Raw genomic sequence first — 270,371 nt, 5'->3', positions numbered from 1 at the left:
CGTCGGGGCTCCCCCGGAGGCGGCTGCGCAGCTCCGACGGCAGCAGCATCCAAGACGCGTCCCCGCCGCCAGGCCGCCCGGGGCCCCAGGTGGCAAGGCGGCAGCAGCGGGGAGCAGCAGGGTGCCGCGCCTCTCCTCTTCTGGGCTGTTTCTTCACTTGCTGAGGCGCAGAGCCCTTTCCCGGCCTCCCGGGTTTTCGGGTAGCCTCAGGTCTTTGCATTGCACGGGGGCTGCAGAAGAGGGGCAGGTTTAGGTGCTTTGAGATCGGGGCCGCGCGCCGTGACCCAGTGCCCGGGAAGATCCGTTGCCTCCAGGGGGCAACATCCCTCGTAGGAGAGAGGGGCCCGGCCACAACCCGACCTGCAGGAACATGAGCAAGGCTGGTGGCTTGCCAGGAACTCCAAAACTCCGCTACTGCAAAAATAAGACGTGACGGATTTCAGCCACCATCTCGCCTTCCCGCTGGGGCGACCCTGGGGCAGATTCCGGCGTGGTCATGCTCCGGCCTCGTCCCGGCAGCCTGCGCCCCGGCAGCATCCCCGGGCAGGCGGCCTCGGGCCCCGGGCTGGGGGGAGGCCCCGGGGCTGCGCCTCGCCCCGCCGGGAGCCGGGTCCCGGCCAGCGCCGGCTGCGGAGCGCCGGTGGCGGAGGGGGGAACCAGCAGGCAGCGAGGGCCGGGTCAGGCGGGGAACCAACAGTGGGACCTGATGGGGAGGCCAGGAGGGGAGCGGGGAAGAAACAAACTACCAGGAGGGCAGGGAGAAGTGTTTGGATGAGAAGGACAGACAACTGAACGGTTAAAACAAGCTGTTTCCATCTTGAAACTGTTCTCTGGAGAAAAAGTGGTTCGGGCAGCAGAGCTGTGTTTAAAAAATATCCTTTTGAAGAACGCTACTTCTAAAAGGGGGTGAAAGGAATAAGTGGGAAAAGTGGCGATAGGAGGAGGTTGAGCGGGACAGGGTAAGAGCAGCTCAGCCCTTGCTGGAGACAGACAGCAGTATGGGAAGCAGCAGGTTTGATCTGCAGTGTCAGTCAGACTGGCCGAGGGATGGGAACAGACCTTCCTGCTAGTTACTGCCAAAACACGGCGCTGACCTGTGGAGGAGTCATGCCTGCAGCTCCTGTCGGATGCACTAAACTCCATTCCAGCATGAAATCCAGCAAACAAGTGTGAAGAAGGAATCTGCCGCACGGAAAGCCTGGCTAACAGGCAAGAGAGGGCACGGGCTGCGTCCAGCCAAGTACCACCAGTTGAGCCTGGTAATGGTTTTGACTGGAGCATGAACCAAGCAGATGCAAACAGGACTGCTGGAGATGTTGCGTGCTGTAGTGCTGGTAATACCATGTTGGTGCTGTACTTTGCTTGTGCAACTTGAAGTGTAGATGTAGATGCTGGTTCACTCGCCAGACAAACGCCAGGCAGAGCGTGCTCGGGCTCCGGCTGCAGAGGGGGTAGGGATTTACGCTTGAAATCCAGGAACGTGTTGCAGCCCTGTGGCAGGGGGCATAGGATAGGGACAAACTGCATGTCAGGAAGCTGTGCAGGTCCCCGCCATGGGACCCTGCATGAGCGACCTCAGGCTCTTTTTTATCCGACATCCAAAATACATCAGGAAGTGGGGCACGCTGCTGTCAGTCCCAGTTTGTGAATGGTTGTGAATGGGGAGCGTTGTGCGGCCAGCCAAAGATCACATACGGCGCTTACACAGCGCAGCCTCTGTCCCTGGGACTTCTGGTTGTCGCAGAAATACAAACATACAAGAAGTTTGTAGGCAAAGGTTTGAGGGTGGGGGTTAGGAGCAAGGAGGAAGATGAAGAATGGATTCCTCTGGGAGTCTGTCAGTGCTCCCGTGCACACCCTGCGTCCGCGGGGTACTGGCTGCTCGGTTCGCACGGCAGGGAGAAAGCGGTAGGTATTGGCGTGTGTCTTCTAGCAGCGTTTTGGGCGGAAATCCTCTCTTTCTGGCGCGTGCGGGGGAGAATTTGGAGTAGTCATGCCCGGCTGTTTGAACTAAAGCGGAGAGCACAAGCGCAGCAGTATGGTGGTTAAAAAAAAAAAATCCAGAGTGATTTTGGGTCATACGCACAGATGGTTCCTGTTGCAGCGCTGATACGTCCTGTCTCTATGGCAGCAGGGCAGCCACAGCTGGAGTATTGGTTACACTATGGGTAATGCCCTACAGATGTGGGCAGAATGAAGGGGGCCGGGAGGAGAAAAATAGAAATGACGGAGCAGAGCAGATAGACAATCAAAACCATTAAACAATTACATAACTTGGACTTATTTTAATTTAACGTCCTTATTTAAAGCAAACATTTTGCCTCGGTTTAGAATTGAAGGGGAATTATTATAATCTGTGCTGAGCCTCAGAGTTGCACTTCTATACTAAAATAATTTAGAAAAATTAAAACCATTAAAATTTTCAGTAAATTTTTGAGTTAGAAAGTCTTCTAATTGCAGGAAGGATGGAGGGAACACATGCTTTATCTTTGGGCGATAGCCTTATCGGTTTGTCCCAAAGTCCTGTACCTCAGGCAGGATCTATTACTTCCAGCTGTTACCGAAGGAGCAAGCACTTGCATTTACACTTTCTCAGCTGTGATACTGTGCAGAAGAGCTTTGCCTGAGTTACACTGAGCCTAGCATAAGCAACAGATGCAGCGAGAATATTTTCTATTTCTTCAGTCTATTTGACTGGAAGTTGAAAAGGCAGAATACTTTCTTTCCAGACTGTGAGTTAAGTCTCATGAGAGAAGATACCTGCTCATTCGGAGGCTTTTTGATGATGTTTGGGAAGGCAGCTGGGCTTCGAAGCAGCAGGCAGGTGTTCAGCAGGGCTTTTAGAAGCGCTTTTGCAGCTTGGATGCATCACACTCTGGCCTGGGCAGAAATGTGGCAGGTCCAAGTGCTGACCCACACCAGTGGCTCTTCAAATTTGGGTAACTGAATTGCTTGGAAAAGCTTGTGTCCCTTGTGGAGACGAGGGACAGCTCATCACATTGCTTAATGCTCTGTTTATTTATGAAGTCAGGGGGTTTAAATGCAAAATATGTTTTGATAAACTCACTGGATTTCAAAATATTGGCTTTGAGCATTGTTAATAGATGTTTGGATTCTTTCCGGCTAATACCAATCGGTTCCAGTGGTCTTCTAGTAAACAGAAAATAGCTAACATTCTAACACGCTACAAATGTAAACGTTGGAAGTAATTAGATCTGTGTGAACCAACACAACTGCTTCAATTACTGTGCATAGTAATAATAGTACCAGCGGTAACAGTGATGGGGGCATTGGTAGTGAGCGTCCCGGCGGGGATGGGGTGCGGCAGAGCAAGCCAGCAGTGTTTTATGGAGAGTCCAAGCTGCCCAGCCCAGCTTCGGTGGGCTTGGTGGGTGCTTCTACACAGGAGGGAACTGCTCTGAGAGAGGGGGCCAAGAGCAACGGCAGCGAGCTCCCCAAGGCTCCCAGGGGTGTTGCTGCGGGGCTGGGACAGGGGCAGGGTGGGAATCCAGGCTGGAGCTTGCTGTTGGAGTTTCCTTGGTCTGAGGCTGTGAGCAAAGCAAATCTGGCATCTGCGATAAGAGATAACGGAGGGCAACAAAAGAAATACCAAGCGTAGCGTAAGGGCCATAGTTGGCTGCAAATCAGTGGGTTTGTACCGCAACTGGTATGACTGGTCCTGGCCCCTGAGACATAAGGAAACGAATAACAACACTACGTATTATTTACTGGTTACATCAGTCAGCGAGAGTAGCCACGGGAAACTACGTTTAAAACTGAAGGTCTACACCAAGATGTTTTGCTTGCTCATTAGAAATCATTGGTAGCGGTCTTGATTTAAATCAACCTGCCCCGTGCGTAGGGAGTCTGAGAGCAGAGGAGTGCTTAAGAATTAAATGTGTAGCAGTGAGGTGATGCCTGGCCAGAGGTATCAGCAAGCGGAGAGTAAAGGGCCTCGAAGGTGATGTGGCGTGGCTGTACTAGATAAAAAGCGTTAAAGGGAAATATCAGCTGGGCTTGAGTAGAGTTTGTCAGGAGACTGTAAGTTGGGGTAGCCCTGTCATTTGAGAGCCCTAACGTAGCCTAGACACACTGCTTGGGGAGACCACTGAGGTGACGGGCTGGCAGGACCCCCGGGGTGGCTCCTGCCTGCGCAGGCAGGGAGGTCTGCGGGAGCCTCCCATGTGCCTCCCCCAGCTCTTACTCCCCCTTGACTCCCCCAGGGCTGTCTGGCCGAGAAGAGGATCTCACTTTCCCCCGAGCCATCTCACCCTGCTGCAGCTCTCCAACTTGTGTTGTCACCCATGTCCGCCCTGCGTGGGGGCACCTTGCCGCGCTGCCGCCCTGTTGGAAGGGCTCAGCCAGGGTGCGAGTGGGCGGCCGGGTCGGTGCTGGCTGCCTGCACAGCCAGCTCCCCACGGCCGCTGCGGGCTGTGTCAGTAGCAGAGTCATTTTGCCTGCGGATGTGCTTTTTACCTTTTCATTTCTTCAGCAATTAAGCGTTCTTGTCCCTGGCTTTGTCCTTGGCGGAGGTCGGATTTGTGGGTACAAAACGTGCACTGAAGCATCCTTCCGCTCTGAAAGGGGCTCTTTGTGCGCAGGGAGGTACTTCTCCCTTTGTGGCAAATTTCCTTTTGAGAAGTGCCAAATTATCTTAGTCAACACAGTTGAAAACCCTCCCGCCCTGGGGCTGAGGCAGGAGCAGAAACAAAGGGGAGCCCGGGGTAGGGAAGCTGCCCTACAAGGGGGCTTCTTCCCTTTTCACCGCACAAACAGGTCTGCTGCCTTCCCATTGTCACAATCAAAGGGGTTCCTGTAAAAGGCACATGTAAGGGGAAGAGATTAGGCATTAATCGCTCCACAGGGCATTGCCCGGCCCTCTCTCTGGGTTCCCAAAAGTGTCTGGTTCTTGCAGACCTTCTCCTTAGAGACAGGTGGGCTGGGGGACTCATCCTGCCACCAGCCATGGTCCCTCTAAGCCCAGCAAGGTGATGGAGGGAGTGTGCTGGGGATTAATTCCTGCTTTTCTCTTGTCAGTGTCTTAGGGGTAGGGAGTGCAAACCAGCGATCTTCTGTTTTTCATAGTATCAATAAATATTCTTCCACTCAAAATAATCCCCAAAACAAGATGCCCGGACAGTTCCCATAGGGAACCCTGAGGACAGCCTGAGCTATGGTCATGACAGCAAGGTGGCCCATGCCGTCCAGCTTCTCCAAGCAAACGTTGTCCACCAGAGGCTCGGGTTTTGTATAAAATACTGGAGCTTGTAGCCAAGAAGCAGGGAAGAGATTGCAGCCATGTTTCGGTGTGAAAATGTTTCTGTTTCAGACAGAAGCTTGCAAAAGTGCAAGAACTTTTTTTGGGTTGGTTTTTTTTTTTTTTTGTAGACCATTTTTGCAGGGAACATTCATTGGGCTGTCGGATGCTTTTACGTGGCCAGCTGTAAAACTCAGCCTGTGTGGTATTGCTTCCAAGCAGTTCAGTTTCTGCACGTTCCCTCTGTGCAGGGACTCCTGGGGCTTGTCAGAGGAGCGGTTATGAGATATACTTCATCTCAGTACTTACAAGATGAAGACACCAAAATGATGGTGACCCACCTGTCCCAGGTGGCTCTTGGCGTGAAGGTCACCGACTCCTCCTGGGCTGCAGGTTGGTTTATTCTCCAGGGGAAGGATACAGCTTCAAAGGGGACAAAATGCAATAAATTGCTGCCTTCTGCTGGTCCCCGGCGCCGCTGGATGGGTGTGAGGTGGGGACCCGGCTGCAGACGGCCAGGAAGTGCGCATGCATGCAGGGAAAAGGTGGTGAGGCGTGGGCTTATCTTGGATTAGGAGCTGTTGGTTGGTTCTGTCTGCCGGGGCCTTATCTAGCACGCAGGACTTGGGGTGTGAGGCAGGGCTGGGAATGTGTCCCCAGCCAAGGCAGCCTTCATCACGTAGCCGGAGGCTGGCGCATGGCATGGGTACAGTGGCCTTCAGGTGAGCCGTCCTCCATCCCAGCCCCGGCAGCCTGAGGCTGGAGGAGAGCAAGCCAGCCCTGGCTCTTTCCTGGCAGCTGAGCTCCGAGGCACTCACCAGGTGAGGGGATAGTATTTGCAGGACGGCTGGGGGTCCTGCAGGAGGTGCCCCACCAGCAAAGGGTTGGCACCTCTTCACCTCCCTGGGATGTCCTCTCTTCCCCACCACTTCGATGCTCCCTCCTGCTGCCTCCCTGCCCTCCCCTTCACCTGCAGCCGCTCCCGCAGCAGCCAGAATCCCAGGGGAGGCCAGCTGTGCCATGCCATGCAGCACCTCCCATGAGACAGGGTGTTGTACAGATGTCTTCATGTCCGCTCTTCCCCCCCCCGACCCCTTTCCCTCCAGGGACACTGCGGTTGTATTACATGGTTAAGCTGGCTGCTCCTTAAAAATCGAAGATCCCCCTTAGGAGAGCATTTAGTTCTTCTCTCCTGCAGAGAGCATCTGTAGGGTGCCCCCCCTCGTGCCTCCAGTGGAGGAGATGCGGGGCTGTGCAGAGGTGCTGTGGGCATCTCAGGGTCAGCTTCGCTCCCCCCCCGCACCTGGGTTACAGCTTGGCTATTGTGCGTCTGTGCCCACCCTGGGGACTGGTCCTAGGGTTACAGCTGAGGTCCCACTGGGAAGTGACAGGCCAAAGGGAAGAGGAGGGGTCAACTGGGGGCTAAGATGCTGGGGAGGTGGGGCTCCCCGTTTGGATGTGCCCTAGCTTTCCTCTGACTTTGGGCTTGCCTCTGCAGACCTGCAAGCCTCAGGCTCCCATCTGATGGGGAAAAAAAAAAGTAATTATTTTTTGATGAGGCACTTAGAAGTAGCAGGGACTGTCCTGGGAAAGCTTATGAACAAGTGAGTTATGAACGACACAGACTGGGGCTGGAGAGGAAGGTTTCCCTACCCGGAGACCCTTTCTCCACCCCATGCTGACTTGCGAGAGTCATTAAATCCTGCCACTGAGCTGGGGAGGGGCGCCGAGCTCACCCTCGGGCTGGGGAGCTGCGGCCAAGCACCTGGGGCAGGGGCTGCTGGCTGGGAGTCACCTCAGCTTTGCCCCTTTGGGAAGCTGAGATGCAGCATCCCTGCCTGGATCCCTTCCCGTACAGGGCATGGAGATGCTCCGAGTCCAGCTCAGGTGCTCATTTTGTCTGTTGTTGAAGGGATCCCCAATGGATTTGCATCTGTTTGGTCGGCTGCCTTCCCTGCCCTGCTGCCTGCATGGCGGGGGCAGCCTGTGCACCCTGCGTGGGGCAAGGGGAGCGGGTGCCCCCTGCGCTCCTGCCTGCCCTGTGTCCCCCCACACTGCAACCTCTTCTAGCAGGCTGCGGGGGGCAGGGGGAGGCTGGCATTGGTCTGGTCCCCCCAGTTTCTGCACTTGCTTTGCTATATTCGGGGTGTTTTTCCTTTTGCAGTTTTGCCTGGGCTGCGGCAGGGAAGGAAGCAGCAGCTGGAGCAGTCGGAGGGTTACGGTGTGCAGGCTAACAAATGTGGATCATTAGCTGGAACAAGTTAATGGTTACTGAAGCACATGGGGTTTAGAGCTGGAACAAGTTAACAGCAACTCAGTCTGATGCATTAAGAGCTTATATGTATTACAGCTCAACTATGTTAACAGAAAACATGTGCCCTAGCAGGAGCATTTGCCAGAGAGCACCAGAGGGTATGGATGTGTGTCTGTTCACCTCCCTGGGGGACTGCTCCGTGCAGTCCCTGCAGGGGCTCTGCTCCTGTACCCACTGCTGTGCTCTATCTGAGCAGCTCCCAGCCGGCCTGCCTGCAGCGGAGGTCTCAGGGGTACCTTCCTCCTCAGGTCGGGGTGCCTTGCCACCGGCTGGGCTCTTCGCAGCCGGCACCACCTGTCGAGGGTCGGCCCTTGGACCTGTGCACTTGGGCAGAGTCTCCAGTGCGAGGACAGCCCCAGCCGCTGTGCTGGGACATGTCAGTGGTGCTAACCAGATGCCCCGGCTTCTCCACTGCAAGGCCTGTGTGGTTCATCTGTGTGGGAGGCAGGGCAGTCCCTCCTGGAGGGCAGGTGGGGAGGAAAAAACAGCTCTGGTGGATCTTCCTGAGAGCCTTCTCCAAGTACAATGTGGGAGACCTGCATCTATTCCTGGCCTTGCCTCAGGCTACCTGAGTGACCTGGGGCAGGTCATTTTCTTTGTCTGCAAAATGGGGATTTTACAGCATTTGTCTTAGTGTTAAAGAGGGAGAAAATATTTACAGTAGAGAAGCACCTGCATGTGACACTGAGGAGGGCAACAGCCAAGCCTGGCGAGAGGTGAAAAGCCACCAGGCTCCTACTTGTCCTCCTTGTGTCACAAGTGACCTGGGGAGTTGGCTGAGGATGCCATGGGCAAGTTACTCACCGGTGCGCCTGGAGGAGAGCCGGCTGCGGTGAGAGGGGCCAAGCTGTGCCGATGGGGATGCGCGGTGAGGAGCGCTGACAGCGGCCTGGCCAACGGCCCCATTTTCGGTCTTGCACAAAGTCAACTATGCTGTGTCCTTGCTCCTCGCAGTGCTGCATGCTGCGGCTTCTCTGTGCTGTGGTGTCTTCTGCTCCAGGGCTGGCTCTGCCTCAGGGGCAACCGAGTCACATTGACCTTGGAAAGAGTTTTGAGATTACAGTTGTCGCAATTGAGACATGAAAATAAATGTGAGACATGAAAATAAATGAGACATGAGGAAGCCTTTGATGCTTCCTCCTGCAGCTCCTTACTCAAGACAGTTGAGATGAAGCTAGTTAGAAAAGAGAGTCATTCCATATGATCTAAAGTATTTTGATAACTGCATGAAAATTATAATCATGAGGGCGTAATAATTATCTGCAGAGCCCACGGTTTGCTGCCGGCTCCTGCTGGTCTGTCATAAACAGGATCTGCCCACGCAAGCGTGATAACCAAGTGCCTTGTCTGTTCCACGAGCACTTGCAGAGCTCTCCCAAAACCTAAAGGGAGATGCTTGTGTCTTTATTTAAAAACAAAAACAAAATCAGCACTCAAGTGCGAGTTGATCCTGAGGTGGACCAGTGAGTAGAGCAGTTGGGTGATCATGGTCCTGCTCTCGCAGATCTTCCAGAGCTCACCTGTCAAAACCCTAAGTGATGGCTCCTGCTAAACCACCTGCCTATAAGTCTAAAGGTGGTGTGTCTGATTGTTGGGATTGTGGCTCGGAAGGTATTACAGACAGTAACAGGGACTGGGTGGCATCTTCACCTTCCCCATTTTCTCCTAGGTACCCACCCAGCTCTTGACACCCCTCGAAGCACACTGTGCTTTGGCACAGTTCTGGGAAATCCGTGAAGTGGGTGATGAGCTGATGGGTAGCAGAGGTCACTTGCCTGATTGTGCGTCCAGTGGATCTTCCATCTGGCTGAAAGACTGTGCCAGTGGATGGGTTATGAGCCAGAAGGATGAAACTACAGCCCTCAGGAGGCGGAGGCGGTCCCAGCCTGCTGGGCTAAAAAAGCCCTTTCTTTGAGCAGTGTCTGTGGTGGGGTCATCAAGGAGAGAGCATGCCCAGCACTATGGGAGGGAGGCAGCGTGGCATGCTGCATTTGTTCCTGTTGATTACCCTGCTGTTCAACCTTCCTTTATTTTAAAGAAACTTAACAGTATTACTTGTTAGCACTGGGAAAACCTCCCCTTTTTCCCACTTCCACCAGTGAAAACTGTTCTGAGCCTTTCTGCGAACTGCAGCCCCAGAGCTGCCCCCAGACAGGCTGGGCTTCCTTCTGAAGCAACCAGCCAGCGTCCCTCTGCTTCCATAGCTTTATAATAAAACCCTGCTCTGGAGTTGTTCCTGCCCTGTTTCAGTCCAAAGATAAGTTTTTTTGGAAAGCTTTCTCCAGATCTTTGTAGCTCATTTAGGTGAATATGAAAGGAAGAGCTTTATGGTAAAAAAATTTTTAAAATGTTCTGATTTCTGTTTTGTACTTGGCTAATTCATAAGTGGGCAAGTTTGTAACAAACTGCAGGATAGATTTTAAAATACTGTTGGAGAGAGCTTGGGAGAAAGAGTAGGAAGATGCTTGTGTAGACTCAGCTCTATTCAGGTAAAGATCAATAGTTCTTCTGATGGGTTCTTGTTTCGGTACAGCGTGGTAAAACTGTTCAAAGGAAACCTAACACAAGCAGTAATGATTAAGCAACAAAAACCCCCATTCCTTGTAATTATAGCCCAGTGCGATACCGGCCTTTAGCAAATACGTCATTTTCTTCACTGCAGTGTTAACAAGCCCAAAGCACAGCCTGAACGTTGCCTCTGATCTGACTCCCATGTGCACAGGTTTCTTTGGTTCAAGCTGAATGAGTTTATGCGCTCGCTAATTGGCTCGGGATAGGCGTGGGTGGAAGCTGCATCCTCTGAGCTGCTCCTATGCCGGGGACTCGATTGCTCCAGGAGTGCCACTGAACTTCGCTCCCTGGGGAGCTATCTCAAGTGTACTTAGCTTGGGTTTAACCCCATGATGAACAGCAGCTCTGCTCAGCAAGGTATGTAGTTACAAAGAGCACTGCCGGTGGGTTCACTGGCAGCTTGCAGTGCCTACAGAGATGCTGAGGAATGCGCTGAAGGGACAAGTACCTGTGGTTGTGGTGGCAGCATAGTGGTGTCCCTGGTTGCCAAAGGGCAGTACAGCACAGGGACTAGTCTGTTGATGTTTTCAGGTTTTAAACTGCTGTAGGATCTGAGATGTCACATCTCTAATCATTTTTATGTAAAAGCTGCAGCACGTGAACATTGGTCATTTGCTTTCTTAACCCAAGTTTAGTTCAGAGTCTTAGAGAAGTTTATAGCAAAATCGCAGATTTTAAGACCAGAAGAAATCATTAGATTTTTGACTTTCTTCCCTCACACAGATGTGGTACATATGTGTTAAGCCCATGACATGGGCTTGACGGTCTCCACAAGAGATATTGCCACTTTCCTTGTCAGCTTGTTCCTGTGGTTAATCACCTCCAGCGTTAAAAGCACGATCCATTTGTCTGGCTTTGACTCGGACATGTTCGTTCCTATTATGTGTTTCTGTTCTGGATTAGAGAGTCTCTGGTGCCCGATGGATTATTGCCTTAAAGAACTGGAAATCAAGTAATTGCTTTCTCTTTTTAACGTCAGACAAATGGAATTGTACAAGTCTTTCACTGGAAAAGTCTTTGCATCCCTTGACATGGTTTTGTGGCTGCTCTCTTTGCCATCTTCAGATTTCCAAGCAATTTTAATAGAGGTATATGGACTAGAAATGGGAAAATATCAGCCTTTAGTCTCTAGAGAAATGATGTGTGGCCTTACTCCACACCTTTTCCATACAGCCTGTCGCCTGTGTTATGTACAAAGTAGGCATGACACTGGGGTGAATTGCTGACAAGTTCCTTCCCCTCCCTAATATCTTTGCTGAGCTTGTGCCCCAAGGTGTTTAGGTAGACAGTCCTACACGTGGGAGAGCTTGGACTATGTGGGAAGGGCTCCTGGGCTGGTAGGGAGGTGCGTGTGATCCTGCTTACAGCCTTCAGTCTAAACATGGTCTTCACAAACAGAAAGTGCATGCTCTTTCCCGAGTGCTGCCCCAGAGTTTCTGTTGGGTTCCTGCCCTGGAAACCCTTATTCCCAGCCAGGCAAAATATCCCAAGTGTACGCAGGAGGAGCTGCAGCAATTCCCCCGTTGGCTTTTTCCTTTGCTTGGTACTGGCTGGTTGCAGGAGAAGGCTGGAGCTCGGTTGCAAGATATTGATGGCTTCTCAGCATTGAGCTCTCTGCTTCTGCGGCATGGTGGCAAATGTCCTTCCCTGGCGGCAGAAGGAGAAGGGAGCTGCTGGTGACCGGCTCTGCGACGGTTTTCAGCCTTTCTCCTGCGCTCCATGGAGAGCAGGGGAGTAGAGTTTTCACTCTGGACAGGCCAGCTCTTCTCTTCCCTTAGCTGATGCACTGCAGTGGCTTAGCTCCAGGCTTGATGGCTTTATCCAGCTGTTCCCTAGCCAGGGCAGAGGAGAGGGTGGGTGTCATGCGGCAGGAGTGTGACCCTCAAGGGCAGCTGCCTGCATGGCTGGCAGGAGCCCCTTGGCAACACGGAGAAGACACATCTGCCCATCAGGATCATGGTGCCATGGATGTTCTGACCTGGAGGATCACTGGGCCTTGTAGGACCTCGCTAAAATCCATGTCTTGATGGGCTGGGGCAGGGCACTGAGCAGGACCTTGCTCAAGAGGGACTTCTTCTGATGCAGGTACAAATTTTAACCCAGTGAAGCCTTGGAGCAATGCAAATGGTAGCAGGAGGGAAGGGTTGGGTGTTACCGTGCAGTGACCGTCGCTGAAGGACTGTGGGCCATCCAGGGCAGACACCCCCAAGGTCTTTGTGCCTCTGGAGGATTTGGGAGCCGAGGGAGCTTTCTTTGCCCTGCGACACTCTTACAGCCAGTTCCCCTGGAGCAGTTTTACATTTTCCCTGTGGGAACAGTACTCTGAATTTCTTGAGCTTGTTTGGGCGTAAAATCTGAATTAGGCACTGAGTGTAAGTTTGGAGATGTGGAGTTTGTTCCTGGCTCGCTTGCTCTGATATCCTTGGGTGAGCTCTGATCTTGTTGCTAGAGGAGACCTTGCTTTCCATGTGTATTAAATTTGAGTTGTCTGTGAAATGAGCTTACCCAGCCCCGATAAGCTCATTGCAAAATTAGGCAGGGGCACCAGTCTTGCAGGGCTGTTGGCAGCCCCTTGTGCAGGGGTTGCACTGGGCACACGCAGCTGGCAGCAAACCCAGCACCGGTGGGTAGTGTCATGCGGCCAGCACTGGGACACGGCCAGGTTTGCCTGCTCGGCACCCCTTGCTGTTTCTGCTCCACCTGGGCTCCTCCTTGCTCCCTGCCAGGGAGTCCCTGGGCACAAGAGGAGACCCAGTGAGGGGCTGAGGCGCTGGGACACAGGCTGGGGCAGAGCCGGGCATCCTTCCCATGGGTCCTTCCCAAAACCCTTGTGGTTTTGGACATGGGCAGAGGGAGCTGGGAGGGGAAGGTGCAGGCAGAGGGGTCTGTCTGTGCCCACGTTTGCTGCCAGCAGTGCCACAGGAGCCCTCCGGGCAGCACAGGCTCCCTCCTCCCCACAGCCCTCCCTCCTCCGGGCCCATCTGGTGAAGTCTGTCACTGGCCCTTCCCTGCGTCCAGCCCGCTCTGGGCAGCAGCCAAGGGACCAGCAGCGTCCCTGCTGCTCTTTTCCCTCCCCCGGGGACAGGGGGGTCGCGGGCTTTGATGTGTGGGCACAGGGCTGGGGACAGGCTGTGAGTGCTCATGAGAGCCTGGCCAGGCTCCAGCTGCCTTTGAAGTGCTCCACTGATCAGGATGAAAGGGAGGGGAGTCCTTCCCCAAGCCATCTGGCTCTAATTGCAGGTAGAAATGCCTCTCTGCATCCCCCCCATGGGGAGGGGGCACGCCGTTCTCTTCGTTAATCCCACAGCTCTCGGCTGGGCTGGCGCGAAGGGCGAGAGCTTGGGAACAAAAGGGGGTTTCAGCTGGGCAGCCAGAAATAGGCAGCCGCTGGCGGAGATGCTGGGGGTTCGGGCACCTCCGCTCCCAGCCTCGAGCTGCGGGGCCCCGCAGACTTTCCCGGGGATGGCCCGTGCTGCGGGGGGGCTTTGCCAGTTGTTCCCATCTCCGGTTTCTCGGGCGCACTGGAGCCTGCTGGCCCTTTGACTCGTGCTCTTTCAAGCCGGCGTGCGCCGAGCGCGGGGACAAGGAACGTGGGAACTCGGCGCAAGCCGGGCCGTTTGGCAGGGTTCGCTGGCCGCCTCCCCGCGCCCCCGGCCAGCCGGCGCTGCCGCCCCAGCAAGGCTCCCTGCCCGCTCCCCCTGCGCCTCCTGGGCAGGGCTGGCCGCGAAGGGCCACGTGCCACTGCAGCGGCAGCAGCGGTTAGAGCCATTGGTGGCACTGGCAGGTAAGTTTTGTTGTCCTGTTTGGCTGGGCATCTTCCCTTTCCCAAGGAGATAAAGGTAGCTGGGTTATATCTGCCAGCAGTTTCTTTCCCTCTTTGTGGTAGCCTTTGGGCAGCATCCAAAATGTCAATTAAACCTGTGTTGCTTGAAGTCATCTGCCCTAATACCGACACCACAGAACAATTTATTTATGTGAGGTTTTCCCCCTTGTCATAAAGCCATCGTTATAAACTTTTTATATAAATATATAAAATTATTAAACGTGAGCTCTGGTAATGCTGTGACCAGAAGCAGCCCTTGCCGTTACCCATCTCCAGGGACCAAGTGATAGCCAAAAAAGGAGAGCGAGAAGCAGAAAACCAGGCAAGATGGGCAATGGGACAGCAGAGGGGTGCAGAGAGGGTGGTTGCAGGGACGGGAAGCACCAGCCTGAGTAGACATGTAGGTTGTTCAGGTGCAGTGGGGCTGAGCCTTGGCACAGCACAGGCCACTGGGTATTAACTTGATTAATCAACATGTTAATTGATGACGTGATGTGCAATAAGATGGGGTGGAGGAACTGTTTGTTGCAGGAGACCAGATCCCTCTTTGCTGGGTAGCGGTTTGCTCTCTGCACAGCCACCCTCAGGAGATGTCCTCACCACCTCCTCCCTCTCCAGGTCTCTGCCTCATCCGACCCCCGTTCGGCAGGGGACGAGGAGCTGCCACCATCAAGCAAGGCACGGGGGCTGAGGCGGAGCGGGCAGGCTGGCCCGCGGCGGCACAGGCGCCGTGGGGTGGCTCAGCAAGCTGCCAGGAGCCCGGGAGTGCCCCAGCCCAGCAGTGCTGGCCGGGAGGAAAGCCTGCCCTTCGTGCTGGACCTGCAGAGCTTGCCGGGGCTGGCCAACGTGGACCTGAGCGCCCAGAACCCCAACATCCAGGTGGGGAGCAGATCTGGGTGGGCCACAGGGGGATGCAGGCGAGTGCCATATGTGCTCCTCCACCTCAATTTGTTCCCTAAGAGGAAAGATCTCATGAGCAGGGTCCATGTGGCCACTGCCATCTGTCTTCTTGGTAACTACCAGCTACAAGTAGCTGGCACAGACAAGCTCCTTGGCAGAGGAATTTGTTCATGGCCTTTTCCCTGCCCTCCCCCCCCAGCCCCTCCCCATAGAGCAGGAGCAAATGCTCCTACAGGGGTGACCTCAGTTTCTGAGTGTGGTGTTGGACCCTGTGGGTGACCACCAGCCCCCCTGTGCCTCCCACTCTGCCCCTGCTCAGTCCCTCCAGTTGAGGCAAGACCTCTTGCGCTTATCGCATGGTCCCGTAGCCCAAAGCACCTCTGGCCTCTCGGGCTGGGAACCAGTGCATGGGCTGGTAGGTCTGTCCCAGGGCTGTGCCCTGGCTCACTGCCCTGCCTCATATCTGGCCTCCAGGTGACCATCGAAGTTGTGGATGATCCTCAGGCCGAGATGGAGATGGACTTGTTGAAGGAGACAAGCAATGACTGGTCCCTGACGTCCTCTGAGTGGTTGTCCCACAAGGACCTCTTCTGGCCCCTCTTTTGGGAATACACTGACCCTGCTGAGGAGGAGGAGGAAGAGGAGGAGGAGGAGGAGGAAGAGGAGGAGGAGGAGGAGGATGACAACCTGGATGTAGGGGACAGGGAGGAGGAAGAGGAAGAGGAGGAGGAAGATTACACAGCAGAGTATGAGGAGGAGGAGTCCATGCTCAGTGGAGTGGGAGGTGACTGGGACCAGCGGTGGTCCGGGCAGAAGAACTGGATCTTTAAGGAAAAATATAATTACGGTGAGTCCTCTTGGATGTGCGCAGCTGCCCTGCAGACTGGCACTGCCCTCCCCTGCCCTGCCTGACCCGCAGCCCTGTCTCGCTGCAGGGGGAGCAGCCCTGCACCGAGGATCACAGTATGCTGGTGCTCAGCTCCTACTTAAAAAATAAACAAGCACGCCGAGGAGTAAGGCCAGCACCCAGCTGGGACTGCCAGCAGTCAGACATGCCGGCATCCCAGCAGGAATTGCCCTTGCATGTAATCAGACTGGAGCATGGACTCTCGTGAAGGCATGCTCAGATGAGAACGCTAGCATGTGATGCTTCAGCATCATGGCCAGTGCGTTGGGCAGGTTCAGTGAGGATGGGGATGGGCAGTGATGCCTGTCTGGGTCAGTACGACCATGAGCAAAGCTGTGAGAACAAGAGCCTTTGCTCGGGGGCTGCTTCCCTGGGGTTGCCAGTGAGGACAGGATGGGCCTTTGGCATCATGTGGCTGGGCACCTCCGTGTGCCCCAGGCAGTGCTGGCCCTGCGTCCCTGTAAAGGACATCCCAGGGACAGGGCAGAGCTGAGGGAGGTCCCTGGTGGCTGCTGGCTCCCCTCCTGCTGAGCCTTCACCGAGGTCCACTGCTCTTTGCCTCTCCCCTGCCATGCACAGACTATGAAGATGAGGAGGAGTGGAGCCCGTGGTCCCCTTGCAGCATCACCTGTGGCAGTGGCAACCAGAAGAGGACCCGGTCCTGTGGCTACGCCTGCACAGCAACAGAGTCGAGGACCTGTGACCTGCCACGCTGCCCTGGTGAGCCCTCGGCCATACCAGTGCTTGGGCACTGTCCAACCCCAATGTGGGCTGGTCCCCTGCCGCTGTGGGCTGCGCATTGCTCATGCTTCAAGAACTAGTTATGTTTAATGTGAGCGGGGGGGTTTGTTTCCACGAAGAAGCTCTGATGAGGCTTCATGGCTCCCCAGGCAGTTACATGGTGCCCAAGGGTGGTGGAGCTGGTGTCCAGCTCTGTGTGTGACTCCTTGCACCTCTCACACTGGGAGCTTGAAATCCTCTCCTGCGGCATACTGAGAGGTGGCTCCATCCACTGGGATTTGCATAACTCACAACCTTGGGTGGGTCTGTCCTGCGTGTCTTGCTCCTGGCCCTTCCTTCCAGGCGCAGGGCCGTGTCACCAAAGCAGTGGCAGGAGAGGGGGTGGAAGATGGATGGTGTCTGGTGCCCTTACAGAGGAAAAAAACCCACCGCTCCTCCTGGTGTTCAACTTGGTTCTTTGTTTGGTTTTTTTTTTCCCTCTCAAGGAGCAGAGGGGGAAATGGTCTTCCCCACAGAGGAGACGCCTTTCAAAAGCGACAACACCACAGAGCTGTTCAACTCAGGTCAGCCTCTGCTTCTGCCTTGCTCTGGAGGGCTTCAGTGCCAGACCCCACAGGGGGTGTAGCTGGCTGGTGGGGAGGGCTCTGCCAAGGACTCCCGCATCTGGTGTCCAGACCTAAGTCACCCAAACCACTGCCACGTGCAGGCTTCAGCAGTCATGCTGGGAAACCCAGTTCCTCCCTCAGCCCTGGTACAACACGGTCCTGCTTTATGGTGCAGTGGCTGAGGTCAGCCTGCCATGTGTCTTCTCCCATGGGGGGATGCTGCCAGCCTGGCCCGTGTAGCGATGGGTGCTCCAGGCAGAGCCCCTGCAAGGGACAGCTCTGCCCCAGCACGAAACCCCTCCCCTCTGTCACTGCCTCGGGGATGGAGCTTGGCTCCAGCTCGTCCCAGGAGCCTGGCTGCTCCTGCCTGGCAGTTGCAGGCTCTGCTGGTGGTGCTGGCGAGGCCACGGGCAAATGGCAGCTGGGTAAAGTGGGGTGTGGGCTGCGCGTGTCCTCACCCTTTCGGTGCCCTCCCCGCAGAGGTGGACAGCTGTGAGAAGTGGCTGAACTGCAAAAGCGACTTCCTCACCAAGTACCTGAGCAAGGTGCTGACGGATCTGCCCAGCTGCCCCTGCTCCTACCCGCTGGAGGCCGTCTACAGTGCCGTCAACCTGCAGGATGAGCGGCAGGGCAAGAGCTTCCGATGGCGGGACGCCAGTGGCCCCAAGGAGCGCCTGGACATCTACAAGCCGACGGCGCGCTTCTGCCTGCGTTCCATGCTCTCCCTCGACAGCACCACCCTGGCTGCCCAGCACTGCTGCTACGATGAGCACACCCGCCTCATCACCCGCGGCAAGGGGGCTGGTGTCCCCAACCTCATCAGCACTGAGTTCTCCCCAGAGCTGCACTACAAGGTGGACATGCTGCCCTGGATCCTCTGCAAGGGAGACTGGAGCCGCTACCACGCCGTCCGGCCCCCCAACAACGGGCGACGGTGTGCTGACAACCCCGCCGAGGAGGAGTACCTCTCCCAGCTGCAGGAGGCCAAGGAGTACTAGCCACAGCCACGCTCAGAGGAGCCACGGCCACCGCCGGCTCCCACCCCGGCCCAGCCTGGCGAAGCCCCGGCTCTGCTCACGGGCTCCTTGCTGGCGTCGGGCAGAGTGGAGAGGATGCGCCGTCCGTCTTGTCCCATCAGAGGGGCACCTCGGCACCCTCGGATTTCCGAGGGCGCTGGAGGTTATCGCAGTGCAATCCCTGCCATGCCACCCAGGGCGGTCCCGCACCCCGGGATGCCTGGGCTGGCACACGGGGAGCTGCAGGGGATGGGAGGCGTAAAGGGAATGGGAGGCTGCTCCCGTCTGCTTTTATTCTCTACAATCTTTCAATGCAACCTGAAAGCTGAGCGTCTGGAGGGTGAAGTGGCCTCGGCTCCTGCTGGCTTCACACTGGATCTGAGGAGCTGGCCTGCTGCAGGCAGAGCTGCCTGCTCTTGCCTGTACACCTGTCCTGGCATATGCTCGTCTACTTCTGAAACTGGGGGTGAGTCCTTCTAGGGAGGGGCAGGGCTGTCCCCGCCATGCATACAGAGCAGGGCCTCCCCTCTCCTCAGGTTTTTGCGTGCGTGGTTGGGAAGGAGCAGGGAGAGGCTTAGCAGGGCTTTGCGAGTCCAGGGAGTGTGTGGGGCAGGAGGAGACTGGCTGCCTGGGCTCCCTTGGCAGGACTGCCTTGCCACTGCAGTTTTGGCTGCGAAAGGGACCACTGGGTGCCAAAGCCAGACGTGGGTGGACCTCAGAGGAGGTAAGCATGGGGGGGACACCATCAGTGTGCGTTTCAGCCCCTCTGCCTCAGTGCTTGGGGGAGCGGGGTGGCAGCACCTGCGCAGGTCCCACCACCAGCCTGCCTCCACGCCTCAGCTCCCCGGCAGCCCCCCGGCAGCCCCCCAGCAGGTTTCAGTGCTCAGGAGCGCCCGTGACATGGCCCAGCAGAAAGTCCTGTGTTTCCCACCCACAGCCCTGCGGGGGGCAGGAGGCAGCTCGGCCACTGCTGGCCGCTGGCCACCGTGCCATTGCTGGAAAGGAGCAAAAAGCACCGAGCCGTTCTCCAAGGGGTTGGGAACAAGTCAGGCGCCGCTGGGAGCACCCAGCATTGCCCCTCTCTGGTCTGCTGCTGGCCTCGGGCCCTGCTCCATGCTGTGTCTGCCCTGGTCCCCAGCGAGAGGCAGCCCAGAGAAAGCACGTCGTGGGCGCACCCCGCTCTCCTCGGGCTTGCTGCCTGGCCGGGCGAGCAAGTGTGGCTCCAAAGGAGGAAGACACGTGCTAATAATGTGAATACCTGGTGTCCACAGATCATGGTGCTCTCCATTGGCGCTTTGGTCTTGCCTGGGTTTTATTCGGCTTTTCACAGGTCCGTGGCAGTTTCTCCCAGCGTATTTTGGGAGCTCCCAAGCTTCCTGCAGAGAAACTAGGCTGAGCACCTCTATCCCTGGACATTCAGTCGCTGAACCTGGCAGAAACTGTTCGTAGCTTTTATTTAGCAAATTTTATGCATCAGATGAAATAAAAGAGCAAATCAAGCACACTTAAAGAAGAATGGAGTAATTTCTAGTCTAGAGGTTTCACCCAAGGATGTTGGCTACTCTGTGTTTTTCTGCAGGACACTGTTGGACAAAAAAATATCTGTCCAGGTGCAGAGGTCCTTGGTTGACTGTCCTGTGCTAGGTCTGTCCTTCTTGCAGGAGCTTTCTGCAGGGCCAGTGAATATCCGTAGTCCGATAGCTCTTTGGGGAGTCTTTCTGGGAGTGTCTTATATATGTTGAGTGTATGTTGATCCTTTTGCCTTGGTTACTGATAGAATCCTTGATCATCACTACGTAAGACTTCATTGCTGGTAAAACAAAACTATTAATGAAGTTATCACTGAAATATTCTTATTTAACTATTATTCCACAGTCGTATCCCCAGACCCTGGTTATGGGTGCTGTCAAAACATAGGCAGACACCATCCATTTCCCAACAGGCATGCAATCTGAGATGACCAGTGTTATGGAAAGGGTGAGAAGGAAGACATGACCAAATAAACATGGATGGAGACCCAGATTCTGGTAAATTTTCATGACCATTACATGTTCCCTAGCCCAAATGGTCACTTGCTCACTAGTTTCTGGTAAAGAGGTAGGTGATAAAGAGGTGGTCAAGAGAGGGTGGCAGTGATCTGTTGGCTTGGTTTTGGGGAGCCTGGGACATGTGCAGGGAGGCTCAGCAACAGACATAGAGGCATTTGTACGGGAAGCAGACAAATTGAGTGGCTGAGGCCATGGAAGGATGAGCTTGTTATCTTCTGTCATTCGGCAGAGCATCTTCGTATTTCCTCTCCCATATCGTACATCATCATTAACATCAGCAGACTCTCAGAGGAGCATCAGTACAGAGACTTCTTTAAAACAACTTCCTGTTAAATGTGCCTAGTGTCCAGTATTGGACCCACGCATGGAAGCAGGACCTCTGCAAACAGCCTTTCTTGAAGGAGACTTTCAATATCTCAGCCAATTTGTTTGTTAGACTGTCTGCTCTCTGAGGAACTGCTCTTATAATGCGGGCTGTTACCAAGGATTTGCACCCTCCTCCTCTTTATACTGGGTATGTCAACCAGTCTAACCCCAAAAAAAGAAACTATAATTTCTGTAATAAATGGAGTTCACATCCAAGGGCAAGTAGAAAAATTTCTTGCATTGAGCCACCCAAAAAAAAGCTGGTTGAAAGCCGAGTGGCTGTTCTGCCTTGCTGGTTCTATGGTTTGGACGATACAGGCATGAACTGGAACATGAGAAACAAGAAGCAGCGTTGTTCCTCACACAAGCACCTTACACACCAAGAGGCTTTGCAGAGCACCATGAGAAAAGTAGACATTAAGCAAGTGTTTATTTTTATATCCCATCAAAGATTCTGTCCAGCCCACTGCTATTTAAGTGATGAATTTCTAAGCTCCCACTCCTTAAGGTTATTGTGGGGTTTATATATAATATATATATAAAATGTCTTTTATTCTTACAAAATTTCATAGAGAATTCTTTATTCTGATGCTGCAATAAAGCACTTTATATTGTGTTGCTGATGTCATTCAGCTGAGACTGAAGCATATGTTGCTGTTTGTTGTAGTTGAGAGGGATGACGCTACACTGAATGCCATGTGTGTTGGGTGCCCAGCCCCAGCTGTACTGCAAAGACCCTGGTGGCTTTGCTGCCTTCCCTGAGCATTTGCATTTGATGGTGTTTGGCTGCAAGAATCGCAGCTAACAGAGACTACCTGGAGTCCACCACCACAACCATGAGATATGTGAAGGTCTGCTCACAGGGAAGGAAGCCGCCTACAAGAAGACCATCAGGGTCAGTGCTGAGAAGCAAATGCATTGCCTGTGCCTCAGCCCTGACTCCAGGTTTTATTCCATGCTCAGCCTGGCCAGGGCTGGGTGCCGGCCGACCTTACACCAGCACGCTGCTTTAAGCAGGTGTTGAGCATGGGAGCGGGTGAAAGAAAAACCCAGCATCATCTCAGCTGGAAAACTGGTTTGGCAAACCACCTCCAGAGCCAACAGCTAGTGATAGCAGGGGGATTTGCAAAGCTTTCCAGGGATCACAACTTTTTGTTGCCATTAATTTGCTGCATAAATCGCGACCACTTCCAAGCTCTTGCTGTTTCCAGCTGTTTTCCCTCCTTTTCTCTTGCTCCTTTTGCTTTGTGCTGGCTGCACATCTGTCAAGGGTTATCTGCTGCTCCAGCACGGGGCTCTGCTCCGCAGCTGCCTGGCGCCATTGCTGGCCCCTGCCTGGGGGAGCAGACGGCTCCTCTCTGTGAAGGATGCTCTGAACTTCCCGCTGGTCTTCTGCAACATCAAAAACATTGTTGCACAGAGCCCAAGCCAGGGGGAGCAGGCTGAGCTCCTCTCTGCAGGGAAAGCAGCACAGAGAAAATCACTCTTTCCCTGGAAGGGCAGTCAGCAGTTACTACTGCATATATAACATGCCTAACATGCCTTTATCCTCTGCAATAAGGTCCTTGCTGTGCCGGATGCTGAGCCCTGCTCCGAAACTCCTGGGCTAGAGAAATCCCACAGTCAGAGGATGGAAGCAGGAAGAATTGCTGCCCTGATTCTGCAGGTGCTCAAGACCTGGAGATGTCACCTGAAATCACAGAGTGAGTCTGCGGCAGAGTCTCAAGCTGCACTTTTGCCCGCTGCTTTGAACACAAGACTCCTTGACCAGTCAAGTTTTTTTAGTTTGCCAGCCTGGACTGGAGCTTCGTGTGGCTCAGTGGTACCAGTTCCCTGGCATCTGACTTGCAGCTGAGTTGTTAGTGTGTACGCAGAAGGAGCCGTGCCCAGAGTTTGCTAGGCACAATGGTCAGCATGTGCTTGTCCCTGCTGACCTCCCCTCTTGGCTCCAGGCAAGTCAGGAGGAAGCTGAGCAAAAACCTTTTGACTCTGAATGGCACCTTGAAGGCAAGGGTGCATGGTCAGCTGGCTGGGGGACAGGAGGCATGAGGGCAGCCCATCTCTCAGGGATGAATGCAAGATTTCATAGAAACATGTTTACAGCAACAGCAATCCCATTAGCTGTCTGCTTTTTTTTTCAGGGCTCCTGCTCCAAGAATCTGCTTCTTGGAAAGCACACAAAAAGCCCAGCTGGGCCCAGAAGGAGCCACTTTGGAAGGAGAAGACAGAGGATGCTAATCCCAGGAGAGTTTGGCCAAAGCCTGCATAGCAGACCTGAACTGCAAGGCCTGGCTGTAGCCTAGGAAAGAGCAAAGTGTGGTTGTGATGGTCTGTGGACCTTGAATTAAAAACTGAAGCTCTAGAGAGGGAAAATAAAACCTTTCAGGCACCCCTGTTCCTGGTCTGTAAAGGGACCCACCCACTGTGTGGCCGCATCAGCCTCCGGGCTGGCTGTGCTGATGGCACAGCATGGCACGCAGCCGCCAACCTTTCTGTAGAAGACTAAAAAGTTTTAAAAAAAAAAAAATCACACTAGCTGCAGTTTTTTGGCAGTAGCCTTGCTGACTGCAGCGTGAACACTGGGCGAACAGGAGCTTGTGGCAAGACCTGGTCTCCTGGGCTTTGCCTTCGCCCTGACTGTGGACAATCAATCACCCCCGGCGGGTCCCCAGCACCCGGCAGAGCCCGTCCTCTGCTCTGCTTTCACGGATGCCATGCGGAGGGATGCCAAAATCACACTGGGGTAGCCCTGCCCGACGTATCCGCGGGACAGGATTTACTCCCTCCGTCTCCACAGAGGATGGACCCACACGTTTGCAGTCAGGAAAGGAATGTCTCACCCTCCTTCCCTGCCACGCAGCGGCCAGCTGATCCTTGGAAATGCCTGAGAGGAGCCCAGCTGGCGGGGCCCAGGCCCTGCTTTGTTCCAGGTCCTTGCAAGCATGTCAGCTATTCTTCTCTCACTGCATGGGAGCCTGGCAGTAGGGATCACAGCCCCACACAGCTTGACCGTCACGCACGGGCCAGGGGCTGCAGCAGAGCCCATCGGCCAGCCAGCATCCCCCGCCATGCCAGCCCCTGCCAGCCCCGACCCTGGCCGGGCTTGTCTGTGCTGTGGGAGCTGAGCAGCAGCCCACAGGGCAGCCGTGAGGTTCCTGAAGAGGCAGGAGAAAGTCCCCCACCAGGCATCACAGCCTTCACACACGGGTATGTACCACAGAAAATGGATTTAGATGGGGTCTCGAGAAACGACATAGCCCCACCATGGGGATGTGGGCAAATCATTCCTCACCGACAGGTCCCGCTTTGTCCTGGGTTTCAAGCTCTCATGATGGAGATGCCACAGTAACCCTCAGCTTTACTGTTCTTGGCAGGAGAAATATTTTCCTAGCAGCCAATCTAAATCCTTCCTGCTTTAGCTTAAGCAGACTGCATCTTATCTGCAGTGGTCACAGAGAGCATATTATTGCCTTATTTGCTCCTACCTCCCATATATTTCAGAATTTTATCATTGCGCTTCTTATTTCCCTCCTCCTCCACCATCTTCTCTTCTCTAGACTAAACAAATGCAATTCTTTCAGGCTTTCCTTAGAAGCTGTATTCGTAGACCTCCAGTCAGTCTTGTTGCCCACCACTGGGCTCGCTCCAAGTTATTCACATCTTTCTTGAAGCGTGGAGCCCAAAACTGAAGCCACAGGGTCTTATCTGGGGCTTTCTTAATGCTATACAGAAAGATTTCTTCACAAGACCTACAAACCCCAGCCTGCCCAGGCAGCTTTTGTTCTCTTCTGTGATGTTTTAAATTTATGTTCATTTGAAAATTCACCATAACCTGGCCAGCTTAATGTCTTTTACAGATGTGTTGCCAAGACTGTTGCTTCCCCTCTTGTACACATGTGTGTATGCATGTGGTTTCTGCCTCAGTGTAAAATTTGGCAATTCAGCGAGGTCAAATATATTTTTTTTTTCCTCCTGGATCACTTTTCCACTTGGCCAAGATCGTTTTCAATCTTAACCTTGTCTTCTAAGGGTTTTACAGCACCGGTGGTGATGTAAATTATTTTGGGCTTTTAAGTTACATTATCAATTATATTATCATCTTCTATGCTGAAACATGTTGGATTCATTACAGCTCTATTAGGCCTACCCTTATTTACTAATAAAAATATCATATAAAACATTGCCTAAAGTTTTTCTTAATAAAGCCCAGATATTCTGCCAAAGGCAGGCATTAGGTTAACTCAATATAAGTTGTGCTTGACGTAGCCATTATATAGGTGTGCTGGTCATTACTTTTTACCTGATTAGCTGGGTATTTACAGGTTACTGACTGCATTTTTCAGTATTTTTTCATGAATTGATGTTACAGACTGATCTAATTCCCTTGGCCCTCACCCCTCTCTCTTCCTCTCTCCCTCTCCCCAGCCCCATTCTTCTTTGAATTCTGAAAGATTGCTCCACTTTCCCAAGTAAGCAAGCCTTCTAGGGTAAACTGTGTCAGGCCCTGTCATGCTGGAAACATCCAACTACTTTCACTTTGGCTTTTTAAAAAAATATTTTATTTAAAAGTTCTTCCTGCTTTGCCATTGAAGTAGGGTTGGGATGATGCTTCAAAGCAGTTTTAATAGTTACTTAGGCTAGGGGCTTTCAGGCTCTTTGATTTGTGGCCTGATTTCCCCATAGAAGTTTCACATACATAAATAATCAGAAGACAAGAGAAAGGGCCACGTGAGTCATAACATAGGTCCACCTAAACCAGCATCCAGTCTCTGACAGCAGTTGACAGCAGGTGGCTAGGAAGAGTAAAGAGAAGGACAAGCATGTGTTGCTATTTCCCTGAAGTACTTTCCTTGTTGCCAGCAGCTGGTGGCCAAGAGGCTTCTTGAGCCAGATGTGATGGTTGTTCTGGTTAATAGCCCTTGGTTGGTTTATTCTTCCATGAATTTTTACGCTCCATGTAAACTTTTAGAGGTACCATATCACCAGCTGCAAGAAATTCCAGAATTCTCTAAATGTGTTCAGAGACCCCTTTGGTTGGGGCCCCATATTCTGTTGTTTGATGGTTGCTCCTTACTCATCTTCTCCACATGCCTCATAAGTGCCTAGCCAGTTAACGTCCACCTCTGAGCTTTCATCACTGTGAAAACTTCACTGTTCACTTCTGTCTCTGTTTTCTGGTTTTTTAACCTTTGTTTTCTTTAATTCTCAAAACTTTCCCTCTTATCCTGTGTCAGTTCCGATTCTTGAAGAGCCTTTGGGCAGGAGTATACCGGACCGTGCTTTTCTTCTGCATCTTATACAGCCCTCCCTCCCCCAAGTAGCTGAAGGACCGCAAACTGTGTCCAGCTCTCCTGACACTTCCAAGTAAAGCAAAGGTCTGGGGTTTCTCATTAGCATCTGTGTAGCTGCACCAGATGTCAGCTGTAGCTGATGGAGCGGGTCTCTTTGCTGAGAGCAGGCGGATGTAGCGCAGGGACCTTCACAAGCATGCAGCGACTTAAGGCTCAGATCGCCTTCGTCAAGCAAACGGCTGAAGTGGTGTAAGGCATTGCCCCCGCTGTGCCCAGTTAGAGTCAGCATATCCTGACACGCTCTGTGCCTCAGGCTAAGCTAGCTCACAGCCTGGCTGTTCAGCACAAGCTTTCCTTCACCAGTGGGTTAGTGCAATAGATTCTGTTGCGAACAGCAGCCAAGGCATGGCTACATGGCTGCAAAGCCTTTTCTGCCGCTGTGGGAATGGCGATTTCCAGCCCGAGGGGCAGGGAGCCAGCTGTGGCAGCACCAGCATAACTCAGGGCAGTCAGTTTTTCTGGAAGAAGAGCCCTCAAACGGCCTCTGAGCAAAGCCCCGAGTCCATGAGCCCCATGAATGTGGGCTGCTGGCTGAGGCCAAAGCGTGTCCTATTAGAGTAGCAGCAGGATGCCCGAAGTAAACCCTGTTTGTGATGAAAGGAAGGCAATTAAAATTCCACTTCAGCTGCCTTCCTGTCCCACTTCCTAACCTTCCAGCGGCAGGTGATTAGCGGGGCCTGCCTTCTGCTGCCCTGGCTCAGCTATGCCAGCAGAGCCCTGCTGCGGGCGAGCGCGGCTGCCGCGGCGCGGCCAGCTGCCGGCATGGCTGCCGAAGCACAGCCAGGACACCGTGATTCAGCTGTTCAGTTTGTCTTCAGTTAACTTAGAATGAGCTGCTCATTTTTTTCAGTTTTCAAATCGTTTTGCTCTTCTCTTACCAAAGCTCTTGTCTTGGCTGTGAACACTTGCTAGCCCTGCTGTTGAAGGTTTCCCATGTTTCTGTCCAGGATTTCCCAAACAGAAAACCAAACACGCATGCTGCACAGTGACATCGGTGTGCTTACATCATGTTACGCTCCTGCAGCCTACCATATGCATACAGTAGTCCACCTGTGCATAAGAATCCTGGCAAAATACCTGCAGTCCCTTTCCCAGCCAGTTGGTGCCTTAGGGAAGACAACCCCGCAGGACATCGGGAAGCCCAACCATTTCTACAGGTGCCCGGGCTTCATACAACATCCTTTGTGGTCACAGGTCAGCAGAGGGGTAAGTACACAATACAGAACTTAGCTTCATACCACACTGTTATGTCCATACACACTTTACCATGAATAATCACTTTGGAATGGTGAGCAGAAAAGGCTAGAAATGCTCTCCGTAGTTTAAAAGGCAACTCAAACAATTACATTTGGGTTTTTTTCCCCAAACAGGCACTAAAGTTTTTTTTTTCTGGTCTCCTCCACTGAAGGGGATGGCTATGACATGCCACGCAGATTTAAAAATAAAAAAATCAGAAAATCCCCCAAACAGTAATTCTCACCCAGTAACATTACTTACTTCTAGCTTACTAGAGGTGCTCTGTGGAAAACACTAGCAGAAAACAAAGTATGCAAAAGAAGCTCATGCCTCAAAGGGAAAACCGAGCACTTCAGTCACCCTCGAGGTTAAGCAGATTGACACTTCTGACCAGAACAAGATTTCCCCCCTATCCTGTAAACAAAGTTATTGCTTTAGAAGACATCTCTGTATTAGAAGACTAACTGTATTAGCAGGAGAGAACAAGCAAGTGGTTTTCCCTTCCTCACTAGTCGAAGCAACAGCTGAGTGGGGTCAGCCAGAAGTACTGCACCTTATTTATTCTGCAGGAATAAATCCCACCCCCATTAAGAGTCTACACTTTGCTTTGGCCTGAAGCTCTTGGAAGCAGCTGACCCTAGGCCCCACAACCTGCTAGAACCGTTTTGTAGGTGGGAGTTTCCCTAGCAGCAGTTCACTGATTGCCTTGGGTGACTAAACCATCAGCATTCTTGTAGAGCAGGCTAGCGTAAGTGTAAGAAAGGACTGTTGAAGAAGGGGATGTACAAGGGAGGAAAGGAATAGCTTGAACAGGAGCTTAGATGCCCTCAGAAATGGGAAGGATTTGAAACATTTACTAGCGGCAGATCAAAAACAGAGAGAAAATGAGCAGCTGCTCAAACTAAAAACTGCATCAAGCTCATGCTCTCTACTCCCCCAGAAGTGAGGAGTAAATCACATTGGGATCGGCACTCCTCATTGATCGGTGTTTTTCCAGACAGATCCCTCCCTCAGCCTATCGACCAACCCTTTGAACTCAAGCCGATCTGAGGACAAAGTTCCACGGTGTTTTTTTTAAGTTAGGTTTATTTAGCAATAGAAGTATGTACATGTAAGAGAATCCCCTGCAGCACGAGACATGCACAAAGCAGTGAGGGACTGAAAGTGGTGCTGCTCAATGGCCTTCCTCATCACCTGTCATCCCACTTTACTCGGCAGCAGGGCCAAGATTAGAAAGGGATAGGTGAGAAATTTATCAGTCCACGTGGCAGAGTCTTCAGGCAGAGCCTTCCCAGCAACCAGTATTAAAACAAGCGGGCACCATAGCCAAATGTCTGTTTAATGCCCTCGAAGTAGTAGCGCTGCCAGCCTTGCTTCGTTCTTTCCTCCTCGCTGGCAGGAATGCCCTTGCCTTCCAAGTACACCTCTGTCTCGCCACCTTTGTCAGTGAAGTTCAAGGTAATTGTTGCAAAGTGCCCTAGAAGAACCAAAGCAAATCTGTCAGCAGTGTGTAGTATCATATATGCTACCCCAAGGAGCTGCTCTGCTCCTCCTCTCACACAGCACCGCTTAAAAGACTCCCCAGGATCCTTCCCAGAGGATCAATTTATGACAGCTGCAGGCCTTGCTCAGAAACGGAGGGAGGAGAGGGCTCCCTCTTCATGGGGTTCGAAGCAGTTGCAGCCACAGCTGAGCAAGCTGCTACTTCATCCTTCCTAATCCCCGGCCGCTGCTCTAAGCAGTGGCTGATGATTCTGACCCGATTGTGTGGGATATGAAGCTGGGATAAGGCTGGTGCAGCTCCCAGAACACTGTGTGCTCTCCGATCACGAGCCGGAGTGCAGTGTGGCTAATGGGGCTGGAATTCTTCAAACACAGGCAAGGGCTGTAATACCACAGTCCATTTTTGGACTACTTACCAGCTGGCCAGGATTTAAATCTCCATTTCATAACAAGTTGCTTCTCAGGGACCTTGGAAAGAGAGAGAAAGGCTGAGTAGTAATTTTTTTGCAAATCCTGCAGTCTAGTGGAAAACAACTAGAACTGTGTTGATCTGAAGCCTTAGAGACCCCTTGAGAAACAGAGGGAAAGAGATTTTAAGTGTCCTTTTCTTTCCACTCGTCTTCCAGGAAGGTAGGCCATAGTACAGCCCCAAACACTGAGACAGTGTCTCTGTCCAGAAGACTTTAGGGCAGGAGGGCTAAAGAGGAAAAGGGTCAGTTACTATCTTTAACACCCCTCCAGCCCCTAAGTAAAATCACACAAAGACAGGGCAGATGCATGACTGGAAGCCAGATTTTTCTCCCCAGACTGAAGTCCCATACATTAATCCATACTAAAGGAACGCTTCAATAGCCACAGCAATTATAGATAACTACTGGGCACCAGGTAGAACTCCACAATTAGCTAACTGAAGCATTGTTACAGAACTGATACCTCAAAAATAAAAAGGCTGCCCCTGAGCAAGATACACCTGCACTAGTTAGTACTTACTAGGTCAACAAACTCTCCTGTGACACTGCCATCCAGCAACTGAAACTTGCCTCCTTTATCAGCCTCCAAGGTGGCTTGTGCGTGGGTGAAAGCTTGGACCATCTGAAAAGAATTCAGGAGGAGGCCTGTATTACTTGACATTATCTGCTTGCAAATGTGTTGCCTAATGCCTCCCACCCAGCTACAAAAGTTCTGGAAGAGGAGGTACGTCAATAGTGTAAGGTCTTCACCAAGAAAAGACAGAAACCCTGCCCTGGCCAGAAAAGCAAGGTTATAGCCACTACAGCAGCATGGGGTTGGTCTCTTCGCCCTAGTAACAAGTGATAGGACGAGAGGAAATGGCCTCAAGCTGCGCCAGGGGAGGTTTAGGTTGGATATCAGGAAAAACTTCTTCACCGAAAGGGTAGTCAGGCACTGGAACAGGCTGCCCAGGGAAGTGGTTGAGTCTCCATCCCTGGAGGTATTTAAAAGGGCAGATGCAGTGCTCGAGGACATGGTTTAGTGGTGGACCTGGCAGTGCTAGGTTAACGGTTGGACTCGATGATCTTAAGGGTCTTTTCCAACCTTAATGATTCTATGATTCTGCCTGCCAAGGGAAAAGAACCCCTAGCTTTCATATTCTATGCAGCGTTCTGTAAGCCACACTTTGATTTACTCTGTTGGTTCCTTAATGAACCCTAGTTCTAAGAAAAGGTTATTTTTTCCTCTTTTTTAAAGGAGGAACAAAAGACCATGTTTAAATAATGATACAATGCTGCTCTCTCTTCTTAAACTATGTAATAGGGTGAAGAAGAGGGGAAGCTATTCCCAAAGTACACTTTGATACCACCTAACCTTAAAAGGAAAAAACAAAACCAAACCAAAAAGCACACAACTGTACATCCCAAGAGATCTGACCACATGCAGTAAGGGATACACCTACAGATAGGTGCTGACAGCAGTCTGGAACTGGCTTCTGGCTGGCATTAATCCTCTCTTGTCAACTGTGTGAAAAGATGCACACGCGAGCTTTAAGCAAGTATTCTGCAGACCAGCTTTCTTAATCCATTCTCATGGATTGTGAGTGTCCTACAGAATGCCTTAAAAAGCTTCTCAGGAACAACCTCCTATGTGCAAAGAACAATTCTCAGAACAAGCCTGGCATTACCTCCTGAGTAACGAATACCCGGTAGAGCTCCTCGGGAGATGTTAAGAAGGTGTCCTTCAAGCTGATCTTACACGTAGGGATCTTGACTCCTATGGATTTGGACTGCGATGTGGCAGTACTGCTGCTAGCGGCCGCCTAACAAAACAACAAGCAACACACACACATACTATTTTCACAAAAAACTCAACAAGTGGTTCACATATCCAAGAGAAAAAACAAAAGCCTTTGGTAAAGATGTAATTAGGTACAACCATATTTGAGTGTAAAAAGCAGATTTATCACTCTGCTTGAATTAAGAAATACCACGTGCTGCAAATCGAAACAGTCAGGCCTACACCACAGATTGCCAGTTCCTGAATACATATATATCCTATGAACAGCATAGGTTGCTCCTGTAAGCCCCGGAAACTGATAGTGTGTAACTTTCTTCACAAATCAAAAAGCATGTTTGCAGTTTTATTTACCTTGCGGTCTTCTGCTTTAGGAGCCACCTGAGGTGTTGTTTCCATATGTTCACCATTCACTGTGGGCAAAATCATGCCCTGGGTGAATTCTGGAAAGACAGGAATGCGCCCATGAAACTGATAAGAGATCAAGTAAACCTTTCAACTGTTCTTTGAAATACACAATCAAAAAGGGCTTCCTGGTTTCTCCCTTGCTCTTGCTAGCACCCATGACTTCAAACAGTTTAAAAAAAAAAAAGTAAAACAGACCTCTTTTTACAAGCAATTAATTTTTCTTGCCCTCACTGCCCTCCACTGAAGGCCATATCAGAACCTGCCTACACTAACAGTTAGGAACTTACCTCCTTTTCCTAGCCTAGACATACCGATGACTATCTTCCACATGTTGCTCTCATATTAATGTTAGCCTTACACTTACGTAGCTTTTTTTTCTCTCTCACTCTCTACTATAAATAGCAATCACATCTCAGATACTTTTATCTTGCTGGTCTAGACAAACCAAACCAAGCTTTTCCATTTCTTTTCAGACTGGCTCTCCATTTCTTGTGTCACTGTAGTACAGAATAAAGTGACTTCTAACTCCATCTTCGATTTATCTTCTTTGACACCAGATGCCAGGACTACACGCAGAAACCCAGGGGAGGTCTCACCAGTGCCCTGTCCAGCAGCACTAGCACTTTTATAACTCCAGCAGAAGCTTCAGCCTCTTCCAGCATCATGTTTGCTTTTTCTCCAGCTCTATCACTTCTGCCTTTACCAATTACAAACCGGTTTGCTCTTTCTCCTTCCTCTTCATTTGTTCAAACTGGCAAAATTCCATTATATAGCAGAATTTTATTATATGTATATAATCTTGTATCCCACAATACTTAGTTCCCACTTATTCTTATTTACTCCATCCCACAAGATCATACAGTTCTTCCCGAATAACATTCTCATCTTCCACCAGGTGACTGCATCTCCCACCCTGAACGCTAAAACACCTGAAAAAACCTCAAGGGTACAGAAATTTGATCCTGGAAAAACAGCAACCAGTGGTGGCTTGTACTCAGCAAAACTTGAATATCTAGCACGTGTAGTGTAACGTACGTAAATGGATATAAAAAGCAACTGTAGCATTCCCAACCTGTACTAGAGAGCAAAGCCAAACTCAACCAAGGCACGCTGATTTAACTCCAACTGCTGGAATCAGATTTATCTTCTTAAAAAAAAAAGTGACCCAGATGCTAAGACAACTCATTCAATGACATCAACAAGACCTGCAGAACAATTTCCAGTTGTCAGTTATTCTCAAATCCAAATAACACTAGATGCCTTTACTAGTGTGGCAAAAGAGAAAAAACAACAAACTAAAGAGATGATATCACCTTCCAAGGGAGTAAGCAAACTAAAGGCCAGATTGTGCCACACGCAGTGCCTGATACTCCGTGTCACTGGAGTACTCAACACTTTATTTTCTCTATAGCTGAGCTTCGGCATGTGAAGGATATTCTCAGTTTTAAAACACAAATCCAAAACCGCTGTTTATTATTAGCTTATCACTTTCTGGGCTGTGCTACAGTGTCTAGAGACAGAAGTGCTTCTTGCCAAATGCTAACTATTTTCAAAAGAGACAGAAAGTCACTGTTGTTGCTCTGACACCTTCCTGTTGAGATGGGGTGAGGAACTAATATCCACTCCTCTCGTTAACCCTATCCCTTCTTAAGTATCAGCTGAGATGGGTTCCCATAACACTTCTCCCTCTCAGTTACATACCTGTTTTGAGAGTGCTGATGTAAGTTTTCATTGCATCTCTAATTTTTTTTGCACCCTCTTGCTTCATCAGGGTCTTCAAGTTAGTGTCAGGCTCATCTTTAGCAAGGCTGACATGGATCTAAACAAGAAGGATAAGTACTGATTAATAGTCCTTTTATTACTCAATTCAACATCACAGTTAGACTTCGGCTAAACTTTCACAACCAGCAGTGCTATTTTATTAATCTTTTATTTTATCTCTCCCAGCCTACAGCAATGTATGCATGTAGCTAAATACCTTCATGTGCTATAGAGCCCTTATATCTAGAAGACAGGAATTAATTTGATAAATATACAACATGATGGGGAGGGACTCTATCAGGGAGTGCAGTGACAGGATGAGGGTTTTAAATTGAAAGAGGGTGGATTTAGATTAGCTATAAGGAAGAAATTCTTTACCGTGAGGGTGGTGAGGGAAGAAATTCTTTACCGTGAGGGTGGTGAGGGAAGAAATTCTTTACCGTGAGGGTGGTGAGGGAAGAAATTCTTTACCGTGAGGGTGGTGAGGGAAGAAATTCTTTACCGTGAGGGTGGTGAGGGAAGAAATTCTTTACCGTGAGGGTGGTGAGGGAAGAAATTCTTTACCGTGAGGGTGGTGAGGGAAGAAATTCTTTACCGTGAGGGTGGTGAGGGAAGAAATTCTTTACCGTGAGGGTGGTGAGACACTAGAACAGGTTGCCCAGAGAAGCTGTGGATGCCCCATCCCTGGCAGTGTTCAAGGCCAGACTGGATGGGGCTTTGAGCCATCCAGCCTTTGAGTGGAAGGTGTCCCTGCCCATGGCAAGGGGGTTTGGGACCAGATGATCTTTAAGGTCCCTTCCAACCCAAACCAGTCCACATTTCTATGATTCTATTAACTTAAGCAGCCTCTAACACTAAAAACGTCCTACACAAATGTTCTAAAAAGGTAACATGGAAGGAAATATTAATGCTCTAAGGATTCCTGTTAGAACAGCCATACAGCCAGCAGCATTAGCCTTTAGCTGTGCTTACCTCGACTTCATCGATGTCATTTTCATCCGAGAGATTAGGAATCTCCACATAACCTTTGTATTTCACTCCTGTCTTTGAAGTGCCTGCAATTACAATTATGTTGTTCAGATCAACATTTCTTACTCTGGTTGTTGTAAAAGCAAACTTGTATTGCATCACAATACAATGCTTCCCTTTATTATTATTTCCCAAATGAGGTAAGTTACCTTATCCTTAATCTTATACTTTAATCTGGCCTTGAAACAGGAAGGGAGAGCATCACTCACCAGTCCACGCCAGCTTGATAGCCCACTCATAGAAGAAGATAAGTTTCCCTTTGCGGTTGTTAATGGAGGCCTCTCCATCCAGTTTGCTCACTTCTGTCACCTCACAAGCCCCCTCCTCACCCTCCACCCTGACAGGCAGGAGGAGAGTTTTCAGCCGCTCTGTGGACCAGTTGGAGGCATCCCGCTCCGTCCTGCGAGAAAACCGGGTGGTGTGAGAATCTGGGACAGGCCACGCCGCCAGCACACGCTGGGACTCCCTCGCCTTCCCTCGGTCCTTCCCTCCCTGCCTCGCTCCGACACATAGACACAGACAGACACACAGAGCCCTTCCCCCAGGCACCCACCCAGGCGCTCCCCGGGCACCCCCAACACACACAGGGAGGCGGCGGCCTTCCCGGGGCATCAGCCCGCACACCCTCGCCTCAGCACCAGCACGCAGGTAGGGGAGGGAAGGAAAGGCCCCTCCCCGGACACCGGCCGGGCAGCCTCCCTCCGCCCAGGGGCACGGGGCCCTCCCGGGCGGGTCTCGGCGCCGGCCGCCCCGCTCACCAGTGCCAGTTGTTGACGTTGGTGGCGTCCGCCCGCTGCTCGACGATCCAGCGCGGGTCTCCCTCCCCCCACTTGGCCATCGCGACCGCCGCCGCCTCCTCCGCACCGACCGCCCGTGGAAACTGCTAGAACCGCCGGCCGCCGCGCCACCTCCCGGCTTCCGGCACCGGCACGGTCCCTTCCGGCGCCCTTCCCCCGCCTCGCGCGCGGCCTGGCTTCTTGGTTCCGCCGCGCCGCCCCCAGCTGGCGCTCCCGCCCCGCTCCGTCCCCGCCGGTCGGCGGCTCCCGGAGCGGCCGCACCGCGCCTCGCAGCCGCCCCGAGTCCGGCAGCCCAGCCCTCGGCCACCAGCCCGGACACCGCACCGCCGCGCGCGGCCCACCGGGACTTGTAGTGCGGCCCCTGGGGCAGCGCGGCGCGCGGGGCACGCCGGTACTCGTAGTGCGCGGGCGGGGAAGCTCCGGGCCGGGCCGCGGCGGGGAGACTACCTGTCCCGGCGTGCCCTGCGCCGCAGCCGCCCTGCCTGCCCTCCCCCGCCCCGCCCCGCCCCGCCCCGCCCCGCCCTGCCGGTGGCGCTGCCCGCCGCGGGAGAGGAGGCGCGGGGAGGTGAGCGGGACCGGGGGGCGGCGGGGCCGGGGCCCGGACCAGGGGGCGGGGGCGGTGGTTCCCCTCGGGCAGCCGCTCCCCTGAGGCAGCCGCGCGGTGCCGTTGCAGATGAGCAGGGCGAGGGCGGACGAGGAGGAGTACTGGCACAGCTCCAAGTTCCGGGCCTTCACCTTCGACGACGAGGATGACGAGCTCTCGCAGGTAGGGTCCCACCCCGCGTCGGGGGCAGGCCCCCCCCGTGGCCGTCTCAGCCCAGGCCTCGGCCCCGCGCTTCGCTGAGGGTCTGTGCTTCGTGGGTGGGGTGGATGCTCGCCTCCTGCCCCGTGTGGAGGCCAGCAGGGGCTTCCGTCTCGCCCCCCAGGGTAGCCAGTCAGAAATCTCATTAGGACTGTGGTTCCTCGCCCGTGCACCAAACTGCATCTCCTGGTGGTCGAGCTGTCAGTGTCTGTGTAGGTGTCGGTGGCCTTTGGATTCCCAGTGGCAGAGAAGGGCTGCTGCGTCTGTTGAACGCCTACAGGCACAAAATACCTCCTCCAGAAAGGGCAGTGTAGAAGAAGCTGTACTCAGAGCTCTGAGGGAGATTGTTCGAAGGTAATAGGAAACAAAGCACACTCTGCAACACTGGTGGTCTTTATACAAGCTCTTTCTTTTGTCCATAGCTAAAGGAATCCAAACGGGCTGTGAATAGCCTTCGGGATATCGTCGATGATGATGATGATGATGACCTTGAGAGGGTCAGCTGGAGCGGAGAGCCCGTGGGAAGTAAGTGCAGAAGTACTGCAAGTTATCCTTGAGACAGAGGGAGTTCAAAATTACTGCTTAAGTCATGTCGTTTAGTCGAGGTCAGGAGTACTACTTGCTATCTAATCCTGCATATCTAATCTGAGTCTAGTCTCCTCAGTCACATTGTGAGCCACTTGATTTACCTGTGTGGAACCACTGAAAAGACAGTGAGCAGAAGCCCAGATTACACAAAGGAGTGCAGACAAGTGGAGGGAAGCCACTCTGTCTTTCCCAATACATAGCCCAGCTTAGAGCAGATATTTTGTAGGCTCGATACTCATCATGCTTAGCTGGCCTGCAGGATTCTAGGTGATCATTTTCTTCACACTGCTGCCTGAAACGGCACCATTTAAAGTTCTCTGTGCTTTGTCCCCGTAGCACTTTAAGGAGATATTCCAAGGTTTAGTGTGTGTTTATAGGCTGACTCTTATGCTTGAAGTTTGAAAGGGAATTGTAAGCATTAAGCAAATGCGTTTCTAGTGATGATGGGAGCGAGCTCATGACCCACACACGATGCTGTCTGCTGCGCTTTGGAGTTCATGACCCACAGAATATGTGGCACTTGCTAGCCAGTGCCAAACAGTGAAAATTTACATTTGGATCACCCAGAGGACCTTCAAATAGTCTGTTCTTCTTGTCCTATGCTGTAGCTCCTCCCTCTAGTTCAGGCCATTTCTTTTCCCACCCAAGGTCTCTACCTATGGGCTTTTTTGCTCTGTCACCCTGTCCTGAAATGTGTGGGTTGTGCAGCTGCATGAAAAGAAGGGAAAACTGTGTCTTGAATAAGCAGGAGGAAGACATATGCATTGTTGCCTGCAGCATGTGCACATTGATAGCTGTTTTGTCTGTGTGGGGAGGAAAACTCTCTTAGTTTTCCAGTGTTCAGGAAGGTATGCTCTTATGCTTCTGTAATTTGAGGTAAGCCAGGGGTTCTCTGTCTTGCTGTGTACCTTTAGGGCAAGGATTATGCTTTACCCCATGTAACAACATATAAAGGTTGGGTGGACTATGCGTTTTTTTTATATAAGCCATAACCAGCTGTACAACATGGCTGAAATCAACCATTTCTGGAGGACAATGTGCAACTGTTTAACAAGCAGTATTACATGAGTTTGGGATTCTGTGCACTGCATCTACTTAGTGCTGAGGGTCAAAGTTATCAGGATGTGCTAGTGCAGAACTGACCAGGGCACACTTGGTAACATTCCTGCCATGCCATAAGATCATTCTTTACAGACTGGTTTTCTCTTTCTCTCTTATAAATCACCTCTGTCTGCACATAGGTATCTCCTGGTCAATCAAAGAGACAGCCTCCAGCAGCCCTAGCTCACTGGAGGGCCGAGACTCCAGCCTACAGAAGGGCTCCTCCTCCTATGCTGCTTTTCCCAAACAAGTTTCCTCCTACTCCCTAAGCAGCCTATTCAAAGGTGAGGTTCCTCATATACAATATGGACAAATGGGTTTTCCCTCAAGAGTGTCAAGGGGCAATTGTGTTATCTTATGTAAATAATTTTTTCTTAAGTATATTGCAAAACAGGGAAGCTCTGATCTCAGTGTGGGAGTGTATCTCACTGGTCAGAAATTGGAGACTGTCTTGTGCATGCTCTTGCGGTATGAGAGGGGGCTTTGGAGATTATGGCTTCTTAAAAGCCAGGTTCCACAGAACAGCAAGGTAGAGCACAGCACTGTACAGCAATCTGTTTGTATGGTGGAAAAGAGCAGGCTACAAAGGGACTGGCTTGACCCATGTGGCCCTAATTTGATCTTCAGTACTGTAGAGAAGACAGGTTGATTATCCTTTATTTGGAGCTCAGCTGGCTGCTGTTGATGTTATAGTTGATTCAGCAAACACAAGGTAGCAGCAGTGGTAGCATAGCTGGTTATGTGGGGAACTGTGCAGCAGGCCATGGGGAGACTTACACAGCTTGCAAGAGTTTAGCTCTGTTGTCTCACCATCCGACAACAAAACAGCTTGTACTTTGTCTCTCTTTCTCTGGGGTGGTTTTTTACTCTCAACTTTGATCACACAGTGATAATGAAAGGCGTCCAAATCGCAGCCCTGGTGAACGAAGCTGTCCATGTTGCCATGGCCTAAGCACTGCTGTGTGCTTGAGCCTCTCCTCTGCAGGTAGATGAGTGAATTCAGGCTCTCTAACCTCACCTGGCCTCAGCTACAAGGGGGCAGATAGGGTCAGGGTGTGGTATGGTTTGTGATGCCGCAGACAACTTCAAAGCCTTAGGCTCCAAGCAGGTGAGCCCCAGCTGTGCTGGTGTGGTGTGAATCACTAAACAGAGTGGCTTGTTCTACAGTGGCATAGCTGCAAGCGCACTGGCTTGCAGTCTAGGCTTGTGTTCCCTCTGCAAGTGATGTTGCTGGTGAAGGGACGATCTCTCATAAGTGTTTGTTCTGATTTCAGGACGAAACAAACTTCCAAGTTTCCAGTCCCTTTCAGATGGTAAGTTTTGAATCCCTGCCTCAGTTTTGGGAGGGTTGCAAATTTATGTAACCCAAAGCATTTCCAAAAAAAGGGAAGTGTCATCTTACGTTGCAGAAAGGGAAACTGAATTATGGGTTGTCTGAAAGTCATTCAGCAAAGAAGCAAAAGCGTTGGCATGATGGTTTGGGGTAATCTGCTTATGTACAACTGATGACTGTTGGGTTTAGAGCAACTTTGTATTGCCATTTGGTGCTTGAGTTTGGGTCTTCTACCACGAAAACCAAGAAAAGGGCGGTTTTGGAAGTGGGTGTGAATCAGGATTTTGATGTGCTACTCAGCTTTGCCTTTCCCTCTTAGCCCTCTCTGACACGGGAGTTAAAAACTACGCCCCAGAGCTGCGCAGACCGAAAGCTGAGTACAAGGTGAGCAGCCTGTGTTTGTAGTGTGCTGAGATCAGAGTACTGCCAGGAGAACTTCCTACTCTATTGGTTTCATGGGAAGTGATTAATCGCTATTTCAGACAACAGAGGGCGATGCAGGGAATAGGACAGGGAGCTGCAAAATGCAGCCTCACAGTAATTTAGGTGTTCTCTGCTTTTGCTCAGAAGTAGGGAGCTTTGCTGGGGGTCTTAGTTACTCCTTCTCCTAATGAATGGCCCAGCAGTCTTTGTGAAAAGGATTTCTAAATAGTGCTTTGCCTGTAAGCTGCTTTCATGCTGGGTCAGATGAATTGGCATCGTGTGCTTTTTAAATTTTTTTAAACCTAAAGGCATCTAAATTTCTTATTCGTGAATCACCGGGACAGCACAGAGGGAGCTGCACAAAGGTGGAGTTCCAGTTGGCACGAATGTTCTTCTCCCAGACAGGCAGTGTTAGGTGTTGCAGAATCTAGTGGATTTTGGGACTGGTTGGATTCCTCCTACTAGGTGTGAGGTTGTGGTTCCATGTCCCCAGGTCCAGCCAGTAACAGGCCTGAGCACATACTCCCAACAGATACAGACATGCACAATACTAACACAGCTGCCCACATGGATTAACACAGACAGAAATCAATGCCTTTGCCAACAGACACATAAACACACAATACTCAAGCCTGATCCTGAACCTCCTTTTTGTCTGACCAGGACTGAATTCCACCAGTGGAACATACACACACTCTATGGGTCTCTCCAGTAGCTGATCTTAGACATCCAGTTTGTTTTGTAGCTGAATCCCAGACCCCAGTCTCCTCCAGTTGCTGGCACCTGGACCCTTGAGCCCCTAGGGTTCATGGTTCTATTTTGGTTCCTGGTACTCAGGCTGCTGATTCTACTCACTGGCTGGTTGAGCTTGAAGTTCACTAGCGTTCATACGAACACATACACTGGGAATAGAGAGCCCACCCGCACAGAAGGTAGTTAAATATAGAATTTAATGAGAATATCAGACAGACTGCAGTGATCCATTGCAGGGCTCAGTCAGGCAGGCACACTAACTAGCCACTTGTTTAAACTTGGCTGGCACCCTATGGCCCCTTTTCCCTCTATTTTCCCATGCTTGTTCCTGCCCAGTTCATTTTGATCCCTCCCTTCCCCTGCTTTTTGTCTTTCCCGTAAACTTCCGTAACAAGCCTCACACATTTACACAACCCTCATAAAACATCCCAGGATTCTCTTTCCCCTGCGTCTCATACTAAGTCCTGTGCCTCTTTAGGGTTGCATGGTGTTTGGGGAAAGTTTCTTTGGTTTACTCATCTCGGAGGGTTTTACACAACGGCTAATGATCTAATCTGTCTCATTTGATGGTGGCAAGGAGTGGCCAAGTCAGTGTGCTCAGATTGCACTGCTTAGGTTACTGGGTTTTCTCTACCTGTTCTTGGCCATATGATCTTCACCGAGTTGGTGTGTTTATGTTGATTAGCCATTAATCACATAACCTAACAGGCAGCAGTTCCTGAAAGCACAGCAGGAGAACTAAGTGTGTCCTGTTGCGTTCTGTTCTGTGCCTGCAGAGGCAGTGAAGCAGGAAGGAGAAGGGTTGTACAGCTCCTTAGATGGGAAAGTTACTGGCAGCTTTGAACGAGTGTCCTGACAGTGACAGGCTGAGAAGCTGCCTCTGGCCAGAGGTGCTGGAGGGAACCCAGGTGCTCAGGACATTTGACACTCAGCCATACATTGACTCAAGAAACTTGTGTGCAGTGGTCCCCTAATAGGACTGGGTCAGCCCTTTTTTTCTTTAGATTTGGGCTTTCAGTAAATTGCCAATTAATTTAAAATTCAATGTCCTCAGAGCTCGTTCTGGTTAGTCCCTTTCTCTGGCTCTTTTGAGGCAGAAGGCTGAATTACAACCGCTGGCTCGAGTGCCTCACAAAGACTTAGATTCCTTCTTGGAGTCTGAGTTCAGGAGTGGCTCAGGCCACTGCCACTTTTTATCCAGTGCTTCCGGATCGTAGTGTCTGCAGGTTGCAGGGGAAGAACTTCAGTCATTGCAGTAGCATATTATCTTAAGATGGTCTCACTACAGGCTTCAGTGCTCTTGTCACATTGCGCTAGTCCTGTGCGACTCTCCAGGCACTTGCCTGAGGCTGTTGCCCCTGCGTTCTCCACACTGCTGTGGAAGGCTCACCAGCAGAAGTCTGTCTGAATCGTGACAAGAAACTGACTCCTTCCCCCTCAGTTTTGGATTTGTCAGTTTTGCATGTATTTTGTTTGTCCTTCTGAAAGCAACATTGGAGCTTTAATTTGCAAGGAGGACAACCTGTTGAAATACACTTCTTATAAAGGATATAATGATGGACCTTACTGAGGCAATAGAAAGACTCTGTGTTTACATCTGAGCCTCTAGCTTCCCTCCTCACCAGCATGCAGAGTCTGAGAGCCCAGCATCTGCACCTGAACACTGTAGGGACACATCCTACTAACAACCCCGCTGGAGCAGCTGAATGATAAGTCTGAGAAGCTACACATGGGCCAGGCTTTCCACTCTGATCCAGCACAAGTGGAAAGCAGCTTGGGGACTGCTGGCGTTATGTGGCCTCTTGAAGCTCAAGAGCTCTTTGTTTTTCTTGTGGCAGGATTACAGCAGTGATTGGAGCCCCAAAGATACAGTCAGGCGAATGCAGAGGGGCAAGGTAAGGACTTTCCACTCCCACCTGCTTGCAAGAGATGGAGGGTGGGTGGTCCTAAACTGCTTTACACTTCCCTATGCTCCTGGCTGTTCCGGGAGCAGGGAGGGGATCCATGTTGCTTGCAGCATCTAGCAGGGATGGTGCTCTGCCTGTCTGCTGCTTTGCCAGATGGCAGCCCTGGGATCACACTAGCTCAGGAGCAGCAGGAGACCTTCAGGGTTTTGTTGCGTTGTTTACTTGAGTCATCGCCTCAGCTAGGCTCTGACAGGAGGTATCTGTACTGCTGTGTCACTCTCTGCCCTTTCTGCTCCCTGCGGCTGGGTTTATGGAAAATATCCGAGGGTGTGGGGCTTTACTTCCCTTCTTAGTTGGTGGCAAATGGAGGGAGGAAGACAGGAGCAATCTTGGTTACACTGGAGCTGGAATCTTAGTCTCAGCTGTCTCAGTTTGCAGTGAGCACCCAGGGAGCTTGTGGTTTTACTCTGCATGTGTCTCCTCAAAGGCTGAGGTGAACTAAAGGCTGAGAGAGGCCACAATTGTGGGGTAAGAAGAAGCGAGGAAGAGTCTTACAACTCTACTTTTCTAGTCTTCTCTGTGGAAAGGGCCCTGCAGAGTTCCCTCCTCCTGTCAGGGCTGGTGGTTTGTGGTGTGCAGGGAAGTTTTGCCTTCTTACAAGGATGTTTGTGCTGAATGTACGATGTCTGCTGTCCTAAACTGGGCAGTAATGAGGGCTAACTCTGCAACCCCTGTGGACAGATTCCCAGGGATCATGCAGCATGTGGTTTCAGCTAAATTCAACCAGTTCTCCACTGGTTGGGAGGGCAGTTATTCATGTTGCTGAAGGGCTCATGGGGGAAGAATAGGTAGTACCTTGGGGACTGGTTCGGCCTGGGGATTGTCTGATGTCCCATATGCCTACTTACACCTCTTTTATCTCCAGGTCTGCTCTCTAGAGCGATTTCGCTCCCTGCAGGACAAGCTGGTGCTCTTGGATGAAGCTGTGGCAGGGCATGATGGGAATGTCATTACAGCTGTGAGTCCTGCTGGGGCCATGTAGGGCTGGGACTTCCTGGGTAACCCCACAGAGGGTGCTTGTGTGAATGCAGTCAGTTGGCCACCTAATCTTGCAAGATGAGGGGTTGTTCTTTACTTAAAACAAAGAAGTTACTGAAAAGTGTCAAAACTTAAGACTGGGAAGCTCCATATTCATCCTGGCTTTCCTACCACTCTGCAGAATTCATGTCAGGTTAATAACAAGGAACCTGATCCTTCAGCCTTACAGATCTTTGCAGCAACTTCTTGAAGGCCAAGATTTAATCTGCTCATTGCAGCACGGAAGACTTGAGAGGCCTCTCCAGTTTATCTGGCTTCCAAAGCATCAGGCAGCAAATGGGACTGTGTCAGAATTTTGCTCATCCAGGTCTTTTAAGCCCTTGGATCTCTCATGGAAAGGTTTTTCTTTGTAAATCTTGATCTCACTTATCTAAGCTCCAGAGTAGGAGCTTAGGCAGGCATCCAGGCAGCTGTGGCCCTGGCTCACTGCTTGTCCTGTGTCTAGTGGGTAGCAGAATTCAGTTCAGTACTGTAAGAGCTGTGTCTTCAAAGGCCCTTTGCAAAAGCTTCCCCAGGCCGTGACCAGTTTGCTGTCTGTCTGTCTTAATTCTGGTGAAGACTGATCTGGTCAGCTGAGAGCTGCCTCTCTGTGCTCACAGGTCCTGATATTCCTGAAACGGACGCTCAGGAGAGGTAAGTGTGACTGGAGCCAGGGTTTCTGTAGCGTGTTTCAGTTAAGGGCCGAGGGGCTAGTTCTTTCACTGGGTGCAAGTCACAAAGACACCATCTGGGGTATTGCTGCTTTACTGAGCATGAGATATTTTTGCAGTGAGTGTAACATGGGAGGGGGGATGGTGATGCCCACAAAGGCTCCAGAGAGGAGCTTTAAGATTGGTAGGTGGTAGTGGTGATGGGCCGAATGAAAATGAATCTGTAGGGGTAGAACACTGCTGTGAATTCAGCTGGCAGCCTAGTGAACAGGCCCTTCTCTCATGCTCCAGCCTCCAAGACTGTGCTTTGAGATGGGATAAGGTTGTTGAATCCTGCCAATGACTTGCACTCCATGCACTGTGCTTAGCCCTCTCTGGCTTGGTAGTGCTAACTTACTTTACCCACCTGTACACATCTCTCTCTCCTGTAGAGATCTTGTTTCGGGAGCTGGAGGTGCGGCAGGTGGCCTTGTGTCATCTGATCCATTTCCTCAAAGAGACGGGTGAGCAGAAGTTGCTTCTGGATTTGCTCAGGTGAGGCTCTTGCCCAGCCTTGTGGCGGGGCTGAGCACGCTGCTAGGAAACTGCCTCTGAGTTAATGCTTGCTCATTCCCTTTTGCAGGTTCCTAGACAGGACTGAGGAAGTTGCTGTGAGTATTCCTAGGAGCAGAAGCTCCCTTTCCTCAGTGAAGAGGGAGTGTAGTGGGCAGGGGGAGGCTGGCTGCAGGGTGTCTGGTAGTAAGGCAAGAGCTTTGCATCCCTGTTTTTCCCTCTGGGGTCCTGTGTCTCCCAAATCCATGAGAACAGACTGTGCTTCTTTTCCCTCTCCCTCCAGCTGTCCCAGTACCGGGAGCATTTGAACATCCAGGATGTAGAAAAAAGGAGGGAATTTCTGAAAGGCTGCATTGGGTAAGAAAAAATGCAAGAGGGTGGGAGGGATGTGAGTGCTTCACAAAAGGTGGTAGTAAAGCAAATTAGACCTCTGTCCCAGTGCCACAGCTTATGTAGTTTGAGAGCCGATGTTGGTTTTGCCTCAGTGGGAGTGGGGTGTTGTGGACACAAAGGATACCAGAGAGGAAGAATTTGTGGTGATCACTAGTCCAGCAGCTTTTGCTGCTTACTTGGGGGCAAAGATGCTTCAGGGACCATTGACCCTTCAGGTTGTGAAGGATGAAAGCTTGGGTGCCTGAGCACTTGAAGAAATTGATAGCATCAGCTTTAGGTTGTTTTTTGAGAGATGCCACATAATTCTTCCTTCTCAGGAGCCTGTCTAGGAGAGAGCCAGTTGGAGAAGGCAGCAGGGCAGGAGCTTGAGTACCTACTAGCGACACAAGCTGGGGAGAATGGGAGGTGTTCCCCACATCTCTGTCTGTGGGGAGCATGTTTGGTAGAGAAGAGCATCCTTCTAAGTGTACTGTGTTAAGAGCTGCTGCTGACAGTGTCTCCTTCCTCCATGTCTGGCCAGGCTGCCATTTTCAGCTGAGGATACCTCCCACATCCAAGACCATTATACCCTGTTGGAGCGACAGATCATCATTGAGGTATGAAATCTTCCCTGCTGGTCAGGAGATGACTGGCACTAGCTGTGAGATCACTATCTGTCCCTAACTTATACCACTTTGGATCTAACCAGCCTGCCCTGGCTAGTGTAGTTTAACTGCTGTCCAAGCTGCTGTGCCAGGCACATGTGTGAAATACCAGGCCTGAGATTTCACAGCATGTTGAGGCTGTGCTTGTGCATTGCTATCACAACACTCTCCCCAGGTCTCTGCTCTGCAGCTGGGTCAGGCAGTTGCCCTGGCTCATGTTCGCCCTCTCTGTCTTCCTGTTTCCGCAGGCCAATGATCGGCACTTGGAGACGGCTGGGCAGTCAGAGATATTTCGGAAATATCCTCGCAAGGCTTCAATTCTCAACATGCCACTAGTGACCACCCTCTTCTATTCCTGTTTCTACCACTACACAGAGGCTGAGGTGAGGGTGATTTGGGAGAAGGGTTACATCTCATCCCTGTAGCCCTCAATATGTGGGGTGGTTAAGCTGAGACACGTTAAGGAAAGAATGGGAGGGAGGTCATATTTCATCCTCAGAGAGACCTAGAGGAACCCAGCTCCCCTTGTCCATCTGGGACCAGTTTGGAGTTTTCTTTTGTGCTCTAAGATGGGATATTCAACCTGGGACAGCCTGTCAGGGAGTTGCCTCCTAGAAACCACTGTCTTTTACTTCTGGCTCCAAGGAGCCAGAATTTGTCCCTTAATCCCATGAGGCTGAGGTGTGTGATACTGGTCTTGGAAGTGCTGGAGGTGCACCAGTTGAGGATGTAGGGGAAACCAAACCAGAACGCTAATGGGGTGGGATAGTTGCTCTCTTCTGCCAGCTGTTTTCTCCTGTGGTGCTGACATGAGCAAAAAGCAGTAAAAACTTGGGGAGATTCACCCTGTGCGAGGCAGATGCCTTACAACAGATGTCTGAACCTCTCCCATGGCCTGCCCTGCTGAGTTTGCACTGATTTGTTTGCTCTCTTTAGGGAACGTTCAGCAGCCCAACCAACCTGAAGAAAACATTTAAGGTACGTGATCTCCTGCTGTTGTGGCAGCACTAGCTGAAAATGTGGGCAGCCAAATTGTACTTAGCAAGGGGGCTGGGTAGGAGGAGTTTGAGGGGTTCAGCACTGTGATAGGAAGGGGGGCATGGCATCCGCCTTGAGCAGAGCCATTCTGGAGGCTCAGAAAGGCAAGTGGGAGCCATGTAGAGGCTTTCACTGAGTGCAGCCTGGCTGCAGCAGCACTTGCAAATCCCCACCTCCTGCTCTCCGCAGTGCTGGCTCTGGTGTCAGACAGCATCTCACCTCCTTGCCTGGCTGTTGGTGTGGGTCCTGACAGGGCTGGGAGCAGATGTCCAACCCACGCAGGCCTTCGGAGCTGTGCTAGTGGTCTGACTGCAGCTTTCTGCCTTGCAGATTCCTGATAAGCAGTATGTGCTGACTGCCCTGGCTGCCCGTGCCAAGCTGCGAGCCTGGGATGATGTTGATGCCCTCTTCACCACCAAGGTGAGCTTTGGAAAGCCTTGCTGGGGACTCAGTTCCAAGTACTGATATCTACTACTGATAGCTGGCTTGTTCTGGAGTTACTGGACAGACTGGTTTTATTTCAGCAGGGCCCAGCACCTCTGCTGCAGGGTGTTGCGATACGTTCCTCCTCTCCCTGCCTAAGACTGCTGCTGGGCCTGGCTTGGCTGCAGCAACAAGGTCAGAGAAGGGGGCTGCCCTTGTACTCTGTTACCAAAGGGTTCGCAGCCAACCTGTGCCCAGTCGCTGCATGAAGGGCTCTGCCAGTGGTGCATGTGGTGGCTGGTGATGTATGTTGCTGGCACTGGGGAAAAACATTTTCTTGTGGCTGGAGGAATTGCCCTTTAGGATGAACACAAGGTGTGGCTCTCATTTCAGAACTGGCTGGGCTACACCAAGAAGAAGGCACCTATTGGCTTCCACCGGGTGGTGGAGATCTTGCAGAGGAACAATGCTCCTGTACAGGTGAGCAAGGAACTGCTGCTTATGTCCTCCTGTACTTTGTTGGGATTTGGACATGTGAATGATTCCCCAGGTGAGCTGCTTCCTAGCTGGGAGTGGGAGAACAGCTTGCCAAGCTGCTGGCTCTGCCAGGTGGGCGCAGCGCTCAGCTGAGTGACCCATGCATCAACGGGAAGTGTGGGTGGTAGTGAGGGCTGGGTCCTAGGTCTGACTGCAAGAGGGACAGCGGGCCTAGAGTTGTCTGGGAGCTCTCTCCCCGCAGTGCATTGCCACCTTTGCTACATTAACTTTTGTTATCCTTAATCTGGCTGGCAATGGTTAACCCGATCCATAGGAATGAGGTAGCCTAGGACTCTAAGCTTTGTGAGCAAAGCTTTGCTGCCTCTGGGGTCCTGAGCAGTCTTGTCCTGGTCACTTGTTGCCTTAGGAAGGAAGGGGTCAAGTCTGTGTGACCAGCGACCTTGAAAGGTTTTGTGACTGGGGTGAGAGAATGAGGCAGGAGGTACCTGCAGAAGGGAGCTGAGACACTCTTCCTTCCCTCGCAGGTGCTGCAGGAGTATGTGCGCCTGGTGGAGGACGTGGAGACGCGGTTGAACCTCGCCACCAAATACAAGTGCCATGATGTTGTCATTGAGGTAGGTCCCTGCTGTGTGTGTGAAGAGATGGGACAAGAGTCTGCTTTTTCTCCCTGGCTTTCCTGTGCTTTGCCATGTGCCACTGCTGTCATGTGCCTGGTGGGATTTGTTTATCCCTGTGGCCTGGGAGCAGTGATATGGTTCCCAGTGGAAGCCAAGTGAGCCAGGAGAGTGGCTCCTAGCATTTGTGCTGTGGAATTGTGCTGTGGTGGGAACTTGAGGGGTGATTGAAGAATTGCCCTGCTCATCTGCACTGCACCACCTAACTGTGGAAGTGACCTCTTTACTCTTCACTGCTGCTTTTGCTGTTTATCTAGACATACAGGGATCTAAAGGATCGCATCCAGCTGACAGCGTATAAATGCAAGGTGGAGCGAGGCTCTGCAGAAGAAGAGAAGATAAACAGCATTCTCAACAACATGGTAAGAAACACCTACTTTTTCTTCCAGAGACTCTCACCAGAAATGGCCGTAGATTAGGTGTAAGGGCATGGCTGTCCTACATACTTTTTATCCCTGCTGGGAAGCTCATCTTATGTTTGGGGTTGCATTCAGTGTAGGAATGAAGGGTGAAACTGATAGAAATAGCACCCTCTGGCCGTAGTTGTCCTTGTCAGGGATTGGGACTCGCTAATTTGGCCCCTGAGGGATGTGTGTTCAGCACTGATGTTAGTCATGTCTCATTCTTTCTTTTAGCAAATCCGATGGAAGAACTGAGCACCCGTGAAGAAGCCTGCTTGGCCGTTGCCTTGCCAGTGAAAGAGGAAACTGCAAAACCCAGTCCAGTGCCAACAGAGCAACTCTGTTACTACTCATTGCATGATCAACGTTCGTCAGTGACAGTGGGTGCCTGTGGCTTGTGGGACAGTGGCATTCAGACTGGTTGAAGGTAGCTGCTCCAATGTAGCCAGCAAAACCACAGTACTGATCCACCAGGGTTGATTCTTTTTGGAATCTGATTCTCTTTGACTTGGCTGTAAGCCAGGCATCGCTTTTGTTTACGAAGGGAAGTTGCTGGGCACAGCAAGGTTACGTTTGCTCTGGATGGTGCCTGGGCTCATTCTCGCAAGAGGAACAGGTCAGTCACACTCATGGGTCTCTCCACCAGACAGTGCTGACCCGTCCCTGTAACACTCAAGCTGGCTTGGGCGTCACCAGTCATGGCTGTGGCTGGAGTAAAGCCTAGTGGACTGTGTTCTCCCTGCGTCAAAGAGTGTGTTGGGGGAAAGGACCAGCTGCACCTTAAAGCTCTTTTTTTTTTTTTTTTTTTTGTTGGTTTGTTCTGGCTCACCCTAGGAAAAGAGGTGTTGTATGAACTCCTGCAGAGAGCCAGGCCAGCAGCCTCTGCCAGTATCCTTGTGCTGGCACTCTGCAGCTCTTGGAAGATCCCTTTATCAGGAAAGAACAGGCACCTAGTATGGAGCTGGTCAGAGCCCTGCTGGGTTGGACGGAGAGCGAGGAGGGACCCCTCTCAGTTGGCAACAAACCTGCTGGCCCCAGCATCTCTTTTCTCTGAGAGTGTTATGCCAGGAAAGATTGAACTGCACTTTCTCAGAAACACAACTCCTCAGGCAACTGCTGGCTTCATCCTTCCAGACCTCACTTCAATTCCTTAAATAAAGCTGTCTCTTTCTCCTTGGGCTGTTTATTTCCTTCCCACACTGAGCACTTTGTCACTCTGTGTGCTAATTCTGAGCAATTTGTCACACCTCCCACAAAGTGAGTATGCAGGGTGTGTTCTCATGTCCTGAAAAGCACAGTGTGTGTCACCGTGGAGTGGTTTTGCTTGCAGCAATACCTTATTTCACACCTTCGATGCCATCGCACAGATGAATTAATTTTAATGTTGTAGGAGAGTTTGCTGCCGCAGGGGTGGTCACACAAAGGTGAAGGTTATATGTAACGATGTACCAGTCTGAGGGCAGGTTTGGGTTCCAGCCTCCCTGCTGCACTCTGCACTCTCAATCTTCTTCTGTTGGTGGGTTTTTTTCTCACAGAATCGTTTAGGTTGGAAGGGACCTCTTGATCACCTAGTCCAGTCCTGCTCAAGCAGGGTCACCTGGAACAGGCAGACCAGCACTGTGTCTATTTGGGTTTTCAGTATCTCCACATTCTGAAGATTACTCAGCTGCTCTGGGCAACCTGTTCGTGAATTTGACCACCCTTACAGTAAAAAGGTGTTTTCTTGTCTTCAGGTGGACTCTCACGTTTCAGTTGGTGCCCACTGCCTCTTGTCCTCACTGGGCATCGCTGAAAAGAGTCTGGGTCCCCTTTTTTTGTTACCTCTCATCAGATACTTACACACATTGGTAAGATCCCCCCTGAGCCTTCTCCAGGTTGAACAGTCTAGCTCTCGGCCCCTCCTCATACGAGAGATGCTCCAGTCCCTTAGTCGTCTTAGTGGCCCTTTGCTGGACTCTCCAGTGTGTCCATGTCTCTTTTGCACTGAGGAGCCCAGAACTGGACATGGCACTTCAGAGAGGAAGGATCACCTTCCTTAACCTGCTGGCAACATTCATCCCAAGGCAACCCAGGATGCTGTTGGCTAGGGTAAGGTTTGCTGCCAGGCTCTCCCACCTGCCCCAGGCCAGGACGTTTCTTGGTTGTAGGAGTTGGAATGGTGTCACTGGCTGGGATTTATGTCAGGAAGCAACGGGAGAAGCTGAACATACCCTTGGAGGACTCTGATGAAGCCATAAAATAAATCTTCACGCCTGTATTCTCCAAGCACGGGTCCTGGATGCCCCCCTTGTGGTATGAGCAATGATACAGCTGTGTAAGGAGATGTGTAAGTCCAGCAGCAGGGGAGCCGTGATCTGGCTGTGCCTACTGATCCGCTGACCTCAGTATGCAGTTTGCAGGATGCAGTGCTTCTGACCTGTACGTATGTCCCAAGCAAAGCAGGACCACTTGTAACAGAAAATGCTGATGTGCCACATGGGATGGGGTTAGCGATTTCGTTGTTCCCCACGCCCCAATGCTAGAAGCTGGATACCAGCTTTGTGAACACCTTCCAGAGCACCAGGATAGCGCGGCTGCTGTAAGTGTCTGACTGACATGCATGGTCCTTCAGGGAACGTTTGTCTATAAGGCAGCATTTGGGAGCCCCAACAGTTATTCCAGGGTTTGTCTGAGGCCACATCTCCCAGGCTACCCATGACTGCTCCATGTGGGCAGGAAGAGGAGGATTTCCAGGGGAATGTGTCCTATGGCTGGGGAGGGTGGGTTTTACCTAAGTAGGAAACCTAAAATTACTGTAGAGCTGGTGGTTTTGGTTGGGTTTTTTTTTCAGCGATGTGGCAGGCACTGCCCAGCTGATGCGCATGATTTTGGGACAGCCTCAGTGGGATACAGATTTCCTCTTTAATACCTGTCCTAGGCCCTGGGTGCTTTTGGCATATATGTGCTTTTAGGCAGCACTGTCCAGCTGATGAAGTAGATCGTGGGTAGAATGAAGGTAGCAAAATGCTACTTTTTTTTTTTTTTGCTTCCTTTGGAAATTCAACCCATCTGCCCCCACTGGAGAGGCCAACCTTCTTATGCTTGAGAGCACCTTTTCCCCATGGACACGTGGGCAGCAGCTGACATAGAGACATGTTCAACCCCTGCCCTCTTAGTTTTTTCATGCTAACCTAGCTGCTGGCTCTCGGGGTGGCACAGCTGTACCCAGCAGAAAAAAACAGACTGCTGCAGTGAAGGTGGTCCTCCCCTCACGACTGATTTCTGCTTTCTTCTGTGCTCCAGGGAATGCTGCATGGCTCTGGAAAAGCCCACACTCCCAGCTTTCCTGGGTGAAAATGTGGAATTCTCCAGTAATCGGGCACTTGCCGTGGCAGCAGCCATGCCCAGGCTGGGCTGGCTGAGCGCCTGCAGGGGTCTGGGCTGGCTGCCCATGCAGGTAGGGCTGGTGCCTGCCACACCATCGAGGGACAGGAACCAGGACAGAACCTGAGCAGGTGGAAACCTGGGGGCCTCATTCAGGCCACCCTTGCTCCTCTTACTGACTATGGTGCCACGGGCACCAGGGTGAACAGTGCAAGACAGGACTCCAACTGCTTGCAATGGGGCATGGGGTCATTTTTGTCCCTGATGAGCTTGGCTGAGGGTGTTTCAGCCCAGTTGGTGCCTCTCACCCTGTGGGAGCTGTGCCTGAGTTTGGTGAGCTGCAGAGAGCCTGAGGGAATGGGCCGGTTTTCACCTCTCTCCATCTCCAGTGCAGGTTTGTGATACACTGAAGCGTGCTCTGGGTTCCATCAGGGGACGCAAGTAACTCAGCTCAGCAGTGGCCTGCTCTGGCCAAGAGCACTGTACATTTGCCTCGCATCAGGCTAAATGGTGCACCAAGCTGTCCTATACTGAAGCAGGCAGGGCTGGGAGGTGCTGCTCTGGTCACCTCTAAACCCCCAGCACCTTTGCTGGCTGAAACACCATCTCCTTAGCAAAGGAGGGAATCAGCTGCTCTGGTTTTCAGAGCTTTCTGGGCTAGCCGTAGTCACTCTGTTGTTGTGATGATTGCCTCATACCCCTGAAAGCATCCCTGCAGCTCTCTTCAAACAATAACGCAGGTCCTGGGCAAAGCTTCCCACACCTGGATGCTGCTGAGTTGGCCATGCCACAACACAGGGACCTCATAGCAAATATGTGGCTGGGAGAAGGAGCTGAGAGGCTGCTCAGCTGGGGAGGGCAGGAGGCACAGCACTGGCCTCGGAAAGCTGAGGGTGAATGAAAAAATAGCTTTGAACTGGAAAACTGAACCACTTGCTCCGAAGGGTTTGATTTTCTCATTAATTCCAGCCCAGGAGCAGCTCCAATGAAGTCTGCCCCAAGCGCTGTGCCAGCAGCTTGCGGGTGGCTGGGCTTTAAAGTCCAGCTGGGACTTGTGTAATAGAGAAAGGTAACGTTAGAGAAAGCACGGATTCACACATCCACTGATGCATCTTGTTCTCAGTGGCTGCGTTGCATGTGGGGACCAGCCACTTTTCTAGGTCCTGTGTCGGCAAGGAGAAACCCTGAGAAGGGCTGGGGTCTCACGCTGCAGGTACAACCCTGGCAGGAGCTGGGATGGACTGTGATGCTGCATGGGTAGAGGCCATGTCCCTCTTCTAAATCCTCACTGCTGATGCTTGTCCTTCTGGGCCAAGATGTGGGACATTACAGAGCCTTTCAAGTCCTCTCAGACTGATGAAGCAGTAGAAGGTGAGGATGCCTTGATGTATCTGACAAGGCGTCGCAAGGGGCTGGCAGTGAATGCGTGTGCCCATGCCGTCTTCTTCTGCAAACTTCTCCATGGCCTCAGGTAAGGTGGACGTGAGCTCCTCACTGTCGGTAAAACGTGCTGGCTGGGTGACATAGTCATGTCAGGGAGAAACCTTGACATGCCAAGCTCTTCCCAAATGACTGCATCTTTACTGAGCTAAAATGTGACACAGGCACATCACTGGCCATTCTGGTGTTGGTCTAAATAGCATGAACATGTCACTGGGAGGACTGGGGAAGGTGGCTGGTCTCTGCAGGGAGTTTCTTGCATGGTTCACACCAGCTTTGTATGAAGTTAAGCATTATATAGGTATTCCAACTCAATGCTACAGTTTGTTAGCTTTTTATCTGGTTCTGCATAGTTAAAATCTCTTGGTTACTGAACATCCACATTTGTATAAACTCTCTGGCAGTCAGTCTTAAATCACTTGGACTAGAGCAGCCAGTCACGAGTGGTGTTCCCCAGGGCTCAGCGTTGGGGCCCGTCCTGTTCAATATCTTCTTCATTGATGATCTGGATGAGGGGATCGAGTGCACCCTCAGTAAGTTTGCAGATGACACCAAGTTGGGTGGAAGTGTCGATCTGCTGGAGGGCAGGAAGACCCTACAGAGGGACCTGGACAGGCTGGATCGTTGGGCCGGGGCCAACTGCATGAGATTCAACAAGGCTAAGTGCCAGGTCCTGCACTTGGGTCACAACAACCCCATGCAACACTACAGGCTTGGGGAGGAAGTGGCTGGAGAGCTGCCTGGTGGAAAAGAACCTGGGGATGTTGGTTGACAGCCGCCTGAACATGAGCCAGCAGTGTGCCCAGGTGGCCAAGAAGGCCAATGGCATCCTGGCTTGTATCAGGAATAGTGTGGCCAGCAGGACCAGGGAGGTGATAGTGCCCCTGTACTCGGCACTGGTGAGGCCACATCTCAAATACTGTGTTCAGTTTTGGGCCCCTCACTACAAGAAGGACATCAAGGTGCTGGAGCATGTCCAAAGAAGGGCAACGAAGTTGGTGAAGGGTCTAGAGCACAAGTCTGATGAGGAGCGGCTGAGGGAACTGGGGTTGTTTAGCCTGGAGAAGAGGAGGCTGAGGGGAGACGTTATTGCTCTCTACAACTACCTGAAAGGAGGCTGGAGCCAGGTGGGGGTCGGTCTTTTCTCCCAAGTAACAAGTGATAGGACGAGAGGAAATGGCCTCAAGCTGCGCCAGGGGAAGTTTAGGTTGGATATTAGGAAAAACTTCTTCACCGAAAGGGTAGTCAGGCATTGGATCAGGCTGCCCAGGGAAGTGGTTGAGTCTCCATCCCTGGAGGTATTTAAAAGGGCAGATGCAGTGCTCGAGGACATGGTTTAGTGGTGGACCTGGCAGTGCTAGGTTAACGGTTGGACTCGATGATCTTAAGGGTCTTTTCCAACCTTAACGATTCTATGATTCTATGATTCTATGACTAGTTTTCCCCTGAGAAAACCAGGGAATGGAGATTGTCTTTAGCATCAAATCAGGGTTTCATCCCAGAAACCTTGTAGTGCCCAATGCTTGTGACTTGTTCCTGGCACTAGTCTATATGATTTATAATGAGCCAATCGTCCTCCACTAGCATGTGCTGCCTTCTCAGCAGCAGCCTCTGCTATCACTAGACTACCCTCCTCATGCTGACTTGCTCCTGAGCTTGGCCATCGTGTGGGTTGATGTGTCTGCCAGGTATCAGCTCTTAATTGCTGAGCTGCTTTACAGTTAGCAACCAGTTAGCCTCAGCATGGGTGGTATGTTTTGGGATGGGGACACCATGCTCCCTGGGGTCTAGTCCCATGGACGCTGTGCATGCCAGGCTGCAGCCATCAGCCTCTGCCTCTCTGGCAATCCCATTGGAGAGCAGGGGCGTGAGTTGGACTGGATGCAAGGAGTGGGGTTGGGATGGGCTATCTGGATACGTGGCATGGGACTCTTCCTGGAAGGGCAGGACCACACGTGGTCTGGGGAAACTGTGGCTCATGCTGGGCTGATGCCAGTTTCTCTGCTTCCCCAGGCAGAGTGGGACTGAGACGGGTTTGCCGACTTCCTCTGGGGGACAGCCACGGCCTGAAGGTTGGGATTATCGGCAGGGGCCACCTTGGGAAGCAGCTGGCCCGAGCACTCCTGACGCTGAGCTGGGCTCCGTGCCCCAGTATCCCTGTTTCCACCAGATGCCCTGAGAGCCTGGGTAAGTGCTCCCCAGCCTGCACCTGGAATTGGGACTGCACTTATGTGGACTTTTAGCTGCACTTTTTTCATAGCACTTCAGGCAGAACTCACTAGATAATGTTTTTCTGCCAAAAATATTGAAGGTATGGAAACTCCATTTTTTTTTATTGGGAAGCAGAAGGTGCTGTTGTAGAAAAGATTTTTATTTGTTTGGAAACCCACTGTCCACCAAACATTAATTTAGTTGTTTGTTTTTTTTTTACCAGTCCCATCTGAGTGCAGTGGAGACATTAACCCTGTTCTTTGAACGCTGGCTAATTTAAGGCCCATTTTATTTTAGTCCCCTGCATTTTTGTGGCTCTTCAAAATTCTCCTTGTCATTTGCCAACAGCCTGGTCGGTGACTGAGACTCCAGGTTGTTAAATGTTCACCCAACAGAGCAAACATCTCCCCAGATGAGCAGCAGTGCTGAAACGGAGATGTCCCTCTCCTTGTTCCATGGCTGCAGAGTCAGTTGTAGCAGAGAAGCTTCTCACTGGGCTCTGAATGCCCAGCAAGCCAGGAGAGGAGATCAGCCTGCAGCATTACAGCAACTGTTTGCAGACAAACTGTCAACTGCCCTGTAAACTCTTACATAAAACAAGATAAATGGGGAGAACGGTCCTCCGGGGAGATGCTTGGAACAATAAAATCTTCTTTCTAATCATCTCAGGGCAGAGAGGAAGCAGGGATTATTAAATGGCTTTTTATAGATCTTGAAAACTAGCCAGATCCTAAGGCTTGGCTGTTTCAGCTAAAGGCTTTAAATCAGCCTGCATGAACTGGGGCCAGGCAGCTGAGGCAGCTGAGCTCTCTGCATGTTTATTCCTGGCAGAGAGCCTGCCTGCTCTGTGTTGCTCTGCTGCTGCCCTTTGCCATGTAGGAATGGTGATGGGCAGCAGCCAAAGTCTCTCCATGCCACTTTGGGCAGGTAGCCAGCGGTCCCAGCCTGGGAGTGGTGGTTTGTGTTTCACCTGCATGTGGCAGAGCACAGGTAACCGCGCTGCCAGTGCCTGGAGCTGCTGGTCGGTCACCTGTGCTGGTTCTGTGGGCTCTTGAGTCCCTTTCTCCTTGCTTACTGCAGCAGACCTGCAGAAGCAGTGGCTTGCATGATTGTACAACGTTCAGCTGGTGGCCTGGGCAGACGTTGCATTCCTCTGCTGCCTCCCATCACATGTGCTGTCCGCCTGCTCCATCGTTCAGCCTGCCATCCAGAAACCCTGCATTGTGTACAGCCTCGTCACCACCGTCCCTCTCCTCAGGTAAAACGGACCATGTCATTTCAGAGCTGGACGTGCTGCCGTTTGGGACCTCACGGGACAAGCACAGCGCCCATGCTCTGGCTGAGCCGCAGCTGTGCAGGAGCACAGCTCTTATTGCCTCTCACAGTTTTATTGTGAAACGTCATTGCAAACCTTGTCACAGCTGGTCACTTCCCCAAGTCCCCAACTGCTGGAGTCACAGGAACACTTTAGAGTTTCAGCTTTTTGTTGGTGTAGAGGAAGTTGTAGACTTCGTGGCTATAAACCTGAAAACATGATCAAAAGGAGTCAAGGGAGCTCCAGATCAAACACAATGCTGGCATCGGAACCCTGCTCCTGCCAGGGCCTCGGATTATCACTGCAAGATAACCTGTTGTGACACAGCACAGGAAACAAGGTGCAAAGAAGCAGCCTGCAGTCTCCACGGTTGAAAAAGCAAACCCAGTGCATCGTGTTTCACTTTAAGCTGCTGCCGTAGCTCTCCTGAGGGCTCTGAGAGCAGGGGTATGACCTATACCCCCTGCTCCTGACCCCCGGGGGTGCCCAGCCCCTGTGGTCAGGCCAGTCCTGGCTTTCTGCTGAGGTGACCAGTGAGGGGCCAAACATGATGCTGCTCTTCATACTACGGGCGAGGCTGTTTACTAATGAAAGTTTTGCAGGTCCTGCAAAGGATAACTGCTTCCTCCTCCTTACCAGCTAAACTTAGTTTCTCCCCCATCAGCTAAACCTGGGTGATGCTGGCTGTTGATTGCAGGGCTGAGGGAGGGCAGACAAGCAGTGGGGATCCAGCTGGAGAGGGGAGAGGAGAGGAAAAGATGGGAGAGGCCTTGCTTGAGGGAATCTGCCTGCAGTGGGAAGGGACCTGGACCTCGACACATTCCTGTACCACTGCAGTTGTGGTATGACCTATGTGCACTGGGGGAGAAAGTGCAAGGGATGATTTTAACACACACCCTCCCCCCTTTTTTTTTTTAAACAGACCACTACATGGCAAAATTAACAATCCTACTGTGGTCATCTCCCCATTGGCACTGTTAAGGCCCATAGATTAACTTTAACACAAGGCAATGATGGTCCATCAAATAGGAAGAACCTTTCTAGCTGGTTAAGATGGCTATTGGAAAGGAGTCGTTATAAGAAACGTTAATGGGATGAATCCCAGCAACTGTTCACTCAGCCACGGATGGCACAGTGGGATATTCCCTGTGACTTCCTCTGAGTTTCCCTAATGCAGGACCTTAAAACCCCACGATCGCACCCAAGCTGTGCAGCCACCGCTGGCTCCAGGCACCTGCTCCACCGCAGCGCAGCCCAGGCTCTCCAGGAGCACCCTCTCCCTCTCCTGGTACCCTCATTTCGGCTGCCTCTGCCTTCAGGTTGAAGCAACTCCTTTGCTGCAGTGCCATGGTGAGGCCATGGTACCAGTGCTCTTCCTGGAGCCTATCGATGAGTGGGGGGCGAAGGGGACGGTCCCAGGGGTGCGGCGAGAGCCTGCTGCTGTGCAGGCATCGTGCCCCTGCCGTTCCCGGGGTAAAAGCTCTCTTTTTACTTAAACTTGGTAGCAGTTCTTCTGAGGAGTTGTGCTCGGTGCTTCCCCTGCCTGTATGATTCAAGGCTGGGTCTGGGCTGGCAAAAATTTTGTTAGTTAGGAGTGCAGCATGGGGAAGAAAACCCTCCTAGAGAAATCCTGCCACTGTACAGCTAAAGCTGGGGTGGAAATAGCGTGCATGGAAGGGGGTAGTCATGCAGGAGAAGTGGATGGGCAGAATGAGGCAGTATGTGTCTCCTTCACCAGTTTCTCTGATTAGCGCCCCGGGGGTCACCCCTTCTTTCAGGAGCACAGCTTTCCATGTACCTGCCACCAGTTTCTAAAGAGCTACCATTTCCCTTCATGAAACAGTAGTAGCTCTGAGGCTAAATCAGTGAGCAGGAGCTGAGATACACTTTCTGAGCAAGAACATGGTCCAAAATCTTTTTCTCTTCCCTCAAGCAGAACTTCTGTTTCCATGGATGTGCTGTTCCTATTGCCAGCTGCTACCTCTGTCCATCGCAATTTCATTATACACTTCTGCATGCACTTCTAATTCTTGTGTTGCTGAATGCTCTTAAAGCAGCTGCAGTGCTCATCATGCCATGAGGGCTGAATGGTTATATGACTTTATATGCAGCCTGTAAAGGACTCCTGTTTACTTGATGAGAATGAGCGACAGAAAAGACAAGCTGTACTAGACTTGTTACTACTAATTTCAGCATCCCTCACCTAAAATGATCCTAGATCAGAGGTTTCAAATAAACCAGCTCTGATTGATTGCCAGTGCAATTCGTCACAGGAGTGGGAGATGTGAATATCTCTTCACACCTGTGTGCAGACTGGTAATTGACGTTTGATTTTGTTTGTCCTGCAGGGAAAACAAGAGTCAATGCTGTATGGCTGGTGGCCATTTTCTACACAGCCCTGAACAGCAGCACGTGGCAGAGCCTGCCTCACCAGAAGGTGCTGGAATTACTCGATGACCTCTGTTTTCCTCCACGTTGCCCCATCTGTGCAGAGCAGAAAACTTCCTGCCCACGGTTTGTGTGCAAGAGGTTTTGCCTCTTCAGTGACTCAAGAGTAGTAAGTAGAGGGTTGAATGCTGAGGTACTGCTTGTCCAAGCTTCCTCTTTGCTCTGAAACTTGCCTCATCCCATAGCTGAAGCATGGGCTGTCTTGTTGGGTCAGATGGTGCTGAACTGTGTGTTGCCCTTAGGACCACATTCCTGCCAGGGAAGATTGCCTTAGATGATGTATTAGCAATAAAAGACCTGGGCTATTATCCCTGAGTTATTTTGTCCCTGGTTCCTGTTTGGCTACTTATTAGGTTGTCTGAAGCCACTGACCAGGACTGGGGCATTGGATGCAGGAAAAGAAAATCCTATGGGAATATCTAGAGAGGACATTTCTAATGGGTAATGAACTTATGGTAGTTCATGGACTAGACTACTGAGGATGTTAAGTCAGGGGAACACTGCTTGAGGGAAAGGACTCCTGCTTGTGCAGGATTGTTCTAGAGCCATTAGGCTCAGTTTTTCTCTGCATGGCAGAGTAATGCCTGGAACACTTTAGATTCAAGTCTCTGAGCCTGATTGTTTCTCAAAGACCCAAGAAAGAGACTCGTAGTCAGACACTGAAGAAAACCATTATTTGTTAAATTATTAGCAAGCTGCTTCAGACTGTTATTGTCCATAAATGTTTCCACTTGTTTTCTCTTCCCAGAACCATCCCCTGGTTTGACCTGACAGCTGCACAACTGAGAGAGTCTCCCTTCAGCCAGCTGCTAGAAAAGAGTGAGCTTGCTTGTCCAGTGCCACCTTGCTCTGCTATACCAGCCATCCTTGGGAGACTGGCCTACAAAGCAATGTGGGCTGATCAGCACCAAGACATCTCTTACTTCAGCTGTAGTGGAGCCTGGAGTGACGTTGGATGACGAGTCTCCATTCTCCGCAGCTGCTTCCAACATTTTCTCAGAAACTCCAGGGGAAACTCCTGACTATGATACTAAATCCTCGTAAACTATAACAAAGCCCAGGGCAGAATGCTTTGCTGAGATCTCATCCCAGCCCCATCATGGTGTGTGAGGGCTGTGAGAACCAGCACTGTTCGCTCTTGGACTCTTTAAAATATTCCAGCCAGTAACCTACACACACATTTGCTTCTACAAGTTTCGCTCTCTAGGCTTCTCAGCAAACTTTCTCCTCCCTGACTGCCTGAGTCTTGCTTTACTTTGGTCTGAATTTGCTTATTACATAGTCATCTTGGCCTACGAACTGCTTCAGCTACACTGGGTTTCTGTTGCAGTTTCAATAGAAAACTGAATTACAAAACCAAATTACAGTTATTTTGTAGTGGCTACAGCTTTGGCGTAAACAACTAAACAGGATTGGGCCCAGTCATGTTTTTTTTTTAAATTTATTTTTCCATGGGGGATCTCAAGGAAGCCATTGATGCCAGACAAAATAGTAATGATTTAGTCAGGAGCACTCTTTCTGTTGAGCCAGGCTTTAATCAGCACTTATTCATACTTCCTTGCTGGTGATAATGCACCCCACCACCACAGACTATGTGATACTTCTTTCAAGGAAAAACAAGGTAACGGGATATTCTGTCCAAATCTACCCAGGACAAAGCATTTTTTATTCCCTAAATTCTCTAGTTCAGCTTACAGTATTCTCTTTTACTTCCTGCTGTCATCTGTCATGTGTTTCAGTACTGTTTGCTATGATAAACCACTGCCTGGTTTTGCAGGAAACAAAAATCATCACAGGAAATCATTTCTGTGGTGAGGCCAAGGATTAGTTGTGCACATTGTAACTAGGCCCCTCACTTAATTACGATCGCTGACAGCAGCTGGCACCACACCTGTATACCAGTTATTGTATATGCCATTTATCTTGCACCTGGGCTTTACAGTGAGCCCAGTCTGCAGACGCTAAAGCCCAAGAGAAAACCATTCATTTGAGCTGCAGGGAAGTTGTTACCAATCACTGGTAATTAAAATACGTCTATGAATTTTTTTGGTCTTTTTAATCAACTGTGAAGCAGAAGTGAAAGACAGGCGTGGTACAGTCCAATTTATAGCTTCTGCTTCACTAAGTTCCTGGAAGCAAATGAAGGATTGCAGAAAAGACCCAATGTGGGGATATGTTTGCTGTCATCAAATGCCTAAGAGCTGCAATGGCCTTTTCTATAATCAGGAGAAAGTGGAACTGTACCTCCTTGGACAAACTGCAAGGTACTAAAGGTATATCCTGCTGTCCCTGCTGGGCCCCTTACAAAGGTGGAAGTGCAGTGTGAGTCTCTAATCCTGCCTCTGGGTGCCCTGCGATACAGGGAGAGCATCTGCTTCTACCCCAGTCTGGGCTCGTTGCAAAGGAGGAACTGTAGTATAGGGCTCCAGTCCTGCTTCTTGGATAAACTGTGAGAAAGTGAGGGCATCTGCTTTCTTTCCTGATCGGGACTTTCGCTCCAAGAAGAGACCCATGTTGTCTCTGTATGGGAGGGCAATGGATCTGTTGAAGAGAGGCTCCTCAATCCCCAGCAACTCTCGCACGTGGCGTGAAATCTCCTGAAATACAAGACAAAATACCAGAAATTCTCGTTTCACAGGGTAACAGCTAATACCATTCATTCTGTGTCAAAGCAGCAGGAAAAAGAACTGAATTTCTGAATTTTGGAACAGTTTCACACTTGAAGTGGCAACTCGAGAGGGATCTGAACCCATGAGCCCCATGTGACATTGTAAAAGCGGAGCAGACCAATCATTCTCCAGATTTACTGGGGGGGGTGGCATCGCATCTGGTCTCTCAGTGGCACAAATAGCTCTGCTTTCCTCTTTCCACTTGCAGAACAAGCAAGTTATGGGTGAATGAGCTGGAGTCTATTCTGCCTAATGCAAAAACATTGCTGTTTGCTAAGTTATATTGTCAACAACAGAGTCTATACACAGAAGAGGTATAAAACCTAATTAAACCAATAAGCCATATTGCTCATTAAGCAAATGATGGGTGACTGGCTGTCTGAGCCAGCTGCACCTGGAACTGTCAGCGAACAGAGCCTTGCCATTATTTTTGAAGTCACTTCTGAGAATGTAACCTTCTGATTTGACTGAAGCTTCGAAATACAATTCACAAGCTTTTACTGATCTTTCACAGCATTTGCTCAAAACCTTCCCCCAACTTTGGCTTGACTCTGAAGAGCAATACCCTACTTTGCGTGATACCAAAAGAACACTGGACTAGTATCTTCAATGGGTTTGATATTTAAAATATCAGTACAGTGGAATTAAAACCAGCAGTAACTTCACTTGTCCATGCTGCGTAGCTTCCACATGATTCACTGTGTAGTTCTCTACCAAACTGCCGTTTCCCCTAAATTGCAAAAAGTTTCTCTCTCACTGAGCTGATGCTATCACATTTATTTCTATAGTAACTATCTCGGTTTGGCCTGCGCACAGCCTTTCGTTGATATTTCTTGTTGGGAAGCTGATGTGCCCAGGATTATGGCCTTAACTTTGCACCTCCTCTGGTGCACAGTTCCGGAAAGACTCAAAGGGCCACGTCCTGCTCAGAGCTCTGTACGCTTGGATTCTATCAGAGGAAAGTTCTCTCAAACACAAATAACTGTCAGGACAGGGCATGATCTTCAAGAACATCTAGGTTCCACTGAAGTCTGTGAGATGTTCCCAATTCAGTTGCAAGCTTTGGAAAACATTACAGAGGCAGTCTCATTTCCCAGCTTGCTGCAGTACGCTGGCTATCGCTTATCCTAGCCCTGAGGAATTTCAGTTTCTACAGGAGGAAGAATGGGTTACAGTTGATATCTCTAGCCCCTGGTTTAGTGTTCCTCAGCAGTTAAACTACCACCACACATAATCCCCATATCCCAATGTGAGGGTGAGGGTTACAAAGCCTATAAAATTCTTGCCATCTTTGGTAAGTGCAAATGACTATAAAGGCTGTATCTGCTTGTACTAGAAATGTTCTTGAAGGGCTACTGTCTGAAAAACTAAGCGTTGTAATTTGATGCCCTCTCCTCCAACCAGCAGGCAAAGTCGTGGCAGTAGTCAGTGTTTTTGGTGGCATATTTTGTTTCAAACAAACAGTTAAGATTGTGCAGCCAGACAGAACTGTTGTGAAATTGCTTTTTGGTGCTCTAGAATAAAACAAACAGTGTTCATACTCCAGTCGTTGGAGCATAAAGATTTTTCTTTCTTCCTGGTTACTTGAACTTCTACCTTGGGTCCTCTGAGGAAAGCAACTTTAAATCATGATGCGAAACAAACGATTTGGCTCTGCAAATGCAGCCCCAAGTCCCTCTGTGGTTTCCATTAGGGAGGGGAAGGAGGGTAATGAAATTTAAGTCAACTTTCTTATTTTCTGAACCTTCAGGAAGCTTTGGAAGGCCAGACTGTAGCCCCAAACTTCAGTCCAGTTAGCTTAACTATCAGTGTTTGTTAAAGGAAAGATGCAGGTTTGAAAGGAAAATGACCAATGACATGTTTATAAAATGAGGAAAAGACAGAGATGCTGTTCATGTTCAGCAAAGCATAAAACAAGGAAGTAATACTGAGCTGCCCTTCTGCTGCGTGAGATCGGTGGCTCAATTGCTGCAGGTTAAATCTGACTGGATTTTTAGAAGTTCTACAAATCAGTAAGTGGAAAATTACTGAAAAGACATTCTGAGGTATACCTAAGAAAGGCGCATGCATCCTGCCAAGCAATTTCATGGGCCAAAAGGAGCAACATAGGCTTAGCAGAAAGGCTAAGCACTTCTGATGCACTTATGGTGTCCCAGAGGGGAAGCCTGCCACCTCCAGCCGGCTAAGGGTTTATACCTGAAAAGACTTGAGAAATATAACTGCTTGGCTGAACAAATTTCGTTGCTCGGTTTCAGGCTGACTCTTTGAATAAGCAATCTGCCTGGGCAGACAGGCTGTAGCCTAGCTTGCTCGCAAGCAGAAAGGGTCAGAGCTGGGCTCCGAGGGCTGAGGAGGGAGCTGCGGGCCCCGCAGCCGGCCGCACCTGCATGTGGCCGAAGTCCGTGACGCCCATGGCGGGCAGGCTGGAGCAGGTCGCCAGGATGAGGCGGCGGCCGGTGATGCCGTTGGCCCTGAAGCACCCCTGGCGGGGAAGCGGAGGGAGAGGCGGGTGGGCCGCGGGTCGCCCTCGGCCACCACCGCCGCCCCCGCCGCTCACACATACAGAGTTCAGGGGCACCGGTTGAGGCGGCGGCGATGGCGGGAGCTTCCCGCCCGGGCCGGCAGCCCCGCACCTCGTACTGGGGGAAGCCGAGCTGCACCACCCACTCAGCCACCTCCGCGGCGCTCCAGGCCAGGAAGGGGCAGGCGGACCGCGGCCCCCCCGCGCCCTCGGGCTCGGGCTCCGGCCCCTCGGCCGCCCCCGGCCCGGCGGGCCCCGGGCTCGGCTCCATCGGCGCCGTCCCCAGGCCGCCACGGTAACGCGTCCTTCCGGGCCCCCGTTCCCATGGCAACAGCCACTTCCTGGAGGTGCGCCCCGTTTTCCCTTCCGCCACCCCCGCCGTGCCGTCGGCCCACAAAGGCGCCTGCGTCCCGCGCCTGGTGGCTCTGCGGAACTCGTTGTTGATTGGCTGCGTTGTTGCGGGGGGAGGCTGAGGGACGAGCACCGAGGCACCACCCTCTCCCCGCTGCCCGGCTCGCACGCACCCGCTCGGCGCTTGCCGCCCCCCGCTCGGCTCTTTCCGCCGCCGTCGGCGGCCGCAGCGCTTCGGCCCCGCTCGGCTCTTTCCGCCGCGGCGGGCTCCCGCCTCCGGCCCCGGGCGCGCCGGCCGCCCGCTCGGCCCTGCCCATGTCGGACCTGCTGGCCGCCGCCGCCGGCTCCCGCTTCGAGCCCCCGGCCGCCGGGGCGGCGGGCGGCCGCGGCGGACCCGCGCCCCAGGTCCCCTCAGGTACGGGCTCGGCGGGGGAGGGGGCAGCCGGGCCGGCGGCGGCGGGTAGCGGGAGGCGGCTCCTCGCCTGCGCGCTTCCCTCCTGGCGGCGGCGGCGGGCGCTTGCGGCCCGGCCGGGCTCCCTGAGGAGGAGCCCCCCCGGCGGCGGGGCGGGCTGCCGGGCAGCGCCCGAGGGGCCGCCCGCGGTGAGGCGGCAGGCCGGCGGGGCGTGTTTCAGCGCTGGCCTCACGGGCAGGGAGAATGCCGTGGGTTCCCTTCCCGTGGTGGGTTTCCTCCTGTCTGCCGGGGAAGGCTGGCTTCCACGGCGGCAGCTTGCTTCGGTGAAAATGCGGTGCCCCTTGCGAGGAGCAGCATCGGGAACTCGCCCTGGGCTAGCCCTTGCTGCAGCGGGTGGGCCAGCGGCAGCGCCCGGCGCCTCGTCCCCGCGGCGGGACGGGCCAGGGCTGAGGGAGGTTTGTCAGAGACAGGGCGCTTTCCCCGGGGAAGGAGGCCCCCTCCAGCCGGGAGCTGGGCCGCCCCTGCCGTGGGGTCTCCGTCCCGGGCTGGGGGCCGGTGCTGCGTGCCCCTGGGCTGCAGGTGCCCCCCGGCTCCCAGCCGACTCCGCGAAACGGCCGGCGGCTGATGGCACCCCTCACGGAGGGCTGCAGAAGCTGGGACTGCGTGCCCGGCTCGTCGCCTTAATGCGACCGGACAGCGGAGCTGTCGGTGGAGCTCATACCGCAGTTGTGTGGGGACAGAGCTTTCCCACAGTTCAGGAGACTCGGGGGAGACCAGGAGCCATCTTTACAGAGAGTCCTTTTAGCATGACCTAGGAATTTCCATCTCGTCAGTGCCCTGTGGGAACTGCTGCATGACTGCTTCTTCCAGGGATTCGTCAGCCCAGTTTTACGTGATGAAATTTGGCCTTGTTCTGTCCTAAAGCTAGGATTGGTGGTTCCTGAACGAGCCCTGCTTCTGAGAGTGGTTCTGCCCCAAAAACATGCATGGGTTTTTGTTCTCCCTTTGCTGGGGTTGAGACAATTAAAAATCTTTGTTCTGCAAGGTGCTAGATAGAGCTCGTAACATGAAAAACTGGTTGGCACAGCTCTTCGTTCCACAGCCATGTGACCTTGTCAACGTTTGAGTGCTGGCTATAGTTTTTCCACCTGTCTGTGTATTCTGAAGATTGAAATTTATTTCATCTTCTTTCCGTGTATTCTGTTTGTTGTTAGAAAATGAAGACTCAGCCCCGAAGACAGAGCCTGCAGATCAGCTGGTTGATTCTTTGGAGTCCAGTTCTTCGCAGAGTGGGTAGGAAAATCTTTTTCTGTATTGTGGCTCATGTGCATGACGGTCTGTTTCACCCCTGTGACCTCCTCGGTACGGCAGTTGATTCTGTGCAGATGAAGGGAGGGCACTGGAGACTGAATTGTCGACTTTGGGACAGTATATACTGGATTCAGTACAGGAGGTGCTGTTGTTACAGGCTTAAGATTGTTTTAAAGGTTATGAAATGATGAAGTGTAGTGCATGGCTCAGCTATTCAAATCACAGAATCATTCAGCTTGGAAGGAACCCTGCAAGGTTTTGTAGTCCACTGTAAGAGTTAATAAACTTTCAGCAGGAAATTCTCTCTATCCTGTCTGAAGGATAACTTAATAATCAAGCATTCCCACTGTCTATAATTCTGGTGGAAGCTGAGCAAGAAAACACCTTTTACTGTTTTCCTGACAATGTTTTGGTTTTTTTCTTCTCCCCTTGTTTTCTGTGTCACTCCTTCATTAATGCTGCTGATCGACCCTGTTATCAGATGTTTGGCTTGTTATTATCTGTTGGGCATGTGGTGCTTGTGGCCAAGTCATTGCATTGGTTACAAGCACTAATACCATATGCAGTGGAGTTTCATTTGCCATCGTACATTTGTTGCACAGGATACAGTTTCAGAAATGTGTGAGTTAACTACATCAGACAGTAGATAAACCACAACTTCATTGAAAAAGAGGGGAAAAAAAATTCCAGCAAAAAAAACCACCAAACCACCCTACTCACTAAAACAGCAGTTCGATGCCATCTTGGCTTGATGCTAATGACATCTGTATCAGCCTTCCTGGCTCCAAACCTGTGTTCTTCCATCTCTTTATTATGTCCTCTAATTTTCTTCAAAGAGATTAATATAGACGGTGAGCAAAACGGCCAAAGTAGATGCTGGATACTTGTGGATGTTACCTGATAAATTTGTCTTAAGTTAGATCTCCTTTGAAAAGGACAGGGGTGGTCCAAAAGGGTTGTGTGAGGAGGAATCAGCTGAACTCTGGCTTTGTAAATCTGCTTATAAAGCTTGTGTAGCTCTTCCTAACCTTTCAGTGAGACTCTTGGGTTTCGGTGGTGTCTGGAGGAAAAAATTCCCAAGCTGTTAGCTCCTATGTTGATGGAGAGCCTTCTGAGCAGATGTGTGCACCTATGGTAGCAAGTGACCAAATAGCCCTTCTGGTGTGATCATGCAACTGATAAGCTAAAAAGCAAACAGGCTGGAAAACGATGGCATAGAAGTCCAAATTTGTCCTGGGCTGCCAGAGAAATTGTTATGGATTGCTGTGAGAGTTCTTCCTTTAAAAAACTGTCCCTTCCAAGTGTCCCTTCTTTTCTTATATTGTCCATCTGCTGCCATTTTGTGTATCCTGGTATTCAGTTCATTTGAGCTGTTCTTATAGACCTTCTGGTCTATCATGCCATTTCTAGGAAAGGAAATCACACTGTTGAGAGAATTTAAGTAAGAAATAGCTTTATTTCTGGATAAAATCTGTACCCCCATAGGAGTAAAGATTTGGAAACAAAAGCCACATTTGTTCTAGTCTTCTCTATGGATGCAGCAAGGAATGTGTCTGAGTGGACCTGTGTATGGGGTTTTTTAAATTATTTTTTTTAAACTATTCCACACTATACTGATAGTTTGCTCCCTTGCTAATGAGAATATTTCTCATTTCTGAAAGGAGACATTTGAGGAAATGCACATATTTTCCATTACTGCTGTGTTCTCATGTTTCTGATCCTTTAGACCAAGGCAGCTGACATTGGTCTTAGTGCTGTGAGAAGGCTTTGCTTTTCAAAAGGGCAACTGTTTCTATTCTTACTAAAGACTAGGTTGCTTCTCATGGAAGTTTCACATAGTGTCTGAGAGTATGACAGAGGACATTCTTCTGGCATCCATCTGAGTTCATTTGGGATGATAATTCTTCCGCGCTATAGACAATATGCAGCATTTTTAAAATATAGTTTAGAAGAAAACCCTCAATAGAGAAAGAATGCCAGCGATGTTTCCTTTCTTGCCCACTGTTTTCCTGCTATGTACCTTTCTTTTTGTTCTAACATGTCCATGTCCTCTTGTCACAGTGCAGTATTTGGACCTCTTTGCTATTGTTGTGCTGCCGTTGTATGTCTGAACAGCTTGCTTGTCTGTGCAGCATGTTTGGATATGTCAGGGAGATGCCTGGGTGCTCCCTGTATCTCTTGGGATTGCTAGTAGGAAAGGCATAATGGGCCACTTAAATAGAGGGCATTTTCAGGATGGCTGTCAAAACTGTTTTGAATCCTTTCGCTGATCCAGTTGACCTCTGATGGAATATGCAGACGTCATGTAGCAGCTGGCATAAAAGAAGTTGTCCTTTCTTGAGCAGAAAAGTTGCTGCTGATTTCTGCACTTAGGACAATGTTGGTGAGCTAGCATGCTGTGGTGTGAGTGCAGGGAATTACCGCCGTCTAAAGGACGGTAAATACAGAGTATCTAACTGAAGTTGCTCCCTCTGGCTCACATGGAAGATGGTCACATGGAGATGTGGGCAGGACTGGGGTGCAAAGGGCTCTTTGTGCAGTTGGCAGGTGCTGACCACAGAAGCTTGTTCCCTTCAGTCCATTTGAATTCGAGTTCCAGAGCTGAGTGACTCCTCTGCTGGCTGTGCCCTGGGTGCAAGTGCTGAATTGTAGTGCTCTCTTCCTTCGAAAGGTCGCAGATTGGGTCACTCGTGAGTGCAGGCACGACAGAGGATTCGAAAGAAGCTGGCGCTTTGGAGGACCGCGAGGTGGCTGAACAAGAGGAGAAGCTGCCTGACCAAATCCAGTCCCTCAAAGAGGTAGGTAGATGTTTCTTATGTCTGAAAGCAAGGACAGAGGTGCAGCAATAGTTCTTCCACCCTACTGCTGTGCTTATGGCTATGGGACTGAGGCTTTAAGGGTTGTGTTAAGACAAAAGTAGTATTAACATAGATTCAGTTATATTTTTTTCTATACGTTAGCGGGAGGTAAACGTTATTGGTCTGACTTGCAAAATCCCTCTTGTGTCTTCGGCTAGTCCTCACTTCCTTGCAGTTTTTGGCTTGCTAAGGCTTCAAGGTTATTCTCACCTTCTGCCTCTTGTCTGGGGCTTCTGGGAATTCCCTTCTTGCAGACTTGTGGAAGAGGGAAGTGAAAGCGACTCTGCTGTCTTTTGTTTCTTTTGGTGAGCAGCCAATTTGTTTGCATTACAGGTACAGTCAGGAAAACCTGTGCAAGTGGCACCCAGCTCAGGAGCTGTGAGTTTGCATACATGAGGGGAGAGGGCTGGCCCTAGTGAACCAGATGGACTTTTAACTAGGACACAGCAAATGACAGTTTGATTGTGGCTGTAGTCTAGATGCACACAGAGCTGAAAGCCTCTCCCTAGCGAGATTGTGTCTTGGGAATTCTTTCCAAGAGTAATCAGCTAATCAGAGAGGTGACAATTAACTCTGAGGCAGATGCAAAGATGTGCCTGCCCAGAGCCTCCTGGGGAGGCCAAGGGGTGTGTAAGCTGTGAGACTAACGCAGCATTTGGCTTCAAGGTTCATGACTTCAGTGCTGTGGGGGAAATAATGCAGAGAGGTGTCTTGGAGCCAGCCAGTTCTTTTTAACTAATAGAAGCTTTTGCAGGGTCCAACTTGGCTTCAGAAAGGTGCCTAAATTACTAATGAGTTGTTTTAAATCCGGCTGGGGACTTTCTTACCACGATCGTCTTTGTGACAATGTTTCTTATGTGCTTTGTGCAGGAATCTGTTGTTCGGATAACCAACTATCATGTACCTCAAGGAGCGGGGGATATAGTCATGATTCAGTCAGATCACACTGGTGCTGTGGATATCCTTTCAGCTGAGCTGGAGACTGCAGACCTCCTTGGGGAGCAGAGGAAAGGTGAGCCCTGAAAGGAACATACTTGCTGGGGCCGCTTTTTAAGTGCCTGCCCTGGCTAGGGAAGAGCAGAGGCTGTCCTGGAGGTGCTGCTAATTCCTGCTGGAAGTTTGGGCTCCTGGCTAGCGAGTGGGAAAATTTCACATCCAAGGCTTCTGGGAGCAGGCTTCAGAATGCAAAAGCCTTATCAGAAATAGCTTCACTGTTTTCAGATAATGATTTGTCAGTACTGACAAGTCAGGTGAGCCCACGATCTTTTCCTTTGTCTCAGCTCAGCCTCCCCCTCTGGCTCCACCCACCATGTGGACCACTGAGAAGACGAAGGAATTCAAAGCCAAGATGGGAAAGGAGAAGAATGGCCGGATGGTGGTGAAGCGAGGCGAGGTGGTGACAGTCCGCGTGCCAACCCATCCTGATGGGAAATGCATTTGCTGGGAGTTTGCTACAGATGACTACGACATTGGGTTTGGAGTCTATTTTGACTGGACCACGGTTACTAGCACTGCCATTACTGTTCAGGTCAGCGAATCCAGTGATGAGGAGGATGAAGAGGAGGAGGAGGAAATTGAAGGTTAGTGCAGAGCTTAAAGGGTTAATTTGTGGTGCTTGTTGCCATGCTGCCGAGAGCGATGCTGTAATTTCCATCTACTTTGTTTACTCAGCCTACTTATTATCTCTCCAGCCTTTTGGGTTCTTGGTTAGGCTGTGATGAGAAAGCATTTAGCCCTTCCTGCTGCAGCATATGTCAATGGCTGTCCTTCTCCGAGAACATTCTTAAAATTGAACACATTGAAAAATAAAATCAGAATTCACTTGTTCAACTTCTGGCTGATAAAAAGATTAGGGTCTGAAATTTTAACTTGACTGTTTTTCTTAGCCTCTCAGACTAAGAAATTTCTGGTGGTGAGTAGGAGCAAAAAGGTTTTGTTTTGAGCTTTTTTTGTTGGTTGTTTTTTTTCTGCCAGTACATCAGTAGCTCCTGCTGAGGATTGCTACCTGTGTCTTTGTACTTGTGAAACACACAGCGATATTGCCTGTTCTGTGGCTTCAGTGTATGTGTGACCAGTGTAGCTGGAGGGTTGGTGTCTGAAATTAATTTTGCAGGTTCTCCAAAGAGGGGTAGGTTCCTGTACGAGGAATCCTCTTGGAGAAGTGAATTGAGGACATAAACACAGTGAGATTATAGCTAAGAGCTTGCCCGCCTTTCTTTTGCTTCAAGTCCATATCACTGGACCACTGTTGTGTGTATAAAAGCAGTGAGGTGTCTAAAAGGTAAGTCCAGGGAGAGGAGACCAGGCTGTCAGGCAAGTGGATACTGTTCCATCAGTATTCCCAAGAGAACTGGTTCTTGGCATGTCCTTTGTCATGAGAAGAAAAGCTGGACTTTGTGGGTATTATTTGCAGAAAGGTCAGAGCAGACACTGTGGGTAATGCTAGCATAGTAAGCCTTCCATAAATCTGTGTGCCTCTGCTGCATTCTGGTCTTGTGGATCTTTTTCTGGACTACCTAGTGACTTAACTGGCTCTGGCCTACTTGCTTGTCTCCTCTCTCCCATTCAGGACTCGCCCCTGTTGGTGATGTGGAAAGGGGCTCCAAAAGCTATCTGCGGAACCGCTACGGAGAGATTATGCCCGTATATCGGAGGAACAGCCATCGGGAGGTGCAGGCAGGCAGCCACGAGTACCCAGGCGAGGGCATCTACCTGCTGAAATTTGATAACTCGTACTCTCTTCTCCGCAATAAGACTCTGTTCTTTCATGTCTATTACACTAGCTGAAGAAATGGGAAGGGGCAGGGACAGCAGGCGGGTAATGGTGAGTGTAGCAGGCTGCCACCCAGCCCTGGTACCGCCTGATGGGCACTGCTGTGTGACAGAACCAAGGCACAATTCTGCCGGCTCCTCTTCAGACACTAACTGGTTTCTCCCCACACCCTCCTTCCCCGCTGTCCAAGTGGAGAAAGGTAGTTGTGACTGCCTGGTTGTCCACAGGCAGCTGCTTTTTCTGTAAAACTTCGGGACGTCTGCTCTGTGCAGGCATCGGGCTCGGCCTTCGTCTCACAGCCGGTGAATGCCCAGAGGCCAGGTTCGGGTGGTCGTGGTTTCGATCTGTTGCGCTGGTACGAAGTGAAATGAAAATATTCTTGACCTGTTACTATTTTGTGAATAACTTTTCCAACTCTCCTGCTGCATCTGCATCACTAGAGGGCAGCTGTCAGCTGCAATGAGCCAAAAGCACAGCTGGCTTGTCACCTAGCCACTGATAATCTCGTCGCCTGCCACCACAACATGTCACCAGCAGCCAGTGCTTCCTTCACTCATGCGGGTGGGGGTGCGTGGCCGGCGGCAGCCCTGCCGCAGTGGCTGGGCCCTGCCGCAACAGGCGGGCCCCAAAGGGCAGTCACGGCCTGTGTTTGAACAGGGGGTGGGGGGAGGGTGCACACCTAGAAGTCCATAAGAAGGTTTCCCTACAGGTTAAGAACTGGACGTTATACCTGTTGATTGCAGGGATAGGTAGATGATTAAAACTTCACTGACCACCAAAAGTTTTCTTTTTTTTTTCTGTAATCCAGATGTGAAGCAGAAGAAATTACTTACTGCTGTGCTGAATAAATACAGAAAGGTTGGAGTACAACCAATAAATGTACAGGAAATGTTTCTTAGTAGCAGCATGTTGGTTCACTGGTATTGCTGCCAGCTGGATAATACAATATGTAGGAAGGAAAAGGCTCCCTGGGGAAGTGCAGCTTCTCAGCTGTTACTGCTGTTGCAAAGGTATTGTTAGAAAAGAACACCTCTGCTCAGAAACTCAAAAGGTGTGGGATTTAACCAATCCTTTCCGTGAACCAGAATCAGCAAGGCCGTTGCTAACCCTGACCACATGGTAAAGGATGAAGGTCCTTGGCGTGTTTTGGTGGCTAGCGATGGCATTAGTGATCACCTTCTGCTCAAGTACTGGCAGAGTTGAACAAGGATTAAGTTAATCTTTTGGAGATTAATTTTAAATCATGTTTATCTGTAACTGTTGTTTGTTTTAATACTTTGAACTTCAAATCATTCTCTTTTCTAAGAATACTGCTGTATTTACATTTTGATACCTCTTTGCAGAGACACAAAATGGCTGTTTGCATGGTGATTCTAGTAGAGTTCTGAGATTTATTTTTAAATCCTCCAGTTAAAGCACCTCTCCTTGGTCCATTCCTTCTGTTGAGAAGCAATGATGAACAAAATGATTTTTGGGGTAGTTAAAGCCAAAGATTTCACTCTCGTAGGAGGGCCGTGTATTTCCTATTAAGGCTATATTGTAATGCTGTGCAATTAGTTTCATATTCAAGCTCTTCTTTTAACTATCTCTGCTTACTTATTCACTGCCCCAGAGCACTTAGTAGGTCAAAACTGTAAGAGAGAGAGCAGTCAGTCTACAGCAGAGCAGCCCAAGCTGGGAGCAGGAGTTGAAATGCAAAGAACACTGGTTGCAGCACAGTGGCTTTCTGGGTGAGCAGGCAGGGAGCAGAATTGGTCAGGGTAAGGAGCAGGGTTCTTGCTGCTTTGGGCCCTGAGATGGGGAGAGAGCAGCCACCTTTCTCAAAAGAGAGAGAGCGAGCGCGTGTGCACCTGGGCAGGGAGGGAACTGCAAAGCTGCCTTATTCAAGCAGGGGCAACCACAGGACAACTTTGCAGGGAGACAGAACAGTAGGGCTTGGTATTTGTCAGCTTAAGATGCTCTTTTCATTGAGCAGCTTGGGGAGGACTATTCCTTCCTTTAGCCTCTCTTGGGGGAGATGAAGGACCACCATGTGGCCTTTGTACAGCACTTGAATCAGGCCTGAGCAACTTGGGCAAGGCGCTCTCCTTTTTTTGTTTTCATCCTTTCTGTATCAAATTCCTAGACACTAAACAGAAGAAGATAGAAAAGACCCTTCAGTCTGACCACAATGTCAGCACTGCCCCACTCAATGACTGCCTTTGGTCCTTTGCTGTGAGAGTTGCAGAACCCTGTGTTCACTTGCTGGTTAATGTATGATGCACTGCCTGGCATCCACTCCAATTTCTAATTAGGATTTATTTATGATGAAGGGAACTCTAACCTGTATATACATTAGATATTCCAGAATTATTGATCCTCAGTTGCACAGCTTATTGCAGGCTACTGGGTTATCTCCACTAAAAAACTGTTTCCCTTAGCTGCGAGTTAGCCACACTACTTCCTCCTCCTCTCTGTCTGTTGCCTATATTAAGGTTCGAAATGTATTTGTCGTGTTGTAAGAAGTTAATAAGGCCTGCCTCACAACCAATTTTGATCACTCACTGACACATAAATAGTATGTGCCAGTTCTCAAGCCATTAGTTAGTGGTTTTAGTTAAGATAAGTTGCACTGTAGACGGTAATCCTGTTGCTCAGTTCTAGCTTTCTGAAGTGTGGACCAACCTTTAATAAGGCTCAGGTCACTTGTTTGGAACTGAGCCCATCTCCTAGACTCATTGACTTAAGCCCAACAGCAGCATTGAATACAGTATGTCATCCCAATCAGCATGTGCCCGGTCTGCAAATGCAGTGTGCCCATAGATAGGCCTGCTGCAGTGGAACCAAGAGCGTTCGGCCTGTGTTATTTTACTGCGTAGGTTTCCCAGAAGTATCTGGTATCTCTTAGGAACACAAGATAGTTTTAGGCACAGAATATTTCATCTGCAGGAAACAGAAGCTTCACAGTTACACAGGATAGTTCTTCTTTTTGTTTATTTTTTTTAATTTCCACATGACATGAGTATGTTTTTTCTCAGGTATTCAGATAGCATTCATTATCCAAGTGACAACTTCTCTTTGGAAGGATATATAGCCTCCATTCATTTTCTGATAAATCCAATAGCTTGTCTGTGTGGCTAGTGATTAACAGCAGCCATTCCCATTCAAAATTGAACCTATAGTTAGTTCAAAGAAGTAATCTTATTTCTCACACATCCTTTTTTTCAGTTTGGTGTATCTCCTGGATTTGTTTCCAGTCCTGCTACCTGGCTGAGGCAGTGATGGAAACCCTTATTCTAATTGGAGACCTTTGGAACTAGACCTTGGGTCTAGAAAGAAAAATGAATTAAAAAGGCAGTTGCACTTCAGAGAGGGAAATTAATCCTCGAGAAAGGAAAATTCCTTCTTTGTTCCTATGGAAGGAAGACTTCAGATAGGTTTTTAAAATGTTTCTTCTCCCTGTAAATTGTGTCTAGAAATTCAAAAAGCTAAATCAAGGAAGAAGCTTCTCTTGCATTTTGGGCTTGCTTTTGTGAAAGCACAAAACTCTTTTCCATTTTGTTTTTAATATAATTTAGATCTAGAAATAAGATTTACATGTTCAGCCAGAGATATAAGACAGTCCTGTAGTGCAGGACTTGTATAAAAATTAGCTTGTATAATTGTTTGTTTATAATAATGGTAACAATCTGTCGGGCATTTTTTTTTATGTCAAAGAAGGTCATAAGCTCTCCATTGTTTTGTCTTTTTTTTTCCCTTTAGGTGTCACGTAGCAGCAGGAGTTTAAAATGTATGTGTTTTACTGAGGACAGAGAGTTAAAATCGCTTCAATTGGGGACCACTTGTACTGCTCTAATTTACTTATAAACTCTTTGGAGGCCTGTAATATGGATTCTTGTGAAAGGTTATTGGTGTCAGACATAGGCTAGTTGCAAATTAGTGCTGTGTAGATTATTATTGGTAGTGAGCCATTTACATGAATAGGTGAGATGAAAATGCATAAGAGAAAGAGTTCAGTTGTCTGACTTCACGTGCTAAGAAAGTCGAGTTACTATGCAACTGAGTCTAAAAGACAGCCACACGCCTTTCTTTTTGGCTCTACCCTGTGCGCTTGCCTCCTGGTAACTGTGTGTGCACATGTAACCTTCCTCTGTGGCCTGCAGCGGGTCAGTTATCGTGGTGCTGGACCTGGTGAGGTGGGTTAGAGGTGAACCTTGTCACATGTCTAGTTGCTAAAAGACTTACTCATTCTTGTGGGGAATTAGGGTAGAGAATGAATCCCTAAATGAGTTCACTTTTATCCCCACTGCTCATACCCTTCCTTCTTGTCTCGCTACCCCTACTAAAGCCACTCTACAGAAGATTTATCACAAGGTGCCTTAGGAACAAGGAGCATGTCTGAAATACGAGCCATAGATGCCATTAATCCAAGGGATTTCTTCTCCTTGTTCCTTTGCCTATTTGGTAGAGGGGAGGCACTTCCTAAGGTCAGGAAGGAGAGCCCCTGTAGGCTGTTCCTGGAGACTTAAGCTGTTCATTAGACTGTCTTGTTGCTATAAGGTGAGTAGTAGAATGGCGTTGGAGTTTCCTAGCGCCATAAGATCTTTGCCTTTTAAAATCATATGCTGCTCTCGGATATCAAGGAACACCAGAGGACCACTCCATTTGATATGCTCATGCTAAACCTGAGGACCAGAGAAACACTAGATAGACATGGAAGAGCATTCCTGGTGGCCATTCATCATTTTCTCTCAAAAGTGTCTGAATCCAGTGTTGTGAGTGGTGTGTGCTTATGTGTATTGAGGCTGGATAAGAGACCAAAGCAACAAAGTTTTTTTTTTTTTGATCTACAAGTGTGAAAGAAAGGACTGTTTCTCCTTTTCTTATATCTCGGAAAATATTGGATGTGATAATGTCATGTAGACGTAGCAGAACATCTCAATTGGTAGAATGAAAAACTGGGAACTGATCGTGTTAAATACATTGGCTAATTAACTGTGAAAGAAGCCAGGAGTCACAGTGCTAAGTCATTTATCTAAATAAGTTGATTTGCAGTAAATACCAACTAAAAGTTTTAGAAGGTACATAAAACTGCGGAGTTCAAATACATCTTGCTAGGAGGAGAATTTTCTGTGGGGTTATTCCGTGATTGGCTCCAAGGAGTCTCTGGCAACTTATTGTGAAACACTGGTGCTGTTGCAGCTGAAGACACAACATCAGGCCGGGTGGATGGTGGGTCTGACTCCCCTTGGCTTTTCTGCATTCTGTTCTGGATTTTGTGTGTTGCTTTCTCAGAAGCTTCATCACAAGAAATGTACCCTTTATCAGGCAGGGAGAGAGAAAGAACTTTGTGATCCATCAGTGAGGGTTATCTGGTTTAAGCCCATCTGGAAAGGTGAGTCAAGTCCCTTGGACAAGAAGTTGGATGCCAGCCATTAAGCTCAGAGCTAAGAAGGCTTTGCCAAGTAACGACCTCAATGTTTAGGAGCTGTGTTTGGAAATTATAAATAGCTGGAGGTGGTCTCCCTGCAACCTCCAAGATGCTCTGGTGACTATCTGCTCTCCTCAGAGGGAAGCAGTCTGCTCTCAACTCGCTGCTCCAAGCTGCTAGTGTAGTCTTTCAATGGGGAGCATCTTGTAGCTGGTCATACCTTTTCCAGACCTATATTCTTGTGAACTGTGATGGTTGTCTGTCAGTTCTTATCTATGTCATGTGAATATTTTTGATGTCCTGTGGTTTCAAAATTGAGTTCTCAGTGCCAACTCTTTGCTTTTCATGTCCTCCCAAAATATGAGTTTTAAATGGAGGAGAGGATATTTTAACAAAATGTGGCACTGAACCTCTTGCTGAAGGGCACGTATGAGGACTGTATTTATAGTGTGCTTGCATTCCTTCTATGCTTGGTTTGTATTGTTTATATTTGATGTGTTGTGGCTGATTTGTAATAGTACATTGGAACTTATTCCCTTTAAATAAACTTTTCACTATGCAACCAAAAACTTTGTCTTCTGTTTAAAGCAACTGAGTGTCTTGATATGGAAAACTGAACTACAGACTTTCCCACAAGACAAGAATACAATTAAACTTAGTTTTATGAGCAAAGAAGAGGCAAATACTAGAAATGAACTTTGCAGTGTACTGGATGTTCTGGTTGCAAATGGATAGGAAAATGCTCTGTTGGCAGCTGGTGGTGATGGTTCCAGCTAGGAAATTTTCTGTCTGTTAAAATGACTTGCTGGGGCTTTTTTTTTTTTTTTTTTAATTCTTCAAATTCTCTGCAATGCTTGAGATTATACTGAATGCCTGAAGAATTGGAGAGGAACAAGCAAGTAACCAAGCTCATATCATGGACACGGGCAGAGTTTGAATGCTTTACCCTCCAGTGCTTCATAGTGGTAGTTTTCACCTCCATTTGCAGAGATCCCCTACAGCTAGCTATTCCATTACTTCAGCTTTCAATCTGAAGGATTAAAAACATCTCTTCAGTTACCAGGGACTGATTAAATTATTTAGAGAAAAGTGTTTGCCCCTTATAGCTGCTTGCCCATCAACTTTCTCTCCCTGTGAAGACTATATTTACATGGCCTGAAGGAAGCACCTGCTGGTCAAAATGAGGAATGATACCCACAGCCCAAGCCATCCTTCCTCACTTGTCTCGTTATGCAGCTCAGCAGGACAAGTGCTGAGAAGTTCAGCTCTCTCTGTTCTAGTCCTGTGTTTCCTTGGAGCGCTTTTATAAAATAATTGATGGGCAGGAGCAATCATAAAGCAAGCTGATCAAAGGAATAGATGAGTCTGCCACCTGAAAGACGTTTCATCTTGTTTTAAGATGACTGAAGAGAAGCAGTGCTACAGCTATTTGATTACCATGCACTCACTATGAATCCCTGTCCTTGCGCTTGGCTCAGGCGTACGGCCAAGAGGAGAACTAAGCACCTTGGTGTGGATGCAGACAAGTGACATGAAACTTCGCAATGTCAGTTTTTTCCCACCCTTTCTATCATTTTTGTGGTTGGGCTGCAGCAGAAGCGCCCTGATGACGAGCTGCTCGGCGACCGTCTCGCAGCAGGCTTTGTTGGCCCTGCCCGGCAAGTGACTCTCTCCCGTTTTTGGCCGCACAGGCAGAATATTGTTCTTGGGCTGCTGAAGCCCTGTCGTTGCTTTTAGTGGTGTTTGATTATCAACAGCTGTTTTGAGCTTAGCAGAGCTTTTCATTGTTACACAGGTGGTATCCAATCTCTGTAGTAACACATACACAGATTTAATTATTGTTTAAGGAGGCTCTGCCACCATCCCGCCTTCTCTTGGTGGTAGCCCCGACTGCGGAATAAGAGAAGCAAGTTTCCCACCTGCTCCTTTTATGAGAGCTACAAGAAACGTGTGAGGATGCCACCATTCAGGAATCAGCAAGCAAACCATCCCTCTGCGGAAAGGGATGTGCGGCTTGGGCTCTATCAACGAGCGCGATTTGCTGCGGAGGAGAGGGGAGGGCGGGCCGGGTTTAGGGCGGCCGGAGCGGCTGCCCCTGCTCTCCCGACCCCTCCCCGCTGCCGGGGCTGCCGCAGGCGCTGCCGTGGGCGGGGGCGCTGCGGCCTCGCACCGACCGAGGCGGTGCGGGCAAGGCGGGCCCCGCCGGGTCTCTCCGCAGGGGGGCCGGGGCCCGGGGGCGGCCGGAGGCCGCTAAATGGCGGCCGCCCGCAGCCCAGGCGGCCGCCCGCCGCCATGCTGCCCGCCTGCCGCCGGGCTCGGCCCCGGCCGGGGGGCAAGGCCCAGGAGAGCGGCCTCGCCTTCTACGTGCTGTGGGGGCTGCGGGAGCCGCCGCGGCGGCTCGGCAGGTGCGGACCGGCCCTGCCGGGGGCTGCGAGGGAGCGGTGGGGCCGGCCCCGTCCCGTCCCTGTCCCCGGGCGGGCTCCCCCGCGGGCCGGGGCCCCCTGCGCGCCTCGCCTCGGCTCCGCGCTCTGGAGCTGCCCCTGCCCCCGTGGCGGCGCTCCCTGCCCAGGCTGCCCCTTGCTTTTTTTCATCGCAGCTCTGCGCGGTCTGCTCTTGAAATGACACAAACCCTCTCCTTTCGCCCTCCCCTGGCCTAAGCGTGTTTTCAAGCCTTTTCGTATATTTTTCGGACCTTCCATTTTACTCCCTGATGATTATCTCTGTTTTCTGTTGTTTTTCTTCCCTTCCCTCGCAGCCTGCCCAGCAAGACGGGTTTCCAGGCTTGGCTGCCCCTGCCGTTGCCAAAGCAGCTGGTGGTGTTCGGGCTGGGAGACTGGAGCTGTTGCTCTCCGGACGCAAGCGTGGCGGTGGACGTGCTGGTGTCCCCGGGCATCGCGCCGCAGCGGGTCGGCACGCTGGAGCCCGCCTGCAGGTCACGGCGGGAGCTGGCGCTGCCGCGTGTCAGGAGGGGCGTCCTGGAAGAGCTTTCTGCTCTGTGCTGCTCCCCGGTTCTGCTGGTGTCATCCCAAAGCTGCTCAGGCCTGCCGGGCCTCCACCATGGTGTTTCTCTTTAGTGATGCTTTCAGCTTCCTTTTGGCTGCTTTCAGGGCTGGATCATTTTCGGCTTTGGGGTGTTACCAGCTAGTGTGGGAGCAGGAATTTTTCCCTGGTCAGTGTCACTTGTGGGCTGAAAACTCATGGTCCCCTGTGCAGGTCTCTGGTGTGGGAAGGTGACTGGAGGACAGATATTTTCATGGCCTCGTTGAAAAAGATGGACAGAGGCAACCCTGTGAAGCTTGTCCTGACTGTCCATGGAGAGGTAAAAGAACTGACATCCTTCTCTCTTCCTGCCTTGGGTCCCAAATGTTGTCACTCCTGAGCTACAGAACTTCCATCCTCTCCTTTTCCTTCTTTTTGCTTCTCCAAGGCAGAGCCGCCTCACGCGAATCTGTTAATGCGCGTCTGTGCTGAGCCAAAACCCTCTGTGATGCTCCAGGCCCGTTCCCTAAACACAGCTTTGCCAAAACACATCGTGTGTTGCAGGAGATGGGCAGCAGAGAGCGGTTCACTTCCAGCTCTGCTCTCTTCTGTGTTTGTGGCACTTACACAGTTGTTTTACCTTGTGATGAAGCCCTTGGATTTAGCATCTCCCAGTGCCTGGCTTTGCTTTTCTTTGTTTATTCTGTTGGTGCTGGAGATGAAAGCTGGGCTATTCCCTTGCAGGGAACCTGTCCCTTGCAAGACATCTTTTTGCTCACCCTTTGTGGATGGAGGCCAGCACACTTGGTGTGTCTTTTTATTCTGACCGTGACTGTTTCTGCCGCAGCTGCTCGGAGGGGTCTCCAGCAGTACGCCTGCCCGCCCCTTCCTCGTCCCGGAGACCACCCCGTCACCAGTGCTGCCAGCAGATGATATGCTCCTTGGCCAGGACCTGGAGGATCCTACTGCAGTATGTGTATCCTGGAGCCTTCCTCTCGTTATTTCACCCTCTCCTTAGTATCTTCTCCCTCACTTGTAGCTGCTCAGTTGATGTCTCTCTTAGTGGAGATGATGCTCTCTTAGTGGAAAACTGGCTAAGCAAGTTTTGGAGCCGAAGATACACTTGTGCTAAAGAGAGAAGTACTCTTCATTGAAATGCCTTTGGAAGGGCTGAATTTAACAACCCTCGGTGGGACGATCAATCAGCCCGGTTACTCCTTGCACAGACGGCCCTTCCAGGTGCCTTGTGCTAGCTGTGCCTGTCGCAGCCAGCGGTCTGACAGCAGACCACTGGGCATACAGCAGCAGGTAGCTGCATCGCTCAGCATACATTTGGCAGCTGATACTGTTGGCATGCTGGCCCTTAAGACTCCACAGGAAGATGAGCCTGAAAACAGTCACTGCATGAAACTAATCTCTGCCCCAGTAACAGACAACTCACAGCAGCCTCAGGTCTTTTTCTTCAGGGCTGATTTGACTGGGACTCTTGTCACAGGTTAAGAATCAGAGCTCAGAAGTGACTGCTAGAGCATCCAGGCCTGGAAGGAAGGACGTCCGCCCACCACTGAGGACCCTGGCGGTACCCTGTGCCCTGAAGCCACCATCTGGCAAGGTGGAAGCCAGTGAGGCCTGGAGGAAGAGTCCAGTCCACCCCAAGAAACCCAGGAAAGTTTTATTTGAACCCACAGCATCTGAGAGAGATCTCGAGGAAGAAGGTAACTCTGGCAGCTTCCAGGTTTATTTTACAGGTCTTGTCTGAATGATCTGTCAATGCTGCTGGGCAACAACTTCCCAGTCCATTTCTCTGTGTACCTCCAAGGCAAGATGTGCTTGTCTGTCTTGGCTTGCAAAATACCAAGAATGCTCCTTAGTCCTGGACAAACTGCTTGATGAATTTTTGCCTATTGGGAAAAGGCCAGAAATAGAACATGGGATACTCTTAGTGCCAACACTCTGTACCGTAACATAATACGCCTATTTCTTCATACGAGTAAAAGTGCTTTATAAATTAAGGCAAGTATCTTTAGCCTTGTTTTACAAAAGAGTAAATTGAAGCACAAAAAAGTTACCTACTGTGATGTTCTGTAACCTCTCCATTAGTCTGTTTGTTCCCCTACTAACAGCATACCACTTGGTCCGTAGAAGACATTGGTTATTATTAAAGTATAGAGAATATGAAAAGGAATATATGTATAATTACTGACTTTTCAGTGATGAGAAGGTAGCTGCCAAAGAGTTTGGAAACAACCTGTAGCTTCTGGAGTGTGAATTCCAAGTCGGCTCCAGGATGTGACCAAGTCTGTGTGTAAATGTTTGACAGTAACTCAGTGGTCCCCCTGTGAAGTGACTTCTTGGGACTTAGCTTGCTTCTCACAAAGGCAAATATAGCTCCATCATGAAGTCACTTCCTCCATAGACAGTGTGAGAAGGGGGGAAATAAGCTTCCATCAGAGGGGTAAAATGCAATGGTAACAGCATGAGGCAGTCAAAGGAAGTTTGCCCTGCTCTTAACCTGTCTTCTGCATTTCTTCTGATGAGACTTTCTTCAGGATTCTTGGTCTTGCACCTTGTTTGTTGCAGTGAGGTAGCTTTGTGCTGGGGGTTGGAGGAAGGAAGGCAAAGGGCTCTTAAACCGTAGAGCTGAGCATTTTTCACGGTATGTCTGCTGGCTGCTTTATTTATGGGGCCATCTCTTGTGTTTCCTCTGCAGATCTGGCAGTGGAGGAGTTGCAAGGTGAGGATCTGGTTCCTAGACCCTGGTTTGTCTTTTCAGCCGCTCGGTGATGCCATTCCCTTTAACGTCACAGACCTCTCATGCTTCATCTTTTATCTCCCCAGTGATAAAGAATAACAAGTAGGTTGTATGTATATACTGTTCCTCTCTGTGCAATTGCTCTCAGTATAGGTGCTTCCACTACTGTCAGGCTCTCCAATACCTTTCTGTAGGCCCTCTGAATCTCAGGCACACCTCTGGGTCCATAGCCCTTTGAGGCAAAGGGCAAGATGTGGAATAGACTTTGATTAAAAAGTATTTTTCAGCTTGCTCAGCCAACCTTAGGGGCCTGGGAGAGGAAAGGAGGAAGAACAGAGCAGTGTGAGGAATATCTCTGGAAGCAGCTCCAGGCTTCTGGTTGCTGTATCTTAGGCACTCACAAGCTGTCCCTGGGTAGCCCTCCCTCACAAGGAGTAACACAGGGGGACAGCCCAACTGGGATATCCCTTCTGGGGATGGGTAATCAATGGGGGGCATCCAAGCCTGTCTGAAGTGGCAGCCTGTATGTGTCCTACAGCCAGCCAGACTCTGCTGGCTCCCTCTGCTAGCGATGCCTCTCCTAGTACAGCAATTATTCCTCAAAGCCAACAGAAAATCTTCCTCAGGGAACTATGTCTCTTGCCACCCCAGAGGGTAGGCACCTGGGGCCCTTGCCTTCCCATTTCTCCCCTCTGAGCCTTCAGCTGCCTTGTTCTCCCCAGCAGGGAAGGGAGCTGGGGGCGTCTTGTCTGAGACTGCTCACAGCCTTGTGCTCTCCCCTCCCCAGGCAGTCCCAGCCCACGGTGGTGCCACGCCATGTGCCTCAGTGACCCAGGGACAGCTGTTCTGATCGGTGGAGAAGGTGTCGATCAGCAGTCCTGCAAGGATGCACTCTGGAAGCTGGAAACTGGTGGGAACTTTAGGGCTATCAAAGGCAATGGGGGCAGTGGGACTTGAGGACAACTCATGCAGATGGAAGGGGGTACTCGGGGGTCTGTGCATGGGGAGGGGACAGCAAAGGTGTCACGTCTCCTAGCATGGTCACCAGGCTGAGCTGACAGCGGAGGGTGTCCTGAGAGGCTGTGGGGTTTTATGTGAGAGCCCTCCAGGAGCTAAGGTATAAGTTCTGGAAAGAGTTGGGTGAATTTTAAGGGGTAAAAGCAACAGCGTGATTTGCAGTCTGTGTGTGATGACTGGTGGAGAAGTGTGAGATACAATTCCAGTGCCTTGCAGCTTTCTGCACCTCACTGATCCCCTCTTCCACCTTACTATTCCCCACCTAGTTAGTGTTCCCCTTCATTCCTTACACAGAAACATTTCTGTATGAGTCCCCTCTAGTCCTGAATCAAAGGAGAGGAGCAGATGAAGGGAGCAAGGTCTTGAGTAAAATTTTATGACATATCTTTAAACCTGGAGAAATTGAAAACATCGTGGAACTCCCACACCATGTGTCTGGTGTTGCTCCCACAGACAGTGATTTCTGGCTTCCAGTGGGTTTCCAGCTACAAAACGCCATGCCGTCGTCCTTGCATGGTCACACAGCTACCTACGACCCAGACACCAAGCGTATCTACATCTTTGGGGGCATAAGGGAGGACAAAGACTACAGCGGCATCTACATTCTGGACACAGTCACCTGGAAATGGCTCCTCGTGGCTGTAAGTACTGCAGCTCTTCCAAGACAAAAGCACCGGAGGGGTGGCAGGTCCTGCCTGAATGTGGCGATCGACGTGCCCGTATCCTTATTCTAGTAGTCTTGGTCCACTGTTGCTGCAGGTTGTCTGAGCTGCTTAGGTGGGATTGGCAGATACAAGAAGGCTATGTTGAAAGGCCACAAGCTCGGCAGAAACCAGGGGCTGTGCCTACAATGAGTGAAACAAGGTGAAAAAATGGTTGCTGCAGAGTGCTGTGTCTGACCAAGGTTATTGGGTGGGAGGTACCCTACAAGCAGCAGAGGGAAATGGCCTCTCATTTTATACAGTGCTGTTGGGAGCTGCACTGGATGCTGAGGTGAAGAGCTGGTCTTCTCAAATCAGGGACTGCTCTGAGCACAGCAGATGTCTGAGCTCTTTAGTTGCTTGTCATGTCCTTGCAGAGGGCCCTGTCAGTGAGGGACTATCTGTCTCCTTCCTGGCTAAGGCACAAGATGGCTTTTACAGAATAAGCCTGAATGAGGTCCTTCTGTTCTCTATCATCTTCTGAGGAAGCTGGGGTAGGAGGTTCACTTCCTTCTCTCATCAGAGCATTCTGGTGGTGCAGAGTATGCAAAGGATGTGCTGTCTGCCTGCGTGGCAAAGATCTGGCTGGGGAGCCAATAAAGTGAAAATTGAGACTTGTCGAACTCACTGCATGATGTGGGCCCTTTTCCTACAGGTCATGCAGCAAATAATGCACTTCTCGTAAAAAATGTATGTTGAACTTTTTCCAGGCTAAAGGGAGGATCCCAGTGCTCACCTACCACAGTGCAACTATCTACCGCAAGGAGCTCTTTGTTTTCGGAGGGACTTTCCCCAAAAAGGCATCACTGGCAGTTAGACCCTGCAGCAATGTGCTCTATGTCTTCAATCCAGAGCATGAAATTTGGTATCAGCCCATCTCAGAAGGGGAGAAGCCTCTGCCTAGGCTTGGGTGAGAGTGCTCTTCTTCCAGCCCTCCAAAATAGAGCAGGAAACCTCTGCTCACCTTCCCTCCCACCCCAGTGTAATTTCCTAAACATTAGGTGATGGTTCTCCACCGTTTGCTCCTTAAGATAGGGCTATATTTTGAGCAATGTGACTCCCAGTACCTCGTGTCATGAATCCTGATGGGATTCTGTCCTTGGGCTGCAGTGGCTGGGGGTAGGGGCGAGTGTAGACTGACGCTATGGCAGCCCAGTAGCAGAAGCAAAGGCTGAAACGTCAGTTTTGGGAGCTTGCTGAAGATGCTTTGTTCACTTGTTTCTTCTCTGCCCAGGCATTCAGCTACTCTACTGAAGAACAAGCTGCTGATTTTTGGGGGTCGGAGGACTTCTCTCTACCTCAGTGACATGCACATCCTGGATCTGGGTAAGAAATTCTGTGCCAGATGGCTACCTTGGGAAGGTCTGTTCTGAGACAGGGACTGGGAATGAGGCATGCTCAATGGGAAGGTAGCATTGACGTTATAAAAACTCCTGACTAGGCAATGGAGATGGAAAACTATGGGGGGGGGAAAAAAAAACCTTTCTGGGGTAAGAAGGGAGGGAATGGGGAAAACCAAGAGATGCTTTTTTGGAAGACGCTGGGTAATAGAGAAGGCAGGTTGCTGATGTGGCAGAGTATGGAAGTTTTGTCTAGTTATGAGGCTGAGCTTTTTGGACATTTCACCTGCCTTTCCCCTGGTTGTCAGGTTTCATGGAGTACACACCAGTTCCCTTCCTCACAGGACAGCCTTCTGCACGTTGGTAAGATCCTGTTGCAGACCCAGTAGCTATCTTCTTCCTCTCTCCTTTCTCTTTGAAGCCAGGTTTAAATGGTGTTTGTGATCAGACCCAGTTGCATCTCTCTGTCCCACAAGTCAAAATACAGTGGATAGCCCCTCTGCTGTGGGACCAGAAATTCCTGTGCTGTCCTAGTTGGTGCCTGCAGGGTGTGGGAGGTACAGACCCCTTAGTCTCCCTGGAAATCTGCCTTTCATGCTAGGGGAAGTTTTCTGCCGTGGGCTAGTGAACTGTATTGCCTGCTGTTTGGTCTCCACAGTACCTGGAGTACAACAGACAGAGGGGAAGAAACTCTTGTACCAGGACTATGCTGTTCCTAAAGGGACACTTGCTCACTAGAACAACGACCTAAATCAGACCAAAGCCCCGCTAGCCTGCTATCTCACTCCATAGAGCAAAACATAGGAGTTTGGATAGCTGAGATAGAGGTACTTTTCAGGCCTGATTATGGCCTGACCTGCAGAAGCAAACAAGCAGCTCTTTCAGGGTTATTCAGCAAGTCAGGGCAGAAGAGAAGCAGAAGTTAACTGCCATTCTGCAGCTGAAGCCCCCAGCCTCCTGCTGAAGTCTGCCCACCCCTGCCCATTGCTGACTGAGGCAACCCCAGCAGATTTTGCTGTAGTCAGCTTTCGGCTTTGCTTTGGTCACAGTTTTCATGCAGCTCTGGCTGTGTCGGACCAGAAGGTTCTGATCAGTGGGGGCTGCAATGCCAAAGGAGCCCTGCAGGATGCCTTTGTCTTCCACCTAGGTGAGTGACTCTCCTTCCCTGTTTCCATAGCTGAAGGTGACTATTGGGCTGCAGTGGTGTTTCTGAACACCTAGTCTGGTCCATTTGTTTCATCCCTTGCACTAGGAATGTGCTCGTCAGTATTGATAGCTCCTTTCTACTTCAGATACTCTTTCATGGAGCACGGTGGTCCACCATGACCTCTGCTCTGTGCCCCGAGCTGGCCACACGTTGCTTGACCTGACTCCTGCCCGCCTGATAGATGTGGACAAGGAGAACAAAGAGGAGCATAACCTGCATACGGTGTTGGTCTTTGGGGGCTCCAACTGTGCCGGGACCTTTTACAACAGCACAGTCAAGATCCAGCTGGACCTAGGATAATGCACAATGCTCCGAATGAGCCTGGAACAGCAAGGGCTCTTCAGCAGCCTGAATACAGACACGGATGGCAATAAATGAGTCCAAGCAATGTGGTGGTCCAAGTATCTATGTGTAGGTGAATGCTACCTTGGCATAAGAGATCATGGGTTTGTAAAGCCTTTCTGAAGGCCATTGGTATTGCCCTCTTAGGGTAGCTGATACACAGCATCAGACTGGCAGAAGTTCCCTCCCATATCCCTGGCTTGGTACCTGGGCTTGGGTGCCAAAACATTCAGTAGGATCTGAGCTGAGCCTGCATGGGAACACAGTCGCAGGCTTCTGGGTTTCCCTTCTTGCCCTACAGGTTTCTGGGCTGGAATTCCCAGGGTGCTTTCAGCGCTGAAGGTGACTGAGGTGTTGGGTTTCATTTGGGATGAGTGGAATGGGATTTACTCCTGCTGTTTGGAAGGTCCTCACAGTGAAAGTACAGGCATGATTCTGGTTTGGAGGGAATCTGGGGTGGGATTCTCCGGGGCAATAGTCTGCAGCTGAAGACTAGGAAAACACCTAGAGCAGTGTCTGAGGATGGGAAAGGGAAGAGAATGCCATCATTTTCAGCATATGGGAGTGAGCTGGTTGTGTCTTGCTGACTATGGCACAACCACCTAGCTTTGCTCTAGACAGACCTTTATTACAAATTCTGCAAGACTGCTGCTAGACATAAGGAAGACGTAAACATCAGCTGTCATTGCAAGGGGTGGTAGAGTTGCTGACTCTTGGCTCTTGCAAGACCTGTGGGACCCAATAAGGCTTGGGATTAGCTGTCTTCTGCCAGAGACTGGCTCTTACTGTTTATGGCACTGATGATTACGCCATAACTCTGAGGCAACTGCAAGGACAAAGAGGCCTGCTAGGTTAGTAGCACGCTGTGTACACTGGTTCCCTGATGTTCTTTCTGTAGCTGTCAGAAAGAAGAAGCCCCTGTGTGGGGGTCCAGAATTGTGTCAATGCCTCACAGTTGTTTGTGGCCACATTCCCCAACCCAAAGCCATACAAAGGGGACTTCTGATAATTATGGATGCTTCTGCTTTAATCTGCTTCATGGAGATACATCAGATAGATAGAAAAAACATAGTCAGAAGTAGGTGCAAGCTTCCCAGCACAGGCGTAGCTCCTGTAAGTCATCCAGGCTACTTCCAGGTCCTCTGTCCTGCTGGCACTGAAGTCCTACTCAAGCTGTAGCTGTTGTCCTCTTTGACACTCCAGCTTACTCGATTTAATGAGTAGAAGGGATTCAAGCTCGCAGCTCTGCAGGAGTATCTGGCTGCCGGGATGGGTGGCTTACTTTGAATGCCTCTAACTCCAGGAGATCTTTGCTTATTCTGGTTATTGTGGGATATGGAGCCATGTCCACTTTGAATCTGCAAAAGGAAAAGAATTTGTGAGGTACTAGAGTTGGACAGGCAGTGCAGCAGTGAGCAGAAGGGCAGAGCAGTGTGCTGTGCCTGCCCAGTATATCACAGGCTGGGGTGCATTTGCATTAAGAGAAAAGGTTCATCCGTGTAGGTTTAAAAATAAATGCTAGAGGAAAGGTTAGTTAGTTCTTCCATCTTCAGTAGGCTTTTACACAGTGTGCAGCACAGGGTAAGAAGGCACTATGCTTTTCCTGGGAATCATGCAGCCACTACTTGCATAGGTTTAAGGCTTTCAACAAATATAGTCAGATTAATCTTTCCTCCCTGTGTGCAGTGTAAATATAGGGCAAACAGGGAGAGAAGACATGGAGTGTGGGCAACCTTAGCTTTTCTAAGGGCATAGATCAAGTTTTCTCCAGGGGCCTCTGAGAAGAGAGCACAGCTCCTTATTTCAAAGAGCTTCCAAAAGAGACAGTATTTATGACATAGGAAAACTCATGCAGAGAAAGAATCCATAACTGGATAGGGCAGGAAGGAGGGATGCTTTCCTAACAGGCACAAGGAGCAGCAGAAGGTAAGCTCTGACAGCCCAGCACAAGGAGTAGGTGTCCTTGAAGAGCGCCTCAAACTTAGCCTTTATTACCTTTCCGCATTGGCAACTTGAGGCACCAAGCACAGATCAGCCATGGAAACCTGCAAATGTAGCAGAGAAAAGGGGTCAGAGTAACTCAGAGCCTGTCCCATCACGCTTCACCGTGGTGGCAGGCTTTGACAGCAGGACAGAAATTATTTTATCAGTCAGTACAGAGGAGTTGTCACGACAATCTCATTCTTTAATCCAGCATTAATAATACAACAATGGTACAAGGAAAGGAACTTCATAGCAGTCACTAGTAGAAGAAGCCATTGGCCTTTAGGGAGCTTCATATTTACCAGCTGATCATGATGACCTCAAGGACACAGTGCGTCTGTGCAAACTGTTTGCTCTGAGCAAACAAGTCTGCTGGCAAGCTGCAGAGGGAGGCGATGGAGGGAGGGGGGAGTTTGCATGGCTGGGAAAAGATGAGTAAATTTTGCTTGTTTGCATTGCAGGAGTACTAAGCAGCTCCTGCCAATGTCAAGACCTGATATGTGATAGGGCGTTTGCACACAGGCTCAGGGACTCGCAATCTGAAAAGGCAGCTCAAGGACAATACAGCTAACTGCCTGTTCGCACAGAGGCAACTGCCCCCACCCCACTCCCCAGGCCACAAACACCTGGGTGCCTTTCAGAGCATGCATTATTCTCCAGCCTAAGATCTCATAACTAGCCTTTGCCCACCAAGGGCTCCAGTTCCATAAGGCTCCTACTAGACAATCCTCTGCATCACAGGATATTGCCGGAGCTTTCCTTTTTTTCTCAGGCTTTAATAGGAAAAATACAATTGCCTCCCAAACAGGACTACTAAATGGAAGAGGCCTGAGTGGCCTCCAGCTTGGTAAGGGTCAGAACAGCCTGTATGTGAGCTCTCTGAAATCTGTCCATGTTAAAACTGGACAAACAGAGCAGAAAAATACAATGCAACTTGGTTAAAGGTTCCACAGAGCAGAGCTAAGAACTGAACCTGTGTTTCTTCAGCCAAGCTTTGCCCCTATGACAGGATACTTTGAACTCCAAATCTCTTAAAGATGAAATATATATAACCTGTTTCCACATCCTCTAGTAGCAGCCAGATCCTAGATACAGTGCAGAATCTGGCCATCAGTGGGTTATAAGCAGGGACAAGTAAACATCTCTGTAACCATCTGCAACTCAGTAATGGCCTAAGTAGGATCCATGCAGCTGTTCTTATAGTGAAGGTACTGCATGTAACTCCAGGCATGGCATGGGGTTGTGCTGTATCTCCACAACTGGTTTCATTTCCTATTTTATGGAATATAACTGGGGTTTTCAGTTCTCCAATGGTACACAACGCTCTCTCAGATACTTACTTCATCCCCCACACAGTAGCGCCCAGCAGTGTGCTGCAGAATCTGCTCCAGCGCTGTCAAGAGAGGTGGTACACTGGAGTGAGGCATTGGAAACTCATTTGAAAGGAACACCAAAGACATTTTAGACTGGGAATTATGAACAAGGGCATTTTGACCCTGAGCTGAGTATGAAAAAGGAGCAATTTGGGACAGAACCTAGAAGGAATAGAAATCTTACAATAACATAGTTATGGGAGTCTTTAGGGTCCTTCAGCTTTTTGAGACCCAGGGTGATTTCAGCTGCCTCAGGCAATGCACCTGAAATACTAAGAGGACAATGTACAGATATGTGAGCGGGGAGGAGGAAAATGCAAAGGTTCAGTCAGTTTGCATCTGTCCAGAAGTAAAGATGGGCCTGCCATTCCAGCACATGGGGGAAAGGGTTTTGAGGAAACAAAAAGCACCCTATTTCTCCCAGGGAGGTAAAGAAATACTCTGCTACTTGCTAGATCCTGTGGGAGTTTGCCATCAGGTATCTTTTGTCTGATTACAAAAGCATATAACTGTAGATTGATAGAACTTTAAAGCAAAAGGCACTAGTTTGGGAGCAGCTGGGTGGAAAGGAGAAGTGCTGTCAGCTCTCATGCTTCAGGGTGAATCAACTGCTGTGGTGTACAGGATGGGCCCAGGCTTCCCCTCTTCCATGAGCAGTGGTGGAAGCGCCCTGCGGACAGCATCTTTCCTCCAAGACCCTGGAGAGCTACCAGCTCTAGACAAGGGACTCTGGGCAGGAAGAGCACCTTCTCTGCCACCAGGGCAGGACCCTAGCACACCAGCCTAGCCAGATCTGTTGTTCTGCTTGAAGAGGGAAATAGGACCCCAGTGGTGCAGCGTTTTGAAAGATCAGTCGAAGTGCTGATCGTTTTGGATGTGGGACACACCTTGAAAGCCAAATGCGATGCAGTTCTGAGCCCATTCCATTTTTTTCTCCCCCATTTGTTTCAGGACGTTCACATTCTGCGAAGGCAAGTGATCTCCAGGTTAGATTGACTGCTGCTGGCTGGATCTTGCCCCCTGCCTCATCCAGTGGAGGAGAGGGGAGATGAGGAGTTGCCAAGCCTGAACCCCCAGCCTGAGTTCAGCCTGCTGGGTCAGCCCTGACCTCGCTCTCACCAAATCATACACCCTGCTGTATTTCTTAGGACTGTCCTTCTGTAAGAGCTGCCAGGGTATCCCTGTGCCTCTGCCCTTTGGGTTGCTCAATTGTCTTCTTCCTAAAACATCCTAGACCCAGCAGTGAAACCATATGGGTTCAGCTGTTTGTGGAAAGAACCCTGGGGTGCTATAGGATTTTCTTTGTAGGAAATACTGTATTGTCTCCATTGGCAGGTCAGGCAGAGGCTAAGCAGAGATTTCATGTGCTAACACAGAGTCTTAAGGTCTGCCACTCTATTGGCTGGCAACAATTTAAAGAGACTGAGCTTTTCAGAGAGAACAGACTCCTGGAAACCCACCCTGGTTTTCTCATTTGCATGGATATAACAAGGCAATACCTGGAGTGGCTGAATGCCGGAGACAATGTGATCGGCAATCATTCTGACTTGGGCTCTCTTCTTTGGATCTTGGGGCAGGAGCCTGGGGTTAGGACGGGTGTCTTCTAGGTAATTAATTATAGCTAGCTGTAATGAACAAAGAGATAAGGGGAGGTTATTGGAGAGCCATGGAAAAGTTCACATCCTGAACACCTAGGAAAGGGCAGCTGATCCAAGAGAATACAACAGCTTTTATATGAAGTTTGTGACCAATCCAAGCAACAGAATATCCTCTTTGATGTCTGCTTGGGACCTTGTTGTCATTTAGCCCAGCTGTAATTACAGGCAAACCCTGGCACAGCCATCTAAGTCAGACTGCAGACTGCTCAGTGAAAGGTGGAGTTACGAACCAAAGCTGAATTGAGCTTAAATCCTTGACAGCAGTTTCCCAGCAGAGGCTATGTGCTGTTTTTGTCCCCAAGTGGGATTGTTTATCACAAATGCCATCTCTTTTCCAATGCACAGATGAGAGCTCTGGAGGAAAAGATGGGGCAAAGCCATCCCCTCCAGACTGGGCAGCAGGCTGGAGTTAATGGTTAACAGGGATGTGGCTGGTAACTCACCGACTGAGAAAGGGTGATGCCATCAATTTTCAAGGCTGGGACTTGCTGCATTGGATTCACTGCCTTGAATTCAGCAGAAAACTGTGGAAACAAACCTGAGATTACTGCAACAAGAGATTCTTCTTCTTTGTTTTCTTCCCCTAGGACCCAGTTACCAATTTATTTTATTTTTTTTACCTGGCTTTTCCCTCTACCGCAGTACTAATATTTGCAGTAAGTTATGATGTGCTAGTAGCCTACAGCAAGCTCTCTCTGGGGCTCAGGGATCACTGCATCCAGGGCCAGACTGCCTTACCTTGTCAATACAAAGCCCAGGATGGGTGGTACTGCAGCAGTGTCACTATTGCTGTTCTAGTTCTCCAGCTCTGTCTTAGCCCATACTGGCACATCGAGCCAGTTGTACTACTAGGTGCACAACTCCCTGCTATGGCCACCCGAATAAATTCTCAGTGAAGATCTCTTCTGGCAACCCACCCCTTCCTTTGGCAGGCCCTTTGCAGCGCCTTGCTATATCATTTAGCATCTTTTGGACACACGCCCCCTCCACACCCACACTTTCTGATGCTAATTGAATGAAGTCCAGTCTGTGTTTAAATTGCAGTGCAGCTTCTCTGAAGTCTGTGCACCAGATATGTTCAATTATATCATGCTAAGCAGGAACAAAAGATCTTCAGCCTTATGAAATTCAGCCACAGATGTTTAAGAGAGGGAAAAAACCCCTTTAGTCTCCTGCAGTCATCTTCTCCCTCTGTCTTGCATGCCAGGGAATACTGGCTGAAAGCAACTATTAATTACAGAGAAGCAGTGAGGAATTCAGTGACTTTGCCTATGAACTTTCTAGTGCTAATCGCAATTCTCCTAATGACCCCCAAGTTCAGTCCCCCTGGAGAGAGCAATGGTAGCTGTATCCTTACCTGCTGCCCCCCATCCTTCAGGAGGTTCACAGGCACCAGGTCATAGGAAATCCCTTTCAGAGCCAGTGCTAGGGAGAGCAAAGCGTACAGCTTCAGACAGGCACACTGAGACCAGTTTCATTGGTAATGGGCTCAGGGAAATGTTGCCATCTCCATTCGAAAAAAGAATGGCTTTAAAACCAAAAAAGACCCTATCCCTCAAGAAAGATGGCCTGAGTCCACTGAGAAGATAGTGCTCTGGCAAATGAAGGACAAAAGCACTAAAGATCAGTCCTGGCAAAACCACTGCATTTTTCAAAGTAAGCTTTGCCACTCTTTGCAGCTCAGCCCCTCTGATTTGGCTTATTGAGGGCAGTGGGCCCCGTCCTCAGCTGCAAAACCTTGCTTAAGACTGTCTCAGTACAAGTAGGGACCATTCCCAGCCCTGCTTAGCTCTCAAGACCTGGGCAGACCAGAGGCTGAGGCAGTATCCGTGTAAAAAGAGAGTGTAGGGTCCCTCTAGATAAGGTGGAAGAAACAGCCATCTGCATCATGTTAGCTTTACAAAAGGAGTAATTCCCTCTAACTAGCTGTGGGCTGAGTGAAGCCCTCCTGTCTGTTCCTCTCCCTTCCCACTGCTCCAGGTAAGCTGTGGTATTCCCTTCCTTCTCACTGTTCCGGGTTCATGTTTGCTGATGTCTCTCTTAATAAGTGACTGATTAATTGAGTTACTGAAGGGAAGGATACTGCAGTAACACCAAGAGAATAAAAGAGAGATCAACACTGGATCTTACCGATTCTCACTCTCCAAGAGCAGGAACTTCGGAAATAGCCATAAAGTATTGGCTGAGAAGAGAGAGAAAGTGGTTATATGGTGGAAACACCAGAGTATTGTAAGGAGAACAATGCACGAACAGAAGGCATTTCAGGAATTGAAAGACAGGGAAGAGCAGCGTTTCGGGGAGAGAGGGCTCCTTTCTGAAAGTGACTGTTCCTGTTTTGGGCGTACAGGTAGTATCACCGTCTTTCATACTGGCCCTCTGAATGTTTAGTTGCACCTGATGTTTCCAGCAATGCACAAGTGACCTTAAAAGTATCCCCTACAAAGCTTCCCTCTTTGTACTTATCAGATGTTGCTATCTTCTATCGCATCTTAGATTTCTGAAACTAATTCCCCACTGATTGTGCCAAGCACCTGCCCTGAGTATTTGCATGGCATGAAATAGCTTTTCCAGCCACGCAGGGCAGGGCCAGGCCTCTTTCCAAACAAGAAGAGCTTCTGCTGTTTGAGATGAAGGCCAAGAGGGCAGACAATTCATCTCTACCTGAACTCTAGCACCGAGACAGCTTTCCTGGACGCTTCCACCCTGTCCAAGCTCTCACCTTTTCAGATGCCATGGTCAGTGTCTGCAATCTACTCCAGGAAATAGAAACAACCTCTTCGCTTTCCCTTTTAACTCAGCTGGGATGGGGGAAGGCTTCTCTCCTAAAGCCAATGAAAAAAGGACTATGCCCCCAAATCTGTGCCCAGGACGCAAAAACCAGCCAGTCAGGTTCAATGCTGAGCGACTGCAGTCAGCTGCTTCCGCATCCCCATGTGTTGTGCTGCAGCCCCAGCCCTGGTATCAGAACCATTAACCAGCTTTGAGGTTGGAAGCACATTTAGGAACCATCCTTATTTCCCTAGCTTTTTGACCAGAAATAAATAAGATATCTAGAAAGCCTGTCAGGCTCTCAGCAGTTTCCAATGCAGAAACATAGCCCTCCGGAACAAAACAAGGAAGCTGAAGCCCCATGCAGAATTTCTGTTTCACTAGGGAATGGCTGCCAGCTCCCTGAACAGGGGCTGCCTTTGCAGGGAGGTCCCTTAGGGTCCTCCTGTAACCCTCCTCCCATCAGTACCAGCCAGTGCAGAGGGTTTTCTATGTTGCAGGCCTGGGAGAGGCTGCTACTCTGCTCCCAGGCCAACTTTGTGCAAAATATGAAGCTCGCTTTTTTGTGTTACGGTCTTTTCTTTTCACACGGGAAATTGGTTCTCATGCACATCTCTAAATAAACCTGTAATCATGTCTCTCCTTCCTTCCACAGATCCCATGGCATGCCAGGGATCTCTCTGTGTCTCCACCCTCCCAAAATGCATAGAAATGATACCAGAGACTGACAGCAAGGCAGGAAAAGGCAAGGATTTGCTCACTGACACACAATCTGTCAACAGGGAACCAGAGACCCCCAGGATCTCTGTGCTCCAGTCCTCTTTCTAAACTTGATGCTTCTCTTACAGTTTAGATTGGTTCAAATAACTTTAGATGAGATATGCATTTGATTACATTACTCTAGTCAAAGTTTACTCGAGAAGTGGTTTGTTTATAAGTGAGGAGGGAAGTGATGGCAGTACTGGCAACAGTTTTGTGGGCAAAGTATTTACTGATTTTCTTAAATTCTCTGCTTCTGGAATCAGGGTACTAGAAATCTCAGCTACACTTTTTTTCAAATGTCCAGCCTGCTGGGTTACAGGGAAAGAAACAAACTATGACTTCAAAAAGGGAAACATAGAGCATTCATAACATACTATTTTAACTTGTTTTTCCTGGGAACCTTGCTGCTGACTTTTTGGCTCAGAAATTCATGTCCTTCATCACATCTGTTTTGGACTCTGGCCTCTTAGCTGACAGAGACATTTTTCCTGATCCTCTCTACAGTTCTTTGTTGTTTTTGCAGCCTGCTCTATCATTTGTAACAAATTGTGCTAAGCTAATTGCTCCGCTCTATACTTTCAAGGCCCCGGGGGATTTCACCAAAAAGAACATGGAAAACAAGCCATCCCTCAGCTGGGAACTGTGCCTCCAGAGGCTGGGGCCTGGAGTGATCTCTTAAGTTCATGCCGTTTTGCTCCCAGCGGCAGGGCAGATCACAGGCAAAACAATCAGCTAAGGCTAGAGAGAACAGGAGTGTTTTGTCCTCAGTGGACAGGTCCTAGAGTGTCATTATATCTAGTCTTCCTCTGAGGAAGAGCTGAGCACGGGCCAGGGAAGTAGCGGGGAAGAACCGCCTCCGTTTACAACCCCGTGGGATACAATCCCCATAAGTTGCAGGTTAGACCAACTGGGAGGATAGCAGGAGGACAACGCTTGCTGTCTACTGATATTTCTAGTTTGGTTCTATTTTAATTTCCAGCATCAGTAGTGCAGTGAGGAAAGTTTGGGCTTAAATCCCAATCCAGAGTAAAAATCTGCGAAACGCATTTCACTGTTTAGGAAGATGGAAGAGACACCTTATACATAGTGTATGGAGCTCTCAGGTTCCCAAGCCTGTCCGCTTCAGTATAGTCTCCTCTGGATACCACCTCTTTCCACGCTATATTTGGGATGCACTTGGAAAGGCAACGTCTTTCACCTGTTTCTAGAGACCCATCGCTCCAAGCAGCCTGCACACACGGACTGACACAGAGCAGCCGCCCACGCGGTACAGGAGAGAGAAAACTGCTCCTTGGAGGCTTCTGCGGGGGAAACCCCGGTGCCTGAAAGGCACCGCTTGCATTCTGCCGGGTTAAAATGGAAAGGTATGAGCAGAAGGAACAGGTTTGCTCCTAAACTCTCAGTGTGTCTGCAGCAGGCGTTGGCGTTAACAGCTCACATGGACAAACGCCACCACAGCTTTGAAAGGCGTTAGTTTTATTTACCATGGGGGCAAATTCCTTGCTCTCCACCGAGACAGCGACGCGGGTGCAGGCCGGGGCAGCAGGGATCTGCTTCAGGGCGGCTGCGCACGGGTGCAGTCCCCTCGGCGACCGCCGTCCGGGCAGTCCGGGGCACCAGCACCCGACTTAGGCCGCGATCCCCGTCAGCTGCCGCGGCCGGCGGCAAGGCCAAGCCGAGCGAGGCGGCGAGCCGCCGCCCCGAGCCCCGCTCCCTCCAGCTCCGGCGCCGCCACCGCCCCCCGCTGCCCTCCCGCCCGGCGGGGACGCTCCGCAGGGAGAGCGCGGAGCCGGCACCGCGTACCTTGGCCGCGGCAGAGCTCATCCCGCGCCGCGACCCTCCGCGGGGGCTGCCGCCTCAGCTCCCTCCCGGCCTCGGGCCGCCGCCGGCCGCCCCCTCACGCCGGGGCTCGGCCGCGGCAGGACTACATCTCCCGGCGTGCCCCGCGCCCCCCCCCCCCCCGCCCCGGACTCCGTCTCCCAGGATGCGCCGCGCCCGGCCCGGTGCTGCGCGCGGCGGAGCCCCGCGGATGCCGGCGGCGGCGGGCGGCCGGGCCGAGCCGGGCCAGCGCGGCGGCCCGCTGCGGCAGCGGGGCTCCCGCCGGCTGCCGGGGGGCACGGCGCGCCCCGCCGCCCCTCCCGCTGCCGCTCGCCCGGCGGCGCTGGCCCTCGTCACCCTCCTCAGCTTCGCCTCCCGCTTCCACCGCCTGCCGGAGCCGCCGCACGTCTGGTACGGGGCGGGGCGGGGCCTGTGCCCCTCCGGCGGGCCAGTGCCCCGGGGGCGGGGGGCCTGGCCCGGGCCCAGGGTCGTGGGTGGGTGTCCGCCTCCTCCCGGGAGGCGCCCCGGCATCGGCCCTGCGGGCGGGAGCCCGCCCGGACTCCCGGCCTTCGCCCCGTCCTCAAGCACCCGCCCGCCCCTGCCTTGCCCGGCTGGGAAGCGGATCCCTGTTTATTCCAGGCAGGTGGCGGGACGGGATCCTGGCAGCGAGGGCCACAGGGCAGCGCGGTGCCTCTGGCCAGCCCGCTGCCGGCCCCCGCCCCACCGCCGCGCTCGGGACATGCGGCAGGGAGGGGACGGGGTCTCGGGGAGGCGGTTTTGGGGATCTGTGGGTTGCAGGCTGGTCTTTTAGCATCTCTAAGCTCAACCTGGAAACAGACGGGCAGACTAGAGGTTTTGGAGTGCTAATATCAAACTCTGAAAAGGACCCTGCCTAGAATGGCTGAAGGACTCCCCGTGATTTCCCAGTGAATTTAATGCATTATCTCATATAGACTGTGTGGCACTAACCCTCTACATGATGAAAAGCATGAGTAAAAAGACCTTCCTGGCTCTTTTTACTGTCTTCAGCATTACAGCAGGTTGTTTGGTGGTTTGGTTTTTTTTTTTCCAGTTGGGATGAAACTCATTTTGGGAAGATGGGAAGTTACTACATTAATCGGACCTTCTTCTTTGATGTCCACCCCCCTTTGGGGAAGGTAAACTGCTCTTCTGTTACATGTTTTAGAAGCCACAGGAGTGGGCCAACAAAAGTCTTCCCCATCCTTCTGGCTGAAGGAAGTGATGAAAACCAGTGCCTCTCCTAAATGTTGTTGGCGTCGTGGTAGTTTGCTTTCTCTATCCAGAGCCTCAACTTGCATCTTTTCTTCTTTATGAAAATGCTTTGAATGTGGGAAAACAAAGCGGTATTGCATGTTGGGTATTTGAAAGGCTTGACATTAAAAAACGAACGTGGCACTTACGTGGTTTGGAGGGCATATTTAATAGAGGCCTGCAGTTCAAAGGAACCAAACAGTTCCTGATGGCTTGTGTGTAAATGAGACTCCTACCACAAAGGACCCTGAAAGCCTTGACTTGCTATTCTGTAATCGAAGAACTTGTTCTAGCAGCAATGTGCAGTGTTGATGAAGGTGCATTCCTCCTCCCTCAAAAAGATTGTCTTCCTTTCAGGCTGAGCCTCCTTAAACTATAAGAATAGGCAGCTATGGGAGAATCTACAGAGACAGAATTCTCTCTGCTAAGTCCCACACCTGATATTTCTCTTGAACTTGCAGTTGTCCTTATAGTCAGCAGCCAAAGTCTTTTTGATCCCTTCTGATTTTGCCTTTAGACAAAGGGCAATATGTATGCATATGAATTCTGTACATAAACTCTTATTTGGATGATGTGTCTGAATTAAGTAGTTAACCCGTGGATCAGACTTGGCTTCTGTAAAAATCTTACCTGCTGCTGGCTTGGATACTCCTTCCTCCAGTGCGATTTCCCTGACCAGTTTTTTCACCTTTCCTCTTCAGATGCTGATTGGACTTGCTGGCTACCTTAGTGGATATGATGGTACATTTCCTTTCCAAAAGCCAGGGGACAGATATGAGCAGCACAACTACGTGGGGATGAGAGGGGTAAGGCTCTACAGGCTAGTATCCAGCTGGTTAGCTCTCCTGTGGTTTTCAGTACAGAGTGTTATGTTGTAAGAACATCTCTCCTGGATCAGATCAGAGGTCTGTTTAGCTTTGTGCCTTGTCTTTAAGCTCCTCGGAAAGGTGTTAGTGATTGTACTGTAAGTCTTAATGTCTGATTGTGAGAGGCCAGGTAAGAAAGTAAGGTGATTATTGATGCCAACTCTTGCTGCTAATTATTGGGACTACACTCCTGAGTGGGACAGGTATCTTGCCTGTTCTGCAAAAGGAACGTTGCTGAGCTTGGGCTTCCACTCACTCCATTGTGCCTGGCTGCTCTGCTGGAGAGCCAAGGATGTCAAAAGGCAGGATCATCCACTGCCACCTGCAGTTTGCCACCACCAGTAACACTGAGCTGAGTAAGCTGATGGGGTGGGGTGAGAGGGGAGATTACTATTCAGAGTAATATTCTATCTGAAACCCTGGCTGTACTGTTATCTAGAAAGACCAAGAGCCATAAAATGACAGCAGATAACACAAGCCAAAAAAAACAAACGGTGGCCAGTTGCTAGTGCCCAGAAAGAAGGATAAAAACTGGGAAGGCATATTTTCTTGGTTTACTTTCCGGGTCTCCAGCAATTTGTGGTTCTAGATTTCCCTGAGCCAAAGGTGGGAGAAGTGCTAGAACCAGATGTTGAAGAGAACAGATTTTACTGTGATGCTGCTTTCTTTTGTTTTGATTTCTGTTCCTCCTCCAACTATCCTCAGTCTCATTTGTGTAGGGTAGCTGATACTGGTCTGCTAAAGATGTAAGGTACAGGTGTATTTTGTTCTTAGATTTCCTATTCTAATATCGTGTTAAAATAAGTTGAGTATGGTGTATGTGTAGTGCACCTACTTGACATATCTTTTTTATCTGATGTAGTCTAGCAAGAGAATGACTGACTGTTGTTACTGACACCTCTAGAGACAGAACAGAGTAAGCAGCTGTCCTCCTCTGAACAGTATCTTTGTTCATTTGGCTTTTGTCTGATGTTCTTAGTGAGTCAGTTCAGCTACTGCAACACCCCCTGTTGTTGATAGGTGTGGAAGATGAAGGAAGGAAAAGGGTGTGGGTGCGTCTTCACTTTGGGGAGGGTTATAACTTCTCCCGTGATCTTCTTTTCCTGCAGTTCTGTGCATTCCTTGGCTCCTGCCTGGTTCCCTTCGCCTACCTCACAGTGTTGGAACTGTCAAAGTCACTGCCAGCAGCCTTACTCACAGCTTTCATCCTTATTTTTGGTAGGTGTTCCTGCTACAGCAAAACTGAGCAGGTTAATTGTTCAGAGAATTTAATTTCTGGATTATCGTATGTTACCTAGCCAGGGGATATTGGGGTTAATGAGAGAGGTTCCCAAAAGCAAAGTAATTCTGCTTTATATATATGAGGCTTTTTAATTGGTGATCCCCTTGAGAATTTTACAGTCGTCTTTAGTTCATAGGTACTTCTGTTATGTGTATAACCGCAGCGTTGGACTACATTTCACCTCAATTTTAAGAATTTTTATAAGATGGATGGTCAGGAATGATTTTTCCCAGTAGTGAAATATTGATGTCTCCCATATGAATTATAGAGGTATTTAACAGCCTACTGCATTACTGTGGAAGAGTTCACAGTAAGAAGTTAATAAAGTTCCTTGTTGAATTGAGCCAAGCAGAGAAATTAACATTGCAAATGGAGTTACCCAAATTGGGGTTTTGTGAGGACATATGATATTGAGGCATGGAGACCTAAAATATCCAAGTGATATTCATTTTTTCATAGGCAACATCTGAAAAATGACTTCTCCTGTAGCGTCCTCTGGCACCATGCTGGTACCTTAGTGGGTAGATCATTGCTGTCTGTAACACTCTCCATCTGAATATGTTAGCAGCACCTCCCAAATGGCGTTTCACAGATACTGTTGTACTGCCTGGTTTTTGTGAGTTTTTTTTTTTTTTCATTTGTTACCCAAGTAGAAGTTGAAATGTTCTGATCTGCTTCTGTTTCTAAAATTTCCCTTGTTCCCCTTGTCTTGACTGCAGTGAGGAAACTGGCTTCCTGCAATCTTGAATTCACATTGGAACCGCAAGCCTTTTTGACATTGTTGTGCATCTGTTTGTAGATACGGGCTGTATTACTTTGTCCCAATATATTCTGCTGGACCCCATTCTGATGTTCTTCCTCATGGGAGCTGTTCTGAGTATGGTGAAATGTAACAGCTGTGCGGATAGGTAAGATAAAGATGGTAATTTTGCTAAACTATAGGAACTCAACTTTCACACAGATAAAGTACTAGAACATGTCTGCCACTTGGTAATCTGCGTGAGTGGCTGAGATGAGATTGTTTCAGGAAATTTGGAGGTGAAAATGGCTCATGGTAGGGGAGAGAAATTTTTAGTATGACAGCTTGTGAAACTAGGGAGAAAGTATCATGGCTAGGGTAAACCAGGAGAGAGACTTAAACAGATTATTTTAGCATGAAAGGAAATTTCAGCAGAAATAGTGTTTATGGAACTGCAAATCCTGAAAATGAAGGTTAAAGCTTCTTAAAACTTGACAGAAAAAAAAGCTAGCATAGGGTGTTGTAGGTCAGAGAAGGAGGAATGAAGGATGGTTGGAGCCTGTTCAAGGCTTTGCTCCTTAATGGCAAAAATATTAATTGGTTATCTTGAACCAGTCATTTTGTCTCCAGGCTAGAGAAACACAGCTTATCTGTGACTGTAATCCTATAAGCACTTATAAAATCCTGATAGCTAAGGTAAATAGTGTAATTTGTTGGGTTTAGAGAAATTGGTACCAAAAATTTGAGAGAAATATAGCCAGGGTGTTTCTGAATAAAGCAGTTAAGTTGCTCAGGATATTTGCCGTAGACCCATCCAGAGGGGGATGGTGATTTATAGGTATTTGGATGTGTCAAAAGGCTTCTTTGTGGCTGGGCTGTACAGAGTAGTTTCCTCACAATGCACTCAGAATTCAAAGACATAAAAGCTTAGACTACTGGGTTATATATGAGCAATTTTTGGTTCATGAAATGTTCAAGAACTCAACTTATCAATCTTAGGGTGACTGCAGCACACGCGGCTAAAATGCAGCCTGCAGCGTCATGTGGGGCCATCCAAGGCCATCCTCATCTACAACACGCGCCCCAGGGAGTGCAAGCACTAAGTTACAGGGCAGTGTTTGATCAGCTCTGTGTGCCTTGACCTGAACGTATTTCTCATGTCTTAGAGCTAATCCTGTTTTCAAACTAGTTGATTTTATGCAAATTAAAAGCCAGCTCTAGAGATTGTGTTGCTTAGCAGGGATTTTGTCTAGACAAAATACAAGCATCAAGGCATCAGGAGTCAGTAGGAAAAGAGTTTTAAATTCTGCTGTCGTCGTTTCTCATCTAATGCTTCTCTGTGGTTCAATTTTAGTTTAGTTTGTAATTTGTTTGCTTTTTGCTGCAGCTTTTGTTTGTGCTTTGGGTAGATGTTTTCCACTATGGCCTTTCTGCTTTAGGAAAAGTAGCTGTTCTTTTTCTCCTGTTCTCCCCCACGTCCTTAGCTTTCTGAGAGATGTAAGTTTGTGTTTTATGGAGCAAAAGACCTGTTTCTATTTTCAGACCTTCCATGTGTCAGTCTTTCTTCACACTAGTATTTTAGCTTATACCCAGTGTCTATGTTCCCTTCCTTAAAGGGGAGATCTAGGGCTGCCCAGGCTTAAGTGTTCGGCCCTTCTGAAGCCTGTATCAGGGGTATCCTTGCATCATTCTAAAATTAATGAAAAAATTATCTTTCTATTCCTCGTGGGCTCCTGAGAAGAAGACGGAATGTAATTTTGCAGGGTTGCCAACTTGCTGTTTGTTTTCCTGATTGCAGATGCCCATTCAAGTAGCCATTGTTTATTTACTGACCTGCTCTATCTGTCCTGCAGGCCATTTTCTGCCTCCTGGTGGTTCTGGCTGAGTCTGACTGGTGTGAACCTTGCTGGAGCAATGGGGGTAAAGTTTGTTGGCCTTTTTGTAGTCATCTTGGTTGGCCTGAACACAATCTATGACCTATGGGACTTGCTGGGGAACCTCAGCCTGTCACTGGTGAGTGTCAAAAACTTTTCTTTACATTAAGGGTTTCTTTGTTTTGTTTTGCTTTCTTTTGCCTTTGTAATTCTCCTAGTTATTGACAACCATGGAACTAGCGAAACAGTGATACTCTGTCTGCAGCAAACAGGGGCATCTGAGGTAGATGGTGATGATTAAAGATGAAGGTTATAATGGAAAAACTATTGTCGTATGTTTTTAAAAAAAACCACATATGTCAGTGGGATACAATGTCATAAGAGCACAGCAAAAAGGTTGTTGCTTTTTCTCAAGAGAAACTATTACCTTTCCAGTTGGATGAATTTTATTTCAGTCTAGGTTAAAAATGCTCATTGGGAATGGCTGTAGAATGGCCCAAAGCAAGATGTTGTCCAACGCTGTTACATGACCTTCTGAGGAGTACGTGCTACCTGGCAGACAGGCATGTCTTGCAGCACCTAGTTTGCATAAGCAGCGCAAGCTCAGGCTCTGCTTCATGAGAGTATGGGGGCACAGGCCGTATAGCAGTAGCATGCTGTAGTCCCTCATGAGTCATAGGCATGCTCTGCAACTTGCAGTCTCCATAGTCAGTCCTGAGGATGAAGGCAGCCATAGCCTGCTCAATTTCACACACATTTAGTTCTTATAAGCTCTAAAAATTTGCTAGTGTGTTTGAGTTCCCTGTTGTAATATATTGCATTTTATATTTGGGGACTGTACAATGTAATATTTGGAGAAATACCTTGATGTACCATTTGCCTGTCTTGCAACCAGCGGGAAAACAAATTCTTCAAGCACATCTTCTAAAAGGTGTTCATTTCTCCTCTTGTCTCAGCCTCTTCTGAAGCTTGAAAATTCTGTATTTTTCACTTACTGTTTTTGTCCTCTTTGTCTCATAAACAGTGAGGGTTTGGGGGGACTTTTTCTATTCCAGCTATGTGATTTGTTTTCTCTGATTAATGTGAATCAATATGGGCTGCGAAGATGCAATGTTCCAGCTCCAGAGAAGCACTTCTTGAGCAAAGTCAGTTAATTGCATTTGAAATGGAACAAATCCATCATGTCTAAGCTTTCTGCCAGCAGACGGCTGCACAGTGACTTCATTTGTGCTGCTGGCAGCAAAGGCAGCAAGCCCCTGAGTGTTAGAATATGTAAAGAAATTCACTCCAGAAGGTAGATGCTTTCTGAATAACTAACTATTTGGCAGCCTTGGTGCTTGAGGAGGAAAAAAAAAATGAGGATTAAACCCTGAAAGCCTGAGTAACTTATCTCTGCATTTGTTAGGAAACTACTCATGACTATTTACGTGCAAGGTTTTGGGGACTGATTTGATTTATAGAATTCTCAGCTTATCTTGGTCCACTGTTCTGGTTTGCTCGATGCTGTCCTTCATGTGCGTTTTCTTTTTTGATTTTGCATTGAGGTCTGTGGTTAAAGAAAACCTTTTCACAAAGATTGAAGCATGTTGTGGTCATTTTGAGCAGGGAACTGGAGATTAGTGCATATGCCTCTCTGCTGCATAAATTTGGTTATGTACCATCAATCAGCATTTTTTCAAGTGCCCAGTGGTTATTAAGTGTTCTGCTCAAGTACTTGAGCTGAGCAACTGTTTCCTTTGTTGACTTCAGTAAGTTCTTAGTTTTGTAATGTGTTCAGCTCTTTTTCTGTTATTTCTGAAATCTTTGGATCTGTTATTAAGGGAAGGAGGATGATTAGCTTAATGATTGTATGATAGGTACCATGAAAAAAAAAATACGGAAGATAGCAAGTACATCTCCTTCGTCTGCTTTGAAGTTAAATGTGGACATTTAGCAAACAATTTCCGCTATTTAAGGTGTTTTCTTCTCCCTCAGCTTTTTATTACCCACCCTGTATTTTAGATTACTTACTCTACTACCAGCAGTGTCGGTAGGATGTGAATATGTAATTGCATCTTGGGCATCTGTGTATAAACCACCTTTCCAAGGGATTTAAATGAAATGCTCTACTTTCGTGATGAGGCAGCTAGAAACACTCACAGGTTTTGCTGCTGACTCTTCTGTGACTTCTGGCTGAGGACCAGCAACAGAAGTTGCAGTGTGAGGGCATCCTTGCTAAGTTAGCTGGTTTCTGTGAATGCAGCATATCTAGGTCCCCAAGAAGTCCTTGTTGCAGTCATATTTGCATAGGGAAACTGGTTGGAAGAATTGTATCGAGTAACTTGTGCCCTCATGTTTTCATTTTCCCTTTTGTTTAGCTTTGACAGTCACTACTCTGTAAGCCATCTCCTTGCTGCGATTTTGTGTCAAGATCTGTACTGCTCTGATAAACAAGTTAAGGTCCTTGTTTTCAAAGTGTTGTCGATGGGAGCTGCCCAACCTCCTTTGACAAAGTTAGGCATGCCCAACATTTTTGAAAATTAAACCCTCCTATTGCCTGTTTTTGTCCTTCTCCCAAGACCCTGAAATTTCAAGGTACCCCAGCTCCAGCTTTTGGAGATGCACAACAAGGTCTGCCTAAGCTTTTACCACGCACTAGGCCTTTTTGAAGTAATTTTGCACCCTGCTGGGGCTGCTTACATAGTAGGCTTCTGCTATAGGACCACTGCTCAGAGTCCTGTGAGATAAAGAGTGGAGTTGTTCCTCCAGCTGCACTGCTTGATCCGGATTGTGTTTGTTACAGGTCGTGTTTGGGAAGCATTTACTGGCTCGTGTACTCTGCCTCATCCTGCTCCCGCTTGCCCTCTACATGGCTATGTTTGCTGTTCATTTTGCAGTATTAAATAAAAGGTATTTCACAATGTTTTCTCCAGAAGAAGAATCACTTGTCTTTGCTTTGAATTAAAGGCTATTGATTATGTATTTCAGCATTTTCAGTGCCAGAAGCACAGCCACAAGCTGTGTCTTTGTTTAATTCCTTTTCCAGATTCCTGCATTGTTTTTAGAGAAAGACTCTGGCCAAGCTGGCAATGAAACAGAGCTTGAGCTTAAGAGTTTCTGAAATGCCAAGCAAGTATTCTACCCAAACTCTCTGTCTCCTTTTTTTCCCCTCCTCTCTTTCCTGGACCTGAAAATGTCTCGGCTCCATTCCTTTTATTTTTGTTTTTGTAATTAAAAAAAAAAACAACGAAAGCATTGCATTCCTGAAAAATGCTTTGGATGCGATTAAAAAAAAAAACAACAACAAAAAAAAACCAAACCAAAACTCTGAGTGTGCCCAGAGGGAGGACTCTTCTGTGAATGCCTGCAACCAAGGGATGCTTTTTATGGGGAAAGAGCACAACAGCTAGTAAAATGGCCAAGTAATGTTTTTCCATATGCTGGCATTAAGAGATGAGATGAATAAGCATTTCACCATAAAAAAAGAATATGAATAGGTGTGTGCATCTAAGGGAGCTGCAGTCATTCTTCTCCTGATGCCATGTCTGGTTTTATCTTTCTCCTTCTATAAAAACAATTTGGTAACACATGATAGAGCTTTGTATGCCTGTTTTGCCAGACTTCGAATTGTCACATTCTTTGCTGTCTTTTGTAGTGGTCCTGGGGATGGTTTCTTCAGTTCAGCATTTCAGTCCCAGCTGATCGGGAACAATCTTCATAATGTCTCCGTTCCAGAGCGTGAGTGTCCAAAGGAATAAACCGCTTTGAGTGTTGTCAGCATACGTGGAGGTTTAAATAAAAACAGCGTTTCCTGTGAGACAGTGCAGATATGCCTTCATGATCATGGTCAGATCCACGCTGTTCTTCTGTGCAGTTTTATACATTGACAGAAAATGGCTGAAAATAACACCATGTTTAGTGCAAGGTCACTAGCTGTTTCATCATATTCCTTCTAGAGGGAAAGATGCCATTTTGAGGGATTTGACAGTCTTGTGTGCGTGCATCTTTGTATTTTTTGCCCTTCATGTTGCTTGAGGCAACAAAGAGATTTGTCCTGTTCACCTTAGGTTTGTAGATGTTCAGATGTGGGATTTGTTTCCAAAATGTTTATAAATGAAAATTATGAACTCCTTTGTCACACAGCGTGCCCCTGGTTCAGCTGTGTTGTATTCAAGCATGCATATGAATTCAGGCGAAAGATGGCTCTGTGGTTGTTCCCTAATCCTCAGGTTGGCTAGGAACTACTGAGCCTTTAATATCGTTTAGCCACCTGATTACTTCAGCTTTTCTCTGGCTGTTCCCTGCTCCAGAGCTACTACTGGGAGAGCATCAGGTCCATTCTCTAAGACTGTCTTCTCCCACTTGTGTTGGAAGGCTATGAAGGAAGGTATCTGAAGCCAGGGTATCAGCTCCACTATCTGATAGCTGAGCTTGGTTCCCTTTCCTCTTGTATTGCTGTAGGGGTTGGGCGATGGAGTGCTTCAAAGTAGTCACATGCTTTTCAAACTTGGTCATGTTTTAATTTGACCAAATACTCTTATGGAAAGCTGCCTCAAACCTCTCATTATTGAAATGACACACAAAAGAACTAGCACTTCTGTTTATGTGAAACTAGGTGGGAGAATTCCAAGTGTCTCAGCCAAATGTTATGTAACAGTTTTACTGAATCGTGGTTGGGGATGGGAGATCAGCTTGTGATGAGCTGTGTGGGGTAACGTGTCAAACAGGAAATGAGTTTTCATCAAAACAAAGTGGGAGAATGCATGCCTGATCAGTCCACTGCAGACTAGCTGGGGGAGATATTTATAGGAGAGCTGCCTTATGCATTTTTTCCTCCTTCCTTCCCACATAGACTTGGCATACGGGTCTGTGGTCACAATAAAGAACCTTCGGATGGCAGGGGGATACCTTCACTCCCACTGGCACCTCTACCCGGAGGGCGTTGGGGCTCGCCAGCAGCAGGTTAGTGAACTGTGTTAGTACTGCCTCCAATTACAACCATCGACTCATTCCCATTGCACTTAGCATTAGGTGCTGTTGTGACAGGAGCTATGTATTTACTCAGCATCTGTTACCCTCTCAGTGCCACAGCTGTGCACTTGGCTTGGAAGTCTAAGTAAAAAAGGATGCTTGAAGAGAGCCTGCCACACTGCACCAGAGAGGTGACTTACAGTAACAAGGCTTCATTGTAGTAGCAAGACCAGCCTCCATAGATGGAGGCCAAGAGGACTTAAAAATAATCTTCCTTAATGAAAGTACTGTTACCTCAAGGAAGGCTGTAAAACTTACGTTTAAAACAAATACAGTACTTTATCTTATAGGTTGCATTGCTGTGTTTTAAAAGCAACAGAATAGGGCTGCTGTGTGTTGTTTTCACTCCTGCCACTGGCCTCTGTGACCTTACATGAATTACTACTTTTGTGCCTTGCTTTCCTCATCTGTCGCCAATGAACTTTGCCAAGGCTTTGCTCATTAAATTAGATACCTGTATGTTCGTAAGCTAGCCATAATGAAACTATCTGAACTCTCTAAGGGCTTCTGATTAAATAATTAAGCAATAAATCAAAGTTAAAATCAGAAATCATGTAACTATTGCTAATTAGGTAGTACAAGAATTAAGTGAATTTCTTATTTTTGTCCATCATCATCAAGCTTCACAAATCTTTGCAGCTTCTGCAGCTTTCCCAAGATGTATTTTGCAGTTTGCATGTTAGTGTCTAAAAATTGTTCTGAGCTCCTTGAAAGAAAGTTGCCAGAGAAAAACAAGTGTTTGGTTTTTAACTCCCTTCAGTCTCTGTGGTGAGGAGGAAGTTTTCAGAAATGAAAACTTTGTCTCAATCTTCTTTTCCTGCCGTTCTTCCCAACCAAAAATTCTAATACTCTCATGTGACATTGGTGTTTATTACCGTAGATGGAGATGGCATACCAAAACTGGCTCAAGGATAGGCAAAATTCAAGTGCAGAGCATGCTTTATGACATTAAAAGCAGGGAAGGGGGATTTGGAGAGGATGCTGATGGGAGTTTCCTTGAGGGTAGGTGGGAAGGTGTGGAGATTCCCCCGCTGTGCTCCCTGCCCTGGAGGTAGGACAAGGGTAGGGAGCTGGGGCAGTTTGGGGGCTGTGGAGAGGGGAAGGGAATTTAGAACTTGGAGGAGGTTTAGGGAGGAAAAGATGGAGGCAGTGATCTCTCTGCCTCCTCCTTTCCTGCCTTTCCTCATGATATAACCTCAAGGTATGAGGTTCCACCTCCAGCTCTCCCTTTTTCTCCACCCTCAGACATGCCTCTATGTTCTGCCTCTCACCCACCCACTGGGCCATCTGCTCCCACCTGAGTGGGACGCACAGGTCTGGGACTGGTCTAGGGTCCCACAGAGCAGGGCTTGCTGCTGCTGGAAGAGGAGAGTGAGCAAAGTTGGCACAGTTCCTCATGCTGCTTGGGAAGGTTGCCCTTGGGAGCAGCACCCGGGGGCCAGATGGTCTCCCCTGCCCATGGTAACAGTAGGAGCAGTTACTTTGTGTGAGTCTGAGCAGGCCGGTAAGGATTAGCTGGGTAGCATGTGCGGCTTTAACAGTTGATCCATGAATCATTCTTACCTTGCCTGGATCTTTTGGCAGAAGTATTATGGTTGTCACAGGCAGCCTGTTGTCGTAAATCTCTACCAATGATGCCTGTCTGTAAAGCCAATGCTGTTTCCATCTCCTGGTTCTGGTACTGGTCAATGATTATTCAAAAAGTTCAGGGTTTTGGATATCCTGTTGTTGTAGAAGGAGCCTCTGAGTAGGGTGAGAGGAGGTCAAGCTGTATGATTGACGGCTGTTACTCATGATGCATATGAACTGCCATTAAGTGTAGTGCTCCTGAGTGCACAGGCTATGCACTGAATAAAAGCTGTGATCTGGGTTAAGCAGTGGCCAGTAACTGACTTTCTAGGGGGCACTGTCATAAAAGTCATCCCAGGGTTTCTGTGTTACTGGTGCATTCATTTGGGACTTTGATTTGCTGGCGAATGTGTGTCTGCTATCACCAGCTTTTTTGTTGTTTGGTAAAATAATTTATCCTGTGTTTTCAGGTCACTGCCTACTTACATAAAGATTTGAATAACCTGTGGATTATAAAGAAACATGATTCGGATACAGGTAACAGATACCAGTAAAGTGCCTTTTATAACTGCTGCTTCAGTTTTTCACTTAAATATTCTGAGTTCCCTCCAGGGCAAGGTATCCTTCATGGATATGAGGGGGAGTGGAGGAAGAACAAGGGAAATCTGGCTCCATCTTGATTAATGCTGTTTGTGTCTACTCTGTTTTTGGGTTTTCTCCAGATTGTACAGCTGAAGTAAATAAGTTTTTCTCAGCTGAAGGTTGCATTGACAACTTTTCAGCTAGGTAGGGCTACAGATAACAGAGGGGAAATTAATCTGAACTCAGTAGTGGTGGAATCTGTTATTGTGGCTATGGGTCCTGGAGAAGTTGGGTCCTGGTATGTTCTGATGCACTGTGTTCGACTGATTTGCATGGATGTTTGCTTGGGACAAGATAGGGTACCGAACGTGAAGATCTATGGTTTGTACATGCATCTGTTGTTTTAGAACATCATATAGTGTAGCTGAGGCATGTTTGGTCTGGCAGAGTTTCCTTTCTTCACCTGCAGCATGTATATATAAAAATTAACAAGAACTGTCTAAACAACAAAAAATGCAAATAACCTAGATACAACAAAATTATAATCAGTGTTGCGAGAGTCATTTTATAGTTCATGAAATAAATATATAGTTTTGGTGTTCAGTTAGCCTGACCAGGCATCCTCTTTATTTAAGGGCAGTATGTGCTGCTTAGGGCCATGTTCTTTGGAGTAGCACTTGGGGCTGATCTTTAAACTAGAGCAGTGCTTTACACCAGGCTTAGAGTCAACACAAATTAGTTTGCCTTGTATTGTCTGCTTGAGGGATGAGCATTTACAAGAAACTTTCTAAGACCCTGATATGTTTGTCAGTGCATTGATATGATTAGTTTGTCTTCCTTCAGCAGATCTGTCAGACCCCTCGAGCCCTGTGGAGTTTGTGAGGCACGGAGATATTATTCGTCTGGAACATAAAGAGTAAGGATGATTTCTGGGATTCAAAGAGGCTGCGTGATTGAATAGAATTGGTGGGAGATTTGTCCTGCTGGAGGCTACGTGGTTAGGCCAGCACAAGTGGGCTGTGTGACAGAGGTGTTTGTATATCTGCATTTCCAGTGTGAAGTTTGTGGAGTTTTTCTTCTATGGTTTATGTTTTGAAGGGTGTCTCTTAAATGGGAAACTTCTAACAGAACCACACAACTTCATTAGAAATACCTACCTAAGCAGCAGAGGGATTTGTTCAGCTGTGTGAAGTGCAATATTAAGGGTAACTGCTGTAAAGAAGCAATTTCAAAACCCTCCTTCTGTTGCTTGTCCCCACTCTCTGAGTTTTCTAGGCAAATAGTGTGGGTTTTTTGTCAGTCTACTGCAGGTGTCCTGTTCCTATGTGCATAGGCAGTATCTACCTGCTGAAGTTCTCAACAGCACTGAGATCACAGCACTGAAACACTTTTAATGAAAATGCCAGCTGGTGCCTTCCCTTTCTGTAGGGAACACCCAAGAGGAAGCAGGGGAACCCTAGTGACTTGATATTTAATCTTCATCTAGTCTAATGTCACTGTGCCACAATGCTCTGTGCTGTCGCAGCTTTGATTTCTTAACAGAAGCTCTAAACTTGTGAACCTGGAAATCATGTCATATTGCATTCAGTATTGTGTGTTCACAAATCATTACTTAGGTTTCCAAAATGATTTTAAGATTTAAAAAAAAAAATGCCTTGGATTTTGGGTTTTACTACCAAATATATGATAAGGAAGGTTATAAAATCTTGATTAGGCAGTACTGGTTAGGTCCTGATTAGGTCTCTGAAATGGGCGGTGAAACTGTGGTGCTGCGGCAAAGATCCGGCAGATGGCTCTCATCTCCTTGCTACGAACCTCATGTGGCACCGGCAGAGGGTTTCTGTGCAGATAAGGCCAGGCTGGATGCAGCTGCATTGTTGTCAGGGTGGTTCTTTGTCTGAGTGGTTTTATTAAGGACTGACCAGGATATGGCCAGATTTTTCTGGTTGCCCCAGTTAGCAGTCCCTGCTAGGGTGGGAGGCTGTTTTGCACCCTGTACAGCTGGGGCTACTGATCCCCCCCCCCCCCCAGTAAATCTGTGTCTGACTATGTGGTACAATCTTTCCCCTCAAAAGCAAAACTGATAATCAAGGGAGGTCAGGGTCTTGCTTTGCTTCTTGCAAGAGCAGGACTGTTAGTCCCAGCTTTACTCTTCATTTAAAACCAACAATGTCTTTTCCACTTGGAGGTGGTGGATTGTAGCTTAAAGGTTGGATTTATTCATGCTGTCCTCCTTTTCCAGCATTGCCCAGTGTGGCATAAGCTCAGAATCGCATGGTGGGAAGTGGCAGTTTCACTCTGTGGCCCCCATCACTGTTAAGGCTGCATCCTGCCCTGCCTTTGGCTGGAATTCAGTGGTCAAAGGTCTGGCAGCTCTCTGAATGGCTCAAACCAAAGTTCTTATCACAAATTAACCGAGACATAAAACCAAACAAGGTTTGACTTTTAATTTCATTTCAGAACTTCTAGAAATCTTCACAGTCACCAGCATGAGGCTCCCCTGACAAGGAAGCATTTCCAGGTCACTGGCTATGGAATAGTAAGTCAATGGCAAGATGAAACAAAAGCTCCTTCTTTTGGGGAGAGTTCATACCATGCCAAGGGGATTTATTCTTGCTTTTTTAGTTTATTTGCCAAGGTGATAGATGTGCATCTACCATATTGGAGGAAAAACTGATTTAGTATGAAATAGCTTATCTCATATTTAAGGTCTGTTTAGCGTGAACACAGACAAGAAAATAACTTAAGCTTTTACTGCCAGACTAGCTTTGGCAGTGTTCAACTCCAGAAATGCCAAACTGAGCAACCTTGAAGTTGCTCTGACAAGTACTATTTTATGTATTTGGCCTTGTCACGTAGACAAGTGCCTTTTTTTGACAGAATGATGACAGAATTTTGAATCACAAAAATGAAATCTGCTTTGAGGGCTGAATTTCCAAACGCAAGGGGCTGTTGCCTAAACCCTTTTTGTGAAGCAACCAAGTTACCCCTGTTTAAAATGCAACTCTGAGCCACAGTCAAGTATGAATTGGAAGCAAAAAAATTTAAGGTTGGCAAGATAAAAACATATTTGTGAGTAGCTGCTCATGTCTAGAATCATCTCTTCCTGATGGGAAATCTCTTCTGTGAAGTCTGAGCGAGGGTAGCCTAGGCTCCTTTGTTTTAGCTTTGCCACCATTAGAGTTTCAGAAGTTCCTGTTTGCAGTGCTTCAATCCTGTATGTCTTCTAGTTGGTTTTGGGATTTTTTGCTTTTTTTGTGTTTGCGTTGTTTGGTTTTTTTTCTCCTATGGCATGTTTGCATGATAGAATGGAACAGGAGACTCCAATGATTTCTGGCGGATTGAAGTGGTGGGCAGAAAGGCTGGGAAGCTCATCAAAGTCCTACGGAGTCAGGTCCGGCTAACCCATGTGTCCACAGGGTGTATATTGGGCTCTTCTGGAAAGACTCTGCCAAAATGGTAAATAGCTTCTAATCCCCCTCCACCCGTGGAAGGCCTTGAGCTGATATGTTCCTTTGCTCGATGGTACTTTTAAACTAAGCAATAGCTACATTTCCTCCATTTCTTCATCATTAAAAGAATAAAACAGTAACTAGCAGGTACTAAAAATATAACCAGAGGGGAAGATCTGGGTTAGGGTTATGCAGTCTGTTACAGTGAAGGTATACAGCTCTGAAAAATAATATCCCTTGCTAAGAGATCCAAGAGTGGCATGGGCATAGGTCTTGTCATCTGGTAAGTCCAGGAGGGGATGACAGATGTGTTCTTCAAGGCCCATTTTATCCTTGTGATTCACAAAAATTGCTAGAAACTGGGGCAGTTCATGCTGTTCCATACCATAATCCTCCAAATTTCTTTTTTTTTCTTTGGTATTAATTTATTTTGTGGTTGGAAGACCACCTGCCATTTTTGCATGCAGCATCTGAAGCAAGGGCAATGGTAAACAAGCTGCTATTAGCAGGGGTCGTGATTTAATACATCCTTAGATGATATGCCTTCGTCATTAAAATGAGGTATATGCAGAAACATCCAGACTAATGCCAAGCAAGCTGCTGTATCTGCAAAGCTGTACTGTGTGGGGATGCTAACATGGATCCTGAAGCAGCAGGCTGTGGGGTCCTGTTGCTTCTGTTTCCAGAGAAGCCTCTGTGACTGCTAGCTTAGGTTTCCCTTCACTGTGTTATAGTAAAAAGGGCTTCTAAGGAATCCTGTTGATGCTGAATCATAGTGAGTGCAGGCAGATACCTCTGGTGACTGCCTGGTCAGGAATGTAAGTGCCATTTAGACTTTACTGGTAAAACTGGGCTCATGGGTAAATAATGTGATTGGTTTAAAAAAAAAGTCAACAGGATTCAAGAAAGGGTGTATATTTTTTCTTCCCTCTGACACAAACTTACCCTGTGAATGGAAGTTATTGCCACAAAATATTGATGACATTAAGAGCTGAGGAGAAAAAAATACTTGTTAACTGCAAATAAGCATGGTTAGAGTATATTGGATTTTTATATGTTTTTTTAGGAATTTAAAGGGGAGTAATCACTGTCCTTCAGAGAATTAAGTGGTGATTAATAAATGGAATTAATTAATTAGTGGAGTTAAGTCTGCTAAGTGGTAATTGATAGAAAATTCCTTATTAATCTGTCACATTACTGCAGGGTTTGATGCACTTTCTCCCAAAGTGTTTGATGTGACCTGCTAGAAATAGGGTGACAGCCTAAATGAACAGGTGGTGGGATCCTCTAAAGTCATTCTTTTGTTTCTGTAATACAGTTGCTGTAGGCATGGATTGACTTAAATTAACGATGGTGGTTTTCTTCTGGAGAGACTGTAAGGGCTGACTTGAAGTAGTTTCTAGTTGTTAGTGTGCATCATCTTCAAAAATCCCGCTGCTTATGTATGGATCTAGGTTTTTTTAGTTTAGATGCCCAAAGTTAGAAATGTGCTTCAAATATTCAGTAGAATTTTGATGTTGGCTGCCTTGCAAATCTGTTTTGGTTTATGCATGTTGCTTAGGGCATGTAAGAGTGTGTAAGAACGCAGCTGCTGGGGTTGAGTGGTATGGTAGGTGTTATGGGGAAGTATAAAGCTAAATGGGGAAAAAATCAGACATGAACTGGAAATATTGAGTGATCTTTTGTGGGGTGGTGGCTAACTGTTCTGTGGTTCCTCAGGGGCTGGGAACAAGTGGAAGTCACCTGCACACCATACCTGAAGGAGACTCCCAATTCCCTCTGGAACTTTGAAGATCATATTAACCCTAAGTGTAAGTCACTTATTTTCCTTTGAGAGTGCATCTTGGCTAGCTGTTAAAGGAAGGGATGAGCTATCAGATGGCAAGAACTGGCATTCGATGTTTGGAATTTGTGTGTTCTTTCGCAACTGAAGCGCGAACTTGCTGAACTTTGGCCAGTTGTTCAGAGATGCGTAGCCTTTTTCTACTACACTGTTTGTACTGTAAGCTGGTGATAATGCTTCAAGTGTAGTGGAAGTACAAAGACTTTTTTTAAGGATTTTGAGATCTTCATGGGTAACAAAAGTGTGAAGTTTTACAGGCACTGCAGTACCGGCTGTTATTTTTAACATCATTGGTTTAATTGGGACTTATTGTCGTCGATATGAGTATGTCATATATACTTTAATGTTTTTTTTAAAAAGCTAGGATCCACCCTATTCTGGTGTATTTTTTTCCTTCTCTTACTGGGGGCATACTAAATAATGATTTTGCAGTATCATCAAGAAATGAATAGAAGTGTGACAGAGAACTAAGTTTGCCAGTAGTGACAGATGGGCCTTGCAGCCTCATCCAGGGTTAGATATGTGTCACAGCCTCAGTTGGCCTGAATTATTCGATACAATTTTCATCGCATGAATTGCAGATGACTTGGGCTGAGTTCTGAGTTATTAAGAAACCTAGCGTTCTCCATCCTTTCAGAGCAACTTTATGCAAACCGAAGGAGAGGAATCCTGGGCTGTTGGCTTAGTAGAATTTCCTCTTCTGTTGTAATGCATTTTACATTCCCACTCTCATGGCTCATTTACAGATAAACAGCAGCCTATGAACAATATGTCTCTAATTTCAGCTAGAAATACATATTTGTTTATTTCATGGACTTTTGTCTATTTCTCTTGCCCCTGGAAGCAAAGGAGGAAATCTAGGAGTACATCAGTTGTGAAATTCACTGGGGGATAGTTTTGACTGCAAGCCTCTGTGTTTAGAATATGAATTAATTGCGCAGGGAATTAAAAGAGGTGCTAGAAGCAGATTTGTGACAGGAGGAGAGAGTTTTGTTTATTATGAAAGAGGCAAATAAAAGTAAACCGTACAGACTTCTAATCTATTTTTCTCTCTTTTTCTAAAGTGCCCAATATCAGCCTGGATGTTTTGAAGCCCTCTTTTGCAGAAATTCTTCTAGAATCCCACATGGTTATGATCCGGGTAGGATATCATTAATTCTAGACTGTAGTTTTCTTCCTCCTTTCTCTTGCATTAAAAAGAAATAGCATTTTCTGAGATATCTGGGTGATGTCTGCAAGCTAGGGCAGAATTTACATGCCCCAGCAACCTACTTGAATTTATACTTAGAAAAAGGGGTGGTCCTGCAGCTAAATCTTCCAAAAGTTTGGAAGCCTTGGGCTTGATGCCTGGCTCTGCTGTTGGCGTGATCTAGCTACAGCCTAGTTACGTAATCTCTCCACTGCTGAAATTCGGCTCTATAAAGGAGAGTTGGAAATTTTCCCTACCCTACTGGAAGGTTTTAAAGTTAAATTAGTATTTGTGAGGCAGGAGGATATTACTGTGGTCTGAGCCAGGAAAATTAGCTAAACAGACACTTAGGAGAACAATAATGTTTGGACTGAAAATGGAAAACTTCTAGTTTTTTTTTGAAAGTTCATCGAGGTGCTGTGTTTTCTGCTCTCATCTTCCCTATTTATCCCTGAATATAAAACAAAGAGCTGGATTTAATATTTTCAAGGTGGACTACTCTTGCAGTCTTTCCCCGTGATTGTTCTTCGTGCTCTTGGCCACAGCCCTTCTGCTTCCAGCTCCTCAATCCTTCATCTGAAGAATGAGAAGTTACTATTTTGAGAAAGGAGTCTAAGGTTTTATTTGCTACTGTTTGTACAGCTCTTCTCAGATTATTAAAAGAAAGATGGTAGTCAAGCAAATTGTTATTAATGGTAAGCATTTCCATGGCAACTAGTGATATTGCTGTCTCAGGTAAGGAAGCACCTGCATGAGTTTCCATGGAAATAGTCTTTCTGAGGCTTTTATTTCAGAGTGGAGGGAAACCTGTCGAAGTAGTCTCTTAATGAACAAAGGTCTTGCTTATGCAACATGTATCCTCAGTGACAGAAAAGCTGGAGAAGAGAAATGAGGGAATACTGTCTCTAATGGTACACAAAGAACTTTTTCACTTGCACAGTAATATTAAAACATTCATTGTCCTTATTGTGGCCGTCTCCGAAAGATGGTGTGTTTATGTAGTCAGAAAACAGCCTTTACTCAGGAAGAGTAGTCATTTATGTTTGTGTACCCAGACGTTTCTGGGCAGGCTTTGCAGCATAACTGCCTGCTCATTTAAATTTTATCTTGACTTACCTGTAGGGAAACAGTGGCCTCAAACCAAAGGACAATGAAGTTACTTCCAAACCTTGGCACTGGCCCATCAACTACCAGGTATATTGATCAATACTCCTTCCTTTCTGTTTTCAAGTGCTCTTGCTGTGCTTCTTGAAGCATAGCACCTCTTAATTACATTGAAGATGTTGTCAGCTTTATTTTATAGCACCTGAGCTGCATGGATGGGAATTAGTCTCACCTTCGACACTGCAAAATACAAACTGGATTGATGCAAACCCTTTTTACTCCCTTCTGGTCTCTTTCCTCAGGGCCTGCGTTTTTCTGGTGTCAATGAGACTGATTACCGGGTTTATTTGCTGGGAAACCCGGTAAGTTGGGGTGGGAGGCTCCAAGCCCATGTCTTTAGCAAATTTTAGCTTACTCTTGCTTCTGCCAGTGACAATGATTCTCTTCCTCCTCCTCCTCCTTTTGGACTGCCTCTCTCGTTCTCTTATGCTTGCAGGTGGCTTTTCATTTTCTCTCACATGCACATACCTATGTCCAGCCTAAAGCCCCGAATCTTTCTTTTTTTCCGATGTAGGTGATTTGGTGGCTAAATCTGGTCACTATTGGGTTATATCTTCTGATGGCAGTTTCCACTGCAGTGACCCTGAAGAGAGGTGTCCAGCTGACATCTGAACTCAAAGGTGAGGTTAGTCTTCCTATCCCTCCTGCACTATAGAATCCCTATTATAACATCCTGGTCTCCTGATACAGGAAAGTTCATCTTGGGACTCCTGTATTAAAAAAATCCTTTTTTTATATTGTATTAAAACCCTGGGGGTTGAACAAAATACACTTGAGGCAGCTGTATGTACAAACAATAAGCTATATAGTGCTTTCAAAGTGTAGCACTGAAGGATGTGACTGTTAACAAAGGGTTCCATACTAGAAGTAATTACCCTGAATAAATCTCAGTTTTTGCATGGCAGACCATTCCTGGTGAGTTGCCAGATTTCCTAAGCCTGTAAGACTTGATCAGAAATCCTCAAGTCAGCAAGGGCCCTGAGACACCGACTTAGCCGAAGACAAGAGTTCTGGAAGTGGCTCACAGGCAGGAGATGTGATCAGTGGCTCCTCAAAAGTCTTACCACTCCTTTGCTGGAGAGTACGGAGCTGGACAGGGTATAAGCTGGCATCTTAAGGTGATACAAAGATATGAGTCTCGGTAGGCTTTTGCTGCCTTGTTTTCTTGCAGGAGACAAGGGCTTGGATGAGTCAGTAGCTCACCTGCCAGCTCTGCTCTGCAGGTGATCACCCAGCCTAACATGGGAGTTGCTTATGAACTGCTCAAGAGGCAAGGTGTTGGCCACAATTGCAGTCAGTTACACTGGTTACTGCGGCTCAGAAATGACCAGATGTGTATCTGTTGGAAAGACTATTTGATCTGGACATGTCAGTAGGAGAAGGTGATAAAACGTATGTCAGGGAAACCTTCCTGATGCAGAGATCTACTGGTCCCATAGTTTTTAGCTTGTTCTTTATTGCAGGCTTCCAATATGTTTTTTTCTAGTAGAGATACTTACCCACATAAGTTACTGATAATAGGCTTCCTTTTCACAAATGCCTTTTGCAGGCACCTTAAAAGTGTGTGAATGGCAGGACTTTGTGTGTCAGGGGTGGGAAACCACTGAGCTTAGGTTATTGAGCAATGTCCACAAGGAAAAGAGCGGGAGCTTCATATCTCAGATAGTTTAATAGTGAACAGGAGAGATCTTCAACAAAAATACTGCAAGGAGCTACCAGTATTGGCTGTAAGGGAGACACATCAGTTGGATCAATGCCCTGCTCTCAAGCTCTGCATGTGCTCTGTACTACTGTAGTATGCACGGTATTTTGAAATGAGAAATGTTTCCTGATATTTATGAAAAGCAAATGACAAATGCAAGAGATACAATGATCCTTTATTATGTCCAATGCCAAGGTTGTAGAGCTTTTCACAAACCCTAATAAGTCATACTTTGACCATTCCAGTTTACATCAATGGTTGCTTCATTTTGTAGATCTCTTTGTGGGAAGTGAATTTTAAAATGCATTGTGAAACTATTCAGTTACACAATAAGTTATTGGCTAAGCTGCATGCAGACACCAGAGCTCTTAGTCCCTTCCCCAGGCTCTGAAAGCTGGCAACATTTCTTCCCAGGTAGGGCTGGCAAAGTGATCATCTCAATGGCTTGTAGTCTCATTGCAGAGAGAATAAAAAACATCAGAAACTGGAATGACGTAATTGGTCTGATGTACGTCCTGAGAAACTGCAAGTTCAGTCTTAACATAGAGCATGGTCAACCTCCTGCCAGTCCCTTAAGACTTACGCCTTTGTATATCTTTTCTGATAACTGTTCTCCTGAAAAGTGTTTGTATGTTTATAAAGAATACAGCTAGGATGTTGCAGAGCCTTGGAGCAATTTCAGACCAGTACATGACTTCCTGCAAAGATCATTCCTGTTTACTTACTATGATAAGGCTCGCAGATAGGCACTGTAGTTGAGTTTTTCTCTGCTGAAGTCTGTTTATTTGTGTTCCAGAACTGTCCAGAGTCGTGCTACGTGGTGGAGGGCAGATCATGCTGGGCTGGCTCCTTCATTACCTCCCTTTTTTTATGATGGGCCGAGTTCTCTACTTTCACCACTACTTTCCTGCCATGCTTTTTTCCAGCATGTTGACAGGTAAATACTAGAGTCTGGGAGAAGACAATTCTGTTAAATGGAATGTTTTCAGACTAAACGATATATTTTTTCTTTATAGTTTTTCTGCTTGCTTGTGCAAAGTGCTTGAAAACATTCACTAGTTCAAAATGTTTTTCACAAAGCAGCTTGCAGTGCCAAATTGTCTTTTGTTACCACCCTGAAGAGGTAGTCATATCTAGTGCTTAGGGCATTTAAATTTCGAGACGTGATTCCTATTCTCTGCTATATCACTGTTCTTACATATGCTTTTATACAAGTTACTTCCCTTTGTTTGCTGCCCCCACTTTTCTGCATGTCTGTTTGTAATTCAGTCTTGGTAGTTTTTCCTGTGATTTTGTACCTACTTAGCATGCTGTAGCCCAGATCTCTTTTGCATTTACTGAAATGGAGAGGTAGGAAAAAAAAAAACCTTCTGCTGACACAAAACAATCCGTATAGTTCTGAAGGCCCTCGTGGGACCCCACCTAGAGTACCGCATCCAGCTCTGGAGCCCTCAGCAGAAGAAAGATGTGGACCTTGTAGAACAGATCCAGCGAGGGCCACTAAGATGATCAGAGGGCTGCAGCACCTCTGCTATGAAGACAGGCTGAAGGAGCTGGGGTTGTTCAGCCTGGAGAAGAGAAAGCTCCGGGGAGACCTTATAGTGGCCTTCCAATACTTAAAGGGGGCCTGTATAAAAGAGGGGGAGAGACTCTTTATAAGGGCAGATGGCGATAGGACAAGGGGGAATGGTTTCAAACTGAAAGAGGGGAGATTTAGATTAGATGTTAGGAAAAAATTCTTTACTCAGGTTGCCCAGAGAGGTTGTGGATGCCCCATCCCTGGCAGTGTTCGAGGCCAGGTTGGACGGGGCCCTGAGCAACCTGGTCTAGTGGGTGGCATCCCTGACTATGGCAGGGGGGCTGGAGTTAGATGATCTTTAAGGTCCCTTCCAGCCCAAGCCATTCTATGATTCTATGATAAATGAATTTAAAAATTGACAAGGTTTTCTGGTGTTAACAGAGCTTTGTGAGACCAGTCTGTGGCTGAATGTAGCAGCTCTGTTCTTTGGCCTCTGCATTGCTCCTGACTTCTACCTCTTCCTTCTCGTAGGAATCACCTGGGACACATTGCTGTGGTTCTGTGCCGGGTTCTTGTCACCCAGCACTACAGCTAGAAAAGTATATGGAGGGGGGTTCCTGGCACTGGTTTTGCTCACCATGTACAGGTGAGTGCTGAAAGCTGAACTTTTCCTGAATGTGTGACAGTCACTGTCTCAATGGAAACCTTAGTGCCTGTTAATTATCCTTCACCTTTGTCTCTGCCTCTCTTCTCTGCTAAACTTGTTGACATCATCAAGCCCAATCCTAAACCCTCAAATTTTATTAGATTCAGCATCTGTGTCCCAGTATACATTATAAAACATCTTTCCATTGCAGGGAATCTTTCTTTTATCCCAGCACTCACTGTGAACACTCTATTCTCCTCCAAACCCACAGCTCAGTGGTTTCTGATTCTAGTCCTCATGTCAGATGGTGCCACATCCCTCAAATACAGGCAAATTCTTCCTTGCTGTAGGTTTTATCAGCTGGCTTTTCTCCAAAGCTATTGCTTTCGAAGAAAAAATACCATCTGTGATAAAACTGTGTACTATGTATATATTGTGTTCAGCAGAGATTAGAAGGTCCCCAGTGGAGCTTAGAGCAGCCCAAAAACAAAGGTCCTGTAGGACATCTGTATGCACTACTCTGCTGCAATGTTCTTGAGACAGAAAACTCTGCAGTCCCTGATGAGCATTTGGTTTCTTTCCACAGCTTCTACCTCTTCCATCCTCTGTCTTACGGGATGATAGGACCCATGGCTTCTGACCCCAGCAGCCCCATGGCAGGGCTCCGGTGGATGGACTCCTGGGAGTTCTAGAGCCAGCAAAGGGAGCCTGGGAACAGCGGATGAGAAGCATGAGATCTGCCGCATGTCAGGCTGATTCTGGTGCTTTGGAAACATGTGACTGTAAAATGTCCTCTCTGGAGAACTCTGGGTATAGTAGCCCTGTTGCTTTGGCATTTGTTTGCACTGCCTGCATTGGAAGATGCAGAGGATGACCATGAGAAGGTCCTCTTAAAAAGGCTCCTGTCCTGAACCCTTAGGTTATATTCCTGGACAGCAAATCTCAATTTTTTTGAGCAATATATATCAGTCAAACAGCAGTGGCATTCCAGCTGTCAGACCAGTACAAGTTGGAGGCTGTGTGTAGTTGCGTGTTCACATGTGTGTGTGTGTCTTCCTTCTGGTAATCTAAGCATCATTGCAGTTTGAGAGCCAGACAGTGTCTGAGACATTAGGACTTTTATCATGATTAACAACCTTTCTTATAGCGAGGTTTTTGAAAGCTTCATGTAAGTATCTCGGGACCTTCATTCTACCCTGCCCCGGCTGTCTGCATTTTTTTGTTCTGACCCTGAATTTTTAGAATTGGACTGAAAGGGGTCTGCTTGAAATCTCCTGAGCCACCGTGCCTTGCCTGTCTCCCAGGCCCTCTGCAGACACAGGAGATGGAGATTGTTTATCCCTGTATACTGCCTTGCTTTCTGGTCACCTTTAATCATTTATAACAATCACCTAGCGGGCCTGCGCTCAGAGCCAGACTGTTCCAGGTCAGCACTTTGTAGCTTCTTTGCAGTTCTGTCTGAAACCGCGAAGGAAATTACAGTGGAAATAGCAGACAATTTATTTTCTGCCCCAGTATGCTGTGAAGACCGGCTTCTTGGGGGTGTACTAGAGACTGAAATGATAGCTTGGGAATTTTACAGACAGCTGTCATTCATGTTTTCATCCCAGCTATTCCAGTGCTAGTACCTGTGCTTTTAGGGGGAAGACTTCATCTTAATGAATGTGGCATCTGCAAAACTGGCTGTCAGTGCCATGGTATCTGCGCACTGTATTCCAGCAAGTTCCCTCTCATAGATGGCTGACCATCAAATTACTGTATTGAAGAAAATGTGAGGCCAGGCAAAAATTCTTTGTCTGCTAAGTGTCAAGAGCCATGGGATGCTGAAGCCACCCCTTCCAAGAAAGCGGAATACTATTTATCAGGTGCCTTTCTCCTGTGTTAGGTCTATTTTTGTAAGTGTTCCTTTTATTCCATCTCCTACTCTTTACCCAATTTCAACTTCTTGTCACAGTTCAAGCTTGCTACCTTGTAGCATCCAACATGAATGAGACTTAGACCTCAGCTGTGTTCCTGACCCCAGCTCTGTTCCTGTCTCAAGAACTAATATTTGCAAAACTCTTGTGTATGTTTCAAGGAACTCAAGCCTTTCATTTCAGAGTTCTTGCTCTACTTCTCAGGCTTGCATCAAAATTACAGGTACAGGGAGAGCAGCAGGTGAGTGTGTCTGTCTTTAAACATGAATTGTGCGTTCATTTCTCTTCCCAAACCTTGAATTCTAATGTATTTCCTACAACACAGAAGGGCTGTGTTAGCATAGTTGTTCTGCGTGGGGGCCTGAGACTCCAGTCAGACTTGTTTTCGTTCCTCTCTAATAGAGATCCATAGCATTGTTCAGTAAAGCAGCTGCTAGCTATTGTAAGGCTCTGGCTTGGGGTGTCGCATCTCTCTCCTGTAGACACTAACTCAGATGGTATGGACCTATGCTTTGATTCAAAAAGTTTTGAGTTAATCACCTGCTGGTAATACATGGTGGGAAGTCATTGCACTAATTAGCTGCTGGGTTTGATGATGCTTTTCCACTTGCTATCGCAGGAAGTGCTCCCACCTGCATGAGCCAGGGGTTCACAGCGGTGATATATAGGCAAGAAGGATGAGGGAGAAGGCTGCAAACTTCTTCAGATCCTGTTTGATTTGACAGTAGCTGCAAATTATTAACTGTTGGCAACATGGCAGGCAGACAGTGCAGTGCTGCCTTTGTAGCAATGTGATTCAGCATCTTCTACTCCTGGTGAGATTATCGGCCTAATACCTTGCTATCCTGAATATGAGCTTTCCCTAAGGTAGTCCCATTGCCATGGGGAGGATTTGCCAGAATAGCTGATAAAAGCTGTGATTTAAAGTGTAGGGTTTTTCCCAGCACGTACAATCACACACATGCCCTTAACACTGACAGCAAAGAAAACTAAGAAACGCGTGAATGTTTTGAAATTACAGTTTCTAACACTCTTTATTCATCAAATTAAATCTGTGTGAAAGCAAAGATCGACTCAGTAACCTTGGTTGCTTCAGTTATTATGAAAGGGTCAGCTTTGTAGGAGCTGCCTGAGGAAGATAAGCCAGTGCGTTCCTTGGCCAGGGTCCCTCTATACTTTATTGCTAATAATCTTTTGGGTGGGAATTGGTGGCTGAGTTTGGGGATTGGCCAGCTGAAGGTAGCAAATGTCATGCTCCCATCCCACCTTCCTGTGCACGTGCCCAGCTGCTGTTTCAACGCAGACGAATGTTTATTTTTCTTTATGACTGACATTTCAGAAATCCTCTTGAGTGTATTTGATTGGCGCTGAGACTAATCTGTTTGTTAGGCCTCGTGTGCTGGTAAGGGGATAGAGGCATACAGGGAAAAAAATCTAGCTATTCCACAAGAGGGAGCTACCTCCAGCAGATATTTTTTTTTTTTTTTTTTTTTAAGTCTGGAGTTAAAAATATTAAAAGGTCTACATTTGAAGACTAGAGGGCAGACATTTCCTCTGCACCCTCTGGACACCAAGGGCTGGGTTTTCAAGTAAGTGTGAATTGATGCTGCTCTGTTTTCTTTCAGGAGAAAAATACTGAAAAATTATTTTAGTTAGAATTTGACCTTCAATATTTGCTTCTCAAAACAGAACCTCTCAGGCCATAGCTGGAACATAACAGTAACCAGTATTTTGTGAGGTCAATAAGATACAATAATTGGGATTCCTTTACTGACTCTGACTTAAAATGTCTGAGTGGCGCAGACGTGAGGCAATGGGTGCAGGGCACTCTTTGCTTTCTGAATGGAATTTGGGCTGCTTCGGTTCAGTTTTTCCATTTGTGCTTGTGGAATGACTTTGGGTTCATTTTGAGGACTGTGTATTAGTCTTCTTCCCCAGTCATGTGGAAAATAGCTAACGGTGCTTTCTGAGGTCAGAAGATGCTGTTCTCTGGAGCAGCTGCTCTCTTTCAACTTTGCTTGACAGGGCTCCTTTTATCACTGGCAAAGTATTTCATCAAACTGTATCCATGGATTCAAATCACAAAAAGCTGCAGGCTGCCACGTTCCCTGGTTCAAATTCCTTTTTATGTGTAAACTCTATTTTCACCTCTTCAGTCTTTGGAGGATTGATAGAAGGCCTCTAGGCTCATCTAGCTTCATCCTAGACAATCCATCCATCTTAAAAGGTTTCTGTTAACAGTCGCTTCGGGACACCGATGCACCCACCCGTATTCCAGCAGCAGGGACTGGCCTGTTTCCAGGAACTGGACTACTCATGCTATGAGACACAGATGTGATTGTGAGGAGGATGTGAATTCCTCTGCCAAGGTTGCCCTTGGTCCAGGTGGAGGACTTTTGTATGCACTGCTTACCAGCATTGTTCACAGCCCTGTGGGTGGGAAAGCCACCACCACTCTCTCATCTGCAGAGAGTTTTCTTTTTGCATCTGGATTGGAAGGGCTTGTTGATGCACAAAGGGCATTGACAGGATCTACCTTTTTGTATCTCCCTCCTTCCTTCTGCTTCTTCAAGTATGCCCAAAGTACAGGACATGTCTTTGCTTCTCCTCCGATTTTTAGGCTGTGCATCCATTTCTTACGGGTGCCTTAACAAGGGGTAGGACAGGACACCTCATAGTATCCTGAGTGGATGAATACCTGTCACATGCATTGAGAGCAAAACCAGAACCTTGTTATGGAAAGGTAAACAAATGTGTTATTTGACAGCTCCCTCCTGTCCCTTCTGAATCCCTCTGAGAATAGTTTTCAACGGACTTGAGAGTGAACCAGCTGTCAAGATGGGAACACAAGCATTTGCCTGAAATTCTCCATTGCCACGCTTAGCAGCTTCCCTTCGGCGGCCTGCGTGACTTACCCTCTGGGTTGGCACTCTGCACACAAGTACCATTATAACACTGTTTCCTCCTCTCAGGATCCTGCTGCCAATGTGAAAATCTCCTTAGCGGTGCTCTGTGCCCCCGCCAGCTGGGGAATATAGGTAAGATTTTTTTTTTATTTTTTTTTTCTCCCCCCTTTACGGCAAGTGACCCCACACATTGGCAAGTGTGTGTCATGAAAGCAAAAATGTGTGGACTGTTAGAACATCATAAGGCTCTTTCCTGCTGGGAAAGGAACGCTGAGGATAAGAACACCACCTCCATGGCACACTTGCTCTCTTCGGGGGGCTGTGGGCTGCAAGCAGTCAGGACTGAAAATTGTCTCTGTCTTCTTTAAAGTACTAAGGCCTTGGTTGCATGGTTCGTTGTGAGTTACTTTACTTTTTAAGCTCCCTTATGCTCCTTACTTGAATGTCAAGGGCTATGGTTGTCACAAATAATATCTGAGGTAAGGGACATAGTAGCATAGAAACCACTCCTGCTGAATCTGTAACTGGTCCTAAAACTTGGCCAAGTGAGTTTATTGTGTTTTACAAGAGGCGCTGTTTAGAGCCATCCTTGAAGAACATGCCCCTGACTGAGCAAGAGTTTGGAGCAGCAGTGAGAAGGGTTCTTTTGTAATTCTGTCCTATATCCTGAACCTTTCTTACTAACACTGCGTGTGCGCGCACATGCACCTGTCCATGAACTGAATGTCTTCTAACTAAGGTGTAATTACTGCACCATACAGTGTGAATGGGAGAATGTTCCCATGAGCTATAAATGTATTTTGTACAGGAGATCATGGAAAATGAGGTAGAATTTGGAATTTAATTTTGTAATAAATACCTTTTCTTTCAAGCATTGTCTTTGCGTCTAGATCTTGGTGGGGTTTTTCCGCTTTCCTCTCTCCCTCACATGCACACTTGAAGTAGAAACACAAACTTTAAACAGACCCTTTGGAGTCTGATCTAGGACAACTGTGATCTACATCAGCTTTTAGCACACAAATGTTGCTGGACTGCAATTCTAGGAGGTCAGGTTTTACTGCAGTCCAAGCGATGCGCTGATAAGCACAGTGGGAAGGGAAACTGGTAGATGTCGATGAGAATAAAGCACTGGCTGTTGAAGTGGGTTTATTTCTCCATGTTAAAGACATGTTAAATTGTAAATATAATATGTCAGGTTTAATGGGTATATTCAACAAGCTTCTGGTAGGTTGCCTATGAACACTTCATTTGACAGATCGAGCACTTTATTCAGGAACCCAACATTTTTCTGTAAGTCATTCTTATATTGAGTGTGTAGTGTCTGTAACATCAGACTGACGCACAATTTTGTACAAATGAGGCCCTTACTGTGAAGTAAATCCAAGAGTCTGTAATAAAACTGGACCACCGTAAATCAGAATCTGGCTCTACGCCAGGCTGTAGTGACAGAGCAGCCTCTACAGAGCACAGTGTAACAAAGGGCTGCAATCCTTGGGGTGGAACTAGATGGGGAAAACCAAAATATAGCTGCCTTGTTTGAGGCTACACGCTGATGCCCGGATCAGAGCATGTCTGTTTAGACATGTTCCAAGGGCTGCTAAAGTAAAGCCAGGATGGCTAGAAATGGGACTGGGTGATATAATAGGCTAATAGATCGCTATTGAAAAGGCTATTGACATCTCGTATTGCTCCAGAAAGTGCAAGCTGGTCTTTGGATATTGTCTGATCAGGGCTATCGTTCTGGAAGGAAGGACAGCTGATACAGAAGCTGTGCTAAGAGTGTAGGGAGACAACCGTAAGGAAAAGACACAAAGTATTGTTCAGAAAATGCTGACAATATCTGAAGTAAACTTTACTTCTCGCTGCCCTCTAAAGGAAGAATGGCTTCTTTCTGCAGGTAGGTGATCTCACATGGGTGGACACTGGTGACTGATTCCATTTTGCATTTGTTTTGAACCTGCCAGGTTCCTAGGCTTCTAAATTCCAGCCATTGTCCCATTACGTGTTCCTCAACAAGAATGAGGCTTTTTTATAACCTAGTGTTTTAATATAGAGTTTGTGCTCCGTCTTCAAGCTGCTGCTTGATATTCTTTTTGCTAACTAAATAGAAACTTTCAATGCAAGTTGCTTTCTCTAGCCCTCAAATCTCCTGTGCCTGTCTTCTCATTTTCTGCGGTTTACCCATATGGCTTCCCATACTTTGCACTGTCTTTCAGCATCAGTCTCCTCAATTCCATATCATAGAATCCCAGAATGGTTTGGGTTGGAAGGGACCTTAAAGATCATCTGGTTCCAACCCCCCTGCCATGGGCAGGGACGCCTTCTGCTAGACCAGGTTGCTCAAAGCCCCATCCAACCTGGCCTTGAACACTTCCAGGGATGGGGCATCCACAACTTTGCTGGGCAACCTGTTCCACTGCCTCACTACCCTCATAATGAAGAATTTCTTCCTTATATCTAATCTAAATCTACCCTCTCTCAGTTTAAAGCCATTACCCCTTGTCCTATCACTATGCTCCCTTGTAAAAAGTCCCTCTCTAGCTTTCTTGTAGGCCCCCTTCAGGTACTGGAAGGCTGCTATAAGGTCTCCCTGGAGCCTTCTCTTCTCCAGGCTGAAATAAACCTTCATTGCTCCTACCACTGCTTCCTGCTTTACATCCAAGGATTGTAGTTGTCGTACACTTTGGAGTTGTTTTCTAATACACCATCTCTAACTCTCTAGCTCTGGCCCACACTCTGGAAATAGAAAGGTTGTGCTTTATCTGAATGGGCATAGTCTACCAAGTGTTATGTTTGCTGTAAATTACGTTTTCCATATTCACCATTCTTGCAGTCATTGTTTTATCTCCAGATTTCATCCGAAGCTAGTCATCCTGCTGTCTTGCAGCTGACATCCTTGCAGCTGACAAAAGGTAGTTTTCAGGCTTCGTTCATCTGATTTTTTTTTTTTCTCCATGTATTTTAGGATGAGGTAGTTCTGAAGTACCTGATTTTCTCCATTGACCAGAAAGGGAGTTTATGTTACTTGCCCATATGAAGGCATCTGCGTTGGATCAGCTGAGTCCCACCCTGGCAGTGTGCTGATCGCTTGGAATGCTTTAGGGACCAGAACTATTTGGTTACAAAGTGGAGAAGGAAACTAGCTGAGAAGCGGGGAGGAGTTGGTTGAGATGAGAAAGTGAACATGCGTAAGATGGTTCATCTTTATTTAAGATTTCTGAACTGTGTAAGAACAGCCAAATAAAGCCAGTGCAGTTGAAGAAAGTGAATTTAAACAATTTGCTAACTTCCAGGCAAAGTCCTATTGGAAGCAAGTCCGAGGGGAGAGATTTAAATAAAGGACACCAGGAGCACAAGCACCAACTATCTCACTGCAAAGCAAGGCCAGGAAGACCCAAAGAAGCCAAAGATGAGAAGCTGAGTAACAAGTTCTTAACTGACTTCAAATACAAGAGAGAAGCATCCAGAAAGTGAGAACTCAAATTACTAAGGGCTGCTGTGAAAGAGTCGTGCAGGGAGGGAAAGCAAAAAGGCTGCTTCGCAAAATGAAGACATAATGAGGAATATCAAAGTTAATGAAAAACTGTCAGGACGTAGGTAGTAAGAGACAGATCAAGAATTAGACCACTAGTTGGCAGAGATGGAAAGGCATGAACTGATGGATCACCCTGAGAAGTTGTACACCCATCTTCAAGCGCTTTTATAATAAACTCCCTACTGGGTTTTTCATTATTTTCTCTATGATAGTTTTTATCAGGCTAGTTAGTTTCTTCTTTACTTAATCATCCTGTTTGGCCTTTGTGAGTCTTGCCACATTTTATACTCCACATGTCTGCTGAAATTTCTTTGTTTCAAGCATTATTAAAAAAAAAAATTAACAATAAGTGGGTTGGAGATACCCTCAGGCAGCTCTTGTAGGACTCATGGGTGCAAGCTATCTGTGCCTGCTGATTTTAAGTCTTTATTGCTAACAGTTGCTGTTTAACATCCTATTTAGTTACTAATGGATTGGAAAGTGCTTTATGATGTGGCATAAGTATATCATTCTCCTCAAGACAGAGCCACAAGATTTATTCAGCGCATTTATTAGGCATTTTGGACTCTGGAGTTTGCAAGTGCAAAATTTCTCACTGAACTAAAGCATATTCTTGACAGAGCCCCAAAACTGGAATGACTTAGGTGAGGAGGAGAAGATGACCTCAAGCAGAAAAGGAATCCCACTCACAGAAGCAATAACACATGGGGTTTGCTTTGAGAGCAGATGGCTGAGTGCAAAGCTGAAAAGTTGTGATGCTAGCACAGCCTTGCCATCAAGGAATGGGTGCAATTAAAAAAAAAAAAGATTTTGCACTTAATAAATCAAAGCAAAGACGCTGTTCTCAGAGACAACTGCTGTAGGTCAAATGACTGTAGAAGATGCCCTGGTCAATAATACCAATTCAAATTGCAAGAAGGAGGGAAAGAACAGACGGAGCTGAGATCAGAGAGAAGACAATCAATGAGTACTTCAGAGGTCAGCACCAGCAGCGCTTCTGCAGCAAGACAAATCCAGTGGGGAAACTACAGGGCAGGCTCCACAGGGAATAAAGCATCCTTTCACCAAGGTTTTGCCATGATGTTTCAGCAGCTGAAGGATGATCCAGTCCAGAAGTACAAGGACAGCTGGAAGAAGATCCAAGCCTGTGTGCACTGTCCCTAGGTAGGACAGAAGCCAGGTAACTGTGCTGACATAGTGCTTGCCAAGTTGCTAGGCATATTAGCTAGAGCACCACGTTGAACTAATGAGGCTGGAGAGCTTTGGGGCCATGGCTGCTTGCATCCCACCAGCTTGGAGCACACACACCTCTGTAGTTGCGTCTTATGATCAAATTCAGCTTTCGGTCAAGACTGACATGGTAGATATAGACTTTTTGAACTCACTTTGGTAGAGTGACTTACAAAAGGCAGAAGTTGCTTCTTAGAAGATCACAGCCTGGTGGGGGGCATAGCAACTGGTGGATTATCACTGTGCTAGAGAGCACAAGGTGAATAACCACCAAGATAAGGTCTGAGCATCTGTAAGTGCCAGACCTGGTCCAACAGCCTTATAAGTCAGAAGTACTCAGGCCAGCAGCTCTCTGTGTGGTCCCCTTTGGCTTCTCTCCCCGCTTCATGCCCTGTCAGCCTTGGATTGTTTTCACAAGAGGAACATGGGGATGTCTAGTAGCAAATCGAAGTCAAAAGATGTGTTTTCATTTTATTCTGCTGTTGAATCCTCTCCCACACATTGTTCCTCCTCCCTCTGTCTATCCCTCTCCCCTTAGCCCAAATCTTCAAGGTCGGTAGCGCTGCCCTGCTCTCCCTGCAGGCGCAGCGGCAGCTAGCAAGCTCTGCAGCTGTTGCCTTCATTGTTTTATGGGCAAGATTATTCCCTCCTGCATCTCTTTTACTTCATGTTACGCAACTGCATTTCGTGATTTGCTTTGCTGCTGAGCTGTGCCGCGCCATGGCCTGAGGGGGTAGCTCGAGAAGACTGCTGGGAACTTGCATGACTTCTGCTCCCACCTGAGGATGGGGATGGAAGTCTGGGGAACAGAGGAGCTGTCATGGTCTGTGGTTTTGAGATTGGAGGCAAGGGGGAAGAAAGGGGATTAGCCAAGCTCAGGAGTCTGTCTCCGAGGTGAGCAGGGAGCCTGAAGCAGCTAGATTGGAATGGCATTATTCATGAGGACTCGCAGATGTAGAATTCAAAATGAGCAGGAGTCCAAAGGGGATCTGGGTTTGTTGGTACAGCAGCTGGGATGAAAACTGACAGTGCCGCAGCAGCACACGCAAAACAGCCATCCCTGGGCAAGGCTGCTGTGGTTTTTCTTTGGGAGGGAGGTCTGTTTTCCAAGCGCCCTGAACCCTGAGTGCAGGGTTGGGGACAGGTGTTTGCGAGCTTATTCCCAGTTCTGTCACACCGTTTTATGAGATTGGGCAAATTTCTTTCCCTGTGGGAAAACTGAGGCACTGAACAAGTAAAGCCAACATTTGGCAAGGGGCATTATGAGTGTTGGTACTGTAATTTGAAGGGGCTGTAGATTACAATAATGAGACCCACTGGAAATTCAAAACTTTATATAAATTTGTCTTCTTCCAAAGCACAAAAAAGCTTTACCGTTTCCTTTGCGGGTCAGTGAGTTTCTCCAGAAATCTGCCTTCTCTTTCTCCAAGTGGCTTAAAGATGATTTTGGAGAAGTCTGTGCTGCTGACCTGGTGGTTCTTCACTTGTGACAGCTCCAGGAACAGTCTTGTAGAAATCCAAGAACATCTCAGAAAAGAGCTGAGCTGCCAGGCTAGGTACAGGGAGCCAAGGGAGCTGGGGACCACCGCAGGAAACCCTCAGACCGTGGAAATGTTTGCAGTGTTCAGCCTCTTGGTGTGTCCTGGGGCTTTCTCATGCTTGAAGGCTCACAAAACACTTGAACGAGAAGGGAGGTTTGCTTGCTTGTTTTTCCTTCTACTTTAAATCCTCTTTGGACTCCACTTGTGCTGTCAGCACCTCAGTGCCGTGGCAGTAGGAGGAACTTCTCTGACAGCCACAAAGCTGCGAGGGACAAGCTGCTTTGCATGCAGGGAAGAGCACCGTGTCTCCTGAGCCCTCGCTCTTTTAAGTCACGTGAATGGTGCATCAGATGTTTCTTACCCCTGAGCTCTCCCTGTCTCACATCTCAAGCCCCTTCTTACAGCTCCCTCCGCCTGTGCTGGAAGATCTATGCTGTCACAGGGGAAAAAACCTGCTTGTTTTATTAAAGGAGAGAGCATGTACCAGTGCCAGAAGGCAGCAAAGGGATGGACTGACTGTTCAGAGGGGCAGGAAAGGTGGGGAAACTGCTCCTGAATGTGCCCGTACCCTGCCCAGAAGGAGCTGGTGCTGAGGGGCGGGGAAGGAATTAACTCCCTTTGGTTCTTAGACTCTGCTGAGTGCCATACCAGCGTAGGCTTTGAGTGCAACAGGTGGGCAGTGGTATGGCCAGCCCATTGCCCCTTTCAGCAGCTAGGGCACCCGTATGTTCCACGGAAGGAGAAGATACGCCATGCTCAGCACTCTCGTTGCTGCCGTTAGGGCTGGTCTGTTCTGACATTTGTGCCTTGTCTGCGAGCGCTCAGCATGCAGCCACCATCTGCAGCACGGAGGGAAGGTGCGGGGGGGAAGACTTTGGACAAGAGCCACCATTTTCCCTTGCCGTCATGGCTTCACTGCTATTGTCTGAGATACCCTTGCCATCGGGAACAACGGCTGAACCTGCATTTCACTGTCGCTCTGGGATGCGATAGCTGGTATGGTGCCTGCAGAGACCTAAGGAAAGGTGTCCCATATCCCAAGTACGCTTTAGGAGCTGATCAGTCTTAACTACAATAACTTGCTTTTGTGTTACTTCTCTTCCTCCTCTATCAGCCAGCTCTGAATATATTCAAAATGTTGCTAAGCAAATATTCAGCCTCAGTTGCTGCTCTGACTGCATATATGTGCTTCAGCTCTGCTCCTTGGTATCCTGTGGTCTAGGGAGGACTCTCTGCTCTCCTCTCCAGCGCCCTGGCAGCACAGCGCTGCCCGCCTGTTCTGCTCCCCCTTCTTGTTAGCAGGGTCAGGCTGCACCGTCCAGCCAGGCTCTGGTGAAGCTCCGCGTCTGTGTGGTGGTGACAACAGGCTGAAATGTCAGAGTGGCTTGTGCAGATGCATATAAGATGACACTTCATGCTCTTTACTGGTGAGCTTGATCAGCTGCAAGATAGCTAAAGGTTAATGTTTGCGTTGGCACTGCCGGGCTTGTGTTCGCTGCCTTGCTCAGATTAACGCGGTATTTCCCGCTGCTCTTTCAGACTCCTTGCAGCTTCAGCAGTTATCATCACACTGATTTATCATCAGTCCCCAATGTGAATGTTTCCTTTGCAACCCTACAGCCAAGACGCTGGTTTTAGCGGGAGCTTGTTGTGGACCAGAAGATGGTCACCAACAGCAGGCTGGCAGGTTGCATGTTCCGACCCCCAGCCATGAGATGGCCCTGCAGCTTGTGACTTGTCTTTATCCCCTGTTTTCTAAGAATGTAGATGCATAGAGATCATATGCTTTTCAGGCTTTTCTTAGTTATCATGAAAGCTAAAATGCTGCATTTTTAACAGAAGCCATGATTTAACAGAAACCATTTGCATCTTTCCAGGACCTGAGACTTCTGACATTAGTAAAGTCTTTTCTAGCAACGGCATTCAAAACAGCAAATCTGGAACATCACTTATTTTCTGGCTCAGTAGCCAGAGATCTGAAGCATTTGTGAGGCTCCCTAGTCCCATCTGACAGTTCAATTTCTTTGTGAGTTTGTCGGACTCAAGAGGACAGGGCTCTCTCCAGCTTCCTCTAATGCATATGGAGCTTTTCCTACACAGCGTCTTGTCTGGTCTGCGCTGAGAATGCGGGGTCTCAAAAGCCGGAGAAAACAGGTAATTTATTCTGGCACTTGCAGAGACGTCCCGGGTGGCTTCCTACTGTCACTGCAGTCAGTGCTGTCACTCCGGCTCTTTAGGAGAAAGGGAGACAGGCTGGGGCTGGGGCTGAGGATGTAGCATTGTGCCTTTGAACTTGTCTCCTTCCAGGGATTATTTTCAGTACTCCAACAAGAAGAGCCTCCTTTCTGCCTGCACTGAGTCAATGTGCTCCTGGGTTGGGTCAGAGGTCTTCTCTCCTGATTACAAGAAGTCTGATGTACAGAACCAGAACTTGCAATAAGATCAGCACAATTGTTATTTCAGAACAGACTGTCATGGTTTCAGTCATATTTGTGCTTTTGTGTTGCTTGCATCCTTCCGAAAACCTTGACTTGCATGACTGCCTTGGCTTTCCTGGCTTCTGTTGTGCTGCTTGAGACCCCGCTTGTCCCTTCTCACTTTGTTTCCTCCATGCTGCCTAAAGCCCAGGGCCAAATTAAAAGCAGCGTTTCCCTTTGTCTGAACAGTAAACAGAAGCTGGGTGTCCTGAACATGTTTGACAAAGACGACATGTCTTCCGCTCTGTTATTAACAACTTCACCTGGTTCAGCTGGCGTAATTAGCCTTAAATTAAACATGTATCTTGCAGTGTCTAGACTGCATCTGCCCAATGGAGATACCAGGTGGCTGCAGGGCATCCTGAGTCTCAGTGGAAGTGGCCAAGAGCAAGAGGATGCTGTAGTGCTGGAGCACGGCTGAGGACCTCCTCAGCAAAGTTACGCTCGGCCGGAGCTGCGCTGTGCGGCGAGCCAACGCGGCTGGGTCCCGGTGGCCCCCTCGCTAGCACTGCTCTGCCCTGCTGCTTCACTTGTAAAATGGGGCTGATCGGAAAATGTCAACCATGAACGAGTTGAACTTTCTGCGCTGCCCTGCGGCTGCGAGCCCTGCGGGGGTGGTTGGGGATTTTAATTTTCATTTTTAAATTCGTTTTTCTTCCTTCCTGCCTTTCCCTGAGTGGGAAATACAAAGCGAGCTCTCCCTCAGCAGCGAGGCGGTCGGGGAAGCCCTGGGCGGAGGAGAGGGGCAGCGGGCGGAGCGCGGATGCCCGCGGGGGCGGGAGCCCCAGGTGAGCGCGGCCCCCCCGGCCCCGCCGGCGGAGCGAGGGGCGGGCGGCTGCCGCCGGGGCCCCCCCGCCGCCGAGCGAGCGGTGCCAGCGCCTCGCCTCGGGCGGCGAGGGGCAGGTCCCCCGCCCCGCCATGGAGAGCGGGATGCCGCTGTCTGGCAGGCAGCGGGCGCTGATCCGGGAGAGCTGGCAGCGGGTGAGCGGCAGCCCCCTGCAGCACGGCCTCGTCCTCTTCACCAGGTGAGCGGGGCGGCGGGGTGCGGCCACCGGCACCCCAGCCCCGGCCGCCCGCCCGGACCCACCCGGGGGTGGGGGGGGTGGACGGGCTCCGCTGCTTGCAGAGGAAGGCTTCCCTTGGCCCGGCGCTGGCCCCCGGCCCCCTCCGCCCGCCCTCTCTCCCCTCCCGGGGGCTGGCGGCCCGGAGGGAGCGGCGCGGGGTGCAGCCCCTCCGCCGTGGGGCAGCGGGGGGAGGCCGGCCGCTCCGCGCTGCTCCCCGGCCTTTCCCACCCTCCGCGGGTGAGAACTTTGTTACGGGGAGATGGGGGGAGAGAGGCGGCGGGCGGGTTGTGTGCCTTTCTGCCCGCTGCTCCCCCGCCTTGCCACCGCTACTTCTGCTGTTGGAAGCGCTGCGCGCCCGCCCAGCTCCGGGCAGTGCAGCGAAGGGGCCTCCCGGTGGCCCCCGACACGGCGCCCTGCAGCCCCGGGCAAAGACCCGGCCGCTGGGGAGGGATTCAGTCTCGGGAGAGAGAAAGTGGTGTGCCGGGGGGAACGGGTGAAACCCAACTCTTTGCCTCTGCTAAGCGGATTAATGTCCCGATTATGGGGAAAAAAAAAAGGAAAAATCTATGAAAAGTCGTTTAAAAAGGATGGTCGGAGAGTTGGTGACCAGCTTCCAGAGTGGGGAGTAGCAGGCTGGAGCCAAACCTTGCAGAGCAGGACTGCAAGCAGCGACAGCAATGTTTGGGAGTTTTAGTGGAGGGGAGAGGGATGCAGTAGTTTAATGTGCAGGATGGGGAGAAGAGAAGCTGTCTTGCCCGAATTCCCTGTGATCTCCATGCACAGCATTGGCCTGTTAGATCCGCCTGGGCGGCTGCTACTGAGACCCATGCGTGCCTGGCATATGCTGGCAGGGAGGATGAGGGGGGAAAAAATGGGAGCTGGTGATGGAGTGGGAGAGTGGGGCATTAGCTGAGTTTGTACATGCCCCCCTCTCTCAAGTCGGAAAGCTGGCTGCTGGAGCTTGCAGGCCTTCCCCAGATTTGGGAGCTTCGGGGCTCAAGGGGATCATGAAGTGGGAATGGGAAGAGCTGAGACAGCAACTAAGACTTTGGGGAGAAGGGCCAGGCCGGGAGGAACTCCAGCGAGCTGGGACTGGGCCTCAGGTGCCTTAAACATGTATCCGAGAGCTGGGGCTGTGGGCTAGGGAAATAGAGACCTTTTTGGCTATAACCTGGATTGCCCCAAACTAAGACTTTTCAGAACTTCTGGGTCCTTTACAGGTGGGGAGGGATCAGTAGGTGGGAAGGGAGGCAGAGGGGGGGCTGCGGGTGTGCTGCTGATGGGGCTGGTCCTGGGGTGAGCAGGACTGGCAATAAAACTGAGGAAGTGAGAAGATGGGGGTTTCTCTCTTGCTGTTGCAGGTTGTTTGATTTGGACCCTGACCTGTTGCCCCTTTTCCAGTACAACTGCAAGCAGTTTGCCAGCCCTCAGGAGTGCCTCTCCGCCCCCGAGTTCCTGGATCACATCAGGAAGGTGAGAGAGGGGCTGTGGCATGGCTGGAGCCCAGCCACGGTGGAGGAGGAAGCCCTTAGGCAATGGCTTGGGACTGTGGGGTGTCTGACTGGGGAATGCATGGGAAGTCTCCTCCTGAGATGGTAACTGCAGCGGGCTACTCATGCTAGCAGAAGGTGCTATTGCCAGGACAAAGTGCCCTACAACAGTGGGGAGGGATGAGGATGCGGGTTGTGGTGGGTAAGAAGCACCATCCTGATTTCCATGCCCTCATCTGAGAGTGGATTGCTTCTTGTGAAAGTTGGAAGCCCCCTTCTCCTGCCATGGAAGTGCCTCAGTGAGCTCGCTTCTGCCCAGACGAGCACCGAAGCCCTCTGCTTGGCCACATGCTGACCAGGAGGTGGCACAGAGCTGGGCAGCAGGCCAGGCTCCCGCGGGCCCACTACTGTGGAGAGGCTGTTGGTGCATCTGCAGAGCCAGAAGGCCCACAGCATCTCTTGGGTAGCCTCTGGGGGAGTGCTGCGATACGCATTCGCCTCCCCCTGACAGGGAGAGGAGCAATGCTGATGTCATCTGGAGGAGGTCATGCATGGACAGAATTACACCTGCTTCAGCAGAGACCCTTTGCTGGGCCCTGAAGAGCGGCCATGCCAGGGCAGAGCACAGCCTTGGCTTGCAGATACCTTCGTAAACTGTCTGGCTCCATCTTTAAACCAGTTTGGTGCCTTGCTTGCCTGTCTTTATTCCTCATAAGAGGCCGTTTCAGGACTGCGCTCCTCTGATAGCTGCAAGCTTTTTGTTATTTTCCAGCCTCTGTTTATTGGCAAAGTTAAGTCCATTTTTACTTCTGCTATTACTGCCTTGAGCTGAAATAGCTCTTTGCTCTTGTTGGAGATAATTTCCCTGTTGAAATTATAGAGCACAATTCTACCACCTCTTGGCTTTGCTAAGCTAACCATGCCCTGGATTTAATCTCTTCTTCTAATTTGATGTGTCTGTTCCCTTCATCCCTCATTAACCCTTCTGTGTCCTGTTTCCATTTGACTCTTCACGCTTCTGGGAGACCACAGTCGTACGTGCTTTACCGGACCAGGTCTTTTGGCTGTACTATCCATCCCATCTCCTCAAAATACCTTGGCTGATCTTAGAATTGGAGTTGCCTTATTCACACTTGCACCATCTTGGCAACTTCCAGTTGGAAATGGCAACTTCCAGGGCTCCTCTGCAGTTGTCCTGGCGTCCTAAGAGCTGTAATGACTGCACCAGTGTTGGATGTTAGCCTGCAGCTGCTCCGCTGTAGGGCTGTTCACCTGCTCTGGGACAGGGAGGTCAGCAGTGCTGCTTGCTGTGGCACCTCTGGCAGCGTCCCATGGAAGGGTGTGGTGCCTGCTGCTGCCAGCAGGCCTCACTTGTGTGACACACGGATCATAGTAGAGCAAAGGAAAGCTCGGAGGGCATCTGCTGGGCTGGGAGGTGGTCAGGGTGAGACGGGTGAAGTAGAGGGGTCAGACTCTTTGTTCCTCTGGGAGGGCAGCAGAGCCTTGCTGTTAATGCCATCCTGCCTCTGTGCTCCTGCAGGTGATGCTGGTGATAGATGCTGCTGTCAACCACCTGGAGAACTTGTCCTGCCTGGAAGAGTATCTCTGCAACCTCGGCAAGAAGCACCAGGCAGTCGGTGTGAAGGTCGAGTCTTTTTCGGTGAGGCGTCCTCTCTTGTCCCGCTGCGGCTGTGTTTGTGCAGCCCTGCCTGCAGCTCTTGGCTGTCCCCATCCCTTTGCGCCCACCTGCTGGGTACAGCTGGCTGGAGAGAAAGCTGGTGGTTCAGGGCAGCCCCTGAGCTGCTGACACCCACATAGTGACGTTGGCTCAATCAGGGAAACCCTTGAACTCCCCTCATTTTCTGCCCTCCCCCAGTAAGCCCAGGGAGAAAGGACAAAGGGGAGCAAGGCATTTCCCCTGTTTGAAGAGGACCATGGTTTGGGGCACTGCAGTCCCTCCTGCAACACAGGGCTGCAGGGTCAGCCTTAGGGCCCTGCGTCGAATGCTTTGGGCAAACCTCACCGCACCTAGGAAAGGGAGCATCCACCTCTCCCTGTGTCTGCACTGGGATGGGGTTGCTGCACCTCACCCCCTGCTTCCTCCATGGCAGTAAGAGAGGAGTGTCCTCCATATTAAATCCTTGCTTCCTCCTCTCTTGCCATCAAGCACGGACAGAAATGCTGGATTACGCAGCAGGGAAGGGCAGGTTGAAAGAAAGGTTTCTAACCAACACGTCTCCCTCCTGATACCGCTAGCTTTGGTCCTCTTCAGAGGGAGCAAGGTCCCCTTTGCTTGGGGTAGCGATCCCCACCAGCCTTGTGCTCAGTGTGTGGGTGCTCCTGGATGGGGTTGCTCGCGGCTCCGTGAGAAGCAGTGCCCTGTGGAGAGGCCTGAGAGGTGGCGAGGCAGGCCCTGAGCATCCAGCCTGGGGTCTGACCTACTCTCCTGGCATCAGGGCATTGCTCAGCTCTGCTGATCCGCTAATATGCCAGGGGATGGGGCTGGCTACCTGCATCTGGGAGCCATGGAGGATGGATGTGTACCTCTCCCCTGGTATTCCATGCATGATGTGAGCCCTTGCTCCCTGCTTGCACTCCCTGCTCACCCAGGGTGTGGGGTGAGGGCCAGCATAGGGCAGGGGAAGGGGATGGCGTGGGCTGGCTCTGGGCCCCCTCTGAGCAGCCAGGGATGGGGTGGCCTGGCCCCACTGGTGGAGGAGGAGCAGCTGCCGTGCAATGGGAGAAGTCCAAAAAGGTGGTGAAGCGAGAGAAGGAGCTGCATGTCGTCCCCCAGTGCTGAACTTGACACCTCCCTGTTTGGTTTGCAGACTGTTGGTGAGTCCTTGCTGTACATGCTGGAGAAATGCCTTGGCACTGCCTTCAGCCCAGATGTGCGGGAGGCTTGGAGCAAACTCTACGGTGCTGTGGTGAACGCCATGCAACGTGGCTGGGAGACCCTCCCAGAAGGGGACTAGATCCTGCCAGCCATCCCCATCCCTGACCACGCAGCAGTCCTGGGCAGGGGGAGCGCTCACGCCACGCTCTCTGCCTCCCTCCACCTCTGTCTTTGTGCACCAGCCCATCGCTGTCTCCTCCAGTCACATGTACTTCGGGGCTCTCCCAGTGATTCTACCTTGTTTCGACATGACCACATCTCTGCCTGTGCTAAGGGTTGGCAGGGTACATCTCTGCAGCGAAGCCGAGGAGGGCCACAGAGCAGGTATTCCACCCTGCCCCACATTCCTTTGGGCTAGCTGGAGCACCAACCCCTGTGTACCTACTCTAGTTTTTAGCTGGCTCGTCTTCCCTCCTCTTGCTACCCACCCTAGTTAGATGACGGCTAGCATAGGCCTCTTGGGCTTATTTGCCTGAGATCCTATTTGCCGTGCCTAAGACCTGCCAGGTCTGCCACTGTTCGCTCCTCCTGCGCTGCTGTGCCCGGTTCAGCTGTGGCAATGGCAGATTTGGCTCCCTCAAGGGGCAGGGGCAGCGGCAGCAGAGTTGGGAGCTGGCCATGCCATGCAGCCATCCTCCCCAAACCTTGTGAGGAGCTTTTCTCCCTCTCCCTTCACCAACACATCACTACTGGATGGTAATCCTGGTGCTCTCTTCTGCCTTGCCTGTCCCCTGGATGGGATCCATGGCTTTTCCTTGTGTCAGGCTGGCCACAACTCCATGTGTTTCCTAGGGATGTTGCAAGCAGTGGGATCACGTTAATCCCAAAGTGAGGCTGCTTTTAGCGGGTCTGGGCTGCCAGTGGAAAGGCTTTGTGTTGGTTTGGCTGGTTGATTTATCCTCAGAGCCAGCTGAAATGCAGCAGCAGCAGTGGCTCTTTACTGCTTTGTGTTAAGTAGAATAAAGTAAATACAAGGAAAAGATGTCTTAAAATAAAAATGAAGGTTGCAATCATGTCATGGCAACAGCTTCCAGAAATCATTCTGGCTCTTGGCCAGAGGAAGCATAGCTGGAATTGCTCTGCTGATGCTGTCAGGACCTGGAGTGCTTCCCAGCTGCACACAGTGCCCATCTGCAGAGCTCCTCACCCTTTAGTAATCCCTCCCAGCCATACTTGAGACACAGCCGCTTCAGAGCAGAGCGAGGCACCCAGTTAGGTGTGTGCAGCAGTGCTGTGTTAGGACAGGAGTGAGAAGACAGCATCTGCCAGAAGAAATCCCAGGAAGTGGCTGAGGCAGCACCTGGGGGCTCTGGAAGGAGCTGAACTTGAGCACTCTGAAGAAGAGTTCATCTTTATGGGGAAGTCGCTGTGGGACAGGCAGAACGATGTTTCCAGCCATCGCTAGCCCCAGGGCAAGGACATGGAGCAAGTATTCAGTTACAGGCAGTGCCCTTTTTTGTTGCTCCATCAGGGCAGGGGGAGCAGGGTGTTGAGGGCTGAGATGGTCCTGTTCTAGAGACGCGTTCCTTCTATAATCAGACATCCTCCACTCTGGGGCAGGAGAGGGCTGCCCGTTCCTTGCAGCCGCGTGCCATGGAAAGGATGATGGAGTGCCCTGTGAGATGGGGCTCTGCTTCTCTGCCAGCAGGATTGGTGGTGGCCGTGGGCTTCCAGCAAGGAGCCCTCCAGCTGTGTTTGGGAGGGGAACTGAGATGATGTGGAACAGGCAGTGAACATCCCCATGTAGGATGCTCGCTGTCCTCCCTGCGGTACCGGGCTCTGTTCCTGCAGTCCTACAGCACGGTGTTGTGCATCCTGGCCCATGGCTGTCTCCATCAGCTGGATCAGGTGAGGTCCTTCCCATTCTTGTGCCAGGCAGCGAGGGGTGGAGGAGCCGGGGCTGGGGGGAGGCGCTAGCTGTGATGGCATGGTATGGGGCAGGAGGGCTTGGGAATGGGGACATCCTCTTTGCAACCCTGTTCTGGGGCATCAGCCTTCAGCATCATAGGGGGGACCTTCTGGCTCTGAGTGACAAGCAGGCAGCTGTGTGATGGGTGGGGTGTGGGTGTAACTGCCCCAAACCATCCCTGCTCCCTCTAGCTTTCCCAGCTCCTTGACTTCTCCTCTTCTGTACCATGTTTTGTGTAACTCCCAAAAGAACTGTGTGCCTCTTATACCCAGCTGTACTGTTTAATAAAGAACAACGGTGAGTCTCGGCCCTTTTTGCTGCTTTTTGTTTATTTTAATATAAAAGGCCCAAGCAAGCCAAAAAAAAAAAGGATGACAAAGCGGGGTTTACTGGTTTCTTGTTGGGTCTAGCTTTGGAGATATTGGTCACTAGGAGCACTTGTGTACTCCAGCTTGACTGATGTGAGAAGGCATCCAGCACCAAATGTCTGTTGGGAGTTACTGTGCACTGTAATTGAATGGGTGAGCAGCAGAGGGGCTAGCAAAGGCGCCCTGCTGCTGATTGCTCATTACCTTTCAAATTTAACTGTCTCTAATGGAATTAGAGTTTTAAGCAATCAGCCTAAAAATCCCTTTTCTGTTGTTCAGCTGCTGATTTTGTTCTTTGAGATAGCATCGGTTCACCCACTGCTGGTCACCCACTGCTGGTTGCCCAGAGTGGCAGGGCACAGCCTCGCAGCGAAGTCCTGCCAGGCACCGTGCAGCATCCACCCTGCCAGCTGGACTGCAGAGCCGCCCCAGCAGCCCTGCCCCAGGGGCTGGTGGGGATGTAAGAGGTCCTGTCTCCCCCTTCCCAGGGCATGTTCTAGCTTTGACATGGTGGGTTTCCAGCCCTGGGAGAGGATGGTCCCTAGAGCAGGGAAGCCAGCTCAGGGTCTGTAATAGCATCTCCTGGGGGGCTGGAAATCCCAGCCCTGTCACAGGAGAGCACGGTGAGCATCCTGGGAAAGCTGTGCTGCTCTGCCTTGGGCAATGTTTAGGATGGGGCTCAGTCTGCAGGGCAACATGCGATGGGCTGCGAAGGGTGAGTAGCAGAGACCTGAACGCAAAGAAATCTTCCCTGTGGTTCATTGCTGAAATAAACTTTCCAGCTCTTCCCAGCCTGGAGCACAGCTGCCAGCCTCAGGGCTGGCAGCGGGAGCCCAACCCCAGCGCTGCGGGGAACGGCCAGCGTGGCACCCCCCAGCAGCACCCCCATCTTGGACTCCCTGCGCCAGTGTGGAGGTTTGCCGTGGCTCCCACAAACTGCCTCTTTGCTTTGGCTGCTGCCCAGCAGGGATGCTCCCGGCACTGCCTGCCACTGGCCGGTGCAGTGGGAGATGCTGTGTAATTGCTCCACCCTGGCTGTGAGGGACTTTTTTATGCACAGGCTGTAATCAGGAGAGCGGGTTTCTGAGGGCCAGAATGGTGGAGGCACAGCGTGATGGGGCTTACACAACCTTGTTAGGCTGTGACGAGCTTCCCCGGTGTGAGGGCCGGGAGAGCCGCGAGCCAGGCGGGCAATTACAGCCCTCACTCACAGCCAGGGCTCCTGCCTCAGCTCCCTGGCGCCAGCAAGGCCCTGCATTTAGCCCCATTAACCACTAATTACGAAGTGTGGGGGGCCTCTGTGGGAGTGTGTGATGAGGGGAGTGGGTTTTTAAAATTTTCCATTTTTTCACCCAAGGGAAGCCCTCCCCATGCCCCCTGCCCCATGCTGTAAGCCAGGCTGGCTGGGCAGGGCTCACCCCAGCGGAGCCGTGGAGGGGCCGGCAGGAGGCACCTGCTGAAACCAGAGGTAAATCATTGAAGTAGGAATTTGGGTATGAAGAGTGTGTTTTGAGAGGGAGGAGGGGAGCAGAAGAGCACTATCTGCTCAAAGCCTAAAGAAATGGTCCCAAAATGGTGTTCACCCCCTTCTCCAGGACTTGGTGGTGGGCAGTTCAGCTTTGGGAACATCTGCTTCAATCCCCAGATGGGATGGGTCCCCCCGCTCCTTGCTGTGGTCCCAGAGGAGCTCCAGGCCACCCTCCTGCTCCCTCCAGGCAGTGTGTGTCCCTTTGGTGGTGTCCTGATCCAGCCCTGCCTGTGGGGCGAGCACTGGCAGAGGACAGGCAGGCGAGGCACGTGCCTGTCCCAGGGCTGCACCCCATCCCCAATGTTGGGAATGGTGTCAAGGGCTGTGCCAGCCTTTCCAAGGGGACACAGTGGCGTGCTCCCCTGCTCCTGTGTCTTTGCTGCTTCTGCCCACTTGCTGGGGTTTGCTTTTGTGGGGACTGTGGTAGGCAAGGTGCCTGGAAGTGCGGCATGTCTGAGTGATCTCCTCGCCACTGAAGCCTCTGCAGGACATCCCCAGGAAGGGTCAAAAGCAGCCCGCAGGTGGGGTAAGGGGCTGGGGTACTTTTGCAGGCTCCAGCCATGATGGTCCCCCCTCTCCTGGCACCAGGCAGAACGCACCGCGGTGATGATGCCAGGCAGCGGCTGGGTGAAGTCATTTTATTCAAGGCACGGTCATAGCAATAAATCACGAGAAGGTACAGACCTCTGGCACATTCCTACAGCAGGGCAGCCAAGGGCAATCGGACCAGCAGCCCGAGCTCCCGAGGACGCGGTGCCGCTCACAGGCACTTGCTTCCACCCGGAGAGAGGCCACCAGCATTCTCCCCCTGTTCTGGCCAGAGCTGCCCCCAGAGCAGGCAGCGAGGGCAGTGGCTGAGCTCAAGGCTCCCCTGAGGCAACTGCTCAGTGGCTAGCGTGCTGCAGCCATCACCCCAGCATGCAGAAACATGGGTGGGACAGGGGCCACGGGGCTGCCACCTGGCTGAGCTGAGACCCACCAGCCCAACAGGGATGTCCCAGGGCCCACTTCAGTCCAACAGAGACCCACAGCTCATTGCTCGGCTGCCTTTTAAACACCCCCCGGCCTAGGACTGGCACACCATGCCCCTGCCTCCCAGCGGCACCAGTAATGCTGAGCGGTGCCATGGCTGAGTGTCTGCCTTCGCACAGCAGCAATCCCCATGCTGGCAGCCCAGTGCTAGCAAAGCTGTGTCATTGTGCCTTCCCTCCCTGCACGGCCCTGGAATGGTGGCTAGAATTGCTCTGAAGCCAGCAGAAAAATCAGGAACAGGAAAATCAGCCCCGAGGCTAAAGCGGGGCTGAGCGAGGAGCCAGCATACCCAGACGGGCCAGCCTGGTGGGAAAGGGGCCCGAGCAGGGCGAGGATCTGCCCTCATCCCCAGGACCCTCCACAGCTGCTGTGGATGAGCTGGAAAACCCCAGGGATGCTGCTCGGGCAGGAGCCAATGCATGTACACCGACCACAGCAGGACTCATACTCAAGAGGCGGTGCAGCTGCTGGGGGAGCATCCCACGGCTGTGGCTTGTGGGTGGGGGCAGGACGCGGTGGACCAGGACCCGGAGGCTGGATCCTGCCAACCCCCCCGCCCCCCCCCCCCCCCCCCTTTCTGTTGCAACAGGATGGAGTCATGCAGGGTGCCATGGCCAGCCCCAGGGAGAGCACGAGCACGAGGAGGATGCTGCCGGTGGAGCGGGATGACGAGGAGCTGCCCTCACAGCCATTAAACACACTCGTCCCTTGACCTTCTGCTTATCCCAGAGGACTCAAGGGCACAGGCATGGTGCAGCTGCGGTGGAGGGGTGGGGTGGGAGGGTGGGGAAGAGCTGGGCTTGCATTTTAATGCCTGCCTTGGGGCAGGGCCGCTGGTGCTCAGGCAGACATGGGAGCAGCCCCAGGCACTCACCTCCTCCACCAAAGCACACACATCTCAGCAGTCCCTGCTTTAATGGGCAAAGCCTTGGGGGCAGCAGCGGGGGCGGGCAGGAGCCTGCACGGCTGGCACCAGGGGAGGCAGCGGGATGGCTGCCACCAGCGGTGAGTGGGCAGGATGGGAAGCAAGGGTTAGGGGTGGCTGTCCCCTGCCACTGAGGACCCACGGGACAGCAGGGTGGCGGACACATTCATCTGAGCTGTCTGGGCTGCTTCCCCCTCACGGAGGGGCCAGGGCCTCCCTCCTTCCCCCAAAAGCATGGCCTCTCAGAGGGACTCTTCCCCACACCGCTGCACCCCCTCTTCCTCACGATGGGCTGGAAGAGGCAGGTGGGGATGAGGGGGCATGGAGAGGGCTGAGTCGGTCCAGGTAGCGGGAGGGACCGGCAGAGCCTCCTGCCACCTCCCATGCAATGGGGTCTCCCCCTCACATTAGTCCTGTTGTCCCCTCGCCCCGTTAGTGAGGTGGCCCCCACCAATGCTGGGAAGGGTCCTTCCTGCCCCCCGGCATGTCCTCCGCTCTCGGCATGGCTGGTCCTCGCCTCGGTGGCAGGGGTGCTCACTGGTAGCGGGCCTGGCTCTCCATCACGGGGCCGCTCCTGTACTCGCCCTCCACTGTCTCCAGCTCTGTCTCGAAGCTCTGCAGCCCCCCATCCTCCCCGTCCTCTGCTGGGTCCAGGTGGTTGCCCATGGTGCCATAGGACTGGTGTGCCGGGGAGGCCGCTGGCGTCAGGCTTAGCTCAGGCTCCTGCAGGACAGTGGCCACAAAGAGCTGCCCCGGGGGGCAGTGGGTAGTCAGGGCCCAAGGGAGCGAGTAGGGGTGGCTGCAGCGGGGCTGGGGAGGGGTACTCACATTGGAGTTGGGGGTGGAGGAAACGCTGCTCCGCTCCACATCATTGAAGGCGCTCTCAGACTGGTCAGACATCTGGGGAGAGAGGCCGGAAGGGAACGATGGTTTGGGGGTCCCCAGCCGAAGCTGGGGGGCAGCAGGCACCACCTCAGACTCCCCACAGCAAACGCACCCCAGAGAGGAAAGGACGCAGTGGGGCGATGGAACAGGATGGGCAGCTGCCTGTGCTCACCTGGTAGCTGGAGGGTTTCCGCGGCTGCAGTTTCTTCAGGCAGAGGCCAAAGAAGGAGAAGACAATGCAGGAGAGCAGGACCACAAAGGTGAAGAGGGTGACAGGGCGGGTGGGACCTAGAGCACAGAGACACTGGGGCAGTACATGAGCCTCCAAGGACCTGCTGCATGTCCAGCTGAGCCTCAGGCTGGCACCTGCTTTGGGTCTTACAAGCTCTCATCCCCCTTCCCAAAACACTAGCTGACACCCCCTCATCTGCCAGGTCTTCATCACACTTTCTCCCTTCCCATCCCCCTTCCCACCCTCCATGCCATGCCTAATTCAGGGGTGACACTGGTGGCTCATTCCCCCAAGCATCAGATGTGACCCTCAGCAGTGGCAGGGCGCATTCCCAAGCTCTCCCTACCGAGGCGCAAGACGGAGAAGAATAGCAGCCAGAACATGCAGAGGATGGGGGCCACCACGACCTGGCTGATGGCGGTGACGTGGAGGCGCTGGTTCAGCTTGGTGGGGATGTAGACGTAGTAAATGTTGTACCGGTCAACCATGTGCTTGAGCAGCATGTAGAGCAACCCTGGTGGGAGGAGAGGGACCATTTGCGGGGAGGACAAAGGGGAGAGCCAGGTTGGAGGGACAAAAGGGCAGGCCCAGGGGACAATGCCCAAGGGTGCCCTCCTGCACCATGCAGGAAGCTTGTGCTCCCACGGCGCTGCGGGTGGCTGGGACAGGCTGTTCTTGGCATGGCTGGGGGCAGTGGGACCGTGTGCATGGGATCGTACTCACCAAAAGGGACAATGATGGGGCAAGTGATGCTGTAGGTCATGACGACGGAGAAGATGCAGCAGGTCCAGGCGTACTCCAGTCCAAACTGGAACTGGTAGGCTTGGCTCTATGACACAACCAACAGCGTCATTACTGCCTCTGCTGCTGCAAAGGCTACACTTGCCTTTGCACCCTGGCCCACACAATTGCCTCCCCCCGTCACCCCCCCATGAGGCCTGAAGAAGCCCCCACAAGCCTCCCCATAGGACTGGGACAGCCTGAGTTTCCAGCAAGCGTGTCCCTGCCATGCTGGGGGTTGCATAGGCTCAGAGATGACCACAGCCACGTACCCGCTTGACATGGAGCCGCTCAGGCTCAGACTTGGCAAAGCAGAGGCGGGCAGTGTAGACGAGGAGGCCCGGGATGCGCAGCAGCTCCATGGCTGTCCCAATCAGGCTGGAGGTGACCACGTAGTTGACGAAGAAAGCACCGTTGTCTGGGAGGAAAACGCACCTGCCCCAGGGATGCAGAGGGTGAGAGGATGCTCGGGCAGGTGGCTGGGAGAGCTGCCAGGGGCTGGCGTTGGGTGCTCCCACTCGCCTTGGAGGTTCGGGAGCTCCCTGCTACTCACTGGAACTTTATATCGGCCTCGTCCAGAAAGTGGGTGTCGAAGAGCCAGCGGAAAAAAAGGTCCAGGCTGGAGAGGGGAGAAGAGGAGCAGCTCAGAAAGAGGGAGAACTGCAGAGCAACGTGGGGGGCACCCAGCGAGCGTGTGCTTTCCCTGCCCTGGGTGGGTGAGACCCTCTGGACCCTCCATGGCCAGAGCAGCCCCTTCTGCCACATGGGACCACCACAGTGTGGCTTCTCACCTCCCAGACAGTCAGGATTGCCGTATCTGGGGCTACACAGACACCTGACCTAGTCCTTTCAGGGTCTGCTGAAGGGCTGACCCCAAGCAGGGAACCACCAGCACCCTTGGGTCAGCCGTGGCAGCCTGGCAAGCTGCTCCACTCCCCTCCTCTTCTACAGGGAAGCTTTCTGTCTGTGACCACCTGGGAGCAGCTCGGCGCGGCTAAAGAGCGAGTGTTTTCCTCCCCAGAGACAGCTGTGTTTCAGTGGCGGTGGGCCCTTAGCCCTTTGGGGCTGGCGTGCGGGAGGTGAGGGGCCTGGGTGTGATCCTGACTGCTGGAGAGCAGGGAGAGCAGCGCGGTAGGGTGGTCTGTACCTGCTCAGCCCCAGCGAGGGCAGGATGATGACCATGAACACCAGGAAGAAGAAGCACTTGTGCATGGTGAGCTGATTTTCACTCGACCTGCAGAGAGGAGAGAGAAGAGAATGTTGCCCTTTTCTGAGGTGGTGGGGGAGAGGTTGGGCTGGGTCTTGCTCTTCACCAAGGAGCGACTCCCAGCCTGAGGACGCCATGTGCGTTTGATCTGTGCATCTACTGGGGCCTTGCAAAGCCTCTCCTAGGACAGGGGGAGTCACCATGAGGAATCTGCTGTAGTGAAAGCTCTTGTCCTCCCAGCCTCTCACCTCCTTCATCCCTGCCCTCTCCTACCATCCCTGCTGGTGTAGACACCCAACGAGAGGTAGCTGGGTGTCTACAACAGGTTCAGAAGCCCCCGTTTCCCCCGGGAGAAGGAAGGGAGGTGGTGACAAAGCTCCTGCAAGGACTCTGTTGGGGCTGGTGGAGGGTCAAGACAGAGAGAGCACATTGTAGGAGCTGGGCAGAGCGTCCTCTGCTAGGAGACTTTGAGCATCCTGAACCCGTACCTCCACCTTGTAGGGCTGGGAGTACAGCTGGGATGTGCTGCCCGAGTCAGGGCCATGGCCCTGCTGCTGCCAGTCTACCATCACACCATCCCTTTCACAAACTTCTTCAGACCCATCTTAAAAAGAGCTCCACCTGCCTTTGTCAGCAGCCTGGAAGCGTTCAGGGCTATGGCAAGGAAATGGCTTCTTCAGGCATGGACCTGGGGCTCTTTCCATGGAGGGCAACACCCATGGGGCTCTGTGGGGGTCTGCCGCTCCACTCTGCTTCCCGTGGGACAGGTCGAGTCCCACGAGTCCTACTGAGGTTCCTCCCATCTACTGCAACCCTGGGGAGCGTGGCGGCCAGCCCTGTTACCTTGTCCAGTGCGACTCGAAGAACGCCGAGTAGTAGACGAGGAAGGGCAGGAAGACAGAGAAGGCCCAGAGCAGCAGCGTGGGGAAGAACTGGGTGATGATGGGGTTCTGCAGGAGGAGAGATACCAGACACTCCCTTAGGAGTCTGCTGGAGCTCAGCCATGCTGGATGCAGCTCCCTGGGCCTCGTGGCACAGGGTGGCGTGTGTAATGGGTGGGCTGGGGCATCCCCTCTCTGAGCAGGGGCGTTTGTTTCAGGAGGTAAGAGCCTGAGGCCAGCCAAAGACACCACGGGCATGCTCTGAGCCCCAGCGCTCGCCCAACAGCTCACAGGTCAATGAGCAGGAAGCAGATGTGCTGCTGGCAGCTCCTGGAGCTCTTCCCACCCCTCTCCTCTTGCATGGACCCAAACCTGCCCTCCCCCATGGACACCAGCACCTAAGCTCAGGTTTGCACAGGTGCCCGAGGGCTCTGCCCCTGGAAACACATCAAGAAGGGGATGGATGGCAAGCATGGGCATGACAACTCCTTGCCTCTCATCAACGCTCATCCCAGTGATGGCTCGTCTTCTTGGGCCAGTGTGGAGCCAGTGCCCTCCCCCTGTCACAGACAAGCCTGGAAATGGAAACCCTTTGGGAAAGCTGGCACAGGGCCCCAGGGACTACCTTGAGGCTCTCCACAGGCTGTGTGACGTTGAACATGTCCATGGTGTTGACGATGATGGCTGGCGTGGTGAGGAAGAAGAGGAGGACGAAGAGGCAGATATTAAGGAGGATGAATCTCACCCACCAAGATGTGCCACGGACTGATAAATTCTCCCTGTGAGAGGAAAGCATGACTCGGACATGGTGTGGAGGAAAAGCCCCATGTCCTGGGTCTCCTAGCCTAGCTCCCTGAAGCTCTGCCTCCCACTGACCACCCTGGCAGCCCCTGCTCCAAGTTCATCCTCTCCCCCGCTCCCCGTGCTGCTGCACTGACACCTGCAGAGCCCCCAGGACCAGAGTACGACTGCAGTGGGGGGTCCGTGCCACCAGGAGGCTTTGGAGTCAGGCTGCAGAAATCAGAGCCTGGCAATCACCCCAAACCTTGCCTGGCCAAGCCCTGCCACCCACGAGGTGATCACCCCAGTCAGCCCTGGTGACTCCTGCTATGGCCACAGGAGGGACCACCAGCCCCTGCCATCCTGAGAAGTCGCCCTACAGGTATAGGTGCAGGTTCCCTACAGCTATATGGGTTCCCTATAAACATGGGTATGGGCACCCTGTAACTATGGCTATGGGCTCCCTATAGCTACAGGGACGGGTTCCCCCAGCTGCTCGCCCTCCCTCCCTCTCCCGTCTTGGAAGTTCACCAGATGATATCGCTGGGTGCAGGGGCATAGCGAACGCCCCAGTGGTGTGACTTGACCACGGTGGTGACAGAGGACTGCTGGGGGTGCTTGCGGCAGCGGATGTGGCTGTAGTCCTTCAAAATCCTGCAGGAGGAAGGAACCAGGCGTTAGGTCTGGACCGAGGGCTCAGGACCCCCCCCACTTCTCATGAGACCCTTCCTGCAGTCCCAACAGAGCGGCCATCTCCACAGGTGGCAGAGGCACAGCAGAGACAGACCCATCGCCTGGCTTTGGCTGGAGGAGCCAGCAAGGTGCCCCAGTGGTGGTGGCCATCAGGCTGGGGAACATGCTTGTGCTGGCACATCCAAGGGGCACTCACACAGCTGTCATCCGCTCGTCCTGGAAGGTGACAAAGGCCATGTCGAGCCGCTTGAGCGTGATGCGGTTGCGCTCGGCATTGAACTCATCCGTGAGCTTCTCCTCCAGCTCCCCATAGTACTGCTCGGCGTCCACCTGCGGGAGCAGCCAGGGCTCTGCCATGCTTGCCGGGCTGTGGCACGGGCAAGCTGCCATGCTCTGCCCTGCCCACAGTGGGGATGTGCTGCCTGCAGCCCTGCCTGCACCCACCTACCTGCTCAAAGCCACAGAAGTGGCAGCAGAAGATGCGGGCACAGGGGTGGGTTTTGATCATGATCTTCCCCTCTTTCTGTGCCTTGGTGGTGAAGTAAAGCCGCCCCTTCATTGCCTTGCGCCTGCCGGGAAGCCGATGGGCATGAGGGTCATTCAGGGAGCAGCAGACAGACATGCAGACTGGGACCCTCAACATGCTGGGCAGGAGTGGTACATCCACCCAGAGAGGCAACAGGGACCTGCACACACTCACCTCTCCGCATCCAGCTTCATCAGCTTGCGCACATCAAAGCAGAACTGGACGTTGGTGACAGTGCAGCTGGGATAAGCCTCGCTGCGGGCACAGGGATACAGTGGCACCAGGAGCTGGGGGATGGGGACAGCCCCTGCCACCTGCCTGCCAGCTGCCCTGGCAAGGCTGCAGCACACCACTACTCACTGGAAATGCTTGATGATAAGGGAAGGGTCTGTGATCTCCTTTGGGATGTGGGTAACCATCAGTGTCCGGGCGACCTGGGGGGGGAAGAAGGGGCAGAGGGGTGGGTGGGTGGGGGTCCACAGGCTGTTTCACTGCCACCCTGCTCACCCAGCTGCCAGGATGGCAGAGGCAAGCCAGGGCAACGACTGCTGCCCTGGAGGCTGGTCAGCACAGACCTCCTCAATGCCCACCCCCAGACCCCAGGGCACAGCCAGAAGCTGTCACCTCCCAGACAGACAGACAGCAGAGCTTCAGTCTCAAGAGACAAGGCAGCGGGAGAGAGAGATTTGCCTCCAGGCTGCTAGGCTTTCTCCAGAAGCTGGGGAAAACCAGCCTTAGCTTTCTCTGCCTGCCCAGTCCCAGGCTGTTCTAAAGCTCTCTCTGCCTACTAAGACCATCCTTTCTGCAAAGCACAAAGTTGTCCCTTAGTGCTGAACAAGGCAGGGCTGGAGGAAGGGATGGTTGCTCACCTTCTCATTCTCTCTGTATTCAAGGTGGATGGAGTGGTGAGCCATGCAGAGGATGGTGAGGATGAAATAGATGAGGGCAAAGATGCTGTGCAGCCACAGGAGACGGTCCCTGGAAGAGGGGAAGAGGGGATCAGCAAGTGCTGCAGCGGGCGCATGGCACGCAGACCAGCCTAGCGCTCAGCACCTCACCCACAGCCACCCCCACCACCCAGCAGGACCTCCCCAAGCCGGCTGCCAGACCCCCACCCCAGGGCCGAGAGGGGCAGCGCCCAGGGTGTTGGCCAAGACACTGCAGAAATGAGGCCACCCAGAACCCCCAAGAGCACCTCTACCAGCAGCGGGGTGCAGCGAGCAGTGCCAGCAGGCTGCCCACTGCAATGGTGTTTGTGCACAGTGCAGACAGACACAGGGGCTACCGCAAGCAGCATGCTGCTCACGTGGACCTGTCCCCATTCTGCAACTGTGGCAAGCACCGTGCCTGGGCACTCCCAGCAGTGCCCACCGCAGCAGCAGTGCCCGCAGCCGCCCCGGACACGGGAGCCACGTACTGTGTTGGGATGTTGGCGATGGTTGTCCGGCCAAAGTGGGTAGGACTGTGTCCTGCAGGGGAAGAGAAGCAGGAGGTTACGGGAACCCAGTGCAGTGTGTGTGTCCATGCTTGCAGGGTTAGTAGCTCTGGTCTTAGCTCCCTCCTTTTCCATCTCCCAGGTCCCCGCCAAGCCCCCGCCACCCTGAAGCTCCCTGCCTCTTGCGTTCCTCTGTTCCACAGCTGACGGTGGGCTCCTCCTCACAGAGGGGTCCTTCTGCCCTCTGTCCCCAGGGCACAGTGCTTGGCCCAAGGATGGGGAAGCTTGTGCCATGCTCCTGCTCAGGAGCATGGCATCCGCAACCAGGGAAGCACCTACCCAGGAGGTCCCCCGAGAAGTTGACAGGCAGGATGACAGCCACAGAGAGCACACAGACCAGCATCAGCAGGACCAGGAGGTGCCGCTGGAAGGAGAGGTAGGTGGTGGCGTCGATCCCACACTTGCTCTGAATCTCCTCGTCCCTGGGGGAGAGGCGGGTGGGGGTGAGCGCTGGTGGTGCCTCCCCACCACCTCCCACCCCAGGGGACACTGGCTGCTCCGGCCTCACACAACGCATGCCAACTCATGGCATCCTGCCTGTGGCATGTGGGATTTGGGCACAGAGGGAATGGAGGATGCAAGCAGCCCTCAGGCTGCCATCCCACTACAGGACCAGCTCCTACCAGAAGAGGTTGCAGCCCATTCCTTTGGGACAGGAACCAGGGGCCAGGAGAAAACACAGAGGTGACCCCTCTGCTCTCTCTCCCAGGGGGATGTTTTAGGAGGGCTCTCCTCAGCCACAGGTCCCAGCAGCTCTGGGTGATGTGTGACCACCTATGGGCACCGGCTCCCCAGGGGAGGGCACGGCTGCGATGCCAAGGACACATACTTACTTCATCTGGTAGATAGAAATGAGCCAGGAGCAGAATCCCTGGAAGGGAAGAAGAGTCGGGATGAGCCAGGGGCGACCACCCCCACCTCCTTGGTGAGGAGCTGGGACACGGGACGCACTGGGGATGTGTGTGGAGATGGTGCGGTGCCTGGGGCCAGGGGGCTGAGCAAATGCAGGTAGCACCCAGGGAAGCTCGGTGATGCTCAGCCCAGTGGCTTGTCTGCAGCGGTGGCCAAAGGCAGCTGCCTCGGGAGGAGTGGGAAACACAGGGCATCTCTGTAACACAGGCTCCTGGCTCCCAGCATCTCCCTCCTCTGTGCCTTCCCTGACAGCCCCTAACATGCAATGCACTTTTTTGACCACTACCGAGCACTGAGCCAGCACTGCCACAGAGCGATACATGACAATGCCAAGATCTTGTGTAATAGCTCATCCCATGTCACTGCATATGCAATGTTAGAGTTTTTCTCCCCTATGCATTATGTTACATTTTACCAACGCTGGAGTTCACGCAAGGGCAATGAGGCCGGTGAAGGGTCTAGAGAACAAGTCTTACAAGGAGCGGCTGAGGGAACTGGGGTTGTTCAGTCTGGAGAAGAGGAGGCTCAGGGGAGACCTTATCGCTCTCTACAACTATCTGAAAGGAGGTCATAGTGAGGTGGAGGTCAGTCTCTTCTCCCAAGTAACAAGCAATAGGATGAGAGGAAATGGCCTCAAGTTGCGCCAGGGGACGTTTAGGTTGGATATTAGGAAAAATTAGGGAAGTGGTTGAGTCCCCATCCCTGGACATATTTAAAAGACGTGTAGATGTGGTGCTTAGGGACATGGCGGACTTGGCAGTGCTAGGTTAATGGTTGGACTTGATGATCTTAAAGGTCTTTTCCGACCTAAATGATTCTATGATTCTAAGTTCAAGGTCCCTCTGCAGTCTTCCCTGTCATGGCTGTACCGAATAACACGGCCATTGGGCCCCTCCTCTTCGACTCCTTTCCAGAGATTTTATGCTGACCTTGGATGGAAGGGACCCCAGGCAGTCCCCTGTGGGATTGCCTTACCCTGCACCACGAGAGCTAGCAGCTTCTTCCTCCTCTCCATTCCCCAGCTTCACCCAAGCCAGGACCTTCCCCCCTACCCCACAGCTTAGCTTCGTCTGATCAAACGCAGTGGGAGGCTTTGGAGGTGCAGGCCTCCCTGCGTGCCCGACAGCTCCTTAGTACAGTTGGGCTGACTCCCCTCCTACACCCTGCTCTGGGTTCTGGAGAACCATGTCTGGGAGGTTGTCTCTGCAGACCCCAAGCTCCCTGGGCTGTAATTTCTTGGGTTTTCCAGAAACCCTCCTGAAAAACCAGCATTTATCAGCCAATTCGCAGCTCTCCAGGATGCCCACGTGCAGGAGAGAGGTCGCACGCTGCAGTCAATAGCTTGGCTATTCATCTCGGGGTGCATGAGAAGTCCCACACCTGCTCCTGGGAATTTGTGATAGTAATGGGTATTTGTCAGGCTGCTTTTATTGCAACCTCATCCTCCAAGCCTGCTGTTGGAGGTGCTTCCCTGCAGAGAAGGGGTCCTGGGCAGGAATTTGGTCGAGCTTCTCCTCACTGGACACTGGCAACAAAACTATTTAGCAATCCTGCCACAGTCTCGCCTTCTCCAGCAAGCATTTTCTATCTTCATCACCTATCAGCCCTACAAACCCTCTGGCAGGTTTCCTGTTCCTGATATGTGAAGAAAAATCCAGTACTTGCTTTTATGCCCTCTACAAATTTCTCCTCAAACTCCTCTTTCTCCCCGCCCTTAGTGTATTTTACATCTAACTTGGCAGAGTTTAGATTTTCCCCATTTGGGAACAGCTTGACTTTTAAAAGGATGTCTTCTTACATCTAATAATCTCCCTTAATCTGCTCTTTAGCCGTGTCGGCATTCCCTGTGGTCTTTCTCACTTATTTTTTGATGAGCAATATATATTTGCCCAGAGCATCCAGGACTGAGCCTTTAAACCGGCCTCCTGCCACCTGCAAGGATTTTGCTTCTTTACCTTTCCTGCCTAGGTTTTTTTTAAGAAGTTCTCTCATCTTTTCATAGTCACACTAGTGACTGATTTTTGAGCTTTTGTTGCCAAAAAAGAGAAAGAAACAGACAGAAAAACATATCGGTCCATGCTCGTTTCCAGCAAAACCTGGTTTGTGCCTGGTGTGGTAAAGAGAAACAAAAGATGGGTTTAAAGCCCCACAGCCCACCATGCCGGCAGAGCTGGAGGTATGATCCAGGGGACTCTGTCCTGCCAGGGCCAGAAAGGTCCCTGCGGGCACACAGAGCAAGGCGCTGGGCATGCATCCGACTAGGTCCCCACAGCCGGCAGGGATGGCCACGCAGCTGGGGGATGCTTGCCCTGGCGGGAGCATCCCATCCAAGCTGCCATTCAAGGTAGATGCCTCAAACCAAGCCAGGACAAAGAAGCCCCCCCACTTTCCCAGGAATACCCTGCTGCTAAAGGGTATTAAGCAGGAAACCCCACACTGGAGGATTTAATTTCTCCCATTTAACTTCTGACCTGGCTTTCCCATGAGAAGCCTGGGCTCCCACTGCCACAGCCGCCAGCACTCACCACGTCCTTGTTGTCAACGTCCAGGGGGCTGCTCTCCGATGGGGACTTCTCCTTCTCGCTCTGCTCTCCGTAGAAAAGTGACGTCAAACTTTGCAGTGAGGGGAGGAGCGGAGGGGTGAGGCAGGAGAGAAGCAGCAGACGGGAGAGGATGAGCATCCTCGGAGAAGCTTTCCCTAGGATGGCAGCCCAGGAAATGCCTCCCCACTCCCTGCATTCTGCACTGGGGCTGGACCAGTGACTACCGCTGGGCTCGGAGCAGGGGCTGCACTCGCTGCCTCTGCACCGCTGAGTCCCTGTGGCTTCTCTGTGGCCCTGGCCCATGGCAGGGTGGCTGGTGAATTGGCCTTAGCTCCAGGATGAGAGCCTGCTGAACTGGATTTTTATATTCCACTGGTTTAAGCCTTCAAATGGCTTTACAGTAAAAGGAATGTAATCAGTGCTTGAATTTTAAGTCTTGACTGCCCTTTTGATCTCCCTGGTGAAGGGAAACATTGCCTCTCCATTGCCAGACTCAGCTCCAGAGCCCGAGCCCAAGAGGAGCTGGAGAGGGGAGAAGGCAGGAGAGGGGCTTTTACAACATTTCCTCCCGGGAGCTGCCCAGCCTTGCAGAGACCCTTCCTGTGTGCACTGCCTGCGCAAAGAAAGATGCTCTGCTGCCTGGGGTGAACCATGCTCTGGCAGCCAGACAGCTGTGGGCAGCACAGCCCACCTGGAAATCTGGCCCGGGCTCTGCTTTTACCAGGACGCTGGTATTTTGGGGGCGATTCTGCACCTAGCCTAAAGGATGGGCCAGGCAAGCTGCCCTGCTGACATGAGGAACAGTGTTATTGCTACGTCTCCCTCTGCTTTCAGAGGCAGGGGGAGTGGCAGGGGGAGAGGAAGCATCTCAGTCCCCACCCAAAAGCAGCTCTTGGGCCTCTGTCCTTCCCAGGATGGTCCCCTCCCTGGCACCAAGAGCACCATCACCAGATGGTGACTGCAAGAAGGAATCAAAGCTGACTCGGGCTTTCCCTCTCCCTGCAGCAGCCAGTGCCTGTGCCTCCATGGGCAAGGGCAGCCAGGCCATTCCTAGTGGAAAGGAGGGACAGGAACACCTGCTGAGCTTCTCCATGGGCCACCCTGCAGTGCTGGCCCTCCTGCCAGCCCTTTTGGAGAGGCTGGAGCCATCACCCACGGTGGCCTTGCGTCCTGCTCACCTATCATTGTCCATCAGCAGCGCCAGGCGCCCGTAGTCCCAAGCTGCTTTCCGAAGGCAGGAGAAGATCAGGAGCAGAAGCTGGAAGAAGTGGGAAGAGGAGAGGTGAAGGATTTTGCTTCAGGGTCAAACCCCATGGGGTCTCCCCACATCCCTCCTTTCTGTTTTCCCACTCATGAGCCCAAACTCATGCAAAACTGGCGTCAAGCCAAACTGCTCCTGCTCCATGATCTCACCACTGCGGCCCACCATGATGTGGTTCCCTGCACTCACACCCATTCCCCCAAACAGCCAGGCACACCGGCACGCACACTGCACACACATGTGGCTATCAGCACACCCGTTACACACACACTCGTGCTCACAGCCCGTCTCTGACACCCCAGCCAGGAGCTGCGGTGTCCGTGGACATGGCATCCTCCTGGCCTGCTCACCAGCCAGAGGATGAAGTTGATGGCGAGCACGGTGGGCACACCACCGAACGGCAGCCCTTCCAGGACGGTGCTGCGTGAGCGGGCACTGAAGCATTGCTCCTCCGTGCTGTTCACCAGGGCGTCCAGGAAGCCGAGCACATCCAGCGAGGTGGGGCCGGCACCACCAGGCGCTGGCTCCACCGAGTACACGCTCTCCATTGGTGCCGTCGTGGGGCCTCACCCTGCAACACAGGGGCAGGAGTGCGGATGGAGAAATCTTTGCTTGAAAAGGGGCCGTGGCTCTTCCAGGTCCTACAGCGAGGTCTGAGGAGCTCACTAAGGGCAGGGAGGGGAGAGGACTGGCTGGTGACCTTGGAGCTTCCCCAGTCCCAGTCTCTCCCAGAGAGGGGCTGTGGGATGCAGGGAAGGGGGTGTTGCTGAAGAAATCTCACAGCTACCTCATACCCTTTCCCCACCCCATTAAACCCCGTGGTATTTGGTTGTCTTTGTCATACCCGAGACAGGTCTCTCACCACTTCTGCCCCTCAGTCCTGGAAGCTGGGTTTAGTCATGGCCACCTGGTGCAGTCAACAGGCAGGAACAAGGAGCCGAAGCATTTGCTTGAGTTTCTGAGAATAAGAGCAATTATGATGTTAACAACTGGGCTGCTGGGGCTGTGCTTGCTTCGCTCTCCGCAGCCAGATATCTACTGAGGGTGAAACATCTCCCAGCCGTCCCTTCTCCTCTAGCCTCACGGTCTGTGTGACTCAGGAGTCATGAGACCTCCCTTCCATCTTTCCATCACAGCAGGATTGCTCCTTCCAAGATATCTTGAAGTCTTCAGAAGAATCAGCTTCTCAAAACCCTAAATGCCAAGGTTCCCCCATTTCCCCAGCAGCTGATACCACAGGTTACAGCCCTCATTGGGCCATTAATGACCAAGACTGTGGCATGTTTCCAAAATCTTTCTTATCACCATGCTTTAAGTAGGAGAGGATCCTCTCCAAACCTGCAGTGCCTGGGATCCCTGTGAACAAGCACCCTACAGCAGCCAGCATGAACCAGCATGGCCGTCACTCACGAGGATGCCACAGACCTGCATGCCAGGACAGTGCTGCATGGCCATTGCACTCATTAGAACTACAGGAGGAGAAGGAACCAGCAGAGCAAATGCTAACAAGCACGGGGTGGAGACAACAGGGCCAGAGTCTCTCCTCCTTGCACGCCTGCCATGTCTCTGTGCCTTGGAGCCCCTGCCAGCACCTTCAGCCAGCCTGTAGAGGGCCTGGAGAGCTGCATGGCCTTCAGAGGAGGACAGCTCTGCCTGTGGTGAGACCAACCATGTCACGGGGTGAGAGGCACCCTGGGACAGCAGGGGGGTCTTCAGCATGTTCTCAGGACAGTCCCTTAACAGGTCATTGAGGAGTTTTCAAAATGGCAACCAGGTTGGGTCCCTAATGTCTCTTCCGAAAAGGCCCCAAGGTAGGATATCTAGTACTTTTTAGGTAGATAAATCCTGAGGGCTGAAGACCCTGCTTAGGGGAAGACTGAGGTTACTGGGGTGGAGGGGAACAGATGGAGAAGGAAACTTTGTCTTTGGAGGCCTTGAGCAACCAAACATAACTTTGAAGTTGGCCCGGTCTTGGGCAGGTGCTTTTATCAGCTGACCTCCAAGGGGTCCCTTCCAACCTCAGTTACTCTACATCCCTATTCTCAAGGACTTGTGCTCCTGACAAGAACATTTTCTGGCCCGCCTGAAGTTTGTAAGGAGTTACATTAGCGCCTTGCCCCACAGACATGTTGAGCATAGTGTATTGTGACCTGTGCAAAGGCCATGTGAAACCTCATCATGCCCGTTAACATGTACTCCTGTGAGATTTGTATTCAAGCCGTTGGGCATTCATTCATCTCCTTCCTTTTAACCTATATTCCAGCAACAACTGGGACCCTGCTGCAGCCCCTGCAGTCACCCAGCCACAGCTGATCCCTGCTGCAGGATGCTCACAGCCCACATGGACAGGACGGAGGAAAAGGAGCAGGAGCCACGGTCTGATTAAGCAATGGAGGAGGATGCAAACAAAGACAGCCAGCACCTCCACGGACCTGGAGATGCAAAGTGTTTATGGTGGGTTTTTTTCCCATCAAGACCAAACAGAACCAATTCTGCTTCAGCACCAAAGGAAACCTGATTCAGAGGTCCTTGGGGAACACAGAGAGAGCACGCACAAAATGCCTTGGCTTAGAAAGGGGATCTTCCTGAGCTCTACATGGATTTGCTTTTGTTGGGAAACATTTACTTCTGCTGTGTCAGTGTGACAGATGGGAGACTACAGCAGCACGTGCTTTTATGTGCACTGCTGTAGCCTCAGCCTCTCTCTTTTAGACTGTGCAGCTTCCTGCTTGAGAAGATTAGTCCTGTCCTAAAGCTCCTGAGGAGTCCAGACACCCCCATTCCATGGCTGAGCAGAGCGGGTAGGATGGGGGTGCTGGGGCAGGAGCTGACACAGATTACACGCCTGAGACACTGACTCCCTTTTACCTCCTCATCTGGGGAAAGGAAAGACTGAGGAAGAGGGAAGCTTTCAAACACAGAGTTGACAAAAAAAAAAAAGAAAAGGCTCCAACAGCCTCACAAATGCAGTCAGGTGGACACCAGGGATTCCCAAGAGATTCTCAACACAAGCTCTCGAGAGGGCTGAAGAGCTTAAGAACCAGTCTTGGTGCCTGCAGTTTCCAAATTAAACACAGAGAGATGGTGACTTGCTATTTTCTTCACTTCTGAAGCCTAAATTCCAGCCCAAAGAAAAATCTCCACTGGAAGCCAAAGAGTGGCTGGGATGCTTGGACCAAGGCTATGAGCCCAGCAGAGCCTGAGGCTCACCCCACTCCAGGGTTAGGCTGGCATCTGGCTACCAGCATAGATGCCTTGAAGGGATGTCAGAAGCCAGTGAACTATAGGCCTCAAGATCCTCAGAACATGCATGCCCATGGCAGTCCCTCTTACTGTGCATATGGTGCAGTGTCATCTGGGGCATTGGCTTCAGTGTCTGCTACAGATCTGCCCATGCTGCCTACAGCATCTTCAGTTCTCCTCAGAGGTCCCTAGCCATATACATATTGATCTGTCCAGTCCATGGTGTCTGGAGACATCATAGCCCAAGCTGGGAGAGCTGACCATTAGTGTGACTCCCAAAAGAACTGCCGGGTCACCTGAGATATACTGATAGTGCTTCAAAGGGCATCCCAGTAGACTTGGGGCTGAAGTACCATCCTTGCAGCCAGGTGTGAAGTGAGGGATGGGCTGGCAAAGCCTCCCTGTAGTGCCCTCAATCATGGCCTGCCTCCCAGCCAGGGTTGGAAGTCCCTTACTTCGAGGCCCAGCATGGCCCCATTGGGATAACAACCCCTAGAGAGGGAACTCCAACAAGGGGAGACCTGTGGGAAACAAGTGGGCCACGGCGACAACTGGCAGCCATTTGCCCCAGCCCGCCTGCCTCCCGCTCGCTGTCAGGCGGCTGTGAAACCACCGGGGCCACTGGGGCCTCTGGCCGGGGTCAGCCCCTTCCTATGGAGATGCTCTCAATCTGTTCTCCCCATGTGCACACCTCCCTCCCTCCCCTCCTCCTGTAAGCAGCAGAGCCATCGCCATCTGGCATTTTCAGCTGCTAAATAATTCACTGTCTTTTTGTTAACAAGGAGAGTGTGTCTCTGACTGAGGGAGCTGTTGGACCTTCAGCAAATAAACAAGGAGACCCTCAGCAACCTCCAAGTCCCTTCTCTGCCACCACCACTCCACTACCCAGCCATAAGATCCTGCAGCTTGTTTCTAGGCACCGTGTTCACACTCATAGGAGGAACACCCTGCCGCAGGATGGCGGGGTGAGGGGGATTGTCACAGGGATCAGTACGGGTTGTCTTTCCTGTCCTTGTTGTTGCCTCCTTTCCCCAGTAGCAGATATTTTGCTTCTGGTGGCCAAAAGCAATGGGTTCCTCCTGGAGATGGTGCTAGCATCGCATGCTCCAAGCTCTCCTGTCCGCAAACCTCCCAAATGCAAGCCTTCACCCATCCAGCCAAACTGGTTCCTGTCTCTCCACCCACCACTGCATAGAGAAATTTCAGGAGCAAAAAAGTCCTGAAGCCACCAGTCCAGCTCTGTCCCCTCTCTCTTAGGCATCTCCAACTCCACTGCCCGAAAGAGCCATCACGTGGTGCTCAGTCCTGTAACACAGCCCTTGTGGCATGTCACAGCTCCTATGAAGCTGATCTCAAGCTCATTCTTCTGCCTTTTCCCTGGTCCCTTCACCCCCAGATACTCATGGAAACCCACCTCCAAATACCCAAACCGGTACTCTTCTAGACCATTTGTTCCAACTAATCTCACCTTTTATGGTGCTGCTCTTAGAAAAGATTATGCAAATTATATAGCTGCAGCGTTACCATTAAAATAACCATTGGGAACAAACAGCTAAAAGTAAATCATGTAAATGTTCTAGGAACAGCACAGGCAGCAGAAACAGGGAGAGGAGATTTCTGCTCACATGCTCCACGAACAGCTTGAACTCATACCTGTAGGACATGTTCAACCTCCCTCCAACTGGAGGAGATACCTTACTTGGTATACAGAGTGAGAGATCACATGGATACTGTAGGTCAGTCTTAAAGTCACTGTTAAAACACCTAAGCTAAATTTTCACACCAAACGTATAAGATAATTCAGTGTTTTGCAATACTCTGGTGACAGCACTCTCTGATCAGATCTTAAAAGTCCAAATGAACCCCATAGCATCGCCAGACCAGATCCTATTCCCAGCTATACCACTGTCATAGTGCTTTTCCCAATCTTTAATGGCCAGAAGAGGACACATTGTTGTGAATAACAGAGCTGGGTAGGTGCCTTTGCCTCCAGAAGGTGTTGGGAGAGCTTCCCATTAGCTCTGTATGAGGCAGTGCCTCCAGATGCCACCCACAGACAGGCATCCCTCAGAGCAGCCGCTGGCCTGAAGGAGCGACAGTGATGGGCAAGTCAAGAAAAACAGGAGTGGGCAGGGCTGCAGCTGGGAAAACGAAGCAATAACATAGAGGCAGAAATCAATACATGGTCTACCCAATCTAGGTCTTACTTAGAGGAGAGACGGTAAAATAGGATCAGAAACTGTGCAGAGTACTAGAGAAAGGCAATCCTTCTTTCTCCTCTTTGCAGTGGCTGTGAATGGACAGTGAATGTATGAGATCTGCCATTGAAAGTGATTTGCTCGGTAATTTCTATGAAGCATTTCCAGTGTGTAAGGTTTGCCTTGAATATTCAGTGCCCTGTTTGTTTTGTTGATACACCAGCATATGCTTCTCTCCGGTTGGGTGGGCACTAATCCAGAGAATCAGATTTCCAATTGAAAATAAGGCATTTCTTTTATGTGAATGCAATTTTTCAAAATTTGTCTTTCTCTTGAAGCACCCTGCCAGCAAACTCATTTGCTAGGGGATTCACGGACAGCTGGAGTAGCAAAACACCAAAACAAAGTCTTGGGAGCGCTCAGATGACTAAGCCGGGCTTCTCGGCATGCCTGCGCTCACTCAGCTTCCGAGTCCTGCTCCAGCAGGGAGGGCATTACTCATTTCGGCTGGTGGATGGGCAGCCGGGGTGCAGGGCTGCTGATGGAGCTGGCCCTGGCCACACAAAGCCAGCAGAAAAGCCAGGCTGAGGAGCCAGGCCATATCTCCTAGAAAGCAAGCATCCCCGCTACCTGACTGCCTCTGTGTCCTTCTTCCTTCGCAAGGAGAAGGCTGTGGGAGGGGAAAATGAGGACCGTCGTCATGGGAAGATCAGGTTCGTGCCCTGGTGTGCCCAGGGCCAGGCAGGGAGGTGAACCTCTGGTGTCCCACCTTGTGGGACTGCAGTGACCGACCTTGCAGGACTGCAGTGACCGGGGCGGCCAGGAAACCAGAGCCACTGCCACTGACTCAGCACAACTAACGACCTCAGGCTGGGAAAAGGCTTATCAAACACCCTGTGCTGAGCTCAGCACGCACCCTGGCAGAGGCAGTTTTGGCACCAAAGGGCATGGTGACCTCTCCATCCCTGCAGCTTGGTGCACAGGAGAACAGGCACACCATCAACCACATCCATCCCCAAGGGGGACAAGCACAAAGGGGATGGGACCACAGACACGGCCCTCCAAAACCCCGTGGGGGTCTAAGGCATTCCTCCCTGGCTCTCCCTTTGCCCTTCTCTCTTAGAGTCACAGCCTCCAGGTCCAAAAAGCAAAGAGGGGGTGGGCTTCCAGCAACCTGTGGGGGTGAGCGGGCACAGGGAAGCAGCATCCCTGGGCAGGGCTCTTCAAACTGCCTTCAGCATCTTCAGGGCAGATGCCTGCATAGGAGACCGGCCCCGCTGTGACAACACCCGCCTCCCTGGGGCTGTGTCCCACAGACCCATGGAGAGTGGAGCCAGACCCCACTGGGGAGCCAAGGCACTGGATGCAGAGAGACTGGGAGCACCAACACTGACACTGGTGTGAACGCTGTGCCCATACCCTGCTAAGGCTACGGCACAGACAATCCACCAGCAGAAGACCCCTACCCCATCACCAGCAGGACAGCAGCAGCCTCACACAGGACATACACCAGCCCGTCCCGTTAGCCTGCTGTAAACAAGATGCATCTTCCAAACAAGGAGGACCACCATGAGCAGCAACCTGGCCAGTGGGCTACACAGGCTGGTGTCAGTAAGGTTTGGAGGCAAAAGACCACCCTGCAGCAACTGATGACTCCTAACGGGTATAAAACACCATCTCAAAGACTAGCTTTGTCATTGCCAATCAAGACATGGTTGCTCAGAGGGGTCAGAAGGACTCGACAGCCGGTGTCCCGTGTCCCCATATCACCCACAAGTGACCCTGGGCACATGTGTCCGGGTGCTCGTGAGGATGGGGGGTATGAGTGTGGGAGCAAGTAGGATCAATGAGAAAATGAGCGTAAGAACATGGCTGAGTAAAATAAACCTGCTTAAAGATGGTGTAAATAAACATCACCTTCCTGCCCATAAGCTCTGGCCCTGCATTCCCCTCAAGGGGCACAAAGGCCCACCAGGCTCACTGCCAGCCAGGGCAGGATGGCGGGGGGAGCAGCTGGCCCACGAGCCCGTCCAGGCCCTGGGGATGCAAACTCCGCAGTGAGCCCCCTCTGGCACCCCCACTCCCATCTCTGAACACTTCGCATCTGTCCCCTGGCCCCCTGGGAGCTCCCTGCAGAAAGGGATGGTGCAGCGGCGCAGGGACCCACAGCCAGGGGCCACATGGGTGGATGGGAATGAGAGATGAAGGAAGAGGGGACAGAAAATGCACGTCCTCCCCGCTCCCCTCTTCTCACCCATTGCTCCCAAACTGCCCCGCCAGCACTGACCATCTAAACTACGTGACCCACCAGGAGGGAGAGACCGCAACGCTGTTTTGGGGAGCCAAGCAAGTTTTTTCCGCCCTCAGGAGTGGCGGGTTGCCACCACCTTCAGGAAACCCTGTGCAGGGTCACGCTGCCCCAAGGGAAAAAAACTGAGACTCACCTTAAAACAACACAGCATTTGAGAGCAAAACCCTCCCCTGCCATGTCCCCCTGCGGTGACTGTCCTGTCGCCCCCAGCTCCCTGCTCTCCCCTTCTTCCCCAGCACTGCCCTGCAGTTTTGGTGCTGGGACAGACTAAGCTTCATGAATGAGGTTTTTGGATGAGAAGGTGTCCCAGCCCCTGGCCTCCAGTGGGGCTCTCCGCAGGACAACGTTTGTGGCCTTCCTCTGCGGTAAGGCAGCCACCTGCACAGGCCACTTCTCCCGGAGAGATGCTGCAGACAGGGCAGGGCAGCACTGACCTGCTGCAGCCCTCCTTGGCGTGAGAATAAAGAGAAACTTCAGGCAACCGAGAGCAAACGATGCTTACGGTGAGATCTACAGCCGGGCAGGTTTGTTTGGGCCGGTGCGTGGGAGATGCCGCGCACAGAGCAGCTCTTCTCCAGTGCCTCTTCCACGCATGTGCAAGCCAGTGGCTGCTGGAGCCAGCGCAGGGCGATTGGGAAGGAAGAACCGGAGCAGAGTTTATTTGTTCCACCTCCAGCCCTTTTCAACACATTTGACTAAGCTGCTACTGCAGGCTGGCTCTAACCCATGTTTGTTTTATATCTCAATATCCTGCTGTGCACACAGTGTGCTTAGCCCCTCACACCGCACTTTGTGTGCGCAAAGCACTGAGCAAACATGAGCTAATTGGGCTGCAAGCTCCCCAGGGCAGGGGCCCGTCGCTCATTCTGCGTCCTGCACCCTTGTCCTCTGATAACGCTTAAATCAATGCTCTTCAGCACAAAGGATTACTGAGGCCAGGCCCAGCCCAAGCATGGGGCAGGGAACCACCAGGCTGCTGGTGGGTAATGGCTGGGAGCAGAGAGCCAGGAAAGGGGGCTTATAAGAAAGATGGGGACAGACTTTCTAATAGGGCCCATAGCAATAAGACAAGGGATAACAGTTTTAAACTAAAAGAGGGTAGATTCAGACTAGATGTAAGGAAGAAATTTTTTGCGACGAGGGTGGTGAAACACTGGAACAGGTTGCCCAGAGAGGTGGTAGATGCCCCATCCCTGGAAACATTCGAGGACAGGCTGGATGGGGCTCTGAGCAACCTGATCTAGTTGAAGATGTCCCTGGTCATTGCAGGGGGTTGGACTAGATGACCTTTAAAGGTCCCTTCCAATCCAAACCTTTCTATGACTCTATGAAAAAGACAGGGCTGTCTACAGGGGACAGAGGTTGCTTGCAAGTGGAAAAGGGGCAGGGAGTCATCCCGGGGCTCTCAATTAACATACACAGACATACACACGCACGTGCACTCAGGAAAACAGTATTTCAGGAAAACAGTAAAGAGAGCTTCTGGCACCACCAGGTCCCCACTCCAAGCTGGGATGCTGAAGGCCTCTTGCAGTCCCCAGAGCAACCCCCGCACTTGCAATTAATTACCGATGATACACGCAGATGAGGACAACTCCCAGCCTCTGCTGCGTGCATGACTGAGGGCCGTGGCAGCAGCCAGCCTTAGGGAATGGCTTGGGCAAAGGGTGCCCCCGGGCTGTTTATTGCCTGCCAGCTCCAGGACCACAGCACGCTGCGCCCATGCACAGCCAGCCCGGCAGGAGCAGCTCCCATCTGGCATCAAAGGCTGAGGAAGGCACCTCTCAGCCAGGCTGTGACGGTGGTGGGATGCTGGACATGTAGAGGCAGATTGCTTCTTCCTCCACCCAGGTAACCATGCTCAAAGAGAGGAGGATTTTAAGGAGAAGGAAAGCGCCACCTCTGCTGGGAAAAAACAGTCCCTCATAGAAAACTATATGGAAACGAGGAGCAGCCGTGGCACGGTCAGGGGCCAGACTGAGGCTGACACTGATGGTCACAGGCATCTTTCACAGTGCCACAACATGCCAGGAGCACTGTGGTCCCTGGTGATGGGGGAAAAGGCAGGAGAGCAGCTCCCTTCTCCCCGAACCCTCTCTGCTGTTCCGGGAGCAGGAGCTGTGGGAGGTGGAGAGGAAAGTGGGAGGCTTATCTGCTGCCATTTATAAAGCCACCTGCTGCAGAGAGACTGCCAGCCACAGGAGCGGCCAGCACAGCCCTTTCCAGCACTGCTACAGCCATCCCCGGCGAGCGGAAGGAACCTCACTGCAGGGCAGAGGCAAGGAGAGGACTGTGCTTCGCACACACATGCACGCAAGTGTGCTTGGGCTGTGCAATGAGGGTGATGCAGACTGGGGAGCAGCTCAATACCACACTGCTTGGACCAGGCAACTTTGGTGGCTTTGCACCCGGTGTCCTGCCCGGCCAGGATGGCACGGTGTGCTTGGGGATGGCGGGGACCTCGCCACCAAGCTAGTGGAGAAAGTGGGTGCATTTCAAGTTCCCTGCATGGTTGCTCTCAGCTGCCAAGCTCCAGCCAGCCCCCCTCACAGCTGATGCCCACAAGCCTACTGTGCGATGGGGAGCGAGTGTGGGTGCATGGCAGGCTAGTAGGCGTCCGGCTCTGCTCCATTCCAGCCTGCTGCTGCCTTACAGGGACCTGGGGGCACCCTGCCACCGAGCACCCTCATCCCACAGCCTCCCAGAGGCCAGTACAAGGTCGGCAGAGTCATGCTTGTCCCACTGATCCCCTTCTCCTCGGGCCACCCATGCACCTCTCTCCCCACTGCTCTGGGGGAGACCTTGGCAGCCGGCTGCTGCCAGCCTCCCCCTTTCAGTCCTCCCCAGATTCGAGCAACCACAATGTCTCCTGCAGCTGATTCTGCTGCAGGAGCAAAGAAACACTCCTGTCCTGCCCAGCTCCCCTCTCTGCAAGCACAAAAGCTTCTTCCTGAGAGCAGTGGGTTACAACACTATATATATACACACACATAAAATATGATTTTAGAGCATCTGCAGAGCTAGAACATTTCTATCGCCTGTGCACGGTGCCAGGAGCAGAGCGAGGTTTGGGCTGCAGCAGGAGCCCACGAGCACACCGCTTGCCAATCCTGGCCCCAACGAGGCTTTCCTCCCACCTCTGCCCAGCTTCCGAGCAGATTTGGGTAACACCAGATGACCGGGATGAATCACGCCACCCTGGGAGTGTGGGAGCTGGCAGCTCAGCAAAGGCTCTGGCATCGGCAGGTTGCACAAGCGGGGATGGCCCCGGCAGCAGCTCTGCTAGCTGCATCCAGCCGTGCCAGAGGGATTAGCTCTCAGCATACCAGTTCGAGTCACTAGCGCATCAAAGGGAAGGGGAAGCCTTTGATGGTGAACACAAGGGCCTGCAATGGGAGGACAAGGAGAGAAGGTGCTCCCCAAGGCCTGGCTCAGCCACCTCTGTCCCCTGGGGATGTATCCATAGGCGACACACCAAATCACCACCTATCCCCTGGCGTGCAAGCAAATTTGGTCCTTGAAAAGGAGGAGGGAAGAGACTGAACCCATCTCATAGTCTCAACACCAGATTGTGCTGCCTTTGCCTGGGCTGCAGGGCAGCCGCCTGCCCTCCTACCAAATCCTGCCCCCATGCAGGGCCAGCCTGGCGCTGCTTTTCACTGGGGCAGTGGAGGGAGCATGCAGTCGGTCTCCCCCGGTCGCTGGGGTGCACATCCAGCCGCCTCTGCAGCCCACGCAGCCTTTGGGAGAGATCAGAGGAAAGCTGCTGCTGCTGCTGTGGCTGGGAGGGGAGGCTGCTCTCCCAGGCACACGTGGAGCTGCAGACATGCAGCTCTGCAAAGCACTGACTGTTCCAGCCTCCTCCTAGTGCAACGGGTACTCACGTGTGCCGCCAAGACAGCTCGTCCCCATCACTCCCATTGCCCTCAGGGAATTCCCTTTGCCCAGGGCACCTGAGCACAGCCCCAGCCACGTACCTGCCACAGGACAGAGCAGAGCCAAGCAGAGCAGAGCAGACAGCCCATCACACCCACCAGCCTGCTCTTGTCTCCTCCATGGAGAGGACCTGGAGAGTCAAATGGCTCTGGAGCATCAGAGATAAGAGGGAAACCACAGGGCTGTTGGGATGGGCATGTCAGTGCATCCCAAGCCAGCGGCAGTGGGGACAAAATGCATGGCAAGGATTGGGGTTCAGAATCCCCCTGACACACACCTACCGCAGGCAGGTGGCCCAACACACAGGGGTGAGTGGGGCACAAACAGTCAGCACACAGCCTCTGCTGTGCCAGCGCCGTGGGCTAGCACTGCCCACACCCACCGCACTGCCTTCCTGCCCTGCTCCGGCCGTGCCCACCGGCCAACAGCTGCCCACGGCCAGCACAAGGGATGTCGGGAGTGATGGATGTGATGGAGGAAGACACAAGAAATGGTTTCTTTCCCTTCAGCAAGAAAGTGTCACATCTGGACATGTACAGCAGCCAGGCTGGGAAAGGGACAAGGCATCAGGAGGAGAGAAGCCATGGGCCAAGAGGTGCAGCATTGCCCAGAGGACATGATGAGACAGATGGGAGATTTGGCAGCAGGGTGATCAAAGAGTGACCTGCAAGCTCTTCCCGCTACAAGAGCAGTAGCCACAACACTGTGTAGTTGTGGCCAGCAGTGTGAGGTCCCCGGGCAGCCACCCCCTGCCCTCCACAGCATCACTGCTCACACGGAAGAGAAAAGGAAAGGAAATTAAACATGAGGCACTGCAGCAGATGGCTGCAAAAGGAGCCTTCCCAAGCCCATGCCTCCCTGTCCTTCCAGGGCGCTTTGGGCACAGCAGTGCCAGCATCAGGAATACAGCCAGTCAAAGAGATCTGGGGGCCCAGGCAGGGAGCAGCATCCCAGCAACAGCCACTGCAAGCTTCTCCACAACCCAGCAGCTGTTGAGGCCCTGCCACAATTAGCGGGAATCAGACAGGCTCTGTGCCCATTTTGGGAGAGATGCTCGGGGACGCAGCATTGATACGGATGGGTTTTCACAGTGGCTGGGTGTCCTGGCCCAGCCCCAGCCCAGGCTCCTGCTTTCTGCCTCGTTTCGGATATGCTGTTCTCCCTGCCTGCATCCCCACCCAGCACATCCCAAACCTGCCACCGCGAACGCTGCTCTTGCCTAGCTGGGCTGGCCTGCAGTGGGCACCTCGAGATCCCATACTCGGCCTCTGCAGTACCAGCAAGGCATTTACTAAATGAGTGAGGGTCTCCACCTCCTCATCCACTACGTGGTTGATGTCAGGGGCAGTTTGGCGCACAGTGTGCTGTGTAGCTGCCATCCCTGCTCTGGGAAGCATCTTCCCACCTGGAAACACAAAGAGCCTCCAGCCAGTTTGAGAAAACCCAAGGTGAGAGTGCACGAGATCTCAGCACAGCTGCCTCCTAGCCTGGCTCCCCAGGGCAACCAGCGCTTCCAGTAAAGCATGGCACATCCCGCCCTGAAACACCCCTCTGCTTCACCAGTGCCAGCGCCACACCTGCACTTACTAGAGACAAAAAGCTGTGCAACCGCAGATGCTGCGGAGGCTCTGGCTCATCCCGACATCCCTGTGCCAACCACAGCCCCAAGAGGGCAAGCAGAGCTCTGCACAGGCAGCCAAACCCTCCTCCAGAGTGGTGGGGATCCATATTTAAGCAATGCTGAATCCTACACTGGTCCTTCTCTGGGGATAGGACCACCTGCAGGACACACTGGTCTCCAAATCCTGCCTGGCTGCTTTCCACGCTTCTCCTGGCAGCACAGCTCCATTGTGGGGCATGTGGATGTCATGCTGGAGGGAGGGGACCAAAAAAGGACCAGAAGCCAAGTGTGAGGGCCAGAAATTCACCTCCTTGTTATGGAGAGAAAGAAACCCCTGAAGTTTGATTCTGTGCAGGGCCGGTCCAAATAAACAGCCGGCCCCTCAGACATAGCTGCCAGGATGAAGGAATCCTGAAACCTAATGGTTACCCCAGAACACACATAAAGCTGTAGTCGTGATAACATATGCACATACCCAAGATAAGGCTTAGGGCATGGTCATAGTTTCTCTAAGTCCAATTACTAAAGTTTTGCATAGCTAGGTTTATCCAGCCCAGTGTGTAGGATACCAGAGGACTGTATTTGCAGAAACATCCATCCCCTGACTTCCCTGCAATGGCTGAACTAACCTGAAAGTCTTTAAAACGCACCGTTCTCAGGAGGTGGCCCAGCCACTGAAACTATTATTAGCAGTATTCGCTTTGTTGGGGTCTTTTTGTTTCTGAACAAGGAAGAATTTGATGAAATTTCATGGAAGAAAACACAAGAAATTAAAAACTCAGGTGAATGAAAATTAAATTTGATGAAAACCTCCCAACAGAAAAGTCCAATGAAACTGCCTGATGAGAAGATTAGCAGCAGCATAATATGAAAGGAAAAAGCAATAAAGAGGACTTGGAATTAGAACAAATAAAGAATTATGACTTTTGGAAACATATACCTGACTTAAAAGTAATCAGATTTTGTCTGAACTAAAAACTTTTTAAATTAAAAGACAGCCAATTTAAAACTGGAAGTTATAACAGCCTACATGCTAAGACCTCAGATCTCTCATCAGTGAAAAATAAGTCAGTAGAAATTCATGCAGCATGTCCTTGCTGCCAGATCCGCTCACTGGTTGAGCACCTGGAGCTAAAGCCTGATGAACCACAAAAGCGGCTCTGACAGCAGCAACCTTTTTGAAAGCACAGGAAAAAAATGTTTCAATTAATTTAGTACACTGATTAGTTTAGTCAAAGTTCAGAAAATTACTGCAGGTTAACACAGGAGAGCCTGGTTCCCTTTCCAAGCCCAATGAAGATGAAGTGTGAGAGGATAATCTCTACTCTTCTGAATTCTTATAAGCCAGAAATAATCAGGTTATATCACTGGTTATATTTTACATCTCCAATAATAAAATTCTTTTCCTATAATATAGTATTCTAGTAATACAATATAATATAGTAATATAGCATTGTTAAATTCATTACATATACAAATAATGCTTTCATAAATGTCTTCTTTTTCTTTTGTGGACCCATACATTTCAAGCAGTTTTATTTGGTGAGGACAAGGGGTAACGGGTACAAGTTACTCCCAGGGAGATTCCAATTGGACACGAGAGGTAAATTTTTCACAATGAGAACAGTCAACCATTGGAATAATCTCCCCAGGGAAATGGTTGACTCCGCTACGCTGAACACGTTTAAGACTCAGCTGGACGGGGTGCTGGGCCATCTCATCTAGATTGTGCTAGAAAGGTTGGACCAGGTGATCCTTGAGGTCCCTTCCAACGTGGTATTCTATGATTCTATGATTTAGCCAGCTAGAAACCATTTTTTAAATGCTCGCTTTCTGCATTTTGATTTGGATTTCATTTTCCACTGAAATACAGCTGAACCAAATTTATAATAAATAATGAAGTGATATCTAATAGAGAAATGTGTCACTCACCATTTTCAAATGCAAGAAATATAGACATTAAGAATCTAAATAACCGTATGTTACACTGTAAACCCACTCACTTTAGCATGGTGCAGCCTCCTGCTCAGCCCTAACTACCACAACATACTCATCACTGAGACTCAACTTGTCCTTAGGAAAAGAGCAGAAGTGTACAAACACAGCAAGATTAAAACTAGGCACTTAGGTCGTGGCTTTCTGATCATTAATTTAAATTGCGACTTTAATCCGTCCATCCTACTCAGCAGCAGGTCAAGAGCCAAACAAGGCACAGATCAAACTTATTCTGAAGTCCACGAAGTTTGGTTTGGTTTTCTGCCATTTTTGTCATTTTACTTTCCTTCCATGAAGTTCTGCCATCTGTGACCTCTCCTGAGAAAAGCATCTGTGACCTCTCCTGAGAAAAGCATCTGTGACCTCCCTGAGAAAAGCAGCCCAGAAACACAACGAACGGTGCATGTCCCCAGCCTGGAGCCTGCAAGCCCTGGGAGTCTCTTACTGGTGTAGAGACCTCCAGATGGCTGCTTGCAGGCTCAGGGGAGCTAGGCAAACCTCCAAACTTCTCGTCATTTCTCTAATGCTGCCTTGGGGATTATCCCATGGTGACCGAATTTGTCAGAAGATAGGACAAATAATCACAAAAGTGTTGAGGCTGAAGGGAGATCATCTAGTCCAGCCTCCCTTCTCAAAGCAGGGTCAGCTAGAAGAGGGTGCTCAGGGCCATGTCCAGGCAGGTTCTGAGTACCTCCAAGGATGGAGACTCTGCTCCAAGCCAGAACGACACTGAGAAGACCATCCCAACCTGCTGTTGGAACCAGCTCTTCCAGCCAGGTGGGTCCCAAGCCCCAGGCTACTGGGGGCTGTCCCAGCGCCAGCTGGGATCCTAGCTGCGCTGGTGCCCTGTGGCCCACGGTCGGCCACTTCCAAGCCTCACGAGTCACCCCTCAGCTTGCCAGCCCTCACGCGATGTCTCAGCACCTCAGCCTGTGCCCCTTCCCTAGCATGGGTCACCTTGCTGCATGAGTAGCGCAGCAAGGGGACTCCTCCGGCAGGGTCACCTTGGCTTGGCCAACACAGGGTCCGCAGGCCTTGTCTCAGGGTACCACAGGCTCACTCTGGGCCACAGCTGGGAGCTGCTCCCCAGCTATCCTTCCAAACGTGAGGTTGCCCTAACTCCCCCACCTCTACCTTCTCTGAATTTCAGTCTCGCCTATGCCATGCAACACAGCACATCAAGGGGCTTGTTGTCTCAATCTCCATTCACCTCCTGCCCCAGCTGCCTCCTACCACCAACTTCCAGCTAACAATAAAAGGCTCCCCGGCAGAGCAGGGCCACAGCCCTTTCCTCTCTCTGTTAGGAGGAACTCAAAATTACACAACAACATATTTTTCCACCTCTCACAACCTACCTTTTAGTGCTTGGCGGTGCAGTGGAGCTTGGCTCGTTCAGATCCTGCCTTCCTCTCAGCTCACCCACAATCTGCAGATGACAAGACACAAGATGTTGGTGCTGGGGGTAGGGGAATCGGGTCACCCAAAGCTTTCACATGCTCCCACTGAACAGGAGCACTGAGCCTCTCTGCTCTGGTACTCCATTTTAAACACATCTTTATTTGAGATCAAACTACGACAGCATAGAAGCCCCTCCTTGGTCAAAATGGTACCCACAGCTTCTCACAGGGACTCTGCTAGGAACTGCACAACTGATCCTGGTGTTGAAATGCTTCCGTACCGTGGCATTCATGCTCCCCAGAGGCTGGGCAACATTACGGTAATTTCAACTAGGAAGGCGATTTCTCAGCCAAAGAGGTTTTCTCTGCAGCCCTTAGCACGGCTGCAGCTCTTACACCAACAGAGCCATGCACTAAGAGAGGGCTGTACCAGGACAGGCAAGGCAGGACAGCGCAGGGCTTAGGTAACCACCACGAAGAGTCATAAAAAGCAAACCCGGTGAGGAGGTGTGAGATCGAGTGACGGCTGAACTGCCAGAGAAGTGAGGGTGACACAGGGACCAGGGCAGCAGGCTGGGAGAGGGAAGCCCATGCCCCCCGCCAGGCTTCTCCACCCTACCTCCCCCTGCCCCTGCCGAGAGGCCCTGCGGGACCTGCCGTGCCCAGTCTCACCCATTAACCAGCAACAATAGCAGCCTGGGCGATGGGAAGGGCCCCTGCACAGCTGTTGTTGTAATGGCATGAGCAAACTGCTGCCATTGTCCCCACCTAATAACAAGGTGTGATCACAGCCTAATTACCAATCCCAGCTACATCTGAAGCAATAACTTCAAGCCAGCTTTTAAAAGATGTTTAGGGATCTTAAAGCATGGGTAGATACCAAGTGGGATCCTCAAAAGCTCTAAGACCTCTCGTCGTTGAGGGATCTGATAGCTGGTTAGGGACTGAATGTAATCAAGCCACAGCTGAAGGAAATTAGGACTGGAGCTGCTTCTCCTGAAATAATATCAAAGCGAACCCACTTTTGCTCTGAGCGCAGTGCATCAGCAATGCAATGTTTTCTTCAAACTTAGGGCTAAATACACGAAATATATTTACAGCAATTAAAGTAGGTAAGAAGAGCTGTCTCACCAAACGCAGAAGTGACAACGGTAGAAGGCTTCAGTGTTTACAGGACTCACGGAGGAGTCAGCATTTGCACAGCACACTGATGTTTGCCTAAGAGTTTAGGTGACTGATTAGTTTAATATCAATTGAATTCACTTGTGGGTGTTAGAAACATTTCCCCCTCTCCTTGCTGCTTTGGGAAAGCTCTCGCAGTCTGTTAAGACGAGAGTATTTCCTGCGAGGAATATTTTAAAGCAGTGACACTCCTCCTTTTACAACTCTGCAGATGGAGGCTTTGAAGCTGTGATGAAATCTGCCTTACTTTCCCTTGGGCCAGAAGTCTCTGCGTGGAAGGAGGACAGTATTTACCTGCGAGGGCCTGTGCACACCCCTGACCAGCACCACTATTTCTGTCCCCGTTTGCAGGACCACAATACGCTTACCATTGCCAGCAGCCACCAAACCAGGGATGAACTAGTTAACCTCAGGGAAAGCTTTGAAGAGGAGAGAAGCTACAGAGCAATTCAAGTGTTATCATGAAAAAAAATAAAAGGGCTGAAAGGCATTCAGACGGAGTTGCAGGAAGACAGGAGCCAGGATGCTGCCATGTGAGACAGGCAGAGGTTTAAGCTTACAGGGAAGCTGGAAAAGCCCATATGTGCTATGGAGTCAGAGGCTGCAGGGGTGCCAGTGGCCTCCCTGCTTTTATTTATTACTTATTTGTTTGCCAATGGCTGTTTGCCATGCTACTTAAGACAAATCCTTCCTGAAAGAGATGCTTCTGCCTTCCTCTCCATCTGCTGCCCAGACCTGACACCACTTTGCAGGGCAGCAGGGAAGGCAGCAAGGCCAGGGCTCAGGTCCGGTCTCAGGGCTAGTCTTTCTGCCTTCTGCTTTTTCCACGCTTTCCCCCCTCTCTCCTCTGAACAAATACCGCAAACCACTTCAGCAGCACCTTTTACTCCAAAATGGCACATTTTGCTTTCTCTCCACTGCTCAGACAGGCAGCCTGACCTGTCACACTGCATTGTAAAACCCCAACACGGGGCAGGGTGCTTTCTCGTACCTCTTTTGCCCACCCAGCTTTCCCCTCACCTCCTCGCTCTCTGTTCACTCCCCCCTGAACTCTCTGAAAGGGGAGAAGGCCGGAGTGCAGATCAGTGCTGGAGACGGTGGCTAAACAGTTAAAAGGAAAAAGACGTTCATGCAGAAAGAACATCTGCCAGGCAGACAAAGGTCTCTCTCTCTCTTTCTCCTGGATAACACCCATTCTGTTCAGGAGATTTCTGAATTCCAAACCCACTGTGCAGCACCCCTGCCGCCAGAGAGGATGGGGAAGCAAGTGAGGGAGAAGGCAGGGCCTTGATCTGTGGACAAATCTGGATGAAGTCATAAGCTGGGGGGAGAGCAGCTTGGCCAGAGCATTAGATCATCCTGACCCAACAGCTCCTTCAGAGTCATCATCTCTCAAAAGCTGCAGGGAGAAACTGGGAGAGATTCCCCCTCTTCTACCCTGCCAGCATGAAGCGTTTCTAACACCGTCAGGTGTGGCTCCCGGAAGGAGGGTTCTGTGGCCGGGATGACGTGGGGACCGAGCACAAGCCATGGCATGACACAGCGGTGGGATGACATTTTATCTTGCATCAGAGGACAGCAGCGCAGGCCAGCACACGGGCACTGGGGAAGGACACCGAGGGGCTGGGGCTCGCTCTCTGCCTCTGCCGCTGACTTACTCCAGCAGCCCAGGGAAGCCCCCGCACCTCGCTGGGCCTCAGCCGCCCATCAGGCGGGTGGAGACAAGCGTTACTTAAAGCCACTTCGGTACATGGTCCAGAATGAGGGCAGGAAAACAGCGTCTAAACAGAGCCAAGTACCCCAAAATCTCCTACAAGAGCAAACCAAACCCATCCCTGCATCCTGGACCCGCGGAGTCGCCCTCTGGAGCTCCACGCGGCTGCTGCCCAAGGCGGTGCCGGCACACCCGCCCCGGGGGCCGCCCAACTTGCCCTGAGCATCCCCCAGCGCAGTCCCAAAGCCAGGCCCACCGGGGGACGCCGCTAAGCACGGGGGGGCCAGGACCAGCCCCAGGCACGGCGCGGCTTCCCCCCCGCCCCAACCGCCCCCCGGCAGGACGCCCCCCCAGCCCGTCCTGCGCCCCAGGAGACCCCCAGCCACCCGCCCCCGGCTGAGCCCCGCAGCCCGGACCGCGGCTCCCGCCCCGGACTGACCTGATGGGGGGTCCCGGTCCCGGTCCCGGTCCCGGTCCCGGTCCCGGCCCCGCTCCGCTCCGGGCCCCGCGCCCGCCGCCGCGCCGCGCCCGCCGCTGCCGCCCTCCTCCCCTCCCCGCGGCCCCCCCGCGCCGCCCGGCCGCGGGCTGCCCGGCCCCGGCACCGGCAGGGGAAGGGGCCGGGGCCGCCGCCGCTCCGCCCCCCGCCCGCCCCGCTGCGGCGGAGAGGCCGCGGTCCGCGGGCGGCTCCCCCCGCCTCGCCGATGCTCGGGCGCCGGGGCCTGCGCTGCCGGCCGCCGGGCCGAAAAGCGGCCGGAGCTCCGGGCCCCGCGGCGGGGAGCGGCCTCCCGGCCCGGAGCGGGGGCGGGCAGCCCCCCGCCGCGCTGCCTACCGTGCTGCTCCGGCCGCCGGTGCGGGGCGCGGGCGGGAGCTGCCGGCAGAGCGCCTGGGTGCGGGGTCTGCGCGTCTCAGGCTATTTCTGGGGCTGAGGCTGTGCCCGCCGCATCAGCCTCTCCGAGCAGCTTCTGCGGCGCTCGGGCTCCCCGGGAGGGCTGCCCGGGCGTGTGCCGGAGGGGGAGAGGGGCACGGGCCTGCCGGGCAGTCAGCCGGCGCGGCGGGGGCGCACGGGGGGTCAGCCCGCCGACACAGCGGCAGGGGCAGGTGGATGGGAGCATTTTAGACCTCAACCGCATTTGCAAAACCTCTCCCGTTGATGCAGCGTCGCACAGTTGCTTGGCAGGGGTGGTAGCTGAGAAACTTCCTAGGGGTCTTACTTCTGCAGAGCAGCCGTGCCTTCCTGCCATCGGGAATGACCAGCAGGTGGGACAGGGGCCTGAGCCACCAAGGCGCAAAGCAGCTTTGAGAGCCTGGTTTTCCTTAAGCACCCCACCCTGCGCCCCATCTCTCCAACCCATGAGGATGCAGGCAGCACACCCCGTGCTGGAGAAATGGCCAGCAGCACGCCCAGGGGTGCGGTACTGGGCGTCTCACCTGGCCACCGGTGTTCCCAACCGATGATCAGGGACACGCCTGCAACTGGGCTAGCAGGGAACGGCCACCAGAATGTGACCGCAGGGAAGTCCCACTGACATCCCAAGGCTTCATGGCTACCGCCTCGTATGGGGGGCCTGGGGTCCCACACAGGTGGCTTCTCCAGATGCTGAGTAAACAGTGTTGCTCTGCAGCCTCCTCTGAAGGCTCATTTGGGCTCATTTCATCTCTTTCGGGCTGAAGAAGCACAATCCAGGGACTAAGCCCCTGCCGTTTAAAGGACCTTTCAGTCTGACAGGCACAGCTCTGAAAGTCACCAGGAGAAGCACCAGGGAAACAAAACATGTAATGCGCTGCCAGCCAAGAGCCTCCCTTCATACTGCAAGTGGAAATAGGCTGGCACAGCTCACAGACCATCAGGAGCCAAGGGGTGAAAACCAGGTGTCTCCCATAGTGACTTTCCTTTTTTTTCTGGCTCCCCAAGGCTGAGGTAGCACTCAGCTGATTTCTGCTCTGCTGGAGCATGGTGCAGAGCACAGGTGGGCTACAGCATGATGCCTTTTGGTAAAACTTTACTATAAATGAGACCTTTATCCCTGACTGGTGACTTCTAGGAGCTACCATAGCCCCAACAACACATGCCTAAAACTTTAGAGAACAGCTGAACAAAAAAAGATTTCCAAATCTCTTTCATTGCCATCTCCTTCAGCCCAGCAATATGTATGATGTGAAGTCACACAGCTTGCCCCCTCACTCCAGACAAGCCAGCGCCAGTCCTACAGCATCGCCGAGGCTTGGAGACCTTGACTGCTGCCTTGCAGCAGGTGACACTGTCTGCCTCAGGAGAGAGCAGGGGACTGTGCCGGCTTAGTACAACATGTGCTCTGCAAACGCTGAGCGACAGGGGCTTGTGGGAGAAACAAATCCATGCGGATTTTCTAAAATGCCTTGTGATTGTGATCTGCTGCTGGGTCCCCAATATTTGATACCCTACTTCTCAGCAAGTGCAGAATGTGTTTTTCATAAGCCATGGCTTCTCTGACCTACTGAACTGGAAACCAATATGCTCCATCACTTAAGGCAAATGCTGCTGGGAAATCTTGACTTCTGAGCAGAGCTGGCAACCTTGCTGCTGGTGAGCTGCCCCAGGCCCAAAGGAGTGAACACCCACTCCCCCTCCCTTGGCCCGCCAAGATGTCAGGGATCACACAAAGCTGGGCAAACCTACCCTGTGCGCAAGCCATTCCCTGGAGATACTTGTTTCTTCTTGACTCTGGCCCAGATTGTGCCTAGCTGGAATAGAATAGAATAGAATAGAATAGAATAGAATAGAATAGAATAGAATAGAATAGAATAGAATAGAATAGAATAGAATAGAATAGAATAATAAACCAAGCAGGAAACACAGAGCAGTACAAACAAGGAGAAAAACTCCTTCATTTTCTGTTATGTATTGGGGCTCAGGGGCCATGTCTTTGGCCCAAGAAGAGCCTTATCGGTACGGTCTCAAAAGGGCTCGGGCATCGCATGGGTTTTAAGTCCCTCCACACGCCTGGAAAGCACAAGTAGCATGTGGCTCAGCCTCCAGCACTGTGTGCGGAGGAGCCCGTCACCTCCTTCCCGCGCTGCTTATAACCCTGCAGCAGTGCGAGAGAAACGCAGAGCCGCAGCCGGAGGCAGCGGGAGGATGAGGCACAGGGAGCTGCTTCGCAATATCGGAGCTGTAGCACTGCATCCTGCTGTGTGTGATGCTCCCAATTGTAATTCCTCTTTTCCGTTGCTTACGACTTCAATAGTTAAGCTGAATTTCTCTAGGCAGGCTCAGGGACTCGGGCTGAGTTTGTCTAGACACATTTCAGGCAAGATGGTGCCACTATTCCTGAAAAGGACGTCTGGAGAAAAAGACTATTTTGCCCATGTTTCAAAAAAAAGGCTGGTGGTTTCTCCTTGGGCATCTCCAGCGTCTACGAGCTTTGGAGCCAAACGTTGGCAAAGGTGTGGCCTTTAGCCAGGGATGCACCTTTGAATACCTCCATGGGGATGGTGTATGTCCCTGGAAAACTGCAGTTTGCCCAGACCAGGGGCAAACTTGAAGGGGGCGGGAATGAAAATACCCTTTAGTCCCTACTCCCTGCTCCTGGAGCCAACCAGACTGTGTCTGTGCCCCTGGCTGGCAGCCCAGCCTGGCGCAGCATGATGCTGCCGGGATGACCCCACGCCAGCTGCTCCCCACCAGGATGGGCCAGCTGGGGTGTGGCGAGCATGGCCCGCGAGCCCCCAGCCAGGGCTTGCCTGTAAGCAACCATTGCAGAGAGCCCTCGCCTCCCTAGCGCAGGGGTAGGAGCCAGCGTGGGGCTTCACAGGGCCATGCGGTGCGGGCAGGCCTGGACACGGCACCTGAGAAGCGGGGCTGGGAATGGGCAAAGGCACAAAATGGCAGGTGATGGCGTAGTGCAGCCCTGGATGCGGCCCCAGACTTTCTTACCTGCAAATTGCTTCCAGGACAGAATTACTTGTTTCCTTGGAGAATTTTTTCCTCATCATTACGTTATGTTCATGCTTCAAAAGCAGCTTCATGCTTCTCATCCCTGGGACAAGTGGGGGATTATGCCCCAGGTAGAGATAGAAACTCACACCTGAGGAGGTGAAAGTTGCGCCTTCCCAGCAATGCTGGGCGGTTTCTCCTGCGGTTGGCACCACACAGCACTGCAGCACTTCTGTGCTAACTTCAGCCTCAGCCATGGGCGCTCGGCATTTCTTCCAGCTGGACTCCAGGGCACCGAGCGGACACCCGGAAAATGAAATCCAGGCAGTTTAGTGACTGCATAAGGGAAGTGTTGGTGAACCACCCTGCCTCGCGCAGCCCTGGGGACGACGGCAGGAGAGCAGCTGCTCCCCAGGGCAGCCTTAGCCGCCCTCTCCAGAGACCTGCCTGCCTTTCCCAGCGCTGCCTGCCTCCTTCCCGAAATACCTCCTGCCTGCCGTAACTAAGGAAACAGGGCTCCTGTAGGCAGCAGCTTCTTGCAGTGTGCACCACTGCTGGGTCCCCAGAGCACAGGGGAGCTGCGGGCACCATCCCGGGCTGAGGCAGTGCCAGCCCCATCCACAGCCTGGCCAGGGGCCTCTGGGCTGCGCCACAGCCCACTCCCAGAGCCCAAATGCAGGGCAGCACCTCCCACATACACCCCCTGAAATCTGGGGCAGAGCTGGCTGCGACTGACCTGTGTCCCCCTGCGCAGGGGAGGGCTCCGCGCCTTTCACTGGGGTCTGCCTGGCGGGGACCCTCAGCTCCATGCAAGATGCTTCCCCCTTCCCGCAGCAGACCATGAGACTTGCTCTTTGCAAAAGAAGAGGCTGGAAGAGCTGCAGCAGAGGCTGAGCTGCCATCACACCAGCCACCTCAATTCCATTAATTAAAAAGTTAATTTCTTAATTTTCAAGTGCTCACCCCAGACCTTTGCAGGGCTCTTTGAAGGCAGCTTGCCATTGGGAATAGCAGAGAAACTGGGGCCACAGCTGCTAAGCTGGGAAATCATCTCTCCCCCATGCCGGCTCCCTCGTGGTTTGGTGTCTGCATGCTTGTAATTTCAAATCTGCTTCAAACATCACCCACCACCCAGGCTGCGTGACCAGGCACTAATCAGTTACATTAAAATATGCTAATTGGCTCTTCCCAATTGCCGGTCAGGCGGGACAGTGCAGCTCAGCACTCGCAGGCACAGGATTTCTCCACCTCCAGATCTCAGTCTTTTGGCTGGCTTGGGGAAGCGAGGTGTGCCTGTGGTGCTGCCCTTCCACTGCCAGCCGCACTCCAAAAGGCACCATGGCTGGGCCTCAGCACAGGCAGCTCAAGTTGTCCAAGCCACAGATGCAGTTTAAACCCAGCTGCTCATCTCAAGGAATCCCATCCCCAGCCCTCCGGGCTGTCAGCCACTGCTGCCTCCAGCGGTGCCTCTGTGGGTGCTTCCATCCGCTCCTGTATCGCTGCAAGCAACTCATGCAGCTTCTTGCTCGGGGCTTTCCTCCCTTCACCCCAGCATCCTGCCACTAACCAAATGTTCTTCCACTTTTCCATCCCCAGATCCCGCCTTTTGCAACATGGAGTGCTTCACTCACCCCCTTGAAGAAAGACCTGTTGGAGATTTTCTAGACCTGCAGGCTTGCACTTGGTAACACCAAGCCAGCTTTTGTGCATCAAACATCCTTGCATTACTCTGCAAATAGCTAGTCTGCGCTTCCCCACGGGTCAGGCTCACTGCCCACCTACCCTGTCAATCATGGGCGCCCTGACCTGGCCCCATGTCTGCTCTGAAAGCCCAGGGCGTGCTGTGTCGCTTGCTTGTGGCTCTGGAGCTTCACACAGATAGGAACACGGCTCCATTCAGTCTGTGGAAAATACATCTTCCTTTCTTATGCACGTGTGTGTGAAAGAGAAACAAAATAAATCCATGGTTACATGGAGCTTGAAGTGGAGGTCGTGGATCAGAGTCAGATCTTTCCTGCACATCTCAGGGCAATGACCCCTCTGCGTCAGGAGGTGCAACCGGTAATTCCTGACAGACAAGAAGAAGATCCAGGCTAAGCACTTGACCTTCTGAAGCAGGAAATAGCATTTGCGCTGATGCTTCAAGCAATGCAAGACTGATTGCGGAGATACCATGGAAAAGTGATGGTAGTTTTAATGAGAATGGCAGTGGATTATGGGGGAAGGATGTAAGCTGACAGGCTGAGCCGGGAGAGCCAGCGAGGAAGATGCACATCATGTAATGAACCATATTACCATTCTGGCCAAACACAGGGCTCTGCGTGCAGGCGGTGTCTCTGCCCACATGCCCGGCCTTCCCGGGAGCAAACATTCAATGCACTGATGTTCTCCCCGGCTAAAACAGTTGCCAGCAGCGCAGCTAGCTAATGCACGGTGGCGTGGTCCATTATGAAAGTCATTAACTCTAAATAGGCTGTCTCATATACAAAATATTCAACAAAAACATCTTTGCTAACTAGCTCGTTGGCCTTTCCTCCATGTACAGAATAGCACCAGAATGCAAAAAAGACCAAAAGGAAAGAAAAACGAAGGGCTATCCTAGGTCAGAAAAGGGATTTATGTAGACTAGCATTGTTTCTGGAAGTGGCCTGAGAACAACATAAGAACAGAGTGGGAGGTCGATGCTCCTGCAGTGTCCTCTCCCACTCACCAGCATGAGGCTTCCTGCACCAGCAAATACATCATTCTTGAAAGAGATTCAGAAGCCAATAAAATGTGGGCATCCACAACACCTTGCAGCAAGGTGTTCCCCCGGTAAGCCGCACGTTGTGTGAAGAGCACAACGTCTCCTCGCAGCTCTTCTGAGCCACTCACCAGCTACTTTCACACACTTCTCAGCCTGGAACATGCAGTCAACATTTGAGCCTAGTCATCAACAAATAATTATTCATTAATTTCCCTGCTTATGCTGCTGGCTTTACCTATGGTTTTACCGCATGTGTAATTTATCATCTTCAACTTCCTTCATCTTGCTTGATCTTTGCACCTCCTTTCTGCCTCCCCTCCTTTCCATGTGCATTGAAATGAAGCCACCACTCAGGCTGAGGCAATATGGGGTTTATCAGGCTGGAGTTACACCAGGGATAAGCTGGGAATGCTCAACTGAACTGAAACTAGAAGGGAGATGTGAGTGAATGACATGCTGTTAAGGGCTAATAATGCTACCCCATGACAAAAGCAGAGTCCTGAAACACTGGTGGTCACTGATGATCGCAACCTTGCTTCTGGTCCCTCATCCACCTTCCCACGTAGCTCAGCAACTGGCAGCTCTGCCTCTGCTTCAGCAGACCTCCAGGTGCTCCAGGGAGAGCTCTAGCACACAGACAAGGCAGATGCAGCAGCTCTTTTGCTCTCTGTTGGTGATGAATGTAACATGTGGTGTAACAAACAAGGAGAAAGCACTGGAGCTCCCAAGCAAAACCTTGGAGAACTGCTGGAGCATGTTTAGCCATGTTGCAACAGAGCATGAATCACTGCAGTGGGTAAGATTCCCATCTGATGCAGCTTTTGTCCTCCTGCAGTGAGGCCTGCAGTCCTCATCAGAGGCGATTTGGGGAGGTGTGGGTGGGGGATGTTCTGCAGGTGGATCCTGCTGGGGGAGCAAGCACTGTGCTCTCAAGGGAGATCACAGCTGCGGGGCTGGGGGCTGCCCGGCAGAGCTGGAGAGGGAGACAGGGCAGAGGTCTCTCTTGGGTTGTGATGGTCGGCTCCCGTCCCACATCCACAAATGTCCTCGAGCTGCTTGGCTCCCGAATCACAATGGTGGTAGCCCCGTGCTGTGGGTGACCCAGGGAAGGGATGCGTAAGCTGGCCGCTTGTGCCCCCCAGCCCACCCCCTGCAGCACCACTGCCCCCTGCACTGCCCCCGTCTGACTGCAGGGCTCCGACTCTCCCATCCCTTCTGTATCTTCAGCCTCCGCCGAAAACTCTCTCCAGCCCACACCATCTGCCCCCCTGTTGCCTTTTGTGTGCCATGAGGGATGGAGAGTTGGGCTCAGAAGAGCTGACTGCCGCAGGACGGACACTCCACCTTCATTGCTGGCTGGTGCCTTCCAACCGTCCCAGACAGGGCAGTGTCTCAGCGCTCTGCTGAGGTGAGCACGGGGCTGTGGGCCAAGCAAGCTCCCTGAGCTCTGCAACCCAGTGGGCTGAGAATACAGCACCACAAGTGGTACAGGCCTGGCTTAAACCCACTGACCTACACCTCTTGCTCAGCTGATTCATTCCCCACTGTGCAGTTCCTAACACTTTGTCCAGTTTGTATTAGCCTCTGACAAGATGCCATTTTGATAAGAGATGGGTGTGGAGCTCCAGGGCCATATTTTGTGGGCAGGTTGGAGCCAACCGAACCTCCAGGTTGTCTGTCTTGGATGTGCAAGCAGGTACCGTAGGAAAAGTCAGTTGTGCTGGAGCAAGTTTGGTGGTCTGTACTGGTTTTGTCTCTGCTCAGCCCCTTCATTTGCAACTCCTTCCCCATGGGCGAGATGATAAAGGCTTTTCAGGAGGTGACTCAATTGCTGCTCGAGAGAGGGTGATCCCACCCTTTACCGTGGTCATTGCTCCGCTGCCTTCAAATGCCTCTGATAAAGGCGAGCGTAGGAAGGGGCTATGCTTCTCTGAAGAAGCCCGTTTGTTTGTGTCTGCATCTTCCAGTGGGAGTTGCCCAAGGAGCGCTGAAAGCCTGGCCCCTCTCCCCGACCCGCAGGGGCCCTCAGCCGGCCGGGGCGGACCTGCCTGGGGCATCGCGGCTGCCCGGGCAGGAGCGGCCTTTGGAAGCGGCTCGGCGGGGCTTGCCGGGGCGAGGCTGCGGGCCGGGCTCCCCTCCCCTCTCCCCTCCCTTCTCTCCCCTCCCTTCTCTCCCCTCCCTTCTCTCCCCCCCCTTACTCTCCCTCCCGTCCTCCGCTCCCGGCGGGCTCCCAGCACCACCTGCCGGCTCGCCCGGGCAGCCCCGCCGCCGCCGCGGGGTGGGGGATGCTCCCCCGTCCCCGTGTGGCAGCCCACCCCAGCGCCCCCGGGCCGTTCCTCAGGAGGTGACAGGCTCCCCGTCACAGGCGGACCCGCAGCTCTTCCTCGGCTGCGAAGGTGCCGGCGCGGGGCCAGCGGCAGCCCTGGAAAAGCGGGCGGGGGGCGGGGGCTGGGTGCCCGGGGAGGTCCCATGAGAAGCGCCGGGGTCGGGAGGGTGCTTGGGAAGCCGGGGCCTCCTGCGCAGATCTCCTCTCATCCCGGCGCTCACCCCAGCTCCTCCGCTGGCTCTTTCTGACCCCAACCACGCTTGTTCTGTCCAGCTTTCACATCACACCAAAATCCCCTCCATCCCTGCACTTCCATCTCTTTCGCTCCTGTTTCCCGGCTCCTTTCAGTCCTGCCCTCCACACCATGCCAGGGCCCCTCCTGCCCGAGCCCTCCCCAGGGCTCCCCCTGGTCCCCTTGGAGCCCCCAAAGTGATCGTGCTCCCCACTGTGCGGCTGCTGCTGCCTCGGCCCCCAGGGCACAGCCTGCTCGCTGGCCCCCTCCAGCTCTGCGGGGCAGCCCCCTTTCTCCAGCTATGAGTGAAGCAGATCCTGGCTTCTGCTTCTGGCAGGTGTTTTGGAAACCTGGGTACTGGCTGTGCTTACCCCAAATCCATCAGACAGGAATCTGAGAGAAGCAATTGAAGACAAGTCTGTAGGAAGTCCAAGTCTCACTGCTGTGGGACTTCTCCCTCATATTTATTCCTCCTTTTTCTGTTTCCTCCCATAACGCATTGCTTCTTACACTGTGGTCTTCTGTAGTCATCCTCTGTGGTCCTCCACTGCGGAGGTCCGCTGCTCTTCCACTGCAGTCCTCTGTTGGGTTTTCTTCACTCAGTCACTGCCCCTGTGAGGAGGAGGGAGAGTAAGGCCGAAGGTGCCATCCCCACAGCAGACACCACACTGGCTCTGTAGGCCCTGGACCACCATTGGCCTTTGGAGATGCCCAGAAGCTTGGGGATAAGGGAAATTACCATCTGACAGGAGCATGCCCTTTCTTTAGGCAGCCTGATGTGTGTTTGCCCTTGAGATGGTGCCATCAGCCTAACCTTGGGCTTACTCAAAGCAGTGCTAAGGGCTTCAAATGTTTGATACCAAATACATCAGGTGGTTCCTGGAATCTGGCAAACAGCTACCCATGATCAAATCATGGTTTTCTTTTCCTTCAGCCAAGAAAAGAAAGTAGCATCTCAATTATTTTTCCTTGGTTCATTTAGGGAGATGATATTACTGGACCAAGGTTTACCCTTCAGCCCCACCCAGCCCAGAAGGGGTATTGGCCTCCAGGGCCTGGTGTTCACTCCCAACATCTGTAGGGATATCTCCACCCCCTTGGCACAAGGAAAGAGGTACCTCCTCTGGGAGTCCAGGCCATAGCGGGGCTGGAAACAGGTGAACGTGAGGCTGCCTCCAGCCTCTTCAGAGGAGGACCTGGTTCTGCCTCTCATCCTCTTCTTGAACAGGGCTTTGAATTTCTTCTGTTAAAGGAAGCCAGGTCTGCTCCAGGAAAAGATGCTGTTCATCACCAGTAGGGACAGAGAACTGCCCAGGGGACAACCTGGCTGGTGATGGGGCTGAACACTCATCTAGCTCCGGGCTGCACGGAAAGCACCTTGACCTGCTCAGGGATCAGTGTGGGAATCCTCTCCATTTGGGCACCCAGTTGGCAGGGATAATGGGCCGCCTTCTGCACCAAATCTGGGGCTTAAACTTGTGCTCAGAAAGTGAAGTGCCTGGGCTCTAGCTCCTCCTAAATCTGCCAGAGTTTGAGCCCAGCGTCTTTCATACCAAGCTACCCGACGGAATGGGATGGGACAGGCTCCTTCAATGGAGCAGGGCAACCACGCATATGGCGTGTGAGGACAGAGAAGGGCAAGAAGCAAGATGGTGTTTGACTTGGCATTGGGTGGCTGAAGGCCTGGTCTCTGCTCCCAGTGCTGTTAGTGCATTTTACATACGGAATCACGAATAGGAACTGAACTGCACCCACTGGGGCAGGTGGAAATGAAGCCGGCGGAATCCGGCCCTCCGTGTAGCAAACAAGTAGTCAGTTAAAATCATTGCCACCTGCAGTGTGGCTGGGGTAGTGGTTGCATGCAGTGCATCTAGTACACTAGTTGATAGCTAGCATTTTTTGCAGAGCTAAAGTAATTTAGGAACTGCTCTTACAGACCCACTGGAGGAGCATCTTGATGGCAGGGGCAGCAGCCATGTGATGGCGGGGGGAGAGATCGCTTCTCCCAGAGCACTGCTGCGGCAGGCAGGAGGATTAATCCAAGTCTATTTTCTGGAATTGATTTAACACTGTGTTCATTTAACTGCAGCTCCTGCTGAAACATTTCATATTTCAGATCTGATTTCACTGTTTCCAAGGCTGAAAGGCTTCCTTCTCTAGGGAGCAGCAGTTCTGCAAGAGAACAACGAGTAGGATCCCTAGGGAAGCAGCAAAAGGGAAGGAATATTTTATCTTTAGTAACTGGTCATTTCCATTTTGGAGGCAGCAAAAGAAGAACCATCTGGTGGGTGCTGAATATTCACTATGTAAACAGTGACTTGGTTATGAATATGTGCATGTGTTATTGTTATTTATTATTTATAGGATTCCCTAGGTGTGCATGACACTTCACAAGCAGAAAGGAAGACCAGGGCTCTTGCTCCTTGATGTGCCCAATAGAAATTTGACACAACGCTCAACAGCAACAGAGCACAGCAGATGAGGTTCGGGCAACCGGCTGGGCATGGGGAGGAAGATGGCACCCCTGTGAAAAAGGGCAGTGCACAACTTCTGGAGCAGTAGCTGCTCCTGCTGACAGCAGATTGCTTCAGATGACCACCCTCACCTATTCATGCCCATTACTTTGGGTTTTAATCTTCCCCTGCAATAAAAACCATTTATATTTATTATTTTAATTCTCTGCTCCTTGAGAGCTCTGCTCCCGCAGTGTCCTGTCTGGAAATGATGCAGAACAAAAGGAACCTTGGTCCAATACCTTTCCTCGCTGTGGTATTCACCTGGAGGTGATGGGACTGCTCACGTGGCTTGAGCTTTATGGCTCAGGAGCTTCAAGTCAGTCAGCTGAAACAAAAAGAGACATTTTATTGTGCACTTTTCCTGCTAGCCAAAGTATCTTGAAAGCAAGGAAAAGATTCCCATGAAGTCCCAGGGTGACACCTTGTTGTCAGGGTATAATGTCTGATACTGAAGCTTGCTGGGGATGACGGGAATTCGAGAGCACCCAGACACCTGCAGGGGATGCTCAGAGCTTTGCAGGAAGAAATGCCTGTAGTACTTTCCCCTTCTCTTGTCCTTCCTTTTCTTTTCACTGCCTGAGCTTTTTTTCTATAGAGGTTTTTGCCACAGCATTCAGCCATTTCTCTGGTGCTGAGCCAGTATTGTGAGCAGGGTTTGATGAAGGGGGCAGTCATAGGCACTTGAAGGCAAGCATCTTGGGTCCCTTAGGGGGACACTCCCCACGCCATTATGGGGACAGGGCTCGGGGGCACCTGCAGGGCCAGGGGGATGGAGGAGTGGGTGCACCACAGCCAGGGACAACAGCCCTGGCCTGAGCTCAGACCTGTAAGTGCCTTCCCTCCTGCAACACTCCCTTCCCACCCATCACCAGCATCTCTTCCTGCTGGCACACTCTGACATACTGAACTTTACTTGACTGCAAAAGTTTGTTTCCCAACACCACCAGCAAGCAGCAAATGAGTCAAATGTCGATTTTTGCAACAGCTTTCTTAACACAGCAGGGCACACCATAAATTGTGACTTGTTTGAAACAGGCCTGGTGCTTCATTGCACGGGCCAGCTAGGACAGCCCAGAGCCTCATCAACAAATATCCCAGCTCCTTGGAACCACGGTGGCTGCTTGGTCTTTCTCCTCTGTGCCCCAAAAGATGTTTAGATGTTCATATGACTCCAAGAATGAGGGAGGGAGGGAGGCTAGGAAGGACAGAGAGACACATAAGGACTTTCACATGGGATGAAGCAATGTTAGTGACTGCTCTGATTTTTTGTGGTGAGAACTCTGTATTCCTTGCTGAGCACCTGTAAATACCAGTCTGCAGGACTCCCCCTGTCAGTCACTGCCAACATCAGAGGAATGTAGCCATCACAGCAGCTTCTTGGTTGCAGGAGGAGAGGCAGTCTCAGGTAGCCAGCACCAACTCAGGCAGAACATAGAAAGCAAATCAGCTAATGTTTTGAAGGACGGCCTTCCTTCTACTCCAGGCATCAAGTCCTGTTTAAAAAAAAATACTGTGAGTTAGAAGACCCCTAAGACACATCTTAGAAAGCAACCATTTTTTTTCTTGTCTAAATATACCCTTAGTGCTCACGCTACTGGGGCCGCCTGAGTCTTGGACTTTCTGGCAGTAATGACAGCAGCCTGGTCTGTGAGGTGGGTTGCTATTCAGATGTTCAGAAGGTTGGTTTTGTTCGATAGGCACAAAGCATCTTTTACAGTCTACTCAACAACTCATTCTTCATTTGGAGGCAATTGACCCTTTGTCAATAAACCTTTCTCTCTGCCTTCTGAAGTGCTGGAAATCCATTCGCTGAAGAACATAGTCATAGGGAAAGGTGGAGAACAAGCCCTTTTGAAGAGTGGGGTTCTAGGTGCATTTTTTCCCCTCAATTCCATTTTTCCTCTTCATTCACATGGCTTATTGACCTGAAAATGTCTCTCAAATACAAAGGTACAGCAAGCCATGGATATGTTGTTAGGTGGCAGATTATTTACTCATTTACTAGAACTGTCTGCATTAGTTTTCAATGTACGCCAATATCTGAATCATAATGTGTCCCTGCATAAATACCTTGAACACCAAGCATTACCTCCTATCTTAGTTTTACACTGAATGATAAGCTGGGAGGTTTGTAATGAGAAAACAGCAGCTGTATCAGCCTGGGGAAGGCTCGGCACACTGAGGCAGGAGGTATGGCTGTATAAAACCCCCCTCTTTCTCAACACTGTCCTTGAAGGAAGGAGAAGGGGAGGGCAGGTGAAGATTGGCCAGATGGGAGCTGAAAAAGAGGTTCAGTAGCTTAAGTCATAAATTCAGATACAGCACGTGCTTGACAGTGTGCTAAAGTCATGACCATCTGTCAACCATTTAGTTACCATCTCTTTCCTTGTTCATAAGTGTCCTCCTTACTGAAACCCCCAGCACAACTGATGCAGCACAACTGGCAATCTATGCCAAAATGATTAAAACGCGGCTATTTAAAACTATGCTGTCAATCTGCCTGACCTCAGTGCTGGGTGCCCCCCAGCTCTCAGGTACTTGCACAACAGATACAATATCCCAGGTCCTTCAGTGTTTCTTTCGGAGGTTTCCAAAACACAACCCAAGAGGAACGATTGAGGGAGTAGGGTGGCTTCATCTAGAGAAGGCATGGTAGCCACTTTCAAGTACATAAAAGACTGCAGAGAGGACAGGATTCATCTTTCTCTGTATCCCCTGGGCATGGGATAAGGACTAAGGCCTTAGACTGCTGCAAGGGAGTGTCAAGTTAGGCATGAGGAAATACTCTGAAAGGATAACAATGAACTGAATAGATTTCCCCTGGGGGTGGTGGAGAATCCCCATCACCAGAGATCTTCGGGACCTGGTCAGACTCTTGTCTGCAAGGGATAGGTATACTTGGGGCAAGGATGCGGAGGAACTGGGAAAGACGGTTAAGTTGGCCTTTGAAGGTCATTTCTCACTATGAGTAGGAGCTTAGCATTAGATTTCTGTTTCAGGAGGATGAGGTCCATCCTGACAACCTCAGTAGTATAACCCAGAGCTGAATGAGGAAAGGGCTGAGCTCCCTTTTCCTCTCAGTGTTCATATCTCCACCTAGGCAGATTTGAAGCTGGTCAGCATAAAGGCATGCAGCTCTGCTGCCAACCATGCTATATTTGTTTTGTTGCTAAATTGAAGACACCAGGCATCGCTTGCTACTTTTCGTGGCCATTCAACTTTACCTAACCAAACAGAAAACCTCTCTAGACATTGTGGGCGTTCAAATTTTGAAAGATAACTAACAGGGGGGGGGGGGAGAAAAGCCCACAAAAAATTCATAAGGCTTGTATTTAAGTGATAATTTAAGGCAAGCAGCACTGCCTTTACCACAGAGAGCATTCATTTCTTCCAAACCATCATAGCAAATAGCAGAGATTAACTCACTCATTTCAGAGAAAAATCACCATCAGACTGTATCTTGAATGCTAAACTAATGGGGCTGTCTGAGGCAATGCACATTTTGAGTTGGAAGAAATGATACATAATTTGGGATGCAATTTAAAGCGAGACCTTGAAAGATGTTGAGCAGGCTGTATCAGAGCATGGCATCAACTGGAACTGTATTTTATTCTCCTTAAAATGTCTGAGCACAAGCAACTAGGAGATCTGGGGACCCAGCTACCAAGATTGTCATCTGCCAGTCATCATCAAGTGTAGCCCAGGTTATTGAACTAGAAGATGAAAACACCAGCTGGCTGATAACTGGTATAGATTACGCCAGTGGCATCCCACCCTGCTTGCTAAAGGGACATATTGGGAAAAGGTCCATACCAGAGAAAGCCCATCCACACAACTGACCAGTAGGCAAGAGTGGAGTGGTGAGACTCAGTAACATCAAGGCTGGGGTGAGAGAGAGGGACTGGCTGCGATATGCTTTGCTAATTTCTGGACAACATCTGCACAGTAGGTAATAACAGCAGTAAATTGCACTTACAGGTGTTCCTTATGCCCAGCTGTCAAGGCCTTCCAGAGAAAGGCATGTAGCATAATCCCTACCCTATTCAAAAGACAGGAAAATCCTGACACGTGGGTAATTTATCTGCAGTTGAAAAGCAGGGTGGGGAAATACTCCATCTCCTGAGTCACAGCCAGACTCTGTTCAGGGAACCTCTGTCTCCCCAGAAAAGGAAAAGGGAGATACTGTTTCTGAGGGCCACACATCCAAGTTCTCTCATTTTCTTGATTTTAGAGCAGGAGAAAATCAAATTCCTGCAGTAAATATTGTTACTTTTTCATTCTTGCTCCAAATTAACTACTGTTCTCATTATTCACTTACTCCCCATGCTAATCTCCTTATTTACCTATATCTCTGATATACACATGCACGTGCATAGGCAAATTCATCCCCAGACAACTTCTCCCCCATCCTGCCAACAGCTCATCATATCAGCACAACAGCACTGAAAGAGGAATTTTTTTACTATATTCTAAAATATGAAGTCAGTATTTTGACAGTGACAAATCATAAGCACCAATTTGCAGGAGCATTTTAATGAGAATGTGGGGGATAATATGCTTCATCATTTTTTTCATGCCAGTGGAAAACAGTTTTCCTTTCCCCTTTTTCCTTCCCTTCCCTTCCCTTCCCTTCCCTTCCCTTCCCTTCCCTTCCCTTCCCTTCCCTTCCCTTCCCTTCCCTTCCCTTCCCTTCCCTTCCCTTCCCTTCCCTTCCCTTCCCTTCCCTTCCCTTCCCTTCCTTCCTTTCCTTCTTTCCCTTCCTTCCTTTCCTTCCCTCCTTCCCTTCCCTTCCCTTCCTTCCCTTCCCTTCCCTTCCCTTCCCTTCCCTTCCCTTCCCTTCCCTTCCCTTCCCTTCCCTTCCTTCCCTTCCCTTCCCTTCCCTTCCCTTCCCTTCCCTTCCCCCTCTCCTGTCTTCTCTTTCCCTTACTATCCCTCCCTCCCTCCTTCCTTCCTCCCTCCCTCCTTCCTTCCTCCCTCCCTCCCTCCCTCCCTCCCTTCCTCCTTCCCTCCTTCCTCCTTCCCTCCCTCCCTCCCTTCCTCCCTCCCTCCCTTCCTCCCTTCCTCCCTTCCTCTCTTCCTCCCTTCCTTCCTTCCTTCCTTCCTTCCTTCCTTCCTTCCTTCCTTCCTTCCTTCCTTCCTTCCTTCCTTCCTTCCTTCCTTCCTTCCTTCCTTCCTTCCTTCCTTCCTTCCTTCCTTCCTTCCCTCCTTCCCTCCTTCCCTCCTTCCCTCCTTCCCTCCTTCCTTCCCCTTTGGCTACAGCTTATGATGCTCCCTATGCAGGCAGATCAATCTCTCTCATGAGATGCAGTCCCTTCAGCCTAGGAGTATTTCATGACATGAAAAGGTTTCTCTGATTTTTTTTTTTTATTATTTTGATGTAAGCTGTTAAAATATGGAGAAAACACTGTCTGATTATTTAAAGATAAAATCCAGGCTGGGTCACATATCTGTATTGCAAGGCTCGGTCTATTTTAAATTGATGAGTTGAGGGAATATTGGAGGATTTTTATTCTCAGTAGTCGTGACAGGAGAATGAGGGAGGTGGGAGTGAAAGCTCGATCGGTTCTGAGCAGCTTTCCCTCCAGTTCTGCCGAAGGTGTCTCTTAGTTGTTCGTCACTGTAGATCCAGTGCCTACAGGCTTGGTTTGCACTTGCTTTTATTATTGCCACTGTTTTTCTCAGAAATGTTGAATCACGAAAGTTATCTGGGAGAAAAAGTTATTTCTGATAAAGAACCCTTGAACACTTGGTTGCTGTCACCACCCTCCACGCTAGTGCACATGCAAGAGACAAACACAGCCACTCTTTGCTCCAGGCCTCTCTCCCTAGAAGCTGAGACATGAAACACACTTTAATTTTGCTCTGTACCTTCAGGCAAAGGGAGAGTCTCTCTTGGAGAAGCAGAGTCTGTCACTGGCTGTGCTGAGGGGTTGACTGGTAAGCCTAGGACCTAAGACTAGGTTAAACCCATCTTTCTTTAACTTGTGACCAGCACAGAGCTTGACTGTCTCCAGGGGCAAAGCTGCAGCCCAGCAGCTCTCTTCTTTCCCCTTCTCCTGCCACGGGCGGCTCGTCTGTGGAGGGAGACGGGGACGCTTCTCATCAGGGCTGGGGGGTGCTGCACGTAGGTGTGTAGGAGAGAGAGAGGCTGTGCACAGCGGCTGTGTAGACAGTACAAGGACTGCGTGGGTGGGCAGAGGAGGGTGAGGGTGGGCAGCTGTCAGAGGGCAAATACATGTCTGCAAAGCTTCTATCAGCATGTCATACAGCCCGGGCACCACCTGCCCAGCTCAGAGCCTTTCCGAGCTACCTGCTGTTGTGCAAAGGTGCCAAGCAAACCCAGGGAGGCTGTGAACCTGCAGAGACTCTCCCCCAAATTTGCCCTTGCCTCAGATGCTGGTTCCAACGGGGGCAGCTTTGGGGCAGCAGGGAGACACGCTGAAGCCTCACCTTGCCTCCCTCACCCGTGTGGCCAGAAGGAAGGATGCTATACGGGCTGGAGCAGAGCCGTCCCTGGGCAGGACGTCCCTTCCCACCCCCCTGCTCTCCTCGTGGGACTGGTCAGGACCTCAGAGCCCCAAGCACACCCCTCTCAACCCCGGGGCCCCGGGCAGTGCTCGAAGGGAGGCGGAGGGAGGCGGAGGAGGTGCGGGTGGTGCTGAAGGGACAGCTCCGGGGCTGGCGGGCGGGGCAGGGCCGGGGCAGGGCCGGGGACACGGGCAGGGACACGGGCAGGGACACGGGCAGGGACACGGGCAGGGGGAGCGACCGCACACGGACAGAGAGGATCGGAGAACAGGACTGGGCAGGGAGAGAGAGGGAGGGAGAGGGAGAAGAGAGGACGAGAGCTGAAAAGCACAGGGACAGGGAGAGAGGCAGGGCAGGAGACGGAGAGGGACAGACACAGGGCAAGGACAGAGACAGGGACGAGGCCGAACCGGGCGGGACAGGGAAAAGGCAGGAGGGGAGAGGGAGAGGGAGGGCAGACGCCGGGCTCTGCTCCGGCTCGGCTGCCGTGGGGGTCTCGGCATGGCCGGGGCGGCCGCCGGGCCGGGCGGTAGCGGCGGCTCCGGCGGCGCCAGACAGGCCGGTACCGGGCGGCACCCGCCGCGCCCGGGGAGAAGGGGGCTGCAAGGTGGCGGCGTGCGGCCCCCAGCGCCGCGGGGCCGGGGCGGGCCCGACCCCCCCGGGCCGCCGGGGCTCTGCAGCCACCGCGGCGCTGGGGAGCCCCTGGGGCTGCCGGCGAGGGGGTGCTCGGGGTGCCGGGGCACCCACACCGCCACCCAGCTCGCTCCCCGCTGCGTTCGGTCCCCCGGGCTTTCCTGTCCCCGGGGCCGGGGAGGCCGGGGCCGGGGGTGCCCGCCCGGCGGGCGGGGATGCGCCGTGCCCGGCCGGAGCCGCGGCTGCGGCTGCGGCTGCGGGGCCGCCCCGGCTCGGTAGCCCAGCGCCGCAGGTTGCATCCGGACAGCACTTGACCAGCTGTTTTGTGCATTTTCTAATTTCGTGCGGAGCAGGGCAGCGGTCATAGAGGTAATCTGTAGATCCGTGGCTTTAAAGGATAAATTAGAGCATTGGATTTGATCCGTATTGCAGTGGATTAGAGCAACCTCTCCCCCCTCCCCTTCTCCTCCCCCCCCCCCCTTCAGTTCGCTCCCCCCTCCTCCAGCACCACCTTTTTTCCTCTCATGCAATACCAAAACTGACCCTGCCTGGCAGAGGGACTCTGCTAGGCGAGCGGAGCGGTGCCCACACCGCCGGCACACCGCGGGAGCCGGCTCTCCCCTCCAGCCTCCGCAGCCCCTCCGGGGCATCGCTGCTGCAAGTTCCCCGGAGGCAGGCGCCGGGGCCGGGGTGCCTCCTCCGGGCGCCGGGGAGCGGTCGCTGCCCACGGGCTGCCCCTTTGCCCCGGCCCGGCCGGGGCCGTGGGGCGGCGGCGAGGGAGAGCGGCCCCCGGGGGCATTTCCCGGAGCAGCGGGGCCGGCACCCGGCAGGAAATGGAAGGATGAAGTGTGCAGCCGGAGCGGGGATGTTCCTTCTCTCCTTGCTTTCCCCTGCAGGAACGTAATCCGCAATGCTAGTTCTCAGGTTGCTCAATGTTGTCGCTCCAGCCTACTTCTTGTGCATCTCCCTAGTGACCTTCGTCCTTCAGATCTTTCTCTTCATCCCCAGCATGTTCAGAGACCCTTCCACCACCCCACTTTTCTCTCCTGCTCTGCTGCATGGGGCCCTCTTCCTCTTCCTCTCAGCTAATGCCCTGGGCAACTACGTCCTTGTGATCCAGAGCTCCCCCGAGGACTTGGGCAAGGGCTTAAACTTGGGCGAAGGAGCCGAACTGGTGGCGGACTGGCTGGATGGAAGCAGGTCCCCTGGCTCAGCCTTGCCCAGCACTCACTTCTGTAGACTGTGTGCCAGAGTCACCCAGAGGCATGACCACCACTGTTTCTTCACAGGGAACTGCATCGGGAGCAGGAACATGCGAAACTTCATCATGTTCTGCCTCTACACCTCCCTGGCTTGCCTCGACTCCCTGGTGGCAGGCATGGCTTACATTTCTGCTGCACTCTCCATGTCCTTTGCAAGCCCGCTGGCCTTTCTCACTCTTCTGCCTCACTCCATCAGCCAGTTCTTCTCAGGTAAGGACTCCTTCCTTGGAGATGAGGAGCGTCTTCCTCCTCCAGGGCTCCTGGGGTGGGGGGGACGTGACCTTCCTTGGATAGCTGTGTGTGGGGCGCGGTGGTGGGGAAATGGGCAAGAGGGAAAATTGGCTGTGTTCAACAAAGCCCTCTTTAGAGGCTAGAGACAGCCCTTGCAAAGGACTTTGCTTCACCTGAAATAGAGGCTGGGACCCACTCAGGTTACAGCCACAGCCCTATTCCTAATGCAATGGGCTCTGGAAAACACCCCGTAACCAGCTTGCTGGTGATAGGATCGGGCTATCTGTTGTGCAGGGAGTGTGTTGCAATTAGATGGAGGAGAGGGATTTCGCTCATTGTACTGCAGGTGAGGAGGATCCTTTGCCTGTCCTACAGGCAGAGGTGGGGGGTCTGTAGCTTTTTGTATCCTACAAATCTGTGGGTTCCCCATATCCCAGCAGAGATATTCTCATTCTCTTCATCCAGGTCCACTCACCCCCTCCACTGTCACCCACCTCCTGCCTCCCGGCAGCACAAACTTAGGGAGATCTTGCCATCCTTCCAGCACAGGAGAACTGGGGTTCAGGCAACAGCAACCAAGAGAGGAGTTAATGTGACATGATTAGCCGCCTCTCTTGTGACCCTAGTCTGGGACACAAGTCCACAGAGAACCAGGGGAAATTCTCTGTGCCCACTCTTTGCAAGAGCTCCACACCAAAAGCAAATATCTCTTTCTCCTTGTCACCATCCCTTACCCTTCCTTCTGCTTCTCCCCCTTTCCCCTCTCTCCCTGCCTTTCCATAAATCTCCACAACCCTTCCCCTTCCCCCTCCTGATTATGCTTCCATAACTCTTGCTCTGCTCTTCCAGCCTTGCCTCTTCACCTTTCAACATGCCCTCAAACTCTCCAACCTCAACCCTTTCTCTGCCCAAACCCAAGAGGTAGATACAACCTGGTCTCAGAGAAGGGACTATGCAGACAGCCTAGACTGTTACTCTGCCCTGACTGCAGAAAAATGCCATTTCCCCCCCATGCAGCTCATGCCTTGCACACTTAGATCAGCTTTCCTTAGACTACAATAGGTATCCCATATATTTTAGCTTTGCAGATTCAGCTGAGCTTAGTAAGAAGAGCCCGGAGTCTGTTTTGGCTCATGCACCATCACCAGAAGTGTTGATTATGATCTGAACTTGGAGTCTCTGCTGCTGGGGATACAGGAGCCAGAGAGGCCCCAGCTTGCTTTTCAGATTCCAGGCTGGGTTTGCAGGGTTGCCATCTGAAAACAAACAAATATCTCTCTACTTGGCAAATTAGCAGATTTGTCATGGTAATCACTGAGAGACAATAAACATGAAATCCTTCCATGACATTTTTATGGAGTCATTTTTCCAAGCAGAGGAATTTTTGTAAATGATGTTGCACGAGCTTCACTAGCATTAAAAACACTGGGAATGATCTTCTCCTGTGCCTAAGCTCTGCTCAGCACAGCAGCCTGGGAGGGGGAGCAGGGATGTGGGAGGAGATTATCAAGGAATTAGTTCTCTCTCTCTGACTCTGAGGGCTCATCTGCACTGAGCTGGGCCCTGGCATATGTTTGAAGAACCACTGAAGTGCCCCAGCTCTGGTGTCAGCAACTGCAGTGCCAAAGACAGCATGTGGGCAATGTTTGAGTGGGACACGACAGGGCTGGATGCAGGGCTGGGAGCTGGGACCCAGAACACCCTGAGAGGCAGCAGCTCCCAGCAGCTCCCACCGCACCTCTAGCTCGGCCAGGGTCAGAACTGCTGCCTCACCCAGCAATATATGGGTGCGTGGTGTCTTGCTTGCTTGGGAGGAAGGGCCTACTGCATTTCTACCAGCACATTTAACCTCCAGTTCAGGAAAGAAAAACACAGCCTGGAATAGTTACCTGCAAGGGTTGTCCACCCAATATTTTTCAGCTAACATAACTATTACTTAAGGGTTGTTGTAGGAGCCAAGCAGAGCATTGCTATGGCAGGGAAAAAACTTTACCTTTCTTCTTCTCCAGCATGCCCTGTGCACTGGAGGAGGAGTAAAGGAGGATGAAGGGTGAATCTGATGGTCTTATGTCAACTGAGTGTTTTCTGCTTTCATGCTGGGAAAATTTTCAGTTGGCTCGTTCTGCCCAGACTGTGCTCGGGCATGGATTTCAGGATCTGACCCAGAGTCTATAATTTCAGCCTGTGATTCATCTTTTCTGGCATAGATAATGTATGGCAATAAGCTTGAGATCACACTGGGTCAGTTAGAGCAAAAGTGAATCTGAGACTAAAGTGGACTGTGGTGATGAGGGACAAATGGAGAGTACTTTTGTAAACACAGGTCAGATTGGATCCACAAAAGAAATTATAGAAAATGCTTTATGTAGGTAACCTGAAGAAAAGGTTAAAAAAATCATGTATCTGGAAAGCACGGCTCAGAGATGCTTAATATTTGCAAGGGGAAACAAGGGTAATTACTTTCTTGATGGTGAATTTCAGCAGCTCATAGAAATAAAGCTTACAGCCGCCTTGCAAAGGCTCTAAAGAAAATAGCTGTCTTTCTCCATATCCCATCTGAATATCAGCTGTAGGAAAGCACAAAAGTCTGTCACACTCTGGTCCAGCAAAAGAGGGGCAGAGAAGCCCATATTTGGCTCTGGGCTTCCTACCTGATAGATTAAGTTATTCCGACAGAATTCGTATGAGGATTTGTCATCATCCTAAGGGGCTTGTTGTTCCCTTGCTGTATTGCATATGAAGCCCACCGAGCTAAATGGGATCTAATGAGAAGGGAAAGATGACATTGCATTTAGGAAGAAAACTGAATGACTCCCGTGCATTTTTCAAGTGAGGACAGCCTCTGAAAGCTCGAGGCTGTAGACAGTGTCCTTACAAATCATCCTCAGAGGGGCCTGCTGGCTGAAGCCAAAGCTTGATGTGATCATCACAGGTCAGCCCCAATCTCTCACATACAGCACTGCCAGGTGGAGAAGCCGGGATTCACAGATTGCAAAACCAGATGACACCATCTAATCCGGGCTTCTGTATAACAGAAGCAAGAGACACTTATCCGCCACCCTTGTATTGAACTTAAAACCCGAAGCAGCCACGTTTAGGCAGCACACCTCTACTGTCCATGCAATCCCTGCTCCGTCAGGATTGCTCTTGCAGGGCCTTAGAGTGACCAGAGCCTTCACCTGCCCGAGTCTGTCTGCCTCATGGTCTTCCAGAGGGACAGGGGCATGTGAGAGCTTTTTCATTTTTAAAACTCGTAGGAACCAGTGAGAGGATATCAGCTATTTATACCGGTACTGACACACATTTAATTTCCTTTGTGTGCCTGTGTGTAAATATGGGTGTTTAATAATATATTGATATACAAAAAATATGTGTGTACACACTCATATGCACACACAGAGAGTATTATTTTAATGGGTTTAGATCTGCCTACGCATACTGAAAGGTCACTCAGTGATACCTATTACACTAATATTTTCCAGAAGGAGTTCTAAAATCATTGTAGAGGAAAGGGCCCACATAATATTTTTATTTAAATACATTCAGCATAAAAATATACTACAAAAACTGTTGAATTAGGAGCTTCAGACCTACAAAGTATTTTGAGTATTCTAGCAGCAGCTTTAGAAAAGGAATTTGGATTGCATTTTGGAAAGTTTTCTGTTTCTGCTTTTTGCATTCATATGAGAACTGCCTTTGCCTGATGGTAGGAAAGTCATTACTGATTTATTTTTCTTTTTTAACATATTTTCATAGAGATATATATACTGATGAGCGAGAGAGAGATAGAGGGAGGGAGAGAGAAAGATCCCAAATCTTTCTGCCTTGTATTAATGTACACAGTAAGGCTTCTGGAAGCATCTACATGCTGTAGGACCCACATCTCTTTTCAAAAGGAACCTAGAAATCTTAGATTCACTGTGATGAGCAGGTAGATCCTTAAATAAATTAACCATTCTTCAAAATAGTGCTGAAGTCTTACAGACATATTTCACTTTTGGCTGAATTTGCCCCTGTAATCTAGATCCTCACATTAACAGCAAAGGGAGAAGTGTATCGAGACCATTGTCATTTTAGTATTTCCCCAGCGGGGTCCGTTGCATCAGGCGCTACAAAGGAAACAATTTCATATAGTTAGAGCAACCAGTCTGTCTTGCTCCTAACTCCCCACCTGTGGCCAGAGAATATAGGCAGCTCATCCTTTTTTGGGGCTGGGTGTTACACTGGCATGTGAGGTGTGTCTAAACTCTTTCTTTTATTGTCCTCCCTCCCCCCCACTCTTGGTCTGCAGGAGCTCTCCTTAGCTCTGAGATGTTTGTCATCCTCATGCTCTACCTCTGGCTTGGGATCGGACTGGCCTGCGCTGGCTTCTGCTGCCACCAGATGCTGCTGATCCTGCGTGGGCAGACGCGGTACCAGGTGCGGAAAGGGATGGTGGTAAGAGCCCGGCCCTGGAGGGAGAACCTGCAAGAGGTCTTTGGCAAGAGGTGGCTGCTAGGACTTCTCATCCCTGTGCTGAACGTGGGAGGTGACTACCGTAGGCAGAAAGAGAAATAAAATCCCCGTGTGTGTGTGCATCCCATGCACACAACACCTCCCCTGTTCTCTCCCACTGTCTCCTGGATCGCTAAAGAAAGAGCTGGGCTACTCTATCTCTCGGGATTGCAGCCTCTGTGGGAGGAAAGGACTGGCTATCAAACAGAATAAATTTAGCATATTAACAAGGAGATCACAAACCACGTAGATGAAGAGATACTGCAGCTTAGTAGTCACATCACTGCACCTGCGTACGTGGCAACAGTCTTTGAACTAGCAGAAAAATTAGTCAGACCCTCCTGTGGCTTCTTGCCTGACTCCTCCAGCCCCCAGCCCCATGAGTTACCCTACGTAGTCCCTAATGAACCACAGCAGGAGCTTTCAGAGAGCCTGGGCTGTTGTGGTAGACTGCAAACATGGTGTCTGTTCGTTGGGAGGGTTTTCCAGGGTGCCTTTTTGGCTCTTACATACTTGAGGTAACTTCACAGTACTGAGAAGCCTTTAATGACAGAACTGCAATGCAATCAGGCTGCCCTAGGAGCAGGCTATGTACATGGCTAACGCAGCAGGTAAACCTTCTCTCCACAGGCTAGAAAACCAGGAAGAAAACAAAGAGAAATTCAGAATTTCTCTTTTCTGTTCTTGATCTGCTCCCTATGCAATGATATGTCAGGACTGTAGCTCTGCTACTTATTTTTAGCAGTCCTTTGCCCAGTGACACAGTCCAGGCAAAGCTGCCCTTCTGACAGGGAGCAGTGAGCAGATAAATCATCATCAGATGGAGGCACAAGGAGAGGAAACCACAGAGGTGAAGGAAAAGGCTATGTTTGAGAAGCTGTGTGATGAGGCAGGCTATGTGTGCCTGTGAGAGAGAGAGGGAAGCGTGGACACACAGCGAGCTGTCAGGAGGGTGCCAAGAGCCCCACTGACGTGTCTGAGCCCTGATGCATCACCCTCTTGCAGAGGGCACCTGCACCATTAGTGCTGTGAAGAGTTCAAAATCCCAGAAGGCAGGAAGGTTTTCCAGCCAGTCAGGATGCTTCACTTTGCACTAAAACAAACAAAAAAATGTTTACCTCGGACACCCCTGCCACATCGTATTTATAGGCTCTCCAGGGCAACTCCCTCTCGCATTGCTGCAGAGGGGTAAATTCATCCATGTTATAACTCCATTAAGGAGGTTAATGGAATTACTACAGGGATTAATCAGCCTAATGTGTCAGTGGTTTTCTAGCTGCAGCAACAGCCCATGAGATCAGTGCTGAGATCCTATGCTAATAGGTGCCTTAAGAAAGGATACCATGACATCTCTACCAGGATCATAGTGCTGGATCCCCCAGCAGCTGCAACAAGAAGCCTCCATTTTGGCAAACTGCATCGGCTTATGCGGGCTGGATAGGAATCGATTGCTTCTCTTTAATAGGCTGGGGAGTATGCTGACAAGCCGTGAAAAATGTCATTTCTTCCTCAGAAATGCTCTCCGTGCATCCCAGGTAGGGGAATGTACCTGCTTTCATCCTTGCGTTTCTCATGAGCCAGAACAGAGGCACTCATTCCTACAGGCTTTGTAACCGTCCTTCACCGCTTCACACTTGTATCCACATTTGGATCAATAACAAACAAAGTCTATTGTGAATAGCAGAGTAACCATGAAAATATACTGGAAAAACCCTTAGCTGGATAATTAAAACATGTAGGGTATATGTCCTTCCACACTGTGTGTGTTCGCATGAACGCACCGCTATTTCCGTGTGTAATATGCTGTATTTTCACTAACAGTGAACAATAAAAAGTGTTCTGATTTTTTACATGAGCTGTATTGTGCTTTTTGACAGTTCATTAGCTGTCTCTGTACATTTGTTACAGCATACATACAGACACGTTGAAGGAAAAATTTAGGATTTGTTTATTGGCTTTGCCAATAATTCATCATATGATTTTGGACAAGTCCTTTCACCCTTCCTACTTCAATGTAATGACCAATCTAAAAATGCATCTAATAACCAACTTGCAGACCCATTCTAATTTTTATTTATAAATTACATGATCAACCTCAAGTGAAAGCTGCAGGAAAATTAAGCTATTATCATCACCCACAAACAGCATCTCGACGTAAATTATTCCTTACTGGTACAATGGCATCAAGGTGAGCAGACAGTCACCTTGTTGCTTGAACCAGAGCCAGCGCCTCATGCCATATACCTCGCCTTGGAAGGATTCCCAGGATTATTCTTATTCCACAGACTGGTTGATCCAGCTTCTTTTTTGTATATTTCTAAAGGCAACAGGCTCCCAACGTTTCAGCCAGCAGCTTCCTCACATCAGCAGAAATTATGGTTTGACACCCTCGCCCTCTGCTTTTGGCGTTTGATTGACACTGCAGTCTCGGGCGGCTGGTGGCACTCAGCGCCTGCTGCCATGTTGCCTCAGGTTGTAAGCTCTTCGGGGCTGCACGCTGAGAAGGGCAGAACTAACTCAGAGTTTCGGTGGGCCATTCTGCAAGGACAGCCCCCACGCAGCACAACAGGATTAGCTGTCCATGAAGCCTGTTGTCTCTTCACACCAGGGTTGGACCACGCCTGGCCCCTGTGCCACGGTCACAGTTGTCTTGCCCTCACCACGAAGTCTCAGCCCTTGCTGAAGCACAGAAAGATTCCAGTTTGAGTAACTGCAGCACAGTTCCCCACAACTATTCTTTCTGTCAGACACTTGTGCTCCTGGCTGTAAAACGCTGCATCGCCATTTTACGCAGCTAAATGGTTCCTTTGCAGCAGACTACTGGATTTCAGCAGTACTGGTGGGACTTTCAGATGTATACAGCCTTTACAGTTATGATCCTCTGTGATGAAAAGAGCTATAAAAATGTAACATTAGACCGACCCTGTATATTGCTTATTTCTCTGCTTATTCCCAAGTGTGTGGATTGCCCTGTTTGGGGTAGAGTAGTAGTTCTGCAGGAACAGTTAAGAGTAGCTCTTTAAATACCCAGCTGCCCTGACATCCCTTCCTTGTCATGCCTGCGCATCCACTTACAGAAATCCTGGGCAAGAAGATGTAACAGGGCTCAACAACTTTGAAGAGAACCTTTGCTCTTAGCTATGATGTAGTAAAGGAAGGCCGAGCTCAATGGCAATGTCACAAATTCTAAATCTGTTCAATGTCTCTAAAGTTTTATAAGGATAAATAATAGAAGCTTCTCATTTTCTGTGCTTAGAGAGCCATTACTTATTATTTGCATTTTATTAAACAGCAGCTGCAATAGCAAATATATTTTGGAACATGATTTCTTGTGACAATGTCTAAATACTTATAAACGTTTTAAAAATAAAACACTTAGGGCTCCTCTGGCTTTGGAAAATCAGATGAGCATCATTTCTTCTCTGATAATGCTAGCAGTTGAAGTAAAAGCTCCCTGTTGCTTAAGACCGTGCACAGAAACCACAGACTTTTGATTAGTGGCTTGTCTATTTTAAGTGTGGCTACCTGAAAAAAAGGTGCCATCTCTAATGTCTCAGAAGTCTTTGCAATGACAGTATAGAGCAAATTAAGGGATGCAACTGTGAAGTAAACAGGAAGAAGTCTGTTCTTATATATAGCAAGAATCTCATACAAAATAAGAAGTAGATGGTTCTCCTCTTCATACTACACTATTGGGCAGCCCTCAAGGCCTGCATGCAAAAGCTCCTCATTGAATATCCTCAGAGGATATAGAGTTAAAACATGAAGAGTCTCAAGTAATAAGGCACAGGGAACATATGAGAAAAGATGATGTGAAATAGCATTTATCTTGTTTAAGAAATAGCCAACTCAAGGGAGATGATCACAGTCTAAAAATACTTGCAAGGGGACAGAATAAATGAATGAGGAGACTCATTAATTGTAAGGAGATAGCTGGGCGAGGACAGGCAGTCCTGGACTGAGAGAAAGAAAAGCTGAGGTCAGAGCTTAGGGCACCTATCTTTAAAACAGTCAGAAGAGAGCAATCAGAGAAAGTGGCCCAAGTGAGAGCAGAAGTGATTTGACATTTGTTGGGATGATGCACTGAGAGCCATCAGGCGGTAGGAGGTATGACAACAGAATTCAAGTTGTCTTCATTGATTGTTGACTGAATGGACACAAAGAAAGCCCAGACTGAGAAAACTCATTGCTAATCACTTTCTGCACAATAAGCCTCAAAGCCCCAGCAGAGCCAAAAGGATTTTTTTCTCTTGCACAGCAAATGATGTTACAAGCAGGAGCTGCATGGCTAGAAGTCATAAGAAGCAACAGCAGAGCCTATATAGCTCTCTTTGAGTTATTTAAAGACCAGCCAGAACTATCATAGTTGGAGTAAAGCAATGACCTACTTGTTCAATATAAATAAATAAAGGGAGAAAGAAATTTAAAGCATATGTGGAGTCTCTGTGCCCTGCTAGATATTTAAATTAACGGAAACACAATGTCAGACAACTTATATTAACAAACAGTAAGATGTTCTCTAATAACTACATGCCCACATGTGGGTTCTCTACTTTTCCAGCTCTTTTCCAGAAAGTCAGGGGAATAAAGAGACCTTGGAGATTACACCAAAAGTCAGCAAATATGACCAATTAGTGCTTCAGTCCTCTTACAGAGCCAGCCAGCCAGCAGCCTTGTCTTCATTACACCAAAGAGGTTTTAGCATTGGTTGTCCTACTGAATCTAACCGGCAAGTGATGTCAGAGCTCAGGCAGACCAGTCCCATGTCCTTTAAGGCTTTTGGAGCCAGCATCTTCTAGTCTCCCCAGATGTTTACACATAAAAAATGCAAGTTCTCAAGTACTAGTGTCATACACTGTTTGCACAGTGCCTCATTTAACATGTTGGCAGACACCTTAATAGTAGTTCCAGAATTGCTATCAATTAAAAATAAATGGAGCATGTTCATCAGTTTACTTTAAAAGAGGCAAAGCGGTGGATGGGAATAGCAAGCTCTGCATGTGAAAGAGAAGGCTCACCTTGTGATCAATGGGGATGGGAAAGTTTCGTTTGTCTGCTACTGATTTTCTAAACACTACTGTTAATCTACCTTGATCTTGAATAGTTACCAACTTGGGTTTCTGTGATTACTGTATATCCACCAGCTTAGGGGAATGCACAGCCTCTGACATGTTTCAGCTGTTTTGCTCAGTCTGTCTTTACCACAAGTCATTCCCAGATTCACCTTATTATCATGCCTGACTGGAAAATTCCTATTAGATGTCAGTTCATTCTTTCAGCTGCTTGTGTTGGATAAGAAGAGGTGAAGACATGAACCTATTGTTTTGGGTTTGCATGACAAGGTTTTGGTAGAGGAGGCGGCTACAGGGGTGGCTTCTGTGAGAAGCTGCTAGAAGCTTCCCCTATGTCTGATAGAGCCAATGCCAGCCAGCTCCAGACGGACCCGCCACTGGCCAAGGCTGAGCCCATCAATGACAGTGGTAGCGCCTCTGTGATAACATATCTAAGAAGGGGAAAAAGTTGCTGTGCAACAGCAACTGCAGCCAGAGAGAGGAGTGAGAATACGTGAGAGGAGCAATCCTGCAGACACCAAGGTCAGTAAAGAAGGAGGGGGTGGAGGTGCTCCAGGCGCCGGAGCAGAGATTCCCCTGCAGCCCGTGATGAAGACCATGGTGAGGCAGGCTGTCCCCCTGCAGTCCATGGAGGTTAATGGTGGAGCAGATATATCCACCTGCAGCCCCTGGAGGACCCCATGCTGGAGCAGATGGATGCCCAAAGGAGGCTGGGACCCCCTGGGAAGCCTGTGCTGGAGCAGGCTCCTGGCAGGACCTGTGGACCCGTGGAGATAGAGGAGCCCACACTGGAGCAGGTTTGCTGGCAGGACTTGTGACCCTGTGGGGGACCCACAACTGCTTGAGACCATAGATAAGCTTTATGGTCAGTGGCAGAAAAACAAGGGACAGATCCAGCATCATCAGCCAGGACTCCTAATGGTTTATGATTGCTGAAAGGAAATTGTTGACCAGTACAACATAAAGAATCTTTGCAGGTCTAAACATGAACTGCCAAAGTCAAGCAGGTTCAGAAAGTCCAGATGCTATGAAAGCTGATTGGAGAAAAACTTCAAAATAGTGTTACCTAAAGCAGAAAGTGTTTCACTAGATAAGAACTTCCAAGCAATCAATCCTAAGATAAATGTTTAGAGCAACGGAAGTTCCTTCAGGACTTGGAGAACCTGTCCTCCTACTGACAACTTTCAAGTGTCAGTTCTTTATTAATCTTTACTGAGTTTGATATTCAAGACTGTCACTGGATGTTTGCCCAAAACATCCAGTGCTAAATTGAATAAAAGTGGCTTATACAGTACTGAAGACCACCGTAAGTCCTCCCAGCAGCATGTATTGATAGTATGACTTTCTTCTCCAGGGAACACCTGTAACACTCAGTGAGATGGATTTGTCTGAGAAAACTTTCATTAATCAAGCAGTTTATTACACTAAACAAAACTTGATTGAGATTTTGAAGGTGTTATTGTCAAGGCAAAGAATTTTTCTTTTTCTCTTCAAGCCACAGTATAGGGTACAAAAAAGTCTTTTGGACCCATCTATCCATGTCTCTAAACTAGTATGCATGAGACTTCAATTTTATGAGTGCTTTAGCTGTCTTCCCGTATACTTACATTGTCAATAACCATCCGAGGAAATAAGCCAATTTGTGAATATGAAGCCATGAAAGAAGGCACAAGGAAATAAAGTGACTGCCTGCAGAAAGCAAAAGGTGGCAACAAAGTTCTACTAAGCTATCAGCCATATAGCTCATGGAGATCTAAAACCTCTTTTAAAGCCTCTGGAAACAAAGCTCCAAACAACTCATAAAATTTTTCATGCCAGGAGGAAAGCTGACATTTCAAATCAAACTATAAGATCTAGTTTCTGGCTCCCAGAACTGGAGTGTTTTCCAGGTGTATGAATTCAGCCCACCACCACCTCAGATCACTCCATTGCTTCAGGGTAGTCAGGTGTTTCAGAAATTTGTCTACATAATCAATGCAGCTGGCAGGCACAGTCAGCCTGGGCAGAGCCAATGTCCTGCAGCAAGAGATGCCATCAGCTCAGAAAGAAGGGTTACTGTCCAGGCTGTCGAGAGCACAGTAAAAACCCTTAGCTCAGGCAAGGATCTTTCATGTAACATAGAAGCTTTCTATCAGATCCAGGTTTGGGGTAGAAGAAACTTTGTAGTCAGGCTGGAGGCAAACACCACATCTCTCCCCTTGACAATCTCTTTTTGGCTTTGTGTACTGACTACTCCTTATGAACTAATTTGGCCCAAACTTGTCCAGTGTCATCCAACCAGCTATTAGCATCTTCTGGGAAAGGATGAATGTCAGGGGGAGCTCATTTGGACGTGTATTATGTTGATGGGAAAAGAGTAGGAAAGTGTGAAATATGCGGAGGAGTGTGTCAACCCAGCCTACAAATTGTAGCATGACGGACAAACTCAATACTAGCCTGCAGAATAAGATGGCAGCATTTCAGGCCGCATATGAAGATGAACTTGAAGAAAAAAAAAATACAATAAACCTTTTCCATGGTGCTCTGATGCAATAAAGACATAGAATATTATATTCAGCTTTGCCTTCATTAGTCAAACCAGATGGAGTTCACAGAAGAGCCATAAATGATTAAGAAGCTGAGAAATGGATTTGTAAGAGGGAAAAAAGGTTATATTTGCCTAGCTTGGGTAACTACAGCCAAAGCGGGTGTGAGAAAAATGTGGCAACTATCCATGTATTTTGGAGAGTGGGAGAAATAATTCTTGTTGGATAAACAAGCGCCAACTAGAAACAGAGTTCAATTTAAGAAAAGGAAATGACATGTTAACATTTCAGGAAATACTTCCAAACAGCAGTTCTTCCACTGTCAGCCTTTAGAATAAACTTAGGTTGGAGAAGCTGAAATCTTCACATCTAGGGAGTTACAGAACTGAACAGGGTAAAGCACAGTAAACAGGGAACTGCCTGCTGTTGCTGGAAAACAGTGGGGAAAAATAAACCAGAGAAGCTTCCACTTTTTACCTAGACAATTATTCAAGTTTAAGCCAAGAGGAGCTAGATACTGATCATACCTGGGATTTGTTTATATTATGACCCTTTCCTATTCTGCATTGCACTTCTTGCCATCTCAGCTAGGTTCAAAATATTTATTAGTACCAGTGCTTTATTCAATAGAAGTAACATGAAATACAAATAGTTGTGCAAATGAAGTAATTATGTATAGGTGATATGTGTTGAAAGAAGCACAAAACAGTGTTTTGGTCTTCTCTTCATAAGCATGGGATTAGAGGATGTGATTCCCACATGGCTTCTGTTTGTAAATGCTACAGAAATGATTGACAGATGGCAGAGAACTTCACAATTTTATATCCCTAAAGTAGTTTTCTCTTCAATGATGAGTTATGATGATATTTCTCAGCATTTCAATAGGACTAACATACTCAAACTGCTTATGTTTTTACCCTCTCATACATTCAAGTACCACCAGAATGACCACTCTCTGTGTATGTAAACTGAAGAAAACTATATTTCTATTTGATTTTTTTTTAACCTTGAAATGAAGAGTTAAGTATGTTAACTTCCCATAACACAACTTTCAGATGATGAGAAACAGCATTGTCAATTAAGAACTTCTGGAAATGTCAGGACCCTTAAATAGAGCAGCTATACAAATACATGCAAACTGAGATGTCATAATAGATTTAAGATCACCTTTGAATTCTGACATAATTTTAAGATCCTCTTTCTTTTTCTTCTTTACTCTTGCTCCATCTTCCTCTCCTTCAAAATCTAACACAGGGAAACATTTTTGATAAAACATAGCAGGTCATATAGAAAAGATTTACGTGGAAGAACTGGGAGACCTTCACAGTATCTGGGAAATACCAAAGAGGAGAAAGTAGACATTTCATTAGCTCAGCTATTATTATTTATGAATCAGCTGGAATGACCTTTTATACTTGTTTGATAAAATTTACTTACTGAAACCCCAGTGGAAATGTAACCAATACATAATTTAAATTTCCAGCAAAAGCCTAAAATTAAGGTTTACATTTAAGTCAAACTGTTAAGAGGCTCTACAGATCTTCACTCCCCATAGAAAGTCCCTGAGGCATTAGAAGCATTACTCTGGTGGTCAGAAGTCTCCAGCACTACATCAGAGAAAGTAATCCTCTTGCAGTTAACTAGCCAAATGTCAGGCCTTTCAACAAATGTGAATTTTGAGAGCAATGCTCAATCACTTGGGTTATATAGGTGCACAAATAGCAAGACTGTGCCCCTAAAGTTTCTTCAAGACATACAAAAATTCCACTCATTAATTCACTACTACAGATTACAAGCCATCTGAGAGAACTGTAAATCTTTATGCTGTCTTGAAAGGCAGTCCTTATAAATCCTACATCCTGATTTTTTTCACCTTGGGCTTTGACAAATCCTAGTGTCTCCCCAACAAAATTGTGCAAACTATGTAAACACAAATAAGCAAGCAGGACAGAAGCTCCATGGATGAAGAGACAATAATGAAAATACTCAGTCCTACTAGTTGCAGAGCACTGTAGCTCGGTCTGGGAAAAAAGATTTGAGCATATTCTTAGCTTCAGGCACATTCTTAGCTTCAAGCATAGACAGAGTCCCATAACTACAGCTGCACTACTCACACCCTTCATTTTACTCATGTGTTTCTCAGTTCTGTTGGTTAGGCTGCAGTACTCAGTGTCTTCCAGGACTGCATTGAGAGTATTTTTCTGATTTCAAATATTGTAACTTTTTAGATACGAAAATGTAACATCTGATAAGCCTCCAGGCTTTTGACCCCAGTATCACACGTTGCATTACTACAATTACATGAACAGGTTTACATGCTGGGGAGGAAAATGACATGCATGGGCATAAATTAATACATGAGTGGGGCAAGACAGATGTCTGCTTACACTACAAAAGGTTTTCTTTGTGTCTGCAACACAGCCAGCTAACACTCTCTCCATTCCCCTAGCCTTATCAACTTTGAGATATTTACAAAAATTTCCCTCGATAGGCATAGAAGTAGAGATTTTAGTCCCCTATATTCCTTCCTTTCTGTTTTCCAAACCATAAAGAACCAGTCTCTGTACTCACTTGTGGAATTACATTAGGGGAAATTAACCCAGTGAGTATATAGTTTAATTTATTAACATGAAACAAAATGTAGGTTAGTATAACCACATAGACACTCAGCCTTTAGAAAACTCAGCACCAGAACCATGACAGCCCACAGCCATGACTTGTAATAAATACCAATATTGCAATTCTTATACAAGCAGCTTAAAGTACTTTATAATAGGGAACAAGTATTGCTTTTCTCATTTTACAGCTGAGAAGATCAAAGTGCCTTCTCCAAGGTGAGACAAGGAACAGAGCCTGGGGCCATCTCAATTCCAACCATATGTTATTGTTTGAATTATTTCATGCAGCAGTAGCAATGTCGGTGCCAAGTGCTTTCGACCTGGGTGCAATTTGCAGGATTAAAGCCATGAATGTAAGCGTACAGCATACTCTTTGGTGGGAGGAAAGAGGAGGGGAGAAGAGCAAGCACTCAATGAAAGCAGCGAGTTCATCTCTACCATCAAGATACATTTCAGCTTATACATCTCAATCAAATGGGAAAAAATAATCTTTTTGGTTAAAAACACAGTGTTCAGATTTTTAAAAACAAATCTGGAAAACAGGCTTAGGACACTGTGTGTGGATGGCTACCTTAAAATATATTTTCACGCATCTGTGAGAAAAATCCTTCATAACATTGCTGTTCAGTATCCTTTTCCTTTCTGCCTTTGTTCTCCTTCTTTACTAACAGCTGCCACCTACTTATGGCATTAATTTTGTGGAATTTACTTCATCTTTTTCCACTTTCTTCCTCTCAAATTGCTGAGATTTTAGGTGTCAGCCATATGGCGACCAGTTCCTCACTCCAAGTTCTCTTATTTTATCTTCTACCTGATGTGACTGTTTAGACTGTGGAAAAGGAATGGAAAATTACAGTGCATTGAGAACAATGTATGGTTTAAAACAAACATTTTGTCATGCCAAGGAAATAATGAACATCAACAGCAATCACTAAAACAAGACTGAGAGCTGATATTACACATCATAAATATCACACCTACATCAAGATCTTTCTTGAGTTAATAAGAAAGAGACCAGGGCAAATCTCAAAAAAAGGAAGAAGTCCAAAAGCATATGTTAGACATGTCAGTGCTAATGGTACTTGTTGGACATTAAGTGTGAATGTAATTGCCAATATCAATTTCACGCTGTTATGTGTGCTTAGCTTCTGACCTGAAGCTTGGGGGCCATGGAAATGTATGAGAAGAGTCCAAGAAGAATTGAGTGCTGCTATATTTGTTCTTATCCCAAACAGAAAAAAAATTCAGGCAAATAGAGACTTCTTTTTAGTCACACTTGTATCTTTAAGGGACCTAAAATGGCTGCCGTAGCCCATTTACTGAAAAATGATGAGCCGAGAACTGATCTTACATCAGAACAGGGTGTGATAAAGAACTTATGAAAACATGCCCAAAGTTAAGCTAAGCTGTGGAGAACAATGAGGTGTTTTCCTCCCTTCCCCATACTAATGTGAGATGCAGGCAGCTGCCTGTTACTGTTATTGTCATTATTTTCTAAGATGTAATAGTGAATCTTTGCGGGGCTACCGAGCACTTGGTTGGTACTGAAGCAACTGCCAGAACAGCGAGATGAAGCAAGCGTGTGGGTACTCCTCTAAGGTATTCACCCATGGATAAACAGATGTTATAATGACGTGGATTAGGAAAAGTGATATCGGGGAGTAATCTCGACCCCAGGAACTCAGGATTTTTATTTTATTGGCATTCATCTGCTTCCAGTCACCCAACTAAGCTCACTGATAAACTAACCCCTTTTACATCAGATAGCTGTAGTGTCTCAGACTGGTAGGTGTTTAGGTGCTGGAGAAGCAGTGGAATTTGAAACAAAGCAAGCCTTAGAAACTGCAATAATGCTTCCCATAACTTCGCTGGCTCCAGGATCAGGCAGAGGCAATGCATCATTCTGCTTTGCCTAACATCAGTTTTAAGTCTGGCTGTGGAAAAAATGAAAGGGGTAACAATTCTAACGTGCAGGCAAGCTTTATCTTTGCATCCTAGCCTGTCAAAGAAACAGACCCTTTGTCTTTGGCCATGAGGCGCATGTCCAGACTGCCCAGCTTGATTTTGAACTGCTAGAAACTAGTTAGGGCCACTGGTGTATCTGTGCACCAGTATCTCACTCTGAACCACATTGCCATGGTCTTTACTAAACGCTGCCACTGCAGACCACAAGCACTACAGCAACAGACCCTCAGCGCAGTGCACCACTCTGCTCTGTTCCAGTTTGGGCTGGCTGCAGCTCCCATTATACATCTGGAGGCGTTTCAGTATTCAGATGATAATCTTCAAGCTCAGACTTGCCTTCCTTGCACAATTAGCGTGGAAACAAATGTTTCAGAATTCTTTCTGGCCATTTCTCACACAATTGATGTCAACAGCTCACTTTTGGAGCGTTCTCAGAAAGCATTATTGTGTAAGTGTGCGGCAAGCATGGTCAGCAATAGGATGCTGAACAGTGAGAGCCAATTTCACTTTGATGAAGACTATCCTATTCTGACTTCTGAGCACGTTTGGACATGTTGTATAGCATTATCATTTGTATGGGGGACAATACTTAGCAAGAATACAAAACAATAGGCATTGTTAACCTTCACTCTGGGTAAAACAGCTTTCTTACTGTCTAGTCGTATTTCACACTTTCCACAGTAAACACTGCTCAACTCACAGAACAGTCATTGCATTGAACTCTGCCTCTGGCAAATGTCGAACAAGGCCTAGCTGGCACAGCAATGTTTTGTACCAAACAAAACCCTGAATATTTTTTTTTTTAATTAGCATTTTTAGGGATATGGTGAAAAAAATGGTATTTGTACTAACTAGTTTTCTCAGGAGATGCCGTTTCATCCTCACTTACTCGGGAGCTCTCTATTAGTCTCCTCTTCCATTGCAGACGATTGAGCAGTGTTGGCTGTCTATGCGGACTTCTGTTTCTTCAGCCTGAGGTGTTGGAACCACTGTTGGGGTCCTGTTTCCTGTACAGGCAACCCAAAACAATCCGGGAGAAGAGGATGAGGGTAAAGGGAAATAACATCTTCCCCCACCTCCACAGTCCAGATTATTTCCATAGCTTGAGATTCACTGAAAAAAGAATGCTATGACTAATGCCGCAAAACACTAAGCTTCCAGCCAAAATACATTTTCATTTCAAATAAAAACACGGGAGTTTTCCATTGAATACACAGAAATTTTTCAAGCAGTCCTATCTATTAAAACACAGTAAGGATTGGTTTTCTCTCTGTTATTGGATTTCTTAGTCCTGGTAAATATAAGTGGCCTAAAAAACCCCTTACTACTGCTATGGAAAAAAGGTAAGATGGCCTGAGTGGGCATGGTAAGAGGCATTCCAGTTCCATTAAACTCAATTAATTTAATCGCAGTAAGAACGAGAAGAAAACAATGAAGAAGTTGATGAAACTCCCCTTTTGGCCTTGAAAAGCCCACTTCCTCCATTTCTTAAAATGTATGAGATGCAGAAGAAATCTTTATGCTGGCAGCGCTCCATTTCAAGATGGAAATTATATTGCTGCAGTGCAGAATGGCAAAAGCATTTCACAAAAATTTCTGTTGAGCAATTAGGAAAAAGCCAGATGTATTCCTCTCATATCATGACAGCAGCTTGATTTCCACTTCAAAAAGTAATTCAGGACATTTTAAACAATGGTTATTAAACATTTTAAAGTCAGCAAGTCTGAATAAGTTGTGATTGAAATTTAACAGGAGCTAACCAAGAAGCTCTCTGGACCAACAATACTATTTCAATGAATTTCAGACCCCTAGGAAAGATTTCAGAGGACTGAGGGGATGGAAGAACTAATACAGCATCAGCTTTTCAGGGGGTAGGTAGACTGATCTGAATGAATAGGCTGGACGACTGAGAGAAAATAATGGAATAATCCATAACTTTTGATTAATCAAGGACATAGAAAGCAAAAATAATTCAAATTAATGAAGCTTATAAGAAATAGAGCTGGTCAAATAAAAGTGACTCCTTATTTTGATCAACTAGAATTAAAAATTAGTTGAGGACAAAGCCAACACGGATATATTTATACTTCTGATGGGCATCTAACAGTGTGCCACATGACACAGACTGAAGCCAGAATTATAGAAAATTAACCGGATGGTGTGAAATGCATTACAGCTATGGTTTCTGAATTGTATACAGAGATCTATTAAATACTATCTTCTACTCATATTTTGAAAATGATATAAAATCAGTTCTTGACTGTAACATTATTTAATATTATTTTTAATAATTGGAATACAACATAAAATCACCTTTAAGGTGAAAAAGTTTTGAGGGAGAGAAGCAGAGGTAACTAATGAATGCAATTGGTCACTTATTAAAAACAGGTTTTTTTGCTTTCTGGCTGCAAACTGCCTTCAAAGGAGTGTGGAAACATACTTAAAGGACAGGCGTTCACCAGCCGCAGAAGCAACAGGTCCAAGGATGATTTAAACTTCCAATTTGATGCCATGGCCAAGGCTGCTATAAAAATGAGGCAGCATACCAGTGAGGAGGGTTGATATTGTACAACTCTTCTAGCAATCCTGTTTGGCTATTAATGTTAGTGTTCCAATTAAAAATGCATTTAAATAATTTTAAAGGATCCAAAGGAGAGTGTCACAGATGAATAAAGGATTCAAAAGACTTGAGAGCTTAATCAGTTACTTTAAGAAAGCTGAAGAATGACTTGTTCAGTTTGTAAATGCCTACAGTGAAAACAGAAATGTCACAGCATGCACTTCAGTTTAGCAGACAAAAGGCAAAAGATCTGACAGCTGGATACTGAAAGATGACAAATTCAGGCTCAATATAAGAGGCACATTTTTAACAGTAAGTAATTACGTTTTGAACAATTTGGGTGGATTCTTCATCGCTAGGGGCTTTCAAATAAAAGCAGAACGCTTCCTCTAAAAACACACTTTAGTTCAAACAAGAATTTGAAGAAGTCTTGTAAACCATGCTCTACAAGAGAGCAGACTGAACACATGGTGTTTCCTTCTGCCTTCTGAATCAAATTACACTGGAACGGTTAAGTTTGTCTCGTGGACATACCTCAACAGAGGTACAGATTTAAAAAGGGAAGAAAAGTCTCATGCATGTTGGACACTCTGGACCACACGATACAGTTGGGGGCTATACGGCTGCATTACGCGGCAGTGTGAAAGGAAGCATCACCTAGACAGAGCAAGAGTGTAACACTGTGTAGGTAGGGACCCCGCATTTCTGTCCCAGGAATTAGGAGAAGGAAAGCACTAACAGTAAGCTATGTTCAACCCAGTGGATGCCATAAGTTTTGCATGCCAGAAGATTCCTCAGCCCAAGCCTGTGGGGGGTACTGCTCCTGTCAGACTGTCTGTGTGTCACGACAAAGAAAAACAAGGCAGATGTAGTGCACCTGAAAGAAGCAATTCACCTTTTTGGCCTCACTGAAATAAAGGTGAACAGACCTGACACCCTGCAGATAGTCTTCACCATGTAAAGAAAAAGCTAGCCAGAGGAGACACAGGGACCTGAAAATTTCCTGCTTGAATTGTACCCATACCTTTTACGAATACAAAATTTCCAAACACCGAGTTTCCAGTCTCAGGGAATAAAACTACTTCAACTGACGGCATTCCTTTTTGGTTGTAAAGTGATGAGACTCAAGTTATTGCCTTGTCTGGTGCCAAGTAAGAACTTTAAACAGAATCTCTTGTACCTTAGAACAGGATCTCATGCTACAAGGCTACTAGGTGTTCTGGGAATGACTGCCTAGTTCTCACTGTAAGAGTCATCTTTGAACAAAGAAAAGACCATGTAAAGATGGCCATGTTTTGAAAAATGCATTTTACTGAAAAGCTGGTATACAGATTTAGTTGAAGAATGTTCTTCAAGAAAGAGAGTAAAATCTTTCACTCAAGTAATTCTTTCAGTAGCCAAGATCCTCGCTTCACAATTCAGAGCTTCTGCATACCCGGCTGACAGGATTAAGCTACAGCGTAGGAGTTCACCCTGCACAGACGGTGAGCATAATGTACAGTCATCACATGGAGATAACAGTTCAGAGATGGAAAAATGCTTCCAGGTTGTTCATGACAGATCTATGGCAATGGTCACCCACAACAATATATTTTTAGTGTTCTGTACAGCCCACTTTTACTCATGCTCCTCCCAGAGACCCTTTAATTCATACATACTCTTAAAGCTCACATGACTGTCTTCAGAGAGGTACATCATAGTATCACTTTTGGATCTGCACTTTCCCACATGGGCAACATGCTGTTGTGGAGCTGTATGTAAAGCATGCTTTGGAACAAAGGACTCCACAGTTTAACAGCATTAAAATAACCCACAAACTTTTCAAGTATATACTTTATTTCATTCATATTTCACAGTCTGTTTCTGTAAAGTTTTAGCAAAAAGGTCATGTTCTATAACAGAGTTCTTAAGCTACTGTATTCAGAGCTGGCAACAGACTTCAAAAGTACAGAAAATATTTACATTCCAACTAGAGCAGTAGAATTTCAAAAATACATAGTAAAAGTAATCAAAAATACCAACATTTATTAAAACTTAATAGAAAACCAGCAGTCTGTCTGATCCATCAAACTACCCCACCTGCTAGTTGTCAGCAGCAAGTGAAGCCCCAGCAGGCCAGCTGATTGACTTTTTAGGCTGGGACAGCTGTCTTCAGCTAACTTGTTAATGCAAAGTCTTGCTGCTTCAGAGGCCAAAAAAATCTTTAAGTTCATTGCTTACGGTTTCCAATCAGAGAGACGAATATTTCTGCTCAATCTACTGGACCACTTCCAGATCCTGCCCAGAATCAGGACCTGTTCTGGTCCTGATGTGGTCAACTAATTTTCTCAACACAGTTTCAAGCTAACCTATTTTATTAAATTGCAGCCGAGAAAGAAAAGGCCTTATTGTTTAAGGGTTTATCAGGGCTTCTAGGAGTAACGGCAGCTAAGAGAAACTGAACAGAATGGTACTTGATGACGTAGCGATCATTAGGAGCCTTCAACATCCTTTTTTTATAGATGCTGCATCAAGATTTGCAGTTATCTAGGGATATGTTTCCTAAGGGGCCCCAGATTTACATATAATAGTTTCAGAGTGGATTTTTCTAGTTCAGCAAATACTATTTAAGTTTGGACTGATGCCCAGTAGGAGATTTCTAACCAGCTGCTGGACTTTATTCACAGATTTATTGAATATATATTTATACAAATTACACCAGCTGAAAGGCTCATCAGCTATAAGTACACCCACTTCAGCCCATCCTCAGTGCTGTCAGGAGAAAAAAAAACCACATGTGGTACTCTGTGGACTATGAGAGATTTCTATCAGTGAGAGTCTCCCTAAGTCAGAGAATATTACCCTGCAAGGCCAATATTTCCTTCCTTTTACTCTATCAGAACAGTGGAAATAGGATGGAGAAGAGGTCACTGGTAGACTCATTTTTTCTTGTCTCAAACAGCTAGGATTGGACTTCTTTTTTTCTGACTTCCTTTCATCTCTAGGTAGCCTGAGTTCATCATCTTGTTTTCTAGGACAATCACTTCCTAAAAATACATATATTCTGAACTTCAAATTCTCCTCTCTATTTGATGGGTAGATTAGGAATTTTAGGAAAAGTAGGAAAGAGATCCTATGCATTTTCTCACACCTCACCTCTAGGCCTATTAAAGGTATCAGATCAATGGAACTGCCTCCTCTCCTTCCTGTAAGAAGCCCAGAAGAAACAAGCTTATCTTTTGGGACTCTTTCACAAATGGCCTAAGGTACCATCACATCTATCCTGCCAAATGTCATTCAGTGCAGGTATCACAACTGATTCCAAAAGAGCTAGATCAGACATGTCCTACATTATTACACTGTACTATGCTGCTTTCCTGCCTTCTGGGTTTGCTGGCTGAGTTTCGATATTGCTGTGCTGCAAGTTATGAGACATCCTAGTATGCACAATTATAGCAGGTATATTTAAAAAAATACATGACAGAACATAGTCTATGAACACTTTTCTTGTAATCAATTCCCACATACTGCACTGGTCTTCAGCAGGTGGGCAGGATACCATGAAAGGCGTGGCTATTAGTTTGCTACAGGTCCACTAGGGTGAATCCTGCCACAAAATTTCTCTCTAGGCCTATGGCTAGCACAAATATATGTGAGGCATGTACAGCATTTCTTTTCATCAGTCTAAAAAGGGGGAAACCCCTTACAAGAGGGAAGCCCCTTAAAATTTCTCTAATGCACATATTTGAGGAAGACTACAAAAGCATTCTCCACAGTCTTCTGCAATATTGCTTCCCAGAGGCATCAGAAAATGAAAAGGCCTAGTCACAAATTAGCAAGACATTCACTCTGCTTTCAAGTTTCTTTTTTTAAGAATCCAAAATAGACCATAGAAGTGATCAAAGCATCAAAATACCCAGTCACCTAGACTGCACAATTTTTTTAAAACATTGTCATACAGAAGGAACATACCATAAACAATCCAGATTCCTTAACATTCTTAAGACAAAGCCATTCTTAGCTCTTTACACAGACTGCCTCTGAAAAAAAAACCCCTTCAGATTGGAAGGAGTGACATAATTAAGTGTCTAGATAAACTGAAATGAAATAAATGTAGAACAGCTTTTGTAGCACGACTACTGTGGATCTCTACTAGTGAGACCTAATATCTTATGCACACAGTGGTGTTAGTTATATGTCAAGGCAAGCAGGCTAGGAATTATATAAATTTATGTGGAGGAAAAATGTTTTGTGGGTTTTTTTTTGTTGTTTCTGGTTTTTTTTAAGTTCAAACTCAGGTAGATAAAATTTTTAAGGAGATTATCCAAGCTCACATCTCTCTCTCCCCCCCCCATCCCTCCTTCCCTCCCTCCTCTCCCCCAGTACAGTCATCTGATTTCTCTAAATAAAAAAAAGAGAGGGAAAGGTGATGGGAGAAGGACTTGTTTCACCATAGGCCATTATGCTCCTTTTCCTTTCACATCTCTTCTTTTTTTTTTTTTATACTTAGCAATCTGATTTCACAGAAAAAAAGGAGTTTAGGCTCGTAAACTAAAGATATACATATCAAATAATATGCAACTAGTCTTGCCAAATTAATCCTGGTGAAGGAATATCTTCCTTGTACTGTTTTAAAAAAAGAAAGTCATTGCAGTCTTTAATAACAATGTTTAATCTGCTAGCTACCAAGAAAATCCAAAGCCACTTGCCTTGTACACTTGTTAGCCATTAATAAATATGGCTTTGGAACAAACACAGTGCAAGCCTTGTGATTTTTCACTCACTCAACTGTACAGATCAAAATCAAAAGTATACTCATCAAAACATGTCATTTCACTTGGGTCCTAAGACACTCATCACTGACCAAAGACTGCAATGAATATAGAATGCTGCTTCAGCACAAGCAGATCTTCACTAATTCAAATGCATGAAAACCCCAAAGCGACTCTCTGCTACAACAAAGGACAGCGACAGCCTAAAGATACCACGCCACCAACGTATGTTTCCTCTCCTCACACCAACTCCCTTCATCTACTTGCAGCTGATGATGGCCCAATATTGGGGCCTGTTCTGCTGTTCCATTCTCAGAACTGACTATCTGAAGATGGGAATAGGAAGATGCTTGCTGGCAGAATACTGCAAATGACTGTCTTTTCACTGCAAGAATGGGAACACGCCAGCAAGCCATCCAAGCTTCTCAAGTCCAAGGAAGTACACAGAGTTAGTATGGAGTTCAAGCTCACACTGAAGTAGTAAGTACCCATTCTCTCAAGACCCCACCATGGAACCATACAGTCCCACAACTGGCTCTGAAGACAAGTTGTTAATGGCAAGTCTTGGACTCAGAAAATGCTCAAGTAGAAGCTTGAGACAGGCAATAGGAGGCACGGAAATAACTTGACCAACAGCTATGTACTTTTTGACTACATGTTGGGATAAGTGGAGTCTTCAAGGTTGCTATCAGCTTTATCAGATCCTGTTAGAGATGCTTCTAGCTCTGCCCACGACTGTGGAGCATTGCTCTTTATTGCCTCTATGAAAAGCTGTGTTTGGTGCTTCAGTCGGTCCAGCTCGGCCTGAGTCACCTGGTTCTGATGAATGAGCTCCTTGGTTTTTAAAGTGATCTCCAGCAATCCCGACCTGCGTAGCACAACAAGTGTATTCTGAAAGCGTCTGCACTTGCTTTGTTGTTGCAAGAGCAGCTCAGGGGTAGTGCAAATCTCTTCTGGTATCAGTGGGGGGCTCCACACTGCAGACTGCATCGTAGTCTGTGCTGCACTCTCGCCCTCATGAGGGGTGCACTTTGTTGCCTGCAGGGTTCCAAAAGGCAAAAGGGGAGTCAACCCCGGCACTTTCTGAGCGTCACTGGAAACACGATGAAAACCAGAAAGAGCTGACAGTTTTCCACTTGTCACCAGAGTTGAAGAACTTTGCTGGTTAGAATCCTGAGGGGTCTTAAAGCTAACTGGTAGGTGGGCAAAAGGACTAGTAGGCAAGCCTGTGCTCCTCGATACAGGAGAAGTCTCCATTTTGGGTGCTTCTGTGCAGAGTCGTTTATGGCAACTGGTTTCCTGATGTTCTTCTAGATCAAAGGAGTGATCTCTCTTGCAGGGCTGTGGTGCTATTTTGGGATAAGAATTCAGGATGGGCAGGTAATTAGTGGAGTCATTTCTCTTTTTCCCAACAGGGTGAGGGTTAATGGAAGGTGGAATTGATGGACGAAGAAACACTAGCTGTGGCTGAGCGGGAATCACTTCAAAGGATGGCTGCACAGTCCAAGACTGGAGCTGTGATGAACTCCCCTGAGAAGAACAAATGGGGAAAAAACACAAGTCTTACAACAGCGTTGTAGAAGAGGATCAAAAAACCTTAAATAAGGTGGACTGTGCCATTTCCCCTTATTTGATATACACTGTCCAATTAGCACGTTCTGAAGAGTTTTCCATCAAACTCATCCTTCTCTTTTTCTGACAACAGAGCATAGCACTAGAATCAAAACTGTAATCCATAATCCTTTTACTATGGAACAGTAGATACATTTAAAAACAATTCAATCTGAATGTATACATGCTTTCCTAAATGAGGATTACAGTGCGTGCTTACATTGTACAACACTCATGTGAAAGTTCAATCCAAACTTGGGATCAAACAACAAATGCACAGAAAAGTTGAAAAATAATTAAGCACTGTGGTTATGAAGTATTTTAAAAGCATCAAAGAAAGACCGCACAGACATTTTAGGAACAATTCAGACTCCCTCTTTGTTGAAAGGCAGCAACTCTAATCTTGTCAATTCTATTCTTATACCAAGCTTTTGAAATGGTTATTTAAAATAGAAGACAGCTGTTCACTAAGTCTTGCAATCTTAAGTACAATACTGTCCTGGTTTCAGCTGGGATAGAGTTAGTTTTCTTCTTAGTAGCTGGTAGAGCGCTGTGTTTTGGATTTAGGATGAGAATAATGTTGATAACGCACTGATGTTTTGGTTCTTGCTGAGCAGAGTTTACACTAGTCAAGGACTTTTCAGCTTCTTGTGCTCTGCCAGGTGCACAAGAAGCTGGGAGGGAGCATAGCTAGGACAGCTGACCCAGACCGGCCAAAGGGCTATTCCATACCATATGACGTCATGCTCAGTATATAAGCTGGGGGAAGAAGAAGGAAGGGGGGGACATTGGGCGTGATGGCGTTTGTCTTCCCAAGTAACCGTTACGCGTGATGGAGCCCTGCTTTCCTGAGGATGGCTGAACACCTGCCTGCCGACGGGAAGTAGTGAATGAATTCCTTGCTTTGCTTTGCTTGTGCGCGCGGCTTTTGCTTTACCCATTAAACTGTCTTTATCTCAGCCCATGAGTTTTCTCACTTTTACTCTTCTGATTCTCTCCCCATCCCACCGGGGGGGAGTGAGTGAGCGGCTGTGTGGTGCCTAGTTGCTGGCTGGGGTTAAACCACGACAAATACACAGTTTCAATAAATTTAAAACCATGAAGTAGAAAAAAAATGCTGAATATCAACCAATGCAACAAAAAAAGCCTGTTGTAAGCCCAGAGCAGTTTAACTCCACACCTCTGGTGAAATGGTGCATACCAATAAACCTTAAAAGCATTATATTTCAAGAAAAATGTTTTTTCTCCCTCCCACAAGCCATATTCTGCAATATAGGGGAATACATCAATTTTTACAAGACATTACCTCTTCCTCCTCCAATACATTACTACGGATCTTCATGAGATCTCCTGGCCAAAAAGCAGGCCTGCTTTTCTCCAAACATACCAAACGGTCTAGTAAGAGATACTATTTCTTTCTGAAGCAAAATCTCACTTCTTAATATATTTAAGTCATCACCACTACAATTGTATTACTATAACATACTGTCAGCTGCCTTTCCAATTCTTTATGACTTGGAACACTACTGGCAGGCCTGCTGAAGGCACAGTTTTTAGCTAGCACAAATACATTTTATTATTTTTGGTACTATACTGAGTCACCTGAAATCCATCTCCTTTCCCCCAGTCTCATAAGATTTAAACTGGCAAATGCTTTGTTGAAGTCCATTCCCCCAGTAAAGGACTTGAACTTGTCAAAAGTGGGTATTACCCACTGATTAGGACACTGAGACTTGGAGATGAGATTCAATTACCTACTCTGACACAGAATTTCTTCGGTTCAGTGGGCAAGATGCTTATGGAATAGGGGTACAGAATAACTACCTGTAAAAAAATAAATATTACTACCTTATCACAGAAGAAAGGGAAAAAGAAAGAAAGAAAAAAAAGAAAGATTCAAATGAAAAGTATCTGGAGATGTTAGGAGTAGTGAGGAAGTATATACGTACCATGGCTATACACACACAGGACAGAATATGCAGCCCTAAGGAGCAAGGTTTTGGGGTCAGAAGTTGTCATTTACTGCACAATTGTACACTGTCTAGCACAGCAGAGCCCCCAGATTATTGAGGCCAAAAGAGCTGTGGTAAATATTTATCTTCCTCTCTCTTATCTACTTTATTCTCCTTTCCACTCATGCTGCGTTCTGCTCTTGTTCTCCTACCCAAAATCCCATTTTTAGTAGATAAGGACACATCTATTTTACTAATTCTGCAAAGTGGGTTTTGGGGGGTTTTTTTGTTTGTTTGTTTGTTTTGCTTTAATGAAAGCTAACATCCTGCATGTATCAGTGTCACTTGTCTAAAAAGCCTTCCTACTTATTAAGGACTTTTACAAGACTTACAGAAACCTTGTCACAAGCAGTACTGTATTTCAGAGAATTAATCCCTGCTTGATTTTTTTTCTTTTTGTAACATTCTTGTTAGCTGTTTACACTCTGAAATTGGGACAGCAAGTAACCATCACTGCACAGGATCACAGTGGTTCTAAGACAGAAGGATGATGCTGATTGAAACAAATAAACAGCAGTAACCGGATAATGCTTTTTTTTTTTTTTCGTCCAGTGAGCCCAACTGAGCGCTGTGTTGAAAAGACTGTTTTAAAAAGATGACCAGCGTGACTATCTGAGTTAACTAGGCATAATGGAAAGAGGCAGAAAGACACTTCACACTTCATTATTATTCTGACCTAGACTTGTTGCTTTTGTTTATTGCAGTAAACCTTTTTCAATTTAACGTTATTGTCCTTAACCATACATAATTAGACTTAGATGTTATGATGCACTTTTCAAGACAATTAAGTCTGGTAATGTTATCTACTTCCAACTCTTCCTCCCCAAATTCCCTTATTGCTCCACTACCAGTTTTTTTATATATATATATATACACACACACACACATATATATATATATAAAAGCTACTTCTCCTAACTGTTTGCAACACAACCTGGAGTTTAACATTAGACTACCACTGCAATCAGTGTTTAATTTTTGAGCTCTGGGCAAAAAGCTATCCACCTTTGGTGAAGCTTGCCTACGCCCTACTATATGAAAACTTCAGCGTTTGTTTAGACAGTATTTTGTTCACACACCTAGGAACAGGGCTATAAAATTGTTTCTTGTCAAGATAAAACACAGCGTTCAAAGATCAGAAGCATCTCCCCCACAAATGCATAATCTGCTAAATACTAACCAAAACCCATACCTGTGTTAGCATCAATACACAGTATTTGAATTTAGTAGGTTTTGGTTGTTGTCATAACAGATTCAGTAGAAAAAAAAATCAGGATCTATATTCTTTTTTCCCCTTCTCACTGTATTCTCAGAAGTATTCTAATAAAAAACATTGAAGAACTTTTGCTCTGTTCTGAAAACATAAGTGAGTACAGAGCAAGAAGTCTAGTAATATGGCAATACTTTGAACTTGGAGCTCTCATATCTTCTGTTACAATGTGAAAGTTAGGAGTCTCACAGATGTGTTGGAGGAATAGCATGTAACAAGAGTGGAGGACACAAATAGGGAATAATTATTGCAACGTGAGCCATCACATGCAATTAAGAGAAACAACGGTTAAAAGTAAAAATACCACTGCTAACTTAAGATATGGATTTATTTTCTTCATTTGTAACATTCTGGATTACTGTTTCCCATTGCACATAAAGCACTTCTAGGACCTAAGAACCAGGAAGCAAAACCTATCATCCTACTTTACTGTCTTTACTGAATGAAAAAGAAAACATCAGCTTTCAAAAGGAAAAACACTCGCTTTTTTGGTTTGATCTTTGCTGCTATTTACGTAACATTCTTAAAAGATCTATTTTTTGAGGATCCCTTTGAGACAAAGAGGTTTAGTAGATGTAGCAGAGCTTCTCCATTTACATTTTTTCCATCTTAGTCATTCTAGTCGCCCCTCAAAAGAACACGTTGTCACAATAGAACTTTTCAAGTTACCAGTTACTTTCTGGACTGCAACAACTTTGCAAAATCCTTTTGAAAGGAAAAATATTTTAAAAAAACAATTTAAGAACATGCAATATTTTTCAATGTATTATTCCTTCCCCACCTGCTTAACTAACACATTTTTCATTACAACCATAGGAGAAAGTGCAGGAAAGGAGTTGCTTGTGGTCATTGGGCATTGCCAAGGCCCATCCTCTGCGTTCCAACACAACGCATTCAGCACGTCCTCCGAGTCCGTCTGCTCCATAGCACTCGGGCACTCTGAACTTCCATCTGCCAGGTGTAGAATTCAGCTGTTAGTTGTTTCACATGCAGCATGCTTGTTACCTCCTTTCAGTTCTACTATTCTACTTCCTTACAACCAAGCCACAAAGAACAATAAAGTTTAGTTCTGGAATATCAATAAAATTAGACCTGCTGTGACAGCTGTCAAATAGCCTTTAATAAAAGGCTTTATATTTCAGGCCACTTCTCATGCAGATATTGTCTCCCCCAAAAATAAGTTACTTTTTGTATTTAGTCTCCAAGGGACTGCGCGCTATCATGAAGACTGCTCTAAAACCTGGTGCAGGAAAGAACTACGGGCTCCAGCATTGCCACAGCCATAGTCTGTGCTGCAGGCATTTTGTGTCTTGAAATCTTCTATCTACAAACCCAATAAGGCAGGTATCTCTCACAAAACCTTTTCTTTTAAAGGCAATCTTTGCATAGTTTTGTTTAGTATTAAAATGGCATACCATGTCTACATTTTACTGATGTTATAACAATTACTCTCTGGTTTAGCAGACTCTACTGACAATCTGGTCAAACCGTAAGAGACATTATATGGCATAATCCAACAGTTCATTCATCACTGCAAAGAACAAAAAGTAATTTTGCCATCCCCACTTTTAGACTCTGAAGTCTGAGATTCTTCATTAGGCACATTTTAAATTCCCATGCCATTCAAATTCACAGGATGAACTTTATAACTACATAAAGCTCCACTCCAAAAAAGTTTGATGGTAGGATGATTGCAGATTCAACCTGTCCTGCATACAAAGGCCCTGCCAGACACAGACTATAAGGGGCTAGAGTCAGATTTGCCAAACATCACCAATAAAAGTCTGAGCAAGACAACACAAAAAAAAAAAAGATAATGCAGTGGTTTTCTAAACCTGAATATCCGGAGTCCTTGTCAGATTCAGCTGCCGCCATGCTGAAGTGATGGTTCAAGCTCTTCATTTCCGTCACTTTGCCCAATAGTTCCTCAAGGGTCTCAACAGACGATTATTTTGTCTCCATGCTTCCATAGTGCCGCAGGCAGTTTTTAACACCTTTCCCATTGAGGAACTACAAAAATAGTTAAGAACAAAAAGGGACTTTCTCTGAATCTAAAGAAAGTTCCATCAGTATAAGACAACAAAGAAGGCCATGTTTGTCTTTATGCAAATCTGGTTATCAAAGGTTTGCTGCATCTGTTACACAATCTGTAGAATTCTGTTAGACTCCCAGCTTCACATTTGCTATGTTTATCACACATTTAGGTTAGCAAAGGCTTGCCAATAAAACCATAGTTTATTCCCTGCAAAACTCTCTAAACTATGCATGTTTAATAACGCGTTACAGAGTAGAAAACATAGGCAACAGTTCTTTGCATCAACTGACACAATGCTTTGTAGAATCTTCTGGACTGAAGTTTTCCATCTGCCTTAGGCTGATTTTTTAAGTTTCAGGAAAGTTTCCATGATCCAATCTTTCAGTCCCCTGCATCAACTACAAAAGAACAGTATCATACTAGGCATGGCTGTTGAGCCCTTTAGGGTGCATTAAAAGATGCCAAAACCTAAGGCATAAGAAGGAAGAAATTAATTGAAGCAGAACTATAGTACAGACATTTCACTTTTTAAAAAATTTCTTTATTTTTTACTACTGCTGTGAATGCCATCAATGAATCAAAGGTATTTTAGAAGTACTGAAGACATGGATGCAGTTGAAGGGGCAGAATGCACCCATCTCATTCAGCTCCCTTCTTCAGTGGCTGAGCAAGTCAGAGTACAGAGCATGGGTCAGCCAATCTTACTGAATTACCTGAAGTACAATCATTTCATACTTAAAAATACCCAGCAAAGTACACGGTAGATTCATCTGGAGAGCACAACACACAAGTAATTTCTAACTCTGTTGTGAATTCCATCAGACAAGGTAATGATTCCTTACTGTACACACAAAACTTGGGAAATAAGAACGTGATTTCTTGATCTGCTAAAAATGTAATGCCCAATTCTACAGCAACATCGGTAACCAAGATGAAATAGCAGATACAAAGTGTATGGTTGTTTTCTGTAATTAAATCAATGCCCCTCTGAGTCAAGTGGGGTAGTTGCGTATCTCTTTTTAAACTGCCAGTGAGCTAACTGGAGACTTTCAGAATAGAAACATCTCAAATTATTCAACGAATGAAATGTAGATAGAAAAATAATGTATTGACATGTTTCTCCACCCAAAAAAAGCAAAACAAACTAAAAGCTAAAGGCTATCCATACAACATTTTTCAAAAATTAAAAGTTACTCAGGCCATATTTATCTTACAAAAACTTAGCTATCCCAGGGACTGAATCCCAAAACAAGTCAGCTCTGCTGGGTGAAGCCCATACAACAAATACAGCTGAATCTGCAAAGTTGTGGTTTTGTTAATACAGTCTGTCTCACTCTCAAAAGTAAAGTAAGTCATCAGAGAAAAGAAAGTAAAGTAAGCGATCAGAAAACATGCTGGGGCTAAAGAAATCCGTACTGCTAAAAGCGCAACACATACTATACCTGCAATGCACTCCTAGGGGAGACATGGCCTTAGAAATGCCCTCTTCTTCCCACACCCAGAATGAGAACACTGGAAGGCTGAAACTAAAAGCTATGAAAATCAGAAAAATGTATAGTTACATTATGGCCTCCCATACTACATACTTGTCACAACCTTCAGCTGCTTCCTGAGGGCAGACAGACTCTAGTACGATAGAGAAAAGTTTCTGCTTCTCTTAAAGAAGGTAACTGAGAGTTTGGCTAACAGAAAAATGACAGGAAGAAGTGCAGAAATTACGTCTAATATTTGTAGAAGTTATCTTCCTATAAAGCAACTGTTTGAAGTTGTGTCTCATGTTAGAGCTGTATATTTAAATTACAAATACAGGAACTCAGGAGTCCACATCATAGTCAGGCCAGCAGTCCACTAATGGCAGTATCCAGTGCAAGCTACTTCAAACTGCAGCATGACATTCTGGAATAATATACCCCGAAAAACAAGTTTCTTCTTAAGGTCCTGACAACTGGCTGTTAGAATTCTGCTCCAAGATCTCAAGCCTTGGCACCTCCAGTAATGAATTCTGTACGTTAGATAACAGAGCTGAAATAGTAGGGTGACTGTCTATATAACTACAAGACAGACAGAATAATCGTCAGCAGAAGAGAATTTCCTCAGTAGCTACTTGCATAATTTTTACTTTCCATCTTCAGTCACACCTGGCAACCTGCTAACAGGTATGGAGCAAACATAAATACGTAAGTGCAACCTAGATACTATCCCTGGAATGGAAGGTGAGGTTTAAGATGAGGTTTAAGTCCCAATCCACGCTTTCATTATTTTGCCCTTTCCAAGATAAATGTATTTTTAAAGAAAGTGATGTGTATTGATGCTAATCTCCAAATAAGCAGAACTAAAAACAGGAGGAGCGCTAGAAATAAGTAAAGTAAGAACACGCCATCTGCTAGCCTTGCATCAAGGGAAGCTTTGGGAAGGGCTGGCACATCCTCTTCTCCTCCCTTATGGAAAAAACCAAAACAACAACAACAAAACCACAACGGAAAATGAAGAAGGCAGAAGCGCCACTCTCGAGACGCGGGCGTGGGACCCGAGGCGCCCCCCGGCCCGCAGGCAGGTGCTCCGCCGCGCCCCGGCGAGAAGCGCCGGGCGCTAACCCCGACGCCCAGGGCCCTCCCTCCCGCCGCACCTGCGAGAGCTGACCCCACCCGACCGCCTTCCCGCCGCTTCGCCCACACGCCAGGCCCGGGCGGCGGGGAGCCCCGGAGCACAGCGGGCCCGGCGTGAGGAGAGGCCCCGGCGCAGGCGGGCCGAGCCACCCTGCCACACGGCGAGGCGAAGCAGGCCCCGGCGATGGCCGGGACTCCCCACGCCCCGCAGCTGCTACCGCTCCCTCACGGCCGCCTCCCCCCGCGCCGCGCCGCGCCGGGCCGGGCCGGGTCGGGCCGGGCCGCCCCTCACCTGGGCAGGGGCCGCCACAGCTCCAACCCCGCCAGGCCGCGCATGCGCGACACCCCCCGTGGCGCGACACCCTCCCTCCGCACCCGGGCAAGCCCGCCCCGGAAGAGGAAAGCTGCCGCCGCCGCTCCCCCCGCGCCCCCGCCGCACATGCGCACAGCGAGGCTGCCGGCGCCGGCCTGCCGCGCTCCGCGCTGGCTGGAGGCGGGGCGGGGGGGGTGGCAGCGCGCGTGCGCCGCGGGCTAGGCCGCTGCGGCCGTTGGCGCCCGTCTTCGCGGTGCGCGGGGCGGAGGCCCGGAATGGCGTCGTGGTGCCTGAGGGCTGCGCGCCTCACAGGGAGCGGGGGCGGGAGGGCAAGGGCCTCTGGGGGACAGCAGGGGCGGGCTCAATATAGGAGCCCTTACCGCAGGCCCTCGAGTGCAGTGGGGATTGGCGCAAGGTGGGGCAGGCAGCTGTAGATGCTCAGGCAGCCATGGGCGCACGCAGGGTCTGTCAGGGAGAGGGGCCCACCAGCGTGTTGGTTTTAAAAGACCTTTGGAGACCCATCCCACCACGACTGTCAGGGACATGGCAGAAAGGAGCATCCTCACTGAAAAATGGTGTGGGTACCTCGTGTTGGCCTTGTGCTGTGTGGCCAGGCAAGTGTGCAAGGGCTTGAAGCTGTTTACTGCCTGGCCTGGACTTCTGAGGGAATCGGACAGGGTGATCAGAGCCAGGAGTGTGCGATGCTGCTGGACTTCCCAAGTATTGTGCAAAAGAGTACAATTTATTTCTGCACAAGAGTTTTGACTTTTCTAGAGCCTCTCTCACTCCAAGAATGAGAGATGACAGCAAAAACATAAACACTGACAGCCACTTACAAAATGAGGAAGGCAGCATCAAAGGGGTCCAAAAACTTGTCTCAAAGAAGGAAAACGTGGCAAAAGGAGGAGCTGTCATGAGCAAAAGAAGAGTAAAGGAGACCCTTATTCTTCTGCGTGGTTGGTAAATATGAGATAGTGAAATAAATGAGTGGATTTGCTTTCCATGAACTGCATATAAAGCAAGGGCAAATAAGTAGGAGGAAGTGAATCCTCTAGATCAATGAATGCAACTAGAATTGCTCTTCTTGTTCTAAGAACTGCATAAACGTTACCAGCACCCAGAAGTCTGTCAGAATATTTTGCATTTGGACATGAAAGCCATTTCATTAGAGAAAACTGAAAAGGCTGAGTAGAAGGGCTGAGCAAAGACACAGTGAATTCCCTGAATAGAAATGGATGAAAGAAATACTTTCATTGTTACCATGGTCTTGTTAAAGAACCTGAAACATGCTGATTAAAAAGATCAATGTGATCTAATAAATTCCTGAATGGAAAGAGAAGGGCCTTTAATCTCAGTGTAGTCTGATAAATAACCTGTCAAATGCAACACAAAAATGTCCAGGATTATGTCATGACACTGTCATTTTGAAAATGTGACACAGAATGGATTCCAGTCCTACTGATCTGAAGTGCTGTGAGAGAACGCTAGTGACACATATTCCTAGGATGTACTTTTGAGTATTAAATACCAGAGTTGGCTCCGAGTTACCTCTAAACAGTACCATGAGACGTGTGATCTCTCAGCTGTGGATTTGGATCCCTTACTGTTTAGGAGGTTTGGGTTCTGAGGAAAAGCATGCTAAGAATGCTGTTGCATCATGATATTTGCTCAGGCATGGTCCTGGTTGCCTTATCCCCAGAAACAACCCTTGCTGATCTCCAGAGAGACCAGATTTCTCAGGATATGGAGTATGTGTGGGTGCTCACTGAAAACAGCTTATCAGAGAGCGAGCAATCTGTATTTGGCACAGACAACCTGCTGTTCAGTTCAAGTGATTCAGAACAAATTTGGACTGTGCGATACCAGGCCTTCATCCAAGGGGCGGCAGGTAGGAGAACTGCAATACTGTACTGTTAATAGAGAAGTTTTCTTCAGTAGTTAAAGTAAACCTCTGTTTTAAATAAATGAAATCTTATCACCTGAATTCTTCCTGAATTCAGTTGAATTAAACCTTGGGTTTATATTGAGCATTATGACCTGAATCCTCCTTGTTCCAAAATATGACCTTTTTTTGTGGTTTTAATGATACTTGTGTCATTATCCTTTCTCTCCCTTTTCCTTCCTTTTCCTTTCATTTGATTCTTCATTGATACAAGGTCTCATTTACTGTGTGCTTTCAGTGATTACTCTCAGCGGCAACAGGATGTTTTCCTTTTTTCGTATGTTGTACTGTGGTTTGTTTGTTTATCCTAAAGGTGAGCATTTTGGAAGATGAGTTTTTGTTCACTTCCCTGTTTATTCTGGTCATACAACAGGAGAAGAGTGAAAAGGATATAGGTAAAGTATGAGTGCATGTTTACTCCGTTTAGGTGTTTCAACACTTTTATTAAAATAAAAAAAAAGTGTTGAATCTCTTCTTCCAGGAAAAGACACAGAAATCATCTTTCATGGCTTAAGAGGGACAAAAGCAAGTATTTATCCAATGAGGCGGTTAAATAATAGGTCTTGTGTGGTTACTGAACAATTAATAAAGGTGTTGATGCATGGACTTCATAAATGCTTATGGAACAAAGAATCTTTTGTCCTAACACAGCAGTAGAAAGAAATATTTGGCAAACTTTGGAAGTAAAGCATAGTCAGGTCAGAAGAAGAACATGGTTTCGTAACACATTGTCTGAACTGGAGAGGTTAGGTGTTTGAAAACACCATGTACTCAATCATTTTTCTTCATATACTCACTGATTTATTTTGCTGTCACAGACAAAATACAATTTAGCAACTACTGTATTGCATTAAGTTAGTCTGCAAATAAATAGCTTTACACATCTCACTTCGTTGAATCAAAGTCTAACTTTGTATGATATTTTAATACAGCTATCTTTGTTCCTTCTATTATTCATTTATGTAATTTTAATACATTAATAGAAGGATATTGTTCAAATGATGCCTCTAAGTTTTCATTGGTCTCAACCGAAGAGTGAATACATGTGGATAAAGTGTTTGCTTCACCCTTCAGCAGAGAGGCACTAAATCTCAAACATGTTTCCTTTTATATTTGTGTTAGCTGTGTTGTTGGACATTAAAACAATATTAAACCTCCCAATCTGTTTGAAAAGAAGTTCCACATGTGGGTTTTGTTAATAATTAATATCTTATTTAATAAATATCAAAGCATGAAAGAGATACTGTGTGATCACCTGCTCTGACCTAAAGTCTATCACAGGTCTTAGAATTCACCCAGCAGTTGAGTTAACAAGATTTTTTTCTAATGAAGGTAATTTAGCGATGGCTCGTTTTTGTTCTACATTTCAGCTTTATCTAGCTATGTTTCCTTTTCAAAGCACACATCTTTCAGATTCTTGTATCCATCTGCAACTTCATCTTTACCATAAATGTCTCCAAATTAAGGGAAGGCAGAATGACAATAATTTAACAATAACAAATGAGAAGCAGAGAGGGCATATCAAGAATAAAGCGCCTTTCATGCTCTTTACACCCTTCTGCACCATATTATGTGGGAGGAGAACAAAGGTGGCTTTAATACCCCCTTTGCAACTCCTAGACTCTTGAGCCAACTGAGGATTTGGGGAACCTATGCAAAAGAGCAGCCCCAGTGGCTGCTTTTAATCTGTGCAGCAGCAGACCATTTCATCAGTCCAGAGTACTTTGGAGGGCAGCATGCCCTTTCACACTCCCTCACTTCCCCAGCGCAGTCATCGTCTTTTCTGTCTGTCTGCAATATAGCCTCCAGCATGTGGAAAGCTACAGGGTGTAGAGGGATGGCTTTACTTAATCAGTGCTGTCAGGGAAATCTCATCATTGGTCTCTTCTGATTGAGAAATCTACAGGATTTACACTGTTGTCATGAAAGAGCTACTGTTTACTCCAAAGTAGGATAGATGTCATGTTTTGATGGAGATCAAAAATTATTTGATTTTGTATTTCAGATGTTGGTGGTTGCTTTGGGAGTTTTTTTGTGTCGTGTTGAGTCTGTTAAGGCCATCTCTACTGACTCCTTAATATGGATTGTAACTTGTCCAGTGTCTTCATTTTTCTAGTTGCATCTTAATTTTGTGTACCTGAGAATGGTGAGAAGTATCTTCACATTGTGCATGGCTTCTGCATTCCTGCATTATTTCTAATAACCACTGGGTGTCGTGTGTCTCTTTGAATTACAGTATATAGGGAAGGTCAAACTTCGTCCAATCAAGGACTGCATGTGGACTTTTTTTCAGGATGAAAAGGACTTTATCTAATTTACATAAAATGACAATAAATAGTCCTAAATCTTACTTTAAAACAATTTAATTTATATACCAAGGGCCACAAATATGAGATAGGGATACTACAAACAACAGCCTAATTCTCTACATGATTTATTCCCAATACCACTTACCCAGTCGACTGAATGACACCTTGTTTGGTGGAAAAAACCTAACATGTCAGTAGGTAATTAAAGATAGCCTGATAACATAAATGAATAATGTAGCAGAATTAATGCTGCACTGCTGATCTCAAATCTGTATTTTCCTAATTGATGGGAACTATATTTGACATGACTATATTTGAGAATATTATTTTGATAAGGATTTTGGCCTATTATTTCCTGTCATTTTTACAAGTAAATGAAAAGGCAAGAATTCATTACTTTATGTGCAAAGATAACAAATGTACCTCATGCAGAAGAGAATTTGAACCTTGAACCTTCATACAGACCTCTGCTACAGAGGATTAAAGACTAGCCATATTAGTTGCACATAGAAGGATTAAATTTTCTACGGACTAGTCAGTAGAGACATCATATGATGCCGTAACATTGATATAGCTGTGTGCTGTGCCTCACAGTACAGATAGATGAGCCAAGGATATAGGCTGGACGTAGGCTTTCCGAGAAGCTCAGATGCCACTGTGACTCAGTTGCTTTCCCTGTAGGCTTGTTATGTTAGATGTCTGAATTCATCTGCTGCGTGTGGGTTCGCTTAGTAGTGGTTGAGGCTTTGCTTAATAATACGATTGTGAAACATTCAGAATTACTAGAGCCGTTTAAAAGACAAAAATAGAACTGGCTCTTGGTTCGCAGGGCAAAGTATGTTCCCCTATGCTAGGGGACAGTTGCGGGATAATACCTTTACCTTTATACAGCGAAACACAGAGCAGTTTGTGCCCAAGACTACAGGAATTGTGAGGGCTTATAGGAGCAGATCAAGAAAAAGCTGCGAAGTGCTGATTTTTCCGGTGGCCTATGTATAGTGTAGCCAAATCTGAATGGATTTTTATGAGACTAGAAGAAGGCAGTGCCTTGATGATAGCACTTCACAGGTCTTCAGACCAACTTTCTAAACTTACCAAGTGTAGCAGCTCTTCTGAGGAGGTCTTGTTGTACAGGAGGATGTCAGTATCAACTAGAACATGTTTTTGTTCTGGAGTCATTTATCAATCTTGCTGAGGTCCATAATTACTATGTTTGCAAGCCTCTGGTCAGGGAGAAACTAAAAACCAGTTATCATTTCAAGTGAGATAACAGAACGGAGAGAAGATACCAATTGGATTCCTACCCAACATGCAAGGCTGATTTCTGTTGTGCTGAATTCAGGAGGAGCTACTGGGGCCTCACCACTGTTGAAAATGGGGCCACTTGTTTGCATGTCTTTGGGAAAATAAACAGAGCTTCTTGGAAATGTTCTGATGGTAATTGTCTTACAGATTGTATTGATTTAACAAAAGTAAAACCTTTAAGGAAAATGTGTCAATATTGCTGAAAAGTTCACTGAAAAATTACCTAAATATTTTACTTTGACTTTTACAGTAGTAAATACAATGTTAATCAGTACAATACAAAACTAAAAAGAAATAAAACAGAAATCAAATTTGGTGATGTTCCATTTTGCTTTTTTGGAATTGAAATATAGTTATTGCTTTTGGTCAAAATTTTTGAAATCTTGGAATTTCCTGGAAGGTAGTAATAGTCTCCTTTTATTAAAATTCATATAGCCCTCTACATTTCCAACCTTCTGGAACAGTTTTAATATTTTTATCAGATTCCTCAAGTGCTATTGTTATGGTGGTTAGATAAGATGGAGGATTGCATAGTGGGAATAGTAATGCCTGAAAAATGTATACTTCTGATCCTAAGATAATTTATATAATTGGATTTGTGATACCCTGCTGTAATATTGTTTTCCTTTGTATTGTTGCTGCATGGAAAGAAATAGCATTGATATTAAATGTTTGTGTGTTCCTGCAGACCAGAGAAAGAAACCTGTAATGGAATATCAGAAATGGCAAGCATACCCAGGCTGTCATGCTCTTGACCAGCTCTGCTATGCCAACAGATGCACTGCTTCAGTAGGGCAAAAGCAAAATATACTAAGGGTGTTAGAATATTTAGCAGATGTTTATGGCATTTGTGGCTCCAGGATTAGCCCTGTGTAGATGTAAGACTGAATTAGATTTTTTCCAGTTTTGCCAAGGGCAGGAAAAACCGTATCTAGTCAGGGAAGATGTTTTTTCATTTTTTTAGGAAATTCTCCACATGATGGCAGTAAAAATCCTCTGGAATTCAGAGGTGGTTTATGTTTCACCTTCAAAAGCCAAAGGGAAAAAACAACCCAAGATGAAGAACTGAGTATGTGACTGAGCTCTAAGATTTCCCATTTTTCTCCTGGTAGTCCTTAAATTCCCCGGATAGTTTTCCAGACAGCAAAGCTACATGCAGCCTGGCACAAGGAGAATAGGTCACCCGTCACATTATACTAGGGCACAGTGTCACTCACAGGCACGACTTCAAAAGATATTTTTGGTTTCTTACGCTGTGTATTAATGTGCAGAGGGAGAGGATAAGGAAAAAAGAGGTTGTTTTTAATCCCTGTCCGAAAACTTGTCCCTGCCCAAAGAACTTGGAGACTGTAGCTCATCACTTCAAGCCACATAACAGAGGGCACTTTGATAAGGACCCAGTTTGCCCCAACTGGGCATTTGACCAGCTTGGTTTGGTTGCTGTAACAATGCCAGAGAGAGATTAGTTGTGGAATGAGTTTGCAGTTGAGACTCAGCCTGTCTAGAGCGCTTGGATAGCTTGGTGTATGGAAGCACTTAGAGGGGAGTGTATTTAAAGAACCCAGAGGCAGCTGTGTGGCTAAAATTAAAATGCGTTTTTCTTGTATTGTTTTTGCTTGGTTTCCTGTTGCACACTCTGGACCTGTCTTACGAGAGCAAATGGGCAAAGGAAGGGGATGAGTCAAAGGGGTGAAATTGATCCTAGAAATTCCTGCTTTGTTTTTTACAGCTTGAATGCACCAGATATTTGACATGAAAAGGCCTGTGGCTAAAACAGTCTTTGAAAGTCTTCTCTTCATATTCATATGCCTTTCATTCCATTCTTCATTCATTCAGCCCATAGATTTTCTTTTTGTGTGTGTGCAAGGATTGCTGCTCCATACCTTTCTCCCCATCTTTCCTCCCCAGAACATAGGAGGTCTAATTCTACAGTGCCTAGCACCTAAAGTAGTCATCTATAGTGGATAAAAACACATGTAAAAATATCAAATATAAGTGGCAGAAAAATACTGGTGTGTAAATGAATGCATAAGGTACAACTTACAGATAAATCAGACCAAGATTCTGATAAAGCAAAGTTAAAATACAAACAAGGTTAGTTTATAGTCAATAGAGGAATTGCTCCTTTAGCAGAAAGATAATTTTCTTTGAGAGAGTGTATTACTTAGAAGTCTTAGCATAAAAGACATTTAGCAATAAATTTATACTCAGACGCTTCTGACATGGGGAATTATTACCCCAGAATACCACATGGGGAATTAGGAAACAGATTTAAAAACTTGGTCAAGGTCATATAGGAAGTCTGTGGCAGAGTCCAAAAAACATTAGAATGGTAAGGGCAGTTCTTGTTCACCATTTCCCTCTCTGATTATGTGCCTCATAGAGGTTGTAGAGCCTTGCTGTCAGACTAAGAACTTGCTTATTCTGATGCCCTAAAAGCTGCTTTGGAGATAAATACAAAACTCTAAGTGATGGGCAGCTTGGGATATGATTCCATATGATCTTTTAGCAAAGGAAAAAGACATGTTTATCTGTCATAGCGAATGTAAGGGGGCTATTAAAAAAAAACACAGTCACCCTCCAAACCAACAAATGTACTCATTCTATCTGCTTAAAATGCCATGCAAATCTTTTCTAATAGTTTTAAATTAATATATATATATATATATATATATACACGTTAAGCCACACAGCTTTCCTAAAGAGTAGGAATACTATTAAGGAGTGAGATAAAATGACCAGCCTACCTTGCCCTTTCTAAATGCGAAAGTAGAAGTCACCAGTTTTTGAAACCATAGGTTGATCAGAAGTAATAAACAGAATTTCATATAGCTCATCCTTCATTGGTATACCAAACTTTATTTTCAAAAGGGGTTGGGTTCTTTGTGTACATGTAGCATTCCTGTTCATGACCAGGAGTTACACACTATAGCCTGAACCCCCAAGTGAGCAGCACTGAAAGGGTCACATTAGCAGTTTGAACTCTGGCCATGTCAAGGGTACTCTAGAAACAATGAAACCGAAAACCAGGGGGTAGTCAACAGAGTCTGAATAAAACAAGAAAACTGAAACTGTTACTCATCTAAATCAGCCTTCTGCATCAGCAATCATTTTGGCCAGTGTTTTGGGTATTCTGCGGAAATCTCTCAGGGGTGAAAGATTCAGGAACAGTAGCCCCATTAAACGCTGCTGAAGTCTGAGGCTTTCACAAGTACCAACTTCTCTTTTTTTTTTTTTTTTTTTTTTTGTCATACAAATAATGCAGCTCTGGTATCCCTGTACATTTTCTACAAGAAGAAAGGATGGCGATTACGTTTTCAGAAATAGCTCAGTTGTGAATGACCCTGTGTGATGAGTAAGAGAAGTTCAGTATGCAGTTTTGGTGCTACAAAAGGGCCTGTTGGTAATTTCAATGCATGCTTCCCAAGTCCTCAGAAAGGTCATTGGGGGTCTCCATTACGTGCAGTCTAGAGCCTCCTACAATTTTCTCATACAATTTAATCTGCTGCCTGGACGGCCTCCAGTGTACAAGCAACTGACAATCTACAATCTTTGGAATTGATTTCCTGGAATCGTGGAAGGCCTGCTTGGCCTCCAGATGACAGATGTGTGCTGGAGCTCTCAGTGCAGCAAGATGCTTTACAGAGATGAGAGAAAATTTGCCTCATTTCAGCATTTTCTGTAAGCTTTTAAATCTTCTTCTAGTGATTTTAGGGATAAAGTTATCACTAAGATACAAGCATCATTCCAAGTGGGCATTATTAATAATAATCCTTTGCTTTCTGTAGCACTTATCATCTGGGGATCCTTATGGGTTTATAAATATTCTTTAAGACAAACACCCCACTTATGAATTTGATAACTGTTGTCATAGTCATTTTACAGCTGGGGAACCAAAAATTAAAAGACAGATAAATAAGTTGCCAAAGTTCATGCACCAGGGTAGTGTCATCACCAGAAAAAAAGGTTTTAATCTTAGAGTTTACTTCAAGCAGTTAATGTGGATTCATGTTATAACTCTCTTGTCTTCACTAGGATTATAGCTGTACTTTATTTAAAGCACATGAACAGTACATGTTCTTCTTTGTCAACACAATACCCGCGTTAAGTAGCAGAATGAGAAAATAAGTTGAGATTTCTAACTTATTTTCCAGTGTTAAGGCCAAATTTTCCTACCGTTTATCTTCTGTAAATAGCAAATGCTACTAAATCTGGACTATAGGTGCCATTCCTTCCTCTCATAGTATATAGCAGCAAAACCACATCTCAGACTGAGGGTCACCAGAAAAAAACCTTAGTGGTGAATGCACATCAGGAAAAATTTTGTTTTTTCATTGAAAAATATGAATATAAACAGTTCCATGAGAATGGGTGTTAAATTTCTCCCTTGATGGCAGGCTAAGCGAGCAATCTGAAGACCAAATTGTCTGCTGTCCTTTCACATCTAGAATGTCTCTTCAAAAATAGAAATCAGGTATATGAAGAGGAACAGAAAAGCTGGTATTCTTAGTACAAAACTCCAACTCAAATGGCATAGAATGGCTCGTATGACTAAAATATGAGTATAAGGGCACATGTGGTGGCTCGTCCGGAAAGAGGATGCATGTACCTGTTGTGAGATCAGGGAGATTTCTCTTGAAATCCCAAGCCAGAAATGTCTGCTGCATAAGGCTTGAGTTCATTTTGGGCTCTTTTGTGGGGGTGGTGCTGTTTTGGGGTGGCTTTGTTTTCTTTGAGAAACTAGCCAAATCCTCTAAGGCATAGAACTTCATAAAAACAGGCAAAAAAGTTTACATAGACTTCAGCTGGAAAGGAATGTAACAGCTTACAGAGAGAGACCAAAATATGTATTCTTTTCATGACAACCTTACAGAAGGTACAGGAAAGCAACTAGAGAGATTAGAATACATCTACAGCAGCTTTGTGCTAAATAGGATGTGGATGATAACGTGAGAGTGGAAGAGAACTTGTGTGAACATGAAATGAAAGTATCCATGATCCTTTTGAAGGAAAGGAGGGAGAACAGCAAAATAGAAAAAGAGGATTTCAAGAAAGCAGACTTCAACAAACTCAGGATACTGGAAGATCACATGTCATGGAAGAGAAGTTGAAAGGAATACAGGAATTAAGCACTTCCTGATGAAAAACACGCTATTCAGAATTTAATGATCCCAGTGCAAGGAAAGAATAGCAAGTATATAGCAAGAAATCATGTGGTTAAATCATATACATTGACCTCAAACATGTGAAAGAGTCATACAGGAAATGAAAATTATGTGAGATTACTAGGATTAGTATAAAGGAATGCATAAGTATGTGGGGACAGAAATCAAAAAGAACAAGGCACAGAAGAAGTTATAATTAAGAGGAACAAGAAACCTTTTATAAGTGACCAGCTTAAAAAATATGTTTTTATAAAGAACATTACAGTTTATGACTATTGAGTTTCTACTTGAGTTCTGTAAGGAATAAGAGAAAGACTGAGAAATTATTCAATACTCAGTTGAGAGAGAAAACCAGTAATGCAAGTTGTCTTAGGCCAAAACATTTAATGCCTTTTTTGTTTCAGTATTCACTGTAAATCATGTGGCTAATACAACTATTAGGAAAAACAAAGGAACATGGTCTTACAGCCTAATAAAATGGACTCTAGCTTATTTAGAGCACTGGCCAAAACTATTCAAAGCTGTCAGCAGGCATCTCTGATAAACTGGAGATGCTTGCTAAGGCTCTAAGAGATTGAAAAAGGACGAATGTAGTGCTTAAAGGGTAAAAACGAAGAAGCCAGAGAATTTTACATCAGTCAATTTAACATCAATTCCTAAAAAGATACTAGAACAAATAATGAACGAATAGTCATATATTGTGTATGTATACGAGTTACATGTAAACATCTGGAAGACAGCAAAGAAATGGCTAACAGGCAGAATGGATCTGTTGAGAGCTGCCCATGTCAAACCAATCTGTTTTCCTTCTGCTTTGGGCTAATAGGGCTGTGAACAGAAGAGCAATAATAGATGTTGTGTATCTTGACTTCAGCAGGGTTTCTGACCATCTTTCCATGTCATACATATATACCACATTTTTATAAGCAAAGCAGGAAAACGTGATATGAACACCATGATGGTAAGAGTAGTGCAGAATTATTCAGAAAGCATACTTGGACAATAGTTAACGATAGCAGTAGTAACAAAATAGCAAAAGTAATCAGCAGTGTTAAATTGGAAGGATGTATCCACTGGGTTGAACGAGCATCTCTCCTGTGTCTCATACTATTTGGTATTTTCAGTAGTGGCTTGGGGATGGAATACAGAGTAGGTTTATTCCATTTACAGATGGCAGTAGGCTGGCCACAGCAAGTTGGAGGACAGAATTCAAATTCAAAATGGTCTTGGCCAGTTGGAGAAGCAATCTGGAAAACTGGATGCAGTTCACTATGGAGAAATGAGAAGTTTCATATTTAGGTGGGATTAAGCAGCTTTAACAGCTTGGAATAGGAAATAACTGGCTAGTCCTTTAGAAGAGGATCTGGGGGATAGAGCAGGTCTCCCTTTGATGCAAAACCAGAAATGTAGCCTGTAAGATATAGGAAATTATGGTACTCAGCATCAGTAAGGTCTCACCTAGATTATTGTAGTTAGCATTTAGCATTACACTTCACAAAGGAGGTGAGTTAACTGGAGTGAGTCCAAAGGAGAACAATGAGAGTGATCATGATTTATGAGGAAAGTCTGAAGAACTGGTGGTGTTCAGTCTATAGCAAAAAAAGTCTGAGGTGAAACATGTCTTCAGATATGTCTTCTGGGCTACCCCAGAAAGAAAGGGAATCATTTTTCTCCATGTTCAGCATGGATAGGACAAGAAATAAGACGTTTAAAATGCAGCTATAGAAATTCAGATGAGATATTGGGAGGAATAAATAGGAAGAATGAAGCACTGGCATATGTTGTGAAGAGATGATGTCAAATCTATATTACTGGAGTTCTGTATGTTCAGATTACCTATGCTCAGACTGATATTTCTGTCCTTCATTAGAACAGTAGATAGATGAGATGAGCTTTCAAGGTCCCTTCCAGTGGCATCTTACACCAGAATTTTGCCCTTCTCCAACCTTGGTTGCTCCTGGTTTGTGTATATGTCAAACACTTCAGACAATAGTGATGGCAACCAAGCACTTTTCACCAATATTCACTTCAATAAAATTTTGTAAAAAGGAAGCAGGTACTCTAGTTTGTATAATACAAATGTTGGGAGGGTTTTCTCTGTATCTGTTAAGTACCATGTAGAGTTGGGGGCCGAAACTGTTAGACTTATATGCAGTAGATGTTTAAACCAAAAATAACTTCCATGATTTCACTGTAAAAGTCACCATCAGCTGTAATCTGTCTTCATTGTCCCTTTTCCCATGTTTTTTTCTCCACAAGCTTTTTAAAATACTGCATTGGGAGCTTCAAATTGGCTTCTAATTTACTAAGAAATTTTTGGCTCCACCTAACAAACTTCTGAAAGTCATATCTGTAGTTCAGGTAGAAATTGCAATTTCTGTGTAAAGCATCTTCTCACCAAAGGGGATCACAAGGCCTTAGCGCTGCTCTACTTGCAAAATGAGAACTTGGAGCATTATTCTTATAGCCCAGTAACATGGTGGTAAGTCACAACATAGTGTATGTTGAACTGTTTAATAGAAAACTAGTTCCATACCTCCAGTGACTTGAAAAAATCAGGATTCTTTTCTAGAAAAGAAACTCCCAAATAATATACTTTTCCAGAAGTTAGGTCTTGTTTCACTTTTATTCCTGTCTTCCTTTTTGTACATGAAATCTTTGCCAAATACATGTTATAAAACTATAAAATACTTTTTCGTTGTACTAAGCATTAGCATAGTTACAGAACTGGAAGCCTTACAGGAAATGCGTGATATTCTTAGTCACAGGACAACCGGGATGGAGCTAAATGTTAGATATTGTGAAGGAGAAAATAGGTAAGAGTATCATGTAATCAAGGATGGATTTGATCTGCTAGAAGTTAATGGAAGATAAATCATTGGAGAACATGATTAGCACATCTTATTTTCATTCTTTACAGTGTTAAATTCAAGAAGTGGTTATTTTTATGGTAATTTTAGGAAATGGGAAAGCTTTTTATTAATACAACAAATAGGTAATTTAGAAGTAGTTATTACTAAACTTTCATGTATATTAACCTGGGTTGAGAAAGGGAATACTAAAAGACTTAGTGGGAAAAAATGATTGGAAAGACTGAAGTTATGAAAACAGCTAATTTTTCTGAAGTGAAATGTAAGCATTGTCAAGAGTTGTTAAATCACAAGATAAAAAGAATTCACACTTATTTCAAAAAGAAAATTAGTTTCTTCAGAGTCTCCACATCAAATGAATGAAGCTTTGTCTGTTGAAGTGGAAGAGAAAACATGGGTTTGATGATCTTCCAAGTGAGACATCTTCAGTGTCATTGAAAGTTAGCCACAATGAAAATGTAATTCCCTACCCTAGGTCTTCCAGCAGCTCTTCAACAGCAACCTCCCTTCAGAGAGTTCTCAGTTCATCTTTGAAAACCACAATATGACAGATCAATTGGCGACTGCACCTTAAAAAAAAAAAAAAAAGGAAGAAAAGAAAGAAGTGAAGGTAAAGGCTTGAACTTGATAGAAAGTTGTAACCTTCTTTTCTTCTAAAAACATCACCTTCAGTGTAGCACAAAATGAGCAATTTAAAAGTGATTGAAGCACTTTGCCCTGAATACTCTCATTCAGACAGATTTAAATTTCTGGTTTCATATTAGATACTGCAAGTGAAGAGACAGAAGAAAAAAATTAAAGGAACAACTAAAAGAATCAACTTTGACGTTAAAGCAGGTGGTTCATTGCACATGAGAAATGATCCAATAATGGATACAAGTATCCATAGAGAAAAATGAGTTCCTACTTAATGCTATCGATTTTGTGTCTGAAAAGAAAAGCAAAGAATATTGTGTCCAGGTTGGTATAGATGTTGCCTACTAGTTCAAAAGAAAAACATAAAAGGGATCTTTTCATTTGTTCTAGTGATGGAAATAAAGAGAATAAAGCTCTTTACATTAAAAATCACTTTAAACATTTGTATGGTAGGTGTTCAATATACATGGAAAATATAATTGTGAAATAATGTAGCATCTGACACCATCATACGGCACATTTTGGGAGTTCAAATACTCTCCTGCAACCATCAGTCTAATGTTTGCTTGATTAAAAGAAGAGGATTGATGCTGCACCTTCCCAACAGCATTTAGAGGAACTCCGTGGAAAATTGTTGACCTGATTTTCATTTACAGTAAGATGGTGGCTTGGATTGCATAAAGGGACCTAAACACACCTGTAAGTCCATTTTACACCATCCAAACAGTATCATGTCACCTTTTTGTCAAAGGAAATCAGATCTAAAAGGTCTCTATACTTTCATCAGAAATAACACTGGCATTCAAATTTGTGTTGAGCCCAAAGTGAGCTGTGGTCAAAACACAACATACTGGTTTTGTTTTACAGAGATGCTGCATTTACAAAAGCTATCACCTTGTGTTTTTGAGGGATAGAAAGTTTATGGACATACAAGTCTATTGTCACAGTCACAGTGAAAAAATGGCACATCTAATTAACAGCTAGAACCACACAGGGAGAAAATATGTTCTTTGATTGTTATTGGGTTTTTTATAACTACAAATGTTATTTAGCCAGCGTCACTGATGATTAATACAATTGCTGGATTTTGGTCTAAATTAGGAAAAAGTAGCAGAAATGTGGTAGGTAGGCTCTAAGCCTACTTCCCTCTTTTAACACTTACGGCTTTGTACATGACATATATGGGAAGAAGTTATGTCACAATTTATGTCAGAGTAGTAAAATTTGGGAGCAGAATCACAGTGGATAGATACTCAAATTCTGAAAGATGTCAGTTTTGCAAAACATATACAGTTCTGTTCAGCAAGCTCCGTATGCCTCTATGGTGATTCAGATGAATTTGGTTGAACTGTTAATCTCTGAAAATCACTGTTTTTAAATATTCTGGAATGGCTTGTCAGAATCTGGCAGCCAAATCCACTGAGCATTCTCTGTCTCCACTGATCTTCCTTCCCCCTGATGGATCTCATTTCTAAGGAGAGTAAAAATGGTCCATTTCCAAAAACTCTCTGAAAAGACTAGAATGGACCATTACTTTTCCAGACATTGTTCTTCTGGAGTGCCATGGCACCAGAAAGGAAACTGGTAAGACCTTTTTCCTTGTATCTTAAAGCTGCTGCTTCTTGCTAAGAGGGGGGATGGAGGAGAGAGAAAGCAAGCTACCTGGTATACAAAGGAATGAGTAGGAAAGGATAGTCATGGGTCAGATAGGGGTACAATATATATCAAGATGTAAGAAGAACAGCACATGCTAGGATGGGTAAACAAAAAGGGAGGAAAAGAAATTCTTTAATTAACAGAACATGTAATTAAACCTGAGTCTCAGTGTTCTTTTGCTATCATAAAATGTATCTAAAATCTACTAGCAAAGTGCATCCCCTCTATCCCTACCCTCTACTCTCTGACCTATATTGCAGTTTGCCGTTATTACCGGTGATTTTGTTAGTGCAGTCTGACTCTGACAGCGCCGTGTACTATGAATTTAAAGACTAGAACTCTGCTATTATACAGATCAACATAGGTCCATATGATGGAATTTGCATTCACCTTTAATTAATTATTTATTCCATGAAACTGGAAGAGTAATAAGGTTGTGCTAACATTCTAGAAGATAAGCAGGCTGACTCAGGTAGTTGTAGATCTGTTAGCCTGGCATCAATCCATGCCAATATAATGGAAAGTTATTAAGGATTTATTAAAAAAAAAAAAAAAAATAATTAAAGAATGGAAACACAGTGAATGCTAGTCAAAGTAGATTTACAGAAAATCAGTCTATTCAAAAAAGTCTGATTGACATTTATATGTTTACTAATTTATAGAAACAATATATACAGATTCTTATAAGGCGGTTGAATTGGTACTAAAAAAAAATGTTCTAATTCAAGAATCAACCTTATACAGTGTCAACAAGGCACATGCTGCTCTGGTTGAAGAACCTGGAACACAAAAAGAGTAGTTGTCAATAGGAGTCATCATGAAGGGAGTTTCCCTTGCACAGGGATTGATACTACTGCTGTCAGTAGGCTAGTGGAAGTCTAATGCTATTCAGTATTTTCCCCATTACTTTAATAAATAAATGGTACTAAATGTATTTGAAAAAAATTGTGGATAATATAAAAATGGAAAAATAGTAAATACTAAATGAAGCCAGGGGAGTCTTACAGGACCACTTGGACTGTTTGATTAAGTTACACCCATTCAAAGAAAGTTATATTTTAACACTGCCAAAAGGAAGACCATATATTTAGGGACAGAAAACATATTGTCTATCGGTCTATAGGAAGAGGAGTTGTTTCTTGGAAAACAGTGATTCTGAAAAGATTTCAAGGTCACAGTGGTCAAATGACTCAACATGGGTTCCCACTGTAATGATTTAGCAAAAATAGGTCATTTGACTAGGAAATGGACCACTTGAGAGGTCATTTAAATTTTCGATATGGAATTGGCACTGGAATCCTGAATAAGTTTCTGGGGCTTGCGTTTTAGAAAGAACAGTGAGCAATTTGAGTGGGTAGAGAGCCACAGAAATAATTCTGGAGAATTGCTTTGTAGTTCGAAAACTGAAAAGCCTGGTCTGCTTAGTTCGTTTAAGAGAGAGAGAGAGAGAGAAAGAGAGAGAGAGAGAGAGAGAGAGAAATTATTCAGAAGTTATTTGATTACAATGTATAAATAGTTTCCTGTGGAAAAAATCCCACATTCTAAAGGGGTCTTCATTTTAGGGGAGATAGGCATAGTACAATAGCATGCTTTTGCACTGGAACCTGAATCCAGATAAATTCACATTAGAAACAAAACTCAAATTTTTTAACAGTGACGGAATAAGCTACAGAGGAAGATGGAGATTCTTCATCTCCTAAGATGAAGGTTTGAAAGTTTCTCTAAAGAAACATGAATAACCTTCAAATCAAAACAGGATTGGGTTTTTTTAATATGCATTAGTGAAAAATAAGTTAGTAGCCTTAGTACAGAGTGAAATTTAATAGACTGTGATGTGCCAGAGATCCAACTAAAGGATTTTAAAGTCTTTTCTGACCTATGAATTTATAGGAAAAAATGCATTTTACTTACAAAAGTATCTCAAAAGAATTTTAAAGTTCTAAGTCATGCATTCAGAAAAGGGAATGTGGGCTTCCTGGGCAAACTTGACTCCCAAACTATTTTATCTGTGCATTATGAAATAGTCCAATTACATGTTCTTAGATGTTGGAAGTCATGTAGAAAATGGATAAGGTACCAAAGAGGGTAAAAGGCACTGTCTGGGTAGAGCAGTGGAATAGTACCACGGAAATATTATGTGATCATGCAATTATAAACTTATTCTAATGAATATGCATGAACAAAACTACTGCTGGCATTTACCAGCTTGTGAATGCTTGTCTCTGCAACATCTGTGAGATCGAAGAGGAATGAGAAAGAGGCCAAGGCAGTCAAATAGGAAAAGAGTATCCTAAAGGCAGATCTCTCTGAGAAGGCTATAGAGTGCTTTAAAAATATTGTGGAAGAAAAGCATCTCTTTCTGGGATTGTTTCTGCTTTCAAAAGAATTATTTAGACCCAATTCTTCATTTACTTTGTGCTGTCGTAGATTAACTTGGGACAAATCTTAAAGGCTATTGTGTTTAACTAATTGCCAGATTGATCAGTTACCTTGTTTGTCCAAGCATACTAGGTTGGCTGAGCAGAGCTTGATGGGAGTCTGAAGATGCTGGAATGAAAAGAAAGAGATATCATTTCTGTAAATTTTTATATGGTTCTCCAGTCTCAGGGATGATTGAAAACTATGACTGAAGAACTGTGAGAACTCTATATTTTATTTCACATTTCTGTGGGCTGAAAAGGCAGATAGAGGAAATGTCATAACTCTCTGAATAAAAAGTGAATAAGAACTTAATTTTAGTGATTGCTCGTTGTTCTCAGCTGCATATAATGGCATAGGGATGGCTTTTTCTGCCATATGCTACCTCAGGAAGAACTTAAATGGGCTTCTCTCATGGAATAGTAATAGTAAAAAGAAAGCAATACAGAATAATAAGAAGCAAATATAACAAGCCAGTGAATCTGTATGTTCTTCTGTTTACAGACTATAAACTTGCATTTTACAAACTATACACTTTTTTGTTTGATAAAATTTCATTGCATAAAACTTAGCTGTTCTTCATTTCCCTTTGCAACACTTTTCTTCTCATCCTCCTTCCATGAAATAAGGAATGAAATCAATGTAATAGCTTTTTCTTCACGCTAAAGGGAAAAATTGCAACAACCTCGGTGCCTCTAGTAGGAAGTACCGGTGGGAATACCTTGTGAATGTTTTCTTGATTTCGGTAATATTCTTCAAATATTACTGAGCCGAACAATATTCATGGAGTTTCCTTCATACTGTTTTATACTATGTAGTCCATTTCTTGTATCACATTAACTATAGCACTAACATAAGACATGTACTTCTGTTAGTTTGGTGACCTACTGATTTCAATGTGAAAAGAGGTTTTATAAGGAAGAAGTGTGGTCTTCATGATTTGCGAATTAGATGGAGAATACGTATAATGTTATTCAGAGGACAAGGACAGTATACCCAAAGTGAATAATGATAGGGTAATAGACTGTCATCAGTGTGGAAGAATATAGAAAATATAGACTTCTTACCCTAACAGGAAATGTATATTATGGGCCAGAAAGAACTGGCACATGAAATTGCAACTCCACTAGCAAGGATTTTCAATTAATCGTTCAATTCTGGGATGGTACCATGTGATTGGCAAGTATCAAAAATTGTTTGTTTTTAAAAAGCGAAGGAAAAGCTCCAGGATTGTTGTTTTGACCTTGATGTTGTGCAAGGTCTTAGAAAAAATTTGAAAGGAAGGAGTAAGCAAGATCATGTAAATGGAGGTAAATGGAAAATGGGATAAAATGTGAGATGGTTTTATCAAAAGTAGATCATGTCAGACAAACCTCATCTTTCTTTGATAAGATAAGGGATTTCTTTAAAACGAGCAATACAGTGGACCTAATATGCCTGGATTTAAGCAAAACATTTGAAACAGTGTTCATGGAAATCATTATTTAAGCAGAAAAGGACAGGAACTGGAATTAAAAACTGGCTAAAGACTTATACTGGGGTATTTTGAAAGAGAGGTTGTAAAAATGTAGGGAGTTTGTTTATGGTATTTTTCAAAGATTCATATTGGGACTGATTCTGTTTAATATTTCACATTAGTGACCTTAGTGCAAAACCCAATTTGTGCTCATGAAATTTGCAGATAACAGAGAGTTAGGAGTTAATTACTAATATTAAGGAGAATCTGCCTATAATATAGGAAGAATAACTGTCAGTAGGAATCATCACAATGAGAAAAAAGTTAATACTGCAAAGTCATTCATTCAGGGACCTTCTGCTGTGAGCTGGAGGCTCACTGGTCAGCAGGGATGCGGGAAGTTAGACCTCTGTTTTTATTGAGGTAAACGCACTAATAGTATTTTTCAGCCATGAAGAAGGCTGCTGTAAATTTCAAAAACACATTTTCTGTGGGTATTGGAAATATTGATATGATTAGGACAAAATACTGTTAAGATCTCATGTGGATTACTGGTATCAGTCTGACGATCTGTACTGGAAAAAAGGTGAATTTAAACTGGAACAAATGCAGAAAGGTCTCCAAGGACTATGAATGGAATGGAAAAAAAGTCTTAGGAGATTAAAGGAACATGGCTTAGTTTGGCTGACCAAGATGAAGATTCAAAGAGGATATGGTTACTTTCTAGAAATACATTTGGAGGTAAATAGCAAGCAGAGAGAAGAACAATTAAAGTTAAAACATAAGATCAAATGGATATGAATTAATCAATAATACATTTAGACAGGAAGTTAAAAGAAGTTCTCTAGCCATCAGAGAAATGAACTTCTGGAACTGTCTTCCAGACAGAGTAATGGGTGGAAGGAATCTGAATGGCTTACAAGGTGAAGCTTGATAAATTAAGGACAGGCTAGGGATGGTCATGAAGTTGGAAAGTAAAGCATGTGAAATGAGGCTTTGTGCATTTGGTTTGCTGTCATTCCTATAAGAGCACTAAAGGAAGATTTGCTTGCTTTCCATGTACAGCTGTGTCAGGAAGTGTTTGCTGCCACGTGTTTTGTTTGCTGTAAACCTAGTAAGTGGAAGGGAGTGAAGCCAGAAAAGTTGGTAATGAGATACAATGGCACAGATAAAAGGAAAGGCTAAGTACTGGTGTGGTTTCTGTCCTGTAGATACTAGGCATGTCCATGAAAGCAAACTGATTGTCTTTTCAAGGACATGTTTCGGTATGGGATCCAAGAGTTTCTATGGCTGATATGTCCAAGGGCAGAAGATTGGGCCAACCCAGACCCACTCATTAGATGAGGTGCTTTATCTCTTGCTGGATCATGAGCTTTTAGTGGTAATTGTTGTATTTAATTGTTGCATTTAATTAATGTATTACATGCTTCAGAGTTTCCATTCATTGCCTGAAGAGAAGAAAAAACTTCTTGTTTTCTTCTCTCCTTTTTGGTAGTGTAATTTTACTTTTGAAATGTTTTTCACTCTCTCATCTTTCTCTGATGAGATTGGCCACAGCTTTGATGGGACTTCAGATTTGGTGCACTGATTTCAGGTCAGAAAGAAAATTTTTTTACTGGTCAAGTTGGCAAGGATCAAGAAAATCCTTGTGGGGTGTGTGGGGTGGGGGTGAAGGGTGCCTTTCCCTGTAGTTTCTAAAGTGGTTCACTTTAGGATCATTTGAGTTAATTTCACCTAACATCCCCTGTCATTATAGGGGCCTAGGCATTACAGATTTCCTTGGTATCTTTGTGATACCATAGGTTTTGAGCAATGAAAGTACCTCTGTGTTGTTGAAAGGTAGTGGGGAGTGACTTCTGGAAGACGGAAAGGAAAGTGTGCATGTTCTTGTGGACCCTGTTGGTTGCCTGTAGTGTCCTCAGTTCCATGTTCCAGGACTGAACTGATGCATGATATTGGTGCTAGAGTTATGAGTCAGAAAGTACTGTATTATTGATGCAGTATAAACCCCAGTTCTCTGTTGTTTGATTCTATTAAAGATTGGTAACGTCTTTCTCAAGAATTGAGGTGCTAACTACAGCTTTGTGATTAGTTTCCAGCTGACTGACTACATTCCCTCTAAAGCTTGAACTAGGCGTGATATACTTCATCACTTCCTGAACTGCTGCGTAGTATTGTTGTGTGCTTTTCTGCATTTGAGAGTTTGGATGCATTTAAATTATGTGACAGTTTAAATTTATAATCATCATCATGCTGTCTTGCAGAGAGGAGTTCCTAAGACACATTTATCATCTTATGTTGTTATTAAATTATTATGACTGGTATTTATACTTCTTTGCTATTAAATATGAGATAAAGTATAAAAGCATTCCTTACCTGAACAGGGATTGTAATGATAAAACCCCAAACCAGATAAATAGTAAAGGAAAGCACTAAGGGAAGTAGTTCACATGGTAATTCAAGACAAATGAGTATTTTTACCTCCAGAAAAGAAAAATGCAGCCCAAATGCAAGGTGTAAGGAAGAATTTAAAAGCCATACCAGAGATTCTAATGGAAAAAATAGTATTACCTTCTCTGCATTTTTAAGCTTTTACAGAGTTCTTGAAGTAGCTGAGCTCCTAATAAAATATTCAGTCTACTTCTAAAAATTTGAAATAAGTTACCATGATATTTCAAATATTTACATAGAGGTAAATGTTGTACCTATTTATAAATGCTGCTGGGAAGGATACTGAATTTACAAACTAAATGCAATGAAACCAATTAATTTATCAGGGACTTTATTTTCAAGTAGCTGCGCTAGAGATCAGTATTCAGAACAATCCTCTTTCTTATGTAAGAAAGAAATCTGTAAAATTGTAAGTTATTTTTAAAAATCTTAAAGGTAGGGTCACAAATTTATTTTAAAGATATTATTTTTTTGTCAGGTTATCAAATTTGGGACATTTTTAGGCTCCTTGGACCTTGCCCAATATGGCAGATCCATTCCCAGTGTTTGTCGTTCTAGGGCACAGAAATTGCCTTTATGCCATTGAGACACATGCTGTTATGGGGTATGGTGTTGAAAGCCTTTCCCTAAGGGGTCCAGAAGGGACTAAGTTCTTAGCTTGAGAACTTAATCTTTCAAGCCTTCCCACTAAAACGTGAAAAACTAGGCCATCTCCTAAAAGATCACGTAGATGTGGCCAGTACAGCTTCTTTTCATTTAATCTTTTAAAGGAGAAATTCTCTTACAAAGCAAGACTAGAAGAAGCTGTAGGGAAACCATGGTAGCCTCCTTGGCTTATAGCGTTTTTTCAGTTTCTTCCTCCCTTCCACGGGAGGAATGTACCTCCTTCTCCCTTCTACCCCTGCTTTCTTATTTTATAGCCTCCCCTACTAAGAAGAGAGTTTTCATCTCTCCTTTCTAGCAGTCTAACAAGTCACAGCTGTTAGATCAAGCAGCATGTAGGAGCTACTTTCCTGTTTTCACACAGTGGGAGAATTTAAATGCAGAGTGAACCAGGGAGGGATTTATGTGTATTATCCCTGACACAGAACTGTTAAGTGGGTTCCAGTGGGTGAAAGTTTAGAGTTTGTCAGATGAAGTGAAGGAGAGCAACTCCTGTAATATGAGCAAAGAGAGGGAGAGAAGGTGCTCCAACAGTAAATGGATCTGTTTAGTCAACAACCTTGGATCCTATCTCAAGGATAAAAGCTTCTTGCATCTAGACTGACCTTATGAAGGAAATGTCAAATAATTGGACAGTTACAGGTGCCTCAACATCTTTAGGAAGCATTTTCTCTGGACTAAATGAGAGTCCAGGAAAATGAGTCCTTTGTGTAAGGGAAGTCAAAGTTCAAAGGCGACTTTATGTCACTGAATTTCTGAAATCTATAGATCCCATCTTGCTGTCATAAACCTCTCAGAGTCAAGGAGCTGGTATCACATTATTCTTTTGAAAATCCACTTAATAAAAATCATGTTTAAGCAAGAGAACACCTTTGAGTCAGTTGCTGATAGTTTAGATAGCTCTAGAGTTCACCTTCTGACTTCGATGTTCTTTCAGGCGTTCTGTACACAAGCTAAGGTTCTACTCATCTATCACCCGTCCCTCTGGCAAGAAATGTCATTTCTATACCTGTCAGTGTATAGAAATTCAGGCATCACCCTCTTTCAGGAGAATACTTCTTCACATGGTTTCAGAGTGGCTTGTGGCATGCCTTGTAAGTGCACTTATATCCAAGTATACTCCCCTTGCAAGTGATCACTTAAAACCTTTTTTATTTTTGCTTAAATACAGAAAGAGGGGGGAAAGAGTTTTGACATGGGGAAAAAAAGAAGCTAAGCAAGATCTTTATTTTGTCCGCCAGGTATGTAGAGTTATATTTGATTGTTCTATACAAATACCACAAAGGTGGTATTAAGTGTCCCTGCTATAAAAAAGTGGAGGAATAGAGAGAATTAGTTAGGTGACATTGAACTGCTGGTGCTGGATGCCAGTCCTGGGTTTGTTGGTTCATTGTTTTGCCTTATAAATTAAAAAAAGGGAGATATGTGAGAAAGAAAAAATAGTAGAGGGTGAGTGTAACTTTCATTTGTGTCATAGCATACAGAGTAACTTCTGGGAAATGGCAGGTCCGGCATTCTTCTTAGACACTTAAAGGCTTCTCCTAGTTTGATTTGTTTAAGGCACTACTTTCTGGTCACTGGTTCATGGAGCATTGTGCAAATTGAGGATTGTTGTGGCTGCCTGCATCAAACCTTCATTAGACAGAAAGCAAACACAAGGAAGATAGGAAAGACCAGAAAAGATTTTGTGGGAGAGCTGGGCACACCACTACTTCGGGGAAGAAAATGTTAACAGGAATCTTAAGTGCATATTCCAGACACTAAAGATTCATCTAAACGTGATGGTACAGATATCATCCAGTACTGTCTCCTCACCCAACGATTCATGTAGCTTTTTCATAGACAATTTTAAAAAAAGCCCTAAAGGAGAGATAATAGATATTAAACTGGGTGGGAGAAGAGGGGCAGGAATGCGTAGCAATTCTGATGATGAAACTTGTTCCTTTCCCTGTCTCTTGAGTTGTTCAGTCTGACAACCTTCCGGTCCACAAACCTAAAAATGTTGCCAAATAGCTGCAGAAAAATAATTTCCAGAAAAGGGTGGCATCTAATTTATTTCCTGCATCCTACCCTGTCTTGTTGTGGTTTTGGCTACAAGATTGCAAGTCTAAAACTGAGAGAAGTGTCATCAGCCCCTAGAGACAGTGTCCAAATCATTGAACATGTTTGGAGGAAAGGTTTATTCTTTGGCTCTCTCAATACTTGTAGCTGCCAATTATTGAGTAGTTATGGCCAGACGCAGACTCACTGTGGTTCATGGCTGGCTCTTGGGTTCAGAAGTATCTGGAATTGTTCAAGGAAGTCTAAGGAGGTGTCCAAACATTTCCTCAAGGTTCCTTTGATATTTTGTGCTGCTGGTGACCTTCAGGCATGATGGTTTCTCTCAGGAGACATTACTGATTCATATCTCGGAGATTAGGCTAGTATAGGAACTTAAACAGAGAGATGAGAATTCCTTTTCTGTTCATCTGAGAAACTGGACACGCTCAGATCTCTTCAGCTCAAGGCAGACAGGGTTTTGGAAGAGCTGAAAGCCACAGAGTTCACAGCCAGTTTTCAAGGCTTGAATCAAACTCTGCTTTTGCAGGAAATCTTTTCAGTTCTGTAAGTGACAGCAGTTAGCAGTCCTCTTTTAGGAACTGGCTATCTGCAAAGACCACAGAATCTGCCAGTCCTAATCAAAGGAGAATGCAAAAAACAACACCCCCTTGCCATTCTCCCTCTTCTGCCCCCTTCAAAAAGAAATCAAAATTGCCCCTGAAATCCAAAGTTAAAGCCAAAGTTGAATCTAGATATCATTTATGAATATGACCGAGAGATCTAAAGCCAGAGAGTAGATGTGTTTGTTTCTCTCCTTACGATGATTCTTTGTCTTGTGTTTTCTTTGAGTCATTTGGTTTGAAAGGCTCAAAAGGGTGGTGATTCTGATGAGAAACAGAACCAAAGCCTATAGATCTTGTCCCCTTCTGCTCCTGCTATCTTGCTCGTGAAAAATCCCTTGAAGAGTATTACTTGGCCATGGTGAAAATGTGAACCATAGAAGACATTGCCAGGAGGAAGAGTTTCAATTTCTGTATTCTTTTTCCAAACACACACACACACACTACACACTGGATTTGAATCTCTGCAATTTGGACAAATGCATCAATAGAAGGAAGTTCTGCATGCTTTCCTAGAGGAGAGTAATTCGTCCTTTCAGTGTGTTTAGGATGGATTTGGGTCTCTAGGCCTTTGAATCATTTCCATCAATATCTCGGTAGGACAAGAAAGTACATCATGTTCTTGGTGGGCTGTGACCATTGCCTTTCAAGTTGCTGTCCTTCAGATCTTCATTAGTCCTTAGGCTATCATTAAATGCTTGGCAATGGTTTTATCTTATCTTCGTTGTTAATGTCTGCAGGTGCATTGGTTATCTAGAGAACTTACTCATTAGAGATCATTTTTACAGCAGGGTAGTTCATGCCTTCTGGGAAACTTACTAGTTGAAGGATCCCTGTCAAAAGAAGACTTTTTTTTGCCCCATTTCAGGTTCTTCCCTTGACAGAGGCCACCTGGGGTCTCAAAAGGGCTCTAGTTTACACATGCTTGGACAGCTTCTAAAGTTTAATGCAGACAGGAGGTCAAGCTCTATCCACAACAGAATACCCAGGTTATATTATTTTGTTAATTTTATACTGAAGAATGGTGTGCAGTTTGGATATGATCTATATCAGAACAAGAGAGTTTAAAGTACAAAATAAGCATTTGAATTTTGGACTTGGTGCGTTTTCCATCAACACATGAAAGACTTGATCCAATACTGACCAAATATACTTTGATGCCCTTCTTTTAGCCTGCTCCAAAAATGACAATTGGATCCAATCCAAAAACCAGAGTAACTCTTAAACGTTTCTCTGGAGAAAACCGCTAACACAGAGAAAACTTTGCAGTCAGTACACTGTGGCCTGCCATTTACTTTTACCAGCTCCCTTTTCAGGCAGCCAGGCTATAACGCTCCTTTGTGCACCAGTCAAAGCTTCTTATAGCATCAGTTTCACGGTGAAATGTGCTCATTCTTGCAAAGAGTTTTTCCCTTTAAAGAAAAACTGAGGACATCTGATCCTGGGCTTTAGGAATCAAGCATCATCAGAATAAGCTTATCCAGAGAGCATTTCTGGTTCCAGAGCAGTCCACTTGCCAGGTTCATGCCCAGAAGAGTCCCTAGAAATCGTGAGGTCCGCAGCATCTTTCCAGCAGAGGTGGGAGAAAGGTTCTACCCTAGCTCTGGTTTGTCAACAGCTCATCAAAAGGCATGTATTTCTTCTGGATCTGCGGTAAATATGCACATTACCAGAGCTCTTCCACATTCCTTGCTGGAAGGAAGAAAATGTCACCTTCTTTTTCTTCAAGAGAATCCTTGAATCCCAAACTGCTTCTACTTGCAAATCAGAGCAGCTAAAGCTTATTTTCCAGGAGCAAGAGATAGACACAACTGAAATAAAATGTAACCAAAATCTCTCACTCCTTCTTCTCAAGTTCTGAACAATGGAACAAACTCACTCTTAGATGACCAAGTAGTACAGCATTTGAGGGCAGTGCCTTACCTTTCCACAGCTGCATTCTCCGCTCATCCCAGCCATCAGCCTTAACATCTCCTAGTCTGAGCTTCTTTGCACAGAGATCTCACAGGGAACTCCTAGCTGCCTGACGTTATGAATCTTCCCATCGGCTCTCTGTTGATTCAGAGTATGAAGCGGTACTATAGGGAAAAGGATTTACACCTTCACTAATCATTAATCTCACAGGCAAAGCTTCAGGCAAGGCTTCAGACAAAGCTATTAAAGTCACAGATATGAGGTAATACTTTTATGAATAAGATACTGATTAAAAGGCAGAACTGTTAGATTTTCCACATGACAAAAGGTTAATAGCAGGGTGCCACAAGGTACAGTACTAACTACTACTATTGTGTGTAAAATATTGAGCAGTTACCTATGAGATAGATAGAGAACAATGAGATGGCAAATATTGCAGATGACATGAAAGCAAATCAGTAGCTGGTATTCATATCCATACCCAGCTCTCCTAAGAAATCCCCCTGATCCATTGCATTTTTTATCACAGCAGATTCTTTTAGGCCTTTTCACTGTATTCATGAATTTAACTTGCACAATGCAATATCCCAGCAACCTTATGCTTTCCATTCTGCTGAGTGAGGTTTATAGCTTATCAATTTCATTTTCAGCCTTGGGCTGACTTGAAAGACTGTATCCGTGTCCCAGCCTGCAGACTGGAAGCGCTTAATTAGTATGCAGGGCAGGTACTGAGGGAGGCTGTCTCTATGCGACAGCTCTCAATCCACTCGTCTGATTATTATGGCTCAGGGAAGAGAGAGTGCAAGGGAAATGGGAAAAAGTGAAAGAAAAAAAAAATTACTGCCTTTTCAAATTAATATATATATTGGTGTAAAGTATCTGGAAATATCAACCAAGATAATCTATCTGCCTCTATATTAGTAGCCAGTCATTCTCTCCGTAAATTTAAAAGCAAGTATCTGTTAAAGATGGTCACAAGGGAAGAAGCCAAACCTCAAATACTAATTACCTGTTGAATTTATTATTTCTGGACTCTTTTAAGGAAGAGCTTATGACTTTAATATGTAAAGCATCATAGCATCAAGTAACAATTCACTCTGCTGCTAATTTTCTTGTTTTCTGCTTGGGCAGATGGCTCCCTATCAAGATTGTAAAGTTAAGCCCATTGTAAATGTGTGCACTTGCTCGAAGGGGAAAGAACAAGGAAGATAGGGAAATGTGAGATGTTATTACGATTTATCTGTTCTGTTTTAGCAAGATACGAAACTATGGGGGAAAAATACTATCTTTGTCTGTTGTCATGCATCCTGAAGGATAGAAAAATGTTTCATAGATAATCGGTTCCTCTCCCTTTTTCTTTTTCCAGTTACATATATCCCAGGTGGCTGCTTGTTCATGGCTAAAATACTGCCACTTCTGAGTAGAAATATCACAGCTGTTTAACAATGGATTGTTATACTACACAATAGTTTTAGCACCAAAAATTACATAAGGAATCGTAATGAGTTTCTTCTTAAAATGAGATTACAGGGGTCACCTTTTATATGGTGGTTACCTTACCTTGCGCTAGAGCTCTTGCCTTACTCTCTAAGCCAGTGGTGAGGGCACTTCCCAATGACGTCCTTGGGGTCCTGAGTTTAGTTTGCTTAAGGAGGTTCAATTATGCCATCTTCTTCCTCCCTAGGAGCCTGCCCTAACAGTTAGCAAACTGGTTGAGGTAGGGGCAGTGTTTTTCTTCCTGTTGGCTCTGCGCCTTCATGCTGAAAGGAGCGCAAGATTTACGGTTCCAGAAGAATGGCAGACAAGAAGGGGCATGACTCGCTAGTCTGGTACTCAGAGTTCTCACCTTGAAGATGGGATTCCTGGGTTCATAAGCATTTCACATTTCTCTCCCTTTATGCATTTTTGTGCAGCTCACCACTCGTCCTTTTCAATTGTCTGACTGGGGCATTTAATTTTCTCCTGGCACAGTATAGAAAGCCCAGGTACCTAATCTTCTTTAAGGGTCAGGCAACTAAATGAGCTGTTACAGTACGTAAATTTTTTATTAGCAGCCTGTGGGTTATTTCAAAGAGTGCCCATTTTATCAGAAGCAGAACCCAGGATTTTGATCTTGGAAGATTTACTGGGATATTCAATGAACAGCTAGTTCAGCTCAATAGTGAGTAAGATGAAAACAACGTGGAAGAAACGATGGAGCCAAACTTCAGATGACCAGTTCAAGATTAATTGTAATGTCACTAACAGAGAAACATTTCCAAGCTTCAGGAGGTGCTGGATTTTACTATTCACTAATCATATATAATCCAGCATTATAAATTTAATTATTTGCATGCAGACTTATGTAAAATCAATAATCACCACTGCAAGTGAAAACTATAATTCCATCAAGGAGAAGTGACACCAAGAATGGTGGAAATGAAGCCCAAGTCACTACAAGTCAGAGCTGGGATTTCCTGGGTTAAGCTGCTGTGTATGTATAACCTAGCATCTGCATTTTTTTCTATTGAGAATTTACAGTTTATTTCACAGTCCACCTTCTGTTTGGGGATGGAGCTGATTATTTACATAGCACAATAATTATAATTTATTACTAATTTTGATGGGACTAAACCACTTTGTCACCTGACAGTAAGGGGACAGACAGATTCTTTTAGGGATTCTTGGCAGAATGATGATGGCACTAAGTTGTAGTTACAATTAAAGCTTTATTTTCTTAACAGAATATTATGATTAGTATAGCACAGAATTTATGATTAGAATTGCACAGGATTTCTACAAGCAGAATCAATGTAGTACAATTTATAAGTAGTGTAATACAGAATTTAAAATACAACTTAGGATTTCTAATCACCTACACCCTAACTTATCTTATGGTTTCTAATCACCTAGACGCTCTGCAGATCAGGTCAGATCTTAATACATGGTTTGCTGCATCAGTATAACAAGCATAATCTAGACTCAAAAATCATATAAAGAATACAAGTCACTCACTCAGTTCTTGGAGGAGGCAGATGATGGAGGAGGCATCTCTGGCCATCAGGAGGTCACAGGTCTCACTGTCCAGCAGCAGCTCCAGTCCAGGTTCCCCACTTAGGACTTGTAACTGCTTGATTTTATAGACAGTGCTCTGGGTGCTGCTACACTTCCCTGTTCTGTGATGGGGTCATCAGCAACACCTGGCTGGCCGGGTGCCTGCGACCTTCCAGGCCGGTAAGGAAGGGGGTAATCAGCCTGGTGCCCAGGAACCTTGAGGCTGGCAGGGAGGGAAAGAAGAAATCTGTTTGGTTTGTCTGCTTGGTTCACAGGACCTTCAGGGCCTGATAATGGGGGGAAAGGGAACTCATACATGACTCGCTCCGTCACGGAGAATGGCTTTGCCTCATAAAATGGCGTTAGTTATGTTAACCATATTATCAGGGGTTGGGAGCAGGGTGTACCAGTCACATGCTCCTAGAAACATGAAGTAATTTTCTGTCTCTTTGAAATAAACACAGACAAGGAAAAAATTCACCCATCATGAAGCAGCTTTGATGATGAGAAGATTTGCATCACTCATGAAACTAGGCTTTATTTTTCAAAATATTTCCATGGTACATGAATGGCTGATAAAACATCAATGTCATTGTCCTAATTTTTAGGCTGCAGAGTCTTCTTCAGCCCAACAAGAAGTATGTGTCCTCTGCTAAGTACCAGGCAATGCAGCTGATTTCCTGGAACCTGCTTGTGCCGACAATTTTAACCATGTTGCTCATCTTGTGCTCTATGTGAACAACAAGAAAAGAATGAATTAAAATTTAATGGCAATGTGAATTTTAGCATTTTAAGTTTTGGAGTGTTTGACTTTGCAGCCATAATATTCCTTTAATATAATCTCTTTATATGTAATTTCCTGTGTTAATTCCATCATGTGGAACCACATTAAGTCTCACATGGATCATTAGTAGAGCTGGAACTTAGATATGCTTGTACAGACCTCTACTATTTGAGCTAACTGACCTTAACAACAGGCAGCTATCCTTTATGAGAACCAGCCTCTAACGGCAAAATGTGGCAAGCACTTTGCGAAGGGATTTCATGGCTATTTGCTGACAGTAGAGGAACGATGGGACTCAGGAAGCCTTGTCCTGGTACTGTATGTGCGCTAATGGCTACAGACCCTCTGCTCTAACTCTCTTCAGTCTATCTCCTTCTGTACTTGGAAAGAAACTCCCCATCATCTCAGCTCAGCCTGTAGCAGAATGTGCCCAGTATGGATGACATAATCAACCAATTTACTTACTAGCCTCTTATATGTACTGAGTGGATACAGCTAGCCATTGTAGACTTTATTATGTCAGGTTGTTTTCCACCTTAGTAGCGTGAATTACCCAGGGAACAAAGAAAAGTTTCTCTCTACCAGGGCTACTCTAGCATTTGGTCTGCGGTTCTGAAGCATCAAGGTACTGAACCTTCTGAAAACAAGTGTAAGAATTTTTTATCATTGACAAAACAATATAGTTTTCTGTAAGTTATGAATCAGAATAGACAGAGACATCTATGCTGACATTGTACAAAGTATCAGCCTGAGGCAGACAGCACAGAAAATTTAAATTCAAATGATTAAAGTTTGGCAGTTACAAGCAACTGAACCAAGGCCTTATAATGTCAAGTGTTGGGTAACTATTAGCCTGTTATACCAGCTCTTGACAAATGCAAAACTTTTGCAGTAAGATCTGGAACCTTAATAGGGGAAATACGTGTAGATAGATAGATGGGACTCAGAAAGCGCAAATGATTAGAAACAACCCTGACACAGATTAGATTTGTTTCACTGCCAATATTTAGGGAAACCAATAAACAAACTAAACAGCCTAATTGTTGAAAAATAACATTTTAAAGGGCTTTTGGATTCAGTATCATAGATTTTGTTAGCGAGGGTGTTCAAAGCGCAAAAATTTATCTTGATCATCTCCTTTCAGCATTTTTAGTCACTATAAAGTGTGAGAGTTGTGAAGACCTTGGTATGAAACATAGGCCCATAACAAAACAATTTACTTATTTTGGTAGTTGGCTGGAAACAAACCCACATATGCCAAATATAAAATTGAATAATTTTATCTTACAATTTTCATCAGTTTCTGTCTTCTGTAATTTACTAGCATTTATGTAGTGCTGTTGATCATTAAGTGTTTTATTGTCAATTTATTCAAAGACACTTTAATAACGGAATTTTAAAAATAGATATAATCTCAGCCCCCTTTTTCTGTAAAAAGCTAACTGGAATCTCTGTTGCAGTGTACAGTATTATTACCCATATTAGGTGGGATTTTCAAAGGTTCTAACTTTTGAACAAAAAAACTAACTTGTGTTCTATCTTAGAACAAAAGTTCTAATTTAATACAGTTAGCCTACATTCCCACTAATATAATCAGAAATATAATTGAGTTTCTGACTGTATCAGCACCAGACTATTTCAATCTGAAATGGACAATCTGCCAGTTAATGTCATAGTAGTTTGAAGAGGAAAATCTGGACATTTATTGATATTTTTGAGAAGTACTGGGCTTAACCTGAGAAGTTTCCTTATAGTTTACCTGATCCAGATAACAGCATAGTTTACCTGACTATGCTAAAAATAGAGATGCCCTGTTCTATTTTGTGTGTATCTGTATACCATGCACGCCTGTTTCACACTGGTGTCCTCATCCGTCATCCATCTCTACAGAATACAGGCTTAATGTATGCCGAGGTTTTCTACTAAAGGGGAAACTAAGTAAGTCTTGGGGCAGGAAAAACTTGCTTTGGTTTATAGGCAAACAGTACAGATTCAACCTGTGCTAGACCTAATCACGCTTCAGGGCTCCGGAAATATCATGACAAGCGTTCCAGCCTTGCTAGTCCAGATGCTTCCCAGCAAAATTGGCATTTTGCTGGTGGACAGTGAGAAGCAGGAACTGACGGGAGAAGAGATGGCAAAATGTAAAGGTATTTACGTCCCTTTTCATCATGTTAAGATCTTTCTACATGACCCCCAAACCTTCTACTCTATTCTTACTAGTGCACACATCCCCAGTTACTTTATTTGCTGAGAATAAATAGTTTATTGCTCTGTTTGGGCTTTTTTTAAAAATAATTAGATAGTTGTAAAATTAATAGTGCACTACAACAATGTGCCCGCTTATATTTTTCTGCATTTTTAGGTGCTGGCGCTTTCTTTATGTTTTGTTCACCTCACCTTCCTGGGCCTTCATATGTGTGCCGAAATAGGCATCCTGTGTAGAGGGAGAAACTCTGGTCCAGAATGCACAGTGTGATGATAGTATGTGCAATGAGCCCTGGGGATGGGACTGAGGGAAGGGAGTGCCCCCAGAGGGGCACTGTATTCACAGGAGAGAAGCTTTCCTAGCAGAGTAGGAGGGAGCTCCTCCAAATGCACATAACCCAGTGACTGGAAAATCACACTAACTAGCCTTTGGCTTCCTTTTAGGGGCTGAAGCCCATGGACATTCCTGGGCAATAAGACATCAGTCATGAGGGGCTGAAGGGTTGGGTCATAAGGGAACGGGGCGGGGGAAAAGAGTGGCTAAGAAAAATGGGGAAGAGACATGGCCACTGGTAGTGGCCATTTACACGTTTGCACTATATGAGCACGCTGCGAGTTCTGCTGCAAAATAAACTCTGATGGCTTCTCAGACTTGTCTCCCCATCAAGAAATCAGACTCACTGCCTACACTGGTGCTAGCTTTTGAGAAGCTGCTATGAAGGGCTCTATTTGCAGCATCCATTCTGGATGGAAAGGCTCTCAGGGGCCCCAGTAAAAGCTTTGGAGCACAGGGTAGCCTTGATGAGTTGATCGAAAGCTCATTTATCCCCTATCCATCAGGAGTTCAGTGCTTGATGAAATACTCATGTTTGTCTCCCTGTCTGGTAGGACAGCATGACCAGGACAGCGCAAGATAGATAGCACTGATCAAAATGCAATCGATATCCTAATACAGAAAATACAGGAATCATATGTTCAGTGGGTACACTCTGTCATGATGTCCTTGTATTCTTCCTTGTACTCAGCAAGGCTCTGTAGGCCAGGAAGTGAAATCTCTTCTGAATAACTTTGTCAAAGGCCCTCTGCGCCAAGCACAAGTAGCTAATCTCTTGGCCCCTTTCCCTGTATTTGAGCATATTTTCTGGGAAACTGCCTTATGACCTCAGGGCAACAGTGGTCCACACCATTTGGGGGTGGTGGACTTGAGCACATTTGAGCTGGCCACCTGACGATGAACTTTTCTATCACCGTAGGACTGTTTGCAGGAGTCAGGAACACCCAGGCTTTGTGAGCAGACTGCAGTACTTATGGAGATGAGGATAAAGCCCATCGTGCTGCTGGGCAGACTCCAATTGTTTGCACGGAGTGACTCCTTATCCTAAAGTGGTGGAGTCACTGTCCATCCTCCCCCTGTAGAACGCAAAGCAGTCCTCCTGGTGCACGCTCATCTCCCTCTCCCTTCCTCTATTTGCTGGGGAAGAGATCTGTATTTGATAGGCTCTGCTACAGGAGTAAGTCTAGGTGATAAGTGGCAGAGGTGTTCTGTTCGAACCAGAAGTGTCTCCCTTTGTCTAGGGGTGAGGGACAGGCCTGCAGTCCCAAACTCTCTCCAGGTCATTGAGAACCATCGTGTCCCATCCTATTGTGTCCAAGTTAGTTCTTCAAAGTCTGATCCCATCCAAACCAGCAGCAGCAGCAGCAGAAGTTGCAGCGAGAGGCGTCATGTGTATGTGTCAAAATTGCAAAGCGGAGGCTGATGGACAGTGTCTGGCTGAAACCCTGTTTATATGGCCACAGGCTATGTGTGAAGCCAGCAAGTCAAAGTGGAATGCATGCTGCAGGGATTTGTGACACTGGGAGGCAGAGCCAGAGGGTAGCTCTTGTGCTGTTGTTCTTACCTGCTCATTCAGTGTATGCTCAGGGAGTATGGGCACAACCTTGTCTCCTCAGAAGGTCCTCACGTTGGAATAATGTGTGCAGCCCATGTTGCATGACCCAGGTATATAAAATGGACTCTGACATGCCTACCAAAGATGTAATTAGAGTATGTGTTTTCCCAGTGTAGTCATTGGCAATGGAACCAGAGAAAAAGAAATTTTAAGTTAAAATAGCCTCCTCATGCTGTACATTTCTACTACTTTTTTCAAGGTGGAAAATGTTATGATAAAGACTCATCATTACATATGTTGAGAATGTATTACTGCATTTGTGTATCTGTGTGTGTTTGCTTGTGAGAGACAAACTGAGTTGTAGTCAACACGTAATTACTCAAATTCTTTAATGCCATAAGATATAGCTGTAGGAATTTGTATGAACCAGGCAAAAAGAAGAACACATGCTAAGATATTAGGATGCGGTCTTGGCTGGCACAGAGTAGGTGACATTCCTTTTTCTCCCCTGTCCCGTGCTACAGATTTTCTGCTAGTAAAGGGAAGTCTTTTAAAGGAGCTCCTCCTTTATCATAGCCAAAGCTGGTCACTTTTAATGCATAAAACTGAAAACCACATACATTTGCATGGCAAAAAATACAAAAGCAAAAATTATAGCAAACCAAAATCCTAATAGTAAAAGCACACGTTTTACAAGTCTTAAATACTCTACATTTAAATAGGAAAAGGAAGGAATTAATGTAGAATGTTAATGAAGCTATTAGAAAAATATCATTAGTTCTTCATTTTCTAAGGTATTGCACAAAGATTCTGAATCCTTAGGAAACTTTTTGTCTTTAAATACATCTTTACTTAGGCCCAGATTTAGCAAAACGTTTAAATACAGACATGAAATTATTTATATGCTAACTGCCCTTGATTCGACTGGGTCATAGAGGAGCAGAGAGCTCACCAAAGACACTGTTTATGGAAAGGACTTGGGAAACCATAACTTCCTGCATTGCATAAACTTCGTGAGTCAAACTGAGACAGGTTCGGCTCTTGCTCCTTCAGTATACAAGGTCTGCTAATGCACAGCAATTGGCACAGAAAGACTGACTTAAACGGAGGCACAGTATGTGGCCATCATAACTGCTTCTCGTATAAGTGCAGGAGCTGGAGGGATGAGGGAGTAACCCTGGAAGTAGGACCTGCACTGCTAGGACTCCTGGCCAGCTGCAGCACAGAGGCAGCCTGAGACTGACTGGCTGTCATTATCTGAGCAGCAAGTGTTGGTTTGGCGGAAAAAGAGAGACATCCATATTCTGGAAAGTTCCCTTCCTACTGTTCTGTGAGCTCTGTGTAGCTTTGCCAGCAGGAGCTATGCAGACTCAGAAATTCTCCTCTTTTTCTTTTGTTTAAATATAGTAAGAATTAAAGCAGATTCAAAGGGGACCGACCTGCAAAATTGTCAAATCCATGTGAAACCGACAACCTGGCAGACAACTGGCCATAGTTGTAGTTACGGTAGATCCCATGGTATGCTGCTGGAAGT

At 48.1% G+C, this 270,371-nt stretch overlaps 13 protein-coding genes across 30 annotated transcripts in view; 8 read left to right on the top strand and 5 right to left on the bottom strand.

The window, feature by feature from the left end:
* Positions 1-24,685, top strand: part of ISM2 (isthmin 2) — a 25,623-nt gene extending 938 nt beyond the window's left edge. Inside the window, exons 2-9 of one of the 3 annotated variants that reach the window (XR_015702261.1) lie at positions 14,584-14,844; positions 15,340-15,712; positions 16,352-16,492; positions 16,999-17,076; positions 17,599-18,600; positions 20,077-20,161; positions 22,110-22,251; positions 22,690-24,685. Coding sequence is in view for 2 of the 3 variants with exons in the window: in XM_087747411.1 (XP_087603537.1) it covers positions 14,584-14,844; positions 15,340-15,712; positions 16,352-16,492; positions 16,999-17,076; positions 17,599-18,116 (1,371 nt within the window). In the remaining variant the exon portion in view is untranslated. Of the gene's footprint in view, positions 1-14,583; positions 14,845-15,339; positions 15,713-16,351; positions 16,493-16,998; positions 17,077-17,598; positions 19,639-20,076; positions 20,162-22,109; positions 22,252-22,689 lie in introns of those variants that run through there. The other 2 variants (XM_087747412.1, XM_087747411.1) reach the window with 2 other exon arrangements.
* Positions 24,686-28,196: 3,511 nt separating this feature from the next.
* Positions 28,197-35,184, bottom strand: AHSA1 (activator of HSP90 ATPase activity 1). Its single transcript, XM_087747410.1, has 9 exons — positions 34,842-35,184; positions 34,293-34,483; positions 34,027-34,109; positions 32,995-33,112; positions 31,240-31,328; positions 30,776-30,910; positions 29,629-29,730; positions 29,055-29,106; positions 28,197-28,612 (listed from the first exon to the last, which is right to left on the bottom strand). Exons 1-9 carry the CDS (start codon positions 34,919-34,921, stop codon positions 28,440-28,442), a joined length of 1,023 nt encoding a protein of 340 aa, XP_087603536.1. The 5' UTR covers positions 34,922-35,184; the 3' UTR covers positions 28,197-28,439.
* A 203-nt stretch (positions 35,185-35,387) lies between these two features.
* VIPAS39 (VPS33B interacting protein, apical-basolateral polarity regulator, spe-39 homolog) lies at positions 35,388-49,331 on the top strand. 2 transcript variants are annotated; one of them, XM_087747405.1, is made up of 20 exons: positions 35,388-35,445; positions 35,554-35,646; positions 36,105-36,207; positions 37,512-37,655; positions 38,646-38,684; positions 39,024-39,088; positions 41,719-41,775; positions 42,713-42,805; positions 43,485-43,518; positions 43,967-44,069; positions 44,158-44,185; positions 44,371-44,444; positions 45,001-45,076; positions 45,373-45,507; positions 46,061-46,102; positions 46,493-46,582; positions 46,979-47,065; positions 47,608-47,697; positions 48,015-48,119; positions 48,393-49,331. In XM_087747405.1, the coding sequence occupies exons 2-20, from the start codon at positions 35,554-35,556 to the stop codon at positions 48,411-48,413; spliced, it is 1,479 nt and encodes a 492-aa protein (XP_087603531.1). In that variant the 5' UTR covers positions 35,388-35,445; the 3' UTR covers positions 48,414-49,331. The 2 variants fall into 2 exon arrangements, with proteins under 2 accessions (XP_087603531.1, XP_087603533.1); XM_087747407.1 differs by having other exon boundaries at positions 35,429-35,445; positions 35,535-35,646.
* Positions 49,332-49,460: 129 nt separating this feature from the next.
* Positions 49,461-59,901, top strand: NOXRED1 (NADP dependent oxidoreductase domain containing 1). Its single transcript, XM_087747408.1, has 6 exons — positions 49,461-50,736; positions 51,441-51,915; positions 52,645-52,992; positions 54,979-55,148; positions 58,836-59,001; positions 59,684-59,901. The coding sequence occupies exons 3-6, from the start codon at positions 52,838-52,840 to the stop codon at positions 59,892-59,894; spliced, it is 702 nt and encodes a 233-aa protein (XP_087603534.1). The 5' UTR covers positions 49,461-50,736; positions 51,441-51,915; positions 52,645-52,837; the 3' UTR covers positions 59,895-59,901.
* A 1,360-nt stretch (positions 59,902-61,261) lies between these two features.
* SAMD15 (sterile alpha motif domain containing 15) lies at positions 61,262-64,396 on the bottom strand. Its single transcript, XM_087747409.1, has 3 exons — positions 64,238-64,396; positions 63,988-64,086; positions 61,262-61,532 (listed from the first exon to the last, which is right to left on the bottom strand). Exons 1-3 carry the CDS (start codon positions 64,394-64,396, stop codon positions 61,266-61,268), a joined length of 525 nt encoding a protein of 174 aa, XP_087603535.1. The 3' UTR covers positions 61,262-61,265.
* Positions 64,397-64,605: 209 nt separating this feature from the next.
* On the top strand, positions 64,606-77,787 carry TMED8 (transmembrane p24 trafficking protein family member 8). Of its 2 annotated transcripts, XM_087747403.1 has the most exons (7): positions 64,606-64,891; positions 66,103-66,181; positions 68,871-68,997; positions 69,391-69,435; positions 69,928-70,069; positions 70,338-70,637; positions 71,627-77,787. In XM_087747403.1, exons 1-7 carry the CDS (start codon positions 64,792-64,794, stop codon positions 71,842-71,844), a joined length of 1,011 nt encoding a protein of 336 aa, XP_087603529.1. In that variant the 5' UTR covers positions 64,606-64,791; the 3' UTR covers positions 71,845-77,787. The 2 variants fall into 2 exon arrangements, with proteins under 2 accessions (XP_087603529.1, XP_087603530.1); XM_087747404.1 differs by lacking the exon at positions 69,391-69,435.
* A 1,646-nt stretch (positions 77,788-79,433) lies between these two features.
* LOC104021047 (uncharacterized) lies at positions 79,434-87,611 on the top strand. Of its 3 annotated transcripts, XM_087747001.1 has the most exons (13): positions 79,434-79,645; positions 79,996-80,172; positions 80,454-80,559; positions 81,067-81,189; positions 81,715-81,934; positions 82,930-82,953; positions 83,759-83,881; positions 84,442-84,629; positions 85,400-85,599; positions 85,924-86,015; positions 86,338-86,392; positions 87,079-87,176; positions 87,322-87,611. In XM_087747001.1, exons 1-13 carry the CDS (start codon positions 79,533-79,535, stop codon positions 87,534-87,536), a joined length of 1,734 nt encoding a protein of 577 aa, XP_087603127.1. In that variant the 5' UTR covers positions 79,434-79,532; the 3' UTR covers positions 87,537-87,611. The 3 variants fall into 3 exon arrangements, with proteins under 3 accessions (XP_087603127.1, XP_087603128.1, XP_087603129.1); XM_087747002.1 differs by lacking the exon at positions 79,996-80,172; XM_087747003.1 differs by lacking the exons at positions 87,079-87,176; positions 87,322-87,611 and adding an exon at positions 86,915-87,019.
* A 973-nt stretch (positions 87,612-88,584) lies between these two features.
* On the bottom strand, positions 88,585-98,062 carry GSTZ1 (glutathione S-transferase zeta 1). Of its 6 annotated transcripts, none has more exons than XM_087747398.1 (9): positions 97,927-98,062; positions 94,723-94,774; positions 93,950-94,017; positions 93,036-93,116; positions 92,434-92,559; positions 91,822-91,897; positions 90,902-90,954; positions 89,574-89,623; positions 88,585-88,936 (listed from the first exon to the last, which is right to left on the bottom strand). In XM_087747398.1, exons 1-9 carry the CDS (start codon positions 97,945-97,947, stop codon positions 88,810-88,812), a joined length of 654 nt encoding a protein of 217 aa, XP_087603524.1. In that variant the 5' UTR covers positions 97,948-98,062; the 3' UTR covers positions 88,585-88,809. The 6 variants fall into 6 exon arrangements, with proteins under 6 accessions (XP_087603524.1, XP_087603525.1, XP_009472771.2 ...); XM_087747399.1 differs by lacking the exon at positions 97,927-98,062 and adding an exon at positions 97,608-97,858; XM_009474496.2 differs by lacking the exon at positions 97,927-98,062 and adding an exon at positions 95,312-96,076.
* Positions 98,063-98,107: 45 nt separating this feature from the next.
* POMT2 (protein O-mannosyltransferase 2) lies at positions 98,108-128,343 on the top strand. Of its 2 annotated transcripts, XR_015702260.1 has the most exons (22): positions 98,108-98,352; positions 99,014-99,098; positions 99,915-100,019; positions 101,189-101,297; positions 102,161-102,269; positions 103,954-104,113; positions 106,757-106,863; positions 107,609-107,691; positions 108,806-108,915; positions 111,024-111,090; positions 111,979-112,051; positions 113,596-113,674; positions 114,443-114,594; positions 116,307-116,398; positions 117,495-117,571; positions 118,742-118,813; positions 119,026-119,085; positions 119,298-119,403; positions 121,282-121,422; positions 122,536-122,650; positions 123,237-123,460; positions 127,539-128,343. XR_015702260.1 is itself a non-coding variant. In XM_087747395.1 (21 exons), exons 1-21 carry the CDS (start codon positions 98,108-98,110, stop codon positions 123,340-123,342), a joined length of 2,250 nt encoding a protein of 749 aa, XP_087603521.1. In that variant the 3' UTR covers positions 123,343-123,372. The 2 variants fall into 2 exon arrangements, 1 of the variants encoding a protein (XP_087603521.1); XM_087747395.1 differs by lacking the exon at positions 127,539-128,343 and having other exon boundaries at positions 111,982-112,051; positions 123,237-123,372.
* An 8,808-nt stretch (positions 128,344-137,151) lies between these two features.
* On the top strand, positions 137,152-142,709 carry NGB (neuroglobin). The gene is made up of 4 exons (XM_087747396.1): positions 137,152-137,280; positions 138,681-138,792; positions 140,350-140,469; positions 141,638-142,709. Exons 1-4 carry the CDS (start codon positions 137,174-137,176, stop codon positions 141,782-141,784), a joined length of 486 nt encoding a protein of 161 aa, XP_087603522.1. The 5' UTR covers positions 137,152-137,173; the 3' UTR covers positions 141,785-142,709.
* A 4,428-nt stretch (positions 142,710-147,137) lies between these two features.
* On the bottom strand, positions 147,138-180,234 carry TMEM63C (transmembrane protein 63C). Of its 3 annotated transcripts, none has more exons than XM_087747393.1 (25): positions 180,089-180,234; positions 176,322-176,392; positions 160,507-160,620; positions 160,013-160,233; positions 159,580-159,659; positions 158,384-158,471; positions 155,780-155,817; positions 155,226-155,368; positions 154,869-154,920; positions 154,321-154,429; positions 153,812-153,885; positions 153,626-153,706; positions 153,374-153,494; positions 153,122-153,255; positions 152,764-152,886; positions 152,078-152,231; positions 151,415-151,521; positions 150,512-150,598; positions 149,918-149,983; positions 149,637-149,799; positions 149,308-149,413; positions 148,931-149,098; positions 148,525-148,640; positions 148,296-148,367; positions 147,138-148,214 (listed from the first exon to the last, which is right to left on the bottom strand). In XM_087747393.1, exons 4-25 carry the CDS (start codon positions 160,208-160,210, stop codon positions 148,002-148,004), a joined length of 2,493 nt encoding a protein of 830 aa, XP_087603519.1. In that variant the 5' UTR covers positions 160,211-160,233; positions 160,507-160,620; positions 176,322-176,392; positions 180,089-180,234; the 3' UTR covers positions 147,138-148,001. The 3 variants fall into 3 exon arrangements, with proteins under 3 accessions (XP_087603519.1, XP_087603518.1, XP_087603520.1); XM_087747392.1 differs by lacking the exon at positions 180,089-180,234 and adding an exon at positions 179,699-179,800; XM_087747394.1 differs by lacking the exon at positions 180,089-180,234 and adding an exon at positions 179,699-179,800 and having other exon boundaries at positions 160,525-160,620.
* Positions 180,235-198,670: 18,436 nt separating this feature from the next.
* Positions 198,671-205,990, top strand: ZDHHC22 (zDHHC palmitoyltransferase 22). Its single transcript, XM_009474491.2, has 2 exons — positions 198,671-199,625; positions 203,938-205,990. The coding sequence occupies exons 1-2, from the start codon at positions 199,064-199,066 to the stop codon at positions 204,201-204,203; spliced, it is 828 nt and encodes a 275-aa protein (XP_009472766.1). The 5' UTR covers positions 198,671-199,063; the 3' UTR covers positions 204,204-205,990.
* Positions 205,991-220,171: 14,181 nt separating this feature from the next.
* On the bottom strand, positions 220,172-233,552 carry CIPC (CLOCK interacting pacemaker). Of its 4 annotated transcripts, none has more exons than XM_087747388.1 (5): positions 233,458-233,523; positions 232,002-232,092; positions 230,360-230,534; positions 229,306-229,475; positions 220,172-225,161 (listed from the first exon to the last, which is right to left on the bottom strand). In XM_087747388.1, the coding sequence occupies exons 3-5, from the start codon at positions 230,424-230,426 to the stop codon at positions 224,283-224,285; spliced, it is 1,116 nt and encodes a 371-aa protein (XP_087603514.1). In that variant the 5' UTR covers positions 230,427-230,534; positions 232,002-232,092; positions 233,458-233,523; the 3' UTR covers positions 220,172-224,282. The 4 variants fall into 4 exon arrangements, with proteins under 4 accessions (XP_087603514.1, XP_087603516.1, XP_087603515.1 ...); XM_087747390.1 differs by having other exon boundaries at positions 232,002-232,085; positions 233,458-233,520; XM_087747389.1 differs by lacking the exon at positions 232,002-232,092 and having other exon boundaries at positions 233,458-233,552.
* Between the last annotated feature and the right edge of the window lie 36,819 nt (positions 233,553-270,371).

This window comes from Nipponia nippon, unplaced genomic scaffold, assembly GCF_047370975.1.
Source record: "Nipponia nippon isolate SJK-2023a ecotype South Korea unplaced genomic scaffold, ASM4737097v1 scaffold_11, whole genome shotgun sequence".
Taxonomy (NCBI): domain Eukaryota; kingdom Metazoa; phylum Chordata; class Aves; order Pelecaniformes; family Threskiornithidae; genus Nipponia; species Nipponia nippon.
The sequence above is the reverse complement of the archived record's forward strand: the minus strand, read 5'-3'. Positions and strand labels throughout refer to the sequence as shown.

Excerpts from the sequence above, each read along its gene's own strand:
- AHSA1 (XM_087747410.1), bottom strand. The coding sequence starts at position 34,921 with ATGGCCAAGTGGGGGGAGGGAGACCCGCGCTGGATCGTCGAGCAGCGG. Across the intron at positions 34,484-34,841 it reads AACGTCAACAACTGGCACTG|GACGGAGCGGGATGCCTCCA; the intron begins GTGAGCGGGGCG and ends GTTTTCTCGCAG. Across the intron at positions 30,911-31,239 it reads CTAAAGCAGAAGACCGCAAG|GCGGCCGCTAGCAGCAGTAC; the intron begins GTAAATAAAACT and ends TTGTTTTGTTAG.
- GSTZ1 (XM_087747398.1), bottom strand. The coding sequence starts at position 97,947 with ATGAGCTCTGCCGCGGCCAAG. Across the intron at positions 93,117-93,949 it reads TGAAGGATGGGGGGCAGCAG|TTTTCTGCTGAATTCAAGGC; the intron begins GTAAGGATACAG and ends TTGTTTCCACAG. Across the intron at positions 88,937-89,573 it reads CAAGTTGCCAATGCGGAAAG|ATTCAAAGTGGACATGGCTC; the intron begins GTAATAAAGGCT and ends TTCCTTTTGCAG.
- SAMD15 (XM_087747409.1), bottom strand. The coding sequence starts at position 64,396 with ATGGAGCCGAGCCCGGGGCCCGCCGGGCCGGGGGCGGCCGAGGGGCCG. Across the intron at positions 64,087-64,237 it reads TCGGCTTCCCCCAGTACGAG|GGGTGCTTCAGGGCCAACGG; the intron begins GTGCGGGGCTGC and ends CTTCCCCGCCAG. Across the intron at positions 61,533-63,987 it reads CGGACTTCGGCCACATGCAG|GAGATTTCACGCCACGTGCG; the intron begins GTGCGGCCGGCT and ends CTTGTATTTCAG.
- TMEM63C (XM_087747393.1), bottom strand. The coding sequence starts at position 160,210 with ATGGAGAGCGTGTACTCGGTGGAGCCAGCGCCTGGTGGTGCCGGCCCC. Across the intron at positions 154,921-155,225 it reads CTTCTCGGGGGACCTCCTGG|GACACAGTCCTACCCACTTT; the intron begins GTAGGTGCTTCC and ends CTTCCCCTGCAG. Across the intron at positions 153,495-153,625 it reads ATGAAGCTGGATGCGGAGAG|GCGCAAGGCAATGAAGGGGC; the intron begins GTGAGTGTGTGC and ends GCTTCCCGGCAG.
- POMT2 (XM_087747395.1), top strand. The coding sequence starts at position 98,108 with ATGCGCCGCGCCCGGCCCGGTGCTGCGCGCGGCGGAGCCCCGCGGATG. Across the intron at positions 99,099-99,914 it reads TCCACCCCCCTTTGGGGAAG|ATGCTGATTGGACTTGCTGG; the intron begins GTAAACTGCTCT and ends TTTCCTCTTCAG. Across the intron at positions 100,020-101,188 it reads ACTACGTGGGGATGAGAGGG|TTCTGTGCATTCCTTGGCTC; the intron begins GTAAGGCTCTAC and ends CTTTTCCTGCAG.
- CIPC (XM_087747389.1), bottom strand. The coding sequence starts at position 230,426 with ATGAAGAGCTTGAACCATCACTTCAGCATGGCGGCAGCTGAATCTGAC. Across the intron at positions 229,476-230,359 it reads CAAGGACTCCGGATATTCAG|ATGGAAGTTCAGAGTGCCCG; the intron begins GTTTAGAAAACC and ends TACACCTGGCAG. Across the intron at positions 225,162-229,305 it reads AAAATGTGTTAGTTAAGCAG|GGGAGTTCATCACAGCTCCA; the intron begins GTGGGGAAGGAA and ends TGTTCTTCTCAG.
- TMED8 (XM_087747403.1), top strand. The coding sequence starts at position 64,792 with ATGTCGGACCTGCTGGCCGCCGCCGCCGGCTCCCGCTTCGAGCCCCCG. Across the intron at positions 69,436-69,927 it reads TGGCACCCAGCTCAGGAGCT|GAATCTGTTGTTCGGATAAC; the intron begins GTGAGTTTGCAT and ends TGCTTTGTGCAG. Across the intron at positions 70,070-70,337 it reads CCTTGGGGAGCAGAGGAAAG|CTCAGCCTCCCCCTCTGGCT; the intron begins GTGAGCCCTGAA and ends CCTTTGTCTCAG.
- NOXRED1 (XM_087747408.1), top strand. The coding sequence starts at position 52,838 with ATGTGGGACATTACAGAGCCTTTCAAGTCCTCTCAGACTGATGAAGCA. Across the intron at positions 52,993-54,978 it reads AAACTTCTCCATGGCCTCAG|AGTGGGACTGAGACGGGTTT; the intron begins GTAAGGTGGACG and ends TTCCCCAGGCAG. Across the intron at positions 59,002-59,683 it reads CAGAAAACTTCCTGCCCACG|AACCATCCCCTGGTTTGACC; the intron begins GTTTGTGTGCAA and ends TTCTCTTCCCAG.
- NGB (XM_087747396.1), top strand. The coding sequence starts at position 137,174 with ATGGAGAGCGGGATGCCGCTGTCTGGCAGGCAGCGGGCGCTGATCCGG. Across the intron at positions 137,281-138,680 it reads GGCCTCGTCCTCTTCACCAG|GTTGTTTGATTTGGACCCTG; the intron begins GTGAGCGGGGCG and ends TTGCTGTTGCAG. Across the intron at positions 140,470-141,637 it reads TGAAGGTCGAGTCTTTTTCG|ACTGTTGGTGAGTCCTTGCT; the intron begins GTGAGGCGTCCT and ends TTTGGTTTGCAG.
- LOC104021047 (XM_087747001.1), top strand. The coding sequence starts at position 79,533 with ATGCTGCCCGCCTGCCGCCGGGCTCGGCCCCGGCCGGGGGGCAAGGCC. Across the intron at positions 81,935-82,929 it reads GAGAGATCTCGAGGAAGAAG|ATCTGGCAGTGGAGGAGTTG; the intron begins GTAACTCTGGCA and ends TTTCCTCTGCAG. Across the intron at positions 82,954-83,758 it reads GGCAGTGGAGGAGTTGCAAG|GCAGTCCCAGCCCACGGTGG; the intron begins GTGAGGATCTGG and ends TCCCCTCCCCAG.
- VIPAS39 (XM_087747405.1), top strand. The coding sequence starts at position 35,554 with ATGAGCAGGGCGAGGGCGGACGAGGAGGAGTACTGGCACAGCTCCAAG. Across the intron at positions 39,089-41,718 it reads GACCGAAAGCTGAGTACAAG|GATTACAGCAGTGATTGGAG; the intron begins GTGAGCAGCCTG and ends TTCTTGTGGCAG. Across the intron at positions 46,583-46,978 it reads ATGCCCTCTTCACCACCAAG|AACTGGCTGGGCTACACCAA; the intron begins GTGAGCTTTGGA and ends CTCTCATTTCAG.
- ZDHHC22 (XM_009474491.2), top strand. The coding sequence starts at position 199,064 with ATGCTAGTTCTCAGGTTGCTCAATGTTGTCGCTCCAGCCTACTTCTTG. Across the intron at positions 199,626-203,937 it reads CATCAGCCAGTTCTTCTCAG|GAGCTCTCCTTAGCTCTGAG; the intron begins GTAAGGACTCCT and ends CTTGGTCTGCAG.